The sequence below is a fragment of the Cavia porcellus genome, unplaced genomic scaffold (genome assembly GCF_034190915.1).
Source record: "Cavia porcellus strain 051 isolate PalLab524CR breed Dunkin Hartley unplaced genomic scaffold, mCavPor4.1 scaffold_7, whole genome shotgun sequence".
Lineage (NCBI taxonomy): Eukaryota > Metazoa > Chordata > Mammalia > Rodentia > Caviidae > Cavia > Cavia porcellus.
Window position 1 is genome coordinate 93510496 of NW_026947490.1, and position 288358 is coordinate 93798853.

The 288358-nt window shown below is 41.0% G+C and overlaps 1 protein-coding gene, 3 non-coding genes and 2 pseudogenes across 4 annotated transcripts; 2 read left to right on the forward strand and 4 right to left on the reverse strand.

Annotated features, from left to right (window-relative positions):
• Positions 1 to 37583: 37583 nt before the first annotated feature.
• LOC100726454 (G patch domain-containing protein 2-like) lies at positions 37584 to 38446 on the forward strand (annotated as a pseudogene).
• Positions 38447 to 97219: 58773 nt separating this feature from the next.
• Prep (prolyl endopeptidase) lies at positions 97220 to 210893 on the reverse strand. Its single transcript, XM_003466028.5, has 15 exons — positions 210623 to 210893; positions 206032 to 206106; positions 185879 to 186012; positions 184505 to 184635; positions 181640 to 181849; positions 177828 to 177949; positions 163146 to 163251; positions 148566 to 148757; positions 143843 to 144040; positions 138465 to 138568; positions 107408 to 107544; positions 106289 to 106383; positions 103679 to 103810; positions 100413 to 100569; positions 97220 to 97977 (listed from the first exon to the last, which is right to left on the reverse strand). The coding sequence occupies exons 1-15, from the start codon at positions 210665 to 210667 to the stop codon at positions 97683 to 97685; spliced, it is 2133 nt and encodes a 710-aa protein (XP_003466076.1). The 5' UTR covers positions 210668 to 210893; the 3' UTR covers positions 97220 to 97682.
• Positions 111969 to 112103, reverse strand: LOC111755699 (small nucleolar RNA SNORA42/SNORA80 family). The gene has a single exon (XR_002790247.1). It is a non-coding gene; the product is annotated as a small nucleolar RNA SNORA42/SNORA80 family (small nucleolar RNA).
• LOC111755700 (small nucleolar RNA SNORA2/SNORA34 family) lies at positions 140263 to 140399 on the reverse strand. The gene has a single exon (XR_002790248.1). It is a non-coding gene; the product is annotated as a small nucleolar RNA SNORA2/SNORA34 family (small nucleolar RNA).
• On the reverse strand, positions 190231 to 190395 carry LOC111755702 (U1 spliceosomal RNA). Its single transcript, XR_002790250.1, has one exon. It is a non-coding gene; the product is annotated as a U1 spliceosomal RNA (small nuclear RNA).
• Positions 210894 to 211292: 399 nt separating the features above from the next.
• Positions 211293 to 219832, forward strand: LOC134477059 (calcyclin-binding protein-like; annotated as a pseudogene).
• The last annotated feature ends 68526 nt before the right edge of the window (positions 219833 to 288358 follow it).

The window sequence follows — 288358 nt, forward strand, 5'->3', positions numbered from 1 at the left end:
TACTTTGAGAGGGAATTTTCACTGTTTCCTAGGTTTCAAACATACAGTCTTCTGGCCTCAGCCTCCTAGACTGGTGCAATCACAGATGACTCAATCACTCCTAAAGTGAACATAAAATGTAATTCTTACTTTAAAATTACAGTTAAAATAAAAGCTATTCCTTTTTTTTTGTTGTTGTTTTTGTTTTGTCTTTTTCGTTTTTATCAGTACCAGGGATCAAACTCACGACTGCCTGCTTGCAAGGCAGGCGCTTATGCCGCTGAGCTAAATCCCCAGCCCCACAAAAGCTATTCTTAATATCTGGTACAGACAATCTGCCAATAGAGTGCAATTACATTACTGGAGTCATACCATGGCATCACTGATATGACTTAATGTTCCTTTGCATTTTGACTGCTTTTAATGACAGTAGCCTTTATCTGTGTTTTTTATTTAATTTTAAAGAGGATAAAACTAAACAGAACAAAGCAGAAGAAAACAATGTGACACAGAGGTCAAAGCAAGACAACAGGAGATCATCACTGTCTATCATATTGTCTCTTGTTTTCTTCTAAATAGTTGTCCATATCTTCACACACAATGAATTCATACAAAACAAAGTGGTATTAAACTGATCAAAACAGAGTAATGAAGGTACTACAGGCCCAAAACCAGACAATAGGAAAATCAACAATGGCTGCTATAATGTCTCTTGTTCTCTTCAAAATAGGTGTCCATATCTTCAGGTATATTGAAATTAAACAATACAAAACAGAGTAAAACCACTCTGAACAAGGAATAAAAGCATTACTGGATTTCACAGCATGACACTATGGAATCAGCAATGGATACCATAATGTTGCTTTTTCTGCAAAGTAGCTGTTCATTTCATCAAGCACAGTATAATCGATTCTCGTAAACTGCTTAGGGGAAATTCTATGCATGTATAAGATTACTAGAAAAACAAGAAACGAGAAAGATAAATAAATAAAAATAGCAAAGAGCCCAAAACAATGACGATATAGGCCTTCAAAACAAGGTGGTAGGAACATATCTAAAGTTGTTATTTTACATAGTGATCTTCAAGAGTTCCTCAGATCACCAGACATGCAAAATTGAATGTTTGTTCCATGAACTTACAGAATTTGTAGCATAATCATCTTAGCTACCCTAAGAGTGTTTATACACATTTAGATATTTTTTCTTTTTCCTCCTTACCCCTGAGATGTTATTATTTTTCCGCCTTTGAGCAGATTCTTACCCTTTCACTGTATTTGTTGAGGATTTTTGTATCTTATGTTTTCTTACCATTTCTTACACTAGGGAGGCAATACAATATTTACACAGGTGAGTTTGGCTTATTTCACTTATGAGTATGGTTATCTGTGTTTTTGAAAAGACAGAAAAAAGACTGTTCATTTTCCCTGGACAAGCATTTGAAAGCTATCACTGGTTTATGTCGATAGTTTCTATAGTCATCGTAGAACACATTTAAAGTGCTCCTGAACTATTGTCTCCCTCCCCTCCCGCTTCTTTTCCAGCTTCCCCGTGAAGGTCAGGTTCTCCCCGGGTCCCAGCCTGGGTCCTTTTCTCCTTATGCTCTCTGCTTTCTTGTGGTCATCACAGCCACCATGGCCCTGGGCCTCCCCGTCGCCTTGCTCTGGGACTTTCTCTCCGCCTGCACTGCCGATGGGCTCTGGACCTCAGGAGCCCTCAGATCTCACTACTGAGAACAGGTTCCTCTCTGAAGCCACTGATCTGCTTTTGTCCTGCGACTCATGAATCGCGAGCTTGACTGTGTCTGTCATCTGTCTCCTGCAGTTGCAGACTTCCCATGTATTTTAGGGCTGACGCTAAGTCTTGAAAACTCAGTGGGTCCTGGCACCTTCTGTCTCCTTAACGCCCCTGGTCCTGTGTGTGTGTTTAGCCCACATCCTGTCGTTCCTCATCCTGAGACCCTGAGCCCGTCACCTGCCACACTGCTGCTGACCATGGAGAACCGAATGGCCAACATCAGAGGGCAGTAAATAACTCCCCCTTGAACCCTTTTCATTAAATCAACCAACTCACGTGGTCCACAGGCCTTTGCCAAGCCACCGCTGCCCAGCACCCACTCCAGCGCCTCACCTGCTGGCCAAGCTCCCGCAGCTGCCTGGAAAGCACCTCTGACCTCGCTGTGACTGTAAGTAACTCGCCTCTTCGGTGTCCTGCAATTCTGTTTTACCTTCTTACTGTGTCTGTCTAATAGTCATGCTGCAAGTAAATTTCCCCAGTGGAGTCTGTCCAGCCTGACTGGCTGTCTTGACTCAGGAATATACTTTTTTCCTTCCAGTACTCAGGATTAAACTCAGGGCTTTTGCACTGAGATAAAACCCTAGTTCTTTTTTATTTTTAATTTTGGGACAAGTCTTTACTAAGCTTCTAAATTGCCCAGGCTAGGTTTGAACTTGAATCCTTCTGCCTCGGCCTCCCAGAGTGCTGGGATTACACGTGTGTGCCTGGATCCTTATAACCACTCTCCACAGAGAACCTTACAAACAAACTAGAAAGAAACTACAGCAACAAAAGTCACAATTGTGTCCCTCTGCTCTGCCATTAGGAAGTGCCGGACAAATTCGGCGGCTGCCTGCAGCTGTTTAAGATCTGTCTTGTGTGTAGACAATCCTGTCTTAATCTCTCACACTTGGATTTTTCAGCAGCTTATTTTTATCCTGTTATGATGCGTGTTTTATATAGCCTTGCTTTACAACTATTCAGGCCATGACTGTGAGTAACAGAATGTGACACAGCAGATTGATATCTCCTCCCTGATTGCCCATGTGAAAATGTTAAACTCATCGTACTGGAAATTTATCGTCCTTCTAAATTCTGTTGTGAACTAATACAATCAGTTTTCTTTCTTTCTTTTGTCTTTTTCGTTTTTATCGGTACCAGGGATCAAATTCACGACCGCCTGCTTGCAAGGCAGGCGCTTATGCCGCTGAACTAAATCCCCAGCCCCTACAATCAGTTTTCTAAGCCAGTAGTAATTCATCTTTGACTCTTTTTTCTCTCATTAGGCATCGAGTCCTTAAGATTGATTGCCATCTTTCCCATCCGGTTCCGTTGTTGCTGTCCGGCTGGACTAGTAACAGTGAATTTTTGCTACTCTTGTTTGTTATATGTTCTGCTTCTAGAACAACCTTCCTAAGATGTATGCTTGATTTGATTACTGCCTGTTAAAAACCCACTGTTGTCTCCACACTATCTATAAGATAAATTCCAACGTATTTTGCAGGATGGCAGATGCTCTTCACGATTAGAAGAATGAGGTCTTCTCTCTCTTGGGAACTTGTCCTCCTCTCCGGACTACTGCTGTCTTGAGCTGCCATGAGTTGCAGGTTGGAGTCTCTTGAAAGCAAACTCTGAGACAGAGATTGGAGGATGAGAGTTTTACTGGGGTGTGCTCTGGGGATTGCTACCTCCACAGAGAAGGGGAAAATAGAAGGAGCTGGAGAAGCGAGGCTGACAAACACAGTAGGCATCTTAGCTTGCGTGGTACTCTGCAAACACTATAAATCAGGGTTTGCTGTCCTCTGGAGGACCCATTTACTGACAAGCTCTGGCTGCAACGCAATCTCAGTCCAGGTCTTACCTGAACCACAATAAAAGCTCTAAAAAGTTTACCATCACTGGTCTAGAAGCTGGAGGCAACCCTTCAGGGCCATCCTGAGATCAAAGGACCAGGTACCCACAACCCTGTGCCACCCACCAGTCAGTGGGTGTGGGCTTTACCCTGAAGCAAGGCATGACCTTGAACAAGACACCTGCCTCCAGCTAAGGCAATTTGAAGAGGCTGGACAGTTGCAGGCACTCACAGCTGCGGCAACAGGTCTGTCATGAGATTCCCCATGAGTTCCACAGGGCTATTTTGCCAGTTCTGCAGTTAATAGTGGGTACATCTATGAGATGAGGCCTAGGCTGTTAATTACACCTCACACTGTGAGGCTGAGGCTCCGGCAACCTCAGCTTGGGTGATGGAAGGTGGGCTTTACTGTGTGAACACACTTCATACGATGGGAATTCCTCAGACACAGGAAGGTGTTTAGATGTGGATAGCAAACGAGGCAGTTTTCAAGTGGAGGTCTTTATTTCCTCTGATGTTTGCACATATTTCAGGTCTTTTTTTAGGGGGGAGACGACCAGGAATCGAACTCACAACCTCAAGATTGCCAAGCAGGCGCTTATGCTGCTGAGCTAAATTCCCTGCTCGGGTCATTTTATTGTAAACATTTATAACAGCAAAAAATGTGGATGTAATGTGTAGCTTTCTGTCTTTTTCCGGTGTGTTAGCTCATATTAATTCATAGATTATTGGAACTGTAATTTATAGTGCACACACATCTACCCTTCAAACTCATATTTGGGAACCAATTTAGTTACTATATTTACTTCCTCAGAATAAAGGTGGGGTGCGTGACCCCCAAAGATCTTACTTTCTTGTTCTAATTCATTTTGCCATGTATTAGCATTACTGAAATAAAGAATGCTGGAAATAGTTTCCTAATGAAATAAAGCTGGTCAGCCTGGCTTTTCATTTGTGTCCTTGATTAATTGCATGTTTATCTCCTCTGTTTATGGAAGATAAATCCACTTGTAAAGCTGCATCAAGGCAGAGAAACAATAGACCCTTTTCAAATGTTCAGTTCTTGTGTGACATTTTCTACTTTTTATTATCACTTGATGGATGTTTTTCCGTTCACCTTTTATGACACCATCAAAGGCAAAAAGCGGTGTGTCTCACAAATGAGTTGATAGTATCCAAAACTGACACTGCTTTGCAGAAGTTTTTGGTAACCTATCTCAAAATAACAATATTGTCTGGAAGATTCAGGTTACCAGTAGGTAGAGTAGTTTTTTTTTTTTTTTTTTTTTAAGTTAATGAGGTACCTATTGGAAGTCTCTAGAAGCAGGTCTATTTTGACTTTCTTCATGAAAGGGGTGGCCAATTTGCCAATCACTGTTAGAGGTATTTGGCATGTGTTGGGAAGCACCCATCGTTTTAGCCCATTTTCTGTTGCTTTAACAGAAAAGTTTATTTAGTTGACAGCTCTGGAGGCTTACAAGCGTGACACCAGCATCTGTCTGGCCCCATCACACTATGGTGGAGGGTATCGATAGTTACATCTGTGTATCCAAAGGGAGCCATGACACGGTGTGATAGCCAAACATAAAACCGAGGTTGCTTTTTTTTTTTTTTTTTTTTAATCTATTATCCTAGAACTCACCCTGTGAAATCAGCATTGATCCCTTTCAAGGACGGTGTCTGGTGACCTCCCACGCTGCCCCATTCTTAAAGGTGGCATCACCTCTCAATAACGCCACATTGGAGAAGAAGCATCCAGCACCCGGACATCTGGGAGACGTCCACATTCTCTCTAAACCGTGCCACCATCGTGCAAGTTTGTGTCCCCCCAAATAAGATTGCCTTTTCATTGCTGCTGGAGATGTGCTGTCAGACTGCCACCGTCATCACTTTAATTTGATGGATGAAAAACAGTCATAGGAAAATTGGACCACAGGCTATTAAAAATCAAATTTTAGAACATGAATGATTAAATAAAAGCCCAGTGTTTTTTCATTTACAAAGATCAGAACAGGAAGAAAGGGAATCTTCACCAATTAGGGGGAAACCACAAGGCCCAGTTTGTGTTGTTTGTTTTTGACATGGATTTCACTAATGTTGCCCGTGCTGGCCTGCATGAATGTCTTGCAATGCCTGCTCTGTTTTATTCTGGTAGTTTCATACCTTATGTTTAGGGCCTTGACCCACCTTGAGTTGATTTCTATTCAGAATGCAGACTCTGTATGTGGAGACCCAGTTTGTTGGCACTATGTATTAAAGAAGCATCCTTTCTTCCCTGTAACTTTTTGGTGTCTTTCCAAACAATACGTTGCTTGTAAATATCTGGGTTTATTTCTGAGATTTCTCTTTCTGTTCGCTTGGTCTGTGTAGCTGTTTTAATGACAATACTATGTTGTTTTAGTTACTATGGGTTCCTAGTGTATCTTCAAATCAGGTACCATGATGCTTGGGCTTTCTTCCTTTTTGTTCAAGATTGCTTTTGCTGTGGAGGACGTTTTGTGTTTCCATATGAATTTTAGAACTGTTTTTTCTAATTCTAAAATTGTTGGTATTTTGAAGGAGGTTGATTTAACTCAGTGGATTGCTTTGAGTCCTATGGAGTAAAGATATTTTAACAATATTAGGTCTCAGGGCTGGGAATTTAGCTCAGCGGCATAAGCACCTGCCTTGTAAGCAGGCAGTCGTGAGTTCAATCCCCGGTACCGATAAAAAGGAAAAAGACAAAAAAAAAAAAAAAAAAAAAAAAGCAAACAATATTAGGTCTTTCAGTCCATAGACACGTGAGGTCTTTCCATCTTTTATAACTTCAATTTCTTTTATCAGTGTTTTAAAATTTTCATTGAGGTCTTTTACTTTCTTGGCTAAATCTATTCCCAGGTATTTTATCTATTCTGTAGCTATTGTAAATGGCATAGCTTTATGATTTCTTAAATATTTGTTATTGGTATCTAAAAGAGCTACTGATTTTGTATGTACATTTCTTTGTATCCTGTTATTTTATTGAATTTGTTTCCATTTTAACAAGTTTCAGTTATTTCGGTTTTCTATAGATAGAATCAAATAATCTGCAAACACCATAATTTGACTGCCTCCTTTTCTATCTGAAGGCCTTGTATCTTTCTCTTGTCTAAGGCTCTAGTCAAAACTTGATCTATGAGAATGGCGTAAGTGAATAAGCTCTATGAGAATAACCTTAGAGGTTATAGCTTTTAGCTTTTCCCATTCATTATTATTATAACTGTGAGTTTAGCATACATAGCCTTTATTGTTGTGAGAAATGATCCTTCTATATCTAATTTGTTAAGGACTTTTATAAATATTCCTTCAGCTTCTATTGTGATGCTTATATGAATTTTATCCTTTATCAAGTTGATGTATTATGTTTATTGGTTGGTGTTTGTTGAGCCTTCTTTTTGTTCTTGGGATGGAACCAACTTGATTGATTATTGCCATAAATTTTCCTTTCATACTACTTTTGCTGCATCCTGTAAGTGTTGCTATGTTTGTATTTCCATTTGTTTTGAGAAACTTTTAATTTCTTATTATTTTAATGGCTCATTAACTTCAAGTGTTCAGTCTCCATGTATTTGTACTGTCTCTAAAATGTCTTGTCAATGTCTAGTTTACTCCCCTGTGTTCAGAAAAGGTACAGGATATGCTTAGAAGCTACAGGATGTGATCTCAATTTTTTTTAGAATTTAAGACTCATTTTGTAGTCTAGAGAGAGTCTTGTATATTAACTGTGTCCTGTGTTCTGTAGTTTTTTGAGTGGAGTATTCTGTAAATGTCTGAGTTTATTTGATATGTAGAAACTATTTGACTCTGATATTGCTTTGATTTTTAAATCTGGACGATTTATCCATCAATGAAAGTGGGGTATTAAAGAGTCTGCGCTGTTGTTAAATGCAGTCTGTCTCTCCCTTCAGGTCTAATAGTTCCCTAAAACTGAGTGCACCAACATTAGGTGCCTATAGATTTACAATCATCATATCACCTTGTTGAATTGACCCACTGATCATTACTATTAGCGTTCTTTGTCTCTTACAATTTTTTTCCTTAGCTTCTTTTATCAAATATATGTATAGATCTTCCTTATCACTTTAGGTTTCCATTTTCTTCCAATATTTTTCATCCTCATTTTTAGTCTCTGCTAGTGTGTTTGCTAGTGAAGAGAGTTTCTTTTAGGCAGAATTTATTTGGTTTTATATTTTCATCCATTCAGCCAGTCTGCATCTTTTACTTGAAGAATTTAGTCCATTTACATTCAAAGTTATTCTTGGTATTTTGTTGGTTTTCTTCTAGCTGTTTTGGATAGTCTATTCTTTTCTTCCTACCATTCATTTGTGTAGCTTGATGTTTTTTGTATTGATAAAGTTTTCTTTCTTGTTTTTCTATTTTGTGTGTCCACTTTTCCAATGGCATTTACTATTTCACATGCCTCCATAAGTGTAGGTATTTTTCTTTCACTTTTGGCTACAGGATTTCTTTAAGCATCTTTTCTAAGACTGGTCTGGTGCTTATGAGTCCTTCAGTTTTTGCCTGTCTTGGACAGGATTTGTTCATTTCTGAAGGATAATCTTGTTTGCCGTAGTGTTTTTGATTGGTGATTATTCTGTTTCATGACTTGTATCATTGCTTTCTTTCCAGCTCTGCGGGGTTTCTGCTAGGGAATGTGCCGTTAGTCTAACAGGGATGCTCCTCACTGTGACTTGCCACTTTTGTCTTAAATATTTTGGAGGTTTTTTCCCTTCTGTCTTATACTTTTGCCAGTTTGACCACACTATACTATAGTGAAGATTTTTTCTACTAATTTCTGTTTGGATTCCTATAAACCTCCTATACAAGGATGTTTAGCTGTTTCCCCAAATTAGGGAAATTTTCTATTCATTGCAGTGAATAAGTTTTCTGTCCTTAATTTTTCTCCTTGCCTTTAAGTCTTCCAGAAGTGTGGAGAAGGTCTTGAATGGTCTCTCCTTTTTTTTTTTTTTTCTTCTTTTTTTGCCTAAGTAGGATATTTTTAAAGACCTGTATTCAAGTTCACACACTCCTTATTTTGTTTGGTCTAATCTGTTATTGAGGTTTTCAACTGCATTTTTAATTTGACTTACTGAACCAAATTTTCTGTTTGGTTCTTTTTAAAACTGTCGTTTTGCTGACTTTCTCATTTCTATCCTTCATTAACTTCCTAATTCATTTTAACTATTTGTCTACATATTCTTGGATCTCTTAGATTTTTAAAATAATCGTTTAAAGTTATTTTTTAAGGATTTCACCTCTGTTGATTTTGGGGGGACCAGTTGCTAGATGATTATAATGTTCTTTTGGAAGCATCAACTTACCTTGTTCTTAAAACTATTTCTGGTTCTCCTACACTAAGATTCAGACATCTGGTGGATGAGGTATCTCTCTGGCTTTTATGGGGTGACTGTCTTAGGAACTTTCTCTTGAAAGTATCTGTTAGAGTCCTGGTTTGTTATGCAATGTTGCCTTTGTTTCTAGCTGGGCAGCATAATGTACACTTCTTGTAGCTTCTTTGTTATCAAGGAATCTGGACAGAGAGGATTGTAGTCAGAAAGACACAATCTCTGGGCCACCCAAGAGTGGGGATAGTGTAAACTCAACTATCGAGTTCTGTCATCAAGTATTGTAATCCTCTTTCTAGTTTTTCTCTCAATCCAAAAAGTTATAATTTCATTGAGACGTTCGTTATTGGAATCCCAGCAGGTTAATTCCAATCTACCATCACCAATCCAACCCACGGCAAGAGTAAAGACACCAAGACATGTTCCAAGTTAAGGGCAGCCAAGGGGTCCTAAGTCCAGTCCCCGTGAGAACATGCAGACAAAGGCCTCGATCCTAGGCCTCTCCCAGCATTTATTCTCTTGTGAAGAAAGAGGGATGACTCAGGGAAGAGTGGTGGTCAGGATGTTGGGGATTACTGAATAACTTGAGCTGGCTGGCCAGGTGCAAGAATGGCATCTCTGTAATCTGCAGAGATAAAGATATGCAGAAGGATCAATTTATATAACCCAATTATGGTAGCAGTGGAGTTGTTTTGGGGGCTATGACTTCGGTTTCTGATATGCAAACTCCTGTGTCCTGGGGAGTCATAGCCTCTTATCTTGAGGCTCCTGCCCAGTTGACATTCCTGGAGCTATTTGCTCTAACATCTTGCTAGCTCAATCCTGTACTGTGGAGAGCACAGTGCGAGGAAACAGGACTGTCTGGTGGCTATAGACTTTGCACATTAGCACCTCGGCTAGCCTTATTTGCAATGCTTAAAGCCAATTGAAGAGAGAAGGAAATATCCTAACCAGCCTTTTAAACATCAGCATCAGGAAATGAGTCTCCAAGTAATCAAAGTCACAGCAATTGTTTTGGATTCAAAGGGAGTCCCTGGAGATGTCTCCCACAAGGGGACGCTGCAGTAGTTTAGAGTGGTGCAGAAAGCAGTGGACGTGGGATGCTCACTGCATGGACATCCTCACAAGGGGACTGACGGGCCCTGCTGACAATGTGAGCTTCCACAATCACTGTAGACGCTTGCTCTGATAGCAACAAGAAACTTTGGCACTGGCAGTCCCCGCAGCAGGGACGGGCCTGAGGAACTTGTCCTCTGACCAATTAGTGGTGTGTGAGGAGAGGACCCTCTTGTCGGTGTTCCAGTCCTGACAGCAGCGCATGGTCACACAGGGCTGGGGGTGGGACAGTGGTAGATGGCAAAAGGTACTAGAAGGTTCTGTCTGCTGTTGGCAAAGCATGCCTGGGCAGGACTGCAACCGGTACCAAAGTTCTTCTCAAGTCTTGTTGGTCATAGTGCCTGGGGACATAGTGCCAGGTAGAGCTGGGGTTTTCTCCCCCAACTCCTTCAGCTGTAGCACACACTGGGGGCCACAGCAATAGCCAGAGAACAGGCTGCTGAAAGCCCCTCGCTACACCCATGGGTAGGGCAGCAGGAGAAACCCCAAGGTTCTCTTTGTGTCCTCATGGTACTAGACACTGAGCCCAGCTCTGCGCGGTACAACAGAAACTGCACGAGCACCCTGCTTCAGACCTGATGCTGGCTCACGTCCATGCATAGCTGGCTGTGCTTTGGTTCTCAAATGCTCGTCTTCTGGTTCTCAAGGGCAGTGCCCTCCAGTCTGATAGATTTGCCGCATACTGATAACCCGAGCCAATCCAGTACAACGTCAGTGGAGTCCTAGAGATGACAGTACGCGTGGATTTCTGACCCCGAGAGCAGACTTGGCCAGCAGCTCACTTCTCCAGATGGCTCCCGACGGCAGTTCCTGTGGGGTTTGTAGGGGGATGACGAGCTCCTATTCCAAAACAAAGCTATTGCGTAGATGTTGAAGTTACTTACATGGTGTGCAAGCCTATTATAATTGTGAAAATTCCCTGCAGAGCGAGAATTTCCAGCATCCACGTCTACACTAATAGTGCACTGGAATTCTTTCTCCTTTAGCCCTGAATCCGGCTGTGGAGTCAGGACGGCAGATGCAGGGATTTTTTTTTTTTTTTTCCTGTGCTGTTGCCCCACGTCCCTTTTCTTTGGAACTGGGCTGGTGCTTTTCTCATAAGTGATGTCTGAAAACCTCTCCAAACTTTGACTGGGTCAGCACAGAGGAGCCTCCTGAGGCCCAGGAAGAGGTGAAAGGATCTTGCATCGGGATTCTCTGGGGAGACCTTCCTGGGAGTCAGGTGGCAAACTTAAAAACCCATCTGAGAAAAAGAAGTACAACCAGTGCTGACAGGTCACAATTCTTGGATCCATTCACGCTGTATAGGAGTTACAGTTCTTACTTGGCACTATAATCTCACTGTTGACTAAGGCTTTTTCATTTTTAGAGTAGATGACTTGAAGTTTTGGCAGTTAGGAGAGGCTGATTCTTTCCCCTGAGACTCAGAGTAAAGCATTAGTTTACCTGGTTGCACTTTCACTAGCATAGAACCAAGGACTTAATTTTATGACTTTTAAGTAAAAATTAAATTGTGTACATGGGTATTACAATCTGTAAAATGGGGCCAGTATTTAGAGCAAATAAATGTAATGCAACTTAGAAGGACGAAGAAATTACAGGACCTTATTTAACTTACCAGCAAGGTAAATTCCTGTAATACAAAAATAAACGTTCTAGGATGAGAGAAACACAACGTTTCCTCTTCCAGTAAGATCCAGCTTTCAGGGTTCCACTGTGTGCAACCTCACTTGAGCAACACACATCATTTCTTGGCAGTTCGCATATCATGTTTAGAAGGAACTTTCAGCACGTGTAAATCCAGGGAACAGTCTTTTTGGGGGAAGAAAGTCTTTTACTATAAAGTAAAAGAAATACAAAGAAAATTAATAGCTATAAGAAATGGAGGACGTTGGAGGAGAATTCGATTGGACAGTACTTTCAGATGTGTGGGCTTTTGGAGGGGCACTATAGGTTTTTAAAAATTAAGGCGAATTAAAAATTTGAGAACTTGAAGCATGTATTATTGTACTTAGACTAAAACCAGCTTTCAGAAAAGTTTGGGGAAAGTGAACTTTTAATAATTAATTTTATTGGTAACTTTCAATGTATAATGATCACATTCATCATCGAGAAGTTGCATCTGTACACAATGTATCTTAATTCTTCTTTTCCATCCTCCTCCTTCCCTTCTGTGTTCTTCCTCCTCCACTTACAAAACTTTGTTTCTATTGTTTTGCTTCCACTTTCTGTTTCATCCTTCCTCACTTCCTTCGTCCTCCCTTACTCCCTTTCTCCTTTGAACATTTTCCTATTTCCCAATATCTACCCTCCATTTTTCTCTGTATTTAGCCCTTTATTTTCTCTTACAAGAAAAACAATGCAATATTTAAACATGTGTCTGAGTAATTTAACTTAAAACTATGTTCTCAAGGTGCATCCATTCACCTAAAAATGTCACGTTTATCCTTATTTATGCAGAGTAGTACTCCATATTTTTAAAAAACACATCTTTATCTATTCATCCTTGATGGGCATTTTGACTGTTTCCAAGATTTGCCTATTACAAATTGTGCTTCCATAAAATGAATGTGCAGATAGTGTTGTTCTATGATGCTTGTAACTCTTTTGGGAAGAGACCAAGCAGGGGAACAGCTGGGTCAAATGGAACCTGTGGTTTTAGTTTTTGAGGAATCTGCATACTGATTTCCACAGTAGGTTTACAAAGTTACTCTCCCACCAACAGTGGAGGAGTGTTCCTTTTCCTCCACAGCCCTGCCAGCATTTGTTATTGGTTGATTTCTTGATAATAGCCATTCTTTCTAGAGTGAAATGGAATCTCAGTGTTGTTTTAATTAGCTTTTCTTGAGTGACCAGTGGCATTGAACATTTTTTCATATATTTACTTGCCATTTTAACTTCTTTGTTTAAGAAGTGTCTCTTCATTTCAGACGCCCATTTTTGGATTGGGTCTTTAAATTTGGAAAGTCTGATATTTTAGAGTTCTGTATATATTCTATGTATTAGTCCTTTGAGGAACAGCTGGCAATTTTTTTCCCCACTCTGAGTTGTTTCTTCACTGTTTTAGTGATTTCTTTTGACATGCAAAACCTTTTAAATTTGTCGTGATCCCAGTGATTGATTCTTTGTAGTATTTCCTGTGTGAACAGTTTTCTTCATAAAGGCTTTACCTATAGCCATGTTTTCAAGCATTTTACCTATTCTGTCTTACAGTAAATTTAATGTTTCTGTTTTAATATTAAGATCTTTGATTCATTTCAATTTTAGTTTAGTGTATGCTGAGAGTTATGGGTCTAGTCTTAATCTTAAAGCCAGTTTCCTCACCCCATTTATTAAAGAGTTTGTCTTTCTTCTAGTGAAGTTGTTTGCCTCCTTTGTCCAGGATAAGGTGGCTGAGTGTGTTTGGAGTTGTTTCTGCATCTTCTGTTCTGCTCCATTGAACCCATGGGTCTGTTTTTGTGTCAGGAAACATGCTGGTTTCTTTCTTTGCTTTGCTTTTTTAACCATGGTAGCTTTGTGGTATAATTTCAAGTCAGGGGTTGTGATATTACCTGTCTTGCCTTTGGCTCCCAGAATTGCTTTCACTATTCTAGGTCTCTTCTGGTTCCAAAAAGAATTTTAGGATAGTTTTCTCTAATTCTGTGAGGTATGCTATTTGTATTTTGATTAGGAATACTTTGTAAATCTGTATAACAATTTTGGAAGTATAGTCATTTTCACTATGTTGGTTCTTTCTACTTTAGAACAGGGTGCTTTCTTTTTTTATTTGGTACTGGGAACAGAACTTATAGCCTCGCACTTACCAGGCAGGCACTGTGCCGCTGAGCTATATCCCCACCCTTAATTTTTCCATTTTCTGATATCCACTTTGATTTTCTTCAGAGTACTGTAATTTTCAATGTAAGTCTTTTACTTCTTTGTTAGACTGATTCCTAAACATTTCTTTTTATTTGTTTATTTTTTGGATGCCATCGTGGAAGGTGTGGTTCCCTAATTTTTTTCTCAGTGACTTTGTTATTTGTGTACAAGAAAGCTATTGATTTTTGAGTGCTACCTTTGTATTCATTTCCTACCAAGTCTGGTTATTAAATCTATAGGTTTTTGGTGGAGTTCTCTGGGCCTTTTATGTAGAGCACCATGTCATCTGCAAACAATGATAATTTAACTATTTCCTTTCCTATCCTTCTTACTTTTTTTCTTGCCTAATTTCTCTAGCTAATGTTTTCAGAACTATATTGAATAAGTGTACTGATAGTGGTCATATTTGTCTTTTTCCTGATTTTAGAGCGAAAACTTTTAATTTAATTAACTTATGATGTTGGCTGTTGATTTGTTATATGTAGCTTTAATCAAATCAAGAAAAAGCCTTTATCTCAATTTTCTGTAGGGTTTTTTAAAAATCATGAATGGCTGTTGCATTTTGTCAAATGCTTTTTCTGTGTCTATTGAGATGACCATTTGATTTTTGTCTTTGGCTCTATCAATATGGTAGATTACATTTATTGACTTGTGTATACTGAACCACTCCTGCATCCCTGGAGTGAATCCTGCTTGGTCATGGTGTACAATCTACCTGATGATTTGCTGCATTCTGTTTGCCAGTATCTTGAGTATTTTTGCATCTACATCATTAAGGAGATTGGGCTGCAACTCTCTTTATTCACCTGGATTCTTCTTTAGCTTTGGTATCAAGATAATGCGTGCTTCCAGGAATGAGTTGGGGAGTATAGCTTCCTTTGATTTCATTAAACTGAAGTAGCGGCACAGGATCTGTAAGTTTCTTGTATAATTTGGCAATGATGTCATCAGGATCCGGGCTTTTCTTTGTTGGTAATTTTAAATTACTTCAGTTTCATTGGCTGCTACTGAATTGTTTAGAATTTTTATATCTTCTTGATTCAGCTTTGGTAATTATTATGTATTTGGGAATCCATTTCGTCTGAATTTTCCATCTTCACTGCAAATTTTCAAAATAGGTATTGATGATCTTCTGAATTTCTAAAGGATCTGTTGTGATTTCTCCATTTCCATTCCTAATTCCATAGATTTGGGTCTTTTCTTGACATTTTTTGTTAAGGTTGGCTAAAGATTTGTCTAATCTTTCAAGAACCAATTCCTTGATTTGTTGATTCTTTGTGTTATTTCTTTAGTCTCAACTGCATTTAATCACTGCTTTCCTTGTATAACCTTCAGGTTTAACTTGTTTTTTTTCTAGAAATCTGAGCCACATTAGGTTATTTATCAGAGCCTGCTCCACGTTTCTGATGTGGGAATTCACCACTGTAGATTTCCCCCCAGAACTGCTTTCATTGTGTTGGGGAAAATGATTTGAAAAGGACTTACTTTTGGGGAGAAGTCTTCCTTCCTTACAACTAACCGTTCTCAGTATCTCTTTTGTCTGAAAGGTTAAAAGAAGGTTTGATGTCATTAACTCAGCGAATATCCAACTAGATTCCTGTGTTTCATATTATATCTCAAAATAATTTTAAGAAAAATCTGCACTAATTTATCATCTTAAAACAGACTCTTCACAAGGCAGGATCTGCAGATTGTTGATTGTTTGGTGATTGTTCGTGGGCATGGCTTACAGGACATTTGGAGAAGAGAAGGGACCATTTTCTAATATGCCAGAAACCGCCGTCAGCATCTTACAGAACTGATTTTGTTGAATTTTCCCAATAACCATGTGAGCAACCCATTATATCTGCATTCGCAGATGCTAAGGACACAGGAAGTACTGTCCTTTGGTCACGCTCATACAGCTTATTGATGTGAGAACAGGGCTTTAAGCCTAGTTCCTATCGGACTTAAAGTTCTTTCAAGACTTTTTCTCTTTTGGTTTTCTGAAATATCAGTTTGAGTCTCCATGTAGCATTAAAAAAATCATGTTTACACCTTGTCAGTTTTCTTGATTCTGTGGTTTAATCTCTTGACGTTCCAGGAGACTCTTGACTTATTTCTCCTGCTTTCCCTTTTGCAAGTCTTACTAAATGTCCAGTCACAGTGTCCTCTTTGTCTCCTGCCTGTACTTTTCAATACTCTTCTTGTATTTCTGTCTTCATTCCTGACTACTCTTTTTTTTCTGGATACTGGGGTTTGAACCCAGAGCCTGCTCCTTACGCTCCATTCCTGGCCCTTCTTAATTTTTAGACAGGGTTTGGTACATTGCCCAATAGTGGGCTCAAAATTGGGATCCTCCTACCTCATCCTCCCAGAGTGCTGGGATTATGGGTGCGCACCGTCACATCCAGCCTTAGACTACTTTAAAAGAAAAAAGCTCTGCTTTCCATTTCATGGATGCTTTCTTCAGCTACTAGCATTAATTTCCATTACTGAGCATTTTTAGTTCTATACTTCTTGGTTAGTTTTCCGATCTGAAAGAGCACTTTCTAAATTTCCAGTTTCTTTTCTGAAGCTTCCAAGTTGTCTTTTATTACCATGACCATGAGAAGCAAAGTTGCTTCACACTTTCTACGTCCTGATTCCAATGTTTGGAGTTCCACGGGTCGCCTTAGTATGTCTGTTGTTCCTGATGGCTCTGGTTCATGTTGTCTGGAAATCTTCATGTGCCTCATGTAAAAAAGTTGCTGGACATTGTATTAGAAATAAAATACAGTAATTTCTCTTGAAAGCCATTCTCTTGAAAGCCATTCCTTCTGAGGGTGATACCAGTACTAGGCCAAGGTTCGGAGCTGATTGGACCACTGAGACTGGACTACGGACTGTAGCCTCATTTCTAACTTGTCACCTCTAGCGTTCCAGCTTGGGACCTGGGAAGAGGGTAGATGTCAACTTTGTATGTCTGGTGATGTCTATGATGCTTTTAGAATTTAAAAAAGTCCAAATTTTGTGGTTGACTCAGTGGAAGAATTTGTCCAAGTGAATGTCATGTGCTAATTCCAGACTGAGGCGATCCTTGACCCTTCCCAGAGACCCTCTCTGCTGCTTGGAGCACCAGCAGCAAAATGTGTTTTACTGAAAAAGTCGAAGTTCAGAGGAAGTTGACGCCATATCACTAAAATGAAAAGCAGGGATTGCTAAGTGCCTGGCAGACTCGCCCTACAATACCCACTTTCCAAGGTTTCCAAGTAGTTCTCACACTCACAGAAGCTGGAGAGGCAGGTAGTTCACGGTCCTTGTTGGCTCAGGGATGGCAGGAGAGAGCAGGAGGGAGCAGATTTTGGAGCCTGCTCAACCCGACCCGACTGGATCAGAATTGCCAAGCGTCCGGTAGACCACTCTGGGGAGTCAGGCACCTTCCCTCTTGTCTGGCCCGCTGCCTGGCGTTTCCTCCAGCTCTTCGCACGGTTTGTGTCTCCTCCTCAGTCTCCGCAGAGCCCTTTCCTGACAAAGCTATCTTGAGATGGCCCTGACCCTGCATTGTATTCCCTTGTTTCCAACTCATGCAACACATATATTTGTTTTTATTTTAATTTTCTGCTGCTTCCTTTTCCTCCAGCACGCGAGCCCAGCGGGAGCCAGCCATCTGCGTGCTGTTTTCATCGCATTCTCTGAGTCCTGCACACTCAATTAAATGGGTTTTAGCTTCTATTCTGCAAAATGTAACACTGGATTTGGAGCAGTGCAACCTACTTTTTAGGTTTCTTTTCATTAAAACAAACTTGAGACTCTTCTAGCATGTATTTTAATACTCTTTCCTTTTGCTAAATTCTTTTTGAATCTAAGTGTGTTTTAAACACTGTGCTTATTGTACAAACTTATTTGTAAAACCAAAAACTAAATTTAAAAGTATGCAACCATGCAATTCTGACTCATTAGATCTTTTATGTTTGCCCACCAAGACCCAATTCTTGTCTGTATTGATGAGTCTTGATTTTTAATTTAATTACCCAGATCTGTTAAACAAATTGACAAACATACTTGTCACATATCAGTGGCAGTCAGGGAAGCAATTTTATATTTTTTTCCTTCTTGTTTTTCTCTTGTACCTTTAAATATTTATATTTTTATGATTTTTAGCCGATGGTTAAAACATTGAATATTTTTACAAAGAAATCCTGTGTCCCAGAGGGTCAGAAATGTACCACGCCAACTTGCAAACTGCAGAAATAAAAGGCCATATGGTGACATTAAGATAATTTCTTATTTAATATATTCAATGAAGTATGACAAGTTTCCTTTTACATTTAAGCATTTATCTGGAAGGAGAAGTGAAGAATGACTTTTACAAAAAAAAAAAAAAAAAAAAACATTTTTAAGCAATGTCCCAGCTGTAACAGGGTAATGTAATACTGGTCCTTGTAATCATCCCCGGATTTCCTTCACCTAATTCTTTAAACTTTCTATATGTCATTTTTCATACATTAGTTACTTAAAACGATGGCCATACAATCATCTGGACATTTTTACAGTGGTGATACTTGGATGCATCTGATGAAAATTTGACAATTAATGTTTGTAAAGTACAAAATGCTAAGTTTTATAGTGCATAAAGAATAACTGTTTTAAAAAGCAGACTTGAAAGGTGACATACCCAATGGGTAACACTTAGCAATAAATAGGAATTAATTACTTTTTCACACAAGATATAAATCAACCTCAAAACCTTTAAGCTAAATGAAAGAAGATAGTCACATTCTGCAGTATATATGACACCAATTACATGAAATTCGAGGGAAGGGAAGAATAACCTTAAGTGGTGGCAGAAATCCAATTTTGGGCTGTCATTAGGAAGGATACCAAATGCAAAAGGGCGTGCAGACTCTCGGGCATAATGGAATTTTTTATATCTTGTTGTTTTGATCACATGGGCATATATGTTGCCAAATTCATAAAAATTTATACTTAAAATGAACACAATTTATTGTATGTAAATTATACCTTAAGTTAATTTAAGAAAGATACTGAGTCTCACTTCCCCCAAACTTTCATTATCTACTTGCTTTATTCATTAAAACAATTCCAAACCTCATGAAATCCAATCATTACCACATTGCCTGTTATAAATATTATTATTTGGGGCTGGAGATTTAGCTCAGTGGCGTAAGCACCTGCCTTGCAAGCGTGCAGTCGTGAGTTTGATCCCCGGTACCAAAACAAATTTATTGTTTGCTAGATTAACACACCCAATAGCAATAGTTATTAGCCACATTTTATTATATTATTATATTACTTAGTAAACTTCTTTTTAGGTTCTGCCTGATAAGACTTTTTGCATGTAAACATATGTTCCTGAAACCTTGGAACTAAATTTGTCACTGATTGATTCTCATCTGCTAAGAAGAAGAGATGTGACAAGTTTCATTATTCTAATATAAATATGTAGGAAAATGTGCATTATCAGAGTAGAGCAGATTGGTCAATGCTAATTTCCACATTACTTTCTTAGTTATTACAATTAATAATTTATTGCACATAAGCTCTTTTTATTATTGCCTGGAATTCAAATTACATTTAAAAATAGAACCAATGAAGAGAACATGGGAAATGCTCAGATTGGGCTGAGATGTGGCTCAGGGTCAGTCCCTGCCTAGCACACGTGAGCCCCTGTGTCCAGTCCCCAGCACCACATAACCTAAACAAAGCAATTCCAAATGAAATGACAATGGATCGCGATCCTTTCCAGCTTTTATAGCAAAATTTAATTTCTGCATGAGAGAATTATTTCATGTAATAAAATGAAATTTCTTAAATCTACCATGGGTTGTTTTTTTGACTCATGAAGTCTAGAGAATTATGTTTTGGGATTGTAAATTGGTTAGTGAAAATAATACTGTCTAACTCAGGAAGGCAGTTTCACTTGGACTCATGAAAACCAAATCCTAGTTCTAGAGGAGTCGAGCAGATGATAGCATTCCCTGGAGTGATGGCCAGTTCCTAATTTAGCTCAGTTTCTACCCCTGGCTACAGAAGCCTGTTGTACTTAACCTGCAGAATTAGGGGAGGAAACGACAAAGGAGAGTTTTTGTGCCCACGAAATGTGGATTTTGATTAAGATTAAATGAGAAACACAAAGTTACAGTGCGTGTATTTGTGGACATACATGCACATCTACTCAGAGGTCACCAGCTAGGGCGGTGGGTGTGTTTAGGGCGATGGGGAAGTAAGCCATCTACAAAGCAAAGCATGAGAAGGAGGAAGCCTTTCCTTGTAGTACAGAAGCCAGTGTGCAGAAGTCTCTCTGTGTCTGCTTCTATTAGGGGGAATGTAGACTTATGTCTCATGATTTCATTAGCCATTGATATAAACTAATACACCCATTATTTTATAGAAGGCAGTAAAACGATATATTCTAGTTCTGTAATTGTTTCATATGTGAACTGAAATCACACCAACCTTTGCTGCTTCAGGCATTTAGTCACCTATGAATTCCCTCAGTTCCCTGGAGCCTAAACCCTGAAGGAAAGTTTGCATATTGTGATATAAAATTTCAGAGATGCAATCCAAGAGCAGAAAAAAAAGAAAAACCAAGGTAGGCTGTGTGTTCCTGAGCTGACACAGCCTCACAAAAATGTACCACTTGAGATTTGGTCACGTGGGACACTCTGGAAGTATCCACCGGGAAGGAGGAGACGAACTCACCTGAAGATTTCCTACATATTCTCTCTTACTGGTGAAAGTTTACCTGCAGAGGCGCTTTCTCCTCGAGCCTCTGGGAAGAGCTAGCAGGCTGCCCAAGGTGGCAGGTGCAGAGGCCGGATCCCCTGGACTTTACGTGAACCCCAGAAGCGCTAGGGAGTGACAGAGACTTGACTTGTTCTCCAGGTTGGGCATGAGCAGCAGGCAGGATGACCATGCAGCAGCGGCACCTTCTCAGAACCCAGCCGGACCTCAGCAGCTGCTGACACAGCTGGCCCTGTCAGCAGAGCAGGCAGAATGGCAGTGGATGTCCATTAAACAAGAGGCCAGAGGGGAACAGGTAGAGCTGTGCAAAGAGAGAGTGTGTAATCTTGCTTCCTATGCTCCAAGGTATCATCCATGTAAGGAAGGGAAGATAAATTCTTATTTTTTGCTTTTATACCATTTTTAGCATTTTTAGCATAGGGAGTTGGTTGCATAGATCCTCTGAAGTTGATTGGTGAAGATGCTTTGTTTTGGAGAGAGGTGAGCCTAACATTCCAAATTCATGGATTTTTAAAAGTTTAACTGATTCCCATCCGTTGAAGTTTATACTTCACATAAATGAAATACACTTTTATAAAGATCTGGTTTGCTCACTGTTTTGGCCAGTGGGAGCCACTACAAGTTGTTTCATGACTCCTCACAGGACTGCAGAGACCTCAGAGTGCTCCCTCCTTTCCTGTATGACAAGGCTCCTGTACGCGTCCTTCCCCAGACTTGGAACCAGTGCTTCCATGGGGAACGGTATTCCGAACCAAGAAGTCTGGCCAAATGAAAAATTTTGAAAAAAAATGAATAAACTAAGGTCTCAACAGAAAAACTAAAATTTGGTATGGGGAAATGGATATTCCTTCTTTTTCCCAAGGAGATAGGAAAGGGAGCATTTCTTTGGAGTGACATTTTGTGCCGTGAAAACAGATAGGTGCGTGGGACAGGCCCAGAGGGAGGAGGAAAGTGAGGAAAATTAAGTCTACAAATTACATAGTAGTGAGAGTATGGGTTGTGGGTTGTGGGTTGATTTCACACATTTGCGTCGTACATATAAATAAGCATACGTGGGAACTGTAAGGTTATCATTTCCTTCATAGATAAGACATTGACCTGAAAGCGTCTTTTGGGCTTAGGTGGGTGAGGCAAAGAACGCATGCTGTGTCTAAGGCAGTGGTCACCCGAGAGGGCAGAAGGGCGGCCTGAAGCCTGGGAAGAGCAGCTGGAAATTACAGTTACATCTACCACAGAGTCTCTCCCGGTTTTCAGCCTGATTGTCATTAGTGATCACTCATTAGGAACACTCTTCCTCTTCCCTGGTTTCTGACTTGGCTGCAGTCTTCCGAGTGGCTGAGTCTCCTAGGCTAAAGATCTTTGCTCCCTTTGGGAACTGTCTTCAAACTCATCGTGCTGCAGACCTGTTGGCAGCATTGTAAGACGGACCAGCTTTGGGACGAGGACTTCCATGGCAAGTTTAAAATAAGATCTGATAAATGAGACCATGTCGTACCATTTGTTTGAAGACAAACCTAAGCATCAGTAACAAACTCACTTGAAACATGATGATAAATAATAGTTTTTTCCTTCCATGTAGTTGCAGATGGTTTCTCTAATATGAGAAATCCAAAGCATAAATAATTTTAAGAGAAAAATAAAATATATGTATAATGGGAGACAGCTAGATCTTTTGCAAATGGGAAAGAGACCAGAGATGGAGAGAACGTAGAGCAGAAGTAGAAAGAATGGGAATTAAGATATGTGATGTATTACAAACATGTAATAAAAATGGAAAAATTAAAAATATACAAATAAGAGAATAAAGGGCTGACGAACCTGAATGAATGAATAACTAAATAAATTAGTAGGAGATTAAAAATGGCAGATGGAGGCTGATAGCAAAAGAAAAAAAAGCAAACTTTCCAGATATGGGGAAGGAATTAGCACAAATTCTCCATGACAAATCCGAGTCAAAATTCCAGAAGTCTAACACAAGGACAGAATCTAAAAAACTGTTAGAGAAAAGTAACAAATCACCTAAAATGGTAAACACATTAGAATTACAGCAGCCTTCTCAGAAGAAATCTTAAAGGCTGGGAGAGCTTGGAGTGGATGTCATAAGCCCTAAACAAATAATTTCCAACCAAGACTGATATATTCTGGAAAACTGTCTTTCAAAATTGATGAAATAAGACACGACAAAGATGAAATACTCATTTTTAAGTCATAATGAAATACACAGAGTAAGACAAAGAGTAGGAAATTCATGACCCCAAACCAGCACTCCAAAATTTTCAAGAATACCTTTGAAAGAGACGATGAAGCTAGAAACACCAAAAAATCTAATGAGATGAATACATCAGGAAGAGCAAGCAATTGAGTGAAGGGGAAAAAGGAATCAATAACAATAAAATAATGCAGTGATGGGAATAAGTCAGTACCTTTCAGTAATAACTCAGTGTGAGTGGTCTCCTCTCCCCAGTCAAAACTCACAGTCTGGAGATTGGATTTAAAAAAAATCCAACTGTATACTGTACATAAAACATATTTGATCACAAAAAGACACTGCGACTAATGACCAAAAGATGAGAACATTCCATGCAAAGAAAGCCTGAAAATAAACCGCAGTCTCTACCCTATTTCAGACAAAGTAGTACTCAAGCCCAAACTGATCAAAAGCAGAAAAGGTCACTACATATTGGTTTAAGAGAATAATTCAAGAGGAGGTGATAACAATTATGAACACATATGCACACAACATTAGCACACCCAGCTTTATAAGACAAATAGTACTATAGTACTGGTCATAAATCGGATAACCCAATTGTAGTAGAGAACCTCAATACCTCATTATCACAAAAAATCAACTAGACCAAAAAAAAAAAAATCAATGTTTTCAGACCTTAGAACAAATACACTTAACCGATATCTACAGGTTCCACCCAACAACAAAATAAACATTCTTCTCAGCAGCACATGTAATTTTTTCCACAATAGACCACATAATGACCCATAAAGGGTTCTTAAATAGCTACAAAAGAAGCATAATTTTCCCTTGCATATTGTCAGATCATAGGACAATGGAATTAGAAATCAATAGCAAAAGAAACCACAGGAATTATGCAAACACATGAAAATTAAACAATAACCTTGAATAATCAGTCACAGTAGAAATCAAGGAAAAAATTAGTTCCTGGAATTAAATGATAATGTCACTACACATGCATAATTTATGAGACACACTAAGAGGGAAGTTTATAGTTGTGAATGCCCACATCAGAAAAACAGAACAATCTGAAATGTATAACCTAAGGGTGTGCCTCACGGTGCCAGAAAAACAATCTGAAGTCCAAAGCTAGTACAAGGATGGAAACTATAAAGGGCAGAGCAGAAGTCAATGAAATTAAGACTAAAAAATACAAACAATGAATTGAAGAGCTGGTTCTTGAAAGAATAAAATAGACAAAGCATTAACTACTCATAGCTAAGATCCACTAGAAACAGCAAAGACCCAAATCAATGCAATTAAAAATAAAAAAGGTGAATCACAAAGACAATGCCAAAATCCAGAAGATTATTAGTAACTACTTTGAAAATCTATATTCCAATTGGAGAATTCAGAAGAAACAAACAGATTCCTAGATGTATTGAGTTACCAGCACTGAACCAAGAAGATATAAAAGCCTTCAATAACCCAGTAACAGTCAAGGATATTGAAGCAGTTACCAATTAATAAAAGCCTCACACCTAATGAATTCTATGAGAGCTTCAGGGAGATCAACACAAATATTCCTCAAATTTTTTAATGAAATCAAAAGGGAAGTGGTACTGCCAAAATCATTCCTAGAAACTAGCATTACCCAGCCTCCAGTACCAGCTAAGAAGACCCAGAATATTCCAGCAAAAGACAGTGTGGCAGGACACAAAATCAACACGTGAAAATAACAGCGGTCCTGTACACTAATAACGAACTCCCTGAGATAAAAATTAGTAAAACAGTTTTCAAGAAAAATGACTTAGGAGTTAACCCAACCAAGGATGTGAGAGATCTTTACAATGAAAACTTCAGTGCTCTGAATAATATCAAACAGTACATCAGAAAATGGAAAGATATTGCTTATTCCTGAACAGGAAGAACCAATATTGCCAAAAGAGCCATATTCCAAGACTAAGATTTATATATATATATATATATATATATATATATATATATAATATTTATATGCAGTACCAATCAAAACACCAACAGAATTCCTCACAAAACTAGATGACACTTTTAAAAATTCTTATGGAACCAGAAGAGACTCAGAGCTAAAAAAAATAATCCTAGGGAGAAAAAAAAGCAAAGCAGGAGTCATCACAACCCCAGATTTCAAGTTATATTACATAGCTACAGTGATTTTAAAAAAAGAAAAACAGCATGATATTTGCACAAAAACAGACATGTGGATCAATGGAACAGAAGAGAGGGTACAGAAATAAACCCAGGCACATTCAGGCATCTGATCTTTGAAAAAGGGGCCAAAAATATTTGCTGGAGGGATGACAGCCTCTTTAACAAATGGTGTTGGAGAAATTAGCTATACACATGCAAAAGATTGATTTGCCTGTATTGTTTGCCGTGTACTAAACTCAAATCAAAATAGATCGATGACCTAAGTGTTAATATAGAAACAATCTGCTGAAATGTAAGATAGGTAAAACTCTCAAAAACATAAGTATAGACAAGGACTTCCGGAACATAAGCCCAATTATAAAAGAAACAACATCAAAAATCCACAAGCGGGATTATTGCAAATTTTAAAAATGTCTCCACCCCAAAGGAAGCAGCCAACAGAGTGAACAGACAGTCTGCACAATGAGAAAGCATTCTTTCCAGCTACACTGCAGGGAACTAATATCTGGAAAATATAAAGAACCCAAAAATAGACCCCCTCCCCCCCCCAAATAAAAGACCCAACCCAAAAAAGGGCATCTGAAGTGAATAGACACATCTTAGAAGAGTACAAAAGGCCAATAAATACATGAAAAATGCTCAACTTCCCTGGCCATTAGAGAAATGCAAATTAAAAGGACACTGGGATTCCAGAAAGGATGGTAACCATCAAGGACATCATATGAGCACAAATGCTGGGGCGGGGCTGTGGGATAAAGCAGCCCTTCTCCACTGTTGGTAGGAGGGTAAACCAGAGCAATCACCATGGGTATCAGTATGGAGATTCCTTAAAAATAAAGTTAGAAATTCCACTCAACTGAGCTATTCCCCTCTTGATTTCTTCCCAAAAGAGTTAAAGACATCTTATTACAGTGACATATGCATGTTTCTATGTTTATAGTAGCACAACTCAGAGTAGGTAAATCTTGGAAGAGGCCTATCTATCAAAAGATGGGTGACCAAGAAAATGGAGTTATTTGTACATAGTGGAATGTTACTCTGCCATAAAGAAGGATAAATAAGTCATATGTGGGAAAATGGATGCACTGTCAGACCATAATGTTAACTGAATTAAGTTAGACTCATGATCTTAAACATTGCATGGTAGATCTTATATGAAAAATTCAATATATAAATAAAAAGCAAAAAAGGAGAGACTGGTAATGGGAAACAGGGAGACGGATATTTCACAGAGGGGAAAAAAGTGAACCAAGAGATAGGGGGGGAGGAGGGAGAGAAAGGGGGTGAAAAGAATTATGTTATGCACATGTACTAACTCCCCCCGATGAATGCAATCATTATTTACTGCAAGGGTGTACTAATAAAAACTGTTAAAAAGTTGCAGCAGGTCAGTGACCCAGCCGTGCTCACACAACAACCAAAGCTACCCAGGTGCCAGCTCGGCCTCGCTGGCCAGTGTGCCTCAAGATTTCAAGTGTACTGGACGCCCCTCGGGGCCTCGTTAAAATGCAAGGTCTGTGTTAGCAGGGCAGGGCAGGACCGGGGAGGCAGGACTCCTGCCCACCCCGGAGGAGCAGCACCTCAGGTCTCATTGCCAATGCTGGACAGCCAGAGCCGGGTCCTGCGCTGCAGAATCCAGAAAAACAGGGCGATGCCTTCAAGGCCGACCTGACATGGGCCCAGATCACTTCTGCTTGCGTTCCCCGGGTGAAAACTCCAGGGCCACACCTATCTGTCTGCAAGAGCGCTGAGAGGTGCACCCAGCGCTGCCAGTCTGTGACTGTCGAAGCTCACTGAGTGATGTTGGCAGACAGGTCACAGTCCCTGCCACGTGAGACTATGCGTGGACTCTGTTTCTACTTTCTTGACTTTGGAAGGGACCTGGATGACCAGTGATGTGGCTGCAATTTCTGCTTGTTTAATGCCTCCTCCAACCCATGTTTCTAATATCCCAGTGAAAACAGAACAGCTACAGATCAGCGGTGGGGCGGGATTTCTGTCCGATGACAGATAGGGTGATCAAGGACTCCAGGCAGCTGGCAAGACGCAAAAGCAGCCTGAGGCTGGTCTCACAATCGTGAGACATTTACAATAAAGCCCCAGTTTATTTCACAGACAAATGGCAACATTAGTTGGTCAAACAGCTTAAGGATATTGAACGAACAACTTAGCGTTCATGGGTGATGATATCAGCCTTTCTATTTTTATTTACCTGATGGAAAGCGTCTGGCTACTCACAGAGGGCAATTTTCATTTCCTCATCACCTTCTCAATATTCAAGCAAATAAAATAGAATTAGCTGAAAATGGAACGATATAATCTACTTTAGCCGAAAGGCTAGAGGACAAACAATAATCAGAAAGCACTCCGTGGCTGCTGCGTGGTTCATACCCCAGCACGAAGGAGGGATAGTGAGGCGTTTCCTAAGACTTTGGAAGTTTGAGTTCTGCGTGGTTCCTGAGACAATTTCAATCATAGTAAGAAGTACAGGAAACAAGGGATTCTCCCTGGGTTTTGATAAACGTTCTACCCAAGATCTGAAGCTTGCCACAGCTCGTACCAGAATTCCTTCCCTCTCTCCACTCTCTCCCCATCAGCAGCATTTTTAGATGATCTTTCTGCCCTTTGCCTCACCCAGGGGAGCTGTCTTCAGCCCAGACTATCCCTTCTCCACACTCTGAGTTTTCCCGCCGTGGAATTTGCCTGCAATCACAGCCCACTGCTCTAGCTCCATCCCCTTGCATTCTTTTTTCTGTTTTCTCACACATTGTTTCCTGTTTCCCTGTCTACTGCTGAGATCCTACTGTGCTGACTAACCTCGCCTTAAAGGATGACATTATACGAAAGTGCACTGCAAATGTACACTATGATATCAGACATTATAAACCTTGAACAACTTTATTCTCACATGAAAGGTAGAATTTTATTTTGTTCAAATACATATTGAGAAAATCTTCCCCAGGTTTTTTACTGGGGACCTGGCCAAGGTTCCCAACTGCCTGCATGAAATGTGTGGACAAAAGGATTAAATAAACAGAGGTTTATTAGTGCGTGCAGTGGGGCTGGGCCATCAGTGCCCCAGGATGAGCAGGGACAAACCCTCCATGACAGCCACTATTTGTTGGGTGCATACAGTGATAGGAGGGGCTAGCAGAAGTTCTGAGGTCAGTGGAAGACTCAGAGTTCCATGACTCACCTGGCAGTGGATCATCTTGGGTGACTCAACAGGGTGCAGATGGTCTTATGCCAACAAGGGTTTTGTCCTGGAACGCTTTTTAATCTTAGTGACTTTAGTCTAGTCTTAGTGGGTGGGAGGGGTGGCTCATCTCTAAAGAGTTAATGGGAAATCTCAAAAGGGTGATACTAATAACCGCAAGCCTCCATTTATCCTTTAGGGAGGTATGTAAAATTAGCCACTGTGAATTTGTGGTTCCCAACAGTTTTTAACCAATATATATTTTAAAATTTGGTTTCCTATGTAAAACTAAATTCAAATATTCTCTGTGTTACGAGCCAGCTGGAGTGAAAAATGAAGGCCTATAGAATTACCCAAGTTCACAACTGAGAAGTGTTAATAGCTGCAAACAGCACATCTCAAGCAATTCTTAATGGCACAGACTTCTGGTTCCTCTGTGGTTTCTTTTATGCTGAACTGTGGCACTGAAGCAAACTTAATTAGAAATAACTGCGAGGAGGCATTCTCAGTGGTGACCTGTATGACTCTGCTCTGCTCCTCTGTGGCAGGTGCTGCCCCAGAGCAGCACTAGGTCTGTCCATGCGGTTGAAAGTGCTCTTACGACTCATTTTAGTGTGTGAGAAGAGGGCTCTCATCCAGACCCACTGATCCTGGTTGATTTTAAGGAATCAGATTTTGGCTTCCAGGCAAAGCAAACTCAGAATAAATGAGACAGAAATAGCTGCATAGAGAGGATACTCATTTGCGGAAGAACACTTCCCTCTGCTTGAGTCGGTGCCCATTGTAGTTTACACAGAGTAGCCTCCTGTGTCTGTGAGGGGTGTGTTCTAAGATCTTCAGGAAACACCTGAAACCACAGCTGGTGGTCAACCTTAGATATAATGTGTCTTTTCCTTTATATACCTACAACACAGCTCAATTTATAAATTAGACAAATAGCAAAATTTAATAAAACAGAATTATCACAATATAATAAAAGTTATATGAATGTGGGGTCTCTCCCAAAATATCTTGTATGTACTCACCCTTCTTGTGATGGTGTGAAGTGATAATGTCTGTGTGCCATAGGGCCAGAGACTGACACAGGTATTTGATGTAGCACTGACCTTCTCTGTCTATTTTGGGAAGTAGTTCTAAGCAGCATGATGAACTGCTCTGCCACCCCACCCAGGACTTGAATCATCCCTTCATCCAGGGTATCCACATTGTATGTGCTACCTGCCCGTTCATTACTTACCAGCTCTCTTGGTCATCAGAGCTACTATCATGATATCACAGTCTTTGTGTTCAAGTAACTTTCAGAGCACTGGGCAATTGAATTGTTTATTTCTAGAATTTCCATTTATTAAGCCCAAAGAACATAACACTAGGTTTCACAAACATATCCTTTACTTTCTACTGTAAATATTTATTTTAGCATAATAGTACCTTTGTCTGAGGGATACAGGAAGTAATCTTTCTGTTTATGCACTTGTATGATGTGCAAAAGTGTCAAACCAGGATTATCACTGACATTATGGTCTGTCTCACAGGTTTGGTGTATGTTTACCTGAGCATCACAGTGGTTGTAGAACACCCACACCACTTTAGGACTTGTTTTTTTGAAAAGTTTTCATTTGATTTTTCTGGTAGAAGTAGCCCAATTCAGTAAAATGGCATGTGAAAAACCAGATTTGTAAGTTTGGGAGGATGTCATAAGTGAATAATCAAATTATTCATGCATCGATGATAAAGACTACCCATCATGGTAAAATACATGCTTTCATAACAAAAGAGTGATGTAAGTGTATAATGATGATGAAGAAGATGATGATGATGCCTTTGACACTGGCCACATGAGCCAAAGTTCCTGTGACAGTAAAGTGGAGCATGAAGCAACTGATACAGATACAGGGAATAAGGACCTCCTTGGTTCAGATGATGAAGAAAACAGCAATGTGAATACATAACTAACTAGTTGAAATGTTGAAAAATGGTACACAACCAAACGAAATAATCCAATGTTAGAACTAGGTCTGAAAATATAGTGAAAGTCTTGATAGGTAAAATGTATTGGATAGAATGCCAGCACTGCCATTCAGTGTTAAAAATTGTAAGAGATGAAATGTTGGTGCCCAGCTCAGGCAGAGAGAACCAGGCGGTCTGTCTCTGCCTGCTGGGTGCTGCCACTGGAAAGCCTTTCAGCATGGGCTGCAGGAGAAAGACAGATCTACCTCTGCCTGCTGTGTGCCACCACCAAAAGGTCATGTCCTACAGGTGGCCAGTATGGGGAGAGAACCAGCAGATCCAGCTTCACCTTCAGGAAGCTGCCCAGAAAGCTCCTTCCTGCAGGTACTCAGGGACACACAGCCAGGTAAACCCTGTGCATCCATAGGCCACCATCTGAGGCCCTTGGTCCCCTCAGACAGCCATCATCTACTAGCAGAATCAGACAAACACACCCCTGTGTGGCTGCCACTATTGTGGGAGTCCCAGTGTAGACACACAGGCTGAGAGAAGCAGCCCCACCTACATGCACCCCTGATCATCAGCAAGGCCCTATAGTAGCTGCATAGCTCTGGAGAAACCCACTTCATGTCCTGCTACCTCCACGTAAATCTGGAATTAGAGGAACACAGGTACCTATCCCATCTCCCTACACTGCCTAGGGGCAGCCAAAATGGGAAGTCCCTTGGACCCCACAACCAGCTTGTTGGAAGGAACCCAGGAGAATGTCAAAATGAAGGAGCAACAGGCAACTCAAACCTCCAGCCTTCACAGAATAAGTCTGGGAGATACAGTCATGGAAGAAAGCGGAAGTCACACACCTGAAATCTCTGAGAGGACAGCAACTGAAGTGAGGAAACAAGTTCATGAGATTGTAAAGACAGTCAAATCATAAATAATGTCTCAGGTAAAAGAAGAGATCACAAACATACTGAAAGAATTGTTCAGCAGGTCTAAAGAAGACACAGACAATAAAGAAAAGCATAGGAAAATGATGAAAACCTTGAATGAATGTAGAAAGGAATTACAAAGCAAGAAACAGATTCAAAGAGAGATGCAGGAAATTAAAAATTCAATTGAAAACTGGCAAAACTGCTTGGAATAGACTGAAGATAGACTTTCAGACCTTGAAGACAGGATTGCAGCTAGTGATCGTGAAAGGAAAGATCTCTTAAAAATAACACAGAATCAGGAAATAACAACTCAGATGCAAGATGATGTTGTTGCAAGATGATGCAAAGAAGCATAATTTATGAGTGATAGGTATCAATGAAAAAGCAGGGGTCAACACAAATGAAATTAAAAGGATATTCACAGAAGTAATAGAAGAAAACTTCCCAAACATGGGAAATGGATCTGGCATGCAGATAAGTGAGGCCCATAGAATTCCAACTAACCATAACCAAAGTAAATCTATACACAGGCATATAATAATCAAGATCCCAGAAATTCCACTACAAGCTGTTAGAGAAAAGGGACAGATCATCTATAAAGGAAAACCAATCAGAATCACAGCAGACTTGCCAACACAAACCATCAAGTCGAGTAGAGTTTGGAATGAAATGTTTCAAACCCTAAAAGAAAACATCTTCCAATGCAGACTGATCTACACAGAAAAACTATCTTTCAAAATTGATGGAAAAACAAGATACTTCCATGATAAATAACAACTGAAGGAATTCATGACTACCAAATCAACCCTATAGAGAGTGCTAAAAATATTCTAGAGAGAGATAAAGATGACCAAGTTTCTAGGAACATCAGCAGAGGAAGATTATTGTGAACCCACTTTATCAAGTTCAGTCATTCAACTACTGTAATCCTCGCTAGTTTTCCTCTCAATCCAAAAAATTATATGTATAATTCCATCGAGACATTATTGGAATCCCAGCAGGTTAATTCCAATCTACCATCACCAATCCAACCCATAGTGAGAGTAAAGACACCAAAACATATTCCTAGTTAAGGGCAGCCAAGGGGTCCTAAATCCAATCCCCGTGAGGACATGCAGACAAAGTCCTCAATCTTGGGCCTCTCCCAGCATTTATTTTCTTGTGAAGAAAGAGGGGTGGCTCAGGGATGAGTGATAGTGAGGATGTTGGGGGGGTAGATTACTGAGTAACTTGAGCTGGCCGACCAGGTGCAAGAATGGCATCTCTGTAATCTGCAGAGATAAAAATATGCAGAAGGATCAATTTACATAACCCAGTTATGGTAGCAGTGGAATTGTTTTGGGGGGCTGTCACTTTGATTTCTGACATGCAAACTCTTGTGCCCTGGGGAGTCATAGCCTCTTATCTTGATGCTCCACCCAGTTGACATTCCTGGAGCTATTTGATCTAATATCTCACCAGCTCAATCCTGTAATGTGGAGGGCACCATGAGAGGAAACAGGACTGTCTGATGGCTAGACTTTGCACACTAACACCTCGGCCAGCCTTATTTGCAATGCTTAGAGCCAATTCAAGAGAGAAGGAAATACCCTAGCTAGCCTTTCACATATCAGTATAAGGAAATGAGTCTTCAAGTAATCAAAGTCACAGCAATTGTTTTGGATTCAAAGGGAGTCACTGGAGATGTCTCCCACAGAAGATCACCAAACAAGACAGCCAATTGAATGAAGGGGAAAAGTGGAAGGCTAACAACAGGAGGATAGCAGGGCAGAGACAAACCAATGTATGCTGGCTGTAACCATTAATGTGGATGACCTCAGGTCAGCAATAAAAAGAAACACAAGGAGAGTGGGTCAAGGAACAAGATCCATCGATACACTGTATATAAGAAACACATCTAACTGGAAAGGAAACTCATAGACTGAAAAATCAAAGGAGAGAAAACAATTGTTCCATGGACAGGAGACAAAAAAAAAAAAAAAAGCAAGAGTAACTTGCCCATCATCTGTGGAATGAATAACAAAGACATGGTATTTTCATGCAGCGGAAAGCTACGTAGCTATAAAGTAGAATGATCTCAAGGCTCCAGTGGGTAAATGGACACAACTGGAGATCAGTTCCATGACCAAAGCAATTCGAACTCATATGCGCGAACTCTAGCATAAGAAACAGGAGTTAATGGAATCCAAAAGCAAAATAGTTAATGCAAGAGCAAAGAAGAGGAAAAACCTGGGAGGGAAAGGTGGAAACTACTGTCAACTTGTTGTCTTATGTTGAACTTTTGCATTGTTTATACAACTTTGTTAGGTTTGGCTTTGTTCTGTCTTGTTTTGTTAGATTTTATGCTGTCAGATGGTAGGGGCAGCTATTTTGCATATTTTATGGTAATCATGGTTTCGTATTATATTGCTTTGAAGTCTTACAATGCTTTCGTTCATTGGTTTGATTGGTTTTATTCTGTTTTGTTTGATTTTATTATGTGTGATGGTGTGAACAGCTATGTTGAAGAAAACAAGACATTATGGCAGCCATTGCTGGTTTACTATCATCTTGTTTGATTTGATTTTATTGTGTGTGATAGTATAGACAAATTTTTTAAGGAAAATGAGATATTATAAAATCATTGTTCATTTCTTGTTACTTAGTTTTGAAGTCGTGTAATGCTTTCATTCTTTTGCATGGTTTTGTACTATATTGTTATGTTTGATATTAATGTGTGTGAGGCTATGCTCAACTATTTGGAAGAAAAGAGACATTATGGTAGCTACTGTTGATGTCTGGTTGTCTTGTTGTGAAGTGTTGTGTTGCTTGCATTGTTCTGTTCTGATTTGCTTTGTTTTGTTCTCTTTAAAACAAAAATTTTCTTTAAAAAAAGAAATGTTACAAGATGCTATGATTTATACAAAGGCTGAAATATAAGTAAAACATTCTGCATGCACCAATAGCCATATTCAAAACTGTATTTATTGCAACATCTCACTAGCTGAATTGAAAGCATTCACAGGGTTGCTGTACTGAGAGAAGGTATTTCTCATGGTAACCCACAGGAAAGTCAAAGACACAGAAAACTGATGGGTCAAAATTGGCATAAAAATGTATGCCCTTAAAAGATGATAAGACTTTTTGTGCTTTCAATTTAAAAATTGATCGTGGAACTCAGCCACCAGGTCTTTATTCATACAGTAATAAACTAAATGATGCTGTGAACAGACTTCTTGTTCCCGTCTCCTGAACTAATTGGAAGGTGACATTTGACAATTGCTTTACCAGTTTCCCATTGATGTTACATTTGCTAACAGAGGACAAATTGACCAGTATAGGAACTGTGCACAGGAACAAAGCAGAAATTCCAACGGAAATGCTGCAAAACAGAGAATCACGAGCTGAGGATAGCGTTTAGTGGCACAGTGACTGCCTGGAAAGTGTGAGGTCATGAGTTACGATCCCCAGAACAAAAAATAAGCAAACAAAACAAACCACAGAGAATTGTATATAGCACAGTCTTTGGACATGATAAAGATTTACATTGGCCTCATATATTGTAAAGACAAACAAACTGGTATGGCTGATGTCAACATTGTACCATAATGGAAATATTTAATAACAGCAACAAAACAGAAGCCTGAGATGAAGACTTTCTACAAACCAAAGTGTAGTAGATGTTGTTGATGAGCTATCCAGCAACTATGAGGTCACTTGAAACACAAAGCATTGGCCAGTGGTTGTGTTTTAATCCTAAACATAAGTGGCATAAATTGTTCAATGGTTTACAAAGAAAATAACAAGTGCAAAATACTACAGAAAAGTTTTCTTAGAAGATTGGGACTAGAATTTGTAAGAGATCATTTACAGCAGAAGAAACACTGATGTTTCTGCTCAGGGAACTGTGCAAAAAAAAAAATTGTGGCCCACATGGGTGAACTGACAGGTGGACAAGAAGGCGCATCATTACAAAGACCTATGACGACAACAATAAGAAAACAAAAAAAGACTTCTGGGAGAACATGGTGGATAGATAGCAGCAGCTTCAGAGGCTCTCTGAGAAACCGCACTTAAAATCCAGGAATGGTGCCGGGCGAGAAATACTAAGCAAGGGGAGATATACTTTGCTGACCCAGGAATGAACTAAACTAGGAGAAACCAACTGGAAACGCAATCCCAGTGATATAACAGGAACAGATAAGGTCTCAGCATGGAAGCTGGACCCCGCACCACTGGAAGCTGCGATTTGAATTTCCTGCAGCCGCTGCTGTGTCCCAATCAGCACAGCAAGGAGAGAGGCGCGAAAGCTCTGAGAGTGGGAAGCAGTGAATGGAGTTGAGAGCGGGACTGGCCGGGAGCCCTGCATCAACCTGTGGTGAGTGAGTGGATCGGGGACCCTTCCATAGAGTAGGGGGCTTCAGCAAAGGACATACTGGGACCGGGCAGACTAGCTGGAACAGGTTGTTGCAGTGACTTCAGTCACATATTCCCCTCTCAAGCAGGATTGGTGGGGAGTGCCTGGCCTGCATGACGCTGCTGACTAAGACCCAGTAGGCTAGCCCAAACCAGGTCCCAGCACCTGGAGGTGCACCCTAGCAGTGAAGCCTTTGGTAGGTTGACCTGGGGGAGTGGGCCCAGCATAGGCTGCCCAGGTCTCTGTCTCCCTAGTATACTGCAGTGGGTGGGAACACCTACCCGGCACAATTCAAACAAACTGTAACCGACAAAGAAGGAAACTGGGCCTCCTATATTCACTTGTGTAAAAGGAACAAAAAATATGGGAAGAGGGAGCAACAAGAAAGGGTCCTCGGCCCCAAATCCTGAGAAACATGCAATATCAGACACGGCACCAATAGACATAAAGAACGATCTCCAGAGCCTCATAGACGAGTTCAGGAATGAAGTTATTAATGACCTGAAGTAAGATATAAGTAGAATAGTTAGAGAAATGCTAAACACCGCCCAAGAAAAAACAGATGGTGGAATGGAAGAATAGAAAAAAAGGGGAGAATTGTTTGATGGAGAAAAGAGAGAAAACATAGAATACGTGAAGCAGGTTCAAAGAGATTACCAGGAAACTAAAAACTCTATCAAAAATGGGCATAACAGCTTGAAAGAAACTAAGGATAGATTATCTGAACTGGAGGGCAGATTGTAATATGGGAGCATAAAATGAAAAACTTCTTAAATATAACAAAAAAATAAACTGCAATAATACAAAGGCTAGAAGATGATAAGAGTATCTATAACTTAAGAATTAAAAACATAAAAGAAGAAGTAGGAACACAAACAAATGGACTACAAAAGCTATTCACAGAAATAATCCAAAAGAATTTCCCTAATTTAGCAACAGGTAAAGATACTCAGATGTATGAGGCATACAGGGCCCCAGACACCTACAACCCAAACAGAGCTACACCCAGGCATATAATAATCAAAATTCCAGAAATCCAATATAAGAACAGAATATTAAAAGCCATCAGAGACAAGAAACAGATCACTTACAAGGGAACACCCATCAGAATTACAGCGGACTTCTCAGCCCAAACCATCAAATCACAAAGAGCGTGGGGGGAAATAATTCAAGCTTTGAAAGATAATAACCTCCAGCCAAGATTGATATATCCTGCACAACTGTCCTTAGAAATTGATGGAAAGACAAGGTGCTTCCAGGATAAAGAGGAACTAGGAGAATTTGCAACCACCAATTCAACTTTACAGAGAATGCTGCAGGATATTCTAAAAAAGGAAAATACCAAGATTCCAGAAATAGTGGCAGAGAGGCCACAATGAATGGAGCAGAAAACAAAATGAAGAAGACAAACTGACAACAAATGACAGAAAAAGAGCTCAACAGAAATGAGGCAGAGAAGATCGGAAGGTAGGAACAGCTATTTTGGAGAAAACAAGACATCATAATAGCTAGTGCTGATTTAGTATCATTTTGTTTTGAAGTCCCATCAAACTTGTATTCTCCTGTCTCCATCAGTCTTAAAAGGTTGTATCTTATTGGATTTTATTATATATGATAATATAAGTAAAAACTTTTATAGACAAGGAGATTATACAGAAGCCATTGTTCATTTTATGTTAATTGGTTCTAAATACCCTGTAATAATGTCATTCTCTTGAATGGTTTTATAATGTCTTGATATGTTTGGTGCTACAGTATACGAAGTTATACTCAAAGATTTCAAGGAAAGAGACACTATGGTAACTATTTTTATGTCAGGATATCTTGTGGTGAAACACTGTTTTACTTAAATGGCTATATTTTGACCTGCGCTGTTCTGTTGTTATGCCCTTTTTATCTCAATCCCCCCCCCTTTTAAAATTATTTACTATTTTCTTTTTATCTTTTTAATTAAGGGAAAAATAAATAAAAAATAGCAGGATACATTATAGTAACTGATAGATCTGATAGAACTTTCGCTCATGAGCTCATCTAAATGCTGAACTGCTCTTTGGAAGTCGCCGGGGCTGTAGTACTTGGGGTTTGTTCTCGGGCCTGAGCCTCAGGCTAGGCTTCTGGGTGTCGTTAATGTTCGGGGCTGCTGGGCACCAAGGGATTGGAGCTCCAGCCGCCGGGAACAGCTGGCATTTCAGTAGGACCATGGAAGAGCTGGTTCACGACCTGGTCTCAGCCCTGGAGGAGAGCTCAGAGCAAGCCCGAGGTGGGTTTGCTGAAACGGGAGACCATGCTCGAAATCTGTCCTGCCCTCTGAAACGCCAGGCCAGGAAAAGAAGAGGGAGAAAGCGGAGGTCATACAATGTCCACCACCCATGGGAGACTGGGTATTGCCTAAGCGAAGGCTCTGATTCTAGTTTAGGAGAACCAAGCAAGGACTATAGAGATAATCACAATAATAGTAAAAAAGATCACAGTGACTCTGACAACCAAATGTTAGTGGCCAAGCACAGGCCAACCTCAAACCTAAATAATAACATCGGAGGCAAGAGACCCCTCTGGCAGGAATCTGACTCGCTGTGGACAATCTGGGGACCAGAACTCTTCGCAGGAGGAGAAAGGTGAAGCGCATGGCAGTGGACGTCCCACAGGACATCTCTAACAAACGGACAATGACCCAGCCACCCGAGGGCTGCAGGGATCAGGACATGGACAATGACAGAGCCTACCAGTATCAAGAATTCACCAAGAACAAAATGACGAAAAGGAAGTTGAAAGTAACCAGACAAGGACCAAATATGCAAGATGAAGGTGTAGTTTTAGAAAGTGAGGAAATAACCCCGACCAACAAGGACAAAATGGATTATGAAGAGCAAAAGGTCTCAGATGAGCTCATGAGCGAAAGTTCTATCAGATCTATCAGTAACCTACTTTGATTTCCTCTTGTTTTGACTGATTTTCCCCTATTCTCTTTGCTTGATAGTACCAAGTTCGAAAGTATAAGCAACAACTGTGAACACACTAAGATTCATTATGACGCCCATTCTGGTTGACTATTATCTTCTTTTAAAATCCTGTAATGTCTCCAATGCTTTGGTTTTATTCTTTACTGTTTTGTTCAATTTTATTATATCTGGCAATTCTTAAAATAGCAAGAGGCAGTATGGTAACCATTATTGATCACCTTGTATTTTGTTTTTACATTATCTACTATGTCCATCCTTTTGATTTGACTGATTCTGTTCTGATATGTTGCATTTGGTTTTACTCTCTTCAAAAAAAGTAATAAGAACTGTGGGAGTAATAAAACCCAAAATGTGTAATTATCATTGTACAAAAGAAAAGAAAAGAAAGTGCTGTAAAGGTTATAACTGCATGTATGTTTGAGTGTGTAAGATAGATGACCATATTACTGAGTTTTTCTGGATCATTGAACAGAACTGTTTGCACTCTTCACTGTTTGAAGGCCCACTTTATATGCTTCAATTTTGTAACTTGAACAACTATTTTTAAGATGAGAATATGTAATCTATTAACTAGTGATTTCTTACTGTTTATTTTTTAAATTTTGTATTACTTGTACCCTTTTTCTGTTTTTTTCTTTTTCTCCTTAAATAAAAAAATTTTTAAAAAATTAAAAAAAAAAGAAAACCAAAATATGTCAACTGTGCCCTACAAAGAACGATAGGAAAACATGTGCTGTCGGAGAAAGTGAAATATGTGCATGAAACGTGTGACTGTCATGTGTGAAGACTGCCTTGCGTGTGACCATTGAAGCGAAGATTGTTTCTCTGGCAGACTTTTGTTTGTGTTTACATCGTAGTTCACATTGGTTTTTATTTCTGATATTATCTCCTAGGTTTTGTAAGCAAGTACACAGCTGATGTGAAAATGTTGATGTCTAGTCTAAATGCCCAATACATATTAAAAAATGTAACCCTTAGGGGCTGGGGATTTAGCTCAGCGGCATAAGTGCCTGCCTTGCAAGCAGGCAGTCGTGAGTTCGATCCCGGTACCGATAAAAATGAAAAAGACAAAAAAAAAAAAAAAAAGAATAAAAAAATAATGTAATACTTTATTGCTATTTTATATTCATGTTAAGTACACATTGCATGATATAATAATACCCCCCCCCAAAAAAAAACAAGACCAGCGAGATGTCAAGTATGTCCTACAAAAAGGCCAGGAAAGCAAAACATACGTGCTGTCAGTATATGTGATGCGTGTGTGTGGACCACGCCGTTGCCTGTGTGCAGACTGTCTTACTTACAATAACTGCGATACTGTTTTGTAGAGTTCTATGGGTCTGTTCATTTAGTTCATGTAGGAATTTGTTTCTGTTGTTCTGTTTTAGACTTTGTATAGCAAAAGCCATTCAATACTGAAAATTTTGATGCTTTTTAATAAATAATAAATGTTAAAAATTCAGTACTTTATTTTGGGGATCTTTTTCTGTTAAGCACTCATTCATATAATACTCTTACAATTAGACATCAATAGGAATATTCTAAGGAATAAACAGGGGGTTGACACACCCATTTATGAGACTTTATGACAAAAGTGTGTTATGCTCCAGAGCTTTTGAGACCCCGCCTGACTGCCAACAGCTGAAGACCACAGAAAGAGAATCCATGAATGGGAAGGACACAGATTAGGGAACACTGTGTGGCTGTAACTGCAGTGCTTCTATTTGGGGTTCATTTTAGATGTGTAGAAAATTGCACATATCGCATAGAGTGTTTCTCTATCCTCTTCATCAGCTTCTCCCAGATTTAGTGTCGTACAGAGTGTCATATATTTGTCTAAACTAAGAGGTTAACCCTGGGGTTCTATTAACTGCAGGCTTTATTTCAGTTCCGCTGGACTGTCCATACTGAGCTTCGTTCCAAGGTCCTGCTGTGCACCACGTTGCTCGTGGCTGTAATACGTCTTTACTCTCCGCTGCACTCTGGCAGTTTCTTAGCCTTTCCTGTTCTTCACGACCTTGACAATCTGAAAGACTACTAGGTATTTTGATGGTTCCTCCTCAGCTTTTGGTGTAGATAATGCATACAATCAGGGGTGGAGATAATATAGAGGCATTGCTGGTGGCGTCAACCTTGACCACCTGGCTGGGGTAGTATGTGCTGGGTTTCTCCAGTGTACAGTTGCTGACAGTCCCCTCCCCTTGCCACAGTCTGTCCTTTGAAAACAAACTAGTAAGTCACACCAGCGAGGAGGGAGCTCCACACAGGTTATTGGGAGCTCTTGTTAGGAGGATTTGTCTCTTCTCCTAAATTTATTTCTTCATTTATTGACATCAATGTAGACCCATAATATTCATGTTACACTTGGTAATTACCCAATATTATGTTATTGTCAAACTGTTGCAGATTTATTCACTGGGGGCTCTTTCAGGCTTCTGTGTGTGCCTCTGAGATGCCTCGTTCTTAAAGTTTTACCTAGTTTTTGAGTTCTTCCTTCTTTCTGGCCCTGAGAGATACACCAGACTCAACCTGTACTTTTGTTGCTCTATAATCTGCCATTTAGTAATTAAGCTCTGGTTCATCTGATTGGAGAATGCTGCCATATGCTTAATACAATTCTAGAAAATTTAGTTGAACAGTATTGCTTATAGAGGAAACTTTGGCACAAGTGAATCTACTTTGGGCCTAGAGCAGTGCTGGCACACCTATGGCACACGGGTTGTGCTTTATTTATTTTTTATTTTTGTATTTTTGCTACTGGAGATTGAACTCACAACTCACAACCTCGCACTTGCCAGGCAGGCTCTTACACCATTGAGCTAAATCCCTGGCCCCTAGGTTGTGTTTTTAGACCAAAGATGTTAATGCAAGAGTTGTATCTTTTAACCTAAAACCTCAATATTCAGATTTAATTGCAATGTCCAATAAATAACTGGGTTTTGGCTTACAGTGGTACTCACTCTGTACAAGGTTCACCTGTCACAAACTTAGAGGATCAAATGACAGTATTATCTAATGGTCCTACAGGACCTCAGGGCATGGATTCATGGGTTTGATACTGTGTGTGAGGTGACAGGGTACCACCTTTCAGAACTGACACAGAGGAATGCAAATCTTTTTGCTCATATTATTAACAGAAACTAGGATGCCTGATTCAAATACCTGTGAGTCAGATGGTCGTTTCTCTTTCTTTTTTTTTTAACCTGCAGTTGTTAGTCTTCCCAAATTAATCTTAATGTCTCTACTGTCAACAGTTGTTTCAGTTAGAAGTCTCCTTTTTTTTCAGTCATAAATCATTGTTGGAAGTTGTGTCTGTGGAGTTCTAAACAAACAGTAGACTGGAGATGCCTTGCGGAGATTATGTTTGGGAGGAGACTGAGTCATGGTGTGTCCTCTGTTAATGGCCAAGGAAAGATAAGGAAGAGAAGCTGCTTGCTGGGAGTATGAAATAGATGGCTCTGGTCAAAATGTTATTTAAACTTTTAAAAAGCTTACTATTTTTACAGAATAATAGCCTGTTGAGTACTGTTTTGTTTTATTTACAGGGTTGCAGAATATTTAAATAAAGGACTAAATCCCAACCATTTTTATCTCTATGTCCTACACACACACACACACACACACACACACACACACACATTCATTCTTAATCTTTATATCCTCACCCGTACGTTGCGTATTAGCTCTCTACGCTTTCGTCCCTGAAAGCAATTAGCAGTTACTGAAGAGGAGGTCTAATATTTAGGAATGGGGATGTACACTGATTGTCTGAAAGGGAAGGGAGGTTATATACGACCAGAAGGAAACAGGCTAGGATTGAATTCCCAGGAAAGTTTCCTGGAGCTATTGAGATATATCCGTATGGCGTGACATAGGGTAGCGTAGGGTGTCTGTACATCAATACTTGTGGACAGTTAGAGGGACCCCACTGGAGCGTGTTCGAGGAACAGAAGCAGTAATAGTAGCATCCAGAAACCGAAAGCTTCTTGTGGGCTGCTAATTCTGAGGGAAAAGAACCTTGAAAATGACAAGTGTACGTCAGCCTTGGTGATGATGGATGTGGACCAGAATTGTTTTGAATAGGAAAGTGAGGAGAAATTATAGCATCTGAATTGGGCGAATGACATTCATGATTCACAGGGCTCAGACAGAGATGTGCTCTTGGCTATGATTTATTGTAGTGAAAAGATACCAAGGACAATCTATAAGAGAAAAAATGCCTGGGACAAAGTTCAAGACCAGTCACAAGCTTCCAAGGCCTCTTTGTGGAGTCATACAACATATTCTTAACTCCTCCAGCAATGAATTGTAACAACACGTGTAATGTTGCAAAAATTACAGTGTCCAGAATTTTTTAGTAGAGGTCTATCACACAGGCAGTTCTGTCTGTCACCTGCCCAAATTTCTAACTCCCATTATGAAGGCATGTTCTCATAAAAATAGTTTAGACTGTATGAGACACTTGTCAATAAAGTGAATCAATTAGTGGTAAAAATCTTCTCCAAATCTAAATTCTCTGACACCAGCCAAAGACCCACCTTTTAAGCAGGACTTCTGAGAGATCACATCATGTAAACTCATTTTGTGCAGCGTGGTCTTGGATTCTATGAGGGTTAAGACATGTGAATTGAGGAATCCTGGCACTATTCTGACTCCCTATAAGAATATATAAACATCACTGAGATTTCACTGGTCATTTGTCTCAACTGTATCTGCAGGATTTGTAATCTGTGGAGGTGACTGAATAACAAAGTAGGCTAATGCCACTGAAAGAAAGAAATGTAATTTGAAGTTCCCAAGAGAAAGGAAGCATCCTACGCTACATAGCCATGTAAAGAAGCACCACCAAGTCTGGTCAAGAAGCAGAAAAAGTAAAAGAAAAGTATAACAGAAAAGATAAAAGTAGAGCATGGGGAATTGCTTAAGATTAGCTAGTTAGAACAATGTGGGAAGTCTGGGCATGGTCTCTCATTGTCTGGTACCTGGCCTTTGATCTCAAGGAAAACACCAGCTTGTTGTGTGACAATCTCATAGGGAGTATGGATGGGGGTATTGATGTAGGACTGATTGGTATATGAAAGGACTATTTAGATAAACTGTTTATTATCCCTAGGAATTATCAGATATGAGAGTCTCTCTTCCAGCCAGCAAGACTCAAAGATATTAAAACATAAGACAAAAACATGATCACTACACCTTTAATCCAAGTGCTTATTGCACAACTGATCAGATTTCCACACAGGCAGATCCTCTTACCATGCCTAAGAGCGTCGTGCAGTGAACCACAACTAGGACTTGTTATAGGCTGTAGAGGAAAGGACTTCTGAACAGTCAAAGAAATGTTTTAAGAGCATTTGGTAGGATGATTGGAAAGGAAGGAAGGGGTTTAACTAGGTAGAAAGACCATTTCACAAGTGAAGATAATCATACATGAATATTGATTATTTGGTTTAACCAGAGTAGAGCGTGAAATGAATCCAGCTGAGTTAGGACAGTGGAGAAGGGGAGTTTGTCACTGATCGTTCTTAGATGTGTGGGCTGAGGAGCCACTGGAGGTTATACGCGGAGTTGAAAGATGAGGTGTTCAGAACCCTGTGTGAGAAAGAAGTTATGTTCCAAAGGAAGAGAATGAGAAGTCAAGGTGTACTTGTACATAGTAAGATAAATAAAGAAGTCTGTATGGAAGTGTATCAGGGAAAAGACAAGACTGAACGTTAAAAATAAAGAAGGGAAGACAAACCTTCCCAGTCTTGGCAGCGAAAATAATAGATGAAAAAAAGGAAATGCCATCGATCGACAGATGAATAATCAAAATGTGGAATGTCCATATATGGTGAGATATTATTCAACCATAAAAAGTAATGGAATTTGGATACAGCAGGATAAACATTTAGACTTTACTGATGATCCTGAAAAATGTAATAAGTGCCTTATGTCGGTGGATCAAGAAATATGTATGTGTTTACAGCATAGACTGTTTGTGGTAGTAATGAAACTGTGATGGTGTAACTCTAGAAACCTAAATAAAAGACTACTTGTTTTTAATGGGAGAAAGTGCCTGATTTGGCACCCATACTTGTGGGTTTTAGTTTTCCTCTGCATAATTGCTTAAGCATAGATAAGTCACTTCTCCTGAGCCTTAACTTACCTTTACTTTAAAATATGAAAAGTGTTCACTGCATTTTTATTTGTAGTAGTTATCTTTAAAGTTCACGGCTGTTTGTGCTGTCTAATATTATCAATATCTCCACCTCTGGGTCTGCGTGATTGACAGCCAGCCCAAAGGCCAATCTTTCTTCCTTGCCACAAAGGTCACCATCACTGCATACCTGGTACTGATTGGGCAGCTTCAGGAAAGTAAGGACTGGGTGTTACCACCCTTGCTCATGGGACTAAAGAGGAGGTTTGCTGGATGGGAAAGTTTTCCTTCTTGAGAAGAAACTTGTGAAGCGCAAAGCAGCTATTTTTCATTGTGAGGGTTAACTTTCTGTCAACTTGAGTGGTAGCAAAACATGGTTCCTGGTGTGTCTGGGAGGGTGTCTGAGGAGCAGCCTTTGAATCGGTGCGCTCAGTGGGGTGCACTCAGTGGGGTTTGTGGCCCTTTATCATGTGCATGGGCATCATCAAAACCACTGAGGGTCTGGGGAGAATAAAAAGGCAAGAGAATACACCACTTTGGGGTGGATTTTTGGAGCTAAAACATCTTCTTTTACTTTTTCTGCTCCTAATTCTCAGGCTTTTATATTCTGGACTGGATTCAACATCCATTTTCCTTATTCTTTGGTCTTTGTACCTAGATTGAATTATACCACCAGCTTTCCTGGGACTCTGGTTTGTAGATGGCAGATCACAGAGCTTTCAGCCTTCACAATTGCGTAAGCTAATTTCTGTCACACCAATATGCATGTGTTTCCCATTCTATTGGTTCTTTTTCTTTGAGGAATGCTCACTCATTTATGCTGTCCTTGAAGTGTCACATATCTGCACCAGCTGCTTTTCAACCGTGAAAGGGCAAGTTGAAAAGATTAGTCAGCCAGGAATAGTGGCCCCTGTAATCCTAGCACTTGGGAAGCTGAGGCAGGAAGATCACCATGAGGTCAAGGCCAGCCTGGGCTATATAGCAAGACCCTGTCTCAAAACAAAACAAACAACAACAAAAACCAGTCAATACCTCAGAGATTACCAAAGAAACTGAGAAAGCCTGGACCCTTGAAGTCATTCCTGAGTTTGGAACTCTTTACTTTAGAACTTCTCATAATAACACTGATTACCTAAGCCACTTTTGGATGGATATTTTGCATTTTTCAGCCAAAAGAATTCTACATCATATAGTTTGTTTTCTGAAAGACATAACCTTATAAAATCAAGTTCCGCGCACCCTCATGCAGTCTAGTGCCCTGCTCCTGTGTATTTCGCCCTGCGCCTCTCCTGTCCCAGTGGGTGGACTGTCCGTGCTCCTGTATAACCTGCGTGCAGATTGTATCTTCTTCCTCTGCTTCCTCCAGAATAGTGCACTCTTTTCTGAGTGCTATATTTTTTCCCATCTTCTGGAGTGTTCCCACCAGCATTCAAATACAGGGCAATCTCTCCCATTCCACACGCACAAGCAGCAAAACCCCTTTTGAGTCCATCTGGCAGTCCAGCTCCACTTCCTCCTCTTCCCTCTGGGCCCAGTGTCTACTGCCCTTCAGGGACAGTTATCCAAGTTATGGAGGACTTCTGTGTCGCCAGCCCGGCAGCCGGTTCTCATTCTGCAGCACCCATCAGAAGGGCTACTCTCGTGTTAAAATGGTTTATTCACTTGACCGTGACTGTAGCTTTCCCTCTTAGATCTTCCTACACACCAGAGCTCCTTCTGGGTCTCTCTTGGGGCTGCTTTGTAAGTGTTGGAGTGCCTCAGAGCTAAGCCTTCAGAACCCTCCCATCTACATTCCGCAGGTGATTTTACCTAATTAAAGTCCTTTTCTGCAATGATGTATCCCGAATATTTCCAGCCAGAATGACAGTATATTCACTGTCTAATGGACAAGGTCTAGGTTTAGTTGTCTATCTCAGATTTAACGCTCTCTAAAAGAATAGCATGAACTGAGGATTTAGCTCAGCAGCACAAGCGCTAGCCTGTGAAGTGCAAGATCAAGGATAATTCATGGCTAAAAAATTTAACGTCATTCTTGAGGTATTTATGGTTTTTATCAGCAAATGCTTCTGGATTCTATTTCTGCCACCCTTATCTGGCCACTATCAATTCTCACCTGTGTTATTCCAACAGGTTCTAAATCAGGTGAAGATTAAATTTGATTTATGGCGGTATTTTTCACAAAGTATTCCTCTCATAGACTAGGGTTATTCATTTTATGGGGGTTATTTAACACCACAAATAAGTAATGCAATCAGCTGGATGTTGTCTCTTTTCCAGCATAATCACAGTAAGGGTTATTGATTGCTTTGTTTCCTAACCCTTTCGTGAACAGCAATAAAAGCTAGAGCTAGCCTCATTTTTCCTGAAAGATTGCTCCTAATTCTTAATAATGCGTCGCCAAGACCAGCACATGGCCACCCATTTAATCATGCACCCATGCAGTGGTACGAAGGGTGCTGCTGAGGGCTGGCTTGGTTCAACCTTGATGCCTCCCAGCTTTAATAAACTGGGGGAAACTGCCTTCACGGGAACAGCAGGCAGGCACAGCCTGACCCTCGCTCGGCCCCTCACAGTGCTGAATACCACGGCACGCATTAAATATTCAGCAACCTATTTCCAGTTTCAAGCAAACGGAGGTGATCTTTTCAGCGTGTCTTGTGGGTCCACACTGCAACTGAAGAATGACTTTCCTGCGTCATTAAACATTTAGGCCACTGCTTGGTGTGGCACTGCCTTCCATCATGACAGCAAATCCAGTGTAGCGGCCTGGGATCGAGTGTAGCAGGAAAACTGATGCCATGTCTTCCTCCATCATCTTTGGCAAAGGTGGCCGGAAGAGGATGAAACATCAGAAGGATGATTCTGATTCCTGTGAAACTGGCGCCTAGTCTCAAGAATCGAGCATCAGAACATTCAAATATGTAGGCCGTTTGGCCATAGCATTATGGCTATCTTTTTCACACATGGATCGCGTTCCTTCTGTCTCCATAGCTTGGATGAAAATGTGAGAGACTTGTAAGGGCTTTATCTAAAATCTTTTGTAGACTTGTACTGATATTCATATTAGTCAAGACCTAAAAAGTCACTAAAAATTAAATCTGCTGTTGTATCTCAACCTGCTTCTTTATATCTGACAGTTTGGTCCCTCTAAATTTACAAAATTATTATTTAAATATTTTACTATTTTGTCAGAGTGTCTTACTGGTCCACATTTGATGCTGGTTGTTGACGTCAACTTTTTAGAGTATTTATTCAAATGTCTCCGAGAAAGGTTTGATTGCCCCGAGAATGCAAAGAACACGTGTCCAGCTGAGCTGGCTAAATGATAATGGAAATACGAGCTACTGTGAAGCGCCTGGACATCATGCTCCCATGTTTGTTTCCTCTCCAATAAGACTTATTAAAAAGTTGAAACAGATTGTTGGATTGGCAGTTCCGATCTATCAGCTCCTTTGACTTTAGCATGCTCTCAACTCCCGTAGATTTTTCCAGAATTACTACCTTCGCCATGACACTCCATGAGTTCCCTCGATCCAAACTGTGCTTCTTCAGTATTTTTATATTTCTAATAAAGACACATAAAGAGGAGAAATAGGTTGGCAGCTCTTTTTATGTCTTTTCCAACCTTGACTGGATTCAGTACGCTGAGCACTGTCTGAGTTATGTTAGTGGCCGAATCTAGCGTGTGTGACTATTCATGGTGCAGTGTTAGGATACAGGTGGGTGATTACTAAAGCAGTCCACTGACTGGTTTGGCGCTGCGCTTATCCTGGTAGCCGGGATAAAATACAAGGGACAGAAAGGCTTGGCTTGCTCCTGTCTTGCTTGCTTTGACATGTCCTGTCCACCACGCACTGCTTCTCCTCTGCAATGCCCGTCTGCCCCACCACCCTGCCTTAGAGCCAGCTGATTATGGACTGAAGCCTCTACACACTATGAGCTAAATAAACCTTTTCCCTTTTAACTTTGGTGTTGATCTTGTTTTTTTATTTTGAAGAGAAACATTTCAGCCTTTTTCTATTTAATATGATGTTAGCTGTTGGTTTTTCATAGGTCGCTTTTATTAGATTGAGACCTAAACTTTCCATCTCTAACTTCTTTAGAATTTTTATCATGAATGGATATTGGATTTGGTCAAAGACTTTTTTGTGTCTCTTAAGATGATCATGTGATTTTTGACTTTCGTACAGTTTATGCTGTGCATTACATTTGTGTATGTCGAACCATCCTTGCATCCCTGAAATGAATCCTACTATACTGGGTCATGATGTGTGATCTTTTTGATCAATTGATGCATTTTGTTTGCCAATATCTCATTGAGGAATTTTGCAGTGTGTGCATTAAAGAGTTTGGCTTGTACTTTTCTTTCTTGCTTAGATCCTTTTCTGATTTTATAATCAGGGTAATGCTTGCTTCCAGGAATGATTTTGGGAGTACCACTTCCCTTTCAATTTCATTAAAGAATGTGAAGAGTAATAGTGTTAGCTGCTTTCTAAAGTTCTTATAAAATTCAGCAGTGAATCCATCAGGACCTGGGCTTTTCTTAGCTGATAGTTTTTTTTTTTTAATTACTTCTTCAATTTCGTTGACTGACTTTGGATCACTGAGGATTTTGTATCTTCTTGGTTTAGCATTGCTAGTTCATATGTGTCTAGAAATCTATATTTCATCTGAATTTTCTATTTTGTTAGAATACAGTTTCTCAAAGTGTTTTCCAGCAATGATGTGTATTTCAGCAGGATCTGTTGTGGGTTATCTTTTCCATTTCTAATTGCATAGATATGGAGCTTTTCTTTCCTTTTGTGTTTAGCTATTTTGTTTATTCTTTCAAAGAACTAACTCTATGATTCATTTATATTATTTTCATCTCAGTTCCAGTAATTTCTGCTCTATTTTTTAAATTTCCTTTCCGGTACTAGCTTTGGATTTGGGTTATTCTTACTTTTATAGGACACCAAAGTACGTTATTGGGTTATTTGAGTTTGCTGTGTTTTTCTCAGGTGGGCATACGTAGCAATACGTGTCCCTCTTAGGACTATTTTTATTGTGTCCCATTGATTCTGGTATGATATAGGGCATTATTGTTCGATTGTACAGCTGTCTAATTTTTTCTTTAAATTCATCAATGATCCATTAATTATTCAAGAAGGTATCGTTGAATTTCTGTGTTTTGTGTAATTTTTCTTTTGCCATTGGTTTCCAGCTTTGTTGCAGAATGATCTGGTACTACGCATTGGAGAATTTTGCTCATTCCGAATTTACTTGGGGCTAGTATGTGTTCTAATTGGAAGAATGTCTCATGTGCTACTAAGAAGAATGCGTATTTCATTGTTAGATGGAATATTGTGTAGATACCTCTTAAATCTAGGTGTTTGAAGGATTGGTTCAACTGTAATATTTATTGACATTTTGTCTGGTTGAGCTATTTGTGACAGTGGGGTAGTGAGTTCTCTTGCTGTAATTATATTGGTTTTATTTGATTTTTCATCTATTAAGTGTTTGTTTTATGAAGGTGGGTGTGCTGGTATTTGATGTGTATACGTTTATAATTACTCTCTCTTCCTGTTGATTTTTCTTTTAGTATGTAGTGAAGTTCTTTGTATCTTTTGATCAGTTTTGGTTTGCAATCCACGTTCTCTGAAATCATGAGAACTACTTCTTTTTTTCCAAGATCCTATTGCATAGAATATTGTTTTACATCCTTCAATATTTAATCCATGAATTCCTTTTTGAATTAAATATGTTCCTTATATACTGCCAATTGGTAGGTTTATACACTGCGTATTGGTAGGTTCTGCTAATGTGTATCTTTAGTTTGAAGGATTGAGACCATTCCTGTTGAGAGCTGTTACTAAAAGATAGTGACTTATTTCTGTCATTGCACTGTTTTCTTGTTGCTAATTTCCTTTTTCATTTCTTTTTGCTTTGGTGTTCATCCTGCAATTTGTATTTGTTCTTTTTGACTTCTTGGTATTGTTGGCTTCTTTGTCTCTTTCTAGAATACCCTTGAGAATTTTTTGTATTGCTGGTTAGTGGCCATGAATTTCTTGAGGTGTTCCTTTGTATGGAAAGAGTTTATTTCTCTTTCGGTTTTGAAGGACAGTTTTTCATGATACATGAATCGGGATTTAAAGTTATTGTGCTATCTGACTTGAAATATTTCACTGTACGACGTCTTGGCATTTAAGGTTTCTGTTGAGAAGTCTCCCCTAGTTCTAGTGGGTTTACATTTACATATGGTTCATTGCCTTTTTCTAATAGTTTTTAAGATTTTTGCCCCTATGAGACTTCTGATACCATGGATATAATGTTATGTGGAGAGGTTCATTTGAGACTCTATGTCTAAATTGTCTGTATGTTTATTTCTTCTCCTATGTTTGAAAAGTTTTCTTAATTCTATAAACATATTCTATAGACTTGGAATGTCTATAGACATTGGAAACATATTCCATTAATTCTATAAACATATTTTTTAATGCATTTGTATCACCTTCTGATTTTTCACTTACTACGATTACATTTAGGTGAGTCTTCTTTTCATCCTCTAGCAGGTGTTGGATCCAGTTTTTATGTTCTCATGCTGCTTTCGAGGTGTCATTAGCAGTCACTCTTTGAGGGCATCATTGTCCTCTAGTTCTGAAATTCTGTCCTCACACTGGACACCTCCACTACCCATACTTTCAATATGATTTTTAATCCCCTAAATTCTGATTGAAAACTTCCTATGGACTCTTAATGGACTTAATGGACTCTTAATTCTTTGCTAAACTGTTCATTAGTGCTTTGTGTCATTTTGTTTTGTGCATGTAGCTGTTTCTTAGGTGTTTCCTGACACTCTGCATCACTTTGGTTATCATTTGGTTATTAATTTTATTATCTGCTTAATTATATTTTCTGTGATCCTTCTGAGAACAACTTTGATCTGTTTTCTAACCTCCTCTGTTATCCTTTTAAGCAATTCAGGTGTGTGGTTTTATGCCATTGTTCCCTGTGAAGTCTCTGGACTGGCTTTGGAAGAATTGGGAGTTTGGGAGGCACTTTATTGATTTGCCTTCTCATGTTCTTACTGTTGTTTGCTTGTTTGTTTGTTTTGTGCAGAGGTTTATGGATGCTTATAGTGTAAAAACTTGGCTGCTAGTATAGAGACCTCTTTAATTCATTGGTTTTTGGTGATGGACTTTAGGCCTGGCTAGCTATAAGTCATTTACCACAACCCCAGGACCCATCCACCTCAAATCTGGGAGAGGGTGCAATGTAATTGGCTCAATGCTGAATTCTATGAGAATATGTGCTAGTATTGGTAATGTCACAAAAACAATATGGTCGTTGGCCTACAGAGAAACTCACTATAGTGATCTCTCTGATCACGAACTTAATTCTTCTGACATTCCGGTTGCAAACTGAATTGGACAAGAGCTGAATCAAATTTTTCCTAATTGACCCTAATCGTTGAATTTGATTCAGTTTGCACAGAACAGTTTTAAAGTTTTCATCTAAGAGTTCACTCCTACTAGTTATTATCTGATCAGTTTTTGGCACCTTCTTTTGACTGTTGCGGCCATGATTTCCTGTCAGATCTTGATACTTGGTGTGTGATGTCACCTGGCATTGGCGAATCAGGCTCTTATTTTGCTCTTCCGGTCTGGCTTGCTCCCACTTGCCACCCATGTATGGAGGAGGGTAGCGGAAACGGTCAGCTGTCAGAGGTGAGCTGCCCGTGCTCAGCCATCATGAGTTCCGGTGGTTTGGTTCAGTGTTGACCCGCAGGAAGGGGTCACGCTGCTCTGCAGCTCTGCCTGGCATGAAGGTTGAACGTGGTGAGCCTGGTACTGGGTGTCAAATGTAAGCCTGGTTTTAATTCTCTCTCCCCCCCAAACAGGTGATATCTTTCTCTAACTGCTTGAAGTTGAGGAGGGCATCTCTTTCCTTCTTTCTTCCTTCAATATGTCTTTTCTTTTTATTAAATAAAATCAGGCAGTGGGATCTCTCATTTATCCTCCTTCACTCGTGTGACGATAGTTCGGTGGTGACCCTGCGAGCTGGTGTACCTGTGAGAGGGATGATCACTGAATGATGCTACTCAGCGACCATCTGGTTCTGCTCCTTTTTAAAAAATTTATAAGAGAAAACTGTATTCTTTCTTCCCCTCCTAAAACAAATGAAGCTGTAAAACACTGCACACGCAGGATTTATCTTTATTTATTTATTTATTTTTTGTCTTTTTCCTTTTTATCGGTACCAGGGATCGAACTCACGACTGCCTGCTTTGCAAGGCAGGCGCTTATGCCGCTGAGCTACATCCCCAGCCCCAGTATTTATCTTTTTAATGTAAGGTTTCAAATGATGCAGTTCCCCTTCTTTCTCTCCACACCATCACTAACCTTCCTTTGCGCTGTGGCTTTCTTCTCAGAATCCCCCAGACAGAGCTCCGTGCTGCTCCATTTTTTTTTTTTTTTTAATTCAAATGCTACTTTGGAGCAGGAGTTTTACTGACCTCCGTGTAGTTTATTAGATAAAGCATTTCAATAGATAAGCCTATTTGCCCTTAATTCTTCTGCATTATGCTTATTAAACAGCATCATTTGATAATGAAATTTTAAGCTGCGTTTGGCCTCAGGGACTGTCAAATCATCTTTATTTTATAGATGTGTAACTGAAGTCTAGACAGGTGGCGTGTCCTGCTTGAGAGTTGCTTCATGTCCTTCTTAATGTTTTCCCTCAATTCCATGTCTTATTAAAATCAGGGATACGATTTTCTTACCTGTCTGTAGACCCCTGGCCTTTGCTCCTCTCACTGTGACATTCTGCAGGCCACGTCTCTTTTGGTCAGCGCACATCCTCCTGTCACTGCACGGTATCTCTTCAGTGCCACCATGATGTGTACAGTGTGGTTGACCTAGGAAACTCAGATCTGGTTATTTTTCTACCCTAAACAAATTTATTAAATGGAGAAATGCCCATGTATGAAAAGGCCTTACCTTTGCTGATGGTACAGTCAAGAAATGCTTTTAGCCTTTGCTCTTACATCACAAGGATTCCCTCCATCTGATCTGTGTTCCCTGTTTCTGCCAGCCATGTAGGATTAATGCACAGTAAACAGGCATAAGAAACTGCTTAGTTTAAGTTTAGTTTTTCCCTTTCTTTCTGGGAACATCCAAATTTTCCATTTGTATTCTATTTTTTTTTTTTTTTTTGGTGGAACCGGGGATGGAACTCAGGACCTCACACTTGCCAGGCAGGCGCTTAGGCCACTGAGCTAAATTCCCAGCGCCATCTTTTTTGACTTTGTGTTACAGGTTTTTTGTTCATATTCCTTGTATTTAAAAGGCATAGCAGGACATTATCGATCCAGCTCCCCTGACTTTGTCTTCAATACAATCTCATTTCTCCATCTTCCTTTGAAGCTTTGTGTTTTGCTTTATTGACTCCTTTTTCTGCTTTTCTGAGTCACCAGATCTAAATGGCAAGCCCAACACCATTTTATTCATTTGCATAAAAATGTAAGAGACCCAGAATCAACATCCCTTTCCTGGGCCGGACTGGACAAACCTCACATATCTGGCTCCTGACTCACCTTTTTCTAGACTTTAGGCTGAAGAATAGTTTCCTAAGCATGTTACTTGCTGTCAGATTCTCTGGCCACATCCTAGGTCTAGTGCTGCTCCCTGGACACTGATACAGATTTTCCAGGACCCAGCACGTTATGTGACATAAGAGTCCCTTAAATATTTATTTCAATAGATTTATTGTAACTCACAAGTTCCTAACAACATTTTTCCAAATCAATATTTGGGTTGCTTCTTTTCCATTCTGCTTGATTTCTCATATATATACATACATATTTCTTTCTGTCTTTTTGGGATAGGGTCTCTCTATGTGGTTCAGACTGGCCTCGAGCTCACTTTGTAGCCCAGGCCTGCAGTGGTCTCCTGCCTCAGCCTCTCGAGGGCTGGGATTACAGGCCTGCACCGCCACCCCGGCATCTTGTTACATTTGTTACCTTCCCTTCAAAGGGGACTTTTCTAGTTCTTGACTTCCTTATCTTCTTTCAAGGATCTACCCCAGTTTTATCTAATGTACAAACTTCTGGCTTCAGTATTTAGCAATTCCAGTGACCTCTAGTTTTTAAAATGTTCTTTCTGTGTGTTTTCCAAGGACCTTTGCCAGCCCTCGGTTCAGTCTGCTGCTCCTCTACAGTCACTGTTCCCTGCGGTCTCTTCTGGGCTTTCCATCTGGATAAGAATCCTGCAGATAAAAAGACGCGGGCTCAAGTTTCAGGATACAATAGCAGCAGCATCTCTAGCTTATCCGGTTTCCAAAGCACGAGTGCCCTCACATCAGCAGCTTGGAACGCCACGCAGCACCACAGCAGAGTCTGTTAGGCTCTGTGTTCTGTTCTGGCTCCCTCCTCCATGCAGCTCCTAACAAAGCTCGGCGTAGGGCAGGGCTCCTCAGGCTGAAGGTTTTGCTAGCACTTCAGCCCCCTCTTCCATCAGAAGTCAGTGGGCTTGGCCCATGATGGTTTAGTTCAAGGTAACAGGTGAAGGATTTTGGCCCAGATGGGACACTGTAGCTGGTGAAAAGCTACAACCAAGGGGCTCCACCTTCCCCGCCCCTAGGAATTTACCTGTGGCTGGAAATGAATTCCAATGGGCTACCTGTGCATCCCTAATGCCCCTCAGGCACCACCCCAAACCTAAGCTACATGTATGCCCCACTCCACATGTCTGCCAGAGAGAATGCCAGACCCCGGGGACAATGCCAAGACCCCAGAGGGTCAGGGGGTCTCTCCCCGCATTCTTAAAATAAAGGTCATTTATATTTCATACTTCTTTCCACTTCTATCAATTAGTAACATTAGAAGAAAACAGTCCCACAGAGACTCTTTCCAAACTATGTAAAACAGGCATCAGGACATTTGTGCAGACCATGACTCAGTGAGACTGATGGGAGGTCACATGTGGGAGCTGCTACCTCGGAATGCGCTGCTGATTCCCACAGTACTTTATGTAGTGGTACCTCGGTTCATGGACTCAATTCTCTCCATGATTCTGGTCATGAATCTCCTCTGAAGCAGAGGAGAACCAAATCAAATTTGCCCATAAGGTCAACATTAAACTTAACCGTTGAATTAGAGTCAGTTCTCCTCCAACTCGGTTTGTGGACAGAATCATCGAAACAATCGAGTTTGTGACCCGAGGTACCGCGGTACCTGCCACGTTTTTTACTGCTTACAGCTAATTATGCGGTTGCTCACTGTCCTTCTCTGTCCTTACCACTGTCTTCCAGCACTGCACCCAGAAGGAGCTGAATGAAATATCTGTATGAGGACTTTCATAAAAGACTTAACAGAACTACAGCCGAGAATGAACAGAGTGGTAATGAACAGGGTAGACACCTTTCTGAAGCTCTGAAATCAAACTCTTGTGAAGTTTACAACATTCTCTTGAAATAGGTTGAAAAGAAACAAGATTGGATTCATGTCTCAAGATATAAACATGCCCCAAAGACAGGACTTATCCCAAGTTTATCTAATGTACAAATTTCTGGCTTCGATGTTTAGTAATTCCAATGATCTCTATTCTTTTTAATATTCTTCCTGTATTTTTTTTAAATCTTATTTTTTAATCGGTACCAGGGATCGAACTCATGATCACCTGCTTGCAAGGCAGGTGCTTACGCTGCTGAGCTAAATCTCCAGCCCCTTCCTGTTGGATCTTACAAGGAACTTTTTGTTTTGTTGACTGTTTCTTCAGATTTTATTAGTTATTGGATCTTGATTGCAAGCCATCACATTAACTTAATAAATTGCATAAAATGTAAGATACCCCAAATCAACATTCCCCCCCCAGACAGGCCTGGTTAAGCCTCATATATTGTAGTATCTAGTCTTGACTCACCTTTTTCTAGACTTTAGGCTGAAAAACAAAGCAAAATGTAGTAAAGTATATATATTTTTAAAAGCCATGATGACTTAACCTCCTGCTCAGCTGTTCCATTTTGATCTCAATTTTCCTCTAATTCCTAGTTCAGGTTATTTCTTGCAGAGGAACTTTTCAATGTTGTTCAATTAGGAAAGAGACAGAATTTGTTGGAGAAATATTGTAATCCAAATATTGTAATCCTATTTCCAGTCTTCCTCACAATCTAGAAAGTTATAGTTGTGATCCCATTGAAACATTGGAATCCGGGGCTGGGGATTTAGCTCAGCGGCATAAGCACCTGCCTTGCAAGCAGGGAGTCGTGAGTTCAATCCCCGGTACCAATAAAAAGGAAAAAGACAAAAAAAAAAAAAAAAAAAAAAAAAAAAAGAAACATTGGAATCCCAGCAGGTTAATTCCAGTCTACCACAAGAGGAAGGACACCACGACATATTCAAAGTTATGGGCAGCCAAAGGGTCCGAAGTCCGATCCAAGTGAGGATAAGCGGGCAAAGGCCTTGATCCAAGACATCTCCCAGAATTTATTATCTCATGAAGAAGGGAGTGGTTCAAAGATGGGTGACAGTGAGGACGGCGGGAATTACATGAGTAACTTGAGCTGGCTGGCCAGGTGGGGAGAAAAGCATCTTTGCAAAATGCAAAGAGATTGATACGTGGAAGAACCAGTCTGCATAACTCAATCTTGGTAGCCTTTGAATGGTTCTAGGAGACTGTTGCTTCAGTTTCTGATATGTAAACTTTTGTACCCTGGGAAGTCATGGCCTCTTATTTTGAGGCTCATACCTGGTTGGCATTCCTCGAGCTGGCTGGCTCCGCCATCCCACTGCGTTTAACTGTTTAACAGGGAACAAAATACTAGGAAACAGGAAACTGCCAGATGGCCTTAAAGATTACATATTACTACCTCAGTTAACTTTGTTTGCATTGCTTAGCACCAATTAGAGGGAGGAGGAAACAGCATAACCAGCTCTGCACACATCAGCACATGGAAACAAGACTCAGTCTAACTAATGTTGAAGCAGTTGTCCTGCATTCCAGGGGAGCTGCCCAAATTGTCTCCTGCATCTCTCTCTCCCTTGTCTTGTTGAAGCCCCAGCAGGGCTAGTCGGGGTTCTATGACCTCTAGTCTTTTCTGGGTTGTAAATCCTTAATGAAATCCTTAATGAAAAAACTATAAAGAATGGAATGAGCATACTATTTCTGATATAAAACGAAAAGTGAGCCTTGAGATATACAAATAGATTAAGTTGTTCTAAAGCATCAACAAACCTATCTCAGTCTTTAATCTGGTATCAGAAGTAGCTGTCTGTTGGGACACAGACAGCACTAGTTTCTGAAGAGCATCTATGCCCACAGTAACATCCTGATGGATTGCTTGTATGTTTTTTGATCATTTCCCAAGGATGTAGGCTTTTGTTATATGGCAATGGGGTGGTTCAAAAATGAGTCATATTGTAGTGACACTTTAGACCCTGTTGGAAATGTAAACTTTCAGTCCGAGCTCCCATCCATAGGACAGAAGTTTCTAGAAATCTCACTTGGGTTTGCCACTTTATATCAATTTATTGTTGAATTTCTAGCTCTCATCTGCAGCCCTTGTCCAATTGTCTTCAAAATGTGTAGTTTGTACTGAATGGTATAATGCCATGAAGCATGCCAATTGTCCTGGCTAACACAAGTACTAAGGAAGTAATTCCTACAATAATCAATGCAAGCATCCTCTTGGTCTGATTGCTAAAACTTTTAATTAAAGTCTATACCAAGAGGGTATCATCCACCAAGAGCTGGATGATACCAAGGCTCCATGAGATTGACTGGCATCCTGCTTGTGATTATTATTAGAAAGATCCCAAATTCCAGGCATCCTGCTCGTGATTATTATTAGAAAGAAGTTCAGATGTGATATAAATGGTTAGAAAACAGTTAGTAGTTAGTAATGAGAATGTATTTTGCTACCAGTCTATCTTCCCTATCAACAGTACATGAGGATCATAAACACCTATGCTGATTCTTATATACCTGTGGTTTGTAACACTGTTCAGACTTTCCCTCTATTTACTGGCTGTAGATGCCCAGTCTGCAGCTATCCAGCATGAAAAGGCAGCGCTAACTTCCATAAAATATGCTGTATGGGTCCAGCCTTGTCACTGATAGCGAGCATAGGAATATGTGAATTGAGGCCTCTACCTGACCATGTGACATTAGATAAGGGTTCTGAGGTCACTGTGTTGTTGGGGAAGCCTGAAAAGTAAATCTCATTCTTTTCCTGTAAAGAATCCTCTGGGTGACCTATCTATAAAAGAGTAAATAAACTTGCATTTGTAACCCATCCATGGTAGGGATCTCTAACACACTGCCAAGGGCCCAAGTCAACCACGGGATGAGGGATGTGAGCTTCTCAAGTACAGACAGGAATAATAGCTTCAAATCTCTAAAAAAGTTGCCATTGGAGAGAATAGAAGCTAAGGTCAATAAGGCAAATTATCCTTTAGACAGTGCTGTCTTCCAAGTCTGATGTACAGATGATGTACATGGGCTAGAACTTTGCTATAGATAGACCACACATAAAGGAGGATACACAAAGTGAGAGGTAATATTAAGTTTATCTTGTTCTTGTAAATGCATAAAAAAATGAGGGCCTTGCAGAATAGTAAATGTAGGATTTTTGCTTTCTATAGAGTGGAAAATCTCTGGTGGCCTGTCCTTCCAAGTTAGGAGTCTGAGCAGAGGTGGATTAGGTATGTAAGCCCAGGACTCCTCTCCCTGAACCATAAGAATACATACAGAAGCTGCTAGGATAGCAGGCATTGTAAAGAAAAAATTGTCAGGTGATTGAACAAAACCCTGGCTGTTAAATAGATGGCAAGCCTCAGGATTGGCCCGTTGCATGCTTTCGCAGGATAGTGGACGAGGTGCTGTCAGGTTCACTGTTCACGGTCTGGGCAGAGGGCTTGACATGTCATTTGGATTCTGGCTACATACCAGCTCTGATGGTTGAAATGCCTGCCAATAATCTGTGGAAATATTAGAATGTTCTTGGCCCCAGTTGAAAGTGATGCTAGACCATTTCAAACACCTGTTTGGAGGTTATACCAAGCTACAGGTTGCAGGGACTTCAGAGAACAGTCAGATTCTTTTTTTTTTTTTTTTTTTTTTTTTTTGTCTTTTTCCTTTTTATCGGTACCGGGATCGAACTCACGACAGCCTGCTTGCAAGGCAGGTGCTTATGCCACTGAGCTAAATCCCCAGCCCCAACAGTCAGATTCTTGTCCCCAGGGTTTCATGGCTGGCAGCAAAGCAGAATCAGTGGAAGAAAATGTAAAACATATGTAGCAAAATGTAAATATATTTGGGGAGAGTACTGATCCTGTATTCCCTCTTGATTTTGTTTGGCCAATTGAAGTTTTAATTTAAAATATCTGTGTTTCGTTATCACTTGACCATTGGGATCATAGAGTATCTTTATAATATGCTTTATAGTCCAGTTATGAGGAAAACATTGAAAAAGTTTACTACTGTAAGCAGGACCAGTATCAGGTTTTATTGTTGGTGATGTCTCTAAATTAGCAAAGGCTGAAACACGTGGAGTATGACACGTTTCTTTTGCTTACCTGAGTGACAGGTAGCATGGAAGGTATCTTAGAGGCATGGATGTACTTACGCTTGTTATGCGAGGATATATTGGATTGTCTCAATTTATTAAGAATGGAAACGAGATTTACTAGAGCATCTGTATTAGAATCACATAATGACGTGAACTTGGGAGATGAGAGCAGGTTGTAATAAGACCAGTAAGAAATGGAGCAGTTTTGCTGAATATATTCTTTGACATTTTAAAAATTCTTGGTGATAGTGTGGGCTTCAGGAGGCTACTTTGCAGCTGCTCTTTTAGCAATGTTAATAAAGTCTTTGATTTCATTGCATAGAAGCTTCAGGGGGTTTTGTCACGAAACCAAGTGTAGATTTTGTTAGTTTAACTGACGATGCAACTAACTGAGGACGAAACAAGCTGCGTTACAGGGTCTGTTTACATGGCTGACGCAACAGTGCCTGGGAGGAGCTGAGCCAGTGCACACCTCTGACGGCTTCACTCGTCAGGAGGAGCTAGTCCCGGAGGGTGCCCACAACACTGCAAAATTTATCTCCAGGAGTTTATCTCCAGGTTCTTACAGCATTAGAAAAAAGGCCCTGTGCTTCTGGCAGAAGGAGAGGGAAAGTGAAACATAGGATATGCCAGAGTGCTTTGTTCTTCTTAACAAAGCGCAGGAGAAACTAGCTCATCAGTGTGTGACTGACCTGGGGAAGGAGATGCCCAGTTATGTTTAGCTCCTTCATGTGCCACCTAGGTCGGAAGACAACGGAACAAGCACTTATGAAGTGCAGTCCAGAGGTCTCGGCTCACTAAACACTGAGACCCACCACAGGCTGCAGAACACTGTCCCCTCTACGCTTTACCATCACATCGCTAAGGACCTGTTCAGAGAGCTTCTCCTTGTGTGTCACGTCTGGGTATCAGCAAAAGTCACTAAAAGGCAAAACACATAATTGGAAGGGAACAAGCATCAGAACCAGACATGGAAGGGACGTGGGATATATCAGACTAGAAACTCAGAGCAACTGTGATAAATATTCCAAGGGCTCCAGAGGATGAATTAGGCGTCATGAAGAAACAGATGGGCTACGTCAGCAGAAAGATTCAGATGCTCAGAAAGAGCTGGAAGGAAGCGCTGGACACAGAAACACTGTAACAGAAACGCAGAATGCCTTTGAGAAGCTTATTACTAGGCTGGCCATGGCCGGGAAAAGAGATGGTGGGCTTGAGGGTGTACCAACAGAGACTTCAAAAACAGACAAAGCAAAGAGAGAAAGACTGGGAAGAGAAATAACAGAACAGCATCCAGGGATGCAGCGTAACTACAGAAGTGCCACATGTGTAACAGGAACAAAAGGAGAATACAAAGAGAAATAGAAGAAATATTTGAAACAAATAATAATGGAGAGTTTCTGAAAATTGATGTCAAGCAGCAAATCACAGAAGCTCAGCCGCACACAGTATAAATATAAAACAACATCTATAACCTCAGCACATCATTTTTAAATAGTAGAAAATCAAAGATAGCCAGGCACGGTGGTGATACCTGTAATCCCAGCACCTGAGAGGCTGGGGCAGGAGGATTGCCGTGATTCCAAGGCCAGCCTGCACTCCAGTGAGATGCTGTCTCAAAACATCCAAAATAAATAATCAAAAGAAAATCAAATATAAAAGAAAAATATGCTTTTTAAAAATCAGGAGAAAGTAACAGTTTGCAAAGGAACAAAGATAAAAATTATATCTGACTTCTCAAAAATCATGTAAGTAGGAATGGAATGAAATATTTAAAGTGTTAAAAGAAAAAAAACTAGCCCACATTGTGATCCCTATAAAATGTCCCTCAATGTAAAGTATGTCCCTCTTTGTAAAGTATGCACACTACCTGTTTTATTAAAGTGGACTCGGATGAGTTGTAAATGTACATTACAACCTCTAAGGCAAACACTAACAATAAAATAGTACAACTGCAACTTAATGTAGTTGACTTATAATTTTTCAACCTTACCAATAAAAAGTGCGATTCTCATTCAGTAGGGTCCATGCCTGAATTCTGATCTCTCCCAGGCCGGTGACATGTGGCATGATGCTCCTGATGCCTGGCAGAGGCACTGAACCATGTCCCGTCAGTCACTCGAGGTAAACAACCCGTGCTCCGTGTATTGCTAACCTGTGAACGCATGCAGCAGGTGAGACACGTTCCAGTTTTGACTTATTTTTTCCCACTTACAACAGATTTATGGGATGTACCCCTGTTATAGCTCATCTCTGTAATCATAGGAAAGAAGATAAAGAGGAGTCACACAAAATGCTTAAAACCACAAAAGCCATAAAAAGGGTAGATGACTAAAATAAAGAACCAGAGCAATGGATAGAAAATAGTAACAAATGTGATAGATAGTAATTCAGTGATAACAATCGTTGCTTGAATATCAAGGATCTAAATGAGCCGTTTAAGAGACAGCAAAAATGAATAAAAAATGAGGCTGCTGTAAGTTGTCTGCATGAAATCACTGTAAATGTAGCGGCACACACAGATTAAAAGCAAATGGGCGGAGAAAAGTACACCATGCTGACCCCACCGTTAAAGTGCCACCACACACCTACGAGAGTGGCCGGATTGGCCAACACTGAGGGTGACGGATGCCAGATGGGAGAGAGTTTGTCACAGGTAGCAACACGCACAGTTCAGTCACTTCGGAAGACATGTTACGATAGATTTGTTTGGTTTTTTGTTATTTATGCATTGAGATGTGAAATTTATGGGGAGATTATAGTATTTTGATACATTACATAATCAAATTGGCATCTCTTCGCTCATTTTTATGCAGTAAAAATTGCATTCTCTTGTAGTCATTTTGAACTATATCATAGATTGTTTTAACCAGTTTTAACTCTACTGTGTTACAGAGCCAGAACTAATTTCCTCTATTTTGAGACCTCTCAATTTTCCCATCCTCTCTCTCGCTCTCTCTCTCTCTCTCTCTCTCTGTCCCTCCCCAGTCACCAGAGCCCACTATTCTACTCTGTTCTACAAGATGCCTTTTTCGTTTCCATAAATATGTGAGAACATGTGCTATTTGTCCACTGGTGTCTGGCTTTTTCACTTAAGGTTATGATCATCCATGCAGCTGCACATGGCAGAATTTCTCTTTTTTATGGCCAAATAATATGGCATTGTGTAACATTACACCACACATTTCCTACCCATTCACCCTCGATGGGCATCTAGGGCAATTCTGTGTTAGCTATTGTGAACAGTACTGCGTAAACATGGGGTGCAAGTATTTTCTGGGATAATAACTTCATCTTCCTTGGCTGTATACCCAGGAGTGGCACCAGGAACAGAATTTCTGGAGAAGACTTTCCTAGTTTTAGTGTTTTGAGGACTCTCCATATTGTTTCCTTAATGATTGTACACTGTACATTTTCACAAATAGTGCATAAGCGCTCCTTTTCTCTACAAATTCATTTATTATTTTTTGCTTTTTTTTTTTTGGAGACAGGGTCTCACTATGCACTTCAGGCTGGCCTTGAGCTCACTTGGTAGCCCAGGCTGGTCTCCAACTTGTGACAATCCTCTTGCCTCAGCCTCGTGAGTGCTGGAATTACAGGCATGTGCCACCATGCCTGGCTCGTTCTTTGCTTTTGTGTTAGCCATTTTGAGTTGACTTGATACCTCACTGTGATTTTGATTTACATTTCCTGGATGGTTATTGTCAGCAAGCATTTTCACATATTGGACCTTTCATATATCTCCTTTTGTAAGTGTCTATTTAAATCTTCTGCCCATTTTATATTTTCCTGTCATTGGTATATTATAGATATTAATCCCTTATTGGATGAATAGTTTGGAAATATTTTCTTTGATTTCTCCAGTGACTCCGTTGGTTCTTTTCCTTTCTGTGCAGAAGATCCTTAATTTGATATAATTAAAATTTTCTATTTTTATTTCTGGTGCTTGTGCCTTTGGGGTCAACCTAGAATATCATTGCCTGCACTGATGTCTTGAATGGATAAAGAAAATATGGTACATACACATAATAGAGTGTGACCTTACCATAAAGAAAGATAAACTTGTATTATCTGTAGGAAAATGATGCACTTGAGATCATAACATTAAGGGAAATAAACCAGACATACAAGCTTTAATATCACGTAGTTTCCCTTATAGGAGAAACCCAAAATAAAAATAAGAAACAAATTTTATAAAAGACAGATAATAGAAAAGAGGGAGAGAGCTCCTTTTCAAAGAGGAAGAGGATGGAGAGATGGAGGAAGGAGAGGGAGAAGGGGAGGAAAAGAGGCTGACCAAGGGGACCAGGAGGGGTTATGTACATGTGCCAATTTGTAAACATTCATTTATTTCAAATATGTATAGAGGGGGCATAAGAAGAGAGGAGAGATGGGGCAGGAAATGAAAAGGAAATTAAGCACTCATAAGGGAATCAGGCTCACCTGTAAACATTGATTGTCCTCCGGGTGTGAGAAACTCAGAGTAAGGACGATCTAAAATGGGCAACGGATATGGTGAAATGGGAGAAATTGTTCAAAACGAAAAAGGAGCTAGGATGGCTGAAAGGGGAAAGAACAGAGGGAGACGGGATCAGTGTGCAAATCAGTCAGCTGGTTATACTGTTAGCGTCGCTGAGTTCATCCAAAAGGAAGGTTTGTGCTAATATTGATTGGCGACCTTGTTCCTTGAGCAACTATTTTAAAGATAACAACATCTATTATATTACTTATTGTTATTCTCCTAAAATTTTGTTATCAAATTTTGTTTAAACTTTTTTTCTGGAAAATAAATTTTAAAAAAGGAATTAAGTTGTGTTGTTACATGTGTTAGCTTCCCACAGGGAATATAAATATTCTGTACTACACACAGGTACTAATTAAACATTGTTTCCTTATAATTTCATAAATTCGGGTTTTACTTAGAGGTTTTTAACCTACTTTGAGTTGGCTTTGGTGTCGGGTGACAGAAAGGGATTCAGTTTAATTCTTTCACATGTGCTTGTCCACTTTTCTCTGCACCATTTCTTGAAGAGATCATCTTTTTTTTTTTTACTGTGTTCTTGGCATTTTTCACACACACAAAAAATCAGTTGTCTATAGGAATGTGGATGAGTTTCTAGGGTCTCTATGATGTTTTGTTGGTCTGGTTGTTTTTGTTCCAGTAAATGCTGTTTTGGTATCATGGCTGAATAGTAGGTTTTGTTTTGTTTTTGAGGTTTTTTGAGACAGGGTCTTGCTGTGTATTCAGGGTGGCCTTGAACTCCTGAAAAACCTACTGTGTCAGCCTTCTGAGTCTGGGATTACAGGTATAAGCTATTATGCTTGATTTGTAGTAGGATTTTTTTGTTTTGTTTTGTCTTTTTCCTTTTTATCGGTACCGGGGATCGAACTCACGACTGCCCACTTGCAAGGCAGGCACTTATGCCGCTGAGCTAAATCCCCAGACCCCTGTAGTAGGTTTTGAAATCAGTTACTCTTGTTCCACTACCTTTTTACCTTCTTGGGATTTCTTTGGCTATTCTTGGTCTTTTGTATCTCTCTATAAATTTTAGGACTTTAAAAAGTTTATCTGGCAAACATCATTGATACTTTGATTGTAATTGCATTAAATTTATATATAAATTGCTCTGAGCAATATGTTCTTATTAGCAATATTAATTTCTGTGATCTATGGTGCAGAACATTTTTCCACTTTTGTGACCTCTATAATTGTTTTCATCAGTGTTTTATAATTTTTATTGTAGAGATTTTTCATGTCCATGGTTAAATTTATTCTTTTTTATTTTTATTATTTTATTAAAAAATTAAAAGAAAGAAAAAGATTAAGATAAAAGAGGACATAACAACATAATAACACAGGTCAGAACAGATCAATTTAAGCAACATAGTGTTTCACCACAAGATAACCCAACATAGCAGTAGCTACCATAGTATCTCTTCCCTTGAAATATTTGAGTATAACTTCATATATGATAGCATCAAACACAACATGACAATGTAAAACCATTCAAGAGAATGAAAGTATTACAGGGTATTTAGAACCAACTAACAGAAAACAAACAATGGTTTCTATATTATCTCCTTGTCTATAAAAAATTTTGTTTATACTATCACATATAATAAAATCCAATAAGATACACCATGGTAAACTGATGGAAACAGAAGAACAAAAGCTTGATGGGACTTCAAAACAAGATGATATTATATCAGCACTAGCTATTATATTGTCTTATTTTCTTCCAATTAACTGTTCATACCATCACAGACAATAAAATCAAATAACCCAGAATAGAACCATTCCAATTAATGAAAACATTATATGGCTTTAAAGCCATATAATGGGGAATCATGTTTACCACATACTTTTATGTATTCTTACCATTTCTTACAGTAGCGAAACTATTCAGTATTTATACATGTCAGTTTGATTTATTTCACTTATGAGTATGGTCTCAAGCTGTGCCCATTTATTTATAAATATCTCAATGTAATCATTCTTTATAGCTGAGTAGTACTCCATTGTATAAAAATACCACAATGTTTTTATCCATTCCTCAGTTGATGGACACTTGGGTTGTTTCCAAAATCTGGCTTTTACAAATTGTGCTGCTATAAACATGGGTGCACATATATCACTGTGGTATGATGCCTTCCGTTCTTCTGGGAATATGCCTAGAAGTGGAATAGCTGGCACAAATGGGACTTCCAATCTCAGCTTTTTGAGAAATCTCCAGACTGACCTCCACAAAGGCTGTACCAGTCTACACTCCCACCAACAATGCAGGAGAGTTCCTTTTTCCTCACAGCCTCTCCAGCATTTGTTGTTAGGTGTTTTGTCTTTTTTGAGACAGGGTCTCTATGCAGTTCACGCTGGCCTTGAGCTCACTTTGTAGCCCAGGCTGGTCTCGAACTCGCAGCGATCCTCCTGCCTCAGTCTCCTGAGTGGTGGGATTACAGGCGTGAGCCACCCCACCCGGCTGGTTAAATTTATTCTTAAATATTTTTCTTTTTTGTGGTTATTGTAAATTGAATTGCTTCCTTGATTTCTTTTCAGCAAGTTTGTTACCAATACATAAAAACGCTACAGTTTTTGGTATGTCGATTTTATATCCTGCAATTTTACTGAAGCTGGTGATCAGTTCTAACAGTTCTTTGAAGGAATATTTAGAGTTTATATGTATAAAATCATATCATCTGTACTCATAATTCTTTCTCTTGCTATGACAATTTAGCTTAATTATTGATTTGATTGGCTTGGGAGATCGCTGGGGGTTAGTAAAGCACAGTTCTGGGTGTATCCGATGTGAGATGTGACCTTGAGCGCTGCGTCTGGTCGGTGGCCTCTTTCTCCCTGGCACTGTCTCCCAGCTCTGCTTCTCAGCAGTAAATAGCTTTGCCCGGCTGCATCTCCCGCCGTGATGTTTCCCTTTGGAGCCCACTGCCTGTGAGCTGAACCCTATGACTATCTGAACCTGGATTGATCTGTACTATTCTGTTAGTCCATGTGTGTTTTTTTATGCCAGTAAAAATCAAAACTCTTCTTCTTAAGTTACAGATTATCAGGTATTTTGTATCAATGAGAAGAAAGCTGACTGTTAATACTCGCCAAATTTCTCTTGCTAACCGTTTTAATCTATGTATGTAAAATAAGTTGGTGACAGTGGACGCTTTGCTTTATTCCAGATCCGGGAGCAAATGCTTTCAGGTTTTCCCTATTCTGTATAATACTGACTACAGGTTTTTCAAAGATAGTTTTAGTATTTTGAAGTGTATTTGTTCTATACCTAATTTGTTGAGGGTTTTTATCATGAAGGGATGTTGACTCTTAGTGAATTTTTTCCTGTATTGTTATGGCTTGAGTCTAGATGTCTGCCCAAAGCCTCATGCAGTCAAGGACAGGACTCTTGAGAGGTGGCTGGTTCTACAGTGTGTAGTGAGAGATCTTGGGATTAAGGGTGCTTAGTGATGAGTCCAGTGATTGCTCTGGCGTAGTTCTGGGTGTGAACAATGAGAAGACCCACTCTGGGTGACACTGCTGCCAGCCCTGAGGGCTTGTAACCTGTTTCTTTGCTACATCACTGTTTGGCTGCCTTCCGCCTGCTGTCTGTCTGTCCCCTCCCATGCTCCTCTGCCCTACTCCTGTCTGGGAGTCAGTCACCTATGGACTGAAACCTTTACAAACTGTGAGCTACAGTCAACTTTTCCTCCTTTAGCTTTGGGTACTGGGGTTTTGTCTCAGCAGTGAGAAAAGTGACCAAGCTATGCATGTGTCTTGCCCATGCCCTGCTTTGTCCGTCTCTCTATCGATGGATCGCATCACATTTATTGATCCTCATGCGTTGTACATCGTTGCCTCCTTGAAATGAATTGCACTTGACCACAGTGTATGGTGTTTTTGAACTGCTGTTGCATTTGGTTTATCTGAATTTTATCAAGAAGTTTTTCATCTGTGTTTATCGGGATATGAATCTATGGCTTCCTTTTTTGTTGTATCTTTGTCTAATTTTGGTATCATGATATCAATGGCCTCATACGCAGAGTTCCCTTTCAGTTATTTCAGAATAAAGAGAATTGGAATTAGATGGTTTGTAGCATATAGGACAAAAGCCATCAGGCCCTGTCCTTGTATGGATATGCATCTTAGTTACTTCACTCACTGCTAGAATGAAGAAACAACACCCCTGTGGTAAAGGAGGTTTATTTTGGCTCCGGAAGTCTCAGTCCTTGCATGGTTGGTTGACTCCAAGGCCAAGATGGCATCGGAAGGACCTGGTGGAGGAAGGGCTGCCCACAGCATGGTAGCCAGGAGGCAGAGAGAGAAGGCAGAAGCCAGGCAGGAGACAGACTCTTTCAGGGTGGGTGTCCGGTGCCCCACCCCTCTGACCAGGCTCTGTTCCCTACTGGCACACTCAGCTGAACCACTCTAATTCTGTCTTGGTTACTTTTACTTGTTGCTGAGATGAAATACCTGAAGCCCAAAGTTAGGAAAGGGAAGGTTTATTTCTTAGTTTTTGGAGGTTTCAGTCCACACTCAGTTGGCTCCAAGGCAGGGTAGCATGGCGGGGCTGCAGTTCATGGCAGCTGCAAACAGCAAGGCAGAAACAAGCAAGAGGGAGGGACACCTTCTTCCTGCCATTACATCACATCCTGGCTCCACCCCTTTGTGGGTGGAGCACTGACACCATCAATCCAAGCGCTAGACAATGAACCATCACAAATGCACAATGCAAACTTATGAGGCCTGGGGACACAGACATAAACCATGACACCTGCCATTCACCCTTAAGGAACCTTCCTCGAGCACATGACAATTTGGGGCTCATTCTTCATTTACTGCCTAAGTTTCATGACCGATGAGGATGAGTGGTCTCTTTAGATTTTCTGTTCCTTGATTCAGTGTTTGTAGATTTTACATGTGCAGGAATTTAAGATTTCCGGCTTTTAGCATTAATCATGCATAGCATCTTCTTAGGACACTTTGTATTCCTGTGCTGTTGTTGTGAATGTCCCCTTTTTCATCTCTAGCTTTATTTTTTATCAATTTCATCTTTGTTGTCCTGATCTTTTGTGTGCTTTTAAATTTCAATTTTATTTTTATTTCTGTTCTGAACTTTATTCCTTTTCTTCTAATATTGGGTGTGATTGTTCTTGTTTCTCTAACGCCTTAAAGTATACCATTAGGTTATTTGATACCTTTTTTCCCCTCTATACCACTAACACACCCCAAGCCCTTCTAAAATTCTGTTTGGAGACGAGGTCTCACTAAATTGTTCAGAGCTTGCTGTGCTCCCGTCTGTTCTTCTGAGTAGCTGGTATTCAGGCCGAGCCTTTGCATCCAGCACAGATGTCCTTCCACAAATGCGTTTATTGCTATAAATTTCCCTCTCAGTACTGCTTTTGCTGTATCCTATAATTTTGACACATTGGGTAGTCATTTTCATTTGTGTCTAGAATTTTTAAAATTTCCCTTTTAAATCAACTATACATTCATCTTTTAGGAGCATTTTATTCAGTTGTGCATTTGTGTATTTTTTATTCTCAATTTTTCCATTGTGTTCTGAGAAAATACGTGTTGTAATTTCAGTTTTGTAAACTTTACTGAGGTTTGATTCATGGCCTAAAATATGATCTGCTCTGGAGAGTGTTCTGCAGGGTGATGAGGAGAATGTGTGTTCTGCTGTTGTTGAGTGAACTGCTCTGGAATGTCTGTTAGGGCCATTTGCTCTATAGTATTTCAGCTCAGGTTGTTGTGCTATGTTTTTCTGCCCATTGAGAAAAATAGGACATCGCAGTTCTCAAACATAGTTGCATTGGAGTCTCTCTCTTTTTACTTATAGATACAATAATATTATATTTGCTTTATATACTTAGATGCACATATAGTCACAGTTTCTGTATCTTCTTCTTGAGTTGATACTTTTAACAATATATAATGACCTTTTTTCCCAGAGTTTTTAAAGTTTGTTTTATCTGATGTAAGTAAAGCTACTGTAGCTCTCTTTTGGTTTGTATTGTCCTGATACACCTTCCAATCTGTCATTTTTTGTAATGTGTATCTTTACTGATTAGGTGAGTTTCTTGGAGGCTGCAAGTAATGGGATCTTTTTTAAATCCATTTTTCAGTTTATGTCTTTTTGGTATTTAATCCATTTATATTCAAGGTTGTTATTAGTAAGTATGAACTTCCTCCAGTAGCTTGTTAATTGTTTTTCTGATTTTTTGTGTGCTTATTTCTTTTCACCTATTTTAGTTATTTATTTTTTACTTCATTTTTTTCTGTCACACTAATTCTTGATGCTCAGCGTGTATATCTGAGGGTCATGCCTCTGTTCTTCAAGTGAGTTTTACACATCCTTCTGTTTTCGCGTTAGTGGTTGTTGATGGTTGTGTCTAGATGTCCCCCCAAAGCCTCATGCAGTCACAGGTCTTTTTCAGAGGTGGCTGAATCTAGAGTATGTTATGCAATGGTGCGATTAGGAAAGAGTGTGTGACTAGTAAACCACACCACATTGTTCTGTTTAGGATTGTGGGTGTGAGTGCTGCGCCTGCCCTAGGGTGCAAAGGCTACCATATACGGGACAGGAAGTCTTGTATTCCCCCGTGCTGCTTTTGATGTCTTCTGCCTGCCATGAATTGTTCTGTGTGAAGCCACCCTGATTTGCAGCCAGCTATTTCTGGATTGAAATGTCTACAAACTGAGCTAAATAAACCTTTCCCCCTTTAACTTTGGGTGTTAGGTATTTTGCCTCAGCAATGAAGGAAAAGTAACTAAGTAATTATAATCCTTTTGTTTCTAGTGTAGGACTCCCCTAAATGTTTCTGGTATGACTGATCAGGTGCTAATGAATTTCCTTAATTTCTGCTTATCTGAGAAATGCATTATTTCTCTTTAATTTCTGGAGGATAACTTTGCTGCGTGGGGTATTCGTGGGTAGCAGGTTTTCCACAAGATTTTCCACAAGTAAGATTTCTGCTGATAAATCTGCGATGGTCCAATGGACATTCTCTTATACATGAATTTTCTCTCATTGTTTTTACAATTGTTTGCCTTATACTTTTGACACTCTGATTCCAATATGCTGCAATCGAAGTTTTTCTCTCATTCTATCTAGTCAGATTCTTTAAGCTTCTTGTGTCTGAATATCCGAAGCTCTTTGAAGATTTGAGAAATTTTGGGTAATTATTTTATAAAAGAGGCTTCCAATGCCTCTCCCTTTTTAATCGCCTTCTGGAATTCTCACAATGAGGATATTTATTTGTTTATACTTCCCAAAAGTCTCCAAAACTTTCTTCGTTCTTTAAAAAAACTTTTTTTTTTCTTCACTGGGTTAATTCAAGACTTGTTCTCAAATTCAGAAATTACTTCTACTTTTTTAAATTTGTTGTGGAAATTCCCCAACGAGCCCTTCTAATTTCCTTGGTTGAAGGCTTTAGCTCTAAGGTTTCTGATTAATTCTCTTTTATGATTTGCATCTCTTTGTTGAGTTTGCCAGTCGTACCCTGAACTGCTTTCTTCATCTCCTGACATTGTCTATCTGTAGTCTTTTGCATCTCAGAGTTTCCTCAGAATGATTATTTTGAAGTGTTTTTCAAGAATATCAGGAATTTCTTCAAATTAAGATTTATTTTCTGGAGAATTATTATTTTCCTCTGGAGATGTCATGTTTCCTTTCTGCTTTCTTACATTCCTGTACTGATGTCTACCCACATAGTATAACAATCGCCTCTTTCAGTTTTGGGAGTAGCTTGTTAGGAAAGTAGATTTTTATTTAGGGGGGATATTCAATGTTGGTTGGGTAGGTGGTTTTATTTTAGTTTTAACTCAAAATCATCATCGCTGTGTGATTTCTTTATCTTTGATGCCAGCAATGTCTATGACCCCAATAGTCTAGACTGCAGCAGTTCCTGAAGGGAATTTTATGGTGTTTCAGTGGACACAGGCTTCCAAAGTTGTGTTTCATGTCCTTAGGATCCACTGCATTGAGCACTGATGGCACTGGGGCTTGTGGCTTCAGATGCCACAATCTCAGTGGTGTAGGATTCAGACAACATTCTACCCAGTTTCCCCGGGGGAAGCACAGATGACACCAAGCAAAGGTCATGGCACAAGCAGCCACATTGTCTGAGCTACAGGATGTGAGGGAGCCCCGGGATGAGCATGAGATGCCTGGACTGTGGCACTGGTAGTCACAGTTCTAGAGTTGTCAGAGGGGATGCTGGGGTCTGACATCAGGAACCACAGATGTGATATTGTCCCAAAGAAGGTCTTCCCTAGGTCCTCTGAGAGTGCTTTTGGTACCAGTAGCCATCATCCCAAGGCCATGAGTTGAGGAGACTTTCCCTTGTTTCCATAGTGTGAGTATATACGGTGCTGGGGCCACTAGTAACTATGTTCCTAGAGCTGCAGAAAAAGGCTTGGACCCCTCAGCTTTCAATGGATAGGTTCAGCTGATGCTGAAGGCTGCTGAGGGGGCTGTCTTCTATCCCTGAGGGCTCATGGGCCCAATGTTTCTGCTGATTTCAGGGCACCACTGCTATAGCAGCATAGTCCCAGACAGCAGCTACTGAAGTAGCTAGGCACCAGGGAAGGTCCAATGTTAGGTGCTTATTTGGAGCGGAATATCCTGTGAGGATCATGGAATTTGCCTACAGTTAGGACTACAAGGCTGCTGCTGTGATTAGGTTCTCAGCTCTTTCTCACTTACCTCTTTTGACAGTGTATGTTCCCTGCATGTGTGACCCCCCCCCCCATCTGCACTTGGGTTCCAGGGGTGAAGTTGCGATGTTCAGTAATTTTCAACCTGACCAGCCTCAGACGTATTAGCTGATGATTTGACCTAATGTCCTTAAAACCCTGAGATATCTGTCACATTCACATAACACTTCGGCGTGTGTTAGAAGTACTGTTGACACATGTCTGTGGCAGGCAGAGTGATGGGCCCACCTAGACCCAGAACAGTGGGGGCCCAGGCACGTGGCACACGTGCCTTTGGAGGTCAGAGTAACCAGCGTGACCAGCAATGTGGAAGCGTCTGAAGCAGCAGTGAGACGCCAGCAGCTGGGCTCTGGGGAACTCCAACAGAGCACCAATCCTAGCTGCCCCTTCGAGGCCAAGGTCAGCTCCATGCCCAGCACAGTGCCCGTGGCAAACTTGGCTGGACCTGACATGGACACTGTCGCAGAATTTTAAACACTAGAAGCATTTTACTACGTTTTTCTCCCTTGTTACCCTTTTCCTATCTGCTTAGATGTCATCTTGTTTGTTTGTTTTTTGTATTTTTTCTGTTTCTTGAGGGTTTTTTCTCCTCTCTTTTTCTGGCTTCTTTTTTGTTCTCCTGTTCTTCCTTTTTTTTTCACTGTTTGGGTTTCTTTTATTTTTTTGTTTTCTTCTACTGATCCTCTTTCTCTCTTCAGTTACTTTTTGAATTTAAACTTTCAATTGAGTAAACATTCTCTTCCCTTTCTGGTTATTCCTTTGTATTCTATTGCATTCTTTCTCTCCTGTGTCCCCCAGTGTCCCAAAACTTGGGTGATCATCCTTTGACCTCCAACCTTGACTCTACTACATTTGACCCCATTCATCACTCTGTCCTGTCCCCTACCAATCTTAACCCACCTGCCCCCCAACAGAAGGATAAAGTCACTCCATTAAGGGGCAAATCATTGCACACAAGTACATGGTATATGTTTTATTTTGTTATATCACATTAGAGTTTGCCCCTGTGATCACAGGTATAGGGTTAATGGTTACCATAATTTGTCAGTAGTTAAACTACTTGAAACTATTGTTGTTACTAAATATACTGCTTTAGTCAGTTTTTATCACTTGTATGATAACACTGTGGTAGTTTTGAGGTTATAATCAACAACACAATCCAGTATCAAAGGATTGGGTACTAAGCCAAATAGTAACTTTAATCCTTTGCAAATATGGAAGGTAGGTTCTTGGGATAGCTATAAAGAACCACCTGTATCTAGAGGACATCCCTGAAGAACACACATCTCCTAGGGAAGCCACAGCACTATTGATGCATCTGTCTATCATAAGAAATTAGTAAGCATCAACATAGAAAACAAAATAAAATAGAAAAGAGAAAATAGAAAATGGTAAGACTCAAATGCAATATGCAGCCCCAGACCCCCAGCCCACCCAGGGCAAGCCTGGAGCACAATGACATAGAAGAAATTGGAAATCAAACACTGGTAGTTTCAGAAATGATAACAATGAAAGTGAAAAACGAGTAGAAGCAGCTATAGGAAAATAATCTCTCGGATACAAAAAGAAATGTTTAAAATCAAAGATATTAGTGAAGAAACAAACAAAAGAATAGATGAGCTTAGAAAAATGATGGAAGCAAAAAATACCCAACGTAGATCTCCACAGATGACCTCTCGGGACCTGGGAACTTCAGCCAGAGGCATGCATGGGCCGGGCCAGAAGCTGGCCCCTCCTGTGTCCCGCAGTCCTGACCACCCACTTCAGGACATAGGAACTAACTCCAATCCTTGATGCATGCCCCCACAGTCCAACTTCTGCCATCGGGGAACCCCTACCTCCTGGACCTAGCATTGCTGTTGATCTTCAGCTCCCATACCTTCTCCCAGAAACTTGGACTGCAGTATCAAGAGGAGACTCAGTAAGAAGAACTCAGCAGGCTCCCATCGGTGAGGTGAGTTTGCCCCAAAAATAGGAATAGAGCTTGCCACCTTCAGTGGGTAAACAGGAGCAATAGAGAAGCCCACTCCAGAAGTAGGCCTTAAGCAAGGTTGGCAAGTGGGTGGGTGAGTCCTTTCTCCACTCAGTGCCAACAAGGCCTCCCTCAACCTAGAGAAAATTAAGGGGGCCTGTGGGACACCCAGAGACACAGTAGGGTCCCTGTCATGGTTTATGTTTGTGTCCCCCAGGCCTCATGAGTTTGCATTGTTCATATGTGATGGTTCTTTGTATAGTGCTTGGATTGATGGTGTCAGTGCTCCACCCACATAGGGGTGGAGCCAGGATGTGATGTAATGGCAGGATGTGTGTGTCTTTCTCTTTGCTGGTTTGAGCTTGCTGTTTGCAGCCGCCATGAATGGCGGTCCAGCCATGCCCGCCTGTCTTGGAGCCAACTGAGTGTGGACTGAAACCTCCAAAAAGTGTAAGAAATAAACCTTTCCTTTCCCAACTTGGGCATCAGGTATTTTGTCTCAGCGACAAGCATAAAGTGACTAAGACAGTCCCAGCTGAGACAGACACTGTAAACAGGGAGATCTGGTCACTCTGAACAACCTGAGTACATAATAACAGCGGGAACTAGGGGTTGATTTCCATTAATATTCCTAGGCTTGTCAACCTAGGAAGAACATAGGACTCATCCAACAGGCCCAGCAGGGGGAATTCGGGTGACTGGCCCACCTCTTCATTGTGGGACACACCAATTGGACAAGCATCAACCTTACAGTAGGACCCCAAGATACACACTACCAACAGTTGACACTAGGGGGGTTAAAGGATCACATATTAACCTGAAAGGGGAAAATGACCAAACAGAAAAGCAAAATGCAGTCTCAAACACCTAGTCCACCAGGAGCAAGTACAGGAGACAATGAAATAGAGGACTTCAAAAGCAACACACCAGAAGTTTCTAAAAGATAGCAAGTGAAATAAAAAACAACTCCACAAGGTTATGGAGGAAATCAAATTAGAAGTAACCTCTCCTGTAAAAATAGAAATAACAACCTTGCTAAAGGAGTTGCTCAGCACAGCAAGAGAAGAAATAGATTTAAAAAGTACAAGAGCATGGGAAACTGATTGAAACCTCGAATGAACAATATAGGAAACAAGCAGAATTCATGAAACAAACTCAAAGAGACATCCAAGAAACAAAAATTCTATTGAAAGCTGGAAAAACCATTTAAATGAAGTTGAGGATAGCATCTCAGATCTTGAGGACAGAATCGCAATTAGTGATCATGAAAGGATAGAACTTTTAAAAATAACAAAGCAGCATGAAATGACAACCCAGCAGCTTCAAGATGATGACAAGAGAAACTATAAGATTAGTAGGCATCAGTGAAAATGTAGGAATCAATGCACATGACATAATTAAGATATTCACAGAGGTAATAGCCAAAAATTTCCCAAACTTGAGGAAAAAATCTGATATGCAGATAAGTGAGGCATATAAAATGCCAAACAATCACAAGCAACATAAATCTACTCCCAGACATATAATAATTAAGATTCCAGACATGCAGAATACTAAAGCTGTTAGAGAAAAAACACAACTCACCTATCAAGGAAAGCCCATTAGAATCACAGCAGACTTTTCAGCACAAACCTTCAAGTCAAGACGAGCTTGGAGTGAGGTACTTTAAGTCCTAAAAGAAAACAAATTTCAAACCAGATTGAAGTACCCAGCAAAGCTTTCATTCAAATTTAATGGAGAAACAAGATACTTCCATGACAAAGAACAACTTAAGAAATTCACGTCCACCAAACCAACCCTAGAAAGAGTGTTGAAAGACATACTAGATAGAAATAAAAATGACCACAATCACCAGAACAACAACAGAAAGAAACCACCAGGTAGGACAAGAAATTAAACAAAGGGAAAAGCAGAAAGCAAATAACTGGAACATAGCACAACAAATTTGAGCTAGTTCATATCAGTGATATCCATAAATGTAAATGGCCTCAATTCACTTATCAAAAGAAATAGGTTGACACAATGGATCAAGAAACATAATCCCACAATATGCTGTATACAAGAAACATCTGACCCAAAATGAAACTCATAGATTAAAAGTCAAAGGATGGAAAACATTATTCTACGCAACAGGAACCCAGAAAAAGGCAGGGGTAACTATTCTATTTGCAGACAATGTGAACTTCAAACTTAAAATGATTAAAAGAGATAAAGAAGGTCACTACATACTCGTTAGTGGAAAAATTCAAGAGGAAGAACTAACAAATATAAATATATATGCACCAAATACAGGAGCACTCAACTATATAAGACAAATACTAATGGACATGAAACACCACATACACAAGAGCACAGTTATAACAGGGGACCTTAATACCCCATTGTCACAAAGAGATAAATCGACTAGACAAAAATTCAGCAGAGAAATAATAGAACTGAATCACACCTGTGAACAACTGGACTTAGCAGATGTTTATAGAGTGTTCCACACAGCCATATCAGAATACACATTCTTCTCAGCTGCACATGGGACATTCTCCAAAATAGACCATATATTATCCCATAAAACATTCTTAAGTAAATGCAAAGGTATTGAAATTATCCCATGTATAATATCTGACCATACTGCACTGAAATTGGAAATTAATGGCAAAAGAAATTGCAAAACCTGCATAAATACATGGAACTTAAATAATAACCTTCTGAACAACCAATGGGCTACAGATGAAATTAAAAAAGAAATATAGCAATATCTACAATTCAATGAAAATGCAGAAACAACATACTGTAATCTGTGGGATGCAATGAAAGCGGTCTTAAGAGGGAAATATATAGCAATAAATTGTCATATCAAGAAACAGAACGAGCACAAATAAACAACCTAATACTTAATATCAAGCTTCTGGAAAAAGAAGTTAAACCCAAGCTCATAAAAGAGAATAATTGTAAAGATTACAGCAAAAATCAATGCAATTGAAACTAAAAAATAAACAAAGAATTAATGAATCAAAAAGCTGTTTTTTTGAGAGAAAAAACAAAATTGACAAACCTCTAGCTAACTTTATCAAGAAAAAGAAAAATCCCAAATTCATGCAATAAGGACTGAAAAGAGGGAAATTACTACAGACCCCATGGAAATTCAAAAGATCATGAACACCTTCATTGAAAATCTCTACTCATATGGAGTGGAGAACACAGAGGAAATGAACAGATTTCGAGAAACATATGAAGACCAAAGCTCAACCAAGAAGATACAGCAATTATGAATAACCCAGTATCAGCTATTGAAATTGAAAATGTAATTAAAAACTTACCAACAAAGAAAAGCCCAGGTCCTCAGGGATTCAAAGCTGAATTCTTTAAGAAATTTAGGGAAGATTTGATGCCAATACTCCTTAAACTCTTCAATGAAATTGAAAATGAAGCAATCCTCCCTAAATCATTCCTGGAGGCAAGTATTACTCTGATACCAAAACCAGAGAAAAACCCAACCAAAAGGAGAACTAACTATAGGACAGTCTCACTAATGAACATTGATGCAAAGATTCTCAATAAAATACTGGCAAATAGGATGCTGCAAATCATCAAGAAGATTATATATTACAACCAAGTGGGATTCATTCCAGGAATGCAGGGATGGTTTAACATATGCAAATCAATAAAATGTAATACACCACATCTGCAGAGTCAAAAATAAAAACCACACAATCATTCTCAATAGATGCAGAGAAAGCTTTCAATAAATGGACAAAAACTGAAAGCTTTCTCACTAAAATCAGGAACAAGACAAGAATGCCCACTATCACCACTCTTATTCAATATAGTTCTGGAAATACTAGCCAGGGCAATCAGACAAGAGAGAGAAATAAAAGGAATAAAAATAGGAAAGGAAAAAGTTAAAATATCACTATTTGCAGATGACATGATATGCTATATAGAAGACCCCCAAAACTCCATTGAATGACTCCTAAGCATGTAATAAATAAATTCAGTAATGTAATATCTAAAAAACATGAGATAATTGGGAATCAACCTAACTATGAATGTAAAAGACCTATATGCTGAAAATTATGCTATGCTAAAAAAGGAGATTGAAGAGGATACTAGAAAATGGAAGGTTGATTGCTTGCTCTTGGCTAGGAAGAACCAACACTGTGACAATGGCCATACTCCCAAAACTATTATACAAATTTAATGCAATTCCATTCAAAATACCATTGACATACCTCATAGATCTAGAAAAAACTCTCCTAAAATTCATTTGGAAACAGAAGAAACTAGAATAGCAAAGGCAATTCTAGGCAACAAAGGTAAAGCAGGAGGCATCTCAATTCCTGACTTGAAACTATACTACAAAGTCACAGTGATAAAATCAGCATGGTACTGGCAAAGAAATAGACCTGAGGATCAATGGAACAGATTATAAGATACAACCACAACTACAAACACACTCAACCACCTTATCTTTGATAAAGGAGCCAAACAGGTTCACTGGAAGAACGACAGTTTCTTTAATAAATGGTTTTGGAAAAATTGGCTTTCCATATGCCAAAGACTGGAACTAGACCCATGCATATCGCCATGCACAAAACTAAAGTGTAAGTGGATCAAAGACCTAAATATTAAAACAGAAACACTAAATCTACTGGAATACAAGGTAGGTAGAAGTCTTGGAGACATAGGAGAAGGCAGAGAATTCATAAACAAAATGCAAACTGCACGGGAAACACTTCAAAGAATCAACAACTGGGATTTCATATTATTGAAAAATTTCTGCACTTCAAAAGAAATCACCAACAGAGTGAAAAGAAAATCCACACAATGGGAAAGCATTTTAGCCAGCAACCCCTCAGGAAAAGGACATATATCCACAACATATAAAGAATTGAAAACCATCAAGCCCCCCAAATTCAAAGACCTTCTCCAAAAATGGGCATCTGAGATGAAGACACAGTTCTCAGATGAAGATATACAAATGGCAAATAAATACATGAAGAAATGTTCACCATTACTGATCATTCAAGAAATGTAAATTAAAACAGCATTAATATTTCATCTCACTCTGGAAAGAATAGCTGCCATCAAGAAAACAATTGATAACAAATGTTGGCGAGGCTGCAGGAAAAAAGGAACACTGCTCCACTGTTGGTTGGAGTGTAGACTGGTACAGCCACTACGGAAATCAGTATGGAGAATTCTCAGAAGACTCGGCTTGGAAGTTCCATTCAACCTAGCTATTCCTCTCCTGGGTATTTTCTCAGAAAACATAAAAAGGTCATGTCATAGTGATATATATGCACCCATGTTCATAGCAGCACAATTTGTGATAGCTAAATCTTGGAAACAACCAAAATGCCCATCAACCACAGAGTGGATGAAAAAGATGTGGTATTTTTATACAATGGAATACTACTCAGCTATAAAAAAGATGATCTTGAAGCCTTCATAGGTAAATGGAGGCAATTTGAGACTATCCTCATAAGTGAAATAAATAATCATATTTATAAATATCACATTGTGTCTCTAGTGTAAAAAGTAATAAGAATTGTAGGAGTAATAAAACCCAAAATGTGTAATGGCTATTGTAAAAAAGAGTCAAAAAGAAAGTGCTCTAAAGGATATAACTGCATATATGTTTAAGTGTGTAAGATAGATGACCATATTACTAAGTTTTTGTTGGATCATTGAGCAGAACTGTTTGAAGTCTCACTGTTTGAATGTTCACTTTGTATGCTTTAATTTTGTAACTTGAATAACTATTCCAAGAGGACATTATGTAATTTATCAGCTAGTGATTTCTTATTGTTTTTTTTAAAATTCTGTATTATTACTACACTTTTTCTGTTTTGCTTTTTTTCTCTTTAAATAAAATTTTAAAAAATACCCAACATAGGAAAGAAACAGAGCCCATGAAAAAGAAATCCAAGAGATTAAAATCTCCATTGAAAGTATACACAGGGGCTGGGGATTTAGCTCAGCGGCATAAGTGCCTGCCTGGCAAGCACAAGCTCAAGAGTTCATTCCCGGTACCAAACAAATAAACAAACAACAAAAAAAGAAGTATATGCAACAGATTGAATGAAGCAGAGGATAAAATATCAAATCTTGAAAACAGAATTGTAGTTAGTGATCATGAAAAGAAAGATATCTTAAAAATAGCAAGAGACCATGAAAAATCAACCCAACAGCTACAAGATGAAGCAAAGAACAACATAAGATTGACTGGGGTCACTGAGAAAGTTAGAGACAGCACAAATGCTGTAACAAAATCTCCACAGAAATAACAGCAGAGGGCTGGGGATTTAATTCAGTGGCATAAACACATGCCTAACAAGTGCAAGGTTGGGAATTCAATCCCCAATATCCCCAAAATAATAATAGTAATAATATTAATGAGAAAACTTCCCAAGTGTGGATAAAGAATTTGACATGCAAATAATAAATCATATAGAACCATAACCAAAGTAAAACTACACAAAGACATATAATAATCAAGATCCCAAAATTCAGCACAACAATAGAATATTAAAAACTGTTAGAGAAAAGAAATGAATAACCTATAAAGGAAAGCCCATCAAAGTCACAGCAGATTTCTCACTAAAAACCTTCAAGTCAAGAAGAATTTGGAGTTAAGTAGTTTAAGCCCTAAAAGAAAACAACTCCCAACCTAGATTGAGGTATCCTATAAAACTATTCTTCAAAATTAATGGAGAAATAAGATATTTCCATGACAAAAAAAAAAACTGGAAAAAATTCAGAATACTGAAAGATGTTCTAGATAGAGATAACAATGACTCCAATTCAAAGAAAAACAACAGAAACCACTAGACAGGGCAAGGAGTTAAACAGAGGGGAAAAGCAGGGAACCAACATGGGGAAAATATCATGACAAAATAAGCCAATACATATCAGTTATGACCATCAAAGTAAATGGCCTCAATTCATAATCAAAAGAAACAGACTGGCAGAATGGATAAAGAAACAAGATCCAACAGATGCTGTATATGAGAAATAGACTTAACTCAAAAAGAAATTCACAGACTGAAAAGAAAACCATGCTCCATGCAATAGGAACCCAGAAAAAAGCAGTGGTAGCTAGCTATTCTGTTTGCAAACAATGTGAACTTCAAACCAAGAATGATCAACAGAGCGAAAGAAGGTCACAACATACTTCTATGGGAAAACTTCAAGAGGAAGAGATAGCAATCATGAATATATGTGCACCAAATATGAAGCACCCAACTATATAAGACACAAATAGACAAGAAAAGTCAAATAAGCAATAATATAGTTGTAACAGGAGACTTTAATACCCCACTGTCACAAAGAAATAGATGAACTAGACAAAAATCAGCAAAGAAATATCAGAACTGAACCAAATCTGTGAACAAATGGACTTAGTAGATGTTTTCAGAGTGTTCCACCCAACATCATCAGAATACACATTGTTCTCAGCTGCATGTGGGATGTTCTCTAAAAAGAGACCACATACTAGCCCACAGAACCTGCTTCAGTAAATGTAAAGGAATTGAAATCATCCCATGCATGTCTTCTGACCGTAATGCAATAAAATTGGAAATTAATGGCAAAAGAAAATGCAAAAAGTCCATAAACACTTGGAAATTAACACCCTCTTAACCAACCAACGGATCACAGATGAAATTAAGAAATTAAATAATATCTGCAACTAAATGAGAATGCAGATATATCAGAACTTATAGAATGCGATAAAAGCAGTCCTAATGTTACAGGCAGCTGAGTTAGTTAAAAAATAGGTAGTGAGACAAGGCTAGGTCCTCAAAGGAGCCAGTGGAGCAGCCCAGAGATACCTTACAACTGTGGGGGAGACAGACACCTGCTGTGGGCCAGTCCTCAAGATAAAAGATCAAACAAATCCACCCATATCCTAATGACTGATGTTCTAAACAGTTCTCTGTCACCCGGAGGAAGCCAGGAGTCACCATCCCAATCTCCTAGGGAAGAGACACTGCTAAGAATGCCCACTTTCTACATGACTTGCTTCCCCATTTGTCCCCGAGTTAATTAATTTTACCTGAACACTTAATCTTACTGATTAACCATAGTTCTGTCCCACTTTGTGCCTGTCTGCTTTGTGAGCTTCCATTTTTCCCCACCTTGAACCAATCTCACCCCATGATTTTACTTAATAAAAGTCCCCAGGAAAGACAGTCTTTGGCAATCCACTCTGGACCCCGTCTGCCTCTCTCAGACAGAAGCTTTCTTTCTCTCAATAAATGTATTCTACTCTACCTCCATTGTTCCTAAAATTCATTCTTCAATATTAGAGGACACAAACTTGTATTGGACATTTAGTAAGTCAAGAGTTTCATTCCTCTATACCACTAAGAAGGAAATTTATAGCGGTGAATTATCACATCTGGAAAATAGCATGAACACAAATAACGTAATGCTTCCCTTCAAGCTTCTAGAAAAAGAAAAGCAAGACAAGCCTAAATCCCATACAAGGCAGGAAATTATAAAGAAACTAACACAATGGAGATTAAGAAAATAATACAAAGAATTAATGAATTGAAGAGTTGGTTCTTTGAAAGAATAAATAAAATTGATAAACCTTTAGCCAACCTTATGAAAAAAGAAAAGGCTCAAATTCATGTATTGATGAATGAAAAGCGTGAAATCACTACAGATCCTATGGAAATTCAGTAGATCCTCAATATTTGTTTCAGAAATTTTTACTCTCATAGGCTGGAAAACACAGAAGAAAGGAAAGGGTTCTAGATGTGTATAAATTACCAAAGATGAATGAAGAAGATATAAAAATTCTGAATAACCCAATATCAGTTAATGAGACTGAAAATGTAAAAATTTACCAACAAAGGAAAGCCTAGGTCTTGATGGATTCACGGCTGATTTTATAAGAAATTTTGAGAAGTTTTAAATCCAATACCTCTCAAACTCTTTAATGAAATTGAAAGGGGAGCAATAATCCCTAACTCGTTCCTGGAGGCAAGTAATACTCTGATACCAAAACTAGACAAAGATAACCAAAACAGAGAACTACAGGCCAGTTTCCTAATGAACTGGCTGAAAAAATCATCAATAACATACTAGCAAATAGAATGCAGCAAATAATCAAGAAGATTGTACACCATGACCAAGTAGGGTTCATCCCAGGAATGCAAGGATGGTTCAACATATGCAAATCAATAAATGTAATACACCATATCAACAGAGCCAAAGGCAAAAATCACATGATCATCTCATTAGATGCAGAAAAAGCTTTTGACAGTCCACTCATTCATGATAGAAATCCTACAGAAAATAGGAATGTATGATCTTTACGTCAGTCTGATAAAAGCCATCTTTGATGGCTGGGGATATAGCTCAGTAGCACAAGTGCCTGCCTAGCACATGCAAAGTTGAGAGTTCAGTCCCAGGTTTAAAAAAAAAGTATCTATGAAAAACCAACTGTCAGTATCACACTTAAATTGACAAAACCTGAAAGCTTTCACTCTAACATCAGGAACAAAATAGGAATATCTACTATCACCACTCCTATTCAATATAGTTCTGGAAGCATTAGCCAAAGCAGTTAGACAAGAGAGAGAAATAAACGGAACAAGGACAGGAAAGGAAGAAGTTAAATTATCATTATTCACAGATGACATGATACTCTACATAGAAGATCACAAAAGCTCCACCAAAAGACCTCTAGATTTAATAACCAAATTCAGTGGTATAGGTGGATACAAAGTCAACACTCAAAATCATCAGCATTCCTGTACACAAACAACGAACTCACTGAGAGAAAATTTAAGGAGACTACACCCTTCACAATAGTATCCAAAAAAATGAAATACTTAGGAATCAGTTAACAAAGGAAATTAAAGATCTGCGTATTGAAAATTAAAGTACTCTGAAAAAGGACATAAAAGTGGGTGTCTAAAAATGGAAAGATATCCCTTACTTATGGATAGGAAAAACCAATATGGTGAAAATGGCCACACTCCCAAAATTCTTATACGGGTTTAATGCTTAGCATACCTCGCAGAATTAGAGCAACATTCCTAAAATTCATTTGGAACCAGAAGAGAACGAGAATAGGAAAAGCAATTCTGGGCAACAAAGGCAAGACAGGAGACATCACAATCCCTGACTTGAAATTATACTACACAGCTCCTGTGATAAAAAACAAAATCTGAGGTTTGTTGGGGGTTTTTGGTTTGTTTGTTTTGGGGGCATTTGTTTGTTTGCTTGTTTTTGAGGATCAGTGGAACAGATTAGAAGATGCAGACACAGTTACAAACGCTCTCGGCCACCTTATCTTTGATAAAGGGACCAAACATATTTTCTGGAAGAAAGAGTCTTTAATAAATGTTGCTGGAAATATTGGCTCTCTACATGCTAAAGACTAAAACTAGACCCATGTATGTAACCATGCACTGGAGTCCAAATGGATCAAAGATGTAAATATTAAAGCAGAAACACTAAATCTACTGGAAGAGAATGTAGGTAGGGATCTTGAAGGCATAGGGGGAGGCAGAGAGTTCATGGACAAAACATAAACTGCACGGGAAGTACTTCAAAGAGTCAACAACTGGGATCTCATCTTATTAAAAAGATTTTGCATAGCAAAAGAAATCATCAACAGAATAAAAAGACGATGTACAGATTGGGAAAAAATTTAGCCAGTTGTTCCTCATACAAAGGACTTGTATCTAGAACATATAAAGAACTGAAAAACATCAGTCCCCCCAAATTCAAAGACCCAATCCAAAAATGGTCATCTGAGATGAATATGCACTTCTCAGATCAAGAAATAGCAAATAAATATATGAAAAAAAGCTCAACATCATTGGTCGTGTAAGAGATGCAAGTTAAAACAACACTGAGATTTCTTCTCACTCCAGAATCAATGGTTATCATCAAGAAATCAACAAAAAACTAATGCTGGGGGGGGGTGGGGAAAAAGAAACCCTTCTCTACTGTTGGTAGGGGTGTGTAGACTGGTACAGCTACTATGGAAATCAGTGTGGAGATTCCTCAAAAAAAAAAAGCAAAACAAACAAACCAGAATCAGAGGTCCCATTCCACCTAGCTATTCCCCTTCTGGGTATTTTCCCAGAAAAATTAAAAGCAATACACCACAGCAATATATGTGCGCACACTTATAGCAGCTTAATTGGTAATAGCTAAATCTTGGAAAAATCTAAATGTCAGTCACCTGAGGAATGAGTAACAAGCATGTGGTATTAACACAATGGAGTACTATTTATCTATAAAGGAGGGTAAATTTGAGACTTTTATAGGTAAATGGATGCAACTTGAGACCCTACTCATAAGTAAAGTAAATCAGACTCATGTGTATAAATATAGTATTGTATCCCTAGTATTTGAGGCTGAAAGAGTAAATAAGATCCAAAATGTACGATAGACATTGTGAAATGGGAAGAAACTGTTCAAAAGAAAACAGAAACTTGGATGGGGGAAAGGAGAAAAGAAAGGAAAAAGAAAAAAATATAGTTAAGATAGTCATCCTACTAATTACTATTAGTTCATTGAAAATAAAGATTTGTGCACATATTATTACACGAATCTTGAGCACATAAGTCATTTTTCCATGTCTATATCTTGTAATTTGAGCAACTACTCTGAAGATAACAAGTCACAGTATTAATCATTGTTACTCTCCTATCTTGTCCTGAAGTTTTGTATCATTGTTTTTCTGTTTAAAATTTTAAAAACAAGAAAAAAGAAGTACTGTTATCTCCACCTCAGCTTGGCAGTTTCTTAAAAACTAAATGTCTTCTTACTATATGAGCCAGCAATTGTACTCTTTGGTATTTATTCAAAGAAGTTGAAAACTTACGCCACCTAAAAACCTGTACATGGGTTTCCAAAACAGTTTCATTCATAGCTGCCAAAGCTTGGAAGGAGCTCAGACGTCCTTCAGAAGGTGAACAGATGAACTATAGTACACTCAGACATTCGGTGTGATTCAGCACCAAAAGAAATGTGCCATCAGGCCATGAAAACCCGTGGCAGAAATGTGCATGTCTCTTACCAAGCGAAAGAAGCTAATCTGCAAAGGCTACATTCTGCAGAATTCCAAGTATTACATTCTGAAAAAATAAAAACTAGGAAGATTGTAGAAGCATTTTTTTTTTTTTTGGTCAGGGGCTTCTTTGGGGGTTGATGAGTGGTTGAAGCATAGAGGATTTTTAAGGCAGTAAAAACAGTCTATATGCTATGACAATTATATACCCATCATATGTTTGTCTAAACCTCTAGAAATATATGATGGAAAAATACATAATCTATGGACTTTGGGAATGACATGTTTATCAATCGTCTTCAATATGCCTCCACGGTGCACGCCCCGTGCTCTGTTGATAATGGAGGAAGTGAGGCATGTGTCGGGCCCAGTGTGTAAGGGAAGTCCTTACACCTTCTTTTGGTTTTTATTTACTTTTTGCAGTGCTAGGGATTGAACCCAGGACATTCACAATGAACTGCACCCCCAGACATTTTGCTGTTATTTTAACTTTTGAGACAAGGTCTTGCTAAGTCACTAAGTTGCCCAGGTTTGACTTGAGCTTGTGATCCTTCTGCCTCAGTCTTCCAGAGTGCTGGGATCATCGGCCTGAACCACCACATGCAGCTGTACCTTATTTTTGCTGTGAACCTGAAACTGCTTGTTAAAATGTCTATAAAACATAGTCACCCATATACAAACATATATACATTCACTTATGTTTAATCACAAGGGAAAATGGCAAAGGAAGAAATATTAGAGGAGCTAATCTCTAGGCCAGAGGAAGAATGACATTCAGCAGAGGCTCAAACTCTGCAGAGATGCTTAGGAAGCCAGGCAGTTCCAGACTGTTACAGACTCCTGCATACTGACACGTCTCTGTTCCAATCTCCTTTATTTCTGGCAGCGTTTTTATAGGACATTCAGCTGCAAAACTCGTAAGCTCAGAGGTGGCAGGAGGTGCATGCTGTCCATGAAAAAGTCTGATTAAATGTCACTCTTTTTCTGGAAATAAAATACTTGTTCACATTGTATAATTTGGACATATTATACTCTTTTGTTTTTGTAGTGGTGAGGATCCCGCTAGCTGGATAAGTGCTCTACTACTGAGCTAAACCCTCAGCCTGGAAGCTATAATGTTAGCAATGAGTGTAAAGGTTCTTGTGGGAGTTACATTGAGGTTTCAAAGGCCCAATGTCAGGATTTTCATATGTCCTGACTTCTGTAAAAGTATGATGAGCTTGATGGGAAAAATTACTTGCTTAGATTTTAAAAATTGTTTTATTTTTATTTCAAACTGAAAATATTAGGGATGGCTAGAAACATATTTAGCCTTAGGGGAACTGGCTCTACTTGTCTTTCAAAGCTGGGAGTCAATGTGATGCGTGTTGTCTACACCGCATCCATGCACCCTGCCTGTTCTGAAAATGCCGGACTCTAGTAGGGGCTGGGATCTTTAAAACAGGACAGCAGAACTTCATTTCATGATACCAGAAAGGATTGTACATACATAAGGGAATTAAAGTGAATTGCTATAGGAAATTGGAGAATTAAAAAAATATATATATATTCATTTATTCTCAGGGTCTTATGTGTGCTAGGGAGTACTTTACCACTGAAATATAACCAAAGCTTAATTTCTTTATTGATGTAAGAATATAATAACATCCTATGGTATGTGCAAATTCAGCAGAAATTAGAATGTACCAAGATTATGTGTTTATATGATTTTTAATAAAATCTGTAGTATAATGTACTTTTAAATAAATTTATATGCATAAATCACAGCAGAATTGCAACAGTATTAAAGGTAGTTGGAACACGGAAAAATTCTCATATTAATGAATATTTTGGTGTTTTAATTTAGAGATTCCTCAGAATTGCACATGAGAAATCACTTTGGTAGCATGCTACAGTACAGAGCCTGGTTTCTTCTGCTGATTCAAAGGCTCTTGGGTGGCACTCTGTGGTTGATAGCTTTACAAGCTCTCCAGGTGGTTCTGGTTTGCAGCTAACACACTGATTCATTCAGCAAGCCCAGGATCACTTTACCACCCATCATTCTGCAGGACCCCAATCCAGGCTTTGCTGCGGAGACAACACCTGGCAGTAGGAAGCCGCTGAAGGCTCAGACGGAGGTGAGCTGAGCCTCCCCGCCCAAGTTTGGGAGTCAGCAAGCACACAAAATTTGACAGGACAAAGACTTGGCATCAGGAAGCCAAACTATGAAGTACCATGAAAACAGTGGACACAGTAGAGGCATATTTCGAAGTTGGTGTTGGTAGAACATGGTGATGACAAGAAGTCAAGGCATCCTCCGGGTTTAGGGGCAGGTAGACGGTCAGGAGTATTTACTGAGATGGCACACAGGAAGCGTCTTTGGATATCTATGTTATCATGGCTTATCTCAGACACTCTCCCCAAAGTCGTGTTTTTCTTGATTTCGGCAAAATATAAGAGGTATGATCTAAAGATTCAATGAATACACAACTAAAAAATACTACAGTAAAAGTCATATTGTTCATAATTCCTCTCAAAATACACCCCCTCACTTTGAACATACTTACCCCATCCGCCCCACTTCCTGAAGCAGTTCTTTTGTGAGAATCTTTAGTTATGCAATTATGTTCTTTCGTTATGTCTTTAGTGGCTGCCTCAATATTCTACGTTGATTCAAAATGTTTACCTTTCAGGGTCTTTCTTACTTTAGGGAAGAACCAGAAGTTGCAAGTTGCCAGCTCTGATGAATAAGGTGGATGGGACATGCCATGATGTGTTTATGAGCTGCTTTCTGTTGGATGTCAGGTAGCAGCAGCATTCACGGGTTGTGGATTGTACCTCCTGAAGACCCTCACAAAAGAGAACTTGAAGAACTCTCCCAGAAAGCAGCAAGAATGATGGAATAAGTGGATTTGAGGCGAGGCAAAGAATCTTGAGGGGGATTAACGGCAATGTGTTTTACTGTAATAAATTTTTATAATTTATACATTCACTGTATATTTTGATCATCTCTGATAACTATCATGAAAGTATAAGGTAATTTTCAAGAGGGAAAAGTAAAAACTTTGTGGTGGGGGGAGGTGGGAAGATACCGCCTTAAACAAATGATCCCCAGGAATACAAGTTGTCTGTACCCCGTACCCTCTGATAAGATGCACTGGGAAAGGCATGGCCTGACATCTGGGGTCTTGGATTGCAAAAATGCAGACCCTCAATTGTTGGACCCACTATGAAGTGGCTCTGAGCAGGCTTTAAATTTTACTAATTGACTTTCTATGTTTATCTGTGAGTCTGTGCCAGGCCTAAGCCCCTTGCCTGGTGATGGGAGCTGATTCATAGTAAGTGAACCTCTATGAGTCACTGGTCCTGGCTGAGGCCTGTGGTGGCCTGTGAGGCCAGAGATACCTCAAAGGGCAAGAGAGGGTCACAGCTGCGGACATCATGGCTCCAACCCCAATTAACAAGGTAGAGACTGCAGCTGCAAAGATTACTCCTACAGTCTCACTTCTACCATGCCTTCATGATAAGACAGTGCTACTGAATTGATGTGATGCATTACTTGGAGATGTCCTTGAGGTGACCCCCAAGGTCCTGCTCACTGCCTGCACTTTCCTCAGTTTCCCTGCTCCTTGTTGTTGGACCTAATAAGTAAAGTGGGCCAGAGAAGTCTTTGTCTTAGCCCTCGGAGTCATAAGCTTAACTAAAGGGTTTTGACCCTCCTGGAGCCCTAAAAAATCATAAAATTTGTCTCTTTTTATTTAACCTCCACCATACACTCGTTCGGGAGGTTGGAGATCTAGGTCAGGACCGGATACTCAATCTAGTACTAAGAAACATCAGACAAACTCAGAATGAGAGATGTTCTAGAAAATACCTGATACATCTTCTTCAAAGGTATCATTGTCATTAGGAGACTGGGAAAGACAGCACAATTATAGATTAAAAGGGTTAAGGAGACAGGAATAGTAAGTGCAGTACAGGCTCCTATAGTGGAAAAAGGACAGTCATGGAACACAGAAAATTTAATAAGACGTGTAGGTTGTCTTAATCACTAGGACAAAATACCTGAAATTTGAAGTAGGAGAGGTTTATTTTGGCTCACAGTTTCAGTGGGATTGGTCTATGGTTGGGTTGAATCCACAGCAAAAGCAGCCATGGGATGGCATGGCGGAGGAAAGCACTTTATTACCTGGGGGCCAGGAAACAGAGATCAGGAGAAAACTGAGGTCAAAAACTGGGGTCTTCCATGTAATGGCCCAACGACCTGTCCCTTCCAGCCAGGCCCCACCTCCAAACATGAGACTTGTGGGGAGATTTGGATCTAAACCGTAACACTGCCTACTGAATGTGATAGATATCAGGGAGAGTTCCCCGGACTGTAAGAGCGTATTAGTAAAATGATAGATGTCAACATTAGAGAAATCTGGGTGAAGGCATGTGGACATTCCTTGTGCTTTGAAAGCCATTTTAGTTCTTAGTTCCAAAATTAAGAGATTATAAGCAACAATTCATTTTTCAACAATTTAAAACATATTAGGAAACAATACTTTTTGTAAAGAGATGTAGCTTCTGGGGGGAAAAAGGGTCTTGAAACAACGTGTATCTAATGTGGCCAGTACACCAGTGAATTACTTCCGGCTCCTGTGTCTAATCATGTTTCTTCTCCACTAGTTTTAACGGGTTTAGGCTACGAAACTTTCCTTTCCCACCTTGAACAGACTTTTGGTCGGGGCTCTTGATGGCATGCAGTTGCTGGGGTACAGCCGAGTGACAGGAGAGGCCCAGAAAAGCACTCTGAGGCCCAGATACTGGCCGCGGAAGCGGGGAGCCTCCGTGGAGTATCTGGTCCCTAATTCCATTCTGGAATCACATCTTCTAGTACCCACTTCCCCACTCTGTCTCTTCCTTAGCAAGCAGTCCTCACCCCTGCCTACGTCACCCCAGAGCTATCACAGTGTACAGCCCGGCGATTCACTAAGAAATAGAAAAATCAATAGTAAAGCACAGTTAGCAGCTGACATGGGAGTTTCATAACTGTCTTGCATGAGTAAGAAGGACTTGTACAATCTTGGCTGGACCAGGATCCAGATGGTCTGGCTCCTCCCCTCCTAGGGAATTAGGCTGCAGCGACACAGTCTGGGGCAAAGTGTCTGTTGCTAAGCCACACCCTGAAGGTCTGCGGGAAATACCAGTGCATTACCTGTGTTGTCTTAGTTACTTTTCTTGTTCCTGAGACAAAATACCCAACACTCAGATTTAGAGGAGGAAAGGTTTATTTTGGTTCACAGTTCTAGAAGTTTCAGTCCATAGTCGGCTGGCTCCAAGGCAGGATAGCATGGCAGAGGAGAAACAGTCCATGGCAGGCGGAAGGCGGGAAGCAGCTAAGCAGCTTCTTTCTGTCCCTCGTATTCCACCCAGACGGGTCGGACAGCACTCACACCCAAGGTGGGACCCTTAACCCCAACAGCGCACACTTCATTCCAGCACCACACACCCTAGACCAGTCCAACCCCCGTAAGCCCTGCCTGTGACCAGGCGAGGCTTTGGGAGGACATCTAGACACAAACCATAGTGTGCTAACTGCCATCATTTCCCCTGGATTTTAGCGTTGTTATGTTTTGATGCTGACCTTGTTTTCAGGTTAAGCTCAGTTTGACTGTTCCATCAATGTGGCTAGAAGCACCTCCCTTTCACACTTAGCACGGCCTTTACTGCTCTCAGCCAGAAGACAGGGTATTTTCACTGTCAAGCACACATAAATAACTTTCTAAATCAGACTTTACCTCTGAGCTATTTTATTTATAATTCCCAGGTTCTGTGGTATCAGTAACACCCACAAACGGTTACTCAAACATTTTCCCTTGCTTAGTAGGTGAGACAAGAGCTTTGCCATGTGCCCAGCAGTAAAAGGAGCTTGCCTGCCTCCACCTCTCCGTCAGCTTCGGCACTGCGGGACTGACTGTCTGTGGGAGGGCCAGGTGGACACAGGCACTTCCCCAGGACAGGGGTCGGCCAGCCAGGGCAACCTCAGTGGAGTAGTACAGCTTTGCCCCAAGAGGTGGACTCTGACATAAGGACCACTGCTTAAAATAACCCTGTCCTCCATGTCCAAGCCCTGATAGCCAGGCTTTTATCTCAATTGCTCCCTGTCACCTGCCCTTCCCACTTGACATTAAGACTCCAAGTGGCCATTCCTGAATGATGCAGATCTAGCATCTTTAGTGCACCGAGCCTGACAACTTGACTGAAGTATAACTCTCATACCATGCACGTTATCCTGATTGCAAGAGTGTAACTCAATGCCTTTGTCAATCCACCTTAACTCAGCTTTAGAATATTTTCATCAGTTGGTAAACCTCCATTCCCACCCCCGACCCTGTTCCCACCAATCTATAGTGTTTTGGAAAGCTGCTTTTCCTGGACATTTTGCTTCACAAGGTTGTTTTCATCTGGTTTCTTTCACTTGTATGTTTCTCATGTCCATTCATGATGTAATATGCCGGTAACCAGTGGGTCCCTGGTAGCCACAGACCCGGAATTCCTCCAAGGTTCTGGGGCCAGCCACACTCTGAGAAGTGCCCCCTCCCCACTTTCCTGCAGTCAGTTCTTGATCCCATCTTTTCCTGGGCAGAGTCATGGTCCTTTAGCTCTGTCCTTTCTCCAGGGACCTGGCTGTATCTCTTCTCTGGCTGTGCCTGTTACTCCTGCCTCTGTAACCCTCACAATTTTGCTCATCATCTGTCCCCCTCATTCTGTTGAGGTCTTTGTTTCTAAGGGTCTTTGTCCCTTAGAAACACTCCCTGACCTCCTTGGCTAGCGCAGTATTTCTGTCACCACTGTTCACTTGCCCTGGTTTATTTTTCTTCACCTCCTAATTCTTCACCTCCTAATTTTTCTATTTATCTAGATAAAAGACCAGTGGGTAAAAGGCTCAAGTTTATTTGGGCTACTATAACAACATAAACTGGTGGCTTATAAGCAAGATAAATTTCTGACAGGTCTTGAGAAAAAGCTGTGAACAGATGAGGAATCTGGTGAGGACCAACTTTCTGGTCCAGACACCACAGCTTTCTTCACATGTGGGAAGTGGGGAGGGTCTTTTTGATCTCATGCATGAGGTCACCAATCTCACTCCCCAATCACCTCCTAAGCCACCTAATTCCATCTCTTCAAGGCGTAGGACTGCAACATAACTTTTAAGGAATACAACAGCTTTCAGGCTCTAGCTGCTAGAGCCATTGTCTGGACTGACCACTTCCAGGCTGGGGACACTTGGGCCTTTGCCAAACACAGTAAGTGTCACACATGCTTAGGATTGTGAGGACATTTACACCCACAAACAGTGGTTAAAACAATGGCACAAGGTAAACACTCAGAAAGTGAACTTATTACCTGTCTCTTTCGAGTGTCCATTTGAGGAGGGCTGGACATTCTTCTCTACCTTCTCCCCTTAGAATAGGAATGGACGCAGAGCCTGGCTACATATTCCTCATCCTGCAGCCCCAGGCCACTGGCTGGGCCACCCTGACAACCCGCTCTTTGCCTCTCACACACCCCCTCCCACCCCTCACCATCCAGCCTAACTCGGATTGGGTCTTTGCCAGCCCTTCGGGGAATGAGGTACACGCTCTGCCCTGGGGAATGTTCCAGGGTTGCTCAGACTGTCTAGAACATGTAGACCGGTGATGGCTTTACTGGAAATCTAACCTTTTTACACTCGCAGCAGCATTTGTGTACAGCTCCTTCAACTTTGCACGGATACTAAGCATGACCAATTGCAGAGTTTTACAGTACTCTAGGTTTGAACATATTGACCTTCGTAAATACAATTCTTCCCTAAGGAAACCTGCGCCTGTAGCATATCCCACAAAGTCTTGTGCCAGGGCAGTTAGATCACCTGTGCAGTAGGTAGCTTTCCCCCCTAGAACACCTGTGACCAAGAAGAGACGGGGCAAGCTGGCAGCAAATGGAAGGGAACGTGAGGTTCTGGAAAGGGGCCTGTTTCGCTCAGCTTTCCCGCTGCTGGGGTGAAGACCTGACACCCAAACCTGAAGAAAGAGAGGTGAATTTTGGCTAACAGGTCAGAGGTTTGGTTTATGGTTGACTGGCTCCAAGGCAGAGACATCATGGTGGAAACTATTAAACTTGTGATATTCAGGGAGCAGAGAGCAGGGGAGAAGTGCCAGAGAGGAGGGGGCCAGGGGCCAGTTAGAGCTGAGGTCACGTCCCCAAGACCCACCAGACACAACTGCAGGTGCTTTCCTAAGCTTCTGGGTGTCTCTCAAATCACTCAAGATGACAAGGAAGATAGACTTACTTCCAATATTCAAAAGCATACTTGCAGTTTGTGGAAGGAGTGTCCCCCCTAAAACCTGGAAACAAATTAGGCTGGAAAAGAGAATTCATAATTGGAGGCCAAGTACATCCTTGGCCCTCACAAACACATTTTTGTTTATTCTGTATCATTACTAGTTACCAAATAACAGAGGTGGGATTGAGCCCACACTTCAGTATCTCCCTGAGTTTAGACATCACCCTCTGTCTCCCACCTCCTATTAAGAGATCTCAGTAAGAAAGTATTAAGTTTCTGTGTGAGCTGAAAATGTACCTAGTGTAGGAAAGAGGCTGCTCTTCTTCCCTGGGTAAATGTATTTTATTGATTTTTCGCCATCCTGTCAGAGGTTACACTGCAGTTAGCTAGTATTACATCTCTCCGAGTAAATGGTGCTGGCTTCACTCTTGGCAGACACTGCTAGCTGGCTGATGGTGTGATTTTTCTTCTGCAGGATTAGATGTCCAATGACAGATGTGTTATGCATAGTACTTGTTTAAACATGCAATAACAGAGAAATATGATTCTAGAAGAGAAAAAGCAAACCCAGTGTCCTTGCTGCTGTGTTTGGTACATAATGATACTTGACAGAAAACTCAAATGTTTGTTTGTTTTGGTGGTGCTGGGTATGAACTCAAAGCCTTACGCTACTGAGCTATAACCCAGCTCTGGTGTCTCGCTTTTGACAACTTGAAAAAAATGAGTGTGCTTCAAGAAAAGCATGTATGTATAAGATTAGGAAAATAGGGATTCGCTGCAAATATAGAAGTTACTGGAATAATGAATCTTTTAAACTTTTACATAAAGATACTTCATACAAAAGGAATAATTATTTTTATCACATCTGATAAGGCAAGATACACTAAAAACTTCTCTTATAAATTAGTTTAACATTTCCCAATCTGATATCCAAAGGAACACTTTCAAGATGTTACGAGATGTACTTTGAAAAAACATTTTTATGGATAAGAGTTTGACGTATGGTTTATGTTCTGAGATACTTGGGGAAGGAGATAAACCAGAACTTTTCCCCCTTTCTTTCTGTTTTAAGTATGACTATTTCTATGACCTGGGAGTGGTCCGCAGGGAAGAGATGTCTTGGGAGATGCTAAGATTTCCGACTGCAATAGAAGGTCGGATAAGCGTGCTTGTTTGGGTATTTTACCCCTAGGGCCTCTTAGCTGCGTGCCACGGGCACTCTGATTCCCAGGAATACTCTGCAGCACCGACAGTCAACCGTGCGTACACTCTGAATACTCCAGTCCACAGAGTTTTAAGAGGAGGCAAGCCAACCAAAAGAGGCCTGGATCAAACCGCTCCCTGGTCGAGCAGAACATGGTTAAAACAACTAACCACTTTTGATGCCTTTCCCTACAAAAAAGTGAGCTGGAACGGATGAAATCAACTTTTCAGTGATGACAGTCTATAATGAATTATTTGGAAATTAGCTTGTTGTGTAAAGGTGACACGCTTTGTTCTCAAAGTCAGCTGCCCTTCAATCAAAGGAACCAAAACTAGAATCGCCCATTCTTAAATACCATTTATTAGTATTGCAATGAAGTCTGTCTCATGAGAAGAGTTCTCACATTTATTAAGGATAGATAGGTAATGGTTATAGAAGCAATTTCACTGAGTTGTAATGAGTGATAAGCGTATACCCGACTATGACCCTTCATTCAGCAATGTAGTATTCACACCATGTTTGTTGTCACTTAGCTATTTATCCACGCATGCCTTTTTTTTTTCTTTCCTTTTTAAAATACTGTATGTATCTGCATAGGGTGGAAAAAGAAATGCCAAGGGCTTGCTAAAAAGGAGAAGACTAAAAAAGATAAAATTTCCACGGTGCAGTTCTTTTCAACTGCAGTCTCTGTGGGGACGGTGCTGCTGGGGGCGCAGCGGGCCCAGTGGTGTCCTGGTCAGAACGGTGTGAAGCCCTTGAGGTTGTCGGCGGCTGTCTGGAGCGAGCGGGCGGGTGTCTCTGCTTAGGGAATCCAGCTGATGTTCAGGCACCGCGCTATGAATGCAAACATGTCTGAGACCTCTTCTATCACTTTGGCTGTGGGCTTCCCCGCCCCGTGGCCTGCCTTGGTGTCCACGTGGATGAGCAAGGGGTTGCTCTGCTTCTGGCTGCGGCCCACGGTGTACTGAAGAGTGGCGATGAACTTCAGGGAGTGGAGAGGGACCACGCGGTCATCGTGGTCAGCAGTGAGGAGGAGCATGGACGGGTACTGGACGCCATCCGCCTCTGGTAGCTTCACGTTATGCAGCGGGGAGTATCTGCAAGGAAAGGCCCTCTGGTGAGGCTGGAGGAGACCCAGAGCTGTTCAGTGCGACATTTAAGCACTGGAATGACAGTCTTCGCTTCACCTGCCACTGACACGACTCCAAATCACACGCATTTTACACTGCTTCACAGTGAAGTAATGACTGTCTTTAACCACTGAATGTGGTCATTTCTTTATCTTTTGAACAAATGGAACCCCTGCGTGTACCCCGAGTATCTAAACCCTTCTGCCCCCTCGGTATCTAAAAGCCTTTATCCCAAGCTTTGTAATCTTAGCAAGAGCAATCTGTCATCTCTAGGCCTATAACAAGGGGTGGCTGGCTGGCTCTCACTGTCCAGCAAAAAGAAACTGCTTCTTTTTTTTAGTACTAGGGATTGAACTCACGACCTTGTGCTTGCCAGGCAGGTGCTTAGGCCACTGAGCTAAATCCCTGGAAAAAGAAACTGCTTCTGGACAATGAAGAAAAATGTTAGTGGAGAAGCCACCTGCTGAAGCACTCAGCAAATTTCCAACGTAAGTGAGGCAAAAAGGGCTTGAAGAACAAAAGCATCACTGACTTAAACAGTGGCTGAGACAAACAGCTAGATCTTTTTTCTCCACATTTTATCCAGCATGAGAGCCATGTTTAATATTAATGAATATAATTGTTTTAGTAGAATCTTATTTCTTAGGATAGATTGTGAAAACTGTAAATTTTGCTCGGTTCACCAAAGTGAAGTCAAAACATTCTGGGGCTTGTTCTCCCACAACAGAAGATGATGGGCACCGATGGATCTGTTTGGTGACCAATCCCTGTCCTCTACAAAAGGGCTGGTTCTGTGCAGAAAGAAGTGTAACAAACGCTGTTAAAATGCTTCCTCTTGGAGACTCACAGGCGGCCCTGAAGCTGCAGAGCTGCTCTGGAAAGAACAATCTGTTTGGCTTTATGGACCCCAGCCCGCCTGTGCTCGGTCCCAGTCTTCTGGGAAGAAACACCTTTTAATACTTTGGTTGTGGACTCTGGGGCTGCACCCAAGAGCTCCCAGGACAGCTAACAGGCTGGGCTCTAAGCTTGTTTATTAGCAGCAGGTCAAAGGAAAGCACAGCCTGTGAGAATTGCCATCTGAAGCAGGCATATCAGAGGGAAAAATATTTAGAACTTTTTCTTTAGTTTCAAATTTCAGAAATATTAGGTTTTGTGTAGTACTGTATTATCTTCAATATACAATTAATTCCAAAATTTTAAAATGTGTCTAAGTAGGACTTAGTCTCCTGGGGTATTTTTCTCTAAGTTAACTCTACGCAGTGGTGGTGGAACTATGGCACGCGTGCTGTGAAGGGCTGTTATCACTGAAAGCTCTAAATGGTTCGCCATCGCTGAGCAGCAGCCTCGCTGGGTACACAGCTTCACCGGTGTGTGACAAGGAGCCTTTTCAGTCATTTAGAAGGAACAGCTTAAAGGTGAGCTTTTTATCCCCTCAGAGGATTTAATACTTTCCAAGTGCTAATTTAAAAATTCAGTCATTTAAACAATTTCCAACAGAACTGGCCATAAAAAGAGAAATTAAAAACTTGACAAAGTACTTTTATCAAAATATATAGTTTCTTGAGAAGACTGGGATGGGAGACAGGCTTCTTGGGCCAGGTTGGGGTCCTTCTTAAATACTGAAGATAAATAATCCAGAAACTCTTACATGTAGGAAGAGTCACAACAGAGTTTCTCCGTTCCTCAGTTATCAGCAAAGTGTTAAAGGGACACGAATAAGGGAATTTATACAATATTTAAATAATGCATCTCAAACTGTCCTAGCATGTGTCTTGTTTATAATTCTGTTACTTGTTGACTGAGGAGAGGAAATCTTACGTGAAGTATAATACTTTTTTTCCATTCATTTCTGACCATTACACTAGCAAATTGCCGCCAATGCAGCAGCTTAGAATACCAGACATTGTAAGTCAGCATTCTGATCTGGCTCTTCTGGGTCTCTCAAGGCTAAGGTCAAGTTGCTGTTAGCTGGGCACTTACTGGAAAACTCTAGGGAAAAATACTTCCACACCCAGATTGCTGACAGAACTCAATGTCATGCAGCTTGGAGGACCAAGGTCTCTTTTTTTCTGACAGCCTTGAGTCAGGAATTGGTCTTAGGGTGTAGTGCACCCTGTTCCCCCTGCAAAGCCCATGCAAGGATTACCTGGGGCAGCGTTAGCCTCGGAGACCAAGGACAAGGAAGTCTGGAGGGGCATCTTCACAATCCTGGCTACCATCTTTGCGGTTTATAACAAAATCAAAACAAGGAAGACAGGAAGGTTTTCCCACTGCTTTTGCAGTAAATTATATGCCCAAAAAAGCCACCAAAGGAAGGAAAACATCAGAGACTAATCCTGCTATGTTCCATACTACGATATCGAATCATTAACAGCACATAGTCAACCTGACTTAAAACGTACTTGACCAGCCATTCAAAGTGTTGCTTGCTGTCTGAGCACCCGTAATCGGTGGTCCAGGCATGACCAATGGTGTATTTATGGAACTTGAGCATGTCCATAACTCCGACTTGGGCAATTACACAGCCAAAGAGGTCAGGACGCTGATTTGCACAAGCAGCTAAAGGCAAAGATAGGAAAAGGAGGCAGTGTGTTATTAAACATCTAAATAAACAAAAACAACACAACACATGCTTTCAGAATCCTGTTTCCCTGTATCCTGAGTGCACAGGAAAAAACATCACAGCCCCCTTCCTAGCTTCCAATATGTCTAAAGGTGGGAAGGTGGGATTTCCTAGCGGTAGGGTTTTATTCTCAACAAGGGAGAGCTATTTCAGAAGCTCAAGGACCTTCTGGAGAAGCTGCATCCCCTTTGCCCATCCCACTGGCTTTCACAGATGCTGGGGGACTTGTTCAGGACCTCAGGACAAGCCAGAGGCAACGCAAGAGAGGATCTGCAACACGGTTCAGAGTGTTAACAATGCAGTCACATTTTATCGTCCTGTTTTTCATACACTTTTTTGTACATGTAAATCTTCTTGGTCATTCAACAGACACTTGTTGAATATTTGCCATGTATCGAGCATTAGGTCTGGGTTTGTCTCAGTGAATAAAACTAAGCTCAGCAGGGCAGATAAAGAAGTGAACAGGCCGCTGCACAAAGCCCGGCATCACTGTTGCTTGGATCACTCAGGGGCTACCAGTGAGGCGAGCGGGAATCACATGCAATGAAGGCAGCCTTCCGGAGGAAGTGGCACCAAAGCTGTCACAGCTGAAGGTTATCAAAGGATCTGGACGTCTCCTGCACAGTCTCTCTCCCATTTTCATTTCAACAGCTATTAAAACTGACTCCTGACTTCACTCTGGGAAACCCTGGGCTTCTCACTTGGAGACAGGAGGGTTAAGAATCCGTACTTCTAATACAGGCATCTTGATGGGGGAGCCCCATCTCTGTGGGCTCCTAAAAGGCCTTGGTTTCTAGGGATGTAGCTCAGCAGTGGTCCTGGGTTCAAACCAGTGTCCAAATCAAACGAAACAGGCACGAACCAATTGTGAATACAAAACTCCAAAAAATAACGGAATTACTGAGTGAATCAGTGCATTACCACGTAATTCCCCCATTACTGAAACCAAGCGGCCTCTGCAATGTCCTTTCCCTTTGTGCGCCTCATATAAAATCCTTAAGCAAATCCAGTTGGTTCAATTTTAAAACACGGAGTCTGACCTCTTCTAACTTCTTCCAGTGCAGTATCTCAGGTCCGAGCCGCTCCTGACTGCTCTTCTCTCCGGCCTTTCCAAAGGCTGCTTGCTGCACACAGGACAACAGCGAGCCCGCCAGGCACGGCACACGGTCCCACCTGGTGAGCCCCCACGCTTCCTTGTTCACAGCTCACATGGATGAACACCTCTCCCTGGCCCTCACCAGGACAGCCTCAGGACTTTGGCATGTGTCTGCCACCTCCACTGAGTTAACTTGCAAGAAAGCTTCACACGGGCAGAGATACCTGTTTGGTTCACTGACCTATGCCTAGTGTCTGGGAAAATGCCTGGTAACTCCTGGGTGTTCCATTATTTGTAGAATGACGACCAAATTCGTTATATGATATTTAAGAAATTTACCAGTATCTTTTCTAAATTAATTTTACTTTCGGAGACAGTATTTTGCTAAGTAGCTTAGGCTGGCCTCAAACTTGTGATCCTCTAGAGTGCTGAGTTATAAGCCTGTGACATTTTGCTTTTCATCCTTTTCCAAATTAAAGCAAATTATTTTATATGTCTCTATTTTTACCTCCATCCAAGTTGGGTTTTTTTGGTGGTGGTACAGTTGAACCCAGAGCCTCATGCATGCCTGGCAACAGTACCATGGAGCTACATGGAACTTGGAAATGTTTTAAAAGACTATGTATTCTGTTGAAGGAAAAGTCTAATTCAGGTTTTGATGTGATTCAGTGTTTCAAAGACAAGAAACAAATGAATGCTCTGACCCCAGGCATTGAACGTTGCTGTGTGTGTTATGGCTGGTGGACACTGTCCCCTCAGAGCCTCATACACTCATGGGTGGGGCTCTTTGGAGCTGCCAAGATCTAGGATGTGTGACAAGGGGATTAAGGGTGTGTGGTGCTGAATTGGAACACTGACTAGAATTAGCATAATTCTGGGCGTGGCTAAATGGATGCACTCCAAGCGGAAGCCAAGCTTTGTTTTCTGGATGGGCTATAAAAGAGCAAGGCAAGCTTGCTTTCTGCCTGATCTGCCTTGCCACCCTGCCTTGGAATCAGCTAACTGCAGAAGGAAACCTCTACCAACTTGAGCCAAACTAAACCTTTCCTCCTTTAACTTTAACTTGGCGGTGTTGGGTATTTTGTTCCAGGAAACAAAAAAGTGAGACAATGCGTGTGTACATGTGCTCTTCTAGCATGTATGACAGCTGCATCCATCCTAAACGCCAGTGAATGCAGGAACCAGCAAACGAAGTCCAGGTCTGCCACACATAGTTACTAGAATAGGAGCAGCAAAATTTCAATAACCACTGAGAATTAGAAAACCTTATGTAAAGGTATAGCCACATAAAAGTTAAAAGAATCCAGAAGCAGAGTGCGAGGCTCAAACCCCGCATCACCATTTTCCAGCTCTGTGACTCTGGAAAGGAATTTAACCTCTAGTCCTCTCTCAAATGCAGGCATTAGTAGCATGCATCTCACAAAGCTGGATGTATAAAGGCTCCACAACAGCTGGTGCTCAGCAAGTGTAAATCCTTCACAGGACTATTTCATCAGCATCACCTTTCTGGGTACCAAATATTTCCTCTTAAATTCTATCTTAGTATCCTCAGCATTTAGCACCACGCGGCACTACCAAATGTACGAAGAAGATCACATCTTACAAATTCTGAGTGACACGATTTGTCTCAGACCCAACCCTGTGCTAGCTGAATCCTACAGACCTATGGACCCCACTTGCTGGGGCAGAAGCGCTCAGAGCAGGGTGTGCAAGTCATGAGTTAATTCAGTATTGTGTGGGCTCTGCTACCTTTCTGCATGTCTGAGCTGACTGAACTGTCCGCTCTTCTGCCTGAGCCTTCTGGAGAAGATGAGGTTAGAGGCATGAGCCATCACACCTTCTGGGGTGTGCTTTGCTCCCATTCATAAACTGGAGCTGGCTATGGACAGAGTATCTGAAACCCCTCCCAGGTCAACCAGTAAGTACAACGAATAAGACGCAGTTCTCACCCACAAGGAGGCCTCCATTTGAACCTCCATTAATAGTCAGCCTCTTGGGAGATGTGTAGCCTTCCCTGATCAGATATTCCGCGGCACACTGGAAGTCATCAAAGCAGTTCTGCTTGTTAGCCAAGATACCACCTACAATATGCCAAAGTAGAAGATGATTAATTAAAACACAAACACAAAAAATATGATGATTCTAAAAAACTCAAATGACAACAGGACACAATTTCAACTACTGATTCACTGAATGGTTATAGTCCCAAACTATATTTAAAGAAATGCCTCAATTGAAATTTTATGTACTGTGGAAATTTATCACCAAACCACAATTGTTAACCTATATGGGTAAACATTTATTTCGTTACAAACCTCTAGAATTTGAAAGGCAAGACCACCAAAGAGAACAGAACATTTTTTTAATGTGAGAAAATACGACACCCAAAAGAATCTCTATTTTGGAGATGCTGATGGCTTTCCCCTTCCAAGTTCCATCCGGCTCCCATCGCCAGGACTGGTGCTGGAGGCTGCATGTGCTCCACGTCCTCATGAAGACAGATCTGCCCCTGCCCCTGCCCCTGCCCCTGCCCTCTGAAGGAGTTTCAAATGAGTAAGCAATCCGGTTTTGCCCGTAGTTACTAATTTATAAAAAGCAGAAATCAGGTAGCATGGCAGAGCACATCAGGAATTTTTGGTTCTTAAATTAAAAAAAGATTTCAAGCATCTGCCCAGGGTAGTTTGAGATTTATCATCTGTAAGTCACTGCCATGTATTAAACCAGAGAAATTATTTAAAGAGAACATTTACAGAGTCACAGACTAAAAAGACCAAATGCCAAAGGCATGTCCTCAAAGCAACAGATGTCTGAAATAACTGTCTACAAGATGAACAGAAAGCAGACACAGATCTAATTAGATATTTGAGATTAACCACTTCTGCAGAAATTCAATTAAAGATGCAGCAGTGCTACTGAAGGAATTTTTTTCATATCAAAACAAATGTTATTAACATTTTAATAAGAAATTATCAGTGGCTGTATTTTTAAAACAGTATTAGATTTTAAACCCACTGAACAGAATGGAATTTAGATGAATATTCTGTATATTAGGCTGTAATGGGCCCATTTTTGATTCGTTCACTGCCTAACTTATGAGAAAGTTTATGAAATCAATTTATTTTTAGCCTTAGTCAAGTTCCAGCCTAACTAACTGCAAAGACTTTGGACAAGGAGTTGGTTCTAATTAATAAAAAGGTGACAAAAAGAGCCAAGGAGGAAAAGGGCATCCTCTGTGTCAGATCATGGAGGCATTTAATGAAGAAGAACCCAGTTCTTTTGGGAGAAGGCCACAGGATCAGAGTTTATGCATGGTATATGTGCCACGTAATCAGGAACTCAGGGTCAGACACCAAGAGTTTGGGTGCAAGTCAAACATGTGGGATATAGTAATTTTACCCTTATTTTCCTTTATGGTATGATTATTTAAAAAAAATTTAAAAAAAAATCAGCTCAAAATGATACAACCAATTCCACGTAGCTTCAGATGTGATGAGAATCCATGGTCTCTGGGGAGGACAGTGGACACTGATTCGTTCACTCAGCGAGCCAGGCAGGAGCCACGTGTGAATTAGGAGCGTTCATTCTCTCTAAGACGATCCAGCAGTTTGGTGTCTGATGTCAGCTCCTCAGGCACACGCTACCCACCAGGGCTAGGCCTGGGCCTTTCCTGCACCTGGATACCTAACAGGGGCTCATGAAGGCATCTTTACAGATTCCCCTTCATCTTCACTACTGGATGTGATGGAAAACCAGACAAGGATGCACAAGGGGAGGTGCAGGTCTCAACGGTGTTCTCTGATGTTCCTAGCATGACCTCTCACCTGATGACCACCCTGAGCACTAGAGGCCACTTTTGTCCAGCAGGTGTTATAAATGGCAGCTGATGAGTGCAGGTAAGTGATCTTCCATGCCCTTTTTCCCAAGGACACTGGACCACACCAAGTGAAAAACACCCTCATGAGCCCATTCTATGGCTTGTGGAGGCAATTTCAGCTCTGCAAAGCCTGGTAAGGCTTTTTTTTCACATATAAAAAAATAGAAGAAGAAGGACTTTAAAAATCATTTTTAAAAAATGTGATCTCTAAGGTATGAAGCTGAGGCCTACTTAACCAGAATACACATTTCAGGGGGGCACTGAACAGAGTCCAAATAAGATCCCAAAAAGACAAAGACTGCATTCTGTGTCTCCTCATGACAGCGCCCAGAAGCAGAGGTAGACAAGTATTTCTCAGCAATGTGGGAACAAGGAGCTGCCCACAACAGCGACAACAAAATTGTAGGACTCCTCTTTCAGATAGCCCAGTAATGCTAACCTTCGAAAAGAAGGCTGCCAGGAGACAGAATAAATACAGCAGACTCCCTTCTGACACTGATAACTAAAAATGCATTTTGTGCATTATTAAAAATCTCAGATTCGGATTATGGTCTTACAGCGAATGATGCTATCACAGACTACGAGGGAACGTAAGAAGAGCCGAGTTGATTCTAAGGGGAATGCTGCCTGTGAGCTCATTTCAATGGAATGGCAGACTCGAGTTTCTGTAGTGAGAATTCCTTACCTTTATGCCACATCTCTCCGTATTCACCGCCACCTCTGATGTTGGCCACTGCAAGGACACCGCCCAAGTGTCTCACAAAAATGAGCCTGGACACACTGAGAAACAGGGGAGAGAGTTAACCTTCCAGTGATGCGTGTCACTAAGCAACGCGCTCTCTCTCTCCATTGTAAGACAAAGCAAATGTAGCCCTGGAACTCCTCAGGGCTAACAGTCCAACAGGGCTTTTTTTGGGGGTGTATTGGGAATTGAACTTCAGTCCTTGCACTTGCCAGGCAGGCGCTTTGCTGCTAAGCTATATCCCCACCCCATCGCCTTTTACATTGTGGCCTTAAAAGTTCTAAGTGATATTTTCTATTTGTTGTAAAACTTAACTTGGCTTTGGGAATTATTTCTGAGAATTTTATTCTTCCTTTGAGGAATGAGGGACCTGGAGGGCTTCTGTAAACCTCGCGGCTCTAGATCACGGATGGCCCAAACCGCAGCCCAAAACTCACTTACTCACCCCAAAGCACCAACACTGCAATTAAACTTGAATGCTGAGCCTTTAGTTTAGAAAATACAGCTCAGACATTAACATCTTTTGCCTTAGAAACCTGAAAAGTTCTTTCTACACAGATGAATCAAGGCCAGAGGTTTTAGCTACAGTGGTGCAGTAGAACCGGTGTGGTCCTGAATCCTGTTAGGACCAGGGAAGGGGGCTCACGATGTGCCTCTTGTTCCTCACTGGCTGACACACGCTTGCTGCCCTTCACTCAAGCATCATTCTGACTTGAAACTTAAGCCTGTACTTTATCCCTGAGAGTGGTAAAGGGCGACACACACAATGACATGTTTTATCCTGTAAGGAGTAGGCTCATTTAATGAACCAAAACCAAGTATTTTGCATGTTTTGGCTAATAATTTCAGGATGTGACATGACTTTACAACCTAGATATATGGAGATATTTCCAGGTACATCAGTACTTGGATGTTCTGCGATAACAAGTCTCACTGCCTGAGAAGCCTGCGTGTGGGCTTTGCTGTCTTCACCAGGGTTCAGATGGTGCCTGGAATGGCCTGAGATATGGCGCAGTGGAAGGGAACCCAAATGCCAAGTTCCAAGAGTGTTCACACGCTTACCTGTAGTTGGGGGTAATGGATATGTTGAAGCCACCGTAGCCATACAAGAAAGCAGGGTGTGAGCCATCCAATTTTATGCCCTTTTTATGGACAATGAACATTGGAATCTTTGTACCATCCTTGCTAGGGTAGAAAATCTAGAATGAAAGAAAGAATAATACTTGGATTTGGCAGTATTTAGTAAATACTTGCATGTTTTTAAATGGCAAAAATCAACTAGTAAGTTCTCTCTTCAACATGGACAGTGACACAGTTAAAATCCAGGGCTGTGACAAAGCGACATTTTCCTGTTTTATGGAGCTGGCGCAGAGCGGTAAAAAGAGCATGGGTCTGGAACAGGGAGCGTGATTGGAATTCTTGTTCCACAGCTATTTGGCCAGGTGCCCCTGGGCAGGTCATTTTTCCCCTCTCAGCCTCAGGCTGTCATCAAAATGCTGCCATCACACCCACGTCTCAGGGCCTTCCTGGGGCACATAAGAAAACAGGGATCCACTCTGCTCCTCCTTACGCCTCTCGGTAATGCAGGGTCACTTTTTGCCAACTCGTCCCACAATCTGGGGAGACGTCTCATCTTAACACATTTCACGTGATCAAAAATATTTTAATATGTTTGTTACTTCATTTCATTCATACTACTCGTTTGGCTTTGTTCCTTGAAACTTTTGTCCTAGTACCTGTTTCTTCTTTGTAAAAATCTTGTCTCTCAGCAACTACTTTGGAGATAAGGATATGCACTGTTACCTATTGTTGTTTTTATTATGAAATTTTTTTTTCTGCAAAAACCACATTTCACATTCATCTTCCCCTCAAAAGGTTGAGACCCACTAACTGTTACACAAATGTTAGCAACAACAAAACAGATCAGCTCAGAGGGCTGATGAGGAACAACAGAGGCATTGTATTATTCTATTATTCCTTGTTAAACAAAGACATTTTCTCCATTAGTGATAATTAAGGCTTACCAAATCTTTCTAAATTTGGGCCATCTCCAGCAAGTTTAGTGAACATTTCCATTTTCATTACTTTTTTGGAGAAAGGATTAAGACAAAAAGAGTGAGGGAGGAGACATTAAATGCCATTCAAGCGATAAGCCACAGAGCAAATGATAAGCCACAAGAAGCTGATACAAAGGCTTCTTCTGGACAGAAAGGCCGGAAATAGCTTTCTCTTTGGGCAAACACGGTGTCCTTCCTGAGCCGATGTGCAAGTGTGCTCTGCTGAGAAACATCCTGCCAACCTCCCGGGTGCCCGTCAAGGGCATAAGCCTCTATGCTTCAGGTGAGCTGGAGTCACACAGATCCAAAGCTTTTGGTGGCAGTGGTTCTGCTCCAGAAAGCAAGTCATCACTCAGAGTCCTTGGAGACAGACACGAGGGTGGCAAGGGGAGGCGATGCAGATTTCGAGGTGGGCATTACAGGACTAAGATCAAGGCCTCCACATCTGGCTATTTTTTGAAACTTGTCAAGAAAATACAAAAAAAATTTGCTTCTGACATAGGAAAGAAATACTTGGATACAGTGGACTTGGTAGTTTAGAAACCATGGAGGACATGCAGCAGAGTTCACAATTATCAGATGGGACAGTTATATTTAAAGATATTCAGGGCCAGTTGCAGCCACTAATCAAGTGTAACTGAGTGGGCAGGCAGTGGTTGATGCAGAGTTCAAGGATGTGGCCTGAAGTGACAGGCTGGGGCCACCGAGCTGAAAGACAGACCTTCGCATCTGAGCTGGGAAGAGTTCAGGGAGGTTTTAAAGCTTAGGCAACAGCATGATCAAAGAAGTCAGGAGAAACTCTCATGGTTCCATCTTAACAGAACTGTCTGCTCCGAACAGTGCTCTGCGCATCTCCTGATGTTGGGTGGCAGGTGGACCTGTGCTCAAAATACACCCATTTGCTCTCATCATTCCTGTTACCACCAATTAATATTAACTACAACCAGACATTTCCCCACAATCCTTGACAACTTCAATATGGGACTCTATCATTTTTTTTTTTTAACCCAGTTCTGTGATTTTCATCAGTGACAAAGAAATTGATGACCTGTCAAACACCTTACAGATGCTAATCCAAGGTTTATTCAAATGTTTGCTGTGTCTATTATGTGTCAGGCACCATGAAGACACGATGATAAACAAGAATGGATAAGAAAATGTGACATTTATACACAGTGGAGTATTATTTTGCCATAGGGTATAAATCTAAGCCATATGTAGGAAAATGGATGTACCCTGAGACCATAATCTTAAGTGAAATAAATCAGATACATGACTTAAATATCACACGATTTCTCTTTCATAGGAAACTCAAAATATAAACAAGGAGCAAAATAAAGGAGAGGTGACAGGAAATGGGGTGGGGGTGTGGACCAAGAGGAGGGACAGGAAAGGCAGGGGATGAAGATACAGTATACGCTCATACCGACTCCTCAGAGGAATGTAATTGTTATGTACTGTAAACGTACTAATAAAAAACACAAATTAAAAAAAATAAACAAATACACAGGGCTAGAACAATCCGCACTCAACATATAACCAACACCTTGGCCTTTAGAGCCTGACCCGTTTAGGCAAGGATCTTTGCTAGTCCCCCTTTGACCACCATTTTTTTTAAAATCTAAGGATATTATTTTTAAAAAGCTCTTATGATATTCAATCACTTGCTGTTGGTTTCCCTTGGGCTGTCTTACCCAGTTTAGAAGCCCTGGATAGCCCTTTGAATGGCACTAATGCTTAAAATCCTATAATTCTAATCTTACTTCCCTGGATATCTCCTCCTCCCCTGGACAGCTGGACCTCAAGAAACACTGTCACTTCCAACACAGACTCATGCCACCACAACGCAGCTGAGGTCTACAATCACCCCACCACAAAAGGAATTCCTTGTCTGTGTTGGCCTGCCTATGCCTTTCCTAAATGTCTTCCTTATCCCCTTCCAAATCAAACCCAGAGGAGCTGTTTTCAGTATTTTCCACTTTCTCCACTAACACCATCCATGCATCTGCCTTCTTTGCCCTGACCTGTCTTCTCAGAGGGTATTGCTCAGAATTCTCAAAACATCTTCTTCCAACTTCCCGCAACCTCCGCAATCCCCCGCAAAGAAGGGCCACTCGGTCTGGACTCCATGCCCGCTTCCTCCACCTCCATGCCACTGTCCTAATTCCTACTTACTTTGGAACCTTTTCCTTTCCTTGGTACAGACTCAGATTTCTGCTATGACAGCCCTCTGCACCGCTCTCTCTGTCCCTCAGTCTAAATTTCCCTCTCCCTCTTCCTTCCAAATGAACTGACCTAGAGTAACTTATAACCCAGTTCACAGCTTTCCTGTTTACTGTCCTGACTTCACTGCTCTCTCAAGGGTATGAACAAGCGTTCTGGCCTTTCCCCTTGCTCTTCTGTCATCTCCACCGTATGCAGGGTGTGTCCTTCCCAACTCGTTCATAAGCCTATTCATGCATAATCACACAAACACAGGTTAACTACACAGCAGCAAATACTGGGCTACAACTTGCTTTCCAACATTTAGCAAGAGACCGTGGAATTTTTTTCCAGGTTCAAACAGCCACATAAACCTAGTATTTCATTGTATGAATGAATACACAGTTATTTCGCATTTGCTCACTGATGTATACAAAAATTACATCACTCATATATTTATATACTATGATAGCCATTCATGCTTCATGACTAGACAGTCACCAAAGCATAAATCTGCATTTTCCCCCCATTGGTAAATGAATATTGTTACAATACTTGGGTTCCAGTTAAGAAGCAAAAACATCCTTTTTCTTGTACTCAGTGAGAGTGCTGCCTATATACCTATTCATCTTTTTAAATGAAAACATTTTAAAAATAGGCACAAAACTGTATTATCTTTAAAAAAATTTTTTTTAGGGACTCGATACCCTCATAACTGGTCTTTACAGCAGAGATAAACACGATAAACGATAAACGTCAAGTGCCAAAGGTCAGGAAGTCCCATAGGCCACCCCATCTTTCATGTTTTATTATTCAGGTTGGTGGCACCAGCAGGGGCCTCCTGCTCACTGGTCAAGGACCCTACTGCTGAGTCACAGTTACCAGTGAGTGTGTACCCTCTTCTCGAGGCCCTGGGGGACATTTTACCAGGAAGGCAAGGGCTCAGGGGTGGAAAAGAGCGTGGAAAGAACACGAAGCCAGCCGGGAGCTGAGACTGTTGTTATGGGGCATTTATTCTGCACAGACAGGCAGGTCACATGATGCTGCCCTGGTCGCCAGCCACAGGTCTGCACATTCCTTTGCCACTGGCCTGGTGATGGCAGAACCCTTCAAGTCGCCTTTATGGTTCACTATGACCCCCGAATTGTCCTTGAAGTAAAGGAACACTCCGCCTTGTCTCCAGTATGATTTCCACTGTCGGATCACCACTGCCGACTGCACTGCCTGTCTCCCAGGGGACTGGAATTTTAGGTGTCTGCAACCACTTCCAACAGGCTCTCACCATGCAGTCCAGGCGGGCCCTGTACTCTCTTCCTGGAGCTCGCAGGGGAGCAAGGGTGACAGCCCCTGGTCCATTCCATACAAGCTGTGCAGCCTGCTTCAGTGCCCACAGCCCACAGCAGGGGCCGGGCAGTGGGTTTGAGGTCATGCTTTGCTCTCACGTGGGTATACTATGGAAGGCCACACAAGTCAGACCCACCACAAATCCATTTTCATGCTCAAAACTGTGCCATTTATGGGATGCAGTGTGACACATGCAAAGTGCAAGGATCCGGTCAGGGTAATCAGTGTGTATCCATCAGCCCAAACATTTCTCACTTGTTTGTATTCTTTTTGTGCATGTACCATGGACACTGCCTCATAATGGGATGCTATCACTTTTACCGAAACTTAATGGACATATTTAACAGGTGCCCATGTGAGTAGCTGAAAAAAATCTGTCAGTCATCCAAGGCTAAGGCACCATGTGAAGCTGATGGGCCCTGTCTGCCATCTGCCTATCACAGCAAAGCAAATGGGTCATGTGACATATCTAGTTCAATAAGGAGCCTGTGCCTGGGGCAGCCTTTCACCTTAATGCAGACTGTGAGGTACCACCAAAGCATCCTGGTGGGCAGATGTCACAAGAGTGACTGTCTTAGAGAACACTGATGTGAAGCCTTCATCAGGAACACAGCAAATGAGGAACAAACCCTATGACAGCGATTCAAAACCATAGTCTGTGCTAAACATCAAAGCTTGCCAGCCAGAGTTAGCCCTGAACTAAAGCTTCTCTGCCTTGCTTTCATGTGCTCCCCTTTGGCCACGGCCCCTACTGTTGTGAAGAACCAGGAGACCAAAACAGTGGTTACTTCTTTCTCTGAGAAGAAAAGGCCACTGAGGACATCCAGGCCAGTAGGACCCCAGCTGCTGTCCAGTGGCCCCATTCCATACAGTGACAAAGCGCTGTCCTGTAGATGCACCTAAACGTCTACTGTGATTAACCAGTTCACTTAGACTTGCTGGGGCTAAGAGTTAACCAACTCACCTAGATCAAGTTTCTCGGCTGCTTAAGCTGCCTGACAAGCACGGAGCAGAGACCATTTAACAGGGCTGAAAAGAAAGCCTCTAGCAGACGTGACATCTACACGAACAGGCCACCTGTCCTTTGAGAAGGGGCTAAGATTGTCTCTATCTTGCTGGAGAGAAAGAAAGGTGACTCAGCTGGTGGGGCTGTGTGTGCTGTGGATGTCACGGGGCTGCTTGTTTTCTTGCCTGTGTCATCATGCATAAAGGCCAGCATGGGCCACCCACAGGAAGGCCGGTGTCACACACACACAGGTTAACCTGGAGGACAAGGGAGCTCTAGATACACTGACAGAGACTATAGGACCAGTTACAATGACAGATACGGTGAGAACTGCTATTGCAGGTAAAATGCGATGCGCTAGGACCAACTCTGAGACTTGCACTGCCACCCTGGGAAAGGCAGAGGTCAAAAACCTTGCCACTATACTGGGTTAAATGCACACTGCTGAGGGGCTGGGATTTAGCTCAGTGGCATAAGCGCCTGCCTTGCAAGTGTGTGGTCGTGAGTTCGATCCCCAGTACTGATAAAAAAGAAAAAGACAAAAAAAAAAAAAAAGGTACACTGCTGAGTTTCTTGTACGTAAAAATTCAAAGCAGTATAACAGTATTATTCCACATTTCAAACCAGGAACAATGAACCTAAGGGGACCATAAGGAACCTCTGCCCAGTGAGGGGAGTGGAGGGTCTTTTCAGCCGACCAAACCACCTGGCAAACAATGTCAGTATGATTTTTTTTCTCAGCCCCGAGGAAAGATGGTGACAATCCCAAATCCTGGGACTTTAAAAGATTTCAGATAAGGAGAGACTGTCACTTCAGGGCCTCCTCCAAGCCTGCTGTCCTCTCTTTTACAAATGATGAAATAAAATCATAAAGATAAGACATTTGCCAAAGTAATGCAGCCGGTTTATGGCAAATTACCAGTAAAGTCTCTCAGATTTGGAGCAACAAAGTAACTCAGTTCAAACCATGACTTCCCTGCATATCTTTGTTAGGTGCCATGATGCGTAAGGCTGCAAACATGAGATGCTCTGGCATGGATTTACTACATCATCTGTTTCCCCTGACAATGACCACGAGTCTCTGTGGAATTCAGGGGATAAATATTCTGCTATAGGTGCTATTCCTTATTGCTTTACTGTTCTGACTCTGTTCTTATGAAGGAGACTAGAGGACCTGGGATATCAGCTCAGCGGCATACGCACTTGCCTGTTGAAGCACAAGGCCCTTTGATTCCTGATACCTTTAAAAAAAAAAAAAAGAAAGAAAGAAATAAAAGGAGACTTATGAAAGCATTTCAAAAGCCATATTCCAGATACAGGGATGATTATTATCATTCTGCTTCGAAAGCTCATCCTTCTTGACAGTCACCAGTGTTACCATCTTGAAGACAGATTAAAACAATAAACTAAGTTTGCTAGAAAAAAATTCCACTATATTATACCATGCTGTTTCACTAAACAATTCAGTAATATTTTTAAAAAGGTTTGCACACAATTCACGTTGCAAATGAAACAAAATACGCTTGAGAGAATCGTAAGAAAAGCAATTCAGGCTGGACAGTGACGCATGCCTATAATCCCAGCAGTTGGGAGGCTGTGAGTTCAAGGCCAGCCTGAACTACACAGTGTGACTGTCAAAAAAGCAGGACTGGAAAGGAAAGCAATTCCAACTTTCTTGGAATCACAATGGTTTGAATTTACCCTCTGAAATGCTTGCTGAAATCTCATCCCCAGCTTCATAGGCTGACAACACGGAGGAGAGGCCTTGGGAAGGCCTGAGATAAAGAGCACCAGGGTGGCCCTCACGATAAGATTGGTGGTGTCATGAAGACAGAACGAGACCCGACCTGAGACCTGCTGGCTCTGCCTCATCATAACCAGCACCAAGTCCCTCACCAGACACCAGCACTGTACTCTTGGACCTCCAGCACCACAGCCTAAATTAAGACAGCAATCAATGAAATTTAAAATAACTTCTAATTTTGCTTATAAAGTTGATCCTTCTCCATAGACATCAGTTACCATCTTGAAGACAGATTATTAAAACAGTAAACGGACTCCGTTCCAATGAATCTCTAACAGCTAAGAGCTCAGAGATCCTTGAGCTGAATTCTTAAAAAAGAACAAAAAAACAACGAACTACTGAAGAACACCGTACATTTATAAAGAACATCGGCCAACATCACAGAAATGACCCATTCATATTGTGAAAGCCTTGCTCTCCAGAGCACCACCGTATAAGAAAGCGGTTACCTCTGCAGTGTGTTTGGCACAACATGCCAGTCACTGAACATACGTGTAGACGTCTTAATATGTTTCAAACGGATGAAATAAAAACATCTTACTTCTGCAGGAAAAGAGGAGGAGTAAACATAACCTTCAAGGGAACCTGACTTTTTCTTCAAGAGAATGACACCAGTTTTGCAAACACCAACTATCTCCCCTTTTGAGATGAATGCATTGAGTCTTAAAATCAGGTTCATTAAAATAGTCATACACGTGCCATTATGTAAGTTCCCAGGAAGCCGTCAAAGAAACACAGCTGGATTCCCGTTATCACCAGCGGCGGAACACATGCCTGGATGAAGCCAGGGGAGACGCAGAAGGCAAGCTCTTCAGAGCAAAGCATGTCTGGCGACAGTAACACCTGCCTAATTTTAGAACCTGAGAGGTTTAAAAGAGAATGTTCATAAAAGGGTGTTGAGCTTTCCCTTTTATCAGAGTTGACAGAGGCCACTTGTGTGGCCTGTGCTAAGTGTGGCCAATAAATCTGACAAGGAGCAGAACCGGCCTGAGATTCCACAGGCAAGACAAGAAAGGAATACAGCATTCCATGCGGGGCAGGAGGCACCCTCTGTGCTCAATTACCTTGTCAAACAAGTCTATGCAGAACTTTCTGGGCCTTAGGGGGACACTGCACATTTTTGTATTTGCTGAAGTTAAAAATACTAGCCTGGCATTATAAGGCTGTAATCCTATTTTCCAGGCATTTAAGTCTGAGGGAGTAGAAGTTTAAGAGTCACCACAGGGCACAAAATATACAGGAACATCTATTCCGGATCGCTCCAGTTTTTCAAAGGATGGCTGAACATTTGGGGGGATGGGGAGGCTATCCTGGGGATTTAAAAACTTTCTGGGCACCTCAACAACAGCAAAGTCAGACTATTTAAAACTCTATTTTCATTCTTGAGCGCTAAGGTGCTAAGTGCTACCTTCAAGTCTGCAGAATTCATCAGCTCTCTGGGGCTCGACCATCTGTCCCTTAGAATGATAGAGCCTTTTTCACTTCCAATCATGGATTGAGAGTCAGATAGGAAGTAGTTTGGAACTCTAGGAGAGCAGAGCAGTGCTAGAGGCACAATTGGTCCTATGCAATGGGTTTGGGGGGTCACTCAGGGGGGATTTTGGTGGGATTGGGGAGGTAGCTAGGTGTCGGGAGGCCGAGAGTCACAGAAGACTTGTTGAATTGGAAGGCCAGCTTTTGCCCCACTGCTCTGGTCTCTTTGTAGGCAATGAAAACAAATCAGCAGACACTCATCAACATGCAGGGACCCACAGGAAGCAGCTTCTCTTGTGCCACGGGTGGCAGCTTCCCTGGGATACGGCTCACTCAGCGGGGTTAGGCCACCCAGGAACTGCAGGTGTGTGCTCCGCTCCTGCGTGCTTGCTTTCAATCAATGCCTATCTGCTGATTGCACATTTAATATCCTCTTTCTGATCCTCAAATATCTATCCCTGTAGGAGACGACCTGGGCAACTCCCTTGGAATGCAGAACAACTGCTTCAGCGTTGACGGGAATTCTGCCTCCCGTACTGATGTGTACAGAGCTGGCTGTGCTGCTTCCTTCTCCCTTCGGTTGGCTCTAAGTAATGCAAATAAGGACGGCAAAGGTACTGATGTGTAATCTTTGAAACCGGCCCACAGTCCTGTTTCCTGAACTGTGTTCCCTAGAGTTGAGCACAGCAAGCTCCAGGAATGTCAACTGGATAAGAGGCTACGACTTCCCCGGGCACGAAACTTTATGTATCAGAAACTGAAGCAACAGCCTAATTCACTCAAATGTTACCTCAACTGAGCTCTGCAGATTAGTCTTCCTGCAGTCTTCTTCCTGTACATGGCATAGTCTTCTCCCTGTGTACTGTGTATTTCTCTCCACCTGGCCAGCTCACTCCTGTGCAGTTCCCCCCATAATCACGGTCACTCATCCTTGAGCCACACCCTTCTTCTCAAATTAACACATGCTGGGAGAGGCCTCAGATTGAGGCTTTTATTCATGTACTCTCACTTCGATCAGACTCAGGACCCCTTGACTGGCCGTAACTTTGAATATGTCTTAGCGTCTTTATTCTCTCATGGGCTGCACTAGAAGAGGTAGATTGAAATTAACTCGCCAGAGTTCTAATAACATTTCCTTAGGATTACACATATCTTAGGGCACCCATCACCAGATGAATCTCCTAAAAATCTTTCTTTTAATCTAGGACACTCTATTGACAACAGGCTGTGGCTCTCCGCCTCTACACACTGAAATCTAGGGTTCGGCTTTTTCAATCTTTCTGCCTTGGTGAATCCTTCCCAGTCTCAACTGTCCTCACTAGTGAAAATACCACTCCACAGAGCTCCAAGCCCACTGTCACCTGCCTTGACAGACTAAATCATCACTGAGAAAAACCACCATTGGCTCTCAAGACCCCTCGCCCCCCACCAGACACCCTCAAAGTTACATACGTCTAGGCAGGTTCACCCTTCGATTGAATATTTCTAGTAAAGATAAAGACATTGAAAAGAACATAAATATGGCCATTCACTTCACTTCAGAGCTTGTTAGAAGGTCATTACTTGCTTGAAAATATTAAAATAACCCAAAATACAAGAAACCGAAGTTAGCCTAGCCCCCAGGGACAGAGCCTAGAGCTCCGGTAAGGCGGGCAGTTCACTCCTACGCTCCTATGCACGTTAACTATCAACTGGAGATCTCACAGGTTTAAAAACAAATATTAAAATGCCTGCTGCTTAGTACCTATATTTTCCATAATAGAGTTTTCTTAGTTTTTCAGTCAAAATACATGTTATTTATATTACTTGATTATTTAAACACTTACCTGGTTCTTTCCATGTACCCAGCATTAGTCTAAGGATTATCATTTTTTTTTTTCTGTCTTTTTCCTTTTTTATCGGTACCGGGGATTGAACTCACGACTGCCTGCTTGCAAGGCAGATGCTTATGCCACTGAGCTAAATCCCCAGCCCCCGGATTATCATTTGTAATCCACATGAAGTCTGTACTATGGATATGACCATTTTTCTACTGTGTCATTCTGACACATGGAAATAACTAGCCCAAGCCACACGTCTCTAAATCACTGAGTCAGTGTCTGAACAGGTCCTCTGGCTGCGGACTGCATGCTCTTTGCCATCTAAGAGGGACCCACAGATCTCGAGGTCCCTACTCTGGGTGGGGAGCCCCTCCTGAACCTGCTAGTGCTCCTGCGTGTCTCCTGCTGGGCTGTGCATGTTTTCCGCGGCATGTAGCAGAGGATAGCACGCGTGTGGAAAGCAGTACTGCATACATGCGTAAGTGAATGCTCAAGCTGTGCCCTGTATTTCAATTAAACAATATAAGGAAAAGCACTGTAAATGGCATTTCATTACAGATCCATACAAACAGAGCAGCTCTAGAGTCTGGCTGTGAAATGTCTGTAGGCTGAAAATAATAAAATAAAATAGAACTCTGCTTAAGGCTCTTAAGAGACTGCTTAAGTTTTTTAAGGTAACGAATTCCCAACTTACTACTAATAAAAAATATTGAACACCTGACATTTTCTTAAGCGTCGCTGTTAATCTATTAGTTTAGCAATGCTGGGGCAGAAGAACTTTATGGCTTTTAGACTGGTTAGCTATGGTGATTTACTGCATGAGACTGCACCTGCGTAATTAAAAAGCCCGACAAAGATACTTGAAATTCATTTTAAATCCTCATTAGCTCAACGCTACAGCAGACCACTTTTTTTTATTTTATTGCATTAGAAAAATAAAACAACCAAAACCCTGAAAAGACAAACCAGCCAGAGTGTTCATTAATAGAACAGAAGAAAACTCTGCAGCTTTAAAAATTCTATGGCTGGTAGTTATTCATTCCTTACAAGGGCGAACTATTAAAGAGAGACAGATGTTAGTGCAGAGAAAGGGAAGCGGGTGTTTGTGCAATCAGGCAGCTCCCAGCAGGGTGCAGGCTGGATCAAACTGCACGAGACTGAGTGTGGCCCTGCACTGAAGACAGACTGACACAGTCCTTCAACCAGGATGCCAGCAACTAGGATGCCGGCAAAATGTCCAACCACTTTGTTTGCAGGGAAAACAGACATCAGTGAGACACAGAGAGCAGCAAATGCACACGAAGTGATTTTTACTGCAGAAGACGAATGACCAGAATACTTAAAAGGTGAATTTGGCAGTAAAATTCTCTGGCACAGAGAGGCTTACACAAGTTTCTGCTGGGCAAACCTAATGCTGCTACTATACTCTGACTTAAGTCTTTTAGACTACACAAATGCAAACCATCAAAACAAACCCTGCACATGAATAAGAGGCAGGAAAGAAGCCCATCGTGGCTGATTTCAGTTAATTTAGGAGCATCGCAGCCCACTTCACGCCCCTGCTGGGTAGTGTGAGGCCGGAGAGGATGCAGGCTGTGAAGGCAGGCTGCAAAGAGGCAGTCAATTAGAGGCGGCTGATGCAGGCTCAGAGCAGCTCGCCAGGAGGCTGGAGAAAGTGGGGAAGTGAAGGTGAATTACCAAGTTCAGAAACCCCTCTGTGAAGGCACAGGAACAAACGCTTTTTGATTTATATTCTACGCTTGGCTGTGGGAAACGTATTTTGTATCTGTGAAGGAGAATAATCGTTGCAGAAATCTTATCAGCAAAACTGTAATCTTTTACCCTAAGCACTATTATGATGAAAAGACTGTACATATCACTAGTTTGAAATGCTCTGAAAACATACAGAGAGATAAAGTCATACCTATGCCTTTTATTATCAGCAGTAACCAAGAAGAATGAAGATGAATAACTGAATCATGGTCATAGAAGCTCTCAAAAACAACCCTGTATGCTTGCTATACTGAAGACTGCACTTGGCATGGTGGACTAGGAATGGCTGGGGAAGACCAAGCTTCGGGGGTGTGTGCAGAAAGGCTGGCTGGACAAACAAACAAAATTCCTTTAGCTGAACTTCATGCAATAGTTCTACAACGCTGTCATCAACGCATGAAGCCCTGGTGGATAGGGAGGCCTCTGTAACACCCCCCCCCCCCCGCCTCTCCCAACCGTGAGCACCTGGCGCTCCCTGGCTGAGTGCAGTGTCAGCTGCTCACGTCTAGTCTCACAACGCCTGGCTCATGTTCCTGTAACTTCTCTGCAACACCAGCCCATCCTCCTGGACCCTCCTCTCCCCTGGCTTCCACGATGCACACATTCCTGGCTCCGCTTTCTCCCCTGGAGACATTTCCACTCTCTTTATACACTGCAGTGGTTTTCAGCAGGGCCATGGGCTCACCTGCCACCATGACTGCTGCCAGCCTTCGTGACTCTCTCTGGGCTCCTGACTCTAATTCACTATGACCGTAAACTAAGACCAAAATGACCCTTCAAGACCAGACCAGACAAAAAACTCCACAGAAGGAAAACCAGTAGTGAACATCAATTTTCTGACAATATTTGCTTAAGTGGACAAGTCCAATTACTCTAGGAGAAGTGAGGGTGAGGGGACAGCACAGAGACATTACAGAAAATAAGTTTCCCATTTTTACAGGTTTCTGGAAACAACCAGAGTCCATCCTTTATCAGCTTCTTGGATTCATTCTTCAAGTATTTATATGCAAATCCTCTGTATTCTGGGGATAGAGCTCTGGGTAAAATCACAGACGTATGGAGGGAACAAGCACACCAATTAAAGTGCACCATCAGGTGGTGAACAGCACAACGGAGAAGGAATAAAGCTGGACAACGGCGGCAGGGACAGGGGAGGGCTGCTAAGTTATCCAGGGTGGAAATGGGGACGTCTCTGATTCATCCAGTTAGTTAAGGGGCGGAAGGTGGCGTGGGGGACAGGCAAGCAGAGGGCACCACGCGGAGGAAGGTGTGCAAAGTAAGGCAAAGAGGCCAGCACGGCTCCAGCTGAGTGCAGGAAGGCAGAGACGAAGCGGGGAGTGGCAGGCCCAGGCTGGAAGTCCTGCGGGCATTATTCAAGGGTGATCAAACAGCAGACAAACATATTCATACGGGACAAGTTATTTATTAAGAAGCTTCATTATTATTCTATGAACCGGCAGCAAATCATCACTTTCCTTTGGCCAGTGATCTCAGAACTGCCTGCTGCTGCTAACCCCAGCCTGAAGTCAGCTCGCTAATGCATTGAGGACGTGATCATTCACCCAGACAGTCATGGGCAAGACTCTCAATGCTGTGGGGATGTGTGTTTAAAACACAGGAGGCTCTAACCCACCATGCCATCAAGGAAAGAGTGGCTAGGTTACTCTTATGTTCTTCCACTGACAGAACAGCACTGTACTAAAGTCAGCCTGGCTGGAATAGCTAACTCCATCACTACCATAGAAACCAACCCTACCACTAGCACCACAGCCAGAGGCCTGAAACCAGCTGGCAAAGCACCACAGCTCTCCAGAGAGTTCCATTCCTAAGAGTGGAAGCGAGGGAGGCAGCCTGAGTGAGGGATGGATGCCAAAACACAGCAGGATGAAGGGCATCAGCTTGGCACACTGTATGTGGTGTATGCACCAATTGAGCGGACACCAGTGGCCATCAGACCCCAGTGCGACTTCCTGGCCTCCACATCTTGTGTCCGGCCTTTCCATCTGCCTCCCCTCATAGACCCTAGGCACTGAAAGAAATGTGGGGTCCAGCATGGAGCCACATGAGAGTGCCAGGGCCGCAGAGCTGCAGGCAGAGGTGAAGCAAGCCTGAGGCAGAGCCAGCCTGGGGGGCAGGTTGGTTACCTCCTCACCTCCGGCTGGGCAGCGCCTCGGATCAGCGGCCCCACACTCTTCATTAGCAAAGTAGGAAAATAAATTTTGCCTAATAAAAACAATGTGCTCAGGATGTAAACTCTCCCATGATTTTGAGTCTACCAAGAAAATAATAAGGCCCGTGGAGGAAAAGAAAGGAAAACAAAAGGCTGTTTACTGGGTTTTCTAGAGTTGTTTGTATCCTTTGAAAAAACGCTCAGGTGAATACAAGCTTAATATACAGTAATGGAGTTTCATTTATGAGATTTTCAGGTGCTGTGGCGAAAGGACAGGGGTAGTGCTGGTGCAGAGGTGACCCCAAATTCCACCACTGCCTTTCCTGCCTTCCCGAGAGAAGCAGTGAGGCACTGTCCTCTTTCTAGTCCTCCAGGCACAGACGAGTGGCCGTCACACCCCTGCCCACTCTCAAGTTGGCTGAGTTCACGTTGGATGGTACGTGGGTGGGCAGGACGGTGCTACTTCTAGACAATCCTGAGGGCCACCGTGGGACGTCAAAATACTATTTCTCTGCACAGGGTCAGGCGATCTTGCACAGAAAAGCCCCTCAGTCAGGTCCTGACGTGGAGGGACACGGAGGACAGGACAGGGTGATTTCTGACAAACCACACGAGAATGAAACTCGAACTTCTCAGGCTTTGGGGCCAGGGTTGAAGTTCACTGGCAGAGCACTGGCCTAATTAATATGTGTGAGGCCCTGTATTTTATTTTGATATTACAGCAGTGGCAACGATGAATCTCAGGATTCAGGTCCTTGAAATTTTGGAGCTGCTGGTTAGCTGCAATGACAGCCTCTCTTGAGTGACAAAAAACACCAACCATATAGAAATCTAATCACCAGTTGTACACAATTTTAATGCTCAATATTTGAGTCTTCCCAAGATTTTAAAACCACTTTTTGATTTTTAGTTGAAATTCAAAAATTGTATGGAAAAAAAAAACAAAACCAGGTAAGATGAGAATTGAGGGCCTATAAGGTCTCCCAGAAAGGAGGTAGGGTTCTGGTACCTGGATCCCCAACACTGTAGCTCCCTGGAACTCACACATTGTCATTTCTTCACTTTGGACAGAATAGAGGAGATGCCCCTACGAAGGTCAGGCCTGCAATGGAGGCTTTGGATCCTTTTGCCTTTTTAAAAAAATTTTATTTAAGGAGAAAAAGAAAAAAAAAAAAGGGTACAAGTTATACAGAATTTCAGAAAAAATAAACAGTAGGAAATCAATAGTTAATAGATTACATATTGTTGTCTTAGAAATAGTTGTTCAAGTTATAAAATTAAAGCATATAAAGTGGACATTCAAACAGTGAGACTGCAAAAGTTCTGTTCAATGATCCAACAAAGCTCAGTAATATGGTTATCTATCTTATACACGTAATTATACATGCAGTTATATCCTTTAGAGGACTTTCTTTTCCTTTCTTTTGTACAATGACAATTACACATTTTGGGTTTTATTACTCCCACAATTCTTATGACTTTTTTGGAAGGGAATAGAACCAAATGTGACATAAGAGAACAGAGTCAGTCAAATCAAAAGGATGGACATAATAGATAATGTAAAAACAAAATACAAGGTGATCAACAATGGTTTCCATACTGCCTCTTGCTATCTTAAAAAGAACTGCCTATATCATCAGTTATAATAAAATTGAACAAAACAGTAAAGAGTAAAACCAAAACATTGGAGACATTACAGGACTTTAAAAGAAAATAATAGTCAACCAGAATGGGCGTCATAATGAATCTTACTGTCTTCACAGTTGTTGCCTATACTTTCAAACTCGGTACTATCAAGCAAAGCAGAATAGGGGAAAATCAGTCAAAACAAGATGGTGAGGGCAATACAGGATTTCAAATCAAGTTAATAGGAAATCAAAGTGGGTTACTATAATATACCCTGATACTTTTTATTTTTGCCTTAATTAAAAAGATAAAAATAAAAAAGTAAATAATTAAAAAAAGGAGATTGAGATAAAAGAGGGCATAACAACACAACAGCGCAGGTCAAAGCATAAGCATTTAAGCAAAATAGTGTTTCACCACAAGATATCCTGACATACAAGTAGTTACCATAGTGTCTCTTTCCTTGAAATCTTTGAGTATAACTTCGTATACTGTAGCAACAAACATATCCAGACAATGTAAAACCATTCAAGAGAATGTCAGTATTACAGGGTATTTAGAACCAACTATCAGAAAATGAACAGTGGTTTTTGTATAATCTCCTTGTCTATAAAAGTTTTTGTCTATATTATCACATATAATAAAATCCAATAGGATATAACCTGTTAAGACCAATGGAGACAGAAGAATAAAAGCTTGATGGGACTTCAAAACAAGATGATACTAAATCAGCACTAGCTATTATGATGTCTTGCTTTCTCCAAAATAGCTGTTCCTATCATCCAGTCTTCTCTGCCTCATTTCTGTTGAGCTCTTTTTCTGTCATTAGTTGTCAGTTTGTTCTCTTCATTTTGTTTTCTGCTCCATTCCCTGTGGCCTCTCTGCCACTATTTCTGGAATCTTGGTATTTTTCCTTTTTAGAATGTCTTGCAGTATTCTCTGTAGAGTTGAATTGGTGGTTGCAAATTCCCCTAGTTCCTCTTTATCCTGGAAGCACCTTGTTTTTCCATCGATTTCCAGGGACAGTTGTGCAGGATACATTAATCTTGGCTGGAGGTTATTATCTTTCAAAGCTTGAATTACTTCCCCCCACGCTCTTCATGATTTGATGGTTTGTGCCGAGAAGTCTGCTGTAATTCTGATGGGTGTTCTCTTATAAGTGATTTGTTTCTTGTCTCTGACGGCTTTCAATATTCTGTTCTTATATTGGATTTCTGGAATTTTGATTATTATATGCCTGAGTATAGCTCTGTTTGGGTTGTAGGTGGCTGGGGTCCAGTATGCCTCATACATCTGAGTATTTTTATCTTTTGCTAAATTAGAGAAATTCTCCTGGATTATTTCTGTGAACAGCTTTTGTAGTCCATTTGTTTGTGTCCCTACTTCTTTTATGTTCTTAATTCTTAAGTTATAGATCCTCTTATCATCTTCTAGCCTTTGTATTATTGATGTTTGTTTTCTTGTTATTTTTAAGAAGTTTTTCATTTCATGCTCCCACATTACAAATCTGTTCTCCAGTTCAGATAACCTATCCTTAGTTTCTTTCAAGCTGTTATGCCAACTTTCGATAGAGTTTTTAGTTTCCTGCTAATCTCTTTGAACCTGCTTCACATATTCTATGTTTTCTCTATTTTCTCAATCAAACAATTCTTCCCATTTTTTCTGTTCTTCCATTCCACCATCTGTTTTTTCTTGGACAGTGCTTAGCATTTTTCTAACTATTCTACTTACATCTTGCTTTATTTTGTTAAATACTTCACTTTTTAACTTGTCTACGAGGCTCTTGGCTACGAGGCTTTACGTCTATTGGTGCTGTGTCTGATATTGCATGTTTTCTGTCCTCATTCTCCTTTGCATTTACCTTTCCTGGATCAGTGTTCTTAGGATTGGGGACTGAGGACCCTTTCTTGTTGCTCCCTCTTCCCATACTTTTTGTTCCTTCCATACAAGCGTATATAGGAGGCCTAGTATTTTTCTTTGTTGGTTATAGTTTGTTTGAATCCACCAGCTAGGTGTTCCCGCCCACTGCAGTGCACTAGGGAGACACAGACCTGGGCAGCCTCTGCTGGGCCCGCCCCTCCAGGTCAACCTACCGAAGGTTTCACTGCTAGGGTGCACAGCCAGGTGCTGGGACCTGGCTTGGGTTAGCTCACTGGGTCTTAGTCAGCGGTGTCACCCAGGCCAAGCACTCCGCACCAATCCTGCTTGAGAGGGGAATATGTGACTAAAGTCACTGCAGCGTCCTGTTCTGGCTAGACTGCCCGGTCCCAGAATGTCCTTTGCTGGAGCCTCCTACTCTATGGAAGGGTCCCCATTCCTCTTACTCACCACAGGTTGATCCAGGGCTCCCCGCCAGTCCCGCTCTCAACTCCATTCGCTGATTCCCGCTCTCAGAGCTTTCATGCATCTCTCTCCCAGCTGTGCTGATTTGGATGTAGCAGCGGCAGCAGGAAATTCAAATTGTGGCTTCCAGTGGCGTGGGTTCCAGCTTCTGCGCTGAGATTTTATCTGTTCCTGTTATAGCACTGAGATTGCATTTCCAGTTGGTTTCTCTCAGCTTAGTTCGTTCCTGGGTCGGCAGGGTATATCTTCCCTTGCTTAGGACTCCTCGCACTGCACCATTCCTGGATTCTAAGCTGGGTATCTCAGAGAGCCTCCATAGCTGCTATTATCTATCTGCCATGTTCTCCCGGAAGTCAATGGTTTTCCTTTTACCCCTTGAAGCAAATCTTTGGTTGGTTGGTGCCATGCGACTGCTTGACTCTGAGCTCCACCCCCTGGAAGCGCCTGGCTCCCTTTTGCCTTCTTGAGGTCAGCTGCTGCGGTCAGTCCTGCTGGGGATCCACCCTGCCTATGGATACCATCAACACACAGGTATCAGGCAGCTTCCCCTACCTTAATAAAACATGCCATTGGGCCAGGGATTTAGCTCAGTGGCTTACGCACCTGCCTGGCAAGTGTGAGGTTGTGAGTTCAATCCCCGGTACCAAAAAACAAAACAAAAAACAAAAACATGCCATTGACTTATATACTCTTCAGAGACACGTGGCCTCCACACCCCCATTCTGATTCTCAATTTACACCACCAAAGCTTTGGAAAACCTCCTTTGTTATATGAAATGCACATTTTAAATTTTTGATGGATAAATTTTCTTAGCACAACTATTACTGGCCTACAAGAAAAAATGAAAAATTTGAAAAAAAAGTGTGGAGAAGAAGAAAGTAAGGGAGTGGTAATTGATATAAACTGATCTATTATAACTCAGAGGTGTTCAACTACTATGAACTTTTATCCAAAAATTATATTTTTTAAAGTTATGCTTTTCACATTGTAGTAGTAATATAAAATGGCTGTTTACTAGGAGAATAAAGCAAATATACAGATGCATGAAAACAACAATTGTCTCCCCATCACACCACCTACAAGGAAGCACAGCCGTGAGGGCCATCGGCACCCTCAGTCCCCTCTCTGCCCCGCCGTGCACCTCATTCAGCCCCAGCCCTCACTAAAATGTGCTTAAGATCACTCACAAATCCACCTGTCAAGTCCATGTCCACCCTACCTGTTAAGACCAACCGAGAACACTGCGTGCTGTCTGGCACTCTTTTCTTTAACATTTCCCCACTTCCTCAACCACCTGGTCTGCATTTCCCTTTCCTCTTCAGGCTCTTTTGCTGGTGCTTTCTCCTCCAACTGGCCTCTAGACATGCGGCTCCCCAGAGCTCAGTCCAGGCCTTCTCTACTCTCTAAATACCCCTCACCCCATGACTGCGCCATGGTGAATGGATTTCAATAATGCTTATATGAAAAATTTACACTTGCTAAGCTCTCTCCTGTAAGCATAAGTTAACTCAAGTTAACGCTCCACACATGACATCACCACTTGGTTGACAACTTAATGTGTGCCAAAAGCATAACATCTCACAACATTTTTTCTTCCAAAGCCATTCCTACCCAATCTACTGACAACTCATTGATAAATGAGTACTCGTTGTTCAGGTTTGCAATCTCATCCCTGATGTGATCTTTTCCTTTAATGCAGGATGTTCTGCCTCCCAGGTGCAGTGCATTCCAAACCCAGTTCCCCCACGTCCTATCTCTGCTCTAGTCCAGGCCACCCCACTTCTTACCTGGCCTGCTGCTACAGCTAACCATCTGCTCTCACTGCTTCCACATCAGCCCCATTAACTTGATTTTCACAAAATGGAAGAGGATTTTCTCAAACCAGAACCACGTCACTTTCCAGTACACATCTCTGCCGTGATTTCCACCACATGCAAGCCACAGACTCTTGCCTTCTCCAACAACAATCATCTCCTCCCCTAATCTTCTTCTGGGTTCCTTCTGAGGCTAAGTACTTTGTTCTTAGGGTCTTTGCTGCCATTCTGGACTTCTCCCCCACTTTGGCTTTTAGTTTGTGTCATGGTTTATGTCAGTGGCCCCCCCACAAGTCTCATGCAATCATGGATGTGGCCAAATATAGCATTTGTGATTGGTTCAGTGTCCAGTGTTCGGATTGGTGGTGTGAGTGCTACACCTGTCCAGGAGTGGAGCCAGTGCTCAGTGTAAGGGTGCAAAGAAGATACACCTCTCTCTCTTCTGGGTTAATGCTTGCTGTTTCCTGCAGCCCAGCACACCACCCTGCTGCTTAAAGCCAACTGAGTATGGAATGAAACCTCCAAACTGTAAAAAATAAACCTCTTCTTCCTTCATTTTGGGTGTCAAGTGCTTTGTCTCAACAACGAGAGAAAAGTAACTAAGACAGGTTGTATTTGACAGGGGGCTTTCTATGACCACTGCAGTTTGTGTTCGTTTCATTTGCAGCCCTGCTTCCAGTCTGCAGTGTGGATCTTTGTTTGCTGTCCATTTTATTCATGGCTGCATTTATTTCAGTGTTCAGCACAATGCTTGGCACATGGTAAATGTGTAACAAAAATACACTGAAGGCATGAATAAAAGTGATTCTTCTCTACCTTCCCCAACAGCATCCCACCCACACCCACCAATGCTGAATGAATTTGTGATGGAAGGTGGGAAAGCGCCCCAGTGGGGTGTGCACACGGACTGCAGAGAGATGTACAGACAGACAGGTGTACAGAGGCAGCTCCAGCAATGCCCCAGGGCATTTCTTGTTTTGCTTTGGTGCCGGGGATCGAACTCACGACCTCGACCTCACATTTGCCAAGCAGGCACGTACGCTGCTGAGCTAAATCCCTCCAGAGCATTTCTTCCCTCTTGGAGACTTCTGAGGAATGCAGTCAAAGCACTTCCACTCAGTAAAGCTGTAGATTCTCAAGCATCACTCACTCACAGTTCAGGTTATTTATACTTTCTCCCAATCTCTTCCAAAGACTAATATTAGCCAAATATACATTATACTTTGTAGCTGAACCATATACTGTGTATCTTATGCAAAAACTAAAAAACTTTAGGGTCCAGGCAGCATGTACATGGTATTTCACTTGCACCCTAAATGACTTTCTGCTTGAAGCCCAATATCAGAATCACTCCTACCTGAACCAGGATCAAAGAGTGAGTCTGTTTAAAAACATGTTTGCATGCATATTCGTACTTACATCTGGTCATATAAACGTACATAGCTAAGGCAGGGAGGACACAAAGCGTCATCTATTACTTAATTTAGCAGAATTGGTCATATGACCTGAAACTTTTCACAACTAATATAAGCCGCGCTTATCAATTCAGCCTAAATAGATGATTTAGTCTTCTGGAACATTAAGGTAAATGACAAAATTTTCTCATGGGTCTTAATAAAGCCATATATATATTATATATAAGTATATATTTATATAAATCAATTGCTATGTGAAGACCAAATACTAACTGCTTTGGGGCTCTCAAAGTTTCAGTGTGGTGGCCTGGTCGGAGAAGCCTGCCCAGCTTCTCAGGGCAACTCGCCCGGGTTCACCTCTGAGGTAATGAGACAAGGCACGCATGGTACATGGCGCAGGGCCACACCGCGTTGGCAGATGACAGCAGGAGACATCCTCTGTCTGTCCTCTGCTTTAGACTGAGTTCCTCAAGACAAACACAAGGAGAAGCTTCCAGAGAGAAGCTTAGATTTGGTTAAGTATTAAACCGTGTGCAGAATTTTGGAAGGCGGAGTAAAGCAAGTGGGCAGAGCCATGATGAGGTATGGAGGAGGTCTAGGCACAGGTGAGACCGAGCACAGTGGCTGCGGGGCTTGGCTGGGCTGGAGCCCAGAGCTTTGCAGGAGGCAGTACTTGGGCGCGGAGGACAAAGACAATGACCAGGACTTCACAGTATGCTGCCAGCTTCTTAACCAGGACGGCATTCCTGGTGCACACCTGCATTTAGTCAGCACTGAGTGTGAACAGAGGAGTGATCAAGGTCAGGGTCACTCACTGCCCATCAGAAGGTTATACTTTTGGAGATGGAAAAATTTTCTCCCCTCTTCACAGCCCAATGACAGTTACACCAGTAATGGGTTTTCCTCCGGGGAGACAATGGAACTAGATCTATTTTTACCCATCCACAATCCATCCACCCCAGGCAGGGGAGAGGAGAGGAGAGGAGGGGAAGAGGAGGAAGAGACAATGCAGGTGGCCACCCTCAGTTCCCATTGTCTCTTCCCTGCTTTTGCCCTCAAGGGCAGAGCAGAGCAGGAAGCTAAGAACAGCTGTGTAGCTGGCCATCTGAACTGTGTCCCTAGGGCTTAGCAATGGTACTGACGAAAAGCAGGAAGAGGTGACCCAACGCTCTCATGCAGAGCCTTTCAAAGCACAGAAAACCTGGACAATGAGCAGATTCCTGTTTTCCAATGTCTTCCTATTCCTAGTAACAGTGTCTCTAACTTTCCTGGTTCAGAAACAGAAACACTTGTATATGAACAGACTCTAGAATGGACGGACCCTCCTGAAGGAACAGTAGAGACAAAGGTCACCTGCTTGGGATATTAGAGTTACTATTCACATTCGCTGCATGAGAAGCAGAGGTCCGGGGCTAGTTTAGAAAATAAATCTGTAAATATTCTGAATTTGAGTACCAGCGGAGAAAATGTACAAGAGCAGAAGCAGGAATACTTAAATTTCATTTTCCAATGTATTTTAAATAGGATTTCAAGCTGCCACATGGTAGCCAATATTTAAGACTTTAAATATACAACCTTATAGATAATAATATAGAGTCTGTCTGTGATAAACAGATGGGCAAGGCACTCAAATCTCCATTAATTAGTAACAGAGATTGGAAACGAACACCAGAATACAATATGCAGTATTTATCATTGAAAATTATTTAAAAGGCATTAAATGAGGTAAATATAAAACAAAAATGTGAGTTTGTGGGTCTTTCTCCCCTTGTACACAACAGGGAGTATTTCTCTTATTTAATGAGTTCCCTAAGGTTCTTCGAAGTAGTCACTAGATATTTAGAGTAGAAACATCTTTTTTGAAGTAAGAGAGCTTAGGGAATTAGACGCCTTTAGTCTATTTTAGAGGTGAGAAAAATGAAAACAAAAACAAATTCTAAGCTACTGAGAAAGTACATAAACCATATTGATGACAAAATGTACTTCTGAGTTTTAGCCTTGGCTTTGTCAGTTATTAAGAGTGTAACTTTTGTTAAATTACTTACTTTGACAGAATTTGTTTCCTTCTCTGTAAAATGAGAGGACTCAATTGGACAAATTCCAATGGACAAGCCATTAAAGATGTATGTATCATTCTATTCTTGTTACTGTAACAAAACACCTGAGGAGGGTTAATTGTATAAAGAGGGTTTTTTGTTTGTTTGTTTGTTTTTTTACCTCGCAGCCCTTGTTTCAGCCTCTGATGATGGCCTACAGCAGACAGTAACACAAAAGCAGGAACTTGTGTTGAGAGAGGAAATCATACCGCAAATCAAGAAGCCAGAGACACTTTCAGGCCTGATGCACGGGTCAGCTGATGCGTGGGTCCATTTCTTATCCCTATAAGCTCTCAGGAACTCTTAGGAGACATATCCTAATCAGCTGTTCAATCCCTTTGGAAGGCCGTGCCCTCAGTGATCAAGGATCTCCTACAATGCCTCTTCCTCTTCCAGCAGGATTCTGGGGCCCAAGCTCCTGAGAGATAAACCACTGGGACACACTCAAACTACACCCAAACCAAAGGAGCATTTAATTTGGCCTTACCACAAAATCCCATTAATGCAAAAATATACTCAGCAAGAACTCAGGCACCCGATCACTTCTGTGCAAAAGTGACTAGCACCACACCTCCACTGCAAACCCCAAGCTCCTCGAGGTCAGATACTGCAGAAGGGCAGTTTGGGAGCTGGTTATCCTGGGAAAGAAGCAGACTCTAGCACAGCATCAAACATGTGACAGCCATTTGGACAGCAGCGTACCATGCTTTCTATCCAGTGAAGCCCTTGAGTTAATCTTAAATCCCAAATACGCCTATATACTCTTGGGTCATACTTCATGTTTGAGAAGCAAGTTAAATTATTTTTTCATGGGAGAAGCACCTCCTTAAAAGGTGCTTCTGTGATTTTTGCTGTGTACAATTACAATATCTGATAGTTAGATTTTTTTGGTCTTTATTTTTCCAAACCTGATAGCGAGATTTAGGCACCTGGCCACCAGGTGGCGGTAGGTTCCTTAGCCTTTGGGCCCCCCCAAAAGGCTAGATAAGCACCTCTTTTGCCTTGTGTGGAGGATTACTAGTTGTCCTCCAATTTGCTTGAAAATAAGGACCCAATGTTTAGCAGGGCACATTTTTCTATGTAGTAAAGCTACATCTCAGATCGTAGTCCTAGCAGGTTTCCACGAGGAACACGTAAGCAGACGGAATGCAGCCCCTTCTTGCACACAGCCTTGACAGACAGCGGGCACTTCTGCCCACCGCCACCCTTCTGCTGGCAGAAAGTGGAGGTGACAGGGCTAAAAGCTCAGTGGCCACCGGGGAATGGAAGCCTTGTGTGGTGCGGCAGGCAGAGAGAGCTGGGACTCCACAGAGTGGCCCTGGGCAGCTGCCTTGTGCTTGTCTTCTTCTTGAGCTATTCTGACCTCATTCTTATTGCTCTGGTTGAGCCAACTCTGAAAAATATGGCTGGAGATTCAGATCCATTTTTAGAAACAAATAATTATTAAAGCAGAAAAAGACAAATTCTGCTGATTCAATTCCAGTAAGAAGGAAGTGATTTTCTATTTCGTTTTTAAAAGATAATGAAATCATATCATTCTTTTCTAAGATGGTTTTCTAGCAAGCAAGCAGTTGGAGATAATCATTTAGCTTTGACTATGCTGAAATTTATCCACCTCAGAATCAGCACAGCTTAGCAAGAACACAATTCAAACCCGAGTAAGTGGCATTACACACAACAGCAAACTCAGCAATATCTATAGATGTTTGAAACACTAACAATTTTGTACATACTAAAAATCTATAATGAGTACAGTCGTCACCTATGATACTGTTTATAGCCCAATGTGGGTCAGTTATGGTCTCCTATGACAACAATGTTAACAAACAAGACATTGAGATGGTCTTCTAGAACAGAATGAAGTCTTCATATTAAATTAATAGCTGTTTGACTCAATATCTCAGCAAAGTCATCCTGCAAAGCAAAGTTCTCTCGGGGCTGGGCTACCACGGCATGTCCCATACCTCCCCAGGAGATCCTACTGCGGCGGCTCCTTTTCCTGGCATCTTCTCGAGCCGTAAGTCATCAGACATGGATTCAACGGCTTGCTGAGTCCCCATCTCAATGCTGACGAGCTCAGGATCACTTCCTCAGAGCAGAGGTCACAGAAGCCCAGGGGAAGCTGAGCACAGCACTGAGGCAGCTTAGGGAAGTTGTCCACCTGCCATGGGCAGTTGCCCAGGTCACTCATTACGGAGATTTCCACAGCTACTTCTCAAGGGTTGCTCAATTCTCTAGGCTGCTCCGTGGTTTTTACGTATTACAGATATGAGTTATGTATTTTCAGGTTGCTGCAAAGTGATGATGTTTTTAGACGCAGAAGAGAAGTTATATGCAGTAGTGAGGAAACTCCAGCAACTACAGATTTGGGCCGCACTTCTCCATCATACAGAAGAGGAAAATAAAGGAAAATAAAGACTCTTACCACCTTTTAGTGTCCAGTTATTCCAAAGTTGCTGATATTCCAAAAGGAGGAGAAAGGGACACACACACGTATGTTCTGAATATCAATACTATACCCTCCATCTAGAATGCCTTTATGACACAGAAAACTCTAAAACAGGGCAAGGATCTGTTTATGTGAGAATATGTCACTGTGAAACAATTTAAAAGTAACAAAAAACATGTAGGCAATAAATGGTCACAAACAAAGGCTTCCATTTCAGGCAGCTTCTTACTTATAGAAACACTGTGGCCATTCAAAATGTTCTTTTTGAAAATGTTACCCAATTTCCTTTTCCCTAAAATACTTTGAAGGTTTCTGACCAATCCTTAACACTGATACAGAAAACCATTAGCATTAGTTCAGTAGTCAGCTCATTAAGGATATGAATGATTCAGGACTCTACACCGCATGTACCATGAGCTCGGAGCAGAAATTAATGAGTATTAAAACACTAATTAATGTTCCAAGAACAAGTTCTCTGAATAGCAAAGCTTGTCTGCTAGCAACCACAAGTTAATTATCACCCAAGCTAGAAAAAATTAAATGAAAGGGGAAAATTCCAAATATAAATTAAAGGAAAGATAAAAAAGGTCCTATTGCCTTGACTCCAAGGCATGTTAGTACACCTAAAGAATCATCTACTTTTAACATTTCTGTTCAGCTACACAAAAAGCCACTTGAAGGATGGTCTTGACATTTCATGTGCACTTAGAGTACAGCATCCTCAACAAAGCCAAATTCCCAAGTGTACGAGAAGATAACAAAGTCTATGTTAAACAGGTACAGTCCTTAATATTTTCCTCCTATGGTTTAAGTTTGCTTCTCCTCATGAAATATAGATACCTGGATTCTAATTGTGTCTCTTATAAAATGTGGACAGCATTGTGACCGCAGTATACCCACAGCACACTAGGTTAACTGTTTTTGTTCAGGCCTATGAATTTTCTTTCATTCTGGAGAAAAGTCAATCTCTCAATTCATTAAACAAGACACCAAGAAGCCAGAATGTGCATTTCTACTGCACTGCTTTCCTTTGTTCTGCCACACTCAACCACAGTGCACCGTTCTGTCCCCAAACGGCACAGGTCAAAGGCAACATCATCAGAACGCCAAGGGCACGCTTCTTACCTTCGTGCACTGACTATGAATCACGTTACTGCACTGCAATAAAGCAAAAGCAATCCTTGGACAAAGGGCAGTGGTAAAGATGTCCAGGAATATTGAGAGGAACTGGAAATTGCAAAAAATACTCATCTCTCAAAGGTAAATTCACCTGTCACCAAACATATTTTATAAATGAAATTTCTAATGTTCATTACTAACTTCTTTTTGAAAAACTCAAGTAGAAAGATTCTAACCAACATGATGTGGTTGAGTTTTTCACAGTATGACGAAGGGAAAAGATTAATCAATGACAGATCTGATAAAAGCTATCTAAAATTTTTATATGTATTTCAGACTGGAAAAACCCTGACAGTGTTTCCAGGTACTGATTTTCAGAAGTGTATTTCCACCACTGATCAGTTTTCCACCCACAGCTGTAGTTAGAGAAGGATAACGAACGTACAGACGATAGCTTTGTTCTGTGTCCCCTAAGGGAATGCAGATCTCACAAAGAACAGCCCTCTGTGGCTTACTGAGCCTTGTTTCTTGGTCTCTTCTCTTTCCCTCTCCTTGGCTTAATCTAGTTTACCAGCGATGCTCCAGGTAGACAGTGTGATTAAAGATGTGCACGGTCACTGTCATTATTAGTGCTGGCCGACCATGCAGGCTAATCTGTGCCATGGTATTTGCCTCAAAATGATAATACGCTTCGTAAGAGGGAAGCACAAATGACAAAGAGCCCAGGAGCTGGCCTTTATAAATCACAGAGGAAATAAAGATTAACCCCAGAGTCAAGAAGAATCGAAAGTGACAACAACTTAAAATTATGGAAAACAAAAACAGGGCACCTTTTTCCAAAATTCTGTGATTTTTACTAGACACCAGGAGGCTACTGTTCATTTACACACAAAGCTCTCCCTCAGACCTGCTCTCTCCAGCGGAGGGTCAGTGCTGGACAGCAGGGAGCCTGACCACACCAAGTGAGCATACCCGCCCTGCGGCATTCTGCGTCAGAGTGCTGCTGCGCATGCTCCAAGCCAAATGCTGCAAAATATTTCGGATTTCGAAGACACACAACACAGTGCACTTAAAATACATCTTTACATAATGAAAAATCTGACTTTACAATTCTTTCATTCCTTTTCTAAAGTGGGGTCTGGTGTATGTTTCCCAGGTGAGAGCTGAACTCCTGGAATCAAGTGATCCTCCCTACCCCAGATCCCTGAGGAGCAGGGACTGCTGGCACACACCACCAAGCCTGGTGGAAGGCAGTCTGTTTCAGTAACAGTACAGAAAGTAGAGGGCAGAAGCAAGATCTTCACTGGACACCATAGTCATGCCCGCTGACCGGCATGGCCCCAGCTCTACAATACGGATGCAGGAACACACTGAGGTCTGCAAGCCAGTGAGTCTGTCTTTAAATGGCATTTAACATGAGTCATTTTCCCTCTATCGCAACAGTGCAAACAAAAATGGCAAGCATCTGGGTAGTTCCATGTCAGGAAAATTTCCTCCCGCAAATGGAGAGCTAGGCACAGAGGATTTCTGTGAGTTTTCCGATGACACTGGCAGCTGGCAGCACCCACACACATCTCAGTTTAACCTGAAGATTTTGGGTTGCTGTGTACACACACAGCAATCGACTCCTGGTCCACAGAAGTACTTGCTGTGCTGTAAAGTTTAATCTTCCGGTTTATCAATGAAAAGAACACATTTAGGTTGCAACTAGTGTGTCATCTCTAAAGAACACTGACACTACCAGAAGAGAGAAAAAGAGCTGCCTGTCAAGAGATGGGGCCCCGGTCGTCCTCACTGAGAAGTGAGGTACCTTCCTGCAAGAAGCTGCCTCCCCAGCACCTGCCACTATTACACATATCTCTCCTCTGCCAGACTCCTTACGTACTTAAGCACAAACTGTGGGAAGGCAGAAAAGAGAGACCAGCAATGTGTTTTTCATATAGAACTGAGGAGAATCTGCATCAGACAGGTGAGACGATCGTGGCTTATCCTGAGCAGCTCTACCTGAGGCTATGCAGCTAGGACTGTGTCTCAGGAGCTGCGTGCTGCCTGGGACACCCTGGCAGTGCTCGCAGGAAAGGCTCGTCTACCCTCACCAGGGATGCAAGGTCTAAGTACGGCCTGAAAAGACCAAATGTGACAGCCAACAGGAACAAATTTTCTGTACGTGGAGAAAAGGCAAAATAGTAAAGAATGACATTCTAAAAGTAGTCTAAGTGACTTAATGAGCCTCATTGATGGTACGGCGTGGGGCTGTAGGTCACAACAGGATGTTCTCCAGGCTCACCTTGAAAATAAAACTCACAAGAAGCCAAATGGATACAGAAAACGATGTTTGTTATATTTATTTCTACTGAACAAAAACAGATGATAGCCAATGTGCCCAACCTTTAATATACATCACAATAATCCCAAAGGAACTAGATATCTTTCTTTATTTTATAGTTGAAAAAACTGTGGCACAGAGGTTATGCGACTTGTCCAATGTCACCCAATAAGTGTAGAACAGACTTCAAGCCTGTCTGACAAGGCTTTTAGACAAAATTCTATTGCTTCTAATTTTTTTTTTTTTTCTTTTTCTTAAAAGGGACACCACTACTAAATGTTTTAGGCCTCGTGAGTCCGCACTTGTCTGGCACTGAGGCACCTACTATGGAAAACATAGAAACTCAGGGGCACAGCTGCTCACCAAGAAACAGGAGCCTGGTGGCCAACTCTTGAAACAGAACAGGGTTTGGCAAACCTTGTAGTCTAGCAACCCATCCAGGCCTCTGCCTGTGTTTTTAAACAAAGCTTTATATGCACCTAGTCCATCAGTTGGACTACTAGGCGAATTCACTGAACTGTAACAATGCTCTAGTTCTGTGAAGACATACTTGTGAGCATCTAAGATCTGTCTCATTCTTTCTTCACAATGTTCTGGTTCCTAATCTGTGGTCTGCGTTCCAGTCCCCAGATGGGCAGGCCCCGTGGGTGACTTCTCACTGCACAGAAACACAGCCATGCTTCACCATCAACTGACCAGATATTCAGTTTCTGGGAGACTCAGGACACTTGGGGAGTAGAAGAGGCAAAAAGGGAGATTCCCAATCCCAAAAGATTGTGATCCGACACTCAGCTTGCAGCTTGCTTAGCTCATTCATTCATTCATTTATATGTTACTGAGTGTCTACCTGTACCAGGCAAAACTACCTACAAAATTCAAACTAAAACTATGCACTCACAGCACTTGAGTAAATGCTACAAATACTGCAAAGGTCTTCAAGACCTCAGCTAGAAAACTACTACTTCAAGTAAGCCAAAGGACACAGACAAACTGTGCTGCTTTGACAGCTACAGCAATTAAGAGCCCTGAGACGAAGAACTCTGGCTTCCTGTCAAGAACAGCAGCCATGAGCAGATCCTCCTTAAGCCATGTGAGAGCAGGTACCGTGCTGGTCCCACCACCAGTTCCTGAGTGCTTGGCTCAATGCTCAGAAACGGCAGGGACTCCAAAAGTACTTGTCTGCATTACTGTGTTTCAACACTTCTGACAAAGTAGAGAGAACACTCACCCTGAAAGTCAGGTTTGCTAATTCTCAAAGTCCCAAGACCGAATTCATCGTACCTGGGTCGTCTGGTAATCTGAAGCATCTATTCCCTTCACAGTCACCTCTCGGAAAACCCTGGGCTCCAGCTCCTCTTTGGTAAGATCACAGTGATAAATGATCCCTAAAAGGAAAGGAAAGCTTAGGTTAGCTTCAGAGACACACTGCAGGGCAATGAGGACCACAAGGTACAAACAGACGCCAGGATGGCGGAGAGGAACTCTAGGCCCAGCTGATTACCAGCTCAGCAGAATGATCGGAACAGCTGTTGCTAGCTGTGCCCCGTGACAGTTCACCTTCACGAGCTGCATCGCAGGGGGCCTGCTTTTTATACCAGCCTGAGGTTACACTGTAGGAAACTCTAACGCGTTCTGTGAACGTGAGAAAAGGTAAAACATCTAACTGTGGAAACTTCCCCCACTAACTACGGAAACTTCGCCACGCCAGGCCACTTAGGAGTGCAAGTGACAAGAGACCACTCACACAGGCAGAGTCCTTTTCCTGAGAGGGAAAAGCCAAAAACTCCAATGATCTGCCCAAGACCAACAGGCTATCAGGAGTCTCCCAGTGTGTCCTCCAGGTCTCCTGCTACCTGACACGTACTCATCCAGACACACGTGGGACCAGAAAGCAATCAGGCACCCAAAGGAATCAGTGCTCATTCCAGATACTGCTCTTCCAAGTTCTGATTGAATCAGTAACTGTGCACAACACAAAATGATTAATATATGCCAAGAATTACAGCACATTTAACCACTAATTAAAATTCCACATCCTGAATTTAACACTCCTTTCTAACATTTAAGAACTAAATCAAAGCAACACGTTAAGAAGAGCCATTACTGTCTGAAAACAATGGCACTGTTGTGGTTTATGAAACAGAATTAGTCAGTGGCTGCTGTGAAAACAGTAGCTCCTTCCATAATATTTCCAACGTATGCTGTGAAGGATATAAAAAAAATTGACTTGATGATTCTAGTAGTTGCTGGTAAACCAGGAAAAAAGAATGCTATCCCCGTGGCGCACATTTAAATTGACGGATTGTACACTAAAATGGGATCCCTCTTCTTAGCTCCTCTGTGAATGTACTTCACTGGCAGTAGAGAAACAATACTCCCTCATCCTCCCACTAGCAAGGAGTAACACCTTTAGATGTGTTAAGAGGATGCCAGGTGATCTTCATGAGTGCTGTTTCAATTCTTATGTTTATAAGAAAATTAATTCAAGATTACTATAATAGACATACGATTAACAGTGGCAATAAGATATATAACATGACTGGAGTATTAGGTTTCTTAGGTATGCTTGGATATGTAGTAGATTCTTTTTTTTTAATTTTTTTTTTATTTTAAAGGGGGTAAAATTAAACACAACAAAACAGAGCTAAATAGGTCATAAGAAAACAATGTAAGAGATATAAATTTCAAAGCTAGATGATCTGAGATCTTCATTATCTATGATCATATTGTCTCCTGTTTTCTTCCACATAGTTGTCTATGTCTTTGCATACAGATAATTCATACAAAACAACATAGTATAAAACTGATCTGAACAGAATGAGGAAGTCATTGTAGGTCTTCAAAACCAGACAACAGGGAAGTCACTAAGGGCTGTTGTAGAGTCACTTGTTCTCTTCAAAATAGCTGTCCATACGTTCATGTATATTGAAGTTCAACAAAACATAACAGGCAATTGCTTGGTTTCCTGGTGCTCCAGGTCCCAGCATGGCTCGGATCCCAGTAAACGCTGGTGGCTCCTGCCCTGGGCTGCTGCAGCCTGCCATGCTCACAGCTGCTCACAGGGTGGGGAGTTGCTTCAAGCTGTTTCTTTCTAATGAATTGACCATTTCACTGCCCAAGTTTTGAAATGGCCAACAGACCATAGAAAGACATCTCTTTAGGCTCCTGCTTGAAACCAACAGTATCAGGAAGCTGCTGGCCTTGATTCAGGGCCAGTGTATTAGATTCTTAAGTATACTTGGATATGTATTAGAATACTTCTTTATAATTTAACCGGAAACTGCACCTGGTGGGCACAGGTCCTGAGTTGATATACATACTGAGAACTGCATTTGCCTGTATGAATGTAATCTTGAGAGCAAAAGGCTATCTTAGACATATTTCAATTTTCAAGGGTGTTTGTTCACTGTCTGGTACCCACCATAAACACACACACACATACACACACACACACACAGTCCATACAACTGGCAAGTGCAAGGTCCTGAGTTCAATCCCTAGTACCAAAGGGAGTAATATAAAAGGTCCATACAAAAACACAGTGAAGACCATGCTATTTGAACACTTGACTCACTCTGGCTTCATTGCAAACTATAGTAGACCAAACAGCAAAAGACTTTGGAGCCACAATTCTCCGCACAGTGACTTCAGTCAAGCCACCAGTGTACTAGACTGCAAATTCCCTAGAGAAAGACAAAGACTAGGAGATACACTCTACATGCCTGTTTATCTAGAAAGACTAAGACACTAATTCTAAAAGAACAAAATAAACAATACTAGAGGATGCCAGGCACCTGATCTCTACTCTCTCCAATGGCACAGAATTGTTTCTTAAGGAGCCTGGTTAAAGTTGGAGGTACTAGCGTTAGCATATTTTATCAATACTGTCTGTGTTTTGATCCATCTGGGTTAGTTTGGCTGAGCCCACTGCACATTAACACTACAATGTGACTCATTTGACCTAATCATTTAGCTCATGTGGGGAAAGAACAAGAAAATGGCGTTACAAGAAAACATTTCAGGATCATGACCAAGTTAGGCAATCTCCAGGGAATAAACCGCAAGGGTTAAGGGTGAAAGAGGGACTGGATGATGGGAACTCCTTTAGCCCAGAAAATGTGTCTGCAGGAGCGATTTCCTGATGAAAACACTGTTCTAACAAGGCCACTGTAGCAGTGGGAAGGCTGCAAGGTCCCAGTGTAACCTGAAATAAATGTAGGAGGGAGAGGGTGTGAAGATGAAGGGCTCTCCTGAAGGAGCTACAAAGAAGAGCCAGAGGGATCTGAGAAGCTACCTATGGAAACAGAAGGCAAAGCAACATTTTAACCCACGTAGACAGTGCCTTGTCTGATTACAGGTTGGGTTTTAATGTCATTAAAAGGAAAAACCAACAAAATAAAACAAAGCAAAGCAAAGCAAAACACCAAAAAACTGAAAACCAGAATCTCGTGAAAGGTTTCTTAGATTTTTCATCCCTGCCTCTCAGGGCCATGCCCATAGTTCTGCTAGCCTGCATTATGGCCAGATGCAAGTCTGTTGGAGCTAACCTTAGACAACCCTGAAGTTCCACAAGTACAGAATTAATCAGTTCAACCACTAAGTGCTTTTAGCCACAGAGAATCAGTGCATCCTGCTTCAAATTGTTGTTTTCTCCCAAGTGAGACTTAAGGTGCAAAGGTCATAAATGGCTCGGGCTCCACGTGCCCCTTTACCACCTACCTGCATAAGAACAAGATGCACTGCATGTCCACAGCAGGATGCTGGAACTGTCCTTACTCGTGACCCTGAGACTTCACTTATAATTTCATGTCTCTGCTATGGACTGCGGTAGTGAACAAGCTAATCTTCAGAGACCAGCCCAGACCAGCTTCTGAGCAGATGTTTCTGTGTATGGATGCATACAGATATACACTGACAATTCTTGGCTTTCCTGAGATCTAGTTTAATTATCTGACAGCTGTTTTTACATGTGGCCTTAGAAGGCCTGGATTCGGATGACCCATCCTGTTTTTAGACATTAAATTGTATTAAAGGGAGAAAACAGAAAGATGCAGCAAAATGAGTAAGACGAGACAAAGCACCGCGGTAACAAATTAAAGCCTGTTCAGAAGCTTCCTGGTGGTACAGAACGAGGAGCACACTTCTCTTCTCCAACTTCACAGCCACAGTCACGGATAATATTTCACTGCCTGGCACAGAACCCATCGCGTCACACGAGCACAATGAGCCCTTTCTTCCCCAGGTAATGATGAGCTTGTTCCTGAAATAAATGGTCACATGAGGTCACCGAAGGAGATTTCCAGGCCTCTGGGAACTCTGGCATTTATCAAGAGCAGATGAGTCACCCCTACTCTGTGTTCCTCTTTGTCCTTTATTCATCTAAATTGGTTGAGATGAGAGATTTTTACCAAGTTAAATTTCTGGAAGCAATGTGAGGTTAAGGAAATAAATTGTGGCCCCTGCAGCAGTGTAGCAAGAAAAGTGATCTGGAGGAAACGATTTGCATGGTCTGGTCAGTGGCTGCTGCTGTATTCTAGGCGCAGGGGGCTGCAGGACAGTTGTGGTGGGGCAGACACAGGACACCACCAAGTGGAGTTCCTGACTCCTGGGCCTCTTTTCCTGACCTCTTAACGCTCTGGAGGGCGCTTGGGGAAGTAAAGGCTGCTAGGATACATCAACAGACCTACTTCTGGACCATTATTCTCTGGGTTTTAATAACTCTGACAGCAACCTGTCACCAGTCAAGATTGCTAATGCTGTGACTCAGAGGCCCAAAGGAAAAACGGACGAGGCGGCCCCGTGATGTGACCAAATCTCAAGAGGACCACAAAGCCACTTCAGCACCTGCCTAGCTCCCCTAGGGCTGCTTTATTTTATTCTCAACAAATCTGGGTGGGACAAACAGAACTCCAGATGATCTTGACAAATGAATGACTGAGGGAAGAAAGTTCAGAAATGCTTTCAGCCAGACTGCTTTTGAGACAGGGTCTGCCTGGTCAGCTGCGAACTGCCAACTGAGCCAGACTCTTGGGACAAATCACAGTGGAGCGGCACAGCTACAACTCTATGCAAGTGGCACAAAAGGGAGCAGAGAAAAAAAACCACAAGAACGACCAACTTCTTTATGATGTAAAAAGAATTATTTTGCTTGTGTCAGAGTTAACCCATACCATAAAGATAAAAATCACAACTTACGAGAAATTCCTTTCCTACTAGACCCAAGATAACATTTTTTCCCCAAAGATACAACTATACTTTTAGAACTGTATTTTAATTCAGTTTAAAATTTACATCAGCTATGCATTTACATAGCTATGCATTTTATATTTTTTCTTATCTGCACTGTGTCCTTGTATCTACAGACCAAAGGCTGATCTAAAGTTTGTATGTGTGGTTCTATTTTATTAATCAACTTAGAATGACAGTCGTTCCTGCCCTAGAACAGAGAATCAGAACACAGGATTAATGAAAGTGCAGTTCTAGGCATTTTATATTTTTCTTTTATTTCTGATCACTGAGTTTCCTCTTTTATTCCATTAAGTAATTTTGGCTATCATACAGCCTGTGTAACTTACAAAACACAGCATTATATTTCTACTTCCCAAACGAAACTCAAGGTCACTCTGATTTTAGTAGGCAGCAGTGGCGAAATGACTCACCTGGAGACAGAAAGGAAGTGAACTGGTAGAAGATCTCTGTGTCTTTCTTCTGGCCACTGTACCCCACGACGCTGCCGACATCAAGTGGGAAGGTCTTGAGGAGAGCACCTGTGGCCAGGTCGTGCAGCTGCAGGACGTTCTTCACATCGTGGAGGTAGCACAAGACCAGAAAGTTTGACCTGACACATGCTACCCATTCTGGAAACAGAAGAAGGGGGAAAATCTAACATCAACTGAAAATGAGTGCAAATTCTACACTGAGCTACGTAGCAATGAGGCTTACCAAGTCATTTTACGATAGGTTTTAATCATTCATTAATTTCAGCTAAGTCCTTTCCTGAATGATTGGAGATATTATGTTCAGGAGAAACAAACATTCTCCACCTGGAGCCAGGGCTCTTGATGGTCTAGGTAATTTGTGGGATATAATTAGGCTGCTGATACAGTTTGAATAAATGTCTCCTGATGGTCCATGTGTGGGAGGCTTGGGCCCCAGCCTGAGAAGCTAATGGGAGGTGGCAGAACCTTTAAGAGGTGGGACATGGTGGAAGAAGCCCGGTCATCACGGGTGTGGCCTTGAAGGGGATCCTGGGATCCCAGTCACAGCCTATTCTATCTCTTTTTGCTTTTGTTTTTCAGTGACTGCGAGGTGAGCAGCTTTCTCGTATCATAGTGTGCTACTTCACTGAGGCCCCAAAAAGCAGCAGGGCAACCAACCACGAGCTGAAGTCCACAAACTGTCAGCCAAAAGAAACCTTTCATTTTAAGTTGGTCTTTTGTTACAATGGCAGAAAAGCTACCTGTTACACTTTCCTACATATTTTCTAGTTCATACCATGCTACAGGAGATAGGAAGTGCTTGTTCCTCCGACTGAGAGCTAAAAAGAGAGAGAAGACAGAAAGAGCAGGGCTTCCGAAGACTTAAGTATCCTCTGAAGCAAGGAAGGAAAACCCCACGGGCGTGTCAGGGGCGGAGCTAAAGGGGCGGGCTGAATGACCTACGGGCAGTTGATTGGGGGAGTGTCCGCGCATGTGCAAAAGTTGGAGGCCAACTTCCGGGTTGGCGAGAAAGCGGAAGTCAGTGCTGCAGTGAGGCCACGTTGACCAGCAGATGGGAAAACACCATCAGAAAGAAAAACGAAAGCAAAATCATGATTTATGTTTGCCAGAGTGATTTGGAAAAAGTGTATTTAGGACTTGGTGTATAGTAGCAGATGAGGTCACTTGTGTCCTTGAAATAGCAATCATAAAAATACAGGTAGTAGATGTTGATGAGAGTAAAGGTGGTTGGCTGAGGACCCAAAACAAGAGTCCCTAAGCAAGCACTGAATTGTGCAAATTTGGCCTTGAATACAAAGGTGTGCAAATCTGGGGTGAGGGTGGGGTGGTCTCAGAGGGGTTATCAGGGAAAAGATAGCTTTTCAGGGAAACAGGCGATAGAAGAACAGGTGAGTCAAGAATGGAAGGGTACACTGAGGAAACAGGAAAGACTATGACTGAAGGGAGGAAGACTGGTAAAGTGAACAAGGTGAGAGATCCATTTTCAGAAGAAAAAGCTTTTAAATTCAGGGAGGGGTGCTAGAGGTTATCTGACAGCGCATTTAGAGACCCAGATATAGGGGAGTTTATCAGTCTTCACTGTCAGTTGGAACAGAAAGATGCCAAAAGTAAAGAGAAGATCAAAGGATTTTTGTATGTGACAGCTGGACACACAAGACCACGAGTCTATAGAAACCTGGAGGGATCTGAGTATAAACACTGTTGTGTCCTATGATAAAGCCTGGGCAGAAAGGGAGAGAAATTATAGGCAGTTCCTAAGAATGGCCGGGACCTGAGGACCAGGGGGATATGGGAAGGGAGGCAGAGAACTGAGTTCTCCTCAATGCCCAGGGCGGCAACCTACAGCAACAGCGCTGAGAGGCCGGGCTCAGAGAGCAGAGATGACTTGAGGGGATGCAGGTAAGAGGGGCACCGAGGGCAGGTACAGAGGCTGGGGTGAGGCATGGACACAGGGAGGGCCACTGTACCAGATAGAAGAGAGGGCTGGGTTGCAGGTAACAGCCCAACATGTTAGAAAGACTAACATGGGTGTCTTTCCTAACACTGCTTATTTTTCATAACCAAGAAACTAGCAGTTAACTTTACTATGTGGTCAGTTATTTACAGGAACAGAGTACTGGCCAAGGGGAACTCAGGATCACCAGCACCTGTCTTGGTTCTGAGACAACTACCATAGTAAACTCTTCCAAAAGTAAAGATACAAAGAATGCTTCCAAGCAATGTTAACTTTCTCATTCTCTAAAACAGTGTGTGTGTGTGAACAGCATCTCAATCAAGCAATATATTTCACACAGCTTAATGTTCTAAAGACAAAAAAGTATGGGAGAAAATTGAAGTAAATTATAGCCGTCAAAGAATAATCAATCTGTGTTAACCACAAGTACACCAGAATTATAAAACAGATAAAGTGAATAATAAATGGACAAGGAGATTTGTGGGCTGTCATTAATAAAAGCTCCGACTTTATAGCTGTACTTTATGACTCATCTCTAGTTTTTATTCTCAAAAGGGCATTCTGTATTAATGATATATAGCAAATTCAACTATACTTCTCTTAGAGTTGATGAGCTCTACTGAATATTATTAAAGGTTTCCCTTTTCTAGTCTAAAGAATATATAACCTTTCAGAAGGAAGGTTATGAAAATGTATCAACCCCTCCCCCCAAAATCTCCAAGCATCAATTTGCATTTTGTTAGATCTACAAATGAGAAAGGACATTACTTTAAGGCATAATTTGCTCCTCCCTTTCAGCTTTAAATGGAAGAAAATTCCAATGCCTTAGGAAGAAATATTTACACTATCCATGGTGGCTCCCTCTATAAGGATCAAGGTTCCAACCTGACATGCATCTGAAAAGTACCAGGGTCCTCACCTGAAGACACGTGCCATCCAAGTCTCATTTGGATGCATCAACACGTGTGTTTGATGGAGGTGGAGCGCACAGCTGAGGCTGACACTCAGGAGATCCTGAGCTGGCTATCCTGGACTATAGAAGACATTCCTGCTGCAGGGTGGTGGGAAGCTATCAGGCTGTCAGTGGGACTATGAAGATGATTAAGGAAATGTTCCAAACCTGTTCCATGGCTCATTCCTTCCTCCAAGTGCATAAACGGGTCAGACAGTGACAAAGGTTTTTAGGAGACAAGACGGTTCCTTGGAAAGAGCCCCTGCTATCTGTGAGTCTCCCTCCCTGCTGGGAATGACTGACCCCAACCTGAGAGTCATGAAGGACTGGCCCCTGAGTGAAACCTGAGGAAAGATGTGGACAATGACAGAGATCTGGAAAATAGGAGGAGGCCAGCTGAGGAACTGAAGCAGCACCTAGGACAGGCAGTTGCCTCGGGGCTGCAGAAGGCTTCGGCAGGGAAAAGCAGGCAGGGCAGGTCGTCTTGGGTCCTGTCCAGTACAACCGGCTAGTGGGGCTCCACAGCTCAGCCCTACAATAGGCTGCAGGGGAGCAGTCACATTCTTGGGGGCTGCAAACTTACAGGAAACTAATGCCCTTTCAAAGCCAAAGGAACTACAGAGACAAGGGCCTGGAGGGAAGTGTCCAAAGGGACCTGTGACTGAGTCACAGCTGTCATCATCTGCTGACCACTCCAAGTAATGCCAGCTCTAAATACCCAGTAGGCACAGAGAATACATTGCTCTAAGCTAGGGAGGAAGAGTTCCTTACTGGTCCAGGTCGTGAACCAACCCAGCTGCTTTAATTCACTGAAGAACTCACTGGAGGAGTGCTTTTGTTGAGCTAGGGCCACTCGCAGGCTGGTATGTGTTTCCCCCAATTATGTACCAGGTACCTGTGCATTTCTGAATGGCCCTAGATTTCATCCTCATTAACTCATTGGCAGACGTTCACCACCACCACCAAGTAAACTCATGGACGATACCGATGGTCCCTGTCATGTACAAAAGCTGCAAAATCAGTCTTATTCTAATCCAATTCAGCTCTAGGACAATAATTTATAAAGCAGCATGTCAACTTTGGAAAAATCAGAGAAAATGGATAAAAGGGCCCTGAAGGCACCATCAAACACATGGATAGGAAAGTGCAGTTCCTGAGAGGGTAATGTAGTTTAGTATACAAAGCAAAGACTGCAAGGGTTTCATTTGTTATTCCTTTTTTTTTTTTTTGTACTGGGGCTTGAACTCAGGACTTCCTGCCTAAAAGGCAGGCGCTTATGCCACTGAGCTAAATCCCCAGCCCTTGAAATGGTTTTCAATTATGTCTGACATTAGTCTATTCTGTAAATTCATCCTCAGGTCTACAATAGGTAGACAGACGCAAATGTTACTCAAAAGCTTAAAGCTAAGGCTTATGAATCTAAAGGGTTTTAAGAATAAAACATCAGTGATTATTATCACATTATAAGTATACAAAGACAACTGCTGTTTGTTTAAAAACAGAAAACAAGTTCCTTTTAAAGTCTGAATCCACAGCTTCACCACTATATAAAGACCCTGCATTTCCACACGATGAGGTACTAAGTTACAATGTCACCAAGCAAAGACGAGGATGCGCGATTTAGACATCTCAGTGCTGATCACAGAAGGTCAAATGTTCTTCAGCTTGGGATCAGTTGCCAGAGACTGAGATGGACCAACTTGTTCGCTCTCTCACCAAAAAGAAAAACACAATTTTCAAGTGACCTGTCAGCTTACCTAAGACATCTTTCTCATGCTCAGGAACAAGCACTTTCCACTTAGACTCTTCAGGGTCCGTGAAGTCGATGTTGATCAGCCGATAGTTGGGAGACAGGCGATTGGTCTTGAACGTGAACACGGACCCCTCATTGGTCACATAGTCATACTCTCCTTCAAAGTTGTCAATCAGTTTTACCCACTTCAGGATTCCTGGCAAGAGACCAAGCATTCCCGTCACCTTGCAGATCTTAAAAACTGGTGTAGTTTCTATGTAGAGAGGGAGGTAGAGCTTTTTCATCACTAAGTGGAGAATGTATTTGGAAACTCTAAGGTATGAGAAACAGCAAGGACCAGTTGAGGATGACTTAGTTTTGAAAAGATGCACAAGTGACCCTAAAAACACTGGCACTATGGGGAAACGAATGACCTCTCCCCTGGGTCACTGCCCCCCTGCAATCTGCTAAATACTCCCCCATCTGAGTGTGTCAGATCTGAGCACCACTCTCTACTTACTTCTACCACACCATGCCAAGTCTGTCTCTCTCCTGTCCCACAGCAGTGGTTCTCAAACGGGAACCACTGACCTTTTGTCCCCATAGGACTTCTGAAAGTGTCTAGAGACATTTTGGGGGTTGTCACTGGCATTAGTGGGTAGACATCAGAGATGCTGTTAAACACGCCATGCAGGACAGTAAGCAGCAGGCAGCTCAGGACACCACAGCACAATCTCAGAAGACTTGGGCTCCAGCACTGACTTTCTGCCTAGTCTTTGCACTGCCATGCTTGATTTTTCTCAGTATAGCAGCCACTACAATGTCTTAATACCATGCTTGACTTAGTCCATGTTGGAGCCCTCAGTAACTTTCAATCACTTCCTCCTGACTCTTTGCATAAAACCCAGACCCTCACTGGTCCTGAGTGTGACAGTCCTTCCTTAAGTAGCCAATTTTAGGTTGTCCCAACTCTGGCCTCACCTCTTGTTCTTTGTGGCACTGGCCTTTGTTCAGTTCTGTAAAATGTGCTTCTGGGCCACATCATGGGCCATATCCTAGGCCCAGCCCACTCTCAGGTGGACCAGCCTCTGCTGATCGGCGGCCAGCTCACTCCGCATAGCACTCCTCTCAAAACCCAGCTCTGTATCTATCTGTTTATTATTTAGCTTTTTACTTTATTAGTACATGTGTGCAGCACATGATGTTTACATTCTTCATGTGGAGTTGGTTTATTACATATTTTAATTCCATTCTTCATCTCCTTTCTCTCCCTTTCCTCTCCCCTCCCTCAATTTCTTGATCACCACACTCTGCATGGAAAGAAGAGCATGTACTTCAAAGGAAAAAATCTGCACTAAAAGAAAGAACATCCTCCACTTCTTTATTCCTTAGAACTAGTCTGGAGATGGTCACAGTTAAGAACTGCTATTAAATATATTTACTATCATCAGCACTGAAAGGCTCACTACACACTGTCAATATTTAAGCACTCCCCTAAACTCACTGGCAAGACATTTCTCTCACAGTATATCTTCCATAGATGTTCCGAGAACATCTCAAATATTTTATAAAGCAAAATGTCTTACAACTTCTAAACTACTGAAAGCCAATGCCCGATCTTAAGGACTCTCCAGTCATTTCCTACCCCAGATGTCACAGTCACTGTGAACTGACACTAAAATAGTCACATTGCTATGTTAGCTGGGTTCATTTATATTCCTTGTAACTTTCATGAGTTCTTTACACTCATTATCTCATTTATGTCCACAGCATATCTTAATACAATTTGTTGAATCTAACTTATTAGGACAAATACAATTCTGTCACAGACAGTGAGGGTTGGGGATGTAGTTCACTGGCAGAATAATTGCTGTGCATGTGTGAGGACCTCCTGGATTTGACCTCTGATACCGAGAGAAAAAAAAAAAAAAAAAAAAAGAAAAACAGGAGGAGGAGAAAGAGGAAATAAGACTAAGAGAAGAGGAGAGGAGACAGGGAGTTTGTTCTGTTTTGGATGAATCTGGATTAAAACCCAAGCTCTCGGGTTGGGGACGGAGTTCAGTGGTACAGGATCTGTGTAGCACACACAAAGCCCTCAGATCCTCGACCCAGCACACACCTAAATTACTCAACTCTCCCACAAAGTTGTACGGCCTTGAGCAATTTCTTTATTCCCTGCTAAACCTCATTTTTCTCAACTAGAAACTAAGAATACAAAGAAAATATGAAAACTATTATAGAAGTGACTCCTAGTGCCTACCCCAGAATAAACTTGCACTGAAAGTATTTCAAGGAGTTGAAAATAAGTCTAGTAAGATCACTATTTTAAAAAACTCCAGCTATCCTACATTTTAGCAATAATAGGTTAAAAAATGTGTGGGGAGGACCTCACTTTCAGGAGGAGCAAACTTAACAGATAACCAGTAATGCATCTAACATGATGGTAGAGTCAATATGAAAACATCTAAATTCTAAGAAATTTTAAAGATAAAAACAAATGAACCTTCATAAGTAGAAACACCTACCATGTCTCTGCATGGGAAGACCAATATTTCAAAGGTGCAAACAAGCCCAGAGGAAATGAATACAATCCATACAATACTGATGGAAATCTAAATTTCAGGGAATTTGACTTCTACAATTCACCCGGAAGAATAAGTCAGTCAACTCATTTCTACTGACACTGTACCCTCCCCTCAGGAGGTCATCACTGGCCTGACTTCCATGGGAATATCCTCAATTTTCTTCGTAATTTTTCTGCCTATATTTGCATCTATACATACTACATTCAACATCATTTTTGAACTTTATAGATGTTAAATCATATAACACATGCTCTTTTGCATACAACTTGTACTTTTTTTACGGGACTTCTTTGGAAGACTATTCATTGTTTGGTTACTCATACTGACTTTTGGCTTATTGTGCTCAAAGAATACACCTAATATTTCAGTGCTTTTGCACTTGTTGAGAAAAGCTTTATGGTCTAAAATTTTAACCGTTCTCTATGTAACTACAAAGAACATGTATCTTGTAATCATTAGGTATGTAATGTTAAATACACCTCTCAGGTCATTTGTGAATTACACTGTTCAAACCTTCTGGGTATGCGGATATATTTTTTGCCATTTGTTCTATCACAGCAAAGTTCTGTTAAAAATTGTCCTCCAATTGTGGATTTGTCTATTTTTACTTGTATGTCTGTTCATTTTTGCTCCTTATGTTTTAAAATTGTGCTATTGAACATATTGGTATTGAAAAATATCAAATTGGCATTTTAAAAAACTGACTTTATGATTATTAAGTTTTATTGCTAATAATGCTTTAAGGTCTACTTTGATAGAGAAACATCATTCCCATGGTAACATCTTAAATCAACTATAAATCATTTTCTCATTATTTCTGTGAAGTCTTCCCGTCAGTTTTTCTCACTGGTTTGTCCTGATTCAAAGTTTATCATTTCTGGAAGGAATTTGTTCTTCATGTCTAATAACTCCTGGACTCCCACTCTCGGTGAGCTCTATTTTAGGTCTTTTTAAACTGAGATCCTACTTTATTAACTCTCTTCAACTGTGTCTAATGTGTTTGATAGCTGAACTTCTGATCATGATCGTATTGTTTACTCCTGCATGTTTTACTCAGTCCCTTTCCCGATCTGTTACATTACTTAGTTCTAAAAGTGTACTGAACACTCTGTTGTGCTTCTTTCTTATCTTGGCCAATTTCCTTGTCTGATTTTGCTTTTGCCATACCACTGATCTCCCATGACACACTCTACGTGGGACTTTTGCAGGCCTGGGTTTAAGTGGCAGCCTCCAGGGAAGCCCGGCAGTCGGCTCTGCTTGTCTCCTGGAATACAACCAACCAACAGCACTTAAAATTAAACTTTGGGACTTCACAAGGGCAATCACGTCAACCAGCATCCTTGAAGGTCAGTGTGAAGGTCAGTGTGTCTCAGGTTTTAAGAGAAAAATTCCACAGCCTGTCTCTCCAGGCTCCTCCAGGCAGGTTCCTTACTAGACACCCCACATACTGTAGCCTTACCACGGGAATGCTGACTTTAACAATCACCTCTCCCTTGAGTGTGCTTCTGTAAGATTCCTCCACCAGGGAGAACCTGGACTCTTATTAGCCACCTACCTCACCCCAGCAAAAACACCCAGTACAATCCAGCTTCCCCTTCAGGATTCCTGCTTTCAATCTATGTTTGGTCTCTATGATTTCTTTTCTTCTGTGCCTAATTAGCAACATATTTAGAAAGATGCTCTATAAATGTTACATACCATTTCAGTTGTTTCATTTGGGAGGTTATTCAGAGTGTGTAAGCTGCCAACACCCCAGAAACAGAATCTGTACAATTAAGTCTCATAAAAGGTTAACTACATCTGAGTTACAATTATATATATATTTTTCAATGACAAACAGCAAACCTCAAAAGACTACTCACCAGGTGATCCACTAAAAAGGTAACTGCATCTTACTTTACATAAAACACAGCTTTACAAAAACTATTTCTTAAAAAGAATAAAAACCTAAGTAAGTCATTACCTTGAAATGCAAAATTTGAAGACAATCAAAGACATTTGTTGATAAGAAAGAAGAAAGAATTTTTCTGGGCTGTGACATTTGTAGACACAAAATCTTGGCTCAGTGAAATGTCAGGTCCCTTAAATATTTGCCCTATTATAAAGCATTTCCTGATGCGAAACCTTTATTTTGCCAAGTAACCATGTTATGGTTTCTGCCTGAAAAGGTCTCTTGCCCAGGGGTATTTATCATGACCCTTCCCCACCCAAAGTGACCACAGCATGCACCAGAGGGAAAACACAGCAGCGATTTCTAAAGCTCTGCTGCACACACAAGCGAGCCTAAAACTGTGGGACCAAGTAACTGACTTCCACTGGGTAACAAAATTTTAAAAAGTTTCTGAACTTTCTGTCACCAAATGCCAAACCATTAACCTTAGCCACACTGTGGTCAGAAGGTCATTCAGAATCAGGAATGTTGCTTGATTTAAATCTACTCATAAAATTTGAAAAGCAGTTCAAAACATAGGCCTCTGCAGGGCAGCATTACTGACGTGGAGGCTCACGGAATCTTTGTGCTCTGCTGAATCCTTCCCCTGGCCTCTGGTAGAGAAGTCATTCACAGGAAAAGGTATTTCAGCTGGATAACAGGGCTGATTCATTTTTGCTACCCACAAGTGAGGCCTCTGTTGATTTAAATGGAAAATGGGAAAATTACTTTTTTAAAAGGAGGCTTGGCTTAACTCCTCAACCCATTCACTTTTTGCTCGTTTGCTCTGAGGTTGGTTTGTCTGGGAGTGGTGTTATTCATTGCAAAGCCAGCAGAATTCAATTCCCAAACCTCTCCAACAGCAAAGTTGAAACGGCTTTTTATAAACCTGCTTCTTGGCAGGGACTGCTGGTTTACTGAGTGAGATTGGCTTACAATAAACCCTCTTGTGCACTTCCTACAGCAAAGACATACTTCATTTCTTTCTTTGGAAATCATCAATGATATTAACTCCATTTCACAGAGAATGTGGTGCACACCTTCTAACAATAGGAACTCAGGTGCTTTTATAGTTCACAGAAGCCACACGGCTTCCCATGTTGTGGAGACAACAGACACAAGGCTTGGTCATGTAGCAGAGCCCAGAGGGACACAGGCAGCCAGGGGACACAGGCAGCCGTCCCCTGGGCCAAAGAGCTTCCTCTCACTTCCTTCAACCCCATGACAATGGCTAGAGCACAGGCTGGGGAATCACACCGGCCTGGACTGGTAACTTTAAATGCCACTGGGCTCACAGCCTTGGTTTCCCGGGTAGGAGAGAGTGATCTGTGTCCCTGAGAGGTTGCTGAGAAGAGTGAATGAAACAGCCTGACACACAGGAAATGCCACATACACAAACCCAGTGTCCTTTGACAAGAATTAACTGAATATGATGCCTCTGAACTGAGCACTTTGCTAAGAGTAAAATCTTAAAAACTAATTGGCATCATCTATGTCCACTTTCCTCGCAAAAGTCCTTATAGCACTCATTTTAAAATTAATATAAGGAACAAGCAAACAAACAAAAAACAAAACCCCGAGAATGCAGCTCAGTGCAAGAGGCCCTGTATTAATATCTCTACTATTATTTTTCTGAAAGAAAAATAGCACAAGTACTAATTTTAACAGTGATTGTTTGTCTTTTACATCAAATTTCATATTTTATTTATTTTCCTGGTCTTTCAGGGCTCCGATTCTTTTCCTTTGTTCTACTGCATTCTCCCTCTGAAACATATAACTACTTTCTACCAACTTCCTCGTTTCTCACAGAAGCTCTCCTGCCCTATCGGGCAGGCTTTGAACTTTCAGTTAACTCTGCTGGCCTCTGGATAACTCCGTTGCTCACAGTACTCACTGGTATGTCCCCCTTCCCAGTGCTCCCCAAGAATGCCGGCCCCACTAGGAATGAACAATGGAGCAGCAGCACCTCTGCTCCAAGAATATGAGGCTTCCCCCTTCCGTCAGGCAGCGATGGCTCACTGAACAGTTACCTGTCTGATAAATGCTGAGTTTCCTTTTAAGGCTATGTGTTGTGAGCAGTAAGGGTTAATTTATGTAGGAGAAAGCTAATTTTTTTAATGACATGAAAGGATTAAATACAACGTATTAAAAACTTCAATCTAAAATGATCAAACTTGCAGAAGAAAAAGCTTAGTGAAAGTGTGAGCAAAGTACACTGTGCTCAGATTTGCAAAACCAGTAAGTCACCCACCTTTTCTCCCCAAACCTTGCAAAGATTCTGTAACCCGAGCAGAGCAGAGACTATCAAGGGTCTGCCCAGGGACACTGCCTGGGAGAATGATGTAAGTTACTAGCTAGCAACAACGATGTCAAACCCGCCGTTCTCTCCATATAACAAGTGCTTTTGAAGGATTCTATTTCAAAATCTGACATAATTTCAAATCTATTCAGAATGAGGTCAGCTCCTTTTCTGCCACTAACTATCCAATAAAGTAGCTGACCTACAGAAAAATGAAAGGATCCGAAAGAAAAGTAAACACACACAAGAAAGGAAAGGGAGAAGAGGAAGGGGGAGGAGTTCGGAGCTCGAAATCCAGAAACGCCCCGCCTCAGAGCCTGGATTTGTGCACAGGGTCACAGTCTCTCAGACAAGCCTGGAACACGGCGGCAGTGACAGTCTCCACATCCTCTCTTCCATAGGCAGGGCCCCTGAAGGGCAGGAATCACCTTGCCACCACCTTTGTCCTCCAATAAGCACATGGTAGAGAGTGGGGCATTGACATACATGCATCTGCTTCCCAACTAAATCTGGAGTCCTAGATTTCAGACAGAGCCACACCTACACTTGTTTATAACATAAAGGGAACAAAAGGAACCAGGTTTAAATCGCAAAGGAGTTAGTAGCATCTTCCACTTTTCTGATATAAATATTTAGAAACCTATCCCTAGGTACATTTATGTAATTATAAACATATTTATATTTTAAAGATATAAGTTGACTTAAATATTGATGCACACATTTAAAGGTTCCCATATCTGGGCAAAAAGATCAGGTGTGAAGTTTAACTTTAAGGTAGAAAATATGTGGAAATTTATTCCAAATTTGGTCTGAATATATGAAGCAATTTTATATATTCAAAATAGGATTATAACAAACACAAAACAGTGTATGCAATATATATACACATGCATAAAAACATTTGCTACAAATATAATTCAAAAGAAAGTCTTGGTTTGGAAAAGTACAGAAAATATAACTAAGAAAACTGAGAGAAATAATTTTTTGCAAGGTTCAAAATGATGTCAGACACCAATCACTTTAAGAATCAGAGGAGTCAGAACTCAGTTGTCTCTTTTACTACAGAATAAAATATCACATTTCCTTGGTGTCCTTAATAATACTTTTGATATTCCTTCACCTTCAGTTTTTAAAAAGCTACACAAATAAGAAAAGCAGAAAAATCTCCTGCTCATGCAACATCTGTAGGACAGAAAGGAACATGATCTGTAACCCTTTATTCCCAGGGTTGAACAAAGGACAAAAATTTAATAATAGATATAATAACAATAAATCTGGAGGTCACAGGGTAAAGATTCAAACCGTTCACACATAAATTAATAGGTACGGAAGGGGGATGACTTACTGGGCAGGGACACGTCGACACTAAAGAGATCAGTGCACTCGTGTGTGAAACAGGACATCAGCCATGAGAGCATCAGGCTCGGTCCAGGGCCACACGGGCCACACAGGACTGTACTTTATCACGCGAGCTCTGAAAGGATCACCACTGCTCTCTAGGAGCTGTGGTCTCTACTGGGGACTTGACTTCCACAGAGAACAAGATGACAAGGTCCCTGGGCTCAGGCAGCTCACAGATCCTCACACTGAGTTGTTTTTTTTAAACAGAGACAGGAGGAAATTACAATGATAGAAAGGAATCCACCAAAGCAGCACCAGACAGCCTGGGAACCCCAGGGGCAGAGGTCTCACCTCTCCCACAGCAGATGACAATTCCCACCATGTTTCTTGGAAGCCAGTGGAAACAAGGCAGAACATTCCTTGCACAGGACTTGTCAACTGTTTTTGAAGAGTTGAAAAATTACATAAACTTGCAAGGCCCAGGTAACAGGCTCAAAGTCATCTCTACACAGCGGCGTTCAAGATGGGCCAAGAGAACCACCTGCTCAGAAACAGTGAGGGAAGGCAGCAATTCAAACTTACAAGATGAAATGAATATACTTCCACAGAGATCTCCTTTAACTCTCAAGGTATTTTTTCCATCCTGTATGTGTGGGTTTGTTTAATCTGTGTGCCTTTTCTACAAGACAGGTAATACCTTGGCTCATTAACTTGATTCTTCACGCAGTTCTGGTTGCAAATTGAGCTGGCTGAGAACTAAATCAAATTCAATGGTTCAATGCTGACCTTACAGGAAAATCTGATTCAGCTCTCATCCAGGTCAGTCTGTGATCACAGTCACAGACAGAGTGAGTTTGTGAACTGAGCTACCCCTGTGTTAAATTGCTCCTGACCACTCTTCTGTGCTTCTCATTTCAAATGCACATGGGCAGGAGGTTTGTTCGGCAGACAAAGATGATAGAAATCCTAGAAAAAGAATCACCTAAGTGGAATTATTTTAAGGAATACAAATTTGCAATGTCATAATGAAGGATTAACTTATATGAAAAACACTGGTAATTTTCCTTGCCTTTGAGAGGAAAAAAAAATTGAAAATCACAGCAGAAAGCTTATCAAAAGGAATATAGATGTCAGCAATATAAAAGTAGACATTCATAAGATTCACCTTAATTTTCAGTCACCAGTCGTTCTTGAATAACTTACCCACCATTTAAGTTAACTAATGCATTCATGATAAAAGCTAGTGAGCTTTCTCCTTAGTTTAAAAGGACGACAACAGTCACTGTTACCAACTGGGTTTGTAAACACCTGGGTTTTCAGTTAATTAACCTGTACAATGAGATCTTTTCCCTTCGGTCTCCCGCTAAACTCAAAGATATCTAATATATATTAGATGTTAAGATGTTTAAAAGATGCCGTCAACCAATTTTTCATGTTAACCTAAAACCAGTGTGCAGTAATTCCAAATATTTCCCTCTTAGTCAAAGGAAAGAAAAAAAGAAAGGAAGGAAGGAAGGAATTCTTGAGAATACCAAGAATCCTGTTTAGTCCTTTTTATCCATTTTCATCATTTCTTCTACTTCCTGATTTGCAGGCACAGAAATCTTGAGAGGGAAAACCTGCTTCCCCAAGGTTACCCTCTATTTAGTTGTAGAGTTAAGGTTACAATTCAAAACTGACTTAAAGCTTTGTGCTTACCCATCTAAGATACCCAAATCAAAAGAAGAGACTATGTAACTAATTTTAATCATGATTATCTCCACCTGCTAAGTCTCCCCTTTTAGAGTCTGAATTTACTTAATCTCTTACTAGTTACACACACAATAGAGTTGTCATTCCTCATGTGCTGGTTCAAAATCCTCAGATTCAACCAGTTAAGCTGAAAATACTAGAAAAAAACTGAAACTGTACTTCACATATACAGATTTTATTTTTCTTGACATTTTCCCCTATATATTACACTATAGCAACTATTTACACAGCACTTACATTGTATTAGCTGTTATAAGTAACCTAGAGATTATTTAAGGTATATAGGAGGATGTGTATAAATTAGATGCAAATATTTTACTATTCCTTATAATACAAAGATTTGAGTATCTGATGGTTTTGGTATCTGGAGTCTTGGAATCAATCCCAAATGGAGACTAAGGGACAACTTCTTTCTTTACACAATCATGCTACTGATACAGTGAAGCAGCGATCAATTAAGAAACAAACAAGACTTGTTTGACCTGTGCAATTTACTTGTGTTTGCTTCTTTGTTTTTGGTGCCAGGGATTGAACTCACGACCTCGGCTTGCTAAGCAGGCACTTAAGCTGCTGAGCTAAACCCCCAGCCCAGTGCAATTTACTTTTGAATGTAAGCATGAAACTGCTATCTGCTTGGCCAATCAATTAAGAACTTTCAGAATCCCAGCACTGTTATTCACAGGTTTACATAATACACAAATGTACTCCTGTAAAGCCGTGTTTTTAAAAAGATGACTGGCTCCAAACCACGTCTGGAAATTGGTAGCTGTCACTGGCAAAGATCCTCCAAGTTGATCGTCCCATTAGGTGTGCACTCGACAACTGCAAAACCACCTCTTCACTCTGAGGTCTATCTTTTTATCTACAGGACATGATCTACTTTCCCAAATGCCTTAAAAAGCTCCAAACACTGATCACTTCACTAACCTTATGAAAAACTGAAATTCTGCTACTATCCTTAGGCTTGTTTGCTATTTACTTTCTGTGCGCTTTATCATGCTTTCATTGTGATGGGCTTTCTGCTAAACTTGGGCCGGTGAATGTGCCTAGTTAATCAAACTCTAATCCAGATGTGGCTGCTGTGAAGGGGTTTAGTAGATGTGATTAAAGTCCACAATCAGCTGATTTTAAGCAAAGATTATCCTTGATAATCTGGGAAGGCCTGACTCAATCAGCTACAAAGCTCTAACGCAGATCCAAGGCTGCTCTACAGAAGACATTTCAACTGGGGACAGTAACACCAGCCTTTCTGCCCTTCCTGACTAAACATCTCAGGCTTGCCTAACTTCTCTACAGTCACCTAAGCCAACTTCTTGCAATAAATCTCTTACTATGTATTTTCTGCTGGCTTTGTTACTCTAATGCATACATTCATAAACCACCAATACCTTGCAAACATAAAACATCTAGGAATAACTATAACAAGAAAGTCCTATACACTCAGAAATATATAGCCAAATAAATTTAGGTTAACACTAGCATCTGGACTTAGCTCAAAACACAACACAGCGTTAAAGCTCCTCTGGAGACAGGGGGAGATAGGGAGAGGGAGATAAAGGGGAAGAGTGAGAAAGAGGGACCATTATCAGTAACTTGGGAAATAACCACAGTAAACATTTACTGAGTACCTGCTGTACGCTGGCCTCTTCAGTTATACTGCGCTAAAGCTACTCCAGGAAGCAAAAAAGAAACTCAAAGAAAGACCAAGTCGAAAGGCAGGCCAAGATCTGCCTTACTTTTTGTAAACAGGTTCTTACAATCTAAATGCATCTAAACCGTGCTACTGTCTTATTCTGTAAATAGGGTCTTAGAAGCTGAATGCATCCAAAGTTAAACTGTGTTTCTGTTTGTTTTTTGTTCCTGCCTTATGACTCCCTTAGTCCTCACTATTTCCTGAATGGCCAGAGTACTAAGGTTAAAGTATTTAGTCTTTTGTCCTTGTTTCTGAAGTAGTCACAGAGGAACAAAGGAGAAAGTCTTTTGTTACAATGTTGGGGTGCTTTAGGTCTCAGATCCAAAATCTCTGTGACCTTCCCTGGCCGCCTTTTCCCCTGGTCCTTTTTTCCCCCCGGGCAGCTACAGCAATTAGGATCTCTCTTTCCTAAGGCAGACTACAGACCCTGAACATGAACTCTCATTTTCCTCCACTTTTCTGTCTCAGAGCTAGCCGTAAGAGTTCTCTGACGGTTGATTATAGCAGCCTCGTTCCAAGAGTCCTACCCCTTATCCATGAGCAAAGAACGCTTCACAGAGGGCCAGAGAACCTGGACAGACAGGCCTTGCTCCCTAATACAGCCCCAGACTGCTGCCCATGCTTCAACCAGGCCCATCAATGTTGGCGCCAATAAAACTCCCCAAGGACAGAGCTTAGTGAACCCTCCAAAGAGGCGCACAGGAAGGTGAGCTGGACGATGGTGCACCCCAACTCCACAGGAATGGAAGCCACTGTGCTTGGGACCCTTTCAGGCCTCATCCCATATATCTTTGCATCTGGCTGTTTACTTATATCCTTTAAAAATAATGCATACTAAAGTAGGAAACGAAGGTACAGTGTTTCCCTAAGTTCTATAGGCCACTCTAGCAAAGTAATCAATCACAATGCAGGGGGATTAGGACACCAATTGCTAGCCAACAGTCAAAAGTTTCAGAGTCCCAGACTTGTAACCAGGGATAAAGTGGGACTGCACCCCTCTCTGTGGGGTCAGATACCCTCTAGGGTAGATAAGGTTATGACTGGATTGAATTGGAGGCGTCAGTTGGTATCCACTATAGAATCAGTTGCCTGCCTGCTGGTAGGGAGAAATCCCCATACATTTTGGGGTCGGAGAAGTGACCTGCACTGTGAATGGGTAAGACACAAATTAAGTTTGTTTTTTCTTCTATATCTTCAGATAGCCATTTAGGGTTCGTCAGATGCTTCACTTTTTGGTTGTTTACAATAGAACAGTCTAGAAGGTTTTGAGGCCCTAGATACCTCTGCACATGTCCCTCTGGGAATCTCAATGTCTATATACAACACTTAATTCCTAATGCTGTATGATGAAGCAGGGGTGAGGGGAAGGCGTGTGCAAAAAGGGCAGGACTAAGATTTGAGGAGAGAACGAAGGCTTCCTTGAGCTTTGCTAGCACTTCTAAGTTTCTGTAAAGACGGCAATCTCTTATTAACACGGACACAGCAGTAGCAGTTCAGCATAGAAACACATGGATGGAATTTCCTTGCCTATTTGAAGTTAAGCAATTTGTATTTTTTTAATTTGTTAACTTGCTTATTTTAATAACATAAGCCTATTTAATAATTTAAAGACATAATGAAGTTATAAAAAAAGATGCAAACAGCACTCTCTTGAGGAAGGATCCTGTAATTAGGATTCTTTAATAAACCAGAGAGGCCACGTCCTTTCTACCATCTCAGAATCACACAGGAACCCGTGTGCAAAATAGCAGCACAGTGCCATTCAGGTGCAATTTTGCCCATTTCTCTACAGACCCAGCACACAATTCCTGGGGGGTGACTGTTTCCCCAGAACATACTGGCACTGCCGTGATTGCTGGAGATTTCCTGAGATCCTTTTCCTAGAAGAAAATGCAGCGGTGCCTCAGTTCATGAATTTAATCGATGCCACAATTTCAGAAAAGACGGCAACATCTGTGTTCATGCGGGAAAGATGTCACCAAATGCACAGTTTGCAAACAAAAACAACATTTTGCCAAATGCTTTTGAATGCAAACCAAACTGTTCACAAACAAAAACATTCATTAACCAAGGTACCACTGTATATAGCTTTATTAAATAGAAACACATTTAATACCCGAATAAAAATCATTGGCTCTACCTGCTACATACATGTGTGAATCGTGTTGTGTAACATCTCAGAATGTTAGCATGTAAATCTGTTTAGAGAAGTTTAAAATAATACAATGCTCAATCAGAAGTAAATACTTTCACAAAATACAGATTAGATACTAACAAGATACACAAATTACTATGAAAGGCACTCAATACTGTATATTTAGAAATCTGTGTCAAGTGTCTCTAAAATATTTTATGCTAATCAGGACATGGTATAATTAGTTTAGCGTCCTTATCTGGGGCCAGCCCACTGGATGGTTTCAGGGCCTAGGAATCTTTGCCATGATGAACTGTGCATTTGAACAGCTTTCATGTTTGATAACAATGCTAGAACAATAGCAATGTTGGAAGATAAAATGGGCATCTTCGGAACTTGTAACTGATGGTTCTATGTTCGCTGTAGTAGTATAAATTGCTTTAGGAAGAAAAACAGGCTGTTTCAGGATACGTGGCTCAGTGCCTCAACAGGTGTGTGATTATCTGGTAACCTTTCATCTTCCCTGAGCTAATAAGCCCTTGCCTGTTTTATTATATCTAGATGTCCCATTTTACAGAGCAATGTGCCAGTTTAACACTTCTCATCTGCATTATACGTGGGATGTTTCCAACTTTCAAGAGGAGAAAATATAGTTAACTTTAATTTGCAGAGAAAATATAAAGCTAAGAGTCAGTTTCATCCAATTCTTTTCTCATTTCATGGAATAGTAGTGGAAGGGAAAAAAATCACATTAACAGAGATGATGTGGAGGAATGGAAGATGGATTCTTGGGAAATCAATTAGAAGACCAAGATAAGTGCTTTTGAATGGAGCCGCCTGGAATAATAGCTGTGCCTGAAAAATAACTTACCAGTGATGCCATTGGCCTCTTGCTGTAGGTCACAGTACCAGAGTCGGTTTACTGGATCACATCCCTCCCTTATTGATAATAAGACATAGCGACCATCATCAGATAACTGTGAAGGAGATAAAAGCAGTGTGGGGCTCTGATTAGATGTTCTGTAAGAAAACTGTTCAATAGTAAGTAAAAAATTAAGGTTGCTGGGTGTGGTGGTGCACACTTGTAATCCTAACCCTTGGGAGGCTGAGCCAAGAGGATCATTACAAGTTCGAGGCCAGCCTGGGCTACACAGTGAGTTCAAGGCCAGGCTGGACTACACAGTAAGACCCTGTCCCAAAACAAAGAAAAGAAAATTTTAAGGTTAAATTCAAGTGCAGTGTCTTTACTCCAAACTTATGCTCTGATGAAAAATTTAACAATAATAAAGAACATGAACTTCAATTTATTTCTCTCAACCACAGCTGAAGAAATACACAGTGTTATTTAAGTTAAAAAAAAAAATCCATGAGTACAGCTAAATGTCATGATGGCTTCAATGTGATTTTTATTTTAATTCTTCATCTATTCAATAGGAATATATGTGAACTGTCGGGGTCGCTCCCGGCCGGCAGGAAAGACACACGACAAAGTCTGGTGGTGTGCAACCTTGCCTTTATTTATCTCCGCGTGGGCCCCGCGAGGCCTCCACTCTGCCACCAGCCCTTTCTCGCCGGTGGACTTTTTCTATCTCTCTCTGTGCTTTCTCTGTGCTTCCCCTCTGTGCTTCCCTCTTGTGGCGGGAGAGGCATTTACTTTTATAGGGTAACAGTGGCCAATCAGTTCAAAGCGCGCGATGCGGGCTGATTGGCTAACATCAGTTGTTGCTAGGCAGACTATCTTACAGAGCGGGTTGTTTAAGTCGCCAGCGCAATCAGGGGGCAGGAAGCAGGCGCCAACTTGACTCACTCGATAGGAGGGGCAATCTAGCTCAGGCTCCGCTCCCACCCACAGGCCCTACGTCCGCCAAGTAAGGCAACCGGTGTCGGCGGCTCCCAACAGTGAACTGTCATTCTGAGCATCAGCACCCTTCATTTACAAGTTCCTTCATGAGTTACACTCTCTGCAGCTGCCATTCTAGTGAGGAGGAATCAGCAGTGAGCGGTCACATTAGCAAATTTGCTGAGCAACTCTACACATATCTTTAGTCACTGGTGCCAAAATGCACAGAGATGCAAGGCCTGTGCCTCTGGAGATTTCTTTTGGTATGAAACAGCAGAACCGTAGGTAGCAAAAAGATTTGTGACAGAAATCCAATGCAGCAAATAATATAGTTTTGTATCATCAAAACTGCTAAATGCTATTAAGCAATGTATTTTCTTTTGCAACTTTCTGAATTCAGTACCATTTTTAGTTATGTCAAAATATGTAAATCTTCTTCATTGTAATCAGTGTATACTAGTTCCATTCAGGAATACACACAACTGATCCACCGTGGTACATTATTTTCATTTTCTTCCTATGATAGCTTCCTTTATAAAATTCTTTATAACCTTAAAATTCTTTATAAATTATTTATAACCTGAAGTTCTTCCTAGGATATAGAAACAGAAGCAAAACTGCTAGCTCAGTGGTAAGATACGCACATCTTCAATGTTATTAGTGATTTATCAACTTCCCCTGTTACCTGGTGGCAGTGCACAAGTTTCTGTTTTCCTATGCTCCTGCCTATGATGGTTAGCTTTATGTCAACCAGAACAGGCCACAGGTATTTGGTTAAATTTTACTCAAGATGGTTCTGGTATTTTTTATGTGATTATGCTTATGAGTGCACTTGGAATAAAGCAGCTATTCCTCCATAATGTGGGTGGGCCTCATTCAATCAGTTGAAGGCCTTAACAGAACAAAGAAAACCTTCCCTGAGCAAGAAGGAAAGAATTCTGCCAGCTTCTGAAGTCAACCAGCTGCCCCCTAGGTCTCCAGCTTGCCAGGATTTGCCAAGCCCCACAACCACAAGATTCAATTCCTTAAACTCCTCTGTCCATTCTATAAGTAAATGCACCCTCCTGTCTGTTGGTCCCCTGTCTCTGGAGAATCCTAAAACACTAACAACCACTGTTTACTCATCTGCTTATTCAATGGATACTTGGTAAGTATGCAGCTATTGTGTGCAAGATATGCTTCCAAATGTTAAATTATGATACCAGGGAACAACTTGGGAAAGTTACATGGAACAAAGGACAGACACATCAATATGCTGTGCACTCTCTTACACGATGATAAATGACATGGGGGTCACTATTACAGGTCATGCTAAGAGAGACAGGAGGTGGGGGGGGGGGCAAATACAGCTTTATTTATTTATTTTGTTTTGGTGGTACCAGGGATCGAACTCACGACCTCCCACTTGCAAGGCAGGCACTATCCCAGCCCCAACAGCTTTATTTATAAGTCAGGTAGCCCCACTGCGAGGCTCTTTTCCCTCGTTTTCTGACACAGTTTCAGGGAAGAAGTCACTGCCACGCATCCTTCTTTCCCGATATGTAATGTGTGTTTCCTTCTCCGGTTCCTTTTAGTATTTTCTTGTTCTCACCCAACTCCTTATAATGGACTCTGTTACAACAGCCTCCTCAGATTTGCTGTTTCCTGAATCTGTGGGTTTGCATCAAATTTGTGACATTTCTGGGATTATTTTCTTCCCTGCCCTAGTCCTTCAAACACTTAATCTTACTGTCCCACAGGCCAAGAAGAGAGTTCACTTTAGTTTCAGTCTTTTGAACTTTGTGATTTAGTTTCAATTGCTGTGTCTTTGAATTCACTGATATTTTATTTAATAGCACCTCAACTGCTACTGGGCTTATAGAGAAAATTTTTCATTGCAGAATTTTTAATCTACAGAAGGCAACAGCTACAGTGGTTCATTTTGTACTTTTACTTCTCTGTTAATTATATTAACATTTTCTAAAAGCCTTTAAAATTTCTGTAGTTTTTAAAAGCCCTTGTATGTTAGCTCTGTCACTTCTGTATTTATTTCTATGGACTAATTTTTCTGCTGGTTATAAGTCACATTTCTCTGCTTCTTTATACATCAAGTAACTTTTAAAACTGGACTCTGGGCATTCTGAATATAGTCTGGATTTTTTTTTCTTTTGAATCTGCCAGTGAAACCTTTTACAGCCATTACTTGTTAGTACATCAGCCAGATCCTTACGGTTTCCTGAAGGTCTACAGCCCTAAAACCAAGGGCCGGCCTCCTTTGGGTCTCCAGTGAATAGCCAGTGTTCACGAGATCGTTTCACTCTGGTGAGAAAGTGAGTCTCGGGCCTGGGAACCCTCGGGAACTGCTGGTTCACAGCTCCCTGGTTGTCGTCAGCCTGGAACCTCATCCAGGGCACACACTACTTTACAGCCATCACCACGAGGTGACGCCAGAGGGACATTTCTGGGACTCTCACTCGGCAGGTGAGCACTCCCTGCTCTGTGTTCCACTCTACAAATTCCAACGGCTTTGATCTCTTTGGAACTTTAGTTCAGTAAGAATGCAACCCTCCGAATCCCTCTCCTTCTGCCTGAAAACTGCGTTTAGGCGAGAGTGGGCAGCTGCAGGACTCACCTCCCTCGTGGATCTGTCCTGTGCAGACCGATCTCTGAAACAGGTGCTTTGTGTGTTTCACAGGTTTTTAACTATGCGTGGCTAGAGCGCTAGTCGATCAGCTACTATGACAGCGTGAAATGGAAACGTGTCACATTTTATGTGTCTCTTACAAATGAATGCAACTTGATTTTATTTTATTTTAGCAACTTGATTTTAAAACCAATCTAAGAATCTTTTGTTTTGTCCATTAATTGTTACGTATTAGCTTCCCACAATGGTAACCATTTTAGATCACCTGATATTCTATTTTTACATCATGTACTATGCCCATCCTTTTGTTCTAACCGACTCTGTTTTGTTTAGCCACGTTAAGTTTCATTCTCTCCAAAGAAATAATAAGAATTGTGGGAGTAAAAAAACCCAAAAAGTGTAATTGTTATTAAAAAGAGAGGAAAGAAAGATGGTCTAAGGGATATAACTGCATGTATGTTTGAGTGTGTAGGATGGAAATCCATATTACCGAACTTTTATAGGATCATTGATTGGCACTGTCTGCAATCTCATTGTATGAATGTTCACTTTACATGCTTTAATTTTATAATTTGGACAACTATTTCAAAGATGACAATGTGTAACCTATTAACTAGTGATATCTTACTGTATTTTTTCCTTGAAATTCTGTATTATTTGTACCCTTTTACTTTGTTATTTTCTTTTTAAATAAAAAAAATTTTGAAAAAATGTATTAGCTTCCATACTTTTACTTGTGAATATTCTATTCCTTGCTTTTCTGTTTTCTCTTTATTGTATCAATATAAATTTCTTTTCTTTTTTCTATTGTGCTGATATATGCTAAGCATATACTCTACCACTAAGGTATACACCCAGCCTGTACCAAGGTAATTTCTTTATGATTATATTTCCTTTCTTTCATTTGGAGTTACATGTTTTATTTTCCTTAAGCTTTAACTATACATAGTTAATAAATCAATGTTCATAATTTTAGTCCCACCCTGTCTTTAAACTGTCCTATTAAAAATACCAGCAATCTCACAACTATAATCGCATTCAATGTAATCGAAAGCAGCCTCATTAAGAATACTTCGTATTTTTGTTCTTGCCTTTTTTTTTTTTTTTTTTTTGTTCTGTTGTCCACTGAAGAGACTCTGTGGAGCTTCGTGCTTAAAGACATGCTGCATCTATCATAAACGATAGCTAATTCATTTGTGGTGAGTCAGTCAACAGAAAGAACCAAAGGACAGCTGCCCCCAAGCACATCTAATGAGCTCTTCAGGGCATTTCTGATTGATTAAATAGCTGGAACAGTTTACATCTAACCTCAGGCCAGAAGGCCCAAGGTACGTTTCTGTTGAAATGCCAATTAAGACTTCTTTCCTGAGATTCTCACCCAAAGATGCTCCACAGCCACTAAAGTTTGCTAAGCTATAGACATCTTCGAATTTTCCAAAGTACAAGGTCGCAAATCTCAAAATCATGTTTATCAGCCCCAGAATGTAAAGATTAGAAACGGCATCTTTCTCCACTAGAGTTTAATCAACGAGAGCCTCACAATGCTAGACTACTTCAAGGCAATTTTACAAATGATTTACACAACTCACTGAGAAGGGAAGATAAAAATCCTTCTGATGAGAAGGACTTTTGAATATTAATAAAGAGATTCCTGAAGAAGAAAACAGAAAGGCAGGAGAGTCGAGGGCCTTTCATGCCTTCATAAAATAGCATAAATTCCATTTTAAAAAATATTACTACTTTGAAAGTGATATTACAGCAGCTAGAAAGCAGTTAATCTGATGCACAACACTGATTTCGTGCAACAGAGCTGCAGTGACAGGAGCCTGACCAGCAGGTGTCCACTGTGATCCCAGCACTCAGGTGACTGAGCTAGAGGATCCCAGTGAGTTACAGGCCAGCTTCGGTTACAAAAGTGAGGTCAAGGCCAGCCTGCACTACCCAGCAAGACCCTGTCTCAAAAATCAATCAACCAATCAAACAATAGTCTGGTCAATTTTGAAATACATAATTTCTAAATTTGTTCTTTTCATTTCTTCTAATAATTTTCATCTAATATTATTTTAAGAAAATTTTAAGTCAAAATCACTTTATTTTACGAACGTTTATGATTTATGCACTAAAATAGTAATGAAAACAAAATTCTAAGAATTACTACAAACAAAATCTTGACACTTGTCAATATTAAATACATTACTTGTACCCTAACACTATGTATAGGAATGACAGTAAAACTCTTTACTATTCTTACCAGTCAACTTTTAATACGCAAATTACTTTGGCAATCTAATTCTGTGAAGTCATTTGGATTACATTTAAAGTACTGATTAAATACAATTAGGAAACATTAAGAAAGAACATCTATATTGATAAAAAAAAGTATTTGGACAGAGCTAACGATGGGCTAAAAACTATTTGAAAATTCACTGGTACTCAGTTTTTCTTGATCTATAACCAGGGAGTGGGAGGGGAGGGAAGAGGAGGAGAGTGGACGGCCTTGGCCTGGCCGTAGTGGCTGTCAGAAGTGTCCTGTTTGCCTGGAGTGGCAGAAGCAAACCGCCTTTCCCAGGGCTAGGGAGCAACACTCTTCCCTCTAACCATGGCTTCTCTTTCTTGGCAGACTTTCCTCAAATTTCACTTCTCTTAGCATCACAGAAGCATTTGTGTCCTGAGTGAAAAGTGAAAGCCAAAGCCACTCCGCTTGCACTGCTTAAGGGTACCTGGATATACCATTTGTCACTGTCCTGTTGCTAAATGAGTTAAATGGCACAGAGAGGTGCAAAGACAAAAAGCCTTTTGATAACTGAAGTATATTCCTTTGTCGGGGTTGATGAGGCTGGAGGTGGCTTTAATAGTTTTCCATCTCTTCTACAAAGACCGTCCGCCACACAGGGCTGTCCACTATTCCGGGGAGTCAAAGCTGAGCTGACTGTGTCATCAACATTGATGTATCAAGGGTCTACCTGGTGATGGCTACTGAACTACGTTCTTCAATAGGTAGATCGATAGGCCAAGACTATGAGTTTGTGAGAAAGTGAGAAAGACAGACAATCAGACACAAAGAATCCTCCTTAGTGTAGAAGATCAGTAGCAGAAAGCACAAAGTACTTCTTTGACTTCTCTCCAACCAGAGAGGAATATCTATCTAACAGGGAAGGATGCTGGGAAGAACACGGAGCACTGGGAAGGCTTCTGGGAAAGAATGGCCCCTGACTCTTAAAGGAAAGGGACAATGCTCCTAAAGGCAGTTGCTTGAAATTTCCCATTCTTACAACATCTATGCTATTCTGGGCATTTGGCTCGGTCAGCTGTCTAACACTCAAGCTACATGCACACACTCTCAACTGTACATCTCACTGACACACAGCCTGTGTACTGGACACTTCAGCCCTTTTGGACCAAAGCTTCCCACCCTGCAGACAGTTTCCAGCCCTCCAGGACTTGTCCTCTGAGGTCAAGCATCCAGGTTAGTGTGGAACCATGAAGGCCCGGCTCCTTTTCTTCCCCCAGGAAGGTCAAGCTGAAGGACTCTCAGCCCGAGCTTCCTGCAGGACTCTTCAGGACTGCATCCCAGCTGCACCTGTCACCTGCACTCCCCAGCACAGCAGGTGCTGTGAGAGCACTACCATTAAGCTGCTGCCACATGAATTTCTAGGACAGACTGACCGCCAGGGCATCTGACATAAGATAGCACGCATGCATTAACAACACCCTGAAAATTCAGAGTTTGCAGCCAGCAAGGCCCACAGCTACAGTTCTTCGACCCAGTCTCCCCGCAGGCCCCCGCGGTACCCTTCTCCCAGCCTGAGATCTGAATCATCTAGAAATCAAACAAGAATCAACAGATGGAGAACCAAGATGTCAACTTTATCACTAACAAGGCGCACACCAGCTAAGCTTGAATTTCCAACCTCTCATGTCTCCATCTAGAAACTGTAACCAAGAATTCTTCTGTAGGGTGGTCACAGGAACCAGGAAAGAAGTATGTCTTCTACTTCTGTTGATTTCTTACCTTGGTGTATTTTACGTTAACCAAGAAGTCTTCAGAGTTGTGGTTTCTGCTTTAAACAGTGTCAATAACTACAGCCATATTCATTTACACTTATCAAGAATACAGCATAAATCGAGTGGGTACTGTACTCAGACTTTCAATAAGAAAGTCACATTAATTCATTGCAAATTGTGCAAACTGCAGAATCAGTTACAATGACACAGTTCTTATTTTAAAAAACCCTTTGATAAACATCACTCAAACTACCAGAGCATGTGTTTCATACTCTGTTAGGTTCACATGTGCTGGCCTAACACACCATTCAGATGACTTAGCACATGCAGGAATACTCCTACAAACCCCTCAACTGAAAAAAGCATAGCATTTAGAGAGCTAAGCAGCAATCAGGGTAATCTAGTATCAAATAAGTGGTTTTATAAAAATCTTTTTGATGTCTTCAGTTAATGTCTCAGGTATGTTGACGGTGATTCATGAGACCAGTGCCTTGGTCAAGATGCTACATTTTACAAGAGGTCACCAGCAGGACCCTCAGGTCACATGACTGATAGATACATATCAGTAACACACATTATGAATCTGCATGAATGGGCAGTTATTAATCTATCAGTAATAGCAGTTTCTCTGAAGAATGGGACCTTTGTTTATCTTAAACAATAAACCAGTCGTTACTATCTTGATTACTAGCATAATAAAACTTTTAAAGCTGATTAACTTGGCTTTAATTCAGTCCCAATATATATGATGATAAAGATAACTAGGTTTTCCAAATGACTTAAATAAGCACCTCATGTTAAGAGGTAACAGAAAAATATTTAACATCTTAAGCTCCCAGTCATTTATTTAAAAGTTAATTACTCTTCAAAACAACAGGATACAAACCAATATGTACACAGAAATATGGACTTTCACCAGACATGCTATCATAAAGTGCTTTATAATGGAACTCTGAACTCTGGAGTCATGTGATCTTGTGTTAATAATTAAATCTCCACGGATATGAAGTTTCTTCAATATACGTAATTTTTTCTACTTAAAAAAGATGAATAAAGGTTTTTTTCATAATTTGAATCTATATGTACTTCTTCAAGTCAGGGAAAGCACTTTCTTTTGCATATTACAATAAAAGAACTAATTGCATATTTTTAAAATATGCTAAAAAGCAGTGACACTTGAAATTGTCCTGGAAATTAACAAAAGGAGTGAAAAAGGATTTTAATAGCTTTGAGAGTTAATCGTGTTCCTCTCAGAGCAAGAAACTTCATCCAATTTATTTTATAGACTCTTGATTCCTTTCATAATAGTCATGAATCATAACAACATCCCTCTAATATTACGTTCCTAACAATTTAAAAAATACTTTAAAAGTTAAACTAATTGCCTACCATGGTATCTTTTCACAGGTAAGATTCATTTATGGATCTGCAGTAAGAGAAAGTGTCTGCCACAGAAGTGCAGAAGCAGCTGCATACACACGAGGATATATTAACTTAAACATTTATCGCAGGCAGTCATTAAATAAAATCAGCCAGCTTTTCTAGTACGGAGTGATGAATAGCAATGAGGAAAAAAAGAAATCCGTATCATATGATTTGTTGCTTGATAGGCAATAAAAAGAAAACTCTTTCAAAATAAGAGAAATAAGGTAAATCTTAGTAAGATACAGCAGATCACATTTCTCCTCTATCTCATCGTTCTGGCAGATAAGCGTGGTTATTCAAGGACCTGTCTGTTTTCATTGCTCCCTTACTGAGCAGTAACATGGTCCAGAGGATTTAAGTGATCAACTGGAAAATTTACCATTACTACAGGTTGAGCATCATTAATCCAAAAATTGAAAATCCTATTTTTTAAATACTAATGTGATCTACAATAGTAAAATTCTGTGCCTCACCTCATTTGAATATGTATGATTATAAAAGCACAGGCACACAAAAAATATTGTGCAGTATTCAGGCTATGAAGTTGCATATGAACTTTGTGTTTAGACTTGGGTCCCATTTCCAAGGAAGCTTATTAAACATATGCAAATACTACAAAATCTGAAAAATAAACTCCAAAATCTGAAACACTTCTGGTCCCAAGCATTGTGGATGAGGGATACTCAACCTACACCATAAACACAGCTGCTCAGTCAAGCAGGTCTCTAGCTTGGCTTCCTGGCTTTTCTGCCGCCTTCCCAAGCACACTGTGGAGATGTTCCAGAGACGCATCAGCGTCATGACGCCATCGCATAGGGCAGTGCCAACGAAAGGGAAGACCATGGTGGGCCCCGGGCAGGGGTGTGCTGGATACTTAGGGAATCAGTGCGATAACTAAGAAAGTCACTGATGGACAGTTAGTGCTCAAACTCAAAAACACCTAGTCAGGGGCAGAGAAGGTAAAGTTCCTCAGAAATAGCCCGGGCTTCTCCAGACTGTGGCATGCTGTGTGGTCAGACCTTGCATGGTCTCAAGAAAGAGAAGCAGAGAAACACAGACAACATTCATGAAGTGCTTTCTATAACTGAAGCGTCCAGGGATGTTAATATATGCATACTACAAATAATTATGTATACACTTGGGCATTTTTTAGTTACTAGGAATCACAACTATCAGAAAAATGGCTTATGAAAATATATAATAAATGTTAAGATTTAGGACTGGTTTTGTTACAGTCTAACAAAATTAGGTCTTTGGTGTAGGATTCAGTTTTAAAATCACACAGATGCTAAGTGTTTTCTCCATCCATCCTGAAGTGGCTGCCCGTACTTCTACAATTTGCATTCTAGAGCACCCTCTGCTGGGAAAAACGTCTCAACATGTCAGATTCCCAATTGATTTTAATATAGATTTGGGGTGTGGTGTCCAACGCAATTTCCTAAAATGACAATTTCTATCCTCCCACAATCCAGAACTGAAGGCATCGTACCACAGAGGATGCTTTGAAAGGAACTGCCTCCTGGACACACGTTATAATTGTGAGGATTCAAGAGGGACCAATGTGCCACTCCAGAGGAGCAAAACTTCTGTCCCCGTCTCTAACTCTCTTTCTGTGTATGGCTACAGAAGAAGCTAAACCAGGCTGGATGAGCAAGGAAAGGGACACAGGGTGCCACCTCACCTGCTGGCTCTCCAGAGCTGGGGGGAAGAGAGGCAGCCTGTAAATGAGAGAGAGATTGTATTTTGGACTGCAATGGATCTTTAATAATTCTATTACCCACAAGCGTCCAGAAAGCTTGAGTTACTGCTGGGAAGAAGGCAGGCATCCCAGAAAGATGTGATGTCACGGACAGGCATGACTGAAGCCAAGGGCAGAGAAACAAATGTGACTTGCTGATTGGTTGGCACTTGTTGCCTTCTCTCTGCTCGAGGCAGGAAAGACCTGTTCATGCAGGAAGGAGGTACAGGAGGCATCTGTGAAGCAGGGAAGATGAGCCATGGTGCTGGAGTAGGACAGACACAAAGGGAGCACTTGCCAAACTTGGACTGCGGCACGAAGGGCAGAAGGATGAAGCAAGAAGACGAGATCCCGCACTGCCGGTTCCGCTCAGCCACAGCATGTCACCAGTCACACACCCCAAGCCTGCACTCCACGCCTGCCGCTCCTGCACCCAGCAGCTGAGTTCCCCGTCAGCAAGCCTGCTTTGGCTCATGATCCACTTGCTTAATCCACCCCCACAGGCTTTCAGAGTGGAAAAAGGCCCAAAGGAAACAAAGGAAAGGCACCTGGACCGAACGAACCTGCCCAAGGCTAGAGACAGAGGGGTCCAAAATAAAGATCTCCTGACTTCTGTCTCACCAGCTCTTCATTCACAGATATAGTTAAATGTATGCAAAAGATACACGAAGATCCTCAAGCAAGTACTTTAAATATCAGAGCAACACCCGCAGCACATGCCTTTGGTTCACAGTCATAAAGAGGACTGCTGCATTCTCGAAGATTCAGGGCACCAAGTAACAGCTGTTAGGAAGCTGCTTCGTACCTGTCCCGAGAATGTCAGGACTGCTAATCAGTGTCCCAGCCAGCGGTGCTCCAGGTCCAGCCAGGTCTACAGCTGCTCAGCGTTAGCAGATGCTCACAAAGCACACAAAAAACTCTAGCTTCAGTGTTTTTTTTCATAATTTATACCTTCTACAGTAAAAGACCTAGAAATGAATAAGCAGTTCAAGATGGGCTCAAAGCTTCTTGAAAGCTTTCCTGCTGCAGGAATATGGGACTCGTATTTCAAGGACTGAGTGCTTCCCTATTTAGCTAGATGGTCCTCTTTGCTCAGAATGATCTCATGGCAGGACAAGAAGGCAGGTGCACTGAGCAGCCAGCCAGACGCACCGCACCAACTCGAGCCCCTGGTGGGCTGACACAGTCGTAGCAAGGCCACCCAAGCAGCTGGAATATGACTTAAGGGAAGACTGTCTCTGCCGACTTTTGAGTTTACGAAACATAGCTACTAATGGTTACCATCCTGTTAGTCTTCTTATAAACTTCCTCCACATAAAACCTTAATGAAAACCCTGGTCCAACCAAAAGCTCCTTGGACTCATTCTGTATGTGCATTTGTTTAATTATTTATTTCAACTTCATTACTTCTGTGCTGCAACAAATGCTACTTTTGCTTACTGTCAATCTTTAGTTATCACTGCTATTTTGGGATTACCGCTTTTTCTTCTGATCAGAAAAACAAGGTGCATGGTACCTGTTTGGTCGCAAGTAGCTCCAGCCATGGATTTATGTATTATTATCCAGAATGTGTTTCACCTTATCTATGCACGAAGCGATCACTTTCTTTTCAAAGTTGTAATCAAGATTATATTACAAGTTATGAAGATATACATACATGTGAATGGTAGAAAGAGCACCTGAATTACTTAAACCTGCTTTTCATGTGTCTAGCTAGTACAACTGACCGTAGATGAGTTAAATGTATATATGACAAGTCTCCTATTTCTAAACATTAGCCGCTCTTAGCAGCATTACAATCCTACCAGAGAAAGGCAGTCAGGTATCCCTGGAGGAACAGATTTTAAAAACGTGGTACATACAATGGACTATTGTTCAGTCTAAAAGAGGAAGGACATTCTGACACACGTCAGAACATCAGTGAACCTTGAGGACATCCTGCTAAGTGAAATAAGCCAGTCATAGAAGGCTATAAACAATCAAATACAAAGAGACAGAAAGGTGGTCACCAGGGGGTAGTGTGTGGGGACCTGTTTCCCTTTCACCAGGTGAAAAAGCTCTCTGGGAGACAGCTGTAATGACTGTGAATGTACTTAGTATCATGAATTTGGCCACTTAACAACAGTAAATTTTATGTTACATATACAACAAATTTTTAAAAAGTTTTTTAAAAGTCCACATAAAACCAGCTGTTTTTAAGTGACGAATTCTCAGGAGAGTTGTATGTGTTAAGCTGTTTTCTTTTTAGACTTATATACTACTGATATTCCAGCACTGATTTATAATATTCACGTTTATTCTATCAACAAAATAACTTAAACCTCATTAAAATATGCAATGAAATTGGTAGGTTTGAAGTTAAAATTTTCTCCAGGACACTGTAGCTTTGATTTTATGAAGAAATAAAATCTGGTTATTAAAATACACTATTTTTAAAGTTTTGGCCATTATCACCTTTCTCAAAAGTGGGAAAAAGAGATACACAGGAACTCAATGTTTTAATTTTTCCGGTAGCATATTTCTCTCCCTAATTGTTTCTGCACAGAGATAAAAGTTAAAATATATATTCCTATAATCTGTAGTAAGCAGAAAGCTTAGACACAAGAAACAGCTAGAAGAAAACAGTAGAAACAACCCAGATCCTAGAAAACAGAAATGCTGCGAAAACCCAATGTGTGAGAAAAATAATTATACAAGAAAGGCTGGTGAGGAGGTGGAGGAAGACATGAAAAAAAGTGCATTTTAAAGAACTAAAGTATGCAGTTCTATAAATTCCTTTTTAATATATTCCACTATTATCTGGGGAGCTTTTTCTATGGTGGTCCAGACAGTAAACATCTTCGGCTCTGGCATCAGAGGTATTTTGTGGCTACTGCTCAACTCCACCGAGTGTGGCTGGGCTCCAATAAAACTTTCTTTACAAAGATAAGCGAAAGGACAGGTTTAGCGTGAGGGAAGTAATGTGTGGGCCTTTGGTCTGGTGAAACAAAATAAAGACAGAAAAGGACAACTAGGAATAGAGGGCATCAGTGCATGTGGGTGTCATTGATTGCTGCTGTTTCTCAATGAACAAGACATTTTATTCTCCCCAAAATGAGAATTTTAACTCTTTTCCTACCAAAGTTCCTGCTTGTCCTTCACAGAAGAGGTAAATACCTCACTAAGCTACAGTTTATGGTGGATTCTTTACTCCTACTAAAAATGAAATAATATCCTGTCCATATTACAAGTCTTTCTCTATTAACAAATAGTGTTCAGCACACAGAAATAAACAAGAGTCAATTTCTTACTCCAAGAACTTCTGGTAGCAGATTCTCAAGATACAGAATAAAAACTGGAGCCAGTAACTTCAGACAAATCACTGAAGTGGAGCCAGGAAACGTGAGGTTATCGCCCAAGGAATGTACAAGTACATGTAAGATGGGGAAATGTCTAAATGATGCTTATTTTAATATGAACACAAGTGAACGGTATGCATGAAAAGAGCACAGCTGGACACAAATGAAGAGACTCACACAGTCACATATCCTCACTTCTGTGCACAAAGGAATATTCTAGAAGGCTGCTCTGCCTATCTTGAGATGGATTCTAAGTTTTGAAATGTTCACTTTTACTTTTAGAGTCTTGTCTACTTTGTATTTTTTCCACAACCATGTATTACTTTTCGTTATTTTTGTGTAGAAATTTCAGTTAAAAAGTTTTTTGCCTTTGTTATTACTAAGAATCAATTTGAATACTACTTTCTTTGAAAAATGAATATTCACTTATAAGCTTTCTTCTAGCTATGAAGACAATTACATAACAAGAATATATATATATATATATCTATATATCTATATCTATATCTATATATATACACACACACACATACACATATATGTGAGACATGATTTTTGAGAGCAAAATTTCAGTTGTACAATACCTCGGCTCCACCCATCCACTTAGGTTCATCAGGAAACTCAGCACACAAAATATCTTCTGACTGATCAGTCCCCAAGACATGGTAGCAGAGCTTTTGGTGGAGGTTGGTTGATGTTTCTGTACCTAAACAAATTAAAAATGCACAATGATACGCAGTTGGCAATTTTAAGAAATTCTGTTCTACCTAAAATGTACAATGCTAAAAACACTAAAAGGTATGTAGTTGCAGAATACAAGATTAACAGACAGAAGTCAACTGCTTTCCTATACACTAGAAACAAGGATTTGAATTTAAAATGACAGTATTAGCACCTCATAAAAGACTTGGGGTATAAATCTAATAAAATAGGTGTAAGACCTATGGAAGAAAAACTACACAATTATGCTAAAAAAACCCCCAACTCAATAGATAGTTCATGTTTATATATAGGGAGACTCAACACTATCAAGACACCAGTCGTTCCCAACTTGATTTTTGAGAGTTAATGCAAAATTCCAACCAAAATCTCAGTAAGTTATTTTAAGTTTACATGGAGAAGCCAAAGACCCACAGTAGCTATCAAATCCTGAAGAACAAAGCCAGCACAATAACACTACCTGACTTCAAGAATTACTGCAACACTACAGTAATCAACACAGTGTGATGGGGTCAAAGAATAAACAAATTGATTCATGGAACAGAAATGAGTGTCCAGGAGCAGCCCCACATAAACTTAATCAACTGATCTTTAAAAAAGGAACAAAGAAAATATAACAGAGTAAACAAAAATTTTTCAACAAGTGGTGCTCTCACAAATGGACACCCATACAATATGGATCTAGACACAGACTTCACATCCTTCACAAAAATTAACTCAACATGGAACATGGACCTAAACGTAAGAGACTACGAAATCCCTAAAAGATAACGTAGGAGAAAATCTAGATGTAACAACAAAGGCACAACCCATAAATTAACAACTGATAAACTACACTTCATTCAAATTAAAAACTTACGCTTGGCAAGATACCCAATCAGCAGAATGACAAGGAAGCCACATGCTAGGAAATACATTTGTTAACTACACAGCTGACAGAGGACAGTTGTCCAAAACATACAAAGAACTTGTATGACTGAAAAATAAGAAAATGACCTGATTAAGCACGAGGTTAACAGATATTACACCAAAGAAAATGTGTTGAATGCAAAAAAGCGCACCAAGACATGCTCCACACCATGTGTTCAGGGAAACAAACTACAATAAGAGATCTACATGAACTATAAATCCCTGGACAATGACACAGGAGATAATCTTAATGATGTTAGACTGGGCAATAACATTTTAGATATGCAGGGAACTAAACTATTACACATCTATTAGAATGACCCCAATTCAGAACATTACATCAACTGCTGCTGAGGACGTGGCACCCACGTGCCTTGCTGGTGAGAATGCCAAACGGTCAAGCGATTTGGAATACAGTTTTGGAAATTTCTTACAAAAGTAAACATAGTCTTACCATACAATGCAACAATTGTACTCCTTAGTACTTACCCAAAGGAACTGAAAATGTATATTCACACAAAAAATTCACAAACTTTTAAAAATAGCAATATGCTCAATTGTCAAAACTTAAAAGCAACCAAAATGCCCTGCAGTAGGTGAAAGATAAAAGGCACCTTCAGATAGCAGACTAGTATTCAGCACTAAAGGAGAAACGAGCTGTGAGGAAAGAGAATTAATCTGAAGAGGTTACACGCTAGACATAACGAGAAAAGGCAAAACTGAAGAGACAGTAAAAAAAAAATTGTCATTGATTGCCAAGGGCTGGGAGAAGCAAGGACGAATGGACAGCGAATTTCCTCGGGCACTGAAAATATGTGATACTATGTGCTGACATACGCTATTAAACATTTGGCTAAATCCATAAAATGCAGAACACCAAAATGGGAACAAAGCCGTCAGGGCAATGAAAGGAAAAAAAAGCTAAAACGATAATGTGAAAATACTGTAGCTAGGCACACAGACACAATCCTAGCACTCTCAGAGCCTGAAGCAGAAAGATTCCAAGTCTTCTGGGCTTCACCTGGGCAGCTGTGACTTAGTGAGACCCACAGTTCAGTGAGAAGGTCCCGGGTTCGAACTCTACTACGGCAACAACACAACACACAACACACCTTTGTGGTGCTAAAGAGATACTCATAGTCTTCTGGGGACACTGCTAGCAAACACACAACACGAATGCTGAGCTTCAGCTGTACAGTCCCCAGTTAGGTCTGAGGCTGCTGAGGTCGTCTTAAAAAGAGGGTGACAAAATTACAACTGAGAAGATGCTGGCTTGCTGAAATCAATCACCATTACTAATCATTATCATTCTAGCCATGACAGTGAAGGACAATTAATAACTTCCATGCTTTTCACAAGTTAACTTAATAACGTCATGTCTAAAAAATTGGCCATTTGTTCTTTCTTTTTTCTGTCTCCCAGAACTTAGAAATAATTAACATTTCTTAACTGTAGGGCACTCTGAACACAGGCAGCTAATTCAGTGTGCAGAGTGCACATGTCTTCCTTCAAGCAACATCCTTGAATAAAAAGCCTACTCTGAGCTCCTCTTGCAGTTCATTGATGAGTTAAGATAAAGGTCTTTCTGTAGCCTAATGAAAAAGGCAGCAAAGCTGAATTCAGCCAAAAAAAATAAAGACTATTACAGCCTTATTTCCAGCTCTACCGGGGGGCGGGGGGAACAGAGAAGCAAGCACGCATCTCTAAGATGACAAAGATACAGCAAGCCACAGCAGAAAGCCCGAGAGCAGTCACTTCTCGCCAGCCCCAAGTCCTCCAGTGTCTGAGCACCCACATCTGCGCTAAGGTGTAACTGAGATCACAAAAACGACACCTAAGACCACCTGAGTTACCAGAAACTGCTGTGCACCACGTGGATACGTGGGGTAGTGTAAGTAGACGGTGCAGAAATAGCGCGATGCTGCTGACGGCGTGTACCTGCACAATACGGGTACCCCAGCCCTGCCTGTCTGGGAGATTAAGGGTGAAGGAGGAAAAAAAGAAGGAACCATGTGAACACAATAGGACCTCTGTGCAGCAGAAGAGGTGACAACAAAGGTGTGTCCAGGAAGTAACAAGGAGAAAAGTCAAGATAAATGCGAGCAAAGGATGACACGGAACTCCTGATCAAAGCAAGAGGCATGATTGCAGCAGTAGGAACATTTTATAATTACTCAGCCTCATCTGATAGGTTAGTTTTCTTTGTAAAAATTCATCTTTTCCAAGATCCCCTTGGCAGACATAAAGGAGATAGAAACTTATGAAGGACTATAAGTCTGCAGTACTGGCCCCGACTGCTGAATCTGTCTTCCTATCCACTCAAGAGGGACTGGCCCTGTGATTTGCAGGTGAAGGTGTGTGCCTGTGCCTTCCAGCTCTCCCTCTTGGGATCCTGCTGAATTGCTATGTGAACAAATGAGAGATTACAGCGCTGAGAGTTGAGACAGCCCAGTCTGCTTAGCTGAGGACCCAGGATCATCAAGGAGGCCAGCCAAAATCAACTAACCATCGGGCAACAGGCCATAGACAAAGCAGACTTCAGATTAGCCCAGCAGCACCGCCCGGCTAACCCCCACACTCATATGCAGAAAGAAGCCAAAGGCTATTGTTCTAAGCCACTCCGTTTCAGTGAGGTTTGTTACACAGCCAAGCTCTCTGAGGAAACATGGCCCTAGATCAGCTGGCTCTTAGAGTTTAGTTTCATTGCCAGATGTGAGCAGTCACCCCTCTGTTGGTGAAACGGTGCTTCCCTGAGGTCTCCACGTACCATCACTCTTCCCGTCCTGCTGGGGGTATGAGTTGTAGAACATTCCCTTCCCGTCATGGGTCCAGGCCATGCAGCTAAACTTGACTCTTTCAAGCACATCAGGAAGCTCTTTGGCACCATCGACTTTCATGAATTTGATCGTCACCCAGTCTGAGCCACTGGCACTCAGCCCATAGGCAAAATACTCACCATCTTCACTGAATGCATAACCTGTGGAACAGCAGAGACTGTCAAGTGGGGAACACGGGACTTAGTTCCTAGCCTTGCTCAAGTTTCTGACACTGTCTGACAAACTTCTTTGACAACACAGACGCAGAAGGTGGCAACAGAAGAAACAGGAAACTTGTAGTGAGCAACTCTGGGGCTCAGCCCAGCTCTCACAGGCATGACCCCAGAGCAGTGGACAAAGCCCTACCTTCTCTACGTCTTAGTTTGTTTATTAGTAAAGTGAAGCACTGGATTAGGCTTCCATTTTGAAATTTTTATAACTCGGTTAAAAACAGAGTGCATCTGGGACTTTTTGCTTATTTTATTTATACTCTAAAAGGGATGAGAGGAAAGGAAAACACTTCTAGAGTAAAAACTTAATTCTGACACATAGGACATAATAGCATTACATTGTAGCTATTGAGTCATTTTGGGGATAGACTCCAAACCATTTGAAGTCCCTCTTTACAACCTCATTTTCAGAGCAGTGCAGGCACTCCGGGATTAATGTCCACACCACCGATCCAGGTAAGTAAAGCATGAGGGTTTGCAGGGAAGGTACAGTACTCACATTCCCAAAGTGAAGGAATCAACAGTCAACAGACTGTCAGGACTTGAAAAGTTCTTTAGGGCCCTGACCGAATGTTCTCATCACTATGGAATGTTTTTTGACAAATATGTTGACTTTGTAACTATGAAGTACGTACAGCATTTGAAACCACACCTACTAGAGATTCCAACTGCAGAGATCTCCTCTTACAAAGTTTTCTAAACTTTAGTGGAGATGGAAAACTGTAAAGAAATCCAAACATCAGAAGCTTTAAACTGTTTTATGGGAATTTCAATTAGTAGGCAACGAGTTTACAATTTCATAAAACCCACTTATGAATCCTTTGTCCTACATAATAACCAGGTTGATATTTTATGTAAATGCAAAAGAACAGTCTGAAAACTAATGGAAGATAAAAAGATAAGTCATCTTTTATTGTACATAGATAGCACTGCAATACTTGGATTGTCTTTATATAATTAGAAAAACTTCAGGAAAAATTTAAATGAAACACTAAAATTTTAGAAAACGACATACTAACAACAGTATCTGAATTTTGTTTAAATTCCCTATAATGCCACTCTCAGAGAATTTAGCAACTCTCTGAGGCCAGCTCTCATGTCTAATTTGCACACAGCCTCCTATAAAGAAGTCACTGGAATGTATCATCAAGCAAGAGCTAAGGCCTGTTACAATGAAATCCTTCTGGATGGGTTGCGAAGTAGGTCTTTGTGAAAACTGTATGAATTCCTGTCCAGGATATATAACTACAACAGAAGCAGCTGATCAAACTCATTTAAAACTCTGTGCCCTTAGTGTTGCTGGCATCTTACTGCCAATACCTATTTGATAAAGGATCATCATTTACATTCTCAGCCTCTCCGGAAAGAGGAGAAAGAAGAACAATGAACGACTGAGTCGAGGTCTGGATAAAGGTCTCTGTGCAGACCCGCTAGAAAGGGGGTCTCACTCCCGTCCCACCAATCACAAAGGACACCGCTGCGCCCATTTCTCAGTTCCAGAGAACCAAACTTTGCCTGTTCTTTATCCAAGAAACAGGAAGTCATGCAGGGCAAAGGGGGAGCCCACTGCAATAGCAACATCCATGTTAATCAATAGACTGTATATATGTATGTGTGTACTGTTTGGTTGGGTTTTTATGAGATAAGGTCTTACTATGTAGCCCGGGCTCACCTCAAACCACAGCGATCTTTTTGCCTCAGCCTCCTGAGTACTGGGATTATAGACATGCACCCACCATGCCTAGCTAAGAGGTAACTTTTAAAAGTGTGCTACTATTAAACCAAGGAATAGGAAAATAATCTACTTCTTTACCCCAGAACTCTGCTTAGAGTACAAACCTGGGGCCACCCTCTCTGTGGACTATGGAGGTTATCTTAGGGGCAGTTATGTAAGAGATGTACAACTGCGGATAAAATTATTGTTTTTAAACCTATATCTTTAGGGGACAGCACATCAATTGCTCAATTTCTATAACATTGTGGTTTTTTACTTGCAGTTCTAACATACTGAATGTCAATTCGATTTTAAAATTCTGATCACTGTCCCCTAAGGAAACAGACTGGATAATATTTTTTTCTGGCTTATATTGATAGTTAAAACATTGAACATTCTTCGTGCAGCTTACATTCCTTTTGTTTTGTTTTAAGGATCTCACTATGTAGTTGGCCTTAAGCTCACTATGTAGCCCAGGCTTGCCTCAAACTCACTGCCTCTAACTCCTGAGTGTTGGGATTACAAGCATGCACCCTCAGGCACAGCTGTACATTTCTTACAAAGGAGGATTTAACTTTTTCCAATCACAGATAGGTCTCAGGGATGTTACAGGAAATCAGGATGATACTTCAAGATCCTAAACCAGGTCCAGTGTGAATTATTCTCTTTTTGCTCTCAGAGTGAGAAAGACAAATGTGAAATTCATCGGTTCTAAATATATTGTGCAAATTTAGCTTCCCTAACACTGTATGTGCATCTGTTCTACAATACGGTCTCAACCCGAAGTGGCATTTCAAAGTAAAGCAACTACACTAACTTTAGAGCCACAGTGAGGCCTCGAGACTCCTAAGAACCTGGTGGATAGCACTCACCTCGGAGTGCTACTGTGCCATCATCAGACAAGATGTTGGGGTCCAGGAACACTCTGGCCTCACCCTCCAAGGAGTCTTGCACATATAATACTCGTTGGTTCTGCAAACCTGTATTGTAAAAATAAAAATACCTGTGGGAGAGAGATATTTTTTATTTAGCTATGGCTTTTTCCATTGTGGACTAAAACCAAACATATTTAAGTAAAGTTCAAAACAAAATCACAAAAGTAGAATGGTACCATAGAAATCAGGCCATGAAAGGGACATAAAGACTAGTGTGAAAGATCTCGGCAATTCCCCGTACCTACAGCTTCTCACCTGAATTACTTTCTGTATGCAAGTAATTTACTATAATGCTGCATGTTAGCTAAAAAGAGACAAGAGGCTCATTTGGTAAAATTACAACTGATGCTCAAGCGGTAACATATTTTTTTTTTTTTTTTATCGGTACCAGGGATCGAACTCAGGACCGCTCGCTTGCAAGGCAGGTGCTTATGCCGCTGAGCTAAATCCCCAGCCCCGGTAACATTTTTTAATAAAGAAGCAAGCAGATTTTCCTAAAATGAAATTCCCGTTTGCTTGCCGGCCCAGGCTGCTAGGGGATGAAGTTGGCAGATTTGTCCCACAGAGGGCAAGGCAGTGTGGGTTCCAGAGCACATCGCGCATCATGGAGTCTGCTGCTGCAACACTCAGCTCCACACGGCATTACAAAAGCACTGATGGCCACTACATACACCAGTGAGCATGGCTGTGTTCTAGTGAGACTTTATTCACAAACAGGTGGCAGGCGGGGGTGGCACACAGACTCAACTGCCTTACTCTGTGCAAGGGGGTAGTGGGGGGGGATATGACAAGAGCCTAAGAAATTCTAAAGTAAGTTTGTGCTGGTGGTTCTAAAGAGATTTATAAAAAGAACAGGAAAATATGCTTAAGTGGGTGTTAAAGAGACAGGAACAAAAGGGCTGAATTCCAGTCTCTTACGTTCTGGCCCATGTCATCATTCTTGGATGAAAAAAATATATATATAATCCAATGTTTGCAAGTAGTAGAAGCCAAAGATAATATTAGACTCAAACAAATCTCCACTGCTGCTTACGAATCATCCTCTTCCCAACAGCTTGCCATAGGACAACGATGGCCTCCTGCAATCTAGATTTCTTCACAGCACACCTCTCTAATAAATTCCTTAACCATTAAGAATTTGGATAACACTTCATACAACAACATTCTTGTATTTAAACACCGAAATGAATTCTTTTTATAGTGCAGTAATTTCACAAGCTGCTCAGTTATCTAGAACTTGGTGTTTTGCAATTTAAGAAAGCGCTCAGCTGGAGAGTGAACAGGAGATTACAGGAAAGCAGTGCCACATACCGCTGTCCTTTCTTGAAGTGGCAACTGTACTTGGGATAGTCGTACAGTTCGGTCATCCTCTCCTTGTATAAGCCTCTGATGGGGCACTGCTCAAGAAATGGCACAGTAATCTTGTTCTGGGCCTCCACAAAAGCCTGTAGAAAAAAATCAAGATGGACAAAGCAAGTCAAATATACATTTTCCCATGTGGAATGCTACCCATCAGTACAGTATCAAGAGCACATTTTTTAGCTGGGGACATAGCTCAGTGGTACAGTGCCTGCCTAGCAAGTACAAGGTTGTGAGTTCAGTTCCTGGTACAAAAAAACAAAACAGGGGCTGGGGATTTAGCTCAGCGGCATAAGCGCTTGCCCTGCAAGCAAACAAACAAACAAAAAAAAAGTGCACATTTTCTTCCCTCCATAACAACTAACCCTTACATGGCATTAACTAATGTTCGCAGAGCCAAGTATTAATTCATTGAAATCCCACATTCATCCCCTGGAGAAGGTTATTTCAACTTTACAGATAATTTTGGATTCAAATGTATAAAAAGTTGCTCTAAGTCTTACAGCTGAGGAGGGCAGGCCTGGCTACCAACCAGCACAGGACACTGCAGCCTGGGTCGCTGGCTGTTAATAATCTATATTAAACCACACCAGGGTTCCAGGCTTCTTACTCAACAAGAGGCAGAGTAACTGAGATAAAATTAGAGATACCTGGGTGGAATTTCACTGAGAACTCTTTTTACTTAAGAAGATCTACCCCACATCAACTCCATGTGACTTAAAATTTCCAGATAAACAATATTACAGAAAAAAGAAATGAGTGACATTATGAATATCGAAAACAATGGTTTATATGAAGGGCAAGAGATGGGCTGCAAGAGGTCAGATGTTGGCCGGAAAGGGGCTGCTTGTCCATGAGATTCATCGTACCTAATTATGAGTAAAAACTTGACCTCAGGTGTGGTTGCTGGTAAAAGATGAAACAAAGCTAACTATATTAGCTGCAATAAAAGGTTCACTGGATGTCTACAAAAGGACAAATAAATCATTATGGGGAACTTCAAGAAATAATTACAAACATAATATACTTTAGACAGCAGACAAAGATGCATTATTATCGAGTCCACTTCAGGTGGACCACAAAGCTCTTCAGGTCCATCCAGTCTCAAGGTAGTCTTTGAAGTAGACAAATATGCTTTGGGTTTCCCCCACAAGCCACTAACCCAGCTCTGGAGAACCATAATTTTGTGCAGAGAGAAGCTGTTTCAAAACTCACTCACGTTTACAATGTACTTGGCAGGAGAAAGAATGTGACCCATGAATATACTGATTAGCAACATTTCTGCAAGGACTAATTCAAGAGAAATAAGCCTGGGAAGGGTCAGACTTCTTGCTAAAAATAAAGTTTATAGAGTCTCTCAGAAACACATTTCCTAACTGTCCACCATTAGGGATCAACAGACCTCAAACTGACTGGGATTCTTAAGATCCTCAAGCTAAGAATGGTTTTTATTTTTAAGGAGCTGGAAGAGTTTGGGGCACGGGGTAGGGAAGCCAACAGAGACCTACTACATGGACTGCACTGTCTAAAACATTTACTGTAGGGCCCTGGATAGAAAAAGTATGGCAATCTCAGTTCACCTCACTAAAAAGAGCAGAGGGAAGAAACTGGCTTTTGCTTTTAGTTACAAAATCGACGCACATCTGAGAAGCCACAGAGCAGCAGCAATCTGGAGCTTATAAAATGCGTGTCCAAGAGCACACCCTCACTTAGGGAGGAAGTTTATGACCCCACTTTTAGCCACTCCTACTTCCCAGAGAGAAAGAAGGAAGCACAGGTGCGCAGCCAACTGGTCAAGGTCATGCAGAGCATCACTGAGGCTGGAACTGCCTGGCACTAGGTGTGACGGCAGTGAGCAGCACTGGACATGGACAGAGCTCAGACCCAAGCGTAAAGGCAGGGCAACCGCAGACTGGACAGAGCAAGAACATCAGGGAGCTGGAGTATCCACACGGCTTTACCAAGAAGTTAGCATGGATTAGCACTGATCGTGGCCGGTGGAGGGACGAGGGATGAGCCCAGGACAAAATCCCCACTCTAAAGGAGCTCACATTTTACTAGGGGGACAAGAAAACGAGACAGAGGTTGCAGAGAGGGGCGAGTTCTGAGGCCTCGGAGCAAGGTAATGCGCAGAGCAGTGATTCTACGCCAATCACCACCCGAGGACTGGTGCTGGCTCCTGAACTCAGCTACCAGGCAGCTCGTCATGAGACAAGTACCAACCAGACCAAGTGTGAATGCTGAGAACCTTCGCGCCAATTTGATCCCGCCTAGCTATCTTTGTTGTAGGTTTACAACAGAACACATCCACAATGGTTTAGAAAACTTACAAACCAGACACTGGCTGCAGATTTTGGACGAGGACTTACTCAAGCAGGAGGACAGACTTGCGTTGAGGTCTGATTACAAAAGGGGGAACCAAACAGGGTAGCAGAGTGTTCCAGGTAAAGACACAGCAGGCGCAGGGGAGGCGATTGGCAGACAGGAGGAAGGGCAAGGAAGTCAGTGAGGCTGGAACGGGCCAGAGCGTGGCACTGGCGGAGCCCGGAGGGCCCGGACGTGGTGGGCACAGAGGAAGCTTCAGTCTTACATTGAACTACAAAGAAGCAGGACTGGGGAAGGAGAAAACTGGATACTCTGGTTTATCCTCTAAAAAGACTGTCCTGCTTGGAGTAGGGAACAGATTGAGAAGGAGAAAAGCAGAAACAGGAGGGCCCGATACTGAGTCCCAGGCAGTGGCCCAGGCAGGAGACAAGGCCCAGAGGAAAGGCTGGAACAATCACAAACTGAGGTGCAAAGCAAGAAACGAGGCGCGTGCTCCCCGGGTTATAGTTCTGATGGCTACTTCACTCTGAACCCTAAGCAGGGTCTCCACACTGAGACCCCAGCAGGCTGAGGGTCTTCACTGGTCCTTCCCCACCTACTGGGGCACCTGCTGAGAAACGAACCTTAATATCCATTTGCATTTGGGGTGGGCCTGGTGGGTTTAAGTACAAGGAGGATGTACAACAGATTGCTCAGTCCATTTGCTTGGGAAGGAAGAATTTTATTCTTCAACAATTCCTCTAGTTTGCATTGCCTTTTAGTATGTCTCTGAGTTGTGATTATATCACAGACAGAATCTATTTTGCCCTAAAGACACATTGGCTTTTCTCGTTAAGAAAAAAAAAGTTAATAAAACTCTTATACCAGGCATAATAATGCTATTAAGTAATTTTAAGATTAGTGTATCTAAATTTGCCAACCCTCCACCCATGTTAGTCAAGTATTTGTAGAAATACTTAGAAATCATACTCTTCCAAATCAAATATTTAAATGTAAAACCAAACAATGCTCAAAATCTTAAGAAGTCTGAAGTTCTTTCATTACGTGTATCTTCATAACTTGGGTAAATCTTTTTCATGAAAGTAGTGGCAAGTGTTCTGGAAAGAGGCTTTTTTGGGGCTGGGAATTTAGCTCAGCAGCACAAGTACCTGCCTTGCAAGTAGGCAGGTCATGAGTTCGATCCCCCGTACAGATAAAAAACAAAAAACAAAAAACAAAAAAAAAGAGGCTTTCCTAGATTTCAGGCTCCACAGAGTCTCTACTGTTTCTAATACTTTAACCAGAAAACACATATGAGTGACAGTTCTAACTGGTCTAAAAATGAGAATAAATTTTGGAGAAATAAAGAATAAGGGTAAGGATCAAGAAATGGGGCAACCCAGAAGAATTACACGGTGACACAAAACAGTCAGGAGAATTTAAGTGCTTTGTGCCTCAAAGAGTTTTAGCAAATAGAACCCAGGATTTATCAAAATAAAACTCACTAATGATACATGCAGCTGAGGTTCTAAGGGACATCAACGTTTAGATTTCATGAGGTGGGTACAACATGGAACAAAACTATGATCAACCAATAAGATTACAAGTACAGCCGCTTAGGTAAACTGATCCAATGGGGAAGCAGGTCACATAGGAAGTGTACATGGAAAGAACAAGGACTTTTCTTTGGAAAAGACAAGTCAGGAGGTCCTAGTCGCCAATCTGGGTGACTTATGTCTATACAGACGTTTTAGGAGCAGCTGATACCAATTACAGTTTATTGCTTATCCCTTCGGGAAACAGGTAGGCCTGGTCATTTCGTCTTTATCTTGAGGCTTGGCCTTCAAGGGATGGCCTCCAGCCAGAGTCATAATGTGTTCCCATACTCTGCACTGACTCTTTTGAGGGTCTAGCCGTCTGTTTGCCTATGATATTTGTACTAACTCAGCTTTCTGTAATACCTCTACCTCTCCTGCTTCCAGAAAGAATGCTTCCTCCCCCAAGGGAAAGCACAAACACAGTCCCCCACTAACACAAATGATGCAGTCCAGTTTGCCACGTCTGGGGAAATCACAGGGATCAGCACATCTAGAGTGCAACTGGATAAGCCTCGCCCCAGGAAAACCACCTTCATAATCATGGTATCTCCCCTGCCAGGTAAGTAGAAGAAAGAATGTTTTCAAATTGTCCTCACATGCACTGTGTTGCAATATATAAAATACTGAAGTCAGAGATTAGCAGGCACAGAAAAACAAATACCTCGTGATCTCCTTTCCATGTGAAATCTAAGAGTTAAAGCCATAAAAATGAAGCAAAAAAGAGTGGGTAACCAGGGCTGGAGGGTGGAGTTATTTGAGCAATACTGGTCAAAAGACACAAAATTTCAGACTGCAGCTGTAAGTTCAAGACATCTACTGCACTTCATGTGGCTACAGAAGACTGTACACTTGAAAATGGCTTAGAGTAGATTTTAAATGTTACCACAAAAGTAAGTATATGAGGTAATGCATGTGGCACATATCTTGATATAGCTATTCCATGATGGATTTATAAATCAAAAACTCATGTTGTATACTATAAACAAAAATATTTTACTTGCCAATTAAAAAATGTACATTGATGTAGGATCATTTGATTGTTCTAAATACGAATATACACATTCAAATTGCCTTTTGAAATGAAACTATAAATAAAAAATACAGTTCACTAAAAAACACATATAATTCTTACATAAATGTATAAGTATGATGGTCAAATCATTAGCTAAACATCTATCCAAAACATTACAGTACAATGAGAAGGATGAAGAATTCAGGGTGAAGATAAAGATGAGAGAACAAGGAGAGGGGAAAACTGCTCCCAGGGAGGGAGGGCAGGGTGGGCAGCTCGGCAGGTGGCAGTGACCTGCAGACCAAGACCTGCTCTGCAGGAATATCCTGCCTCTTTCTTTCTTTCTGGTACCGGGATGGAACTCATGACCTTGTGCTTGCCAGGAAGGAGCTTGTGCGCTGACTAAATCCCCAGCCCTACCTGTCACCTTCTATGTGCCAACAAAAACTGTGGGTGCTGCTACCAACACCTCACAAACATTGAGGAGTCTCTGCTTCACACACTGCCTATACCAGGCACTGCAAAATGGAACTTTAAATGTTACTGTGCTTTCTTGTAAAGATAAAGCAACTTCTCCAAACTTCCTCATGCTGAGCACACCACCAATACTCCCTCCTCCCCACAGCCCAAAGAAGTGGGAGAAATGTTGATGCCCCAGGAGGCCAGAGGCCAGTTTCCTTTCCACAAGGAACAGGAGAGTGAGCTGGAGCTGGCAGAGTGATGCAAGCGTGATCTATATTCTCTGAGCCCTCCTTTGATCTGGTCAGTGGTCAGCAAGGGAACATAAATATGGAAACCCATGTGGCCAGTAACCAGCTCTCCAGATGCTCACCAAGATTCAACCAGCCATGGATCAAAAATACTTTAAAAAAAACACTGCACCTTCATTGAGTGTGTACAGACTTTGTTTCCTGTCATCATTCCTCAAGGAATACAGTATGACAACAATTACCACAGCATAGTAGTAGGTTTTTATAAGTAATCTAGAGATGATTTAGGAGGAAGCAGTTATATGCAAATACAACAACATTTTATGAGACTTGAGTACCACTAGGCTTTGGTATCTGTGAGGGGGTCCTGGAATCAACCCCCTGAGGTATCCAGGACCAACTATAACATACACTGGACCTCGTGAAAGCAACTATCAGAGGCTTCTGGGGAACACAGTTAATGCCAGGCCTGGCCCCTAACAGGGTGAGGGGCAGCACACCTGAGTCCCTTAAGCAGAAACCATAAGCGCCTCTCCAAGGGCAGGGACACCGCCATAAAAAAGTCTGAAGGTGACACAGCTTCCAGCAGAGGCTGAGGGAAACCAGGCGGTCACCCAGAAAGCTGGAAATGCTGCATGCCAGACAGAGAATGAGGTGCAATTGCTCTTCAGCAAACACATCTAGATACTGAGACCACAGACTGCTAGAACAATGTCCTTCCCGAGGTATGCAAAGACTTGGCAAAGGAGAGCGTCTTTGTGCTCCAGCATTCGTGGGACACTAACAAAAATCAGCAGTACCTCAGCCTTACAGAACACAAACCCCACTTAAACTGAGCAGGACCTTTGGGACCACAGTGCCATGAACTTGAAAGAACTGAAGTGCCTTTTTCTTCCTGGGCTCAAGAATGTCCTACGGCACTACTCCCTAGGGGGAGAAACACCTAATTCAATCAGCGAGAGCCCCAAGTCCACGGGAGTCGTTTGCTGAACAGTACAAACCCGAAGCAGGCTGTCCCTTCTCTTTAGGACCAGCCACTCTCAGGTAAGAGCTTGAGCACTGTAACCCTTAGCTTCTCGTCATGCATATTCAACAGGCCAACAAGGGCCTTCTAGAAGCCCAGTCAGTCTCTTTCCACCCCGTCTGCCTCCGGAGTGTAAATTAACAAACTTCCTCACTGGGGCTAGTTACTGTCCCTCAAGGGAGAGGAAGCAGAAACCCTCATTTGGACCTCACAATCAAGTTTTATTCTCAATATACTAAGAAGCCCATTCAAAGATAAAATTTTAACACATTCACGACAGGCTCGTATGAGCATGGCTGTCCCATGCCACCCACGGGGACAGCACACATGTATCATGGGTGGTGCAAGCTGGCAGGAAGGTATTCATCCCTGGTTCTTTAGCCAACACTCTACTGACTGGAAACCTTGTGAGGGAAGCAATCATTTGGATCTCAAACCCAAAACTAACTGATGCTGAAGAAATTAAATACATGTTTTCTTGAACGATTATTTTATCAATGAGGGAATCCAAAGTACAATAAGAATATTTGGAAAATAAAAGAGAGAAGAGCATTACACATTAAAATTCACAGAATGTGACCAAAAGAAGTATGTTTCCTTTTGGGGTCTTTGAGAAACCCCACAGACGGAGGAAGAGAGAGGTATGTGAGCTCTTCTGGAAATCACTGCATCCCAGGGCCAGACCCAGGGCCAGCAGGGCATGCATGCAGCAGAAGTAACCCAGTCTAAGCCTTGTTTGCATAGCCTGGTCTCCTGCTACAGTACTGAATTCGGGAGTGCACAAGGAATAGTCTGGGTGTGTCTGAGGATACACACGTCTGGATATGCCATACACATGGACCGGGATCACACTGTGCTAAATGAGGAACACCTGGCCAAGTGAGGCGCTCTATACTTAGATAAATAGACTGGGTCTGAACGTGAACACTAATGCCTTCAGAGAGCCTGAGGTCTACACTCTCTCCATCAGACCTCAGCATCTGACTCTGTGCATGCTTGGTGGACAGCGGGGCCCTGCGGCCAGCACCTCCATCCAGCAGACATTGTGGACATCATTATTTGTATTCTCACTAGGCTACCTCACTTCACGCTCTTCTTATAAGTAAATCCTGTTCATTTTTACCAGCTGGTTTTTTTCCATACATTCTTCTCTACAGGCAGTAGTCAACAAAGCAGCCACGAAGCCAAGCTAAGCGATCGGAGGGTTTGTTTGGGGACAGATGAACAATGGCAGAGGAAGCAGAGCTTAAGTCTGTGTGACACCTACAGATACAAGACCCGTCTTTCTCTGCCACTCAGGGGAGGTGGCTGGAAAATAACATGGTCAAGGAAAACAGAGGACCTAAGAGAAGAAGAAGGAGGAAAAATACCATGCGCACTCCTGGATCAGGCTGTGCAGAAATACGCAGACACCCCAGATGCAGAAGATGCCAGTGACACGGCTCTTCCTCAAATACAATCGAGCTTGAGCTGGGTTTCAGGCACTGCTAACCAACAGTCCTCCTAACACAGCTCTCCAACGAGGCTTGGTTCACTAAGCATGGTGAGCTCAGCTGGATGATCGAAGGGATGCTGGGTTGAGAAGCGAACCCAAAGTCTGCCCGAGAGCTGGCTGGGGAAGCCTGAAAATGTCTACACTAAAGAGGTTTATCACCAAGGAAGAACAGTGACATTAACTATGTGTCTAAATGAAAAGATTTTAAAAATAGAAAAGTTATAAGAAACAAACTAGCAAAATTTCAAAGCATGACTTATGAGTCAAAAAACTGCTGTTTTATTTTTTGGTGATGCTGAGGTTCAATAGAGGGTCTTGTGCTCTACCATCAAGCTGTGTCTCAGCCTTTTAAATTTTTATCTGGAGACAAAGTCTTGCAAACTTGCCCAGGCTGGCCTCAAACGTGGTTTCCTGACTCAGCCTTCTAAATATCTGGGATTACTGACATGTGCCACCATAGTCAGATCTGCTAGAAAGAAAGGAAAAGAAAAGAAATATACATTTGGTTAAAGTCCTAAGAGAAGTTACAGGTACTTAAAAAATGAGAAATGACAGAGACTTAACTACAAATGGAGAGTAAGCTATTGTAAGCGATTACTATTTATACATAGCTCCATGCTAGTAAATTGTTTTTATTTTATTATTATTACTTTTTTTTGGCACCAGGGATCGAACTCATGACCTCGCGCTTGACAGGCAGGCGCTTATGCCACTGAGCTAAATCCCCAGCTCATGCTAGTAAATTTTAAAATGTCAACAAAATACATAATTTTGTAAAAAACACAAATGATCAAACATGGCCCCAAAAGAAAGAGAATCTGAACAGAGTGATAATCATAAATAAAACAAGTAAAAAAGAGCCCAAGAATTAACTTCAATAAAAAAACTAGTCCCAGACTTCTCTAAAGGTTAAGTGTTTAAAATTATCAAGAAGCACACGGTCTCAATGCTAAACTGCTCAGGGTTAAGTACAGCATTTACTAAGCACTTACCGTGGGTCTGTCACTATCATCTAATTTTCATCAAACTACAGAAGGTGGTTTTCCCTAAAATATAAGTCAGAAAACTGAAGTTCACAGGACCTGAAAACATGACCAAAATCCTAGTAAAACTGTGAAGCTAGAATTCAAAATATTTCTTTTTCTCTTAAGTTGCTCACTTATTACATCAGCACCTTCCTAGGAACATAAAGCAGGTTTCAGATCTCTAAGGGCTCTCATGAGTTGCTAGAGGGAACTGCATAGAAAGAAAAGTTTAGGAGAAGGGAGACAAATTGGGAAGCCACTGAGTGACGCTGTGGGTGTGTAGGAAGGCACGCCCGACCCGGCGAGGAGTCAGCATGGAGGAGACCAGAGAAAGGTCCGAGACTCTGTGGAAGCCGAAGTGGAGCCCTTGAGAATCACTGATCCAGTGGTCTGTGCACCTAGAAGAGTTCCAGGCGTCTTCATTGTGACACATGATTTGGTTTCCTCCAATGAGAAACACTAGAACTGCAAACACGCTCGCTCTCATGTACAAAGACGCTATAAATAACAGTGAGGCAACCGGCCCTATTTAGCTCCTTGAAATCGGGACCTATATAAATCAAAGGTATTATTATCACTCTCTCATCACATCCAAGCATGGCAGTTTTCCCAGACTCTCGGATCGAAAGAACTATCTGGGGCAGGAATAGATATTTCTATTGAAATCAGAGGCTCCAGCAGTAGGGGGTGGGGATTTGTGCCCTATTAAGGTGTCCCAAGTGGCTTCTGACTGAGCTCTTTCCCCATGGACATGGCAGAACAGCACAGAATATAGGATTTTAATCAACTAAAGGTAAACAAAATATTTTTTGAAGCACAAACAACTGTAAGAAATCAGAGATATCTTTGCTTTTCAGTTGTTAGTTTTCTTTTGGTGCTGAAGACTGAACTCAGGGTGTCATGCATGCTAAGTGTCTGTTCTCCCAAAGGTACCTCATCGGATGTCAGCATTTCTCAAAGAAAAACTCTGCATAATTGAAGCCAAAGCTGAGAAATTTCCCCTGCAAGGAAAAATCAGTGTTACAAATGTATGTAAGTACAAAGCATTTCTTCACTGGTTTAAGATCTGATTTTCTAACATCGAGTTTGCCTCCACAGTAAAAAAATGGGGCAGGAGTTCCAGGCTTTTCTTAGGATGTAGCTCAGCCTCCTCTGGGCACTGATGTCTGACACAACACAGTGAGATGGTTTGGCCATTTGCAATCTTTTGTGTATCATGTAAATTCCATGTTGGCATACACCACATTTATCCCGTTTTATGGCTGCTCACCTCTATCAGTTAACCTAACACTTGGTGGAGGGGTCACAAGGTAAACTGAGGACGGACGATGGAAGGAGGGAATGGCAGTTACTGAAGTACATGAGGAGAAAGGAGAGAATGACATTAATCGCCCTGTGGACTTTGGAGCAGCCAGCATCCACTCTCCCTCCCTTTTAAGTGGGACACAAAATCCACATGGCTGTCCGGCTACTGTAGCTCCAAAGAGAGTCCTTGGTGATTCCACTCAGTCTTTTCTCTGACTGCACAAGTGCAGCACAGGGGTGAGCAAATGTCTGAAGCTTAGTCCATCAGGAGCCCTCCAGGGGTACAGGGCTCACATGAACAGGGACAGAGGCCTGAATAACTGGAAATCACTAACGCCATTAGCAGTGCTGGTGACAAGTGGGAATTCCAGCCTCAGGTCCTCCGAGGTTCTGGATCCTGCCTTTTCCATGCCTGGCCATCCCAGGAACCCCTTATACATGTGTCATAAATTCCTTTTGCCTAACTTGGAAAGAATCAGTTTCCGCTGCTTATCAGAAATCCTGTTACATAAAACAAGAAAAAAGAGAAAGGAAAATGCTTAGAAGAGATGAGTTGACTTGGCCTAAGCAATTTCCTCATCCTTTTGACAATTACCCCATCCACACATTAAAAAGGATTTGTATGTATTTCCCTAGATCTGTATTTCCAGTTTGGGTTTATGAGAAGTGTGCTTACAAACTGGAAGGCAGCTAAACATTCCCACAGGAGTTAATGAGCTACCGGAGACCTAAAACATCCTAGAGGTTCAGACAATATGTGACAATATATCGCAATGAATGGATGGGAGGTGTCTTCACAGGCCAACTTCACAGGCTGGGTTCACAAGGTAGCAACTAAAAGAGATGCCCCCCAAGAGTTTGAAGGCAATTTGGGCTAGTTTAAGCACCACATAAGGAAACCAGGTAGTGCCATTCAAAAGTCAGTACTGAGCAAATGTGTCTGTCCGTCTGTGTCTGTGAAACCTAGAATTCAAAAGGAAAATCCACCTAAGCTTTATGGAAGAAATTAAAAGATGAGTCTTTGAAGCTCAATATTCTGAGAAGCTAGGGGGATACTGTTGGAAGGCCTGTATCCCAATATATTTAATTATATATACATGTAATTATATACATATATATAACAAAAAAACCTTTCATTTGTTTGATCTGCACATGAAAAGGATTTAATACACATTTTCTCGCATGAATGTCATTATGCCTTATAGCTAAAGGAACATTCATGATTTTACTCTTCTTATAGATGAAGAAAATGAATCCCAAATTAGGTATCTTCTTACACGCATAGAACAAAATAGAAGCCTACAAGTTATATTTTCTGACCCCTGACCCCATCTGGTAAATACTCCATCCTCAATACAGAAGCAGCACCAAAATCTGCGTAGTATAAAGGATCTACAAACAGGATATTCCTGGTTTGTCTTGAAGTCTTCAAAGAACACAGTAAACCTAAATAAGGATTTAATGACTATTGATGTCCAGGGTTCCAAAGCTTCAGTATTAAGCTTTAATGGCCATCACTTAGCGAAGACACATGACCAACTTTTGGTGGCCCTGGAAGTCCTGGAAAGCACGATTCCAGTCCCTGGGTCTCCTTCCCGAGAAGGCAGGGGCGCCTTGAGGACAGGCAATCAGACACGGGAATCCCGATTCACTGATTCACCTAGCTTGACCTGCGCTCCTTCAGAGATGGGTGTGGACCCATGCTAGGGAAAACACAGGTCCAGGAAGGCCCTGGCCTGGACTACACCAGAACCGAGCAGAAACCTGTTATGCACACACACACAGGGTTAACTTAAAAGAACAAAAACAAAATCAAAGACAAGCAAGCAAGCAAGCAAACAGAACATTGATTCTGGCACAGAAAAGGAGGGATGCTGTGAAAGCAAGTGTTCATCTCCCTAACCTTTGTACCCTCCTGACCTCTGTGCAATTATAAAACACCTACCCAGAAATCCTGGAGTATTTAAATATCTTAGAGACGTTTAGTCCTTTCCCATTTAACTCTTCCCCGCAAGGAAAGAAACAGTGCTGAGCAAGGGAAGAGGAGACATTTCCAGGTTTCTTACTCTGCAAAATCAAAGGGTTTCTGTTCTTCTCTGCCAGCAGACGTAACGGGGCTGCCTTTAACTACTCGGTACATGGGAGAATGGGAGAGGAGAGCACATACCGTCCTAGAAAAGACGACCTACACTGTACGTTCCTCTAATCCTCTCACACAAATGGCAATTTTATCCTCTTGCTTTAGACTGAATGTTTACACATGAAAGATTTTTTAGCCATAGGGTAGGATATTACCGATTCTCTGATTCTCTCAGGAAGCACAAAGAAAATGGAACTCTTGTTTTTCTCATTCTGCCCAAGGTGGCACTCAGGACAAAAAAAAAGTCACCGGTATACACAGCTGATCATCCACATTTAGTTAACTCCTTTACTGAACTCCAGGGAAAGCTCAGCTTGCCCTTTGGTCACAGTTACGGTCCCCACCTCCTTTCTCTGTGTCTGTCTTCTCCAATAACTCAGTGACAACTCCTGAAACACTCAACCAAGGGGCTGAAGGCACACTCCAGCGGGGTAAGACAGGGAGATGAAGCCTGGAAGGTTGCTGCTTCTCTCCAGACCTCGGGGTGGCACAAAGCCAGTCAGGGAAGAGCAGAGATCACCAGGAAGGGGAGCAGGTGATGCAGTGTGGACTGAGCGGCAGCACCCGGGGAAGAGGGCAAGACGGATGACTCCTCACACTGCCCAGGATCTGCCCTGCTGTCTGCAGGAAGATGATGACCTAAACAAACTCCAAAGCCTGGGACGCCTTGCCGCCTTAGGAGCAAAGCAAGCACCAGAAAAGTCACTTCAGCATAGGCAAGGAAGGCCACCAGGGAACGGAGGATCTTACCTCCCCCTAAGCTTCGTCCTCCATCACCTCTGTGAAATTATAAAATAGCTACATAGAAACCCTAGGGCATTTAAAACTCCTAGAGAAGATCAAAAGCCTTTTAACATTTAAATCTTCCCTGTCAAGGAAAGACATTGGGATTGTTTTATCCCAATGTAACTCAAACCCCGGCAACTCCCCTTAGACTGATTTTTGGAAGTTTCTAGACTTGGTAGCTGGGCTGTCACTGACCTTCAAGAAAACAATTTACAAAACTTCCCGGACTTACAATGGCCTCAGGGCCCGAACAAGCCATTGTAAGGATAAAATACACCCAACCAAAACTGCATCTACACACTGATGGAAATGTTACTGGGTGGTGATGAAAAGGAGGTTGCCACTGTGTTAGAGATGCAGAGTGGCTGTGGGCAGAGAGACAGAAGGAGATGGCTTACAAAATAAGAACTCATCTAACGGGGCTAGGGGCCAGCTGAGAGAGAGAAAGTGGCAGGGAAGGCCTAAGGCGAAGCATGAACCTGGGATTCGAGTGTTTGCTTCGGGAAGAAAGTACACAGACCACAGAGAAATTTAAGACGCTGAGATTATGATGCCAGCCACATACACACTAACGCCAGTGAAGGGAGGGAGGGGAACAGAGCCTGTCACTAGTAGGTGGGAGGCTTGAGTTACCAAGGCAGTGAGGTACAGCACATCTCACACACACACACACACACACACACACACACACACACACACACCTAAAGCGTTTTTAACCTACAACTTTTCCTTCATTTAATTTTGGATATTGTTTGTGTTTCCATATCAATTCTTCCAGAATAGTCTTCACAGAATAGTCTTTATTATTATTTTAATAATAAAAATTATTGTTTTTTAAATAATCATGTGAAACACTGTCATCTTGTACCTTCCTCTTCATGGTCTACCATACACATCTTTCCAACCTGGTGTCATAACTCAACTTGTTAATATCGTCATAGGATTGCATCAAGAGGTTATATCATCTGCAAAGAATTAATTATTGTTGGAAGCGATTATTTCAGTTTTTTACTACCACCGTGCCTACAATGCTTCCCCCCCCCCCCACCTTTTCTAAAATGTATGCTGGGGACTCAGAGCCCTGGGCACACTAGCTGCAAGCACTGTACCACTAAGCCACTGTATATCCCCAGCCCTAGATCTTCCCATGCGGGACAGTGACATTATTCCTGTCCTAGTGGGCTTGAAATCTCCACTCTCAAATAGTAGTTTTTTGTTGCTATCAAATTGAGTTCATGTTTTCATTACTGATGATGGTATTTACAAGTACTACTGATTTTATATTTATTCTGTACCTAGTCGCTTAACTGAATTTACTCATTCTAGTAAATTTTAAATTATTTTCCCTAGGTTCTCTAGATACATGGTTATATCATCTATAATTAATGATGATTTTATTTCCTCCTATACCAAATTTTGGTTTTTGTCTTTACTGTAATGGTCAAAGCTTTGTAGGACATATAAAAGTAACAGTGACAGAGAACATTCTAGCCTACTGTTTAAGTTGTCACTTTGAAAGATATTTCTCATCTTATTCAAGCAGTGATTTCTACTTTTAATTTTAGATTTTAACTTTTAAATATCAACTAGGACAGCTATGTAACTGAATAATTTATTTATATTAACATTAAACTGTTCTTGAATTCCTGTAACACATTCTACTTAATCTGTCAATTTTTATTCGTATTTTTACAACTATATTTTTAAGAAAGATTCCATATTTTCATTATCCGGTACAATAGCTACTAGCCACATGTTGGCTCTCACATACTGACATGGGGGTGATGTGTACTAATACAAGCAATAAGTGTAAAATATATCTTAGAATTTGAAAAATTAGCTTGAAAAAAACTTAATGTTTTATATGCACTATGCAGAAGTTACTTGCATACACTAGATTAAATACGTAACAAATTAAGCCCACTTTCTACATTTTAATGTGGTTCAGAATAATTTGTTGCATATGCATTGTGCACTTTTTTAAGAGAAAAAAGAGAAAAATAAAAAAGCAAAAAAAACCCAACAAAAGCAAATTAATAACAACAACTACAAAAACAAATAGTGATATGGGATTTCAAATCAAGATGATAGGAATCCTACAATGGCTGTTATATTATTGTTATCTTCAAAATAGTTGCTCAGGTTACCAGATATAGGCATGCAGAATTGATTAAATAACATAATTTCCCTTTGAGCAGTTTCTGTCCCTTTTACTGTATCTATTATAACTTTTGGATCTTATTTGATCTTTCAGTTTCTTACACTAGCAAGACTATATGGTGTTTACACACGCAAGTCTGATTTATTTCACTTACGAATATGGTTCCCAGTGGCAACCATTTACCTATAAAAAGCTTTGAGTTTATCATTCTTTATGGCTGAGTAGTACTGCATTGTATAAAAATGCCACATCTTTTTTATCCTAGTTGATGGGCATGTGGGTTGTTTCTAAGTTCTGCCTATTACAAATTGTGTAGCTATAAACATGATTGTAAATATATCGCTATGATATGATGTTTTCAATTCTTCTGGGAAAATACTCAGAAGAGGAATACCTGTGTTGAATGGAACCCCTAGTCCTAGTTTTGAGGAATCTCCACACTGATTCCCACAATGTTTGTACCACTTTACACTCCCACCAACAGTGGAGAAGGGTTCCTTTTTTGCACGGCCCCGCCAGCATTTGTTATTAGTTGATTTCTAGATGTTAGCTATTCTTTGTGGAGTGAGATGGAATCTCAGTATTCTTTTAATTTGCATTTCTCAAATGACCGGTGATATTGAATATTTTTCATGTAGTTATGCTATTTGCATTTTTTGTGTGTGACTACCGGGAAATGCACTCAGGACCTCCCGCTTGCCTGGTAAGCCCTGTGCCACTGAACTCTATCCCCAGCCTACCATTTACTTTTCTTCATCTGAGAATTGTGTATTCATCTCAGATGCCCATTTTTGGATTGGGTCTTTGAATATGAGGGTCCTAATCTTTTTCAATTCTTTATACCTTTCAGATAGAAGTCCTTTGTCTAAGGGATAGTTGGCAAAAATCTTTTCCCAACCCGTGGGTGATTTCTCTGTTGGTGATTTCTTCTGATGTGTGCACCTTTTTTTAAACAATATAGAACACTGCACAAATTTTCCATGGCATCCTGCAGAAGGGTCACATTAATCTCTTTATCCTTCCAATTTTGGTATATGTGCTGCCAAAGTACACTATGTATTTATCAAGCAGAGCTTGGTTTACTGCTTTTTCTTTACAAAACACCCATTAAATTCCCCCATCAGGATTAGATCTGGTTCAGAGAAATCAATGGAATTATGTGGGATCTACATTCTGGACTATCTGCTATAAATAGCGCTGTGTGGGCCCTGACGACTTGAAGGAATTCACCCAGGTTCTCCTTTCCCCACTCCAGCCTATGTTTTTGAGAACTTCTGAAGTTACAAGTCTGCTCTGATATTCTTTGATACAAGACACAGCCTTAAATACCAGGCACTATCAAAACTGGATAAGCTAGATTAGATACTAGATTAAATCAAAGACTTACCTATAGCATTTCTAAATTCTGAATAAAAGAGCTACAAAGGTTTCTCGCTTCTGGATGCTTAATAATGAAAATGTAACAAACAGCTTTTAGTTTTGGAATCTATAAAGCATTCTTCTGTATTTACCAAGGTTGGTTAATATACTTCTGTGGATACGCTTTTATGATCATGACTAGAAAACCATTTGTGCTGCTTTTCTGCTCATTAGGAAAATACACTTTATGCTGGGCACGGTGGCACGTGCCTACGATCTCGGCACTCAGAGGACTCTGAGGGCACAAGAATCGCCAGGAGTTTGAGGCCAGCCTGGGCTACAGAGTAAGTTCACGGCTAGCGACACAGCAAGACCCTGTCTCCAAAAGAAAAGAAAAGAAAAATCTTGGCGGGCTGAAGGTGTGGCTCGGTGGAAGAGCACCTGCGAAGCCTGCACCAGGCCTTTTGTATCCCTGGCACCCTCTTGCACTCCCTCCCACCGAAAAAAAAAAAAAACGCCCTAACTTTTTGATATGAGAATGAAATTTAACCCATTCAAGCCCAGCTGATGCAGTAGCTCCCATCACAAGCTTGTTTAGAGGAGCGGAAGACAGATAACATGGCAGGTGAAGGGGGAAGGTACAAGCTATGCACCTCAACACCCACGGCACGGCAGCGGAACACATCAGCCTCGGGTGGCCAAGGGAACAGAGGCAGACACAAATACACCCTGTAGTCTGTACACCCAAGGCTATCACAATTCAGTCTTTTCGCTCTTATTTATTTTTGAGGCAAATAATTTATTTAATTTTCTGCCAAAGTTGCCCAGACTAGCCCTGAACTTGGGATCCACCTACCCCAGCCTCCCCAGCAGCAGGTTTACAAACACACATTGGACCCGGCTCCTACTTCTGTTTCGTAGTATAAACCCAGAAATAATTTCTGGGCTACTTGGCTTCCAGTCATGGGTACACACTTCCCAGATACATGAGCTTGGGCAAGTTACTCACTTAGTACCTCAATGTCTTCCTCTGTAAAGGGAAAAAATAAAAACATCTACTTCACAGTTTAAGAATTTAAGGAGACAGAGTACATCCAATAATAAATGTATACTGTGCAAACAGTGTACCTCTCGGGTTATTAGCTTGTATCAGGGCTATTGTGAGATCACTAACAAAATTTCATCTACTAATTAGAAGCTAACTACCCATTAATAAGTCGCTTATAATCAATGAGACCTGTCATTACCAACCAAGAAAATAGCAGAGTGTATGTCTATCAACATGTAAACTAAATCTGGGTTGCTGTGACAGTGCTGAGTCACTCTATCATTAGCACAGGCAAGAAATCATCATGTCTTTGAGTGATCTTTCAAGCAGTTCAAGGTAGGTTCAATTTCTTTCCAGGTAGGTCCTGCCCACTACAGGACACCACGTGCTTACGCCCCTTCTTTTCCCAGTTCAACCTCTTGGTCGTAGCTCAGCCCTCTGCCGGACTATGACGGTCATCTGTGCCCAGTGAGGGTAAAGAGACAACTTTATACCTGTCCCGCTGCTGTTCACCTTATCTGCAGAGCCAGAGCCTTTGCTACCCCCAAAGATACCCATCTGCTCCTCCCTTTGGAGTTTCTAACCATTTACTTCTAAAACCCAATGCTTCTTCAAAGAAAAACGGAACCCAAATCTCAAACATTCTCACCCATGAAGTCTCTGGCTTTCTGGAAGGGAACTGGGTAAAAAGAAAGAATGTAGGATTATAGCTAGAAGGGCAGATCATTAGCAAATCGCAACAGAGGTGCCTACTCAGGGAACACAGACCATAAAAAGCTTCCACAATGGATGGAGGAGGAGATACTGGTTGAGCTGGACAGGTGCGGATGACTAACAGGAGAGCAGGTAAGCCAGGAGGCAGCTCTGAAGGCAGGAATGGCCAGGAGTTCTTCTCCAGTAGGAGGAACATCCTCCTGCCTCGACCTCCTCCTCGTCACACTTCTCCACGCCCTGGCTAAGCTAGTCACCCTACTCCTTTCCTGGTCAAGGCGGATTTTCCAGTCCCCCAGCCAGGCACATGGCAAATCTGAACAACCCTGGAACTCTGAATTCTGCAAGGAGACTGGTGTGGATGGAGATAAAGGTCTACAAGATACTGAGGAGTGAAGGCACAGCCTTTTGGAGGCTGACCTGTGAGACTACCTGGAGAGCGTCTGATTTTGTCTTTTTTCAAATAGCAAATATACTAAGATTCCAAAGAAGCTCATATACGTAGAGTGGAGAGTAAACTAAAATTAGTGCTTATAAACAAAAGTGAAAGAACTTGAGATGAATTTAAGGAGCACTACTCCCCTTCCCAGTTTTTTAATTAACCATGTAAAGAGAAATGATAAGATACACTGAAAAGAGGGAAAAATGGCCATCGGACACAGCACTTAGGGGCAGCTTGCTGAGCTCTTGAAATACTACATGCTTCCAGAAGAATAGAAAGCTTTATGTTTTTAAACAGAACAGAAAAATTACCCCTCTACCTCCCTCTCTGTATAAAATATAAAATGTTTTATACATATTTATAACTTATTTTATATATATTTATAATGTAATTTTTACCTGTTAGGTTAAAATCAATAAATAACCAGTAAAGGCATTCAGTTTTTAAGGCCTGATACTTGTTCAATATATTAGATTTTCTTTGTTTTCTTTATTTTTTGAGACAGGGACTCACTATGTAGTACAGGCTGGCCTTGAACTCGCTTATGCAATCTAGGCTGGCCTCAAACTCATGGTGATCCTCCTGCCTCAGTCTCCCAAATTGCCACCAAGCCCCATGAGATTTTCTTTTTTCTGGGGAAAAAAGTATAATGGGCAGACTGTCCTTCATAGCACTTTGCTATAGCAAAAGCAATTTTCTTTCTTCCTTTCCTTTCAATGCTTTCAAATATCTGGTTCTCTGGTGTTACTACAAACCATAAATGTTACGCAGGAATTTGATTTTTTTTCTGGAAACCAACACACACTTTTGTGGTTTTTTTTCTCATGAATCTTTTGACAACAAGAGGCAATAACAACAAATATACATTCTATCCAGTAACACAAAATGCAGGGAAACAGCAGGAAGAAAAAGCTCTAGTCACTATTCTCTAGAATTTGGTGCAGACTATTAAGGTTGTTTATCTTTGATTATGAGCCCAAGTTACCTTTGTCTGTTCACTGTCTGGGTCTTCAAGCCAAGCATAAGGGTCACAAATTTTATGCCCATGATAATCTAGTACCTGCAAAAGACAAAATGCAGTAATTAATGTGAGCTAATTAATGCCAAAACCCAACTAAGCTTAGTATTTTCTGAATGTAACTGGGAAATAGGGAAGGGACAGACAAAAATACTAATTGGTTCATTGGCAACATGTCTGCCCAAATTACTACAAGAACCAAAACTGGCAGGTTCTCAAAGGTGTCAGGCTGTTCTTCCTGAAAAGAATGTTTTAGCTGGACAGGGAGACAGATGAAAGGTCAGCATGGAAAAGGGCTCTGTCTGTACAACACCAAACAAAGGGCTGCCACTGTGCTAAAGAAACTCAGAAAGGTTCTGTGAGGGCCCGGCTCAGAAGGCACAAAGCAGTGGGCAGGCCAGCAAGGCGGCCGTGGGGGCCCACTGCACGTGGACTTACGTCCCTGAGCTTGCTCAGTCTGCCCACGATTCCAAGTGTCCCTTCGACAGAATAACAAGATTTGTATTGTTTTTAAGTCTAAACTGAAAAAAAAAGTTAGCTGATACGCAATATGATACTGTGACCAGCTCAAAGTAAGCTGACTTACATGTCACGAAAACATTTTACACTAAAGCCTTTTCCTGTCTATATACCACTGGGAATGCCTTCTTGTACTGCTCCTAACAAGGAGGTGCAAAAGCACCCCACATGTAGATATGCTGCTATTTGAAGAAATACACATTGTTACACATTGCTCCAGGAAGGAGTTGACAGACATGGAAGGACATGGGTCCCCTCTCTCACCACCACTTTAGGTGAGTAAGCCGACAGAAATTACCCAAAAGAAACCACTAAGAAACTTCTCGACCTCACATGATCAAGATTAATTTCCACTAAATGAAACCATGCACAATGTCTTCCCAGTCAAGGCTGTGAAAACAGTCTAACCGTCTGGTTATGGTTTCCTTGTACATGGACTATCTGGAAAACTATTTGTCTCTCAGGTGAATTTTTAATATTATTCCTTCTTGCTTTGTTCTAAAATACTGGAATACTCAGAGCTGCTCTTTAAGGAAATGACACGCCCCTGGAAAAGCAGCATTTGAACATGCATCTTGTGTCACCAGAAGTTCCAGACTCACAGTCAAGACCAGGTTTTCTGTCTGTCCTGTCTGATGCTGGGTCAGAGAACCAGGAAATGCACAACCAGATGAATAGGCAGGTGAGACGGAATGCTCTGGAACTGTCTTCATCAGTTAACCGACAAGAACAAGAGACTTAACCTGACTAAAGTCTCTCCTGATGGGTCCTCATAAAATCACCAATTTTCAGGCTTCAGCTGGTCACCACTGAGTGAAAACTTTTCCTCTCTTCTAAAAGTCTTTCACACTTCACCTAGCTTGATGTGGTCATAAAACAGACTTACAATAACAACTGTCTTTTCCTTGACTATACAAAATTAGACAAATGTAAAGTTGCAAACGATCTTCCAAAGCAGCATTCTGAGGAGCAAAGGCATGAGACTGGGCCACATGCCCATGGAAGGCACACGACAGACACCCTAACAACGGCCTGGTCCATACCCCGCTGGTTAGAAAAGGCTCACCAGAAACCACACCAACTCTGCCATTTAGTGAATGTGTTATCAAGTGCTACACCCAAAGTGACAAATAGTTGAGTATCTACCACCTCGTAGCAGGGTGGCTGATTCTCCTATTTTACAGATTACACAGTGTAATTCCGAGAGGATTAAAAAGGTAAAGGCTGACAGATTTACTACTTCTGCAGAAAGTATGGGTTAAACATTGTGCCATAGATTTCATCCACGCTAACTCATTTAAGATCGCTGTGAGGTTATTACTGACTCATGTTCCAGGTAAGGAAACTGAATCTGGAGAGCTAAAGCCCTTAAAGGTCTGAGAGTAACAGGTAAGAGGGCTGCCAGGCACCTGTAGCTAACGCAGAGCCTGTGGACCTAACCCCCTGCTCTACCCCAGCTAAGGAGCCATGTCCGTGTAAGACAGTGGGTGGACTCCATCTCAGAACCCGGTGTAGGGACCTCCTGATCAATGTTCACTACAACCTAGGAAACAGCAGCCCAGTCTTCCTTGAACTGGTACCATCTGAGATCCGTTAGTGAACAGACATCCTTAAGCAGGACAAGAAACTGATTCTTTAGGGCAATCCTGTGGTCCCAAGGTCCGTTTCCTTGCTACACAATTTAAGTGCCACTCACACGGATTTTACTCTTCCAAGTTTGCAAACCATTCCTCAATTCAGGAGGCTTTAAGAGAGACTCTGATACACTGTATTACTTAATCCTGTTTCATATTTTATGTAAAACTGTCCCATTCAACAGTTTGCCCTCTGCCTTCAGGAGAAAGAGTAGTCTCAGACACAGAGCAGGCAGGACTCATCAGACCTCACCCACGGTTCGTACCATCCCACCTCCCACAAAGGACCAAACCTGTGTAACTATGGCTTTAACTTAGTCTTGTGGTCAGGAATGTCCTTTCTTCCTTATCTGACTGGCGTCTCCAGGCTCAATTACCAAATTATCTCCTTCTAATGGAAATCAGTCCTATTCTCTTCCGTGTTCTTTCATCCTGCACCTTTCAGTCGGGTATGAGCCCCCAGAAGCAGGCTTGAATTTACTGATGTAGCACTGAGAACAGTCAACTGCACTACTAACCCTATGAGCCACCCTTTCCAAATTCTAGCCAAAAAAGCAGATTCTACCAAAAAAGCTTTCATGCTCCAACATGGGGCTGAAAGATGCTCCAGGGAAAGAGACAGCTATAGTAATCTCCAGCCCACACCAGTGAGAAACAAACCCACCTTCCAAACCGAAGGCTACAATTTAAGCAAATGCCTGTCAAACCTACTAATTAGTAACCACAACCTTGCTGCAGGAAGATATGGTGTGTAGGCTATGAAGGGCAGTGTAAATGCAGGGGGGCATTCGGGTTGGACATAAACTAATGCCCTCCCTCCCTCGTGAAGCTTGGGCTTATCCTGAGCTCTCTGGATGAGAAGACACTGAAGGGCATTAAAATACAAACTACACCCTTCTGAGTTCATGATTTGTAACCTTCACACATCTCCATAAAATCCCTACCCATTCAGATACTGTTAAATAAAAAGGAACTACAAGGGAATGGTACCCAGAGTGGGGACAAACCAGGACAAACTTTTAAAAAAATTATTTTTAATGTCCTTATCAAACCACAGTGCAATGCTTTGTAATTTTTATTTACCAAAACAAGTGTCAAGAACCAGAAGCAAGACAGTGACGTGTCTCGTTGGTCCTAAGGTCTGCAGAAACTGCCTCTGACGTAAATGGTTGCTTCAAGTTTACCCTATGGTCAGCCCTGACGTCCAGATGTGAGATGGAAAAAGACAAGGCCAGTAATACGGAAGAGATCTGCCCAAAGGCACTGGGCCAAGAAGTGACAATGCCAGAACTAGCACTGGGGTCTTCTCACTTAATCATCCCCTCCCACTCTAGCAGGACCCCTCTGCTCCCCCGACACAAGGGAAACATCCCTTGGGACCACAGGAAGTGCTTCTTGGACTATTAGGGGAAAATGTAATAAGCAGGTAGCCTAACAGCCTGGGGAACATGGTTATCTGAGGGCCACTGGTCAAGAAACCACAAATGCCTCAAGGCCACTTGGAAGTTTCAACAAAATGTCCTTTGACACCTGGGCACCCTTAATCCCAATGTGGGATATACTGAGCTCAGGGTACAGACTTCCTGGTATAAATAAGTTCATTGCAAAGGGGGGAGGAGGTAACCATCACACAAAAATACTTTGACCCTAATTCTATCTTAAGTAATCTAAGAAATGTACTGAAAGAATCATGACCCCAGAGTTTGGATTCAATCCCGCTCTTACAATGCCAAGCTAATTTTTAGGCACACAAGAATGATGTTTACCCAGAATTTCACTCACTGGATCTTAACATTTACCTCGAGCTCTTCTACGGCTTTAAATGGCCAACTCCCACTAGACAAAACTTACTCTGAAAAAGGCCATTACCTCTCCCTCGGTCTCAACTCCTTTTCTTAGAGAACTCGCATCAGCCTGGCCACACAACGCCCGTGTGCGCCTTTCCCACCACTTTGTCCCCACCTCTGCAGCCCCTTAGCAACCAACGCCCGGCCCTCAGGCGGGGGCAGTGCAGGCTTAAAACGAATGAATGAGCTCCCACTCTCGGGGCTTCACAATTCTTAGTTCTAAAAGTTTGCTTCGGCTGCCAATCTTGCATCATCTCCCGCTACCCCAGGAAGCACACCAGCGTGCACTCTCGCCTACCACCATATTTAAGCCGACAGGCTCCTCCGTCAAAACGCCGTGACACCTGCTGTCGCCGGGCCCCCTAGGGGCGCCCGCGCCTACCCGGGCGTCTGTCCCTGATCCCCACGGACTCTAGGAAGCTCCGAGGCGGTGCTGGTCGCAGGACTGGGGCCGCCCCGACCCCGCAGCGGGAGGAGCCCCGCGCTGCCGCCCGGTTCCCGCAAACAAAGGCCGGGGGAGGGGAGGGCGCGGGGCGCAGGGCGCGGCGGGGGACTCACGGAGGTCTCGTCGCGGAACACGTCGGGGTACTGGAAAGACAGCATGGTAGGTAGGGGCTGCGGGCGCGGGCGCGCTGGGCCGGGCCGGCTGGGCTGGGCTGGGCTGGGCTGGCCGCGGGGCGAGGCGAGGCGAGGCGCGGGGGGCGGACGGCGCTCGGCCACCGGGGTGCACGACCGGCTGCGGCCTCCACGCGAGGATGTGCGCCCGGCAGGAAGCAGCTGTCGGCGAGACTCGAGCCCCTCCCCGGCGGGCGGGCCCAACGGCGGCAAGAGGGAGCGGGCTGGCCGAGCGGAGCCGGCTGCCGGGCACAGCTCCCTCTGCAGGAGCGCCGGCGCGGGCGGCGGGGCGCGGGCGCAGGCGGGAGCGCGCGGGGAGCGGGGAGCGGGAGCGCGCCCTGCCGCGCCCGCGCCGGGGAGCGAGCTCTGCGGGGACGCGGCCGACCCCCGACCCTCCCTGCGGCCTCCGCGTGGCGGGGTCTCCGCCCGAGGAGGGCGCGTTTGTTCGCCTGTGCCCTGGCGGTGGCCCGATTTCTGTGCCGCGACTGTGGCGTCCAGGAGAAGCACAGCGCCCTCGCCCGGCACCGCTGCTGGGCGCCTGGAGGTCCGGCTGCGTAGATTACGGAGGTGGTTTGAGGTGTGCCCAGGGCGAATCTGAGATTGGCTGCTTGAGCCCGGACCAAGGCGGGAGGACTGCAAATTGTCTCGGATCTTGATTAGATGCCGCTCTGTCCTTCCTCTCTTGCTTGTATATGGTCAGCACCTGTAGTTGTCCCGGTACAAGAAAACGGTAGACAAGATGCTTGATCTCAAACCCATGGTAATAGTTCCATCTCTTCCTCTTTGGGTTGTGTGTTGTGGTCTTCCCCCCCCCCCCACCAAGCTTTATAGTCTTTGGAGCTGTTGTGTGTGCCTAGCGTTTCCTAGCCTCGACTAGTCTTGCCAGAGGATGGGTGTGGCTGCTATAACCTAAGCTCCCGTAACTATCACGCTGTGAAGCCTGTTCTGTATAAGCGCCGCCTGCTGTTTCCCCTCCCCTTCCCCCTTCACATCTAACTAGGTTAAGTTTTAACTTCCCGAAAGGCCATAAAACAAAGGCCTGAAGAAATAGCTCCTGACAACCCCCTTCCCTACCCGGTGGCCTGTCACAAATTGTGTTAATTGTATTAGATTGTACTATTCTTCACAAAAATTGTGTTGCTGTTCTTTAAAGATAAAGATTAACTTCAGGACATTACAGAGAGTTTTGTAAAGTCCAGCTGCCAGCTACAACCTAATTGTGTAATTGTGTCAATAGCCTTAACATTCCTGTGGTTTTTCGCTTTATAAGTCACTGCCTTTTGTTGTGAGGTGCGCAGTCTCCAAATTGGCTCCTGGAGACTGTGACGCCAGGCCTGGCCTAAAATAAAGCCTTTGCTCCCCAAATTTTAATTTCTTGCTTCCTTGGGTTTTATTCCGGGGTCCGAGCTATCACAGTGGCCTACCTTGAATGCATTGTCTGGATTCCCTGCCTAACCTTAGTTCAGAGTTTCTGTTCACCATGGGGTGGTTTTGTTTTGTTTTGCTCATTGTTTGGGGGAGGGGAGCTTTATTTTTGAGTCAGGGTTCCAATCTGTAGCCTAGAATGGCCTGGAATTTGTGGTGATTCCCCTGCCTCAGCCTTACCTAGACTACAAGTGTGTACCACTACGCCAGCCATGATAAGGTATGTGATCTTTGTTTTATGTATCTGTTCCTAGACTCCTCTCTTGGGCTGCCCCCAAGTTCCTCGTTTCTGGGAGCACTCACTGTTAATCCTCGACACTAAGGGCCCAGAGACTGCCAGGCATTGGCCTCTCCTGCCACTTCTGAGGTTTTTTTTTTTTCTTCAAAGACCATCTCAGGGACAATTGAGCAGGCCGATACTCTAATAATAATAGTCAATACCTATTTTTTTCCAGGAAATTCTCATATTTAAACATTGAGATAAAAATTAGTAATACCCGGCTGGGGATTGCAAGCAGGCAGTCGTGAGTTCGATCCCTGGTACCGATAAAAACGAAAAAGACAAAAAAAAAAAAAAAAAAAAAAAAAAAATTAGTAATACCCTTAGTTTTACACTTAAGGTAAACAGGAGCTGACTTTTATGCTTCACAAATTTTTGGGCCAGAGGTTCAAATCTAAGGGTCTCTGTAGTTACATGCATTCTTAACCCCTCAATTGGCCTTCCTCCTCAGAAATAAATCGGAGCTCTCTAGTCTACAGGGACACTAGTTTGCCGGGCCCCTAAGGTAGGGAGAATTGTGGCAGCCAAGAAACAAACTGAACTTCAGATAGGACCCCTTCCCCAGCCATGTCTCAGGTGCCAGCTCCTCTGGGTCCTGAGAGCTACAGTGTGCACAGATGCAGTGGGCTGCCAGCAGCAGATGTCTGCCCTGGCTGAGGTAGAGTGGAAGATGAAGTGATTGTACGCTTACTGTGTGTGCCAGCCTCTCAACCCGCCTCTGCTGACCCTTTAGTCCTGTAACAGAGCAAAGAGGAGGAGAAACAGGAATCTTGGCATCTTTTAAAGCTGGTAAGTCCAAAGCAGGCAGGGTATACAAACCTCAGATCCTGGCACTCTGGGAAGTCAGGGCAGGAGAATCTCAAGTTGAGCCTACTCTGGGCAACTTATTGGTATAGCAAGACTCTGTCTCAAAATTTATCCCTCCTGGGGTAGGGAATGTAGATCAGCAAAGGACCTGGGTTCGATCCCCAGTATTGCAAAAGCAAATGAGATTCACTTCATCACTTGACCAAAAATTCAGTCTTTTACCTAGAAAATGAAAAGAAAGCAAGTATGTGATACAACTCAGAAATCAAGTATTAGTCCCAGAAAAAATGCCAGAGCACTTCTTTGACCTGTGTCCCAGCAGAGTTTTTCAGAGGAATTACAGAATTCCCACTGGGAAACCATGTTCTAACCTAGAACCACCCACTCCCCAAACTGCAGGCTCTCAGGGACGGAGGAAGCTAAAGGAGGCGTGGAAGACCCTCCAGTGGCCCCATCTTCCCTTTACCATAGCCCCAAACTTTGTTCCTCGCTCAGATAAGCAGTCACCCTCGAGGGAGAGGCAATCTTGAGATTATTTATCACTGATTGACTGCTCAACCTCACCCCATGTTGCTTATCAAAGTGATGGGGGTCCCCCCAAACAATACAGAGAAAATAGATATAACTCCCAACCTGCTAGATGTCAGATACACTGAGTTCATGTTCCCCCAAAATCAGTGAATGAATTCTAAGGAAGAACAGAGATCAAGAGCAAGATATTTTATTAAGGGAATGACAGCTCCTAAGTGAGACAGAAGGAAACCCCAAAAGTGGACTGCCAATGAACCAACTTTTTAGAGTAAGTTTTATAGAGCACAATCATGAGGTAAGTACAAAATCACAAGGCAGGTACGACCTGGGATAACACTAGGATCAATAAGATTACAAGCAATGGTAGGTAATGTTGATCCAGTGGTGAAGCAGGTCACGGAGCAAGTGTACACGGAAAGACTAAGGGCCTGTTTTGGAAGAGATGAGTTAGGAGATCCTGGTCACCCACTGGAGTGACTGATGTCTAGCTAGACGTTTTTGGACCAGCTGATACAAATTATAGCGTATTGTTTATCCTTGGGGGGCCATGTGGGCCTGGTCATTCTATCTCTATCTTGAGGCCTGGCCTTCAATGAATGTACCTCCAGCCACAGTTGAAATGTGTTCTTATCTTCTGTGCTGATTCCCCTAGACCTGTCTAACTGCCTATAATGTTTCTGTCTAATTAGCTGTATATAATAAAAAAAGTGTTCCTGCCATGCACGTGTAATAATCTCCTGGTAAATACGTGAGGGTGCTCAGCCAAAGGATAAGTGGGGAATGAAGATGGTCTTGTCTCTTCTTGCCACATTGTAGATGGGCACTGGCCTGCACACACCTGGAGGAAACAGTTTTTAATCTTGAGAAGTTGCATCAGTCTGGGGAAAACATATTTTTCTAGTTCACACCAGGTTGAGTGTGATGATGACGTGCTGCCTGAATAGTCTACTCATTTTTTTTGGTTATTTGAGACAGGGTCTCACTATGTAGCCCAGGCTGGCCTTGAACTCATGGCAATCCTCCTGTCTTGGTCCTGCAAGTATTAGGATTACAGGCATGCACCACCACCATACCTGGTTCCATCTTTAGTTCGACTAAGGTAGCTAGTTAAACTATCGAGTAGTTGGTGGAATGCTGTCATTCTGTAAGACTCTCCCTCAAATATTTATGCTATTTTTCCCATTGTGACTTTCATGGAATATTTTTATGTATTCTCATACATCCAATCTCTACAGGGCACCAACAAGTGGTAAACAGCTCATAGAAAGAGTAATGCCCTCTCTCTGGCTTTGCCACTAACTGATTCCCTGACTCGGAATGAGTCCATTATGTCATTAATATTTTCAGTCACAAATTAAGACAGTTGGACTAGGTGGTTTTGAAGTGTTATGAAATTCTGATTCTAGTTTCTAAGGAAATGTAAGAATCTTAGAACTAACTGAAGAAGGAAATTGGTGTGAATGCTTTCCTGCTTTGTAGACAAATGAAGTTAAAGCTGGGCAGCATGTAATATGAGGACTTCTTTCCCTTATTAGTATACATGTAGTATTTGAAATACGACACATTCTTTGTTTCCCGTCATCCATTTTTGGTCTTTAAACTGTCTATACTCTGTGTTTCTCATATAAAAGAAGCCATGTGACAAATTTAAGTTTGTGTGTCTGATTTATTTCACTTAGCATTGTGCTCTCAAGGTGCATCCATTTTCCTACAAGTGACTCAAGTTTGCCTTTCTGATGGCACAGTAGTAACCCATTATATGTAAATACCACATTTTCTTTATTATGTTGATGTGCATACAGGCTGCTCCCAAGACTTAGCTAATCTGAGCTGTGCTGCTCTAAACACAGATATGCCTGGATTACTGTAATTTGCAAACCACTTTCAAGGCCAGATTTGACTCTAAGGACTATTGCTGAACTATACTCAATTCCCAGGTCTGTGCTTTTTCAGAAATTGTGAGTTTTCTTCTGTCTTAGTTACTTTTCACTCGTCACTGAGACAAAATACCTGAAGCCCAAAGTTGGGAAGGAAAGGTTTATTTCTTACAGTTTTTGGAGGTTTCAGTCCACACTCAGTTGGCTCCAAGACAGGCGGGCATGGCTGGGCCACAGTTCATGGTGGCTGCAAACAGCAAGCTCGAGCCAGCAAAGAGCAAGACACACCTTCTTCCTGCCATTACATCACATCCTGGCTCCACCCCTATGTGGGTGGAGCACTGACACCATCAATCCAAGCACTAGACAATGAGCCATCATATATGAACAGTGCAAACTCATGAGGCCTGGGGGACACAAACATAAACCATGACATCTTCCAAGCCTTTTCTTAATACAGGCATATTGTTAAAAAGACACATGGTGTGGACTATAGCTGTAAAGTCTAGGGCTCTACCTTTTTCCTCCCTATTTCAACTTAAGATCTAACCAAATTCCATACCGAATGAATAGGGCTGGGTTCAACCCAGATGAAAAGATGTGGACAGCAAAGGCAGATCCAGAATGAATCGAGAGCATTTTTGTATTGCAGTTCATGAAATTTATTTATACCGCTTCCAGTGAAGTTCCTAGGACTGGAGTGTTTACACATCAGAAGACAGGAATCGTTTCTTATCCTATTTTTAGGAGGAAATTCAAGTGTGGTCCCACATGTAAAATAAACTTGGTTTAGTAAGTAGAAAAAATATAATGTCATCTGTTCATCTGCTATTTTAAATTAAGGACTGAAAATGTAAAACAATTTATTAGGTACACAAAACGTGGCAGTTTGAGGTTACTGGCTATGGATTTAGAGATGTGGAAATGGGGAAACAGCAAGGGACAGGAAGTGAGATACACGGAGCCAGTTTGCTGATACAGAACCAGGAAAGGTAAGTGCACAGGCACACGCACATGTGCGCACACACATGCACACTTACACACACACAAATAGTATGAAGGCAAATAACATGAAAATATGCTCAGATCAGAGTTAGATGGACTTGTGAAGTTTTCCCAAAGGTCCTCAAAAAGATTCTTGAATACAACTCCACTGCCGTTGTCTATCACAAAAGCGCATCTTTAAGGAAAAACATCTCAATGCTGTCAGACAATCTAAAATAAAGGCTGTTTAATCAACTATGATTTTTTTTTCTTTTCGGTACCAGGAATGAACTCGGAGCTGTGTGCTTGCCAGGCAGGTGCTAATGCCACTGAGCTATAACCTTGGTCTAATCAGCTGTGATTTTAGTCACTCAAAGCTCATGCAAGGGCGGCAGCCTGGCAGAGGTTCCAGGGCTGCTCACGAGGAGGGCGGGTTGCATTGTATGGTTGTTGTCCTTGCGTGCAGCAGGCAGCTCGGACCTTTGATCTGACCCAGCCTGACCATGGCGGCAGCTTTGGAGGAGCTGCAAAATGATCTAGAAGACATAAAAGTGTTGCTGGAAGATAGCTGAAAAATCCAAATTGAAAGAGAAATAAAGAATAAAGATGCAATGAAAATCACAAAAGAAACTAGAACTTGGTAGCAATAAAAAGAAAAAAAAAAACAGGTGCTGTTCTTGCTCCTACTGCACCAGGATATTCAGGATATACAGTGAAAATCAGTAATTACGGATGGAATCAGTCAGGTACATTTGTGAAAAATCTACATTACCCTAGCTGGAGTTCACCAAGTTCCCACTCAGAATGTGAAAGTGGGTTTCATTTGATTTTTTAGTAAAAGATCTAAATGGCAAGGACTGCTCTATGACTGTGAACAACCTCTTGAAACCCATCTCTGTGGAAGACGATTCCAAAAAAATCAAGACTGACAGAGCTCTTAAATAGAAAGCGGAAAGCACACGGTGGGTGTCCTGGACTCATGTTGGAAAAGTGCACAAGGTGATAGAAAGGCATCCTGTGATGCTGAAAGACGTCTAGTGAGGGATCAATGAATATTCTCAGGGAAAGTCATGAAGCTGGAAATGACAGTATGAAGCAAACCATTAATAAAGCCAGGATGACGTCAAGAGGGAAGCAAGTCAAAGGAGACATAGAACTTGGAGACTTTCAAGCGCTTTTGAGAACCGTGACACACGAATACTCGCAATAAGACAATGTTGGTGAGCTACACATACAAATGTGACAGATAACTATGAAACTTTCAAAGTACAGGCAATGAATTTTACATTTCTTTTGGAGGATTTATTTAAATAAAATATGTATAATAAACGTTTCCTCCAAAGATGGTTTTATTAGTACCTTGATCATTTGTTTAAGAAAGGGTTATATGGCATTCTCATTGAAATATAAAAAGCAAATCTTACTAAATGAAAACATTATGTATATTTTTGTTCAGCTGGGAGGTAGAATACAAAGGTAATTGCTAGCCTATAAGTTACAGATGTTAGCTCCCACTAATATAAGAATAAAACAATATTTGTATAAAACTCAAATTTATGCCTCTGTTTCAAATTTGTTGTAGATTGGATGATCCCCATTGCCAGCTTAAGTAATGCATATACCAGAGATTACTGTGTGCTAACAAACCAATCACAAATGTTTCTACCTAGATTTGACTAAATTTTTTGAGTATAGAATTAAGAATAGACAAGTATCTTTATATAGTACCAGTTAATAAGTTCTACCATGAATCACATAGTTTGCAAAACTAATAACCATAAAGCAAAAGTAATTAATTTGAAAATTCATCCATTCCTATGTTCAATAAAGTTGGGTTTTCATGTTAAAAAAAAAAAAAAAAAAAAGAGCTCATTGTGAGGAATCCAAATTGGCTTTTGGTCTGTTAGGCAGTCAGCAACACTTTTATACTTCTGTGCTATTCTTGTATTGCAAATCTGAAAACTGTGTTTTCTAAACTTCCTGTTTCTAAACTTCTGGCCAGGATCTACCAAAGCTGAAAAAATAGAGATTAGAGAGGGAGAGGAGAGACATGTCATTTCTTTTTGGTTAGGTTCTGGCAGTCACAGGACACTGAAAATCACTGAAGTCTATGGCAACTGTAGCACAGTGGGTGACAGGATGGGGTGAAGAGGCCCTCAGGCCCCATAAGTGTCCTCAGCAAGTTCAGCAACGTCAGCGGGATCATGGAGACCCAGACTCTTCCAGAATCAGCTGGGAGTACATGGGTTTTATGGTGTGCTTTGTAGCATCAATGGTAATCAGAACAGTCTAGCACGCAGTATCTATCGTATGTGTGGGATCCACATAATACAACTTAACTTTTCAAGTCGTAGGAATAAGATTGGCTTCCAGCAGTCAATAATCGCTAGTTAATATCACCTTTCTCCCTCTCCTCTTCCTCCTCCTCTTCCTTCTCCACTTTCTTCTTCCTCTCCCCCCTCCCTTCTTTTCCTTCAGGCCTACTGTACAATACAATTATCATATTACATTTTCCCTGGAATATCTAGCATGGTTCCTTTTCCCCATCTAAATATTTCTTTTACCAGAAATACAAGAAAGAAGAAATAACAAGCAACATATTTAGGTTCATTAAGAGTCTCACGTGTTGATAGATAAAACACAGAATATGAATGCCAAGATATTAAATATTGCAGGAAAAAAGTATATGACCTTATCTTAACAAATTGCATGACTGTATAAAAAGGGTCAGGATTTGGAAAAACTAAACTATAACTCTAAAAGTAAAAAGTAAATTGGGTGCCGGGGATTTAGCTCAGCGGTGTAAGTGTCTGTTTGGCAAGCATGAGGTTGTGAGTTCAATTCCCAGTACGAAAAAAATTGATAAACAGTTTATAACTAGATTAAGGAAGAAATCAGAAAGTTAAGAGACAGTAAAGTGAAAGGTTGCTCTAAGATAACAGTAAATGTAGCAAAGAGGCAAGGAGTTGAAGATACGAAAGCAAAGGAAAAATTTGAAAGAAGAAACACAATTTGATCATCTTTATTAAGTTAGAAAACAAAATTCCTTGTTCATTCTTAAAAAAAAAACTCAAGGAAAATAGGAATAGAACATGCTTCTATAAAATCACTAAAAAATTAAAATAAGAAAAAGGAAAAAAGCGTACCTCAAATATGGGGATTTTAGCTCAGCGGCATAAGCGCCTGCCTTGCAAGTGTGTGGTTGTGAGTTCGATCCCCGGTACCGATAAAAAAGGAAAAGACAAAAAAAAAAAAATGGAACTATCAAAAACATCTTTGTAAACTGTCAGAAGAATAAGCATGCCACTATTACTCTCTCTACACAGTGCACTAGAGGATAGAAAAAAGAAAATAAAACATTTGTTATGGTGTGATTATGTGCTTAGAGAAAGTAAACAATCTACTGAAAACAGGATTCAGAGCAATAAAAAGAGTCAAGCATGGTGGTACCTGCCGGTAATCTCCAGGATTTGGGAGGCTGAGGCAGCAGGATCCCAAGTTTAGCATCATCCAGGGAAACTCACCGTCTCAGAAAATGAACAGGGCTGGGGATGTAGCCTGGGTTCAATCCCTGGTAGCACACGCATATGTGCATGCACACAAAAACACACACGAGAGAGAAAGTTGGGGACTGTGGCTACATGAATGATCAGCATGTGAAAGTGAAATGCATTTCTAGATGCCATCAACAATTAGCAAAAATAATTTTAAAAAGACCTGCCTGAATAACACAAAGATACACAAAGTATCTGAGAATAAATATGGCAAAGCGGGCCATAAATAATTAGACTACTTTCCTGAAAGACATTTTTTGAAAACCTAAATAAGTGGAATGGTAGCCCTGACTGCTATATTTAGTGTTGGAAAGGTATCAGTTGTCCACAAATTGGTTTAAAGACACAGTGTAATCACAATTAAAAATCCCAGCAATTTTATTTATTTAATTTTTTCTGTCACTTATATAGAAAAGCAAGAAGCTAAAAACTATCAAAGCACTTTTGAATAAGGAAAATATTTTTTCCCATGATGAATTTGTATGAAGCTATAGTGGTTAAAATGATACAGTCCATGGACATGGATAGGAAAATAGACAGATAGAGCAGAAACTGAATAGGCAAAAATAATTGCACAAATGACGGGGACTTCGATGTGTGACTGTAGTGTTATTGGAAATTAGTGGGGAGTGGGGTATTTAAAAAGCAAAGTGAGAATCAATCTCTATCAATGAGGGAAAAAGAGTGTGTATACCTGCTACCATGTTGCAATTTCAGAATGATTAAGTTTAAATTTAAAAACAAAACTTTAAGACATTTAAGCAAAATACCAGCTAGTATCTTTCTTATGGGGACTAGGAAATAGTTCCTTAAACATGGCTCACCACGGCACCACCACAAGAGAATATAGCCACTCACTTTCTCTGCTTTAAATAATAGATGCCAAATGATACCTTAAAGAAAGTACAAAGACATAAACTGAGAAAACTTCATTTGTACCTATTCAATGAGCAAAATGTAAGACATTATGAAAGCAGCCACTTTTGGAGAAAGCATGAAGTCTTACATAATGTTGATGGGAGTGTAAATTGGTATAACTCCATAAGAAAACACCTAATGATATTTTATTTTATTTTATTTTTGAAACCAGGGATTGAACTCACAACCTTGTGCTTGCCAAGCAGGCACTTAAGCCACTGAGCTGAATCCCCATCCTCCTAATGTTATTTTAAAATGTTGAGCAAGTATTAACAGGACAACAAATAGGAACAAAATTAATCTTACAAGTTTTGAATTTCTCAGTAATTAAAGAACAAGGAGAAAGGTCAGTGAAAATACTAAAGATTTGAACAAAATGATTGGCAAATGACAGGCTGTTTTAATCTAACAATTAAAATTATACATTATTTTTAGGTACAAATAGAATATTATAAAAACACTTGACCATAAACACTGAACATAAGGGTAATATTTAATAAGAGCTGGGACTTTTATCTGTGTTTTTATGGACAGAGTCTTGCTGTGTTGCTGGATCTGGCCTCAGATCCACAAATTCTTGTGTGTGTGTGTGTGTGTGTGTGTGTGTGTGTGTGTGTGTCTTTTTTTGAGACAGGATCTCGCTATGCAGTTCAGGCTGGCCTTGAGCTCACTTTGTAGCCCAGGCTGGTCTCGAACTCACAACGATCCTCCTGTCTCAGCCTCCCGAGTGCTGGGATTACAGGCGTGAGCCACCATGCCCGGCTTGACCTCAAATTCTTAATTCTCCTGCCTCAGCCTCCTAAAATGCTGGGGTTACAGGCATGCATTACTGCACCTCGTAATGGCTGTGCTTTGAGACCAAAAACAAATCTAAAATGTTTCAGAGACTTGAAGTAACATGATAGTGTGTGTGTGTGTGTGTGTGTGTGTGTGTGTGTGTGTGTCTTTAACCACAGTGCAATTAACTCCTTTTCTAAAGAGCCCAACCTTTTTAGAAATTAGTGATCTACTTCTAAACACTTATAGGTCAAAGGAAAAAACTAAAATTCAGAAAATATTTAGGAGCTGGGGATTTAGCTCAGCAGCATAAGCGCCTGCCTTGCAAGCAGGCAGTCGTGAGTTTGATCCCTGGTACCAATAAAAAGGAAAAGACCAAAAAAAAAAAAAAAGAAAATATTTAGAAGTGAACAATAATAAAAACAAACACTTGTGGTATTTGGCAAAAGCAGAATTCAAAGGAAAAATTGTAGCTTTAACTGGTCATAAAAGAAGAGAAGCTACCGATTGACGAACAGTATCTGTTTTGTGAAATTTGAAGAGCAACAGAGCAACCATCCTAAGCTAGCATGAGAGGAAAAAAAATAGTGAAATTAAAAATACCTAAAGAACATCCAAATCGTCAAATTTTACTTCTTTGGAAGGCTTGATAACATTGATAAAGCACTAGCAAAAGTATGCAAAGTAAAAATGGAAAATGCAAAAATAATTAAAACCAAGGTAGCTGTCATGATTTATATCTAAATGTCCCCCCAAACCTTACGTGCTCATGGGAGGGCTTTTGTTTATTTTTTAAAATTTATTTAAAGAGAAAAAAAAACAAAACAGTAAAAGGGTACAAGTAATACAGAATTTCAAGAAAAAAAATATACAGTAAGAAATCACTAGTTAATAGGTTAGATATTGTCATCTTAAAAACAGTTGTCCAAATTACAAAATTAAAGCATACAAAGTGGACATTCATACAGTGAGACTGCAGACAGTTCTGTTCAATGATCCAACAAAAACTCAGTAATATGGCTTCTATCCTACACACTTAAATATACATGCAGTTATATCCTTTAGATCACTTTCTTTTCCTCTCTAAGGGTAGGGCTTTTGGAGGTGGCTGGGTCATGGGAACACTGTACTCGTCTGTGGATTTGTCCACTGATAGATTTATGTCTAAGTGTGACGTGGGGAGGTGAAGCCTGGTAAGAGAGGCAGGCCACTGCAGGGGCCTGACAGGTCTATCTCCTTCCTCCTCCTCTGCTTTCTCTCTGCCTCCCGCTGCCATGCCAGAAGTTGTTCTTCCCCTGCAATATCCCTCTGCCGTGCTACCCTGCCTCGGGGCCAGCAGACAATGGAGTGAAACTTCTACAAACTGAAGCTGAAATAAACCTTTCCTTCCTTAGTTTATGTGCGTCTCTCTTGTGTCTCAGCAATGACTTAGTAAGTCAGTAGTGTAGTAGACAGAACCATGTGTAGTATAGAAAAATATGAGGATATTATGAACAATTTTATGCCAATAAATTTGAAAATTTAGGTGAAATTGGAAAATTCCTAGAAAGCTTCTACTGACATAAAAAACTGAATTGACTTAGAACCATTGAGTAAATTAGTAATGAAATAGTTTCCCACAAAAAAACCAGACCTAGATAGCTTTTAGTGTACCAAAATCCAAGAGGCAAATACACTCACACAAAATAGTCCAAAGTATAGCAAAAGAGTAACTATACCCATCGCATAGATGCACACACACCTGTGGAGGATGAGGTAATCAGTGAGGCCAGTAATGTGTGAGCATCTGAAGCAGCAAAGAGACAGCATCTGGTCTCTGGAGAACCCCATTGACAGAAGACCAGTCCCAGCCCCACATCCAGAGGCCAAGATCACTCCATACCCAGCATATCTATGGGATGCAACACAGACATTAGCACAGAACTGTGAACACAGAAGAAGAAACTAAACATGGACACTGTGGCAAGCCCTCCAGCTGCCATCAGTGACCAGTAGGCAGCGCCAGCCAGGAGAACTGTCCAGCCAAGCTCCCACATACCTGCTGCCATCAAGGAAGCCTTTGTGTAGCCACATGGGTCCAGAGAAGCCTGCCCCATATCCCAACCTGGGAACCCAGGTCAGGAGACACTCAGGTACCTGTTCTATTCCCCTATCCTGTGGACAGGCAACCAATGTGAGAAATATCTGGGACCCCACAACTGGTTTGTTCAGGGAACACAAGAAAATATCAAGATGAAGGAGCAAATCTCAGCCTTCCAGCCCACACAGAACAAGTCTAGGAGACACAGAAACAGAAGAAATTGTAAGCTGCATACCTGAAATTTTGAAAGAATTGCAGCTGAAGTAAAGAAACAACTTCATGCCAGGTGTGGTGATGTATGCCTGTAATCCCGGCACTCAGGAGTCTGAGGCAGGAGGATTGTTGTGAGTTTGAGACTAGTCTTGGCTACCAAGTGTGTTCAAGGCCAGCCTGTACTGCATAGCAAGACCCAGTCTCAAAAGAAAGAAAGAAAGAAAGAAAGAAAGAAAGAAAGAAAGAAAGAAAGAAAAAAAGAAAGAAAGAAAGAAAGAAAACAACTTCATGAGACTATAAAATCAGATTAGAAATAATATCTCAGGTAAAAAAACAAATGACAATCATAATGAAAGGAATGCTAGGCATATCTAAGAAGACATAGAAAAAGAGAAGCATAGGAAAATGATGGAAACCTTGAATGAATGATACAGGAAAGTACTACGATGCATGAAGCAGACTGAAAGAGATAGCCAGCAAATTAAAAACTCCATTGAAAGCTGGCAAAACTGCTTGAAAGGAACCAAAGATAGACTTTCAGATCCTGAAGACACGATGCCAGCTAGTGATTGTGAAAGGAAAGATCTCTTAAAAATAACAAGGACCCAGAAAATAACATTGGCTGCAAGATGATGTAAAGAAAAATAACTTAAGACTCATAGGTGTAGGCAAAAAAAAGGGGGGGTCAACACAAATGACATAAAATGATTATTTACAGAAATAATAGCAGAAAACTTCACAAGCATGGGAAAATGACCTGACATATAGAATAGTGAGACATATAGAACTCCAGCTGGCCGTAACCAAAATAAATCTACATCCAGACATATAATACTCAAGATCCCAGAAACTCAGCACAAGAATAGTATATTAAAGGCTGTTAGAGAAGAGAATCACCTATAAAGGAAAATGCATCATAATCATGACAGGCTTCTCAACAAAACCCATCAAGTCAAGGAGACCTTGCAGTGAAATGTTCCCAGTCATCAAAGAAAGCCACTTCCAACCCAGTTTAATGTACCCTGTAAAACTGTCTTTCAGAATTAATGGAGAAATAAGATACTTTCATGATAAAGAACAACTAAAGGGCTGGGGATTTAGCTCAGTGGCATAAGTGCCTGCCTTGCAAGCACGCAGTTGTGAGTTCGATCCCTGGTACAAAAGAAAAAAAAGTCATCATATTCTAGAGAGAGATAAAGATGACCATGGTTCCAGGAACGGTAGCAGAGAGGTCTGCCCAAGTGGGGCACACAACTGAGTGGAGGGGGAAAGTAGGGGACCCAAGGCAGAAGGATAGCATGGTAAAGTGAGCCAGTACATACAAATCATAACCATTTACGTAGATGACCTCAAGTCACCAATAAAAAGAGACATGACAGAGTGCATCAGGAGCAGGATCCATCAATATGCTGTATACAAGAAACACATTTGACTCGAAAGAAAATTCATGGACTGAAGTTTGGAGGAGACAAGACAGTGCTCCATGCAATGGAGACCCAGAAAAAAGCAGAGTAGTTTGCCCATCAACCATGGAATGGACAGGAAGATGTGGTATTTTTATGCAATGGAAAACTACTCAACTGTAAAAAAACAATAATCTTGAGACTTCTATAAGTAAACGGATGCAACTCGAGATCATGCTCATGAGTGAAATGGTTTGGACTAATATGGGTGAACACTGTGTTGTCTCCCTAGTGAAGCAGTCAGTAGGATTCAAAATGCACTGAGGGAGAGAGGGGAGGAAATGTCTAAAAAGGGAAGGTGGCAGCCGTTGTTAATCATCTATTACCTTGTTTTGAAGTCCTGTATCATCCTTATTGTTTGATTGGCTTGGTTTTAATCTGTGTTGTTTTGTTAGATTCTATTATGTCTGATGGTCTGGGCAGCTGTTTTGAAGATAACAGGATATGTTATGGAGGTCATTGTCGATATCCTATTATCTTGTTTTGAAGTCCTGGATTGCTCTCATTGTTTTGTTTTAACTGGCTTTGTTCTGTTTCATTTGATTTGGTTTTATTCTCCTTACAATGACATTTTTAAAAAAAGAAAAATGAAATTAGAGGCTTAACTCACACCATACACAAAAATGACAACTAAAAAAAGACATAAATGTAACACCTGAAACTGTCAAACTATTACAAGGAAAGATAAGAAGAAAGCTCCAAGTCACTGGTTGAGGATCTGACCCCGAAAGGACAGATGACAACAGCAAAACCGGACAAATGGAATCTCATCACACTGAAAAGCTTATGTACAGTGAGGAAAACAGCAAAGTTAAGGAACAACCTAAAGAATGAAAGAAAATATTTTGAAACCATATATATGATAAGAGGTTAATATAAAAAAATCATAGGAAATGTAACTCAATGGCAAATGATCCAATTCAAAAACACATAAATGGCTGGGGCTATTTGCGCACACATATGATCTCAGAAGCTGAAGCAGAAGAGTGGAACCTGTGTCAAAAACAGAAAATGAAGCAAAACAAAACACTGAAATCCTTAATAAAGAGAGTAAAAGTACCTGTTTTTTATTTTAAAGAAGGTAAAATTAAACAGAACAAAACAGATCATAAGGAAACAATTTTAAGAAACACGGATTTCAAAGCAAGACCACTGGAGATCTTCACTGTCTGTTGTATTGTCTCTTGTTTTCTTCCAAATAGTTGGCCACATCTTAACACAAAGTGAATACATACTGAACAGTATAGTACTAAACTAACCCCAGAACAGGGTGATGAAGGCTTTTTTAGGTACTCAAGACCAGACAGTAGGGAAGTCAACAATGGCTGCCATAATGTCTCTCGTTCTCTTAGAAATAGCTGTCCATATCTTTAACGTATGTTAAAATTAAACATGAGACTAGACTAATGTCACTCTGAATAGCGAATAATAAATAGTATTGTTAGATTTTATATCATGATGTTATGGAATTAGCATTGAGTATCTTAGTGTCTCTTCTTCAGAGTATCTGTTCATTGCATTGTGCATTATATAATCTGTTCCCGTGAACTGTTCAGAAATTCTACACATGTGTGAATCTCGAAATGTATACCTATACTTTCTGTATTATAGGGAAATCAGATCAAAACAAGACAAAAAAATAAATTCCTAGAAGAACATGAAACGAAAAAGACAGATAAAACCACAAGGTGATCTACAGTAGTTACTATGCTGTCTCTTGATAATTTTCAATAGAATTGTCTACATCATCAGGCATAATATAATTGAACATAGCATTACATAGCAATTTTAATAAAAGCACAACATTGGAGTCATTGTAGGACTTCAAAAGCAGTAATCAAACCAGAATGGGTATCTTATTGCATCTTGTCATCTTCAGAGTAGTTGCCTCTACTCTTAGACTTTATACTATCAAGCATACGAAATTTGAATAAAATCAATCAAGACAAAACAGCAGTCTAACAAACCAGATCCAAATAAGATCAATCATAGTAAGACAATGTAAGGAATACAGGGCTTCAGTTTAAGTTAATAGGAAATTAAGCATAGTTACCGTAGTATAGCCTGCTATTTTCCCTAAAATCTAATATGAGTAGATAGACCAGAACAAAATATAATCAAACTAAACGGAGCGATAAGACTACTGTGACTTTTAAATCCTGATACACTATTAAAATATCCTCTGCCTTCTTTTTTTAGACAATTCCTCCCTTTCCCTTTCTCAGGGTGCTTTGTATATTTTGGGTCCCACTAACTCTTTTAGTTTTTAGATTAGGAGGGCAACCAGTTATCTATATGAATGGTGCTGAACCTTTTTATTCCTGTCTTGATCTTGAGCTGTATTCTTTTACTTAATAAAGCCTCAAGATTTTCCTTCCTTCCAGCTGTGTATTTCTACATTGCACAAAAGTGTCATGACTTTCCAACCTATCTGCAGCTGCTGGACGAGTTGTCCCTGTTTCTCTCTGGTTTCCTGTCACATACAGCATCGTTTTCTCATCTTTGATTTTCAGTTTATTAACCTTTCTGATTGAGTGTATTCCCTATTTAGAGCATCTCAGAGGATCCTATCACTTGATCTACTCTGCCTGTGATTCTTTTTGTTAGTGTATCAAGGCCGTCTATATTATTTTTTTAAAATTTTAAAGAAAAAAACTAAACTAAAAGGGTACAAATAATACAGAATTTCAAAGAAAATAAACAGTAAGAAATCACTAGTTAATAGATTACATATTGTCGTCTTAGAAATAGTTGTTCAAGTTACAAAATTAAAGCATACAAAGTGACATTCAAACAGTGAGACTGCATACAGTTGTGTTCAATGATCCAACAAAAACTTAGTAATATGGTCATTTATCTTACACATCTAAACACACTTGCAGTTGTGTCCTTTAGAGCACTTTCTTTTCCTCTCTTTTTTACAATAACATTTACACATTTTGGGTTTTATTACTCCCACAGTTCTTATTACCTTTTTTTGGAAGAAAATAAAACCATATGTGACAAAACAAAGCAGTTAGTCAAAACAAAGGATGGACATAGTGCATGATGTAAAAACAGAATACAAGGTAATCAACAATGGTTACCATAATGCCTCTTGTTACCTTAAAAAGAATTGCCTATATCATTAGGTATAATAAAATTGAACAAAACAGTACAGAACAAAACCAATAAAACCTAAACATTAGAGACATTACTGAACTTCAAAAGAAGATAATAGTCAAATCAGAATGGGCATCATAGTGAATGTTATTGCCTTTCAAAGTAGTTGCCTATACCCTCAAACTTGATACTATCAAACAGAACAGAATAGAGTAAAATCAGTCAAAACAAGATGGTGAGAGCAATACAGGGCTTCAAATCGAGTTAATAGGAAATCAAAAAAGTTACTGTAATATATCCTGCTAATTTAAACAGTTAATTAATTAAAAAATAATAATAAAAAATAAATTTCTTTAAAAAGGGGGAGATTGAGATAAAAGAGGACATAACAACATAACAATACAGGTCAGAACAGAACAATTTCAGCAACATAGTGTTTCACCACAAGATAACTTGACTTAATAGTAGTTGTCATAGTGTCTCTTTCCTTGAAATATTTGAGTATAACTATATACTATAGCATCAAACATATCTAGACAGTGGAAACCATTCAGGAGGATGAAAGTATTCAGGGTATTTAGAACCAGCTAACAGAAAATGAACAATGGTTTCTATATTATCTCTTTGCCTATAAACATTTTTGTTTATACTATCACATATAATAAAATCCAATAAGATACAACATGATAAAAGCAGTGGAGACAGAAGAACAACAGTGTGATGGGACTTCAAAACAAGAGGATATTAAATGAGCACTAGCTATTATTATGTCTTGTTTTCTTCAAAGTAGCTGTTCATATCATCGCAGACAATAATATCAAACAGCCCAGAATAAAACCATTCCAATTGATGAGTGAAAACTTTATAAGGCTTCAAAGCCACATAATGGGGAATCATGATTACCACATACTTTTATGTATTTGTATCATTTCTTATACTAGGGAAACTATTTGGTATTCATTGATACGAGTTTGACTTATTTTACTTATGAGTATGGTTTCAAGATGCACCCATTTATTTATAAATATCTCAATGTGATCCTTCTTTATAGTTGAGTAGTACTCCATTGTATAAAAATACCACAATTTTTTATCCATTCCTCAGGTGATGGACGTTTAGGTTGTTTCCAAGATCTGACTATTACAAATTGTGCTGCTATAAACATTGGTACACATGTTTTCAGTTCTCGTGGGAATATGCCTAGAAGTAGAATAGCTGGAGCAAATGGGACTTCCAATCCCAGCTTTTTGAGAAATCTCTAGACTGACCTCCACAATAGTTGCACCAGTCTATACTCCCACCAATAGTGCAGGAGAGTTCCTTTTTCCCCACAGCCTCTTCAGCATTTGTTGTTGGTGGTTTTCTTGATCCTGGCCATTCTTTCAGGAGTGAGATGGAATCTCAGTGTGGTATTAATTTGCATTTCTCTAATGACTCATGATGATGAACATTTTTTCATGTATCTATTTGCCATTTGTATTTCTTCATCTGAGAAGTGTATATTCATCTCAGATGCCCATTTTTGGATTGGGTCTTTGAATTTTGGGGGTCTAATTTTTTAAATTCTTTATATGTTTTAGACAGAAGTCCTTTGTTTGAGGGAGAGTTCACTAAGATTTTTTCCCAATTTGTGGGTTTTCTTTTCACTCTGCTGGAGATTTCTTTTGACATGAAGAAACTTTTTAATAATAGGTGATCCCAGTTATTGATTCTGGGAAGTATTTCCCATGTGGTTTGAGTCCTGTTCATGAATTCTCTACCTACCCCTATGTCTTCAAGGTTTCTACCCAATTTGTATTCCAGTAGATTTAGTGTTTCTGTTTTAATATTCAGATCTTTGATCCATTTAGATTTTAATTTAGTACACGGTGATAGGCATGGATTTAGTTTTAGTTTTCGGCATATGGAGAGACAGTTTTTCCAGCACCATTTATTAAAGAGACTGTCCTTCTTCCAGTGAAAATGTTTGGCCCCTTTATTAAAGATAAGGTGGTTGAGTATGTTTGTAGTTGTGGTTGAATCTTCTAATCTATTACATTGATCTTTGGCTCTGTATTGGTTCCAGTACTATGCTGATTTTACTATAGTTGCTTTGTATTATAACTTCAAGTCAGGGATTGTGATGCCTCCTGCCTTGCCTTTGCTGCTTAAAACTGTCTTTGCTATTTAAGGTCTCTTCTCACTCCAGATGAATTTTAGGAGTGATTTCTCGAGGTCTATGAGGTATGTTCGTGGTATTTTTATTGGGGTTGCATTGAATCTGTATAACAGTTTTGGGAGAATGGCCATTTTCACAATATTTATTCTTCCTATCCATGAGGAAGGGATGTCTTTCCATTTTCTGAGATTGTCTTCAATTTCTTTTTTCAGTGTATTATAATTTTCCCTGTATAGGTCTTTCACTTCTTTCGTGAGAGTAATTCCTAAATATTTCATTTTTTGGTTGCTAGTGTGAAGGGTGTGGCTTCTCTTATTTCTCTGTCAGTGATTTTGTTGTTAGTGTATAAAATGCTATTGATTTTTGAGTATTGATTTTGTATCCAGCTACATTACTGAATTTATTTATTATATGTAAAAGTCTTTCAATGGAGTTTGGGGGTCTTCTATGTAGAGTATCATGTCATCTGCAAACAATGATAATTTATCTTCTTTTCTTCCTATCTTTACCCTTTTTATTTCTCTCTCTTGTCTAATTGCTCTGGCTAGTATTTCCAGTACTATATTAAATAGGAGTGGTGATAAGGGACATCCTTGTCTTGTGCCTGATTTTAAAGTAAAGGCCTTCAATTTTTGGCCATTTAGTATGATATTGGTTGTTGGTTTGTCATAGATGGCCTTTATTATATTGAGGTAAAGACTATCCCAATTTTCTATAAAGTTCTTATCATAAATGAATGTTGCACCTTATCAAAAGCTTTTTCTGCATCTATGGAAATGATCATGTGATTTTTATTTTTGGCTTTATTGATATGGTGGATTACATTTATTGATTTACGTATGTTGAACCATCCTTGCATGCATGGGATGAATCCCACTTGGTCATGGTGTATAATCTTCTTGATGATTTGCTGCATCCTGTATGCCAATATTTTATTGAGGATTTTTGCATCTGTGTTCATTAGGGAGATTGGCCTGTAGTTCTCTTTTTTAGTTGGGTCTTCCTCAGGTTTTGGTACTAGAGTAATATTTGCTTCCAGGAATGATTTAGGAAGATTGCTTCTCTTTCAATTTCATTGAAGAGTTTGAGGAGTCAGCATTAAGTCTTCTTTGTATTTCTTGTAGAATTCTGCAGTACATCCATCTGGGCCTGGGCTCTTCTTTGTAGGTAAGGACTTAATTACATTTTCAATTTCATTAATAGAAATTGGGTTTTTTTAGCAGTTTTACATCTTCTTGACCTAGCTTTGGCACTTCATATGCTTCTAGGAATCTGTCTATTTCTTCTGTTATCAAACCTTTGAGAGTAGAGGTTTTCGAAATAGGCGTTGATGATCTTCTGTATTTCTATAGAGTCTGTAGAGATTTTGCCTTTTTCATTACTTACTGCATGAATTTGAGCTTTTTCTTCCCTTTTTAAAATAAGGCTGGCTAGGGCCTTATCAATTTGATTTATTCTTTCAAAGAACCAACTCTTGGATTCATTAATTCTTTGGATTATTTTCTTGGTCTCTACTACATTGATTTCTGCTCTGATTTTTATAATTTCCTCTCTTCTTTTGGCTTTGGGCTTGACTTGCTCTTCTTTTTATAGATGTTTTAGGTGTAATGTCAGGTTATTTATTTGTATTCGTTCTGTTTTCCTGATGTGGAAACTCAGTGCGATAAATTTTCCTCTGAGGACGGCTTTCATTGCATCCCACATATTCCGGTAAGTTGTATTTGTATTTTCATTTGTTTGTAGGTATTGTTCAATTTCTTCTTTAATTTCCCCTGTGACTCACTGATTACTCAAGAATGTTTTATTCAGTTTCCATGTGTTTGTGGGATTTTTTTCAGTATCTTTTATCATTAATTTCTAATTTCATAGTGCTATGACCCAATAACATGCAAAGGATAATTTCAACTCTTTTGCATTTATTTAAATATGTTCTCTGGGCTAGTATATAGCCTATTTTAGAGAATAACCCATGTACTGCTGAGAAGAATGTGTATTCTGATGTTGTTGGATGCAACGCTTTGTATATGTCTATCCAGTCCATTTGTTCACAGGTATGTTTCAGTTCTGTTATTTCTTTGCTGATTTTCTGACTGGTTGATCTGTCCCTTGGTGTCAATGGTGTGTTAAGGTCTCCTGTTATAATTGTGTTACTGATAATTTGGTTTTTCATTTCCATTAATACTTGTTTTATATAACTGGGTACTCTGGAATTTGGTGCATATGTATTTAAGATAGTTATCTCTTCCTTTTGAAGTTTTCCCCTAACCACTATGTAGTGACCTTCTTTATCTCTTCTGATCATTATTGGTTTAAGGTTCACAGTGTCTGCAAACAGAATGGCTACTCCCAGTTTTGGGGTGGGGGGTTCCTGTTGCATGAAGTATTGTTTTCCATCCTTTGACTTTCAGTCTGTGAGTATCCTTTTGGGTTTGATGGGTTTCCTGTAAACAGCATATGGTTGGATTTTTTTCTTGATCCATTCTGCCACTCTGTTTCTTTTAATTGGTGCATTGAGACCATTTACATTAATGGTTATAACTGTTATATGTTGGTTTATCATTGACATGTTATCTTTCTGCTGTTGAATCTTTATCTTTCCCTTCTGTTTAATTGTCTGCTTTGCTTAGTGATTTTTTCCTAAGTGTATCTAAACTGTCTTTCAATATTCTTTGAAGGGTTGGCCTGGTGATCATGAAGTTCTTCAGCTGTTCTTTGTCATGGAAGTGTCTTATTTCTTCATTGATTTTGAAGGACAGTTTTTCAGGGTACATCAGTATAGGTTGGAAATCATTTTCCTTTAGGATCTGAAATACTTCACTCCATGCTCTTCTTGACTTTATTGTTTGTGCTGAGAAGTCTGCTGTGATTCTGATAGGTTTTCCTTTATAAGTGATCTGTCTTTTTTCTCTGACAGCTTTTAATGTTCTATTCTTATGTTGGATTTCTGGGATGGTGATTATGGTATGTCTGTGTGTAGTTTTATTTTGGTTATGACTATTTGGAGTTCTATATGCTTCACTGATCCTGATGTCAGTTTTCGTTCTCATGTTTGGGAAATTTTCAGCTATTACTTCTCTAAATATCCTCTTGACATCCTTTATGTTGTCCCTTTCTTTTTCATTAATCCCTGTCAATCTTATGTTGTTTTTCTTTGCGTCACCTTGCAGTTGTTGAATTGTTATTTCCTGATTCCTTGTTATTTTTAAAAGATCTTTCCTTTCCTGTTTACTAGCTGTAATCTTGTCTTCAAGGTCTGAAATTCAATCTTCACTTTCATTGAGGTGGTTTTTACAGCTTTCAGTGGAACTTTTGATTTTTCTGTATATCTCTGTGCATCTGCTTTATGTATTCTGTTTGTTTCTTATATTGCTAATCTAGGGATTCTATCTTTTTGTTTAGTGCCTCCAATTTTTTAACTGTGTCTTCTTTAGATAAGTTCAGCATCTCCTTCATTTCTTTTATCATTTCTTCTTTTACCTGGGAGGTTATTTCTAGCTTGAATTCCTTTAAAGCTTCCCAGAGTTGCTTCTTTATTTTAGTTGCTAGTATGTACCATATTTCAGGTATATGGCATATATTTTCTTCTATGTAGATAGCTCCTAAGGTTTCTTGGGATGGGCTGGTGGTTTGAGATTGTAATTTGGTCTTTTGTTTTGTCATTTTCTTATATTTCTGTGTTTCAAGTGTTTCAAGTGTTATTCCAAGGCTTCCCCGGGGTCTGTTGGAATTCCTCTTTGGTACCCTCAGCTCCTAGGATTCTGGCCACCCAGTTCCCCGGATTGAGAAAGGGTCACTGGAGGTGGGGCAGGCCGGCCCAAGCCCAGCCCCCGGAACTGATGGCACCCACTCACCCAGAACTCCAGAGTCCTCCAAGCATAACCCAGAGCAGGGAGGCCATTGCACACCTGCCCAGGACCCACCACGCTGGTCCAGTGCACCCGGAAGCTGCAAAGTTCCCTGTCCAGGACCAAGTGCGGGTTCCAAACTAGCTGGACTCAGGGGAAAGTGTGTAGGGCACTTACACCAGGCCGCCCAGCCTCTGGAACCGACTGCACCTACCTGCCTGCCCAGAACTCAAGAGTCTGCCAAGCATGGCCTGGAACAGGGGGGCCACTGTAGGTCCACTCAGGACCTGCCACGCTGTCCAGCACACCTGGAAGCCACCAAATTCCCTGTCCAGGGCCAAGTGAGGATCCCAAACTAGCTGGACTCGGGAGGAAGGTGTGGGGGCACTTACTCCAAGCCGCCCTGCCTCTGGAACCACTGACACCCACTTGCTTGCTTAGAACTCCAGAGTCCGCCAAGCATGGCTGGGAGCAGGGAGGCTGCTGCAGGCCTGCTCAGGACCCGCCACACTGGTCCAGTGCACCAGGAAGCCAAAAGTTCCCTGTCCGGGGCTGAGTGAGGGTCCCAAACTAGTGGGACTTGGGGGAAAGTGTGCAGGGCACTTACACCAGGCCACCCAGCCTCTGGAACTGATGGCACCCACTTGCTTGCTTAAAACTCCAGAGTCCCAAGGCCACCTATATTAGAGATTATAGCCAACCTTCTCTGTCTTATCTCTGCTATTCTATTTTTCTGCTATTATTTGTCCACCTTTCTCCTTCATTCCACTGTCTGCCCCATTCATTGAGGCCTCTCTGCCACTGTTGCTGGAATCCTGATATTTTTTTTCTATCTCTCTCTAGAATGTCCTTCAGTATTTTTTGTAGGGTTGGATTGGTGGTCAAGAACTCCCACAGTTCCTCTTTGTCATGAAACATCTTGTTTCTCCATTAATTTTGAGAGAGAGTTTTTCAGGGTAATAAACTCCAGTCTGGGTTGGAATTTATTTTCTTTCAGGGCTTGGACTACTTTACTGCAAGCTCTTCTTGATTTGATAGTTTGTGTTGAGAAGTCTGTTGTGATTTTGATGGGTTTTCCTTTACTGATGATCTGTTTCTTTTCTCTGACCATTTTTAATATTCTGTTCTTGTGATGAATTTCTGGGATCTTGATTATTATATGTCTGGGTGTAGATCTGTTTTGGTTGTAGTTAGCTGGAGTTCTGTATGCCTCTTTTATCTGGATATCATTTCTTTTTCCTATGTTTGGGAGGTTTTCCTTAATTATTTCTGTGAATTGTCTTTGTACTTCATTTGTGTTTACTCCTGCTCATGGTCTTTATTCTTAAGTTATATATCTTCTTGTCATCTTCTAGCGTTTGTATTGTTACTTCCTGGTTTCTTGTTATTTTTAAGAGGTCTTTTCTTTCATGATCACACATTGCAAATCTATCTTCAAATTTTGAAAGGCTAACTTTAGTTTCTCTCAAGGCATTTTGCCAGCTTTCAGTGGAGTTTTTAATTTCCTGGTAATCTCTTTAGATCTGTTTCATGTATTCTAGATTTATTTTATACTCTTCATCAAAGATTTCTCTTCTTTTTCTGGGTTCCTCCATTTTTCCATCTGTGTCTTCTTGAGAGGTGCTTAGCATTTCTTTTATTAATCTTTTTACATCTTGCCTCACTTGGGTTAGAATTTCAGTTTTAAGTTCATCTATGAGGTCATGAAGGTATTTCTTTATGTCCACTGCTGCTGTGTCCAATATTGCAAGTTTGCTGCACTCAATTGCTTCTGTATTTAGTGAGGCAGTGGAGTAGTATTAGAGGTTTACTAGATCAGAACATTTAATTCTCAAATCCTGAGGTTGGGGGAGGGACTTAGAGCCATGAGGATTCCTCTCATATGTGACTCAGAAGAGGGTAGATTGGTGAACTATGCTGGAAAATAGTTTTACCTTTCATAGTAAAGTTGATCACACATACAAGTTACAATCAGTAACTCTGCTTAGGTGCTTGTAGGAAAGGCTCTGTCTCTGTGTCTGTCTCTCTATCACACACACACACACACACACACACACACACAAGAATATTTATAGCAGCTTTGTGCATAGTAGCATTAAACTAGAAATAAAGCACATATATCTGTGAAAAAAAGATTGAATAAGTAAAGCTGTGGTATACTCACCCAATGGAGTATAATAACTTGATATTTGATTGACCTTTACAGAAGAAAGGAAAACCAAAGTAAAATTAATGGAGTTGCTTAACTATAGGTAGATATTTCTTCAAAAGCAGAAATATTAGTTCTTAAAACATCCTCTGAAATTAAGGGGTAATAATATGAAGAATAAATGAACTACATTTTCCCCTATTTGCCCAAAGGCAATACTTTTAATAGGCATTTAACTATAGCTAAAAAGTGAATATGTCACAGTCTTGATGGAACATTTCTGTGTGTGTACATGGGTTGTACAAGTTTAAATCTCACAGTATTGAGCTGTTTTTGTACATTTGATTGAAAATCATGTTGGCAATAACTTATCTTAAATTCACATGTCACTGATCTTGAGTTTTCCAGCCTAGCCTTGATATCAGAGACACAAGCAGGCCAAGGCTACTCTGGGGTCTTACTACATCAGACAGTGAAGAGCATCTTTCACAAGGCAGCCCACAAAGCTGTTGCCGACTCTTGGTCCTCTTTGGGACACACCAGAAGCTGGCCTCACTGGCCAGTTACACACAGCACAAGAAAGGAGTGGAACCTTTCTGAGAGACAAAAGGTATCCCTCGGGGAAGGCTACTCTGTATGAATGAGATCCAAGGACTCAATTAGGTTTTGGCTCCTGCAAATCTGAAAGGGCCAAAGACTAGATACCACATTCAGGGTTTGAGATCCAGAGTTTGGTTGCTTTGTGACCTGTACAGCAGAAAAGAATGCAGAGAGGGACCAGAGGGCCTGAGCGAAGGTCCTGATAAGGAAGCACTGCACAGACATGTAAAACTATCACTGTGGATTGCATGACCAGCTATCGCTTGTGGCTTTCGTAAGGGCCAGCATAAGGGAGCAGAGCATGAATGGTTCTGAGGTATGTAAATGCTGGGGCTGAAGCACTGTGTGCTGGCTGCGGTGTAACACATCCCATTGCCTGTCAGAAGGATGCTGTTTTGAACACTTCCTGACCTTCACCCAGGGGCTCGGGATGTCTCTCTACATGCACTTCTAGAAAGAAGCCCAGCTTGCTGTGCAGCAAGGCTGATGGGGATTAGAAGTTGGTGAGGGAGCCTGATGCCATAGTGTTGTCATGTTCTTGTCTCAATACTTGCTATCCACTGTCATAAGGGACCATACGGGCTGCTCCCAGGATTCTTTCATAGCTCAGAATGGACAATAGAGCTAAAGACAAGCCTAATGAGCCTCCAGTGAATCAGGAAGGAATCAGTGTCCCGGATTCCCTCCACCTCACGGCAGGGAAGGCTGTCCTTCCCTGGGGGCTGGCAGCAGTCCCTAATTAATTAATTCCTAATTGCTACACTTCTAAAACCTCCTTGTCATAAGTGTGGGCTGTCTGAGCTTTCTTTATCTTTTCAGTCTCACAGGCAACCCCGTCCTCCTTTTGCACTACGTCTCTGAGTGTGAATTCATGTTTGCACCTGCCAAACTCTAGGCCCCAGCCCTTTGGTGTCTGAGCGTTCACGGCACTGCCCTCTGCTGGCCTGATTAGGTTTAGTGGCTGCTCTAACTCCCGCCTGGGGTGGCAGCTCTGAGCTTCTGATGACAGCTTCCCTGGAGACTGACTGCTTGACTAACCCCTATTTCCTCTGGCTCCCTTCCTGAGCGGGTGACTTTTGCTATTCGTAAAAACTTGAAAATGCTTATAGTGTTAGACAGTTTCTGAAAATATGGCCTGTAGTTTCTGAAAAGGGAGACACCCCTTCTAAAAACCTGTCACATGCTGCTGGCTTAACCTCTGCAGTCATATTCTTCAAAGGCCCAGTCTGAGGTCCAGGGACCCCGCTTTGGTCAAGTGTGTTGACCATTATGTCACTGAGAGCCTTAAAATGTAAATTTTTGTAGAAAACTTTTTCAAGGGGAACCCTAGCAGTTTGCAGCTAGTGTTTCCTGATTAAGAGCAACTCCGCAGACCACTTGCCCTCACTGCCAAGAGCCTGATCTTGTGTGAAGATTAGACTGTCTGTCCTCCAGAACCTAGGTTTGTTTGCCACCATTACCCCCAGACAATATGCAAATATGTATTATTAAAAATTACTAATAAGGCAACCTGTCACCAGAATACAATATAAACACAAGTACACTACTGAGAATTGACCTGGAAACTCTAAATTTGTCCTAATATTTTAAGAACTTAATAATAGTATTTTCTTTGTTCTCAACCCCTTTATCTTTCTAGATTTAGCTCCTCAGAATCCATTTTCTTAGAATTCAACTCTCCAGCAGACTTTCAAATGTGCTTGATCAGATTTTGTTTGCTGGTCTCTGAGATTTAATATTCTACTAAAATCTGCTTTCTTTCAGATTAGCATTTTAGCCTTAATTCTGACCTTGATCTAATGCTGCCTTGTTTAACTAAGGGATTTCCTTTGCATCTGTCAGTTTCAGATACATCCATTCCTCATATATATTTACTATTTTTCATTTACACTGATCTCTCTAGTCCTCTCTTACTGGAAAAATTATGCTTCTTATGTTTAACAAAATACACCTCAGAAAGTGGACAAAGGGTTGTGTTAAGGATAAAATGCAATCATGGTCCAATCATGAAGGTCCCAAATATTGTACACAGAGTCGCAGGAGACGTGAGTTAGGTATCAAAATTTCCCAGTTTTCTCTTAAATAACAAAATATAAATTTTGCTCAATGAAGTTAGTTACTTAATAGATATGTATATGTAACATCTATGTACAATTAAACAATGGAATTGAATTAAACAATGGAATAATAAAAAGATATAAGACATGAGCTATACCATCTTGTTCCCAAACGTCTCTGATCATTATGTTAAGATTATTTTTCAGTACTAAGGATTGAACCCAGAGCTTTTGCACTAAGTTGCATACTCAGCCTTTTCTATTTTTTGAGACAGGATCTAAAGTGCTAGATTGCCTAGGCTGGACCTGGCAATCCTTCTGCCTTTGTCTCACCATGCCTGCTTTTAGGCTAGGGTTTTTTTTTTAATTTTAAAGAGGGTAAAATTAAACAGAACAAAACAGATTATAAGGAAACAATTTTAAGAAACACAAATTTCAAAGCAAGGCCACTGGAGATCTTCACTATCTATCATATTGTTTCTCGTTTTCTTCCAAATAGTTGTCCACATCTTCACACACAGTGAATACATACTGAACAGTATAGTACTGAACTAATCAGAACAGGGTGATGAAGGCCTTTTAGGTCTTCAATGCCAGACAATAAAGAAGTTAACAATGGCTGCTGTAGTGTCTCTTGTTCTCTTTGTAATAGCTGTCCATATCTTTATGTATGTTAAAATTAAACATAAGAGACTAGGCTAATATCACTCTAAACAGTGAATAATAGTATTGCTAGATTTTATATCATGGTGCTACAGAATTAGCAGTGGGTATCTTAGTATCTCTTCTTCTTCAGAGCATCTGTTCATTATATCGTGCATTATGTAATCTGTTCCCGTAAACTATTTAGAAATTCTACACATGTGTGAATCTTTACATGTATACCTATCCTTTCTGTATTTCAGGGAAAAACAGATCAAAACAAGACAACAAAACAAATTCCTAGAAGAACATGAAACGAAAAAGACACATAAAGCTACAATACCAGGTGATCTACAGTAGTTACTATGCTGTCTCTTGTTATTTTCAATAGAATTGTCTACATCATCAGGCATAATATAATTGAACATAGCATTACATAGCAATCTTAATAAAAGCACAACATTGGAGACATTGTAGGACTTCAAAAGCAGTTAATAATCAAACCAAAATGGGTATCTTATTGCATCTTGTCATCTTCAAGGTAGTTGCCTCTACTCTTAGACTTGATACTATCAAGCATACCACATTTGAATAAAATCAGTCAAGACAAAACAGCAGTCTAACAAACCAGATCCAAATAAGATCAGTCATAGTAAGACAATGTAAGTAATACAAGGCTTCAGTTTAAGTTAATAGGAAATTAAGCTACCGTAGTATAGTTATAAATATAGTTACTGTAGTATAGACTGCTATTTTGGGGATAGCTGTCTGTGCCTTCAAATCTAGTATGATAGACAGACTGGAACAGAATAAAATCAAATTAAACAGCGTGATAAGACTAATGTGGCTTTTAAATCCTGGTACACTATTAACAATGTCCTCTGCCTTCCTTTTTTAGACAGTTCCTGCCCTTTCCCTTTCTCAGAGTACTTTGTATATTTTGAGTCCCACTAACTCCTTTGGATTTTAGATTAGGGGGGCAACCCGTTATGTATCTGAGTGTTGCTGAGCCTTTTTATCCCTGAGCTTGATCTGGAGCTGTATTCGTTTACTTACTAAAGCCTCAAGGTTTTCCTTCCTTCTAGCTGAGTAGTTCTCCACTGCACAAAAGTGTCATGAGTGTCCAACCTATCTGCAGCTGCTGGACGAGTTGTCCCTGTTTCTCTCTGGTTTCCTGTCACACAGAGCATCCTTTTCTCATCCTTGACTTTCGGTTTATTAACCCTCTTTCAAGTTGAGTATATTTCCTATTCAGAGCATCTCGATGGATCCTATTTCCTGATTACTTTGCCTGTGTTTCTTTTTGTTAGTGTAGCAAGGCCATCTATATTAGAGATTAACCTTCTCTGTTTCATCTCTGTTATTCTATTTTTCTGCTATTATTTGTCTACTTTTCTCCCCTATTCCATTGTCTGCCCCATTCATTGAGGCCTGTCTGCCACTGTTGCTGGAATCCTGGTATTTTTTTTTCTCTCTCTCTAGAATGTCCTTCAGTATTTTTTGTAGGGTTGCATCGGTGGTCAAGAACTCCCACAGTTCCTGTTTGTCATGGAAACAGACAGTCTTTTTCCATTAATTTTGAGTGAGAATTTTTCAAGGTACATCAATCTGGGTTGGAGGTTATTTTCTTTCAGGGCTTGGACTACTTCACTCCAAAGCTCTTCTTGATTTGATAGTTTCTGTTGAAAAGTCTGTCATTATTTTGATGGGTTTTCCTGTATAGGTGATCTGTTTCTTTTCTCTGACCACTTTTTATTCTGTTCTTGTGGTGGATTTCTGGGATCTTGATTATTATATGTCTGGGTGTAGATCTGTTTTGGCTGTAGTTGGCTAGAGTCCTGTATGCCTCATTTATCTGGATATCATTTCTTTTTCCTATGCTTGGGAAGTTTTCCTTAATTATTTCTGTGAATAGCCTTTATGCTTCATTTGTGTTACTCCTGCTTCTTCACTCACGTTCTTTATTCTTAAGTTATGGATCCTCTTGACATCTTCTAGCCTTTGTGTTTTTACTTCCTGGTTCCTTGTTATTTTTAAGAAGTCTTTTCTTCCACAATCACACATTGCAAATCTATCTTAAATTTTGAAAGGCTAACTTTAGTTTCTGTCAAGGCATTTTGCCAGCTTTCAATGGAGTTTTTAATTTCCTGGTAATCTCTTTGGATCTGTTTCATGTATTCTAGATTTTGTTTATATTCTCCACCAAAGGTTTCTTTTCTTTTTCTGGGTTCCTCCATTCTTCCATCTGTGTCTTCTTGAGAAGGGCTTAGAATTTCTTTTATTAATCTTTTTATATCTTGCCTCACTTGAATTAGAATTTCAGTTTTAAGTTCATCTATGAAGTCACAAAGGTATTTCTTTATGTCTGCTGATGCTGTAGCCAATATTGCATGATTGCTGCTCTGGATCTCTTCTGTATTTACCTCTCCTGGACTTATTTTCCCAGGGTCAGCAGCTGGATGCTTTTTCTTATTTCTTTCTCTTGTCATGTTTCTGGTTTCTTTCAGACAGGTGTATGATTGAGGTCTCAGGCCTTCTCCATATTGCTTATGGTTTTTCTCAAGTGTGTAGGCTGGGCTGTTATCTGGATATTTGCTGTTATCTGAGTTGCATACAGGGATTTTGGGCTGGCCCCTCTCCTCTGAGCCAGGAAACTGGAGAATGCCTTCACACATTAGTTTGTGCTGGGCGGACATCACAGGTTTGGGAGTTTTATCCCTGCCTATGGTGTGCTGACCAGGGGTGTGACCCAGCCCAAGCAGGTCCCACCAGTCCTCTTCGGGTCAGGGGCAGCTGACTGATGCCAGGAGGTTACGCATTCGGGCCTTGTTCTGCCCAACTCCAGTATGTCTTCCAGCCAGCCGCACCCGCCATGGGACTTAGCTTCTAGCACCCACCGAGAATTAATGTAGCTCTCCACATTGGCTCCTCTCTACACTATACTGCATCCTCCTGCCAAGGGCCCGGGACTCACCACCTCCCAATTTTGGAGGCCTTGGCTTCAGTGTGACCGTGACTTGTATGACTCTAGGGCATGCCCAGTGGGACCAGTCCCTGTGAGTGTGTCTGGTTCCAGCCTTTCATCCACGTTTTCCCTTTCTTTCTTTCTTTCTTTTTCTTTTTCTTCAGTTCCTTCCTGGGTCGTGAGAATTCTCTCCTTTCATCTGGTCGTCTCCATGGTGTTCAATCCTAGCATCTGAGTCGTTTTTCTCAGAGAGGCTCTCTACCCTGCTACCTATCAAGCCATCTTCTTCCTGAATCTAGGCTAGGGTTTTGATGATCATTTTAGTAGCAAGTCTTTAATAAATATTTGCTAAGTGCCCACCACATTCCTGTCCCCATGCTGGTAGCTGGAGTTCAGTAAAAAGTGTGACAGAGTCTGTGCTCTAGTGGAGCCTCGGTTCAGGAGGGAAAAGTAACCATACCTTAGTGCTCAGGACAGTGCACTGTGGGTGTGGAGGTCATCTTAGTCATGGCCGGGTAGAAAAGGGATCCCTAGGGTAGTAATGTTTAGGCTGAAATTTAAAGACCGAGCAAGAATTCTCCAGGTAGAACCTGAAGGGAGGGGTAGGCGGGAAAGGGCAGGTGAACAGTGTTTAAGGAGACATTCTGGGAGATGCCGAGAGCCGATGCATAGAGAAGCATTTGAAGGAACAGGAGGGTTTGGTGTACGTGGAGCATACGGGGCCAAGTAGGAATAAAGAGAGAAAGGTGGAGGGGAAAACTGGCCGTATCATGCAGTTCTCCTACATCATGCATAGAGTCCTAGGAGACTTGTGCACTGGCTGTGTAGTAAATAGTGTGTGACTCAGATGATGTCATGGATGGGGTGGTGCTTATGAATCAGGGGAGGCTTGGTGCTCTAACAAATGTCCTAAAAATCCAGTGACCTAGAGAACAGAAAGTTAATTTCTGACTCAGAGAACAAAAAGTTTCTTTCTTTCTTACTTTGCGGTGCTGAGTGGTTTCAAGTCAGCAGCCAGCGCCAGGAAGGGGGAAGGTAGCCCTGTCGTACTTGGCTGACTGCCGCTTGCTTAACACATGGAGTCCAAAGTTACCATCCCAGACAACATAAGGGAAAGAAGAGACTTCGAGGAGGCCGCTTTTGGGGGAGAGAGGTTATTAGGGATTGAACTCAGGACCTTTGCACGGAGCTATACCCTCAGTCTTTTATTTTCTTGTTTCTTATTTTGAGAGCGGGTGTTGCTAAGCAGCTAAGGTGCCCTGATATGTTAAACTTGTGATCCTCCTGCCTCACCCTGTTAGAATGCAGCATTATAGGCAGTGCCACTGCACCTGGGCTGTGAGGAGGTGGCTTTTAGAGGCCAGGTCGCCTGTAGCACACATTGTTTCCTCTCACATTTCATCAGTCAGCACCTAGACCCATAACAACTCCAAAATGCAAGGCTATCTGGGAAACGGAGCTCAGCTGTGGACTCAGGAAGAAGAAGACGTGGATTTTGGGGAACAGTTGGCAGCCTCTGCCTCAGTGATGGAAAAAGAGCTGGACACTGTGGCTCCAACCACAGCTCCTACCTTTTCCTCAGAGCCCTTCCTCTGGTTCTCCCTGACCAGCTCAGAGTCCTTGTCTTTTAATTTCTACTCCCTCTTTCAAACAAATCTACTGAGGACCTCACTATTTATGAGCACCCTCGCATTTTTCTAGGATTGTGTCAGCCTCAACAAACTCAATACTTGGGCCAATCTCCCGTGCCTCTCAGCACAACAGGCTGCGTGCCTCCCCAGCTCAGCACGTTCCAAGGCGGGTCCGACCGCGCTGGTCACTTGGGATAACCAGATGTGCTGGTTGGTGAATCAGGAGGAGGCACCAGTTCCAAAGCTGTGTACACAGAGTGAGCACGAGGACACAGTCACGCTCAGGACCCAACAACACCAGCCCACTTGACCTACTTCCTGAGGACTACACTTTCAAAAGAGTGACCACACCCGGGCTGACCAGTGGATTGTTAAAAACAAGGATGTCAACACGCTCTGAACTGGCTGCCAACAAAAACATTTCCTTTGTGTTCACGCTTTCTTCATATCGTACTCAGGAAGGACAAAGAAGTTTGACCTGTCTGGGCTGGACAGTGCCGCGAACCCCTCCCCTTGAGGTTTCTCTCCGAGTTGCAGAAAAAGGCCTCTGTGTTTTATATGAGTTGAGGCAGGACTTGCACTAACCGCTGGTTAGCTCTACTTGCTTTTAGGAAGTCCCCGGCTTCTCGCAAAAGGTCTCGTGGTCGGGCTGCTCGTTTCTTTCACTTGTGTGTCTCCCTGCTAAGGTATCCTTTCACTTAGCAACGTCTTCTGGGTTGTTTTTCACACCGAGAGTCCAGACAAAAGTAGTGAAAGAGGCAGGAGAGTCACCAGTCTGAGGCTGACTTGGGCAACTAAGGAAGACCCTCTCTCGAAATCAAAAAATAGAAAAGGGCGGGGATAGAGCACAGCGGTGGAGCACTTGCCCAGCATCGTATTAGCAATGCCCATCTCTTATTCTGTTGGTGCTTTTTTTTGAAAGACCTTCCTCAAAATATCTCTTCTAAGAAACCCTTTTTCTTCATTTCTATGTGACTCGTAATTTCTTTGTGTTTGCATTGGTGTCACACACATGGCCAGGCCCTTGCGTCAGTCAGTGGAGGCCAGGTAGCTGATTTTCAGGTTACAATCCACAAATCTCTGTGACTTAAATCAAACAAGTGTGTGTCTCACTCCTGCTCTGTGTCCAGTGTGGCAAGTGGAAGAGTGTATGCGTGTGTGTGTGTAAGTGTGAGTATGTAGTCACTTAGGGACCACATTCAGATCAGCAGGGGCTTTGTCTCTATACATGTTCCATTAGCCTTGAATTCAGGCAAAGAGAATTGTAGTGAAGTATATACTGGCTTTTAAAACTTCTGTCTAGATGTAGTATGTGATTTCTACCTATATTTCTGGACCAAGTAAAATCACATGGTCACAATTAACTGCAAATTTATAAGAAGAAAAGCTTAGGTTAAATGAAATACTATTTTCCATTTGAATAAGTCTTTAAAATTTCTCAGACATCTCCTATAGGCAAGAAGGAGAGATTAATGATTTCCTCATTTTACCTATAAAGAAACCAAAATTAAGACAAATAAAATAATTTTTAAAATTAAGCTTTAATGAAGGTTGCATGATTACCAGTTTTTTCTCTGTAAGTTATTTACAATTTTTCAACATTTTACAGTCAGTCCGCTGTATCCCCAGGTTCTGTACCTACCAACTGTGGATCTAGCATATTTGTTAATACCTATGCATTAACATATATAGACTTTCTCCCCTTGTCATTAACTTCTGAACAATTCAGAGCAACTGTGGCATTTACGTTGTATTAGGTATTATAAGACATCTAGAGACGATGAGAGCATACAAGAGGATATGTGTGATTATATGCAAATACAAATTTTAGTATGTTGATGAGAGGGTCCCGGGAACAATCTACTAAAGATATCAAGGAATGACTCTCTTTGTAATTTCAAATTAACAAGCACCAGTTTTGTGGTCTAAGCCTGATGTAGCGAGCAATAGAAACAAAAGAGCTGAATCTTCAGCCCTCCAAGTGTGTTTTTCAAAGGCTCCCCTCTGCAGATAATTCTAGGTGTCTCGGGTGTAATGACTGGGATTGCCATTGCTATGACAGTTCCCCATAACCCTTTGATGCCTGAGTGGAAGGAACTTGTGCCCCTGCCAGAGGGCTGGTGACGTCTGTGACAGGGGCTGAGCCTGTGAGGAGCTGTCTCCTCTCACTTTGGAGGCCAGAACCATGGTGTCCCATGGAACTGTGAGGCACTCTTTACGTTCTGATGGACTCTTGACTCAGCTCTTTCCCGTTTCCACTCACACACTCTGATACACATTAACCTGGGCTCAGCCTTCCCATGTCCTCTTGGGCATGACTTGTGGTTTTCAATTCTCTTTCCTAGACAGATGGCCCTAGGTCATTCATACAGACAGACAGCTGGGGCCCGTGTTCTCATCTTTCAGACATGCCTGTACCTGTTTGAATGTCTTTTCAAGGAACACACTCACAGTACTTTTGGAGAGGCATAGACTCATTTCTCTGTAAAAGGATAAAAGATATGACTAGTGGGTATAATGGGTCTACTCACATCAGTATTTCCTAGTATCCTGAAAAGGGCACCATCCACTCTGCCACCTACACAAGTTTAAGTCTAACTGCTGTGGGTAAACATTGAACTTCAAGGCCTAATTTAGTTTTGTCTCAGGGCTGTCTCCCTTTGAGTAACCTTGGGAAAGTCGCTTAACCCGTCTGGCCCCTTTAATCATTCAAAAAAGTAAGAAATAAAGTGGATGGGATTTTAAGAAACCTTCCAACGGTAGAAGTTTGTGACTTGTGAACAAAATTTATTACTTGTGATTATTGTCAACAGGTGGCAGCAAAAACCCAGTTTGTAGCCAGTTAAAAGCGAAAGCTTAGGTGCCTTTGATGTATCCCCTAGATTTCAGAGAGCACTTAGTTGATTTTATTCATTCTAAAGATGATGAGAAAATAAAAGCTCCCCACCTAAAGATTTGGTGATAGAGGCACATGTATGTTGCAAAATTTATTGAAAGGTAGAACTTTGGAGACTAGAATTTGTTTTCATTTCCTTTTTTAAATTGAAAAATTGCTCGTATTTTATAACAACTGAATTTAATCCTCCCAGTCATTTTCAATGTGGCTAAAGGTCTTGTACTACTAAAATTGCCATATAAAGTAGTGCTTAGGACCTTCGTATTTATATTTTTTATTTCAAGTGTGAAAAGGTGAACTAAGAACCTCAAGAGTTTATTTCTTAATGTTGAATAAATATGTCATTTTTATATTAAATGTGCTGGGCAAAAATTTATATATGAAGTAATATTGTAATATTATTACATTTTATTATGCTTTTGGCTCAGTCAAATGAATCGCAAGGCACTTTTGAAAAAGTACTTCTGAAGAATGTAAAACTTTATTTGTTAAACTTTTCCTGATTGTACTTTGCTTGATGGCACCTTTTCCAGATTAAAATGAATGGGCTATTTTTGGAACTTCAAAATTTTAATCCCTGTAAGCTTGTGGCAATGAGCTAGAACATTAATGAAAAATTTACACATGGGTGATTGATTAAAACATCAAAGTAAAGATAGATGTGGGGTGCATACCCTGTTTTTAAAAAAGCAAAGGCTTTTTACCATATGATTCCATTTATTTAACATTATCAATAAAGCAATGATTTATGAAACTAATAAAGTACTGCGGGGAAGCCTCAGCATTAGAATGGACTTTAGTTTAAATTAATGATCATCAAGGTTATAGAACAACAATGGCGAACCTTTTAGAGCTTCCCATGATACAAACGTCCTGTTGTGGCACGTGTGCCCTAGGTTTGCCACCAGCATCACAGAGCAGCAAAGGCAACAGAAAGACCAGAAAAGAAGAAAATAAATGATTTTGTGGGTGGATTTGGAATATATGATTCATTTAAAAATCTGAAAAATATTCAACTTTTATAAAAGTACATTCTCCTCCAATAAGTCACAAATTCCTGTTTCATGGTTGAAAAGATTTGGTGATAAATTAACTGGCACAAAGCTCCACGCTCTCCACACGGCATTTATAATACCACGCCACCTGGCTTTGTCTGCATACTAGGTCACTTAGTCTCCCAGATGGGCTAGAACCCATTATCTGCAGGTATGTTGCCCGGTAAGGTATTCACTAGCTACGTATGACTATTTAAATGTGAATTAAATACAAAATTAGTTTTCTAGCTGCACTAGTCATATTCTAGTGGTCAGTAGCGTATTTGGCCACAGGTGACTGACTGGACAGCACAAATATGATGTTTCCATCATTACAAAAAGTCCTCCTGGATAATGCTGGTCTAGAATGAGACACTGTGCTGTCTACCTGTTCTAGGCAGCATTTTCTGTATACAATGCCCAATTGTTACAACACACGTAAAGGAAATTACGTATTGCCTTTCAAAACGCTCCTTCAGCCAAGGATTTCTCTTTGTGCAGTAAGGTCCATAATGCTATCATTGTTGGAACAGCTGGAGTGCATCATAAAAAATATAATATTGTGATATCTTTGAAAGTATCTCTTGATGAAATCATTTTTCTAAGGTAATTCTCCACCAGCAATTATAGGAAATTTTTTTCTATCTAGAAAGAGCTCACAATCATCTTTCAAACCTAACTAATGACTGCATCTAGTTATCATTAAGGCAGTTGTGTCATTAAATAGGAAAGGTGGGCAGGGGTGTGACAGGTGGCTTTGTCCACTCCATCTTGGGCCGTGATGACCACCTATGATTAAGCAGCTCAGGATCAGGACAGACAGTAGCAGGGAAATTGGCCTGATGTCTGGTCTTTGCCCTGCGAGGGGGTTTCATTAATGTAGCTGTGGTGAGTCAGCCAGCTCAAAGTGCTCTCCACTCTCCTTCCAGGCCTGGAGTTGTTAGGAACATGTGGCATGATATTCTAGAATAACATTTAATTGCACTGCTGTCCCCTCTCCAGGCTAGAATAATGAAGGGAGAGGCTCCTTGTTAGGGTGAGAATGAGTTTGCAGGATGGCAGGAGAGTTCCCACACACAGTGAAGGGCTTAGTGAGCAAAGCTACACAGAGGCCTTGGATCCAGTATCTGATATTGTGCATCTTTTCATGACACCCAAGAATAGCTATATTTATTTTTTATTCGTTGGAAATTTTAGGTTAAATGTAAATTGAATATCCCTTTTTGAAAATGTTTAGTACTACAAGTGTGTCAGATTTTGGATTTTTCTGTGGATTTTGGAATATTTACATGTACTTGATCAGATATCTTAGGGATGAAACCTAAATATAAAATGAAATTTATTTATGCTTTATATATGCCTTATAAACATAGTCTGAAGTTACATGATACACTATTTACAATAATTTTGTCCATGAAACAAGTATGTACATTCAACCATTAGACTGGTAGCATGATGGCAGAGCTCAAATTTCAGATTTTGGAGTATTTTTGGTTTAGGGATGTTCCAATTGTAATTAAGAATGATTTCTTGTTTAAAAATTTATTTATTTTTTATTTTAAAGAGGATAAAACAGAATAAAGCCAATCAAAACAAACAGTGTAAGAGATACAGGACTTCAAAACATTCTGAAATCAACATTAGTTACCATACTGCCTTTTGATATCTTCAAAATAGCTGCAGATAACTTCAGACATAGGAAAAATCAAATAGAACAGAATAGAGTAGAATAGAAACAATAAAAACAAAATACTGAATGCAATAAAGGACTTCAAAATAAGCCAATAGTAAATCCAAAGTTGCTACCATAATATTTCTTGCTGTCTTTGAAATAGCTGCTCCTGCCATGGGATTTGACATAATCAAACAAAACAAAACAGAATAAAACCCAACCCAACAAAACAATGGAATGATATAGGACTTCCAAAACAGGACCATAGGGAATCAACATTGGCTGCAACCCTCAGAAGGAGATCCCCCTAGACGCCACACTGCTTACTGCTATCCTCTGAACCTATGATCTCACCACTGGCCCTAGACCTGCAATGTTAGTGAAACACCACAGCACCACAGGCAGCCAACTGCATCTCACCTCCATAGCTAGCATCATAGCCTGTGTTTCTCTGGATAAACTGGTCGCTTATGGGATGTGTGTGTGTGTGTGTGTGTGTGTGTGTGTGTGTGTGTGTATGTGTGTGTGTTAGGGGGATTGGTGGGGGTTGCCAGCCTGGGTGCTGGAAGGGGCTGGAGCCTGTCTGTTGCAGTCTGGTGGTGACCCGTGCATGACACCGGTTCCCAGACTAGGCTTGCTTCCTGGTGAGGCCTTCTTCTCTCTACCCCCGGTCCACGAATGGCCAGGAATGATTCCCACAACTCTAAATTATTACCATTTAGGTTGCTAGTGTCTGACATCCCTTTGGGGTCACTGAAGTGGGACACACATGGCTGAAAGACATGCAAGTTCTTCCTGTCTGTTCTCAAGTGTAACTCTTAAACCTGCTCAGGCTGCGAGCTACTAGAAGTTTAGATATACAGTACTCGCTCTCCAGCACTAAAGTCACCACAGGGCTAAAGAACAGTTTGATAACAAAGAATCAAGGAGCATACTTTTAAACTACTCAGTTCAGTTATGACAATGTCTAGTTCACTTTAAAATCTGAGGTCATTTGAAAATAATGAGCAGTTTGCACAGTTCCTGGCTGTGAAACAGATCCTTAGGAATTAATCAATCAAAAGCAAGGATAGACTTTGTATAGACTGATAGGCATCTTTAGAGCAGTTTCTTCATGTTCAGTTAGCATTTTGTGGTGGGTGCTTTATAGGTTGTAGACTTGGAAACCAGGTCATGGGTTTGCTTTTCGGTTCTGCCAATAAACTGCTTAAAGCGTATTCATAATGTAAGGCGTTTTGGGTCTTCTTCTAACCACTGAGAATAGCTCTTTTTCTTGTTTCATTATTGAAGAGTATATCATAAAATAATTTTATACTAACCTTCACCTGCCAAAACTTTTTCCAGTAATATTAATCCACAAGGAAATAATGGATACATATCTCTAAAACAACCAGAATTTGCAGCTTGAAGAAATATTTAATCCTTACCTTTCCTTCCTGGATTCGTTGGAAGAAAATCACTTTGCACAGTTTGCACTTAAGGCATGGAAAGATTTAAGCCATCTTCAAGGCATCGTAAACTAAATGTTGATGTTAAATCCCCTTATTGTAGCCATAACTTTAAACTACTAGGTAGATGTCTCAGTTACTTTCTTTGTCGTTGGGACAAAATGCCTGACACCCACAACTTAAGGAAGGAGAGCTTTGTCTTGGCTCACAGTTTGCAGGTGTTTCAGTTCCTGGGCAGCTGGCGCTGATGCAGGGTAGCGTGGCGGAGGAGAAATAGCTCATGGCATGGCGGCAGGGAGTAGAAAGCATCCAAGGCGGAGGGGAGGAGAGAGTCTGTCTTAGGCTACGACCCAGTGAGCCACCGCCTCTAATCAGGCTTCACTTGTCACGTCATAGTTAGCCACAGACTCAGGAATGAATTAATCACTGAGAGGACTCAGGCCCCCCAAATCCAGTCACCTCCCGAAATCCCTTTCTATGGGTGCATGAGGCCTTGGCAGGACATCTAGATTAAAAACCATGAGAGTCATTTTGGCAACAAACAACCTTGTGCATTCTTAGTAAGCCCAATAAAATTATTGTGGGGAAAAAGGAGGAGGCTCTGATTTGTCCCTGGCCTTTAATATATTTTTTTCGCCCTTCTCCTGGGAGGAATCATATGGTATAATTGCACTTAAGAAGTAAAACAACGTAATTCCTCCACCTCAAAGCCATCCTCATGAGTGAGCAAAAATAATGTCCCTTTAAAAGAGGACCAAATTATGTGTTTTTTAAAAATTGCTGAGTAAAGTATTGGGGAGAGCTCTCAGAAGTGTGTTTCTAAGTTCTACTTAGATCTTAACATTCGTGTGGACCTTAACATTCATGTTAACCAGTTTCTTTGCTGTAGCACCTTTCAATTTTGTCCCCATGCTTTTGGGAACAACAGATCCCTAAAGTGTGAATGCTCATGACAAAGTAGAACATTTTCAGTTTTTTATTTAGTCCTATTTTATAAAATTATGAGTAGTTTTTTAATAATAAAAACAGCACAATCCAGAAAAAAGTAGACATCTTTCCTAACTGTATGTATACCAGCATTTACTCTATTATCAAATATTGTTTATTTTTGTTTTCTATGAAAACTCATATTACTAGAAAGCAACACTTTATTTTATTAATCTCATGGTGTTGTTTTATTAAGCATACTATAACATAATATGGCATGTAGAAATTCAATGGGGAGAATGTGTTTTTAAAATTTGCAAACCATCTGTCCTCAAAGGAGCTTTCAGTACTGACAACCAGACTGCCAGACACGACGAAGAAGGGAACAAATGTCTCTGCTCCAAGCACATTCATCACAGAAAGACCTTTAGGAAATTAACTCTTGCTTTGTTAATAGGAGTACTTGGAACATAGTTATTAAGTCTATTTATTTTACTAAATTTGGAACAATATTAAAAGTCCTAAAATTACTTTTCAAAGCAAGTCTGAATTGATTGTGTGACTGAGTAATGTACTTTCACTGTTTACCTGGAACTGCGGATTTTATCTACTGATCATGCCAAGAAGGGAAGATGTTGAATCTAACATGGTAATCTTTTACACAATATATACAGTATACTTTTATACAGTATATACAATATACAGTGCATACAATATATAATATATAATCTTTTACACAATATATACAATATACTTTTATATAGTATATACAATATACTATGCTTACTCTACTTTGTAGTTTTGATTATGAAAGAATTTGAGTGTAATAATCTTGGCATGTAAACAAATCTCTTAGTTGTCCGTTATATATAATAATTTTTAAAAAGATATCTCTGGTAACACTAACTCAGTCAATAAACATGATTGAATTTTATTGTGAATTAGTTATGATTAAATCATGTTGGAAGCATTGCACTAAGGAATTCTAAAAGACAAAAAATGCTGGGAAGGTAGCTTAGGGGCAGAACATTTACTTGGCAAGTGTAAGGCCTTCGACTTGATTGTCAGCACCAGAAAAAGTAATTTGATAGAATTTATTTCCATTTATTTAAAGACTTCACTACACATAAAGTTATTTCATGGGAGTGTAGTCTTTTGGTACATACATAATTTTACATTATTTTTTACTTCATATTTCCCTTTTTTTTGTCGTGGTATTGGGGTTCAAACCATGATCTTGTGCTTACCAGGCAGGCTCTTGATCCTCTGAGCTACATCCTCGGGCCTTACCTCGTGTTTCGTAAATCACTTTTCCGTGTCCACCCATTATGCTTCGCGTGTTCACAGCTGCGGGGTGGTCCAGTGTCAGAACGTCATTACTCAGTCCGCCTCTGTCACTGAAAATGTAGATGCTTCCTGGTTTTAGGCAGTGTAGTTCTTCTTTGAGCACATCTTTTTCTTTTTTAACAGATGCCTCCCAATAATATTATTTTCTGTTCTTGAATTATTTTCTTAAGGTATGTTTCCGAAAATAGGATTATTGTGTTGTCTGGCATGTGATATACATTGTCAAGCTATTCTCAGAAAGAAATTCTGCCAACTGGTGAAATCTAGAATGATAAAGGAAGGCATTTCTATTTTTCTGAAGTCTCCCAAACACTACAATGATGAAATTGTATTCCAACAAAACTTGGATTTATTCCTTATTTTTCTAGTAAATCTTGTAATGATTTGGAAGTCTCTCCTTACTATCATAAGATCGATGACATCCATTTATAGATCACGCTGCTAAGGCCAGGGTTGTGTTTGCGGGGAGCAGAAACCCATTGCGAGGGGCTAAAACCTCGGTCAGAGCACCCCACTACCGTACTCTCCTCCTTCCTGGGACCCTTCTTTCTTTTCTTAAACGATGCTCTGCCCGTCTGAGACTGAAGCAGGCATGACACTGGTGAAAACAAATGATTGCCAAAATCCTACCACTTCAAAGGCTTTGGTTTCCTGAGAGTAGCTTGCCATTGTTTTGGGGTTTCCTATAGGAAAAGGGGAGGACAGTAGCATCTTATGACACACACTAGCACTCTGCCTTCTGAGAAGATCCAATGCTCCTCTGAAGGAGGTCCCCTAGAACTCCCCTTCCACGATCAACATGTGCCTGGTCTCTGGTGCTGATCATATAGAGAACCAATCTATGCAGTGGTACACACCTGCATTCCAGTTAGGAGAAACTGAGGCAGGAGGATCCCAGTTTTGAGGTCTGTATGGGTAATGTAGTGAGACTGTCTCAGACTTTTTTTTAAAAAGGGTCAGAGTATACAGCTAAGTGGTAGTGTTTGCCTATCGTGTATAAGACGGGTTCCATTCCCAGTGCCACAAAACAAATACAAAAGAAAAAACAGCTCCACAATATACTGTGAGCAAACAAATTATATACAATATAAGCTCAGATTACCGAAAAGACTGCAAGGCTACTAAAATACTAATAGATACCCCTCTGAAAAGCAGGTCCCAATAAACTTTGACAATCATGTAGAATAGAGGGCAAGGAAGGGGTTATCAATAATAGCATATCAGTGGGAATGTGGTCTCTACCTTTCAATGTGTCTTAAAGTCTCCAAATGGCACCATTGTCTTCTTAAATGGAGCTGGCCAGGCAAACCCCAGGACTCTTTGCAGCCTTCCTCAAAAACACATCTAAAGCAAACAAGGTCCTTTCTCTTCCCATAGACAGTACAAGCAATATTAATGGTTATCTACCTGTGATAAGCACAACAGTCTCATTTTACCTAACTTGAAAGGGTCATCTGTACTGTCAAGCCCAATTAACTTGTCTTACTCTTATACAAGAAAGGAAGGTTACTGAAAGGCCACATCTCACTTTATGTCTTGGCTTCTCTGGGACAATGGCCTGATCAAAGGCCATCAAAGCATCAGGCCAATACAGGCAGACCTTGCATTTTTTAGGGCACTGGTATAGTGCCATACATGGGGGCCTGGGTTCTTAGAGAAAGGCTCAGGGGTCAGGGTAGGATTTTACATGTATTTTAAAGAGTTTCATGGAGATTGAGAGAGGTCTCAGGTCCTGTCCCAATTTTATTATTAATTTATTGAGAAATTATTACAAATCTTAAATGTTTATTGTTTTAAATTAATGCTATTAATAAAAAAGTGATGCAATGTAACTCGTACTTCATAAAATAATGATAACATGACTTATAAAAGTAAGTGTACCTTAGGGACTATTTTGTAGAAGGAACGAAGCTTATATTTGAATGATGAACAGCTTCTGTCTATTTTATCCATGTCTTTTTTTGAGACCTTCTTTATAATCATGGGTGAATGGAACATAAATTGCTATAGCTCCACCAGTTCCCCAGAAGTAGGTCCTACCTGTGTGTATCTTACGCGAGTCACAAAACCCGTAGCGTGTCTTTTCCACGGAGTCTGTCAGTCCTGTATAATGTGGTGGGGCCTCAGTATCTGCTGGTATGTTTGATTCACGCAGAGTTCTAATGTGAGGAGATAAACAAAAAACACTTGCTTATTCTCACGTTTCTCAGAAAGCTTAATTCAGAATCACTACGTGCATAGTGTGGTTCTTGCTTTTTCTAGTGACTCATTTTGATGTTTATAAATTTGAATATTTGAAGAAATTAAATGGGACTGGGACTGATTTAGGAAAAGGGAACGTGGCAGGCTTTCCAGATATTGCATATGGATGGAATTCTCAGGTGATTCTCTTTCTGAAACACTCTCTCTCTCTCTCTCTCTCTCTCTCTCTCTCTCTCTCTCTCAGGTACACTTGCACACATGATTTTTGAGTCCAGATTAGACAGTATTGGGCATTATTATTAACACAAATCTTGTCAACATACAAACCATATTCTCTTGAGTTAGAGCCGGCAAATTTAGCAAAGATGAACAGTGATCAGAGTCTTTCTCTAGGAAAGCCTAAAACCAGATTTTTCTATACCTCTCCCTTGACTATAAAAGATTCAGTGGACGAACTAATACTAAGAATGCATTCTAGACAGGAGAGGCGCTAAACTTCAGAATGTATTGCCAAGAATATTTACGGAGTTGCATCCTCTGATGGAATATAAAAACCAAATGACAGTTTTCCTTGATGTAAGTAATTTGATCTTTATTCTGGTACAAAAGAGGAATGAGTGAAGAAAAATTATACAAGTTCATTCAGAATTTTAAGGTATTATAAGCTAATTAAAAATTTTTAATGAAATATCTTGACTATGTGGGGTTTTTTTTATTTTTTTGTGGGAGGTAGGGAAACGACTCCTTTCTCATGATCACAGCTCATCTGGAGGGGATGAGGGAATTGAACTTTAAAAGTACATCTGAACGTCTCTTTTCTTTAGATCAGGCTGCAGATTTAGCCATTGCCCTGAGGCATTTTGGAAATGCAGAAGGAGGGAAGCCCAACACAACATGAACCTGTGATTATTACGAGCCCCTCGTGGCCACAGTAAGAAGATTACAAAAGGACATGACGGCGCTCATCAGAACCTCACACACAGCCAGGCGTGATGTGCACACCTGTAAAGGAAGCTGACGCAGAACAACGGCAAGCGTGAACCATTCTGGCCAAGGCAGCAATTTCAACCCTGTCTCAAAATTTAAAAAATTAAAAATTTAAAAAGGCACGGGGACGTAGCTAGTGTAAAGTCTCTGGGCTCAATCTTCAGTGTCTCAAACAAACGTTTCAGAGAGTCCCTTGGAATTCTTTGGAGTATGAACAGATGATAATTCTGATCGAGATATTCCCAGTGCAAAGAATAGCAACAAAAATAAAGTCGGCAGCAGAAATGAGCATGGACACATCAGCTGGACTCTCTTTGTCTCCTTTCCTCACCTGCCCCCCAGCAGGTGGGCAGAACTGCTGGCCTAGCTAAATGCCAGCATCAAAGTGTGTTGGCCGGGTAGCCTAACAACTTTTAGTAGCTATTTTTGAACAAAAGACAGGCCTGTGACTTAACTAATCATTGAATCTGTTGAAGAAGGTTTGTTTGTTCATTTCTTTTGTTTTGTTTTGTTTTTGAGATGGGGGTCTTACTACACAGTTCAAGCTGACCCTGGGCTCACTTTGTAGCCCAGGCTGGTCTCGAACTCGCAATGGTCCACTTGCCTCAGCCTCCCCAGTGCTGGGATTACAACTGTGAGCTACCACACCCGGCTTTCGAAGAAGTCATTTAGGCAGTGTCTTTTAGTATCACTGTCTTCTCTGACAGGCAGAATCACACACACAGACACACACACACAAACACACACACACACACACACACACACACACACACACACACCCTGCCTAATGTCCTAATCTCTGACAACTATGAATATTTTACCTTATCTAGCAAAAGGAAAATTAAAGTTGCGGAAGGAATTAGGTTGATATTCTGCTGACCTTCAACTATTTCATGGTCATCTATTTGATCCTGGATTATCCATATGCGGCCAGTGTAGACACAAGGGTACTTAAAAACGGAAGGACAGGCAGTAAACTAGGGCGGAGCAGGGTGGGCCGAGAACAGTTTGATTTGCTGTTGCTGGCTTTGGAGAGAGAAGCAGAAGGCGTGGGGTTAAAGGAATGGGGGTGATCTCTGGGAACTGGAAAAGAATAAGGAAGTGAATTACCCCACAGCCTTCAGAAAGGAATGCGGCACCGCCAACATCTGGGTTTTTAGCCCAGTAGGAACCGTGTTTTATTGTTAATCTATAGAGGGTAAAATAATAAATTTGCATTGTTCTAATCACTTTTATAGAAATTTTACTGCAGCTATAGAAAACGAATACAGCTACAAGCCAATTCCAAATGATATTCTTCTTACCATACTAAGCATCCTATTGGAGGAAGGAAACCAGAAGCATAATTATTTTGTACCTGTATACTGTTGTACAGACAGGCAGGCCAGAAGAGTGTGATACTCTGCTCTTGCAATTCAAAATAGGACATCATTTGATCTCTCAGCAAGATACACTTGACTTTCCAAGTTTGCAGAAGAAAGCTTCTTCAGAGATCCCTAAACCTGTCTTTGTCTGCAGCACACAATATAAAAAGTCTTCAAGTGTGTGACACATTCCGGTGGGCTGCTTAATCAATGGTTAAGATTCAGTCTCTCGGGCGAGCTGTGACTTGAGTGGTACTCTTTCATTTCCTGTTCAGGTTTGGGGACACAAATAAGACACAACTTTTTACAGAAACAGCCATTCTTAAACAAAATATGAGTTGTGCACAATAAATGCACAAAACCTGCATTGTAATGTAGAAAGTAAATGACATGTTAGGTCAAATAACAAATGGATGTATTTTCTCATTGTATTAGATTTTTGTGTGTGCAACTCAAGTTCATCAAAGTCATTAATGTTCAACAGTGAGAACTAAAGTTATCTCTGTGGAAAAGATAAGTAGTTCAGTTATCAAATTATTCTTTAGTTTTGGCTTGATAAAACAAGAGAGATTAAAAAAAAGAATTGAGATGTGCTATGTGCATGTACCAACTGCTCACAATAAATGTCTTCATTAGGCACTGCAAACATGAATCAATAAAAATAAGAATTTGCAAAAGGAGTGAGGAATTGCAAGGCCTTAGCTTTAGCTGAAGAAACAAACAAGTGAGACACGCATGCTTTTGAATCGTGTCATATTTCTGTGAGATAAGATATGATCTGGAAACACTATTAATTTTCACTCAGTGCTGGTCTCTTAGTACTGTTAGTGATGTGGTAGCTAAAGTTTATTGTGTGTTTACATGAATTATTATATTTAACTGCCTCACATTCCAGATGAGAAAATGAACCAAGAGAAATAAAGGAAATCGTCCTAGACAAAAGGCAGTACCCGGGGAAATGAGGGTTTAAATCTAGGCTTTGGGGACTGCACAACTTAGTTATTATTATTACCGTCTTCCAAATGATGCCCTTTACTATGAGAAAAAATAGCATGCAATGATTGTACCCAGTACACCTTCATGTAGGCAGTCCCACCACGCCAGGAATATTGTTAACTTTCTTCTCTACATTCTCAAGCCTAATTAACACTCAGAATCCGGCTCATATAATTATCTTCCAAATGGTCATTTTTACCTCTGCAAGTTGATCTGCAGGAATCATTTACTGATGGATCGTTTGGGCACACGATACTGTTATATTCCTTGCAATGCCCAGCACAAGGCTTTGTCCCTATTAAGTAGCTTCATGGTAGTGGAAATTGCCTTAGTCCTTGTGTCAGGATAACAGGACTTGGGTCTCTGCTTTTTCACTTACTGGAACTGCAGTCCAAGAGTTGGTGACCTCATCTGAAAAGCAAAAGAAAAAAGAAAGGAAAAATAATAATAAAAAAAACTCCTCTCATAGATTTGTTATCACAATAAAATGAGCTGTTGTTTATAAAACTGCTTTATAAATTGGAGCACCATTCAAATACAAGGGATAACAGGATTAAACTAAAATCAATTATGTATTGCATTTCTTGAGATTGTTTAACTGTATCCAATATTGGACATGAACACATTTTCAGAAGTATATTGGCACGCCGTTGAGGAGGATACAGAAGATTAGGATTGTTTGCCTTCAAAAAGAGAAGGCCAGAGTAAGTTTTCAAAGCAAACTCCAAGTGTTTGTCCATTCCACAGACAATTGTGAGCAATTCCAGAGAGTTTCTGGCTTGAATCTAGAGCAGAGAGATTTGATCCAGACATGGGGAAGTGCTTTATGAATACAAAGACTGTAAAACCTACTACTGTGGGAAAATATAGAGACACAAACAGCCACAGGTAAGTTGGTTTGCGCTGCCAAACTGAGCAAGGAGAAAAAGAAACGTTTGTTTTTAAAATGCGGATGCTCTGAAGAAGTGAGTATCTTTCTTCACTGAAGTCAAATAGGTCTGGTCCTGATGGCACAATAAAATTAAAATTTTTAAAAATGATTTTAAAAATGAAAGGTGACATCTCTTCTGGGCAAAAGAGAAAAAGCAAAACAAAGCTATTGAAAATAGAACTATTCAGCAATACATGTTTGTAAAAACTTCTGTAAAGATAACAATATCTTTAAGACACTGTCCTAAGGAAATAAACACTGCCCCATACAAACCCCTTCTCTGCTCTCCTTTGTAATGCTTCTCCCTCTATCAGTCAATTATCTATTGGGCATCTCCCGTGATCCTGCTAAGATGAGAGCCCACAGCACCTTTCTTGGCAGAGCCAGTCATGGGTATCCAGAAGGTGGAGCTGTCTTTGTGCCTTTCCGAACGTTGCACAGCACAGATGAAAACTCTAATGCTCTCACAGCCACCGTGTCGCTGGAGCTATACTTCGCATGTGTCTTTCAAAAGGATGGAACCATCTCTGTGATGACTGAATAGTGACAGCAAATGTAACCTGAGTCCAGTTAAAGGTCACTGAGCAAGTGCCACTATCTACAATAAGCTTATCAGGCCCATCTCTTGAAATAATAGTCACTTCCAGGTCTCCTTCATCTCCTCCACTCTGTCTTCCTCCCTCCTCCCCGCTGGAGCCTCGCTCCTCTCCCTGGCCTGCGTCCTTCAGCAAGGGTCTCTCTTTCCTTGGGCTTTTCCGGTTGCCATCACAAAGCCCTCAATGTCCTTTTTTGGGTATCTTAATCTAACTTTGAGTCAAAAGGCCATTCTTGCCTCAGGAAAAAAAAAGAGAGAGAGAGAAAAGAAAAAGAAAGACAACAAAACTCCCTAATTTAATCGTCTCTTTTTAAAAAAATGAGAGGGCCTTGTTCTGACATAAGCAATACATTGGTATGTAGTGAGGAAAGTTTGTAGACTAAGCAATGCCATTTTGCAATTTTCCTTAGAGAATCTGGGTGTGAAAGATGTTTCCACAAATACGTGGGATCTTTTCTGCCGGCAGTGTTCCTTTGTTATCCTGGGTAATTTACTCACAACACAATTTCCCTAATTTATAGGAGTAGTTTGTCCAAGAAATGCTTCGACTGAATATGCCAAAATTACATTACTCAAAGAGACCCGTGCTACTGCTCCTTTGAGTCTAAGAACATTTCAGCTCCTCGTTATTCTGAGCAGTTATGATTCATGCTCCAAAATCAGCACTTATAGGAAGATAGAAATTGCTGTCTTTTATTGTGGTAAGCATAAGTGGTTGGGTATAGAACTGCCTAAATCTCTAAGTGTAGTACCTGAGTGTTTTGCATGGCTGGGTATAGCCCCTGGGTAACCCCCACTTATAGTTCGTTCCAGCATTTTCTTGAAGCTGATTGTCATTTCTCTGTAGTGATTATAGAGTTAAAAGCACTGTGGGCCCCTGGAAGAGTGACACTCACCCGTGTGCTCAGGGGCCAGGAGGAGTCTGAGAACACTGATGCGGGGTCCTTCGGCATGGCCTCCTGCGTCACGAGGCCCGGGCTCGCCGCCAACCACATCTGCAGTTACTGCCTCCTGTCTTTTGTGCTGCAGTAACCCTGGCCTCCTTCCTGCTCCTCACACTGGCAAAGTAAGATCCTCCCTGTTCTCTCTCCACCTCGCATTCCCAAGTATGGACCTTACTTTATGCAGGTCACACACACACACACACAATCATACACACTAAAAATGTAAATGTGTAATTTTGTTTTCATAGACACATAATTTTCTCATGTACATATTTATTTCAAATTATGCTAATGAATCACACAGTGTCTGACACATGGTTGATGTTCAATCAATGTCACTAAACTGATGAGAGAGGGACAGATGGGTGCTGTTGGGCTGGACAGAATCACGGATATTATAGAACAGTTACTACCAGAAGTCTCATCTTCCATTTTTTGGTGGTTTCTTCGATCCCCACTCTCCATACCCACAGACCTCTCCATTCTTCATTCATGCTTTCCATGTGCTCCTCGTGAAGCTGTGAGATCTCTTTCTGCTACTTGCCTTTTCCAAGCAAGGTGGTTTTCCCTCCCCTATACCCAAGCCTCATGGGTGCAAAGCTCAACAAAATTTTGGATGGCACCCATTTAGTCCTTGGCAAATGGAAAGCCAGTTTTTCTTATACCAAAAATTAAAGAGATTATCTTTCTTCTAGTGAATGGGTTCCACTACTTTATCAAAGATAAGTTGGCTAAGTGCATTTGGAGTTGTTTCAGAATTTTCTAATCTGTTCCACCGATTCTTTGTTTTTTAATCGCAGTAGCTTTGTAGTATAATTTCAAATCAGGGATTGTGATGCCCCCTGCCTTGCCTCCCCCCTTCCCCCCAGAATTGCTTTTGCTATTCTAGGTCTCTTCTGGTTCTATAAGAATTTAAGATTTTTTTCTAATTCTGTGAGGCATGCTATTTCACTTCAAAATTGATAACAAGACAAGAGTGTCCACTATCATTACTCCTATCCAATGTAGTTCTGGAAACATTAACCAAAGCAATTAGACAAGAGAAAGAAAGAAAAGGAATGGAGACAGGAAAGGAAGAAATTAAATTATCATTACGTATCGATTATATGCCACCCTACATAGAAGTCCCCAGAAGCTCTGCTGAAAGACTTTCTAGATTCAGTAATCAAATGCAGTCACACTATAGCTGGATACACAGTCAGCACTGAAAACTCAATAGCATTCCTGTAGACAAATAACAAACTAACCTTTCCCAATAGCATTGAAAAATGCAATACCTAGGAATTATTCTAACAGAGGAAGTGAAAGATCTCTACACTGAAAACTACAGGACTCTGAAAAAAGAGATTGAAGAGATATCAGAAAATGGAAAGACATCTCTTGGTCTTTGGTAGGAAGAACCAACATAGTGAAAATGGCCAAACTTCCAAAACAGTGACACAGATTTAGAGCACCCATTTAAGCATGATAGAAAAGTTTCTTTCTTAAAAGATTTCAAATACAAACCCATCTCTATAAGAATCCCACTTTAACAAATTGTAATTTTGATAACACATAGGATAAAACACCAATGAAGTTATTAATTGCTTGGATTTTAGACCTGTGGAATAAGTGCTCTGGATAACTTAATAAATATTTTCATGTTCTTGGCTGACTAGCATATTTTAAACAACTTTTCTGAATTAGGAAAATTTCCTACTTTACGACCCCCAGATCCTCCAAGGTAAAAGGAATAATGTGTTTTCCTGGCATTTTTTCCAGAATCCAGTTCTGGGTGAGGCAGCAGCAGAGGTATTTGATGGGGACATCAGTGGCACTGGTCCTGGTGTCAGTTACAGAAGCATATGTGTCCAGTCAGAGTCCTAGCGTGGGTCCAGTCATTAAACTGGCTGTGCTGTTTCTAAGCTTTCTTGCCCTACTAAGCAAGATAATAATTATAATTTAATAATTTGTTGTTATTCTTGCTTGAATTAGTGATTTCTGTCTTGCCATTTTTGGCAAGTAAGGATCTAGATTAACTAATCAGGTTGAAAATTACCTTGTGTTATTCCTGTACTTATCAGGTGTCAGATAATAACAAGTGTTATGTATCTGTAGTTGTGAGTGTTGTCTGTTGTGGTCACTGATGCATGCAATGCATGAATCTGGGACCCAAGGTCACACTCCCTGGGACGTGTTTTCCATCCCTTCCACTGGTGCTTGTTTTCAAGGGAGGAGTGTTCTACACAGAGGATGCGTATTCTCAGTACATCTGCATCTGCCTGCTCATTTTAGGTTCCATTTGCTGAGTAGATTGTCAGGCAAAGAAACAAGTTATTATATTGGAAGAGCTAATTAACCTCAATTTTAATCAGGGGATACAGTTGTTGCTACCAAATGAGGGTGGGGAAAGATTATCTGAAGTTCAGGAGTTTCCTAGGATGCTGCTTCGTGGTGTTTTTCCTGACTCCTGTCATCACGAATGAGCTATTGCAGGAGATTTGTAACCAGAGACTTGGCTTCCTCAGTGCTGGAGGTCTGGGCTACTCTGCCAGGTGAACCACGTAGATGATAGAAGAGAAGGAATCCGGGTGATGGAAGAGGAAGCGGAGAATGCCGGGTACAGCCTTGGGCCCGACTGCAGTCCTGGGGCTTAGCTGTAGCAATAGAGCTGGAATAGTGGTGCTTAGTTCTTTTTTGTTTGTTTTAAGCTGTCATGAACAATTTGTGACGAAACAAGACAAATGGGTCTGAGCATTTGTCGGTAGCCGCTGATGCCACGGTCAGCTGATGGTCCCTCAGTCTACTCCCGGTTTCTTGTGAGTCAACCAGACTTCCAACTGACTGTGCTCAAGGCCTTTCCGTGGCCATCACAGAGCAGGGCATAGGTGTCAAAGAATTAAGACTTTAAGGAAAGGGGCCCTCCACCAAGACCCGAGAGTAGCTAAGGGTATACTCCAGCTTCCTTAGTTGGAATAACTCTAGGGTGATAGCTATGCAGACCTTCAGAGTCCCCCAGGGGGACTAAACTCCTGATGTCCAAGTAGTATCTTGCGTGATAATCCTCTTTCCCGCAAACTTGTTCTGGTGACCCAGAAACCTAGAATCCTACGCCTAATTGGCCCTCAGCCTGCTTTCAGGGTCTGCAAAAGCACCTTCTTCAAGTGGTGGGTAGTAACCTCCACGGCTGGGTAGTAACTCAGGAAGGCTGGCCTTCCAGGCCGAGGGGTGCTGGCCTTCCGGGCTGAGGGGTGTCTATCTGCAGGAGTTACAGAGAGGGTGTCCTCACATGCCAAAGTAGGTCCCCTCTCTGAATGGTAGCACCCATTGAGAGCAGAAGAAAAAGCACAGTGGGGTAGAAGGTGGAATATTCTGGTATGAAGTTCCAAGGAATGCAAACATTTTAGACCATTTTGAGGTCAATTCGTTGTTAGAATGATAGAATATGTTTTATTTAGTAAATTGTTAATTTGATCTACAACTTAACCATTTGGAAGTTGGGGTGTGACGTTTTAATTGTACTTTTGCCCCAAGGCCAGGAAATGTGAGGGACAGGCCTGGCTAAGTACGCAATCAGTGACTATGAAGAGCGAAAAGAGAGCTGTGCACAGGAGGCCAGCCTTTCTAGGGAGCAGAGCAAAGTTATTCCCCAAGATTATTCACTTTCACTTTTAGTCACCCTCCATTCCAACACTACAGGAAATATAAGAAGCGATTTTATTTAGTACACTACTATTCTGATGAAAAGACAGAAAGCATTGCTGAGAATAAATCACTGCATTGTCTTTTATTTATTTTTACTGCTTTTCACTAAAGTAGCTGGTAATTGGATCTACTGCTGCTCTGTTCCAACAGACAGCAGCTGTTGCCACTAGCACATTCCTTCAGCTATAAATGGGCAAAGCCAAGCCCTGGCATAAGAGCCATCTATTATTTTGACACTTCCCAGCTACAGCCTTGTGATTCATTTCATGTATGGAAAAGTGTAAGACTTTGCCAGCAGCATCAGCTCATGTGTGGCACTTATGTGTGGCTGTCTTTGCTCGGCAGGACAGAAAATATTTTGATATTGCTTGTAATGTAGAATGGTTGGCCTGAGCAGCACTGTGTGTATATCTATCTATCTATCTATCTATCTATCTATCTATCTATCTATCTATCTGCCTATCCATCAAAGCTCTAGATCTCTATCCTTAAGTATGACCCTGAATGGTGGAAAGCTAATGTCCTTTCTTTTCTCCAGCCATCTCTAGTCTCTGCCTTTGTCATTGGTATCGAGGGCCCCCAATTTATTATGGTTAGAGTCATGACTTTTTTGACTATACATGCAATGGTGTAAAAGTATATTAGTCAGCTTTTGGACACTAACTAAGACAAAATACCCGAGCAAATCAATTTAAGAAAGGAAAATATTTGTTTTGACTCCAAGTTTTAGAAGCTTCACTTCCTGATTCGTTGGCTCTATTGCTGTTGGGTCTGTGGCCAGGCAAAACACCAGGGTGGGTCCTGTGCAGCTGCTCATCTTATGGCGGCTGGAAAACAGAGACAGGAGGGTGATGTGGTCCCCATTTTCCCTTCAAGGTCATGCCTCAATGACAGCTTCCTTCCCCCAGGTCCTACCTCTTAAATGTCCCACTGTTCCCAATAATGACAAAGGCTGGCCACCAAGCCTTCTGCACACGTGCCTTTGGGATCATTTCCAAATCACAGCAGAAAGAATACACAGTCAGGCATGGTGGTGTGTGCCTGTGCTGCTGAGCCAAGAAGATTGCAAATTTGAACCCAACTAGGGCAACTCAAGGAGACTAGGTTTCAAAATAATAATCATCATCATAAAGGACTGGGAATATAGCTCACTGTGAAGTCCCTGGGTTTAATCCCCAGTACCACCTGCCCCCTCCCTGTGAACAAACAAACAAACAAAAATACACATAAACCTAAAAGAATACATGTTCAGTAGAAAACTGTGCTTGGCCTGTGACTCTTTTCCTAGGCACGTGACACAGTCACGTGACAGGCGCTGGGATTGCTCTAGCTCCCGGTTACCTACACAATCACGGCGACAGACAGTGGATATTCTACAGTGCTTTATGGTGCTAAGCTATGGTGTTCACTAGGTCAGTCAGTACAGTAAATACATGTTCAACTTTTGATGTTTTCAGTTTAAAATGGGCTTATTGATACAGAATTCACTGTAAATTGACTAGCACCTGCATTTGTACTGTACTATTGGTAGAATGTCAGAAGAAAATACCATTGAGATGTTCTGAATTAAACTTATACTGTGGTTTTTCAAGATACCTGAAAATAACCCCTTCAAAATATGTGCACTGTGTTTCTCTTCGCTCAAGTGATCAAACAAATTAATTTTTGAAGCACAAAGAACCTGGGAAAGGGAGTTTTTCTGCTCAGGGACAATTAAAAGAGTTTTCTTCACAAATGTTTACTTGGTTTGGATTTTCTTAACTTTAGAACCTGCATTTAGAACCAAACAGGAACTATTTGTGTCTTCAGTATTCTTTAGTCCCCTCATAGTGTAAGTATTCTAAATCAAGATGGGAATATTGGTTAATTTTTATATAGACTGTGTTCTGGTAATGGTTTGTGTGTGTGCGTGTGTTTTTGTTTTTAGAGCTTTTTTTTTTTTTTTTTTTTTTTTTTCTGGTACCGGGAATCGAACTTGTGACCTCGCGCTTACCAGACAGGTGCTTACCCCACTGAGCAAATCTCCAGCCTGGCAATGGCTTTTGTGGGGTAAAGGCTCTATTTGTAGCTCAGACATTATGGACAGTGAGTTAATCCAAGACTCCAAAAAGGGGTTTATTTTCTTCAAAGACTAAGGCAGTACTTTCTGAAAAAAATTAAAAGGTCTTGTTTAAGGAAGGATTTCACTGGATAGTGTTCTTTGTTGTCAGAGAGTCTGGCTCCTGGCTGTCACTGCCTGTGTCAAACTCTGTCACACCTTCAGGTTTGCAGGAGACAATTACAGGGCTGCGTATCAGCACTGCCATTCACTTCTCTCGCTCACTCTAACACGCTGAAGAAAACTCACAACGTGCGGCCGGGGAGACAAGACTCGGGTCTACACTATGTTCTTGTGTGTTTTGTTTATGTATGTCTTTATAACCAGTGCCTGCCAAACACTCTAAATGTTCCACAACTTCCAGTCTTAGGCCATGTTCCAAACTGCACCCAAATCATTAGGCACAAAAGGTACACCAGGCACTCAGGAAACATTAGCTGAGTTTAATGAGCTTGCAATAGGCCTCCACTGAGATACGCATCTTCTTAGTGATTGTTTGATTGCAAAATCCAGAAACTTAGATTACTAGTTAAGGCCAAGAAAGGAACTTTATTGGAAGGATACATGGATTTCTTTATGACAGAATGCAAAAGCAAGTAGAAAATTATCAGAAATGAAGGGAAACACTCTTTAGTATTGTAAGTTTGCTCATTTTTGAGCATTGGCTAGTTCCTCGTGTTTGGTCTCTACATTTTCTGACTTCTTGGTGGACGTGAAAGAAAATGGCATTCCCAGCCTCACACAGACTTCTCTTTCCATTACTTAGTAGGAGTTAACTATATCATTGTGTTCATAATATTTCAGTCATTTGACAGGAATCCTTGTCAAGCAGAATCCTTCCTACTGAGCTTGAATGCTGCTCGCATTCTTCTTAATACAGAGCTCCGGACAGCGAGGACTGGTCACTGGAAAATGGCTAATTCCTCTTTCCAATGGGAGAAAAAGGTGGGTATGGGATCTTTTTGCAAGGAGGTTGCTCGGAGGTCCAAGATCTCTAACTCTTGAGTTGTCTAAGAGGGTTTTAAATCTCCTTTGCTTTTCTGATAATAGTGGAGTTGGGTCAAAGTTCATTTAACTTATATACACGCAGCCAGTTTCTCCCTAACTTACACCCTCCACTTTTCAGATAAACTGTCATTGTTTTTGGATTGTTTCAGTCAATACTTTGTCTGAGACGAGAAAAACCCAGAAACCAAGAGACGAACATACCAAAACCTGGTAATGTTTATTTGGTGAGGTATTTCTGGAAGGAGCTACTCAATAGCAAATTTGTGTTGCACCAAACCAAACAGAACACACCCTTACAACAGTGTGGAGCGAGAATCCAGCTATTCTTTGCTTCCCTTTTACGTTTATAGAGGAGAAAAAGTTTTAACCTCTTACATTGTGTAGTCGGGGCAGGTAAGTTGAACCAACAAAAGACATAGTAACAGGAGAAAACATACACATTTTATTTGATGTCCAACATAGACATTTTATGTGACTTGAGGGGCTTCAATGAAAGGAATTAAATGAAAATCCCAAAGAAGCCATTAAGATTTGGGGTTTATATACCATTTTAACAAAAGGTAATAAATTTATAGAGGGATGAAAAGAAAAGGGGTTTGGGCTTTTGAAGGCAGTAATTTGTGGGAAAGTGAACAGGAAATACGTGGAATAGGAACTCATGGAAGCGAGGAGTTATTTCAGTAAGATTTATTTGTGCTGGTATCAACATGGTACCTTTCTCATGGGTCATCCATGTCCTGCTTTTAAGTAGAAAGGAAATGGGCAGAGAGCCCTTCTTCCAGCGGGGCAACTCGTAAGACTCTGTCTCACAATGTAAAGGGTTGAGGATGTATCTCAGTGCAAAGGACACGTGTTTGATCCTAAGTGTCACAAAAAAGAGAGCGGGGAGAAACAGAAGAGGGAGAGACAGACAGACAGAGACAGAGAGACAGAGACAGACAGAGATTTGAAATATCAACTATAGCACAGACTACACAGCAAATGGCACTGTGTGGGGCAAGCTTTGCACTGCTCCACGATGTATCAAGTAGTAGCATTTTAGCCTTGCATTGCCCTGAGTCACTCTCTTTTTATGACACATCATTTTGCTGCATTCTGAGTACAAATGCTGAAGAGGGATGATTCACTTGGTAACCGGTACGTGCGAACAGATCACCACCAGATGTTGGACACACCAGATTTATCGAAACAAATGACAACAAAACCAACTCACAGCTGCACAGCACAACCATGAGAAATCAAGTGATAAATCTTGTTAGTAAAAATTGCCAATTGTAGATTGCCTTCTCAGATTAAATCAAGTAGAGAGGTGTGACTGTGTAGCAGCGTCCACAGCTGATTTCAGGGTCTCCTGTGTGACGAGGGAAGATCAAATGACAAGCAGAAAGCACCACAGGAAGTGTTCTCAGAGCAAGTCCAGGGACACAAAGCACAGCGTGAGTAGCAAGGTGGCTCTGGGGTGACAGGGAAGTCAAAAGCGCTGCACTGCACAGATGAAACAGGCTCTCAGAATTCAAACCAGTTCTGGATTTCTATTGCATTATTTCTACCTCTTGCAGGACAGTGGAAGGAGGAATGGTCCTGTGGTGCTGTGCAAACCCAAATGGGTGGAGGGTGTGACCTCCTCAGCCTCATTGTTCGCGCTGCACTGCGTGGATGTCGTGTCTAAGTTGTATCAGGAAAACCCAGACACTTGGGCTATCAGTCATGCTAGACCAACGCATGATGCGACCTCCTCACCTAGGTCACGTAAAAGGAGGAGCTCGTGATGCTGGGGCACCGTGGTACCACACTGGCCCATCGTCTCTTCAGTGGCAGCGCCATGAGGTCAAAAGCCCATGAACTGCGGCTCTTTGTCTCCTGCCTGCTGTGGCCCACCTGAATTGCTTGAAGTCCAGACTCCAGCTTTGAACCTACTCTGTGCTCCGAAAAATTCTCACATCTCTTGGAAGAATCTCTTCCTGGTCTTTAATTGTATTTACCTATTTGTGATGACTATCTCTGCTGTGGCTTTCAGCTCTGCCTTTAGAATCCTGCAGCCACTGTTAAAGGTTTCTTAGCCGCGGTGTAAGCTGTATATTATTGTGTGAAATGTGATATGAGAATTGAGTGTTACAGATACTAGTAATGAAAACTGGAGGGAATAGACCCATGATGGCCCGACTCGCTGGTGACCAACATATCTTGAGTACTTGAGCAAAGCTGCCAGAATTGACATAGGTTTTGAATTCATAGAATCTTCTACAATTCTAACATTATAGAAAAAACAAATATTTTCAGTCTATGTTATTGGCATAGTTCACTCAGCCCAAGATCTTAGAGATATCTGAGGCACCTTATGAGAGCATTTACTGGCATTATTTTAGGAAGGCCTTTGGTACCACAATACAAAAGGAAAATGCTCAAGGGTGGCGAGGCAAGGCAAGGAGACAATAATTGTTTCAAGAGAGGAGAAAGCTGGAAAGAAAAATGCAGGGATGAGCTCAGGTTTCCGCTGGCTCAATTTATATATGGATAATTTAAAATAGAAAACAGAATTGGAATGCTCAGCACCCATAGACCCTAAATGTGAATGTCTTTGTGTCTAAGTGTGATACTCAGGGTTGAAGTCAAGGACTTCCCACTGAGCTACGTCTCCAGGCTTCTCTTTTTTAAATTTAAAAAAAGTCTTTCCATTTAGGGCCAGGGTCTCACTAAGTATTAATTTGTTCAAGGTTGACTCAGATTTTCCATCTCCTACCACAGCCTTCAAGAGTGCTTGGATTACGTGTGCACCATAACACTCAGACTGAATGTCAGTATTTTACGAAATAACAGAGATTAATCAGGGAACCATCAACCACACATACATAAAGTCACATGTAACCTGATACTGTGAACAGTTTACTGTACTAAGCCATGTGTCTGAAAGCTAATGATCCTACAGAATTGAGGTTAGAACTTTTGTGTCACTTTCCATATATACATACATAAAACTGTGTATAAAATATTTCCCCGTACTTTAGGGTTATCTCTAACATGGGATAGAGAACAGAGTATGATGTTTGGAATAAAAAATGTCTGAGATATGAATCTTTGCTTAAGCACCTGCAGATTTTCCTTGACTAAAATTTTCTGAGTCTCAGTGCTTTTATATTTGAAACTGGCAAAATAGTATAAAAGAGACCATGCATGATACAAATTATGCATTATTAGCAAACATTTTACCATTGACTTTATAACACTTAGCAAAATGCTTCTGCATATTCCTGAATGTTATCACCTTTCAGCTTACTTAGGAGACAAGAAAACAAGATTGAAAAAAAATCCTACTTCTTAAGCCAAGAATTTTTGCTCTGCTGTTTAAGTTTCGTCACCATTTTTTCAGTAATTAGAAGGACTGGAATAATGGGCACCCAATAAAAAGAATTCAACTTAGAGAAATCAAGGTAGCTAGAAAACCAGTTCCTGTGGGGATTTTTACATCTTGGAAAAAGTAATTCATTTAGTAGTGTGACACCAGGACCATTCTTAGAGGTCATTGTCCTAGGCTAGTTATGGTGAGCCTTTTAGAAACCGAGTCCCCGAACGGCAACCACAAACCTACTTAGTTATCACGAAGTGCCAGCTCTGCAATTAAACCTGAATATTGAGGTTTTAGTTTTTTAAAAAACAGCTGTCACTCAATGCTCAGCTGCTGGGAAGATTTAAGCTGTGTGCCCACAGAAGGGGCTCTGTGTATCTGTGCCACACGCATGCCCTAAGTTTCCTTCTATTGCCTTAGGTGGATTTTTATTAATTATTGTTCACATTGGGAGCTGTTAATGAGGATACATCAAGCATCTGAAGAAGAAAGAAATTTAATACAGGGAGATAATCACTTTTAAAATTACTGAAAGGGCTAGAAATCACTACTAAAACTACTGAACTTGAGAACAAGTTGCCAGTACTTAGATAATTTTTTTAAGCTGCTATTATAACATTTATTAAAATAATGCTATGGGTTAATAGAAACAGCAAAAAACTAAATAATTAAACTGCAAGCTATGTAAAATCCCAACTAAAACCCAAAAGTGTCTGATGTGTTCATTCATTAGTTAACTAATAGCCTAAAAAAGATAAGATATCCAGTATAATAAAATACTGCAAAACAATTGGCAATTTTCAATTATCAAAATTGTGGATTTTGCATCCTTTTCTCAATCAAGAAAAAAAATCTGAATGTTATATAACATACATATAAAACAAAATAGAAAAATACATTATAAGCTTATAAGAATGGCTGTAAATACATTATGTTACCTGTTTCTCATAGGCAATAGGTTGGTTAAGACAGATACATAGCATGAAACTACTAAGGTAATAAAGAATAGACAAAAAAAATACATTTTAGCAATAAAATAGCATATAAACAACATTCCCATCTACCCACACTAAAAAATTATGTAATACTGTCAAAAAAGTCTTAAAAGCTACATACTTTGATAAGAAAAAAATTCAATAAAGAATTATAATACTGAGAAACCAAAGCATTTGAAGATTTCAAAAGTCATGCTTTTTGTTTTGAGTTAATCCAAAAAATTGTCAACTAAGTTTTCAAAAGTTTGTTCTGAGCCAACATTGTTTATAAATGTCACACACTTAGTATTTCATACACTTACTTTCTTCCCCGTAAAAGACCTTTGATAAACATCTAAAATGTCCAGGTATAACACCGTTGAGAGGAAACTGGATCAAATACTGGCATTGTTTTCAACTGTCACCTCGAGTGTTGGAGTGGCACAAATTTATTCAACCAATCAAACACAATAAAATCAAAATGGCACAGCATCTATTGTAAATAAATAAAAAACAACAGTAAGTGTCATAGAAAGACAAAGCAGTAGCACATTAAACCAAAGGTGGCGGAGTACAAAAGAATGGCTGTCTATTACATAGCAAATAAACTGAAAACAGTTTTACAAGATTACAGACAGGTCACCGTGAGGGTGTAGACCGTGCTCCCTGCTGACCTTTCCTGTGAAGCTGAGAAGGTGCAGGAGAGGGAACTAGGCGGAGAGCTGGACGTCCACTGCCTCTGGAGATTTGCCACATCTGGTACTGAACAGTTAATGATTATTTCCTCAAGTGTTTAGATGTAGGGTTTGCACAAAACGCGTTTCAACTACAAAACTGATTGACCTTCATAGACATTGGAAGCTGAAACTGAAACGTGGTTGAGTGTTTACATACACAATAATGCTAGTTTTTCACATTCTTTTAAGTTAAAAAAGATGACAAAAAGGTCTGTATAGAAGGAGGAACAGTTATAAAAGCCAGCACATAGCTATAGACTACATGCTATCTGGTATGATCTAAGGAAATCTGATTAAATTTGGGTTATTACAAAATACTGTTTTCCAGAATGAAAATCACTAAGATTTATTTTGTGAAAAACTCTCCAGTTAAGAAAACATTTAATGTATCCCCCATCTCCAAACAGAATAAAGCTATAATTTTGTCTGTAACTTTTGATCTGATGTTTAGATCTTACATAATTTCTGTCTCAGAATTCTTTGGGCTAACGATGAAGATTGTAATAGCCCAGAGCATTCAACTATGATTTTTAAAAGAATGATGTTTTAAAACTAACTAGTCAGACATTAGAAAAGTTAGCAAGTTTTTTCACAGTATCAGATGGGGCAAATTTGCATCAAAATAATGTGGCACAAATCATAAAAGCAAAACCATCAACTCATTTGGTTCCCCTCCTATCTTCAATCAGATACTGGGCTCTTTAACAACTGTTATTCCCGTCAACAATTTTGCTTGTGAACAGAAAATAAAAGAATCAAAATGACAAGTCATCTCTACCAATGTCTGTGGACAGGGAGATAAATTGTAAGAAATGTCAGTGTATTAGAAGCAGTAAGTTTCACGGTGTAAGAGACACACTCACGGATAGCTGAATTTAAACTCCTGAGGTAGATTGTGGTGTTTTGTGTTTTTGGTGGTCAGGAAAAACCTAAGTCACATTCTTAACATACAAACCTTTTAAATAAGAGACACCAAAATCTGATATAAACATTAGGCCTAGTCAGTGTACAATTTTAAGAACCATGAAAACAATTTTTAAAAACAGACAAAATATTCTCTGTCACTAGAGAGAGAAACAAAGAAATAACTATATGACTGCCATGTACCCCTGACATTCTAGAAACTTCTAAACCAATTTCTGTGGTGGTTATTACAAGTGAAGTTAAGGGAACTGGACAAAAGAGAATTATCATGGAAAGTACCCTCAACCCTGTTCTAGAGGGTGCCTTGGAGAGTACCAGGCACAGGCAACCTTACCTAAGTTGAAATTGAAAGTTAGTTCCGAAATCACAAAAGTTACAAAATTCAGTCAACTAAAAGCTTAAATGAAAATACCAAAAACGTCTCTACATTTCTTATATGGACATCTTCTCTTATTTTAACATGGATGCATCTATACTACAATGTTCCTTCACTGCTACCCACCTCCACAAATCTGGACAGTAGTGTAGTTGGTTTTCCTGGTGCAGTACCAGGCAAATAATTAGTGTGTCTTTTTTGTTGGCATACGTTGTTATTTGGACAGCCTTGCCTGTTACAAGATTCAGTTGAGGGAAAGGCAGAGCAGGGAGAGAAGCCCCAGATGTGTTAAATTTGCATCTCACCCTGTTCCTACTTCATAGGCTTTGAAGCAAGTGACGGCCACAGAGCCAAGCAGAGAGAGGTCAGCCACACTCAACTGCAGCAGGGGCGTCCACCATGCTCAGAGTGGTTGGCTTCTGTCGGTTACAGTTGCTGGATTGACACTTATTTTTTCTTTTCAAAATGACTCAGATCTTTACATTCTGCTGCTTTGAGGTCGTATGTATGACAAATATTAGGAAGCAGTAGTACTTGATTAGAAAGAGTGGACGTCATAGCGAACACGAACTGTAGGAAGCAGCATCGAACAACTTTGCCTCTTAAACTCTGATGACTCAGCCAGCCTCAGTCCTAGATACCAGTATGTTACAGTCCTGTGATCATCCAACATTTCCTCCCCTAATCATAGGAGGGAAGGCAATAGGAGTTTAAGTTTATAACAAGGATTTTGGTTTATCTCTGTTGGGACCATTAGGAATCACTATGATCAATTCTAATAATTGATAGGACTGTTATTAATTGCTCACATCTATGGAAAGTTATGCCAGACACTACCCTGCAGGCTGATGAGATTGGTACCATCATCATCATTATGGATTAAGAACTGGTGGTCAACTTAACGCCAGCTGGATTACATCAGCATGGCACTGAGCATAGACGTTTCACCTAGGGAAAGTTGCCAGTGTAAATGGAGATGTGGCAAAGGAGAAGTTATTGCGTTGTGGCATTGTGGTTTCTACTACGTGTTGCTGTGTGAGCCGTTGGTTCTCCTGGAGAAGCTCTGGTCCTCACATCCAGCATGGCTTCCTGGCTCCGGAGGGGAAGACCTGTGCTGCTTGGTCTCCAGGATGAACTCCTCACGCTGGCTTCCTGGCATGTACCTGACTGTGCTTGTCATCGGAGGAGCTCAGGGCCTCCATGTCGCTGAGGATGGCTGTGGTGCCTTTCAGGATATCCCTGGTGTTCTTGTGAGTGTGACTTTTCCGCTCCAGCATAGAACCCTCATCCCACCAGCACAACTCCTTCATCCTGCTGGCATAGACTTTCTGGCTTCCACTGCTGACCTTTGGGCCTTCCCAGCCTGGATCCATAAGAGAGACTGGCGAGAGTCCTTCTTGTGGGCTCTAGACCCCCCAGTTGGACTTGTGGGAGGCATTGTCATGAGCTCTGGGTCTTCATCTTGACTCAAGTGGGACATTCCTGTGGTGTTCAGGCCCTTGGCTAAATATTCTATGTCTTTGGTGTTGCGGACAGATTTCCTACAGTTTCTTGTGTTAATTCTGGGAGACCATCATAAAACAATATTACAAACCCCATGTGCTGATTGCAATTGTTCTCCTCCAACCCCTAACTACAACAATCATTATTACAACTTTATGATGGAAACTGATGCCAAAAAGGGTTAAATAACTTGTTCAAAGTCAATCTGTAATATCATCTAAATCTGAGAACTTAGAGTCAGTTTACTCCCTAGGAGTTTTGTGCATGTTATTATCATCATTTATTCTCAAAATATTAGATCTGGGAGAGAACTTGGAATTTATACAGTAATCCATTCATTGTAGAGATGTAGAAAATGGAGCTCCCGGGATGGTTAAGTGACTGTCCTAAGAATCTGCTGCTGGATGATAACAAAGCCATGGATTGCGGCCGCCATTTGTTTCTATTGCATCATGCTTCTCCGCCCATTGTTCTCCTTAGCAATAAGCTAATGAGTCACCCGATTTATCCACTTCCTTCTCTGTTTGCTGATCCCGGTCCCTCCTTTGGTATTCCCAAATCCAGGCCTCGGCCGCCCATTGCCTGGAAAACAGTCTCTTGTTGACCTCAGAATTGCCTTGTGTCTTTTCTTTCAATTGAGAAGACATTGGAACAAAAGTAATTAGTAATTATGAGATCTGCTTTCCAAAAAGTATTGCCTCTATTCCATTTGGTCATTTCCTAAATGTTGCCAAATTTCTTCTTTGTAATTGCTAATTGCTGTTTTAAAAATATCTTTGACCACTGTTAATGCTCAGCTCTCCCTTGCAATTAGATGCAGTTATTCAAATATATTAACCTGGAGCTTTCGTGCTGTGATGTGGAAGCCGTTTTCCCTTCTGACTTATTCCTCATCCCTGCATCATTCCTTACTTTATTTTGCCTGACCTTAAAAAATATGTAAAAAATCAAACATGTTTATTGCCAAAAATCTAGGAGATGTAGGAAATTACAGCAGAAAAAACCCTTAACATTCACTCATCCTGGTGAGTACATTCTTGTATGCTATTTCTCTCTTATGTGTAGATTTTTACTTTTTAAATGTGTAAATCTGGGAAAACAGCTAATTTTCCTCCGTGATAAATTGTGGGCAGTATCACATCTCTTACCAGTTTGCTGGGAGCTAAAATAAGCACGTATGCAAATATACCCAACACAGAGTAGTTGCTTAATAAATGATAGTTATGAAATATATTTACATTTAGCTCTTTAACTTCCTGGAATTAGTTTTGAAATAAGGGAAGGGATTGATTCTTCTTCCCCCACTGATGAAGTAAGTGTTTCACTTTTTCAAAAACAAACTTTTAAGTGTAGATTGCACATAGTTGTAACAATATAGAGAGACCCTGTTATACCTTCCTGGGTATACCTCAGTGGTCACATGTAAAACCACACTATCATATCAACCAGCAGAACATTGCACCACCATAGGGATCTCGCCTGTTGCTATGGAATTAACCACACCTGAGTAGGAATTGTATGGAATTAACCATATCCAATTCCCCCTTGCTCTCAGTGACTTGCTTAAACCTCACAACCAGCAATCAGTTCTACATTTTTATAACTTTGCTACTTCAGCAGTGTAAGAGAAATGCAATCCTACAGTATGTAATAGTCTTCACTGATTTTCTTTGGCACTTAGCATAATTCTCTGAAGATTAATTCAGGCTGGTGCTATAACATATTTTTTCCTTTGTAGGTTAATTGGCAACAACAAGCCCACTTATGAGAAGTCATAGTGTCTCTATCAATTAGTCTAGTCTTATGGAGTATTTTCCCATTTAAAAATTTTAGTTCTAGTATACTTTTGTTAAATTTATTTTTATGTAACATGTACAAATACATGCATTATGATTTACCTAATTTTTAAAAATATTGAAAATATACTTATTGATATAGCCCTCAAATCTTTTGTATCAGTTCCATCCCAGATTTAAAAAAAAAACTTTTATATCAAAAAGTCATTTTCTTAAGGACTCTGAAACAAAGTAGGTAGCCTTACAGTTCTGGGGTAGCCCCAGTTTCCTATATTAAATTTCCAGTTCGAGTTTCCGGACAGGACCTGGTCTGAGGCGGGCAATGCTATGCACACCTTCCTCTCTGTAAAGTTACCTCCTTACGTTTTTTTATTTTAATTGAAATTTAGTTACATGTTCTGTTTAGAAAAAAGGAGAAATGGAAAAATCTCTTTCTTAGTACATGTTTACAGTACACAGTGATGACATTTATCAGGGGGAGTTGATACATGTATGTAATACATTTTGAGTCCTTTTTTTTTGGTCCCTTATCCCTTTTTCTGCAAAATCCAGAGCTCCTTTCCATTTGCAGAAGGTAAATTTTCAGTTTTTCTTATATTCTTTTTCCCATTTCCTTTCCTCCCCCCTCTCTCTCACTTCCTCCATCTCTCATTCTCCATCCATTTGAAAAAGATCTCCCTACCTCTTATTTATCTATCTTCTATTTTGCTCTCTCTTAAATATATATATTTGAGTTTCTCATACAAGAAAAACCATGTCTTATTTAACTTTCATATTTGACTGATTTCATTTAATATGATCTCGAAGTGCATCCATTTACCCACGAATACCTCAAGTTTGTCTTTTTCTTTTATGGCAGCCAAGTGCGACATCATTAAACACCAGAAAGAATATGAAAGAAGAAAAGCATCTGAAGAATAAAACTGACACATGACACGTTTGGTTCACATCTAAAGAAGAAATTCTTTTCCATAAGAGGTGAGAAAGGAATAATTTATGTTGTACTTTCTGTGTTTATTATAGATAACAATTTGTAATATTTCTTTTTTCCCTTCAAATCTCCTGCGAGTCATTGTTCCAAACACATGAATCAACTGTATTTCTGACATTCTTTCGAGTACCTTGGTGACATGTCAAGTGATGCTGATAGTTCAGGTAAAAGGACTGGGAAGGGGCCTGTGGAATGACCCACAGTGAGGACCCTGGTGACTGTACGAACAGTGACATGATGTGAAGTGAAATCTTTATTAGGGACTTAGAAGATAATGAGAGAAAAGAAATTGGGGTGTAATAGGAACAACTTTTGGAGGGTTTTCCCATAAAGGGTAATACTGAAATGTGGTAGTGATTAAATAGGGCAGCGTGATCAGAGGACAGTTTTTTGGAGGGAAAAATTTTTAGTAAGATTTAATAGGATAATTCAGTAGAGAGAACAATTGGTGAAGCAGAGGTCCAAAAATGGCAGACAGTGGAACGTAGTGCAGGGCTGGGTGCTGGAGAAGAGCACAGACATCTTATCCCCAGTAGCACTGGCTCAGTTAGATACCGTGGTATGACAGATCCCCACCCCCAAATAATCATTGTAAGACAATATCAACTTCCACAAGTCTAAATTTGACCTGTTGGCTCCCAAAGTGTTGGGCAGGGCTGCAGTAAGATGGTGGGCATGTTGGGGCTGATGCCAACAATGGTCCATCTGTTACAGGTAACTGAGTTAGACAGAAATGTTATAGGTAGTCAGACAGGGTTAGGACCTCAAAGGAGCCAGTCCAGAAGCCCAGATACCTTGCAACCAGGGGCTGGGGCAGGGAGAGAGACACCACTGTGGGCCAGACCTCAAGACAAAAGATAAATCAAACGCACCCACACACTTCCTAAGGATAACCATCAGAGACTGATATTCTAAACAGGTCTTTGTCACCCTGAGGAAGCCAGGATGCACCTTCCCAGCCCCCTACAGGAAGCATGCCTGCTTGCTGTGTGGCTCGCTTCCCCCTTTGCCCTCGATTGAATCAATCTTACCTGAGCAGTTAATCTTATTGGTTTGTCTATTTCTGCCCCACCTCATGCCCACCTTGCAAGTTTCCTGTTCTCTCCACCTTAGACCTGCCTAACTTTATGGTTTTGCTCTCTAAAAGTCCCTAGAAAAGACACTCTTTGGCAACCCACTTGGGACTCCTGTTTTTCTCAGACAGAAGATTTCTTTTTTTCAATAAATATATTCTGCTCTTTACCGCTATTGTTCTTAACAAGTATTCCTCAATTTTTGAGAACACGAACTCACACGGACATCTAGCAGGTTGGGAGTTTTGTTCCCCTGTATTACATCCACACAGCTACCTCTTGGCAGAGTAGGTGAAGACTGGTCTTGGCTGGATGCTGGGATGGCAGTTCGCTGGGGATCCTCTTTGGAGACTCACTGCTAGAACCCACAACCTGGCTTTCACTGATTCACCTCTTTTCTGAAGCCTCCAAAACTTGCATCTCATTGTATCATCAGGCTCAGGCTTGGCACTCCAGGACGTTGTCATCTGTTACAGATGAACCCTTGGGGTACAGCTCCTCTCAATCTGAAGACTGCTAAAGAAGAGTGAATATCTGATCACCCCTCTTCTCAAATAACCAGCATCAACAGGAAGAAACAAACACTGCCATTTAAAATGGGGACCAGGGCTGGGGATATAGTTCAGCAGCACAGTGCCTGCCTGGCAAGCGCTAGGTTGTAAGTTTGATTTCTGGTAACACGCCCCCCCTAAAAAAATAGGGCCTAGAACTAAGATTTACAATAGACACTACTCAATAGTTGTTCTGAAATCTAACTGGGTACGTACCCCAATTGCTCTTATTTCAGGGTCAAGAGGCATGTGCTTATTAGGGTGGATGTTTGCTATCTGAGAATGGTTCTTGGTTCTTGTTTTTTTTCTCTTTGGGTTTTTTGGGTCCCTCGGTGGTCATTTTTTTCCATAAGAAAAGGCCTCATGTTTGCAGCTGATAGCAATCTCAGTCTGATTCTTGCCTGTGAGAAGTTGGGCCCCAAAAGTTTCTTTTTGTTTTGAATTGCGTCTGCCTGTTTTAGTTTGAACTGATACAATTCCTTAAAAAAAAACTATGAGTTCCCATGTATCAAAGTACCATGTATTCCATTAACCAAAGCCCCAGTCTGCCTGAATGACCTGCATCAGGGTCCCTAACCTTCTTTGGCACCAGAGACTGGTTTTTTAGAAGATAAATTTCCTATGAACCAGGGAATTGGAGAGGGGTGGTGGGATGATTCGAGATAGACTACATTTAATTTGCAGTTTGTTTCTATTGTCACTACATTACAATATATAATAAAATAATTACACAACTCACTGAGATGAAGAATCAATGAAAACCCTGAGCTTGTTTTCCTGAAGCTAGATGATCCTGCCCAGGGGTGACAGAAGGCAGTGACACCCAAAGTACGCTGCTTATGTCTGGTCTACTTATTGTGTGTGTGTGTGTGTGTGTGTGTGTGTGTGTGTGTGGTTTTTTGAGACAGGGTCTTGCTATGCAGTTCAGGCTGGCCTCGAACTCACAATGGCCCACGATCCTCCTGCCTCAGCCTCCCAAGTGCTGTGACTATGGGTGTAAGCCCTCATGCCCAGTGGTCTAATTTGTAATCTAATTTAAAAGTTGTCACTGAAGAATATCTTACTTCACAAAGATAGACTGTTGGAAATGGAAACAGTCTTTTCAGGGCTTCTGTGGGAATCTCAGCATATTCCACATAACTTTAATCCAGAGCATATGAAGTGTGAAATGTCTCAGACAAACTTTGAAGGCCACCATCATTTGCGAGTTCAGACAATTGCTGTTGTTCCAGTACAAAGTCAGCTAACTTGGCTTATTCGCAAATGGGTTGTGAATTCAGAGGTCTTTTGTGGTTAGGAAGCAGTGCTCAAACTTATAGGCAATCATGCTCCAGCTGGGAGGAAAAAGGCCCTGGGTAAGTCTCTCAAAATCTCCGCTGTCAGGGGTCAGGGCACACACCTGTAATCTCAGCACTCAAGAGGCTGAGGCAAGAGGATCACCATGAGTTCAGGGATAGCCTGGGCCACAGAGTGAGTTCAGGGACAGCCAGGAAGATGCAGTGAGACCCTGCCTCCAAAAACAAACAAACAAACAAATCTCCGCTAATGTTTGAAACCTGCCCCAAGTCCTGGGTCACTCACCACCCCCATAATTGAATGCATTCCCCTGACCTGTCAGTTTAAACAGTTGTCGCTCTCCTCTGCAGTGACACATTGAGTTTGTTAGGCAGGCTGAACATGGCACGTGAGTAAGCAAGTTTTGTAAACTATTCTGCGTGACTGAGCTACGCTCTCAGTGGTGCCTTTTTCTAAAAGAAACCTCCAGAGTAGCTCTCATAACTCAGAAAGTCTGACCAACGATCTACCTTTAGGAAGCTTTCTCACTTTAGTGTATAAGAGAAGACACGTGTGCCCTGTGTACATTTCCTCACGAGGCCAATACATTAATATGGTTTATAACTTTAATTGCATCTTGAACACCACTGTGAAGTTTGGGTGGCATTTTCGCTAGCCGTTGTTTCTCTAGGGATGATACAGCACCTAGACTTACATTCACGAGTGATCTCTCTGACTCGTGTGGTGAAACCAGAAAGCCACCCTGTTATGCAAGCTACTCTGTCTATGGACATTCAGACACAAAATGACCCCCTCGGTTTCCCTGACATGCAGTCATTCAAAGACTGGCACAGTTGTGCACTTTGGTGTCACTGGGCAACAAAACTGCACATACCATGTCGTCCGCACACTTTCCTGAAAAACACATTGCTAGAAACAAGCACCGCTGCTCGGCTGTCAGCCTGGGGCATGTCCACAGCAACTCATTAGTCCTAGCAGCTGTGCCTCAGTACCCTCTGCCTGTCAGGAGTTTGTCTGATTATTATGCCAGTTGAAAGAGGAAGACTTGTCATCTCCCGAATTGCATGGTGTCCTAAAAGTGCCTCAGAAGCAAGTAGTGTTAATTCTTCATCAATATTGGAAGGCTTTAGTAATATGGTTAGCCACTAAGAATAATGCTGTTAGTGTAGACACGTTTGGTAACCTTCAATGATTATTTTTGCTCTCTGTGCATATATATATATATATATATATATATATATATAATTTTTTTTTGTCTTTTTCCTTTTTATCGGTACTGGGGATCAAACTCACGACTCCCTGCTTGCAAGGCAGGCGCTTATGACGCTGAGCTAAATCCCCAGCCCCCTGTGCTCACATTTCTTTTCTTGATCAAATTCCAAAGGCTTATATTTTAATGCAGGATGCTTGGTCTGCATGTGGTAAAGCAGCTTTGAAAGCTGCGTGGCTTTGTGAGATATCAGTTGCCATATGTTATACAAAATGGGGTTGGAGAATGTGAATCACCGGTTGTAGTAAATTCAGAACTGAAGCAGGACTCTTGGTATTTTCTTTTAAATTCAGGATTTTTATTTTGGAATGTTAGCTCTTCTCATATATCATCATTGACTGTCTTTTCAAAAGAGAAGTCCAGTGACATTTGATTTTTACTCATTTTGATTAGGGTCAGTTTGTGTGCTTAGCAAAACTGCAACTGGGGCCAGTGTGCAGTGCAGGAAAGAGGTGAAGATGGACGAGGTCAGTAAAATAAGGGACAGGCCAACAAGTGTTGGATTGGGAATGAAGCCTGTCACCAGACGGAGGTTAACAGTCAATGGCCACTCAGTGATAAGTTTTACATCAGTCTGCCAGCAACTGATTCATCACAGCTCATGTGCAGTTACAGCCCAGCACAATGTTAATCTGTGCTTGCAGCCTCTGCCTGACGCCTGTGCTGGCATCACAGCCTCAGCTCCACACCAGATCATCAGGCATTAGATTCTCATGAGGAGCGGGCAACCTAATCCGTGTGCAACTCGCAGTCAGTTTGGGTCTTGTGAGAGTCTAACGCTGCCACTCATCTGACGGGGAAGGAAACGCAGGTGGACGGAAGCCACAGATGAACTTTCACCGGTTTGCCTGTTGTTGACCTTTTATGGTGCAGCCTAGTTCCCAGTGGCCAGTAGACTGGGGTCAATCGGCGGCCTGGGGATTGGGGTCCTATTTTCCTCTAATGGCTTAATGGAAATGATTTTGCTGATTGTTTTCCCTGTTTTCCAGCCTTTAATAGCATTTTCTTACACTGCTCTTACTGTCTTCTCCGATACTTTCTCTGAGGCTTTTCTAACTTGGGTACCATCTAAATGGCATCTCACATATCTTGGGTTTTTCTTCTCTCAGCACTGAATTTATACAAACCAAACTTTATTTCTATTGTTTCCTTAATGACTTAAATCAACATCAGTGGTTTTGGGTTTCTTTTCTCTTTTCAGTGCTGAGGACTGAACCTAGGTGCCTTCTCACTGAGCCGCTAGATCTGTAACCCTTCATTGAGTCTTGCTAGGTAACTATGTTGTGCAGGCAAGGCTGAAACTTGTCACCATTCTCCTTCAGCCTCCCAGAGTGCTGGGACCACTGACGTATGCCACCACACCTGGCACCAGCAGTGTATTGTTTCCCAGTTATGAGTGCTGATCAGGTATGGTACTTTCTGGGACTGCAGTCCTCTGGCCTCAACTGAGCTGGTCCTCCGGCAGACACAGCTGAAACATTGGGCTTTTATAGGAAGCTGGGTGGCTAGACATTCCTTCTCTACAAGATCTCTTTATGTGGCATCTCCATGTAGTCTACCAGTATGGTAGCTGGATTTTTTGTGTGTGTGTGTCTTTTTTCCTTTTTATCGGTACCGGGAATCGAACTCACGACTGCCTGCTTGCAAGGCAGGCACTTATGCCGCTGAGCCAAACCCCCAGCCCCCGGTAGCTGAATTTTTACATGACAGCTTAGCTTAGGACTTCCAAAAATGCAGATAAAGAAGTTGCCAGGACTGGCACGTACTACTTTTCCTGCATTTTATAGACCAAAGTGAGTCAGAGGTGAGGTAGAGTCATCATAAGAAGGTACTACAAAAGGGCTTGAATGCTGAGAGACACATTCCTTGTGAGCTACTTTTGCAGACTAACTACTATATCAGAGGACATTGGTGATATGAAAGGGAAAAGAACTGGAAAATATGCAATGACTTTAATGTTGAGTCATCTTATTTTAGCTGGGTAAGGAAGAGAAAATGTTGGATGAGGGCCAGTCTAAAGACGAAAGAATCACTGAGTGCTCGTGGAGTTGAGTCCTTTTTTTGAGGTGAGAGAGAGAGAGAGAGAGAGAGAGAGAGAGAGAGAGACAGACAGAGAGAGAGAATAATGCATGGAGGGGTGCTTAAAACTGGGTTATGCCAAGTTGGACCAGGGAAGACACTGGAGGTCATGCTCATTAAAGGATGGAGAATTTCATCTACACAGGAGGAATAAGTTTAAGAGATCTATTGTACATTATATCATAGTTAATGGCAATCTATGGTATACTGGGAAAGTGCTAAGAGATCCTATCTCTATCCCTAGAAAAGCACTAAGAGACTAGGTGTTTAATTAGTATACACTGATCACACAGCTTAAACGCACTGTAACATATTTTGATTCTTTTCAACCCCATTACCTCCCTCTCCCCCAAGTCTCTTTCTTTATCTCTAAAAGCCTACCTTCTAGTTTCTCATCCCTTAAGACAGTGGATTTTTTAAGTGTTTTTATCTCAAAACAATAAAGCTATGAGACCGCATATGCAGTAATTAGCTCAATTTAGCCATTCCATAATGTGTATATTGGAGAACATCGTGTTTATCTCATTTCTCTGTTAAAAGATAAAAATATTAAAATATAATAGCTTTTCTCCCACAAATACCAAAACCATGGAGGAGCCATAGGTATTGATGATGCTAAAGTCTGAAATTATTATACAATACCATCACTTTGTGAGCTTTTAAGAATTGCATGTCTGTACATCCTCCCAAATCAACCAGAATCTCTGTGTTGGTCTGAAATACATTTTTCTTTGCTATTTTTTCTAAATTTCCATGTGAGTCTAGCATCTAGGACTGTTGAGCACGCTTCATAATTGGGTCATTTATGACGTATCTGCTGTAGTGTAGGTCAAATATTACCCTAAACCCACACCTACATTCCCGAGCTCACTAAATTCTATAAGATATGAGCCATTGCTGTTTCACAGATGAGGAAATTGAGGTTCAGAAAAGTTAACAAGGTCACCTGACAACAAAGTTATACTCTTATCCATTACTGTTCTATAATTTATTTTCCCCAACAAATGTTTGGATCTGTGGTCAAAATACTTTAAATAGTTTTAAATTTTTCTCTGTGTAAGCATGTACTTACGCATAGAGAACATACATTATATTTGTGTAATTTATGACCAGCCAACATCAAAATTTGCATTATGATCAGCTGATGTTGCTTTCTTGTTAGTTCAAAACTCACTGATCATAATTAAATTAGGCAGAAGAGATTCCAAGTGTGTTCACAAGTGCTGTTAAAGGAAGTCATAAAAATAAATGTTTTACTTAATACTTATCTACCCTTTACTCACTTAACAGATTCTTTTTTATTTTTATTTGAAAGAGAATAAAACCAAACAAAATATAATAGAATAAATCCAATCAAAACAAACCAGTCTAAGGGACAAAGAACTTCAAAACAATAGGAAATCAACAATGGTTACCATAATACTTATTGTTGTCTTCAAGATAGCTGCAGATACCTTCAGATATAGTAAAAATCAAGCAAAACAACAGACTAGAACAAATAAAAACCAAACAATGAATTTAATAAAAGACTTCAAACAAGAGTGAATCCAAAATGGTTACCACAATGTACCTTGTTATCTTTGAAATAGCTGTCCATGCCTTCAGACAATAAAATCACACAAAACAGAATAAAACCCAACCCAACCAAACAGTGAAAATGATACAGGACTTCAAGATGACAGAGAATGAACAATGGCTACCACCTTTGGGAGGAGTTCTCCCATAGATGCTATGTTGCATATTGTTATCTTCTGAATCGACAATCAGACTACTGCAAAGTCAGTGAAACACTAAACACTACAAGCATTAAGTTGTGTTTCACCTCAACAGCTCGCATTCCGGCCTGTGTTCTCTGGGTCAGCTGGTTGCTTGCAGTGGGTGTGTAGCGGGGGAGGTTGGCTCTTCTGGTTTCCCAGCCCACACGCCAGAAGGTGCTGGCATCTGGCTCTCTCCCCAGTGGCCTGTGTATGGTGCTGATATGCAGGGAAGGCTGGCCTCTTGGTGACTTCTTGTTCTCTTCCCCTGCAGTCTGCAAATGGCCCATTTAATGCATTCTATGCAAGGTAATTTTCAGAAAATAAAGTACTGGATAAAAATTCATAACTCAAAACCATGTCAGGTGCTTCACTATTAATTAAACTTGGCATGTGTAGGCACATGGTTGATTCTTCTGGGATTGCAGTCACTTTGAATCAAATCACAATCTAGAAGTGCCATTTGATAATAAAATTTTCATTTCAATGAGATCAGGTGCATTCAGGGTGGTGTGGCCATAGACTCATTCAGAAGAACAAGAATCTAAAAGTTTTTACACAGAGGGCGGTTCACTTCATTTTAAAAGTATTTCTCTGGCAATCTATAGGATAACTATATTTACTATTAAATCTTGACCCAAACTTTAATTTCTGCAAGAAATATCTCTGATATATACCATGCTCATTCATGGGTTTTTAGTATATGTATGCTACTAAAATGATTACTCTCTTGCATGTTTTATTGATTCATATTTATGCCAGAAATTTTTGTGATACCGTAAGTTTGTATGTTCCTTCAATGGAACCACAAACATCTGAGG

Coding starts and splice junctions, on each gene's coding strand:
- Prep (XM_003466028.5), bottom strand. CDS start 210,667: ATGCTGTCTTTCCAGTACCCCGACGTGTTCCGCGACGAGACCTCC. Junction 138,569..143,842: donor CACTTCCTTTCTGTCTCCAG/GTGAGTCATTTC, acceptor CTTTCCTTTTAG/GGATCATTTATCACTGTGAT. Junction 107,545..138,464: donor CAGATTACCAGACGACCCAG/GTACGATGAATT, acceptor CTTTCATTCTAG/ATTTTCTACCCTAGCAAGGA.